Source organism: Apodemus sylvaticus, chromosome 1, assembly GCF_947179515.1.
Source record: "Apodemus sylvaticus chromosome 1, mApoSyl1.1, whole genome shotgun sequence".
NCBI classification, from domain to species: Eukaryota; Metazoa; Chordata; class Mammalia; order Rodentia; family Muridae; genus Apodemus; species Apodemus sylvaticus.
This window is the reverse complement of record NC_067472.1, coordinates 67,039,867-67,328,224: the sequence shown is the minus strand read 5'-3', so window position 1 is coordinate 67,328,224 and position 288,358 is coordinate 67,039,867. Positions and strand designations below refer to the sequence as shown.

Genomic DNA, 288,358 nt, shown 5'->3' with positions numbered 1-288,358 from the left:
TAATTGTGAAGATGAGGAAGAGGCGGGAGGGAAGGAAGAAAGAAGAGAAGAAACCGGAGAAAGGGAAAGGAGGCTGTGTGGATTCTGTGTGCAGCCTACACTGCACATCTCCTGGCCTTGGCTATGTTATGCTCGCTGAAGAGTGATTTTTTTGTTTTGCAAGTAATTTCCCAGAAATCAAACTGCAGCCTGTTTCTACAATGAGGAGAAAAATAAAATATCATCTCAGTGATTTCTATTTCCAGTCTGACTTTTCTGCCAGCTCTTGTGTACTGTGATTTGGATCAAAATATCACCTAAAATACCCTGTGATGTAGGCTGGACATTGTCCAAAGGAAAGGACATGGGGAAGAAATTGGATCATGAGGGCTCCAGCTTCATTAAAGGGTTAATCCATTACCTGAGTCCCAGCTTGGAGGATTATTCAGAAGTTGTAGAAATGCTAGGATGTGGGGACCATTTGGAGGAAGTAGGCGAGTGAGGCATGTGTTTGAAGTCTGGGATACCCTCTCTCCCATTCTCTGTCTTTTTCTGTCTTTGTCTCTGTCTCTCCATTTTTCTCTCTCTTTCTTTCTCTCAATTCTTCTATTCCCTTTTCCCTGTCTCCCTCTTTCTCTTTTTTTCAGTCTCTTTCTTCTTCCCTCTTTCTTCTTCCCAGTGCCCATAAACTAAGCAACTACTCTCTGCCACAAGCTCCCACCATGATGTTCTCCCCAGTCCCAGCCTTCAGAAGACTTCAGCCGAGTGACTGAAACATCAGCCAAATGATAATTTCCCTTCTTTAAATTGTTGCTCTTAGGCATTTTGTCACCACAAAGAAAGGCAATGTATTGCTCTTCCAGGGGTGTGACATTTCAGGGACTAGCCTGAGATTCTCCAGGTCTTACTGTCCAGACTTAAGACTGTCAGAGACTCCCTCCACCACAGCTGCCCATCCAGTTCCACTTAATGCACAAAACCACATCCTCTCCCTGACTATTATCCTGAGTTTCTCTACCTCTCATCTGCAGTGGGGTCCCTCAGCCACCTTGGATAAAAGTTAAGTTTAAGTTTCCATTCCCCAAGTTTCTGCATGCTTTGGGTTTTCCTCCAGAAGCTACGAAGAGTCACATTTTAAAAAAAATAATTACATCAGTTTTGTAAACTTTTTACCTATCAGACTTCATTAGCTAAGATACCTTATTGCTATTCTCTAACATATCCCTCCCCCCCCCCCCCCGCAAGGATCTGAATAAGTAGTGCTGATGCTGATTCTGGATTCTTTCCTTAAAATTATGTATTACTTTTATGGGTATATGGGTATGCCTGAGTGTGTGTGTGTGTGTGTGTGTGTGTGTGTGTGTGTGTGTGTGAGAGAGAGAGAGAGAGAGAGAGAGAGAGAGAGAGAGAGAGAGAAACATATGCATGGAACCTGTGGAGGTCAAAAGAATACATTGGATCCTCTCAAGCTAGAGTTTCAGGTGGCTATGAATAGCCATGTGAGTGCTATGAATTGAACCTGGGCCTTTTGCAAAAGCTCTAAGCATCCTTAACTGCTGAGCCATCTCTCCAGTGCCTGATTCTAGATTCTTAAGAAAGAACCCTTGAACAGGCACAGCACAGCTTTCCAGAGATTAACAATTCAATGCCATGGTGGCCATAGCCTTCATCATTTAAGCCACTTGTCACTTTAAACATCATTTTGTGACTAAATTATGAGGTACTAAAATCAGCGTATAATTATTGACTCCCAAAAGATTGCTGGGAGGTTTCTGTACAGTTCCCTGGGTTTCGATTGAATGGTGTCAGACATCATTCTGTCAATTACTGTGGTACTCACACTCCTTAATCTCTGCTACCTAATGAGCTGGTGGACGGCTCCTAGGGCCTGCATACTACCTGACACTCAGGAGCACAGAGCAATGATAAATTGTGAGTGTCTGTGGCTCCCTCCTGGGAGAGCATCCGCTCTGAGGGAAATGAACAGATGATCCTCCATCGGCCTTTGAGTTGCTACATGGGCTCCCTCATCAGACACTGCTACCCAACCCACTTTAGCCTGGAGGCCTGTGTGCACCTCCCCAGAATGATGCTCTTGTCCAACTGGAAATGCATCTGCAGTTCATCAGAGTGTGGACAGAACTGGGCTCCTAGCTCCTCCTTTACCCTAAGCCTCAATCTTGCATAGCTGAGTATGATAAGAAGTTGGTTCAGCCTAGGTATGACCTTCCTTCTCTGTAGCTGAGCTTGCTCTTTCTCTCGGAACCACACAGCACTCCTCTGGAGGCCTAGAAACCTGGCTGTACCCCGTTTCAGACCTAAGCCCTTCCTGATACCTAGATGTTTGTGTGCCATCCATTACTCAGTGAATTGAGATACCTCAGTCAGTGTCCTCAAGTAGTGGAGGTATCTTATCCATCTACACTCAAGCAAGGCACCACAGTTAGACTCAAGAGATAGCCTTCCAGCTGCCACTAACTGGGAAAGGCAGGTGTGTCACAGAGCAAGAGACCCATAGCACAGGGCAGAGAGGGTCACACCCAATGGCCTTACAACGCCTTCTTCCACTTCATGAGAGAAGTTCACGCATCATCTGTGACTATACCACCGTAGATCGTGGCACATTATGTCTCAGGATTCTGATAAACCAGTCTGCTCTGAAAGCCAAGGCCTTGCTAGGCATTTAGGTCAGTCCAGAAGCATGGGAAACGCCAAGTCCCACCAGGGGAGGTTCACTCATCTGAAAATGCTCTGAAATAGAAGTTGCCAGGTGATTTTACAGTGTACATCATCAAATCTGACCTACTGGAAAAACAAACAAACAAAAAAGGCAAAGTCTCTTTTTCTAGAAAGCTAATCCACTGGAGGATTAGCTGGGCTGTAAGTCTACTCCAATCTCTCCGTCCTGAGATTGGCCTGAGCCAATGAAGATGCTAGATGGACCTTATATTAGGATTTGGACCTTGGGTGGTTTTCCCTTTCCCCTCTCATGTCTTCCTGGTTGTGCTAAGCAGTCAGTCCCCAGAGTGGAAGTGAGGGTGCAGGGCAGGGAGAGGGCATGCTCTGTGAGATACTGTAGATGGTCTTATAAGGGAATGTCTTCATATTCCAGGGCCAGGAAGCCTTGTCCCAGACCAAGGCACAGAACGGGAGGTGGCTTCCTAGCCATAAACTGTCCTTGGTGAGAGTCCGGGGAAACAGGCACTGTGTCTGGCTAAATCATGCTTCTGTGTTGTCACCCAGAGAGCACCGGAAAGAGAAGCAGCTCTGAGAGCCATGGAGCTGAAGGAAGGAGAGCAGATTGCCTTTCCCTCTCTGTCCACTCACAGAAGGAGAAAATGAGCAGAAATAATGAAAGACACAGAAGCAAGTTTTCCAAAGCAGAAAGTGACCTTAACCGAAAGAAAGGAGCTGATACCCCAGAAACCCAGCAGCCATCTGACTGTATGATGCTGATGATCGTAATCAAAAGGAGAAGCTTAAAGCTCTCTGGCACTGTCCTCAAGGAGCTGCAGAGAAGCGAAAAGGAATACCAAAGAAAGAAAGAAAGAAAGAAAGAAAGAAAGAAAGAAAGAAAGAAAGAAAGAAAGAGAAAGAGAAAGAGAAAGAGAAAGAGAAAGAGAAAGAGAAAGGAAAGGAAAAAGGAAATGTAGATCTTTCAGGGGAAGAAAAGACAAAAATGAATAAAGAAAAATGCTTCTGAAGGGAGAAGGAGAGAGGGCAAGAATCTGGATGCATCTGCAGATCCAGCGGTAGCCGACTAGCAAGCTACACCCTCCATGGACAGCTGTGAAGGAGAGCTGTGACACAGCTAAATAGGGAGTCAAGGAGGTCCAGGTCATGTGGAGACAGCTTTCTTAAAACACAGGAAGAGTCTTAAAACACAGGAAGAGGCCAGAGGCCAGCTGGCTAGGTGTGGGGCTGCTGCTCTGAGCATGCTCCCTGCTGGTCTGAGTGGGTTCCAGGTCTTTGTGCTGTTCACTTTCTTGGTAACTTCCAGATATAGGAGGGCCACAGAGGACCTTCCTGAGACATCAAGGTAAATGTGAACAAGTGCCCCTGAGCCTTAAAAGATGACATGGGAGACAAGGAATAGGCAGGTGAGAAGGTGCCCACTGTTTTAGCCCTCCTGTGGAGCAGGCCTGCCTGAGCCCACACAGAGTCAGGCACCCTCTGGCTTTCTGCATATCTTTCTACCATAGACTGAATACCACTGGACTCCTTGGTAATGCCTCTACAAAGTAGCCCTACCATCCTGTGGCTCACGGTTTTTATGACTGAAAGCCTACTAACACAGAGAAATTGTGTTATCACTAGGGAGCAACATATCCTGAGTGCCGAAAGACCTGGGTTTGTATGATGAATTTTCATGGTAAAGAAAATTCATGAAAAGTGACTTTGACAGAAAAATGCTCTGGTTAAAATTTTAAGTCAGAAGAAAAGAAAGAGGGGGGAAAAAGAAAGAAGAAAGCAAGCTTCCCAAATCACTAGACAGGAATTGAAATATTTATCTCAAGAACAAGCCTCAAGCAGACTGTAGAGTTTCAGTCTTCCATCTGTGCTTGAAAGGAATCCAGACTTTTCACCAAATCTAGAAGTAAAAGATGTGCAGTTCCCAAACTCCAGCTTCTGGTTGATGTGTCTTGTATGCATGGCAAAGGGGACTTGGAGAAGATTCCTCTAGATGCCCCGCTAATTCAAGTTACCTGGCAGGGCTTTCAATATCACGGATGGCCAAAGACAGACAGATGTGCTTCAGGCAAACTGAGTCAAACATAAAGGACAACCCCTGGGTCCTAGCCAGATAAAAGAGCTGGAAGGCAGCCCTGGGATGCCTCTTCTCAGTCCCTGGAAACCATTTGAATCACATCTAGCACTGCTGGTTGTCTTCCCACCATCAGCAGGCCAGTCAGGCTCTCCAGGGGAACAGGATTGTGTGTACACTGCCCAGGGAGACTGATTGGTTGGTTATGAGAACCAGCACGAGCAATCGTGGAGGCCTGAGGCTAATCCAGGATGTGCCGTCCTCAAGTTATTTGCTGCTGATGCCATACAGTGTGAGGACCAGGGAAGCATGACTATTTGTCTCATTCTGGGACTCCACAGCTTTGTGAAAGCTCTGTGCCACTGTGTGCGTGAGAATAGAGAAGATGGAAAGAATGTGGGTATCTTAGCTCAAGCAGAGAGATGGAGATGAGTCACCCTCTTCTTCTTGGTCTTTTAAGGCCTCGGGCTTGGACAGTGCCATCCACATTGCTAAAGGCAATCTTTTTACTCAGTCATGGGATTAAACTCCAGTGTCTTCTAACTTACCTCCTGTGGACATACTAGGAAATCATGCCTGACCCGATATCTGAGCACTGTGGGGTGAGTATGTCATGAAGGATCATTTTCTAAGGCTGGGGTATGGTTCAAGAGGTACCATCACAGGTTAACCTAGAGGGAAGTTATGATACCCTGGATTCCTGACCCTCCTGCATAGATGGATGCTGTCTCCCAGAGAAGGTTGGGTCTCAGGAATGATTGTGTATGAATGGGCACAGATCACTAGGAAGCAAGGCCGACTACAAATGGGTCCACTCTGTGTATAGTCAGTTCCCTCTGTCTTTCCACCATGTTGTAACACAGCAAAGACCTCTCATCAGGCTGTGGGTACCACACCACCATGAGCCAAGTAAATGCTAGTACCCAGTACTTTAGTTACCCAGCCTCTGATATGCTGTTATAATAACACAACAGGAGCTAAAACAACTGAGAAGTTATTTCCCTGCCAGGAAAATAAACCAGTTCAATCCAGATTAAAAACATATATAAATACAGGTTTATTAGGAAGCTGCTCTGGCACCTTTCACTGGCCCCAAGGAAGGAGGTCAGGGAAAAAGGAAATGGAGGGAAGAGGAGAGAGAAAGAGCATGCAGAGAGAGGGAGAGAAAAGAGGAGAAAACGTGAGGGTTGTATAAGTAAGAGCCTGTGGGGGAAGGGCGGCTCAGCCCCTGGGCTGGAAAGGTTGGAGGTAAAAGGTGGGTGTGCCAGGTAGAAACTGAGGGATGCTAGGAGAATCAGATCTACTAGAGGTCAGATCTGCTTTGGTATGTAAGATAGGTACATTGGCCCCTTGTCCTGGGTCTGAAACCCAAGGATGGATCACTTAGGCCAAAATGACATCAATCACCATCATGTCCAGCCAGCCCCACTTGGCTTCCCTTTCACTCTCAAGCTCAGGTGTTTGCTTCTTAGCCATCTGTCCTGGCTGGTTTTGTGTGTCAACTTGACATAGGCTGGAGTTATCACAGAGAAAGGAGCTTCAGTTGGGGAAGTGCCTCCATGAGATCTAGCTGTGGGGCATTTTCTCAATTAGTGATCAAGGGAGGAGGGACCATTGTGGGTGGTGCCAGCCCTGGGGTGGTAGTCTTGGGTTCTGTAAGAAAGCAAGCTGAGCAAGCCAGGGGAAGCAAGCCAGTAACATCCCTCCATGGCCTCTGCATCAGCTCCTGCTTCCTGACCTGCTTGAGTTCCAGTCCTGACTTCCTTTGGTGATGATCAGCTGTGTGGAAGCTGAATAAATCCTTCCCTCCCCAACTTGCTTCTTGGTCCTGATGTTTGTGAAGGAATGGAAACCCTGACTAAGACAGTGTCCTATCCATGATTCATGTAGCCTCATTCTCAGTGGCTGGCCCTTAAATCCAAGCCCACCTCTCCTTGTCTCTTAGAATAGCTGAGGACAGACTTACCTAAATGCATCATTTCTAAAAAGCACAAGACCTGCCCCAAAGTTTCTGAAGCAATCAGTCTGGTCCAGAGCCAGGTGACTCAAAATTCAGCAGAGGCTGCCATCTGTCTCCCTTCCCTGTCTCCTGACTCCAATCCTTGTTCAAAGATGCAGGAAAGCCTGGAGTTAGTCTGAGCTCCCTGAACAAAATCAAAGGGATGTGTTAGTGCCATATCCCTTGCCTTTGGGGGTCAAATTCCATCCTTGTCTACCATTCTATCATTTCACATTCTGAGAAACCCTCTTCTCAGAAACTCCTATTTCCCAAACAATCACAGTGTTCTGCCCCAGGATGATGTGCTTCTTGCCTGTAGGGCCAGGGACTTGAGAGTGATTTAATGAATCCGTCCATCCTCTGTACCTCTGATTTCTGATGCCTGAAGCAAGTTCTGGGGCTATCAACTCAGAACAAGCCAGAGACACTGGTGTAGGAGGAAGGGGCTAGACGGCCTCCTTCTTCATGTTCACAGCAAGCCACTCTGTCCAGCCTGGGAGGAAGCCCTGATGGAACTACCATAATCCTTTGGGTTGTCCTGGGAGGATCCTGCAGCTGGCCCGAAGCCATTATTCAGTATACAGAATATAAAATGGTATCTTTTATCAAGTCTGTTGGAAAACACACACACACACACACACACACACACACACACGACACATTCTCTTTCTTATTTATAAGACACCAGATTGAAACTGACAGGGAGTGAATTCTGGGGAAGATGTTGGAAGAAACATGGATCTCACCTGTTGAGCTGTCAGGAATGCAAGGAATTTATAACCATGACTTTTTCTGCTTTCCAACCAAATGCTTTTGGAAACCCTCCAGCTGGCCCTTTGTGTCCTGACTGAGCACAAAAAGAATCTGGTGTCACAGTGAAGACTCTAGGAAGAGTATTGAATTGCAAATGTTCTCAGCAAATCTCTTGTTTGAGCAGCACAGCAACGTGGAATCTGTCTCTGGCATCCCTGAAGAGGCAGTCTTGAATCCTGCAGTGGACTGTAATCCTCCACTGCTGCCTTGTGCCACTGGCAAACTCTGGATGTTCCCGGGATCTGTTTGCTGTTAGTCAGGAGTCAGGGAGGATTCTGAATGGTGACAGTAGCACTCAGAGCTTCTGTCTGAGTTGCTTCCAGAAACACCCACAAAGTCCTCCATCTTACTCATTTCATTTGGTTGCAGAACAAGGAAGAATGAGAATTGTAGTTTTATGCTAATCAGGAATCCGTATAAAAATCTTTGTTCTTAAAAAATTCGCATCGAATCTGTTTCACCCTGGTTGATGATGGATCTCCATTCTAATGGATGTTCCAGAGTTCCCAGAATGCCCAGGTCTCTAAGATCACTGAAAGCACCCTGAGCTTCCATTATAGCTCCTGAAATGGCAGGGTGGCTAGCTTTGAACCATGTGGGTCAAAGGTCATCTGTTGATACAGTGTAGTTCCTGCTGAACCCATTTCCTACTAGTTAGCAGTTCTGTGCATCTGGTAGAGAGTGAAATAAGAACCTATTTTAAGAAACATTATTTTCTCTGTGTTAATTGCTGTGTTGTGATGTTAAATTATATGTGAATTGACCTTGAGACACTAAAACATGGAACTAAAGGAAGTTCCCAGAGATTCAAGAAATGGTACCTCTAAATCAAAAGTTCTGTGATAAGTGGATAAAGGGAAATTAATTTGATATTTATAAGATCGTGAGTCTTCTTTGTGCTTCCAGCTACCAAGGGGGAGGTCAGATTTATGGTCCAGAGGATAAGACCTGAGCCCCATGTAGGTCTAGAGGGTATTACACTCTAAGACCACTGCATCCAGAGATGCCTAGTTACAGTGGGGAGGTACTTCTAGGAGCCTTGCCTCCAAAGGCATCACTGTCTCAGGAAGTAGAGGACTCCTACAGGAAGTGATCAGAGATGCTCACAGCAAGATAGCAGTGACTTCTCCCAACCTTCACTTAAGCATAATAAAGTAGCATTAACTCTCTCTGCAAACCAGCCTGTCCCCAGTGATATCAAAGACAAGATTGTTTCTGCAGCTGGGTTATAAACATTTTGCTGTCTGTGATCTCACTTAGCTGTCTGGGCACTCTGGGAGAAAAGGCCCAGACATAGAAGAAAAACTGAGACTGGGGCTATTTAGAAAGCTCCTCAAGATATCAGTGGTGAGCCTGAGGTTCCCACATAAACTGAATTTTCATAAATGGTCTGAGAAATGCCTATGGAGTTTGTCAAATCCGGAATGACTTCACGGCTCACACAGACTATGAGAATCTGAGCTAGATTGTAATTTTTCCAAGGAATAAGAGCTATTTTGTGCATTTCTGAATGTTAGATTCCAACACAAGACTTAATCCCCAAATCCTACATACACATCCATTTTTATAAGATGCTTGGGTAATGCTACACTCTCACAGTTTTTTGTTTGTTTCTTTGTTTCTTTGTTTTTAATTGTTCTTGTGTCATGAGTCCTGAAGGCTATCAGAGGCGCACTACAGATTTTCCTTTCAGGAATATGTCCTTTCTCCTTTGTTAATGGGCAAACCTCCCACAGTGAGCAAGTGAAGGGACACAGGGACAGGTGCTAGGAAGAGTGTTCATCTGTGGAATCTTAATCCACTGCTGGCAGGGGAGTAATTAGTATAATCACCTTGGAAAACAGTTTGACATCAGTTCCTGAAGTCAAACACACATATGTTCCACTCCACAAACATCCTACTCCCAGGTAAATACCCAAAGGAAATTCCTCACTCATGAGTGATCAGAGGCTCACACCCATCCTTGCCAACACCATGTGCAATAAGAAAAACCTGGAAGGAAACTGTGTGCCCACTAGAAGTAGAATGGATCAATAAACTCTGGCACAGGCACACTGAAAAAATGTTTGACAGAAATAAAAATCAGTAAATGCAATGACTCTCCCAATATGTCCTAGTGCTGGTGATGTTATGACCATGGAATAGCAAGAGCTGAGTCCCAAGAAGGTACATGAAAAATACACCATATTTACAAAGTTGAAAATACTTCCTTGTATCCAATCCACCAGTCTCATCCCCAGCTCCATAGCAGACCACCAGCTTTGCCCCCCTCCTCTTGCTGACTCATCTCCTATGGCTCAGAAGGTAAACCTTCTCATCCAATCTTTCTTATCTCAATGCATCCCCTTATCCAGCTCCTAACACCAGCAGGCATTCCCTGGGAACCTGGTAGGCTAGGCCTGGTAGCTAGGGAAACAGGTAGGCTAACTACAGACCTTCACCTTGCACTCTTCTATTACAAATCTAATCTCCTAGTCTCAGCCCCATCTCTGTAGCAGACTACCTGTTGTGGCTTTTCCTCATACTCTGCCTCCATTGCTAGGGAACTAAGCAGATCCTCTCAGAACACCTTGTCTTCCTCTTTGCTGTGGATCTCTCCCCATCCCCAGTCCACCCTAGGCCATCCCCACTCCTAAGAGACAGCTCCTAATACCAAACACATTTTACATGAAATCTCCAATGGCCACACCTGGCAGGATGCCAGAAGAATTACCTACCAGGCAACATATCACCACCACACCCTCCTAAGAACCACAGAAAGCAGCAGAAATTAAAGAACAAAATAGCCATCCAACAAAGCAAGACCAGATATCAGATACCTAGAATTACAATTATCCCAAACTCAGATGCCTAGGAGCGACAGTAAAAATCAATAGCAATCAATGCAAACATCAATAACAGCCAGGACAATATGTCTCTACTAGAGCCCAGTAACTCTATTACAATAGGCCCTGAGATTTGCAATATAGCAGAAGCATAAGACAAGGACTTTAAAATAGCTTTATGACTATGACAGAGGTCCTTAAAGAGGAAAGGAATAAATACCTTAAATAAATCCAGGAAAACACAAACAAGCAGTGGGGAAAAAAAGAATAAAACAGCTCAAAGCCTAGAAATGTAAATAGAATCAATAAAGAAAATCCAAATGGAGGAAAATCTGAAAATGAAAAATTTAGGAACTCAAACAGGCTTCAGAGGCAAGCCTCACCAACAGAATATAGAAGAGGAATGAGAATCTCAGGCATTGAAGACACGATAGAATAAACGGATACCTCTGTCAAAGAAAATATTATATCTTTAAAAATCTTGGCACAAAACATCCAGGAAATCTGAAATAATATGAAAAGGCCAAATCTAATAATAATAGGAATAGAAGAAAAGGAAACTCAGGTCAAAGGCATAGAAAATATTTTCAACAAAACTATAGAAAAAAAATTCCTAACCTAAGGAAGGAGATACCCACTGAGGTACAAGAAACCAAAACACCCAAATAGACTGAACCAGAAAATTAAAATTCTCTGTAGTACATAATAACCAAAACATTAAGCATATGGAACAAAGAAAGAATAATTAAAATTTCAAGAGAAAAAGATCAAGTAACAAAGGCAGACATATTAGACTAACACCTGAATTATTAATGGAGAATCTAAAAGCCAGAAAAACCTGGTCAGATAAACTACAAACTCTAAGAGACCGCAGACTACTATACCTAGCAAAACTTTCAATCACCATAGATAGAATAAGACATTCCATGATAAAACCAAACTTTAGAAACACCTATCTACAAACCCAGCCTTCAGAAGTCACTAGAAAGAAAACTTCAACCTAAAGAAGTTAGCCATACAATAAAATTAACAAATTTTTCCAGACCAGCAAGTCAAAAGAAGGGAAACACACCCATCCTACCATAACCAGTACCACAAGAGCAACAATAAGAACAAAATTACAGGAACCAACAAACACTCTTCACTGATAATTCAATATCAGTGATTTCCAATGAAGGGACACAGGCTAACAGAATGACTGTGAAAACAGGATCCGTCCTTCTACTGCATCTAAGTAATACATCTTACCATCAAGGATAGACATCACCTCAAGATAAAAGGATGGAAAAGATTTTCCAATAAATGGACCCAAGAAGCATACTGATATAGTTTTTGGTTTATCTTACTTTATTTTATTTTATTATATTATTATTACTTAGAAGTTTGTTTTTAAATGAGAAACAAAAAAGGGGTGGATCTGGATGGAAGGGCGACATGGGGAGGAACTGGTGGGAGTAGAGGGAGGAGAAACTATAATCAGTATATAGATAAGAAAACTAGCTATTTTCAAGCAAAGGTAAAAATAAAAAATAAATGTATTTAGCTATCATAAAAAGCACACAACAAAAGCACATTTTAGGGAAAATACATAGGAAAACATGAGAATGGGAAACATTGATTAAGTATAACATTCACTTTGGAAGCAGGACATATCCAAGGAGCAGATGGGGTCTCTACAGGAGAGAAATTGATGTTTTGATCAAGATTCTAGCTTTTGTTTTGCATGGTTGATCTAGGGTTCGGAAGAAAGCTTTCTCTAATCTGAATGTGTGGAGTCCAAAGGCAGTTTCTTATAATTTAAGGTGAGAATAGTTGAAACCTCTCTCTGCTTCTGTGCCAGCACAGACACAGCTCTCGACTTACCGTGTTCCATGCCCCTTCCCAAGCCCACTCGCACCCTCTCCAGCTTGTATTGACAGCTTGATAGATGAAGAAATACATAGCATTTCTGGGGAGAAAATTAATTTTGAAAGTAATTAAAGATGACTAGCTTCTGGTGGAATACAAAAGAGGCTTGCTTTCTGCAGAATGTCATCCTCAGGGTTTGAAACTCCACTTCAAGGCCCTGAAAACTAAAGAAGTCTAATTCTAATTATTCCTACAGCACATGCACATCCTTTTCAAAGTCTCTATTGACGGTCTGTGAGAGATTCTTATTATGTCAAACTCTCTTCCTTCCTTTGGCACTGACAATTCTAATAGAGGAGAAAACAAAAAAAGGCTTTGTCCTTGAAGTTCATAAAGTCTTAGAACACAAAACAACCTCTATCATCCTTAACATTAATACACTTTGGAGGTGCAATGGGAGTTCAGATTGGGCTCACTCTGCAGGGTGAGTGAAAGTGAGCTTCAAAGCATCTTTGCCTAACATCTTCCAGACTCCTGTGGGCTGGAGGATAACATGTGACCACTGTTGCCACACTCAAAAGGGAAGCCCAGGTATATTCTTCAGGTGAAATGTAGTACTGGGAGGGACACAGAGAGGGACTAGATAGAAGTCACCTGGGCTAGCCTCTTGCACACATGTCACAGGCCTCTCTAAACCCTGAGTGACTTACAGGCAGGATTAGTCAAGCACATGGACTCCTTACAGCTCCCCTGTAACCTCTACTGTCCCCTTAACCTCTCCTAGTTCCTCCGGCTGTACGAAGCAGTTATCCTGGAATTTTCAACTTGTTGTTGATCAGCCATAAAACTGAGAAGTTTCTGTCAGAGAAGCAGACTCCTCCAAATACTTCAGGTGCTCACACCTCCCAGGTCCATATTAAAATTTTAGCACCAGGAACCCAGCACACCTGTCATGGTCTCCTAGCCCATTTCATTCAGCTTTAACCACACCCATTACTTGTGAGGCCCAGCTGGTCATCCCGCAGCCCCTCCTCAGAGCTGGTTTCCTTTCATGCTCAGTGTGCTCCTTTCACCTAGGCTTCCCTTCATGAGGCCCAGTGGAGATGGCCAATCCTGGCTCCATTTCTCTATAACCATGTTTTATTTTGATGGGGTTCTTAAACGCAGTAAAGCGACTGTATCCCATTTTGAATTGGGCATTTTTCTTTCTTAATGTCGTGGAGACAGCCCTTCTCATCTTCTGAAGTTTATTTTCAGTGCCTGGAGTCCCAGCCTGGCCTTCTCTTGGCCCCTCCTTTACATTCAGTCCCCAGAGCTGCTGTCCTTTTGTCCTGGCATGTCATGGCTTAGCAAAGCTGAGACTTGAAGGGGACTTTGTTCTTTCTATCCTGCTCTAAAATGTTGCCCTAATCTCCTGCGTTCTTGATAATTCATTATGCTAATTAATTTTTTAAGCCTCCAGAGGCATACCTGAGATTACACAAAGGACAAGGTGATCCCCTCCTGGCAGGTCAGTGACCTGCCACTGGCTACACTATGACCCTTAGATCTGCTCAGGCCCATGCCTTAAGGTTCAGTGTACAAAGGCCCAGGCAAACTCATAAGGTTAGATCTTATATTATGGCCTCTTTTCTCAGCCTCTCTGGTAACAGCAGCCACCTAACCTCTCAGGGACTTTCCCAACAGGACTGCCCAGACCCCAGAGTTTCAAAAACTATGGGTCCATCAGAAATTAGGAGCCAGGTTAGAGAGCCAAGAAGGGCAGACCTGCTTAGAAGGAGCAGCCACAGGCCTGTAAGTAGACCTCTTTAAGGCTAGGGGTGTTGAGCCAAAATGTTCACTCAATTTCAAGTGACTGTCATATTCTTTTAAAAAATGTACAGATTTAAAGATGGCCCCACCTCTTTCCACAGCCACACCTGTGATCCCCTTCCTGGAACATGGTGAAACTGTCTTTGCGCCTAGATAGTAAAATAAAACAAAAAGAAGGTTGTGTATGGCTCCATGATGGAGCCAAGGCCTTCTCCCTAGTTAGTTTTGAAGAGACAGGCCCCTGTGCTAGTGCTAAGAGTTGTCTGATGGAGAGGCCATGCAGCCAGGAACAAGAAGGACCCTGGTCCTCAACCAGCAAGAAATCCCGATTCCAATCTGTTTACCCCAAGACTAAAACACTGCAAACACTCACAGGAGCTCAAAGGCACCCACTCTTCCTCAGCTGAGCCTCTGGGAAGGTCCCTGTCATAGAGACAAGGCAACACAGATCTGCAGATGTCATGGTTTTGGAATGTTTAGTTTAGATTCCTGCTAGAAAGCAAGGTGAGTGTGTAAGCATGTAAGCAAGGTAAGTATGGTTTTTGGAGCACTGCACAAGGTTTGCAGCATGGAGCTTGACTTTAGTGTTGGAAACAGTTCATCGTAGAGCCAACGAGGTCTCAGGAATTTTAAATGCCTGCAAGAGATGCTCAGAGCCTCCTGCTCAGGGGGAGCAGAGGTCAGATGAAATCACTCCCAAACAGCCCAAACAGCATTGTGGAAAGGCCTCCGGGCTTCTTAGGGATTGGCTGGAAACCTACTAAGCATATTGGGCATTATGGAATAAAAGCAGCCTGGTGGCTTAAGTGTGGCCTGAGACACGGGCCTGTGTTGCATGCCCAGTTCCTTCAGAGATGGAATCTCCAACGTCACTACAGACACAATGGATCCAAAGCTTTCCACACTAAATGTTTGCCTAGAACTGTTCGCTACAAATCGCTTACATTGTCTAAGTTTTTGCGGACTCTCCCTTAAGCCAGTTCTCAGTTGATGAATGGATTGTTTTTTCCAATAGATGAAGAAGAATATAAGAGCTCTTTGAAAATGAATCACAGAGCCCCCAGGCAGTTGTCAATAACCCCATCTGTGTTTCTCCTGCATCCTGCCACCTCTTTGAATCTCTGAGCCCCAGCCCTGGCCCAGATCACCCTGGCATGAGGCTCTGGATGAGTCCTGCTCCTGCTCTTGGTATCTCCTTCCAGTGTTTTACTACCTGGCTTTCATTTCAGCTTTGTCTGTCCACGGCCTCCCTTCCATGGAGACACTGATGCACTAGGACCTCCCAGCCCAGCACTGGTCTGGGCTAGCACCCCTTCAGGTATTTAGCGATCCCAGGGAGGAGATGGATGGCGAGGACAGCCTTCACCCAGCCAGGCTGCTTCCTCCTCTCCCTGCGGTGTGAGCTGCACACCAATGAGTGCCGCAGGCACACGGTTCAGCACTCCATTATTTCTCAGTGACGGTTCCACCTCCAGCTTGCTACACTCTCTAAAAGGGCTCCAAAATGTTGCTTTGTCATTTTTCAAACCACAGCAGCTTCCCACTTATCATACAGGGGTGATTCACTCCTACCACAGACTCCTCCTGGAGCATTGCTGAAGGACTGAGAATCGAGGCCCGGGAGGGAACATTTAGTTTTCATTTAAAGTGACATGTAAGGAACCAGCTTCCTTTCCTTCGAGTTGACACCATCCAGCAAAGCATTGAGGTGATGGGGCTCACAAGAGGACAAGTCCAAGATGCTCCCAGATGTCCACACTGATGTCCACTTCAGCCAGATCCAAAGCCTAGATCTACCTGCTTTTTATCACATCCTGCAGCCTCGGAAAGAGACAACAGGGCATAAGGAGTGGAGGCTGGCTGGTTTTGTGCGGGTTAACTCCGTGGATCTGAAATGATGACCCTGGGACAGCCAGCCATGAGAGGTAGGAAGAGTCAAGTTTCTCTGCCTTCCCTTCTATCAAAGAATAGTCTGGAGCCATGGGCTGAGTTGCCTTATGTGTGACTGGACATCTCATTCTGAGATTGTTGCTGAGAGGATCCAGTTCTTCAGGTGTATCAGAATCTTTCTTCTGCACCCGTGAGGCTCATGTTCGGAGAACTTCCTGTCACAGGACTCAGGCTCATATTGAAGGTCCCTCTGATTCTTGCATCACATTGGGTCACTCCAATAGTGTATTGAACAGCTTAACATTAATTAGTGTGACAAATACCTAAGACAGACAAGTGTATGGAGTGAAGTCTCAGCCCAGGGTTAGTTGGCTCTGTTGCTTTGGGAGAATCATCTATCTTTTCTCTATCTATCTATCTATCTATCTATCTATCTATCTATCTATCATCTATTAACTATCTATTGGTCTTTTTCTATCATTTATTATCTACCAGTCTGCTGTTTATCTATCATCTATTATCCATTCATCTATCTATCATCTATCTATCATCTATCTATTATATATCAGTCTGTTTACATGTCTATTATCATCTGTCTATCATCTACCTATCATCTCTATACACACACACACACACACACACACACACATATCCACATCTCTATCTCTATATCCTCTACCTATCACCTGCCTATCTACACATGTATCTTCTAGCTATTTACTTATTTTTCAGTTCTAGGGATAGAACACTGGGCCTCGCACATGCTCAATAAATGCTCTGCTGCTGACCTCTTCCCCAGCCTGTTTTGGGCATAAGACAGGTGACAAGCTATGACATGAATCTTGTCATAGTAAAAGCATCCATCTCAGAGTCACCACCTCCCAACAGTGCCATACTGGGACCAAGCCTTTCCATGTGGCCTTGGGGGAGAGGTACTACAAGTCCAAACTGAGCACCTGGCAATGTCTGGCTGAAGTCAGGACCCTAGCCCAGTCTCCAGGGTGGCAAAGAACAGAACTAGGAAGTGCTGCCTAAGCCTTAAGAGGGAACATTTGGTTAGTGTAAGAGGGGTTTGGTGAGCCATAGAATAGCTCACATTTGTTACCATTTATATGATCCAGGATGGCCCCCTTCCCAATTTCTCTAGTGCCATATTATAAAAAATAGTCTGCACATTATAAAATAGTGACTTTTAAAAAATCTTATGTCAGATCACTTTTGTCCACTCTGTGGCCCACCACTGGCACTCTGTCAGCCACTGTGACCACTGGGTAAGTTTTCTGGCACTGGGCATGCCTCCACGTGTAGCCTCCCTTTGTACCACTGTACTGGACCTATTCCAGCTCCAGTTATTAGGGTCCATGTGTGTCTGATTTCCTATTGCCAGGATTTTTGCTTTGCTGAGATCTTTTGAGAAGGCCCCTAGCCATCCTCACCACACTAGTCCATAATCCAGTCCCCTCCCACCTGTCGTGTTATTTTTGTGCCAACCTTCAGACCTTCAGCATTCCTCCGTGACACGTCCTTTGCTTTGTCAGCCATCAACTAGGCCCACACTTCCTTCTCTTTACTTGGTTCTCACATATCTTGAAGCAATTCTCCAGATTCTCCTGTCAGCCTCATCTCTCAGCTCAGCCCCACCTCTCTGCTCTGCTAATCCAGGAGTGCATGATTTCTGTCTACACAGCAGTTAGACTATAGCTGGAGTATGCTCCAAAGGTCTCAAGTATGAGGCTTGGCTCTCAGCAATGGTTGACTATGGGGCAAGTGGACCCTACCACCAGACAGAAGAACTGGTAAGGTTGAGTGAGCCCAAACCCTGTGAAACTCAGAATTGAGTATGGTAGTCATGGGACCAGTTCCCTGCAAAATCACCTGCTCTGGAACACCTAACCATGACACCCCACTGAGAGGGCCATGACAATCATCCACATAGGGCAAACATCTGAAGTCCTTCTCCATGCTAATAGAGCATCACTACTGCCTCAAACTGAGCCAATGGGAAGCATCTACCCCTGGATCCCACTCTACTCCTCAATGTTTATAAAGTCCCTAAACATATGGATTAAGTGCAGAAGTTATTTCACCTAGAATTGTCTGAGGGTAACTGTTTTACTGAGCTGTAACACTTTGAGGAAGAGATTTTTCTCCCAAAGCATTTATTGCTAGACCTTAGACCTGCCTGGCAGGTTGGGGTTCATGCCCTTCACAGCCACTGACACTGTCACTGACCCCACAGCCACTGACACTGTCACTGACCCTGCCACTAGCATTAGCACTGCCATGGGCCTAGCCACTGCCACAGTAGTAGGTGAGACCTGGAACTCTGGCTGCCTTCTCTGCACAGGCTTCCTTTCTGAGACCTGTAACACTTTGGCTGTTTCCAGCAGGACCAGTGACCCATGGAATCCCCGATTCCATGGAAGATGACAATGGATCCTTTCAGGGTTGTGCACACTTTCAGAAGAATAAAAATAGTTTTGCTGGACTGAGTTCTCATGAGAGGTAGACAGATGAAGCCTGGCTTTTCTCTCGAGTCTTTGGGTTTTGGTCTCATTTAGAGTCAAACCAAAGCTGGTGTCATAACTTTTTCGTGTCAATGTTGTCAGTAAAGTAAACCCTCTTTTATTTAGGAAGTCATTCAGTCACAGATATTTCATTATAGTTATATAAAAAATAGGGGAAATGCTAAGAATTTCCAGATTCTTTATTATTATTATTATTATTATTATTATTATTATTATCTACTTAGAAACCTTTCAGACATTTTAAAAATGAACCTGCTTTCCTTGACATACAACTACAGACAATTGGTAACTCTTATGTGTTGAGTGTATGTCTATGCTATGTATACAAAGAATAAAAACTTAAACCCTTCAAAAGCCAGTGCTTGTCAATCCTTCATCTCCATTAAGAGGTATAGATTTAAAGATTGTCTTGAGCACTTCTTAAGGTGCCTCTGAGCCATCCGAATTTCTTCAGGTGAAAATTCTTTGTTTAGATCTGTACCCCATTTTTTAATAGGGTTATTTGGTTCCCTGGGGTCTAACTTCTTGAGTTCTTTGTATATATTGGATATTAGCCCTCTATCAGATGTAGGGTTGGTGAATCTCCTTTCCCAATTTGATGGTTGCTGTTTTGTCCTTTTAACAGTGTCCTTTGCCTTACAGAAACTTTGTAATTTTATGAGGTCCCATTTGTCAATTCTTGACCTTAGAGCATAAGCTATTGGTGATCTGTTCAGGAACTTTTTCCCTGTGCCCATGTCCTCAAGGGTCTTCCCCAGTTTCTTTTCTATTAGTTTCAGTGTATCTGGTTTCACATGGAGGTCCTTGATCCACTTGGAGTGAAGTTTAGTACATGGAGATAAGAATGGACCAATTCGCATTCTTCTGCATGCTGACCTCCAATTGAACCAGCACCATTTGTTGAAAAGGCTATCTTTTCTCCACTGGATGTTTTCGGCTCCTTTGTTGACGATCAAGTGACCATAGGTGTATAGATTCATTTCTGGATCTTCAATTCTATTCCATTGGTCTACTTGTCTGTCACTGTGCCAATACCATGCAGTTTTTAACACTATTGCTCTGTAGTATTGCTTGAAGTCAGGGATACTGATTTCCCCAGAATTTCTTTTGTTGTTGAGAATAGTTTTAGCTATCCTGGGTTTTTTGTTATTCCAGATGAATTTGAGAATTGCTTTTTCTAACTCTGTGAAGAACTGAGTTAGGATTTTGATGGGGATTGCGTTGAATCTGTAGATCGCTTTTGGCAAGATGGCCATTTTAACTATATTAATCCTGCCGATCCACGAGCATGGCAGATTTTTCCATTTTCTGAGGTCTTCTTCGATTTCCTTCTTTAGAGACCTGAAGTTCTTGTCATATAGATCTTTCACTTGTTTGGTTAGAGTCACACCAAGATACTTTATATTGTTTGTGGCTATTGTAAAGGGTGTCATTTCCCTAACTTCTTTCTCAGCCTGCTTATCCTTTGAGTATAGGAAGGCAACTGATTAGTCATTTGAGAAATGCAAATCAAAAGCCTGAGATTTCACCTTACACCAGTCAGAATGGCTAAGGTCAAAAATTCAGGAGACAGCAGGTGTTGGCGAGGATGTGGAGAAAGAGGAACACTCCTCCACTGCTGGTGGGGCTGTAAGATGGTACAACCACTTTGGAAATCAGTCTGGCGGTTCCTCAGAAAACTGGACATGACACTTCCGGAGGACCCTGCTATACCTCTCCTGGGCATATACCGAAAGGATTCCCCGGCATGCAATAAAGGCACATGCTCCATTATGTTCATAGCAGCCTTATTTATAATAGCCAGAAGCTGGAAAGAACCCAGATGTCCCTCAAAGGAGGAATGGATACAGAAAATGTGGTATATTTACACAATGGAATACTACTCAGCAATTAGAAACAATGAATTCACAAAATTTTTAGGCAAATGGTTTGATCTGGAAAATATCATCCTAAGTGAGGTAACCCAATCACAAAAGAATACACATGGAATGCAATCTCTGATAAGTGGATATTAATTAGCCCAGAAGCCCTGAATACCCAAGGCACAAATCGCATAACAAATGACTCCCATGAAGAAGTATGGAGAGGGTCCTGACCCTGGAAAGGACTGATCTAGCATTGGAGGGGAATATAAGGACAGAGAAAAAGGAGGGAGGTGATTGCAGAAGGGATGGAGAGAATAAGGTTTATGGGACATATGGGGAGGGGGGATCCGGGAAAGGGGAAATCATTTGGAATGTAAACAAAGAATATAGAAAATAAAAATATTTTAATAAAAAAGAAAAAGAAAAAAATAAAGATTGTCTTGAAGGGTGTGGACAGAACAAACCTGAGAAGAACCCCAAAGGGAAGAAATCAGTGTCACAGGAGCATGAGTTTGCAAAAAGATGTCTGACATCTCACTGCCCATAGGAGTGGCAATGTCTGGGCTCTGTGGATGGCTGGCCACTATGGGAACTGTAGACCAGCGGATGGACAGTGAGCATAGGGATAAGTCCCTGTGTCTTACCTCTCTCTATAGTTCCTTAGGAGTCTCTCTCTTGGTGAGCTCTGTGGAAGGCAGATGTGTCAGGTATCAATGGTTATCTTTCAGGGATGCAAGGCAGAATACTACAGTGTTCTCTTGGGGCACAGAGCTGGACAGATAATGGGTGACATTCAGATGCCATGAGTGGTTGGCAGAAGTGGCCAGTGGGTGTGGCATCTTGTTGACCTCCTGGCCTCTGCTGATTTCTATATCCTACCAGTATTACCTAGGCAGGTCATGAGAGCTTCTCCCTGCTTTCACATTCTGTGGGGTTCTTCATCTCCTAGGAGAACCCTGGGCCTTTCTGTCCAATCTCTTTGCTGTCCCTTGAGCTTCTGGTCCCTCACCTCATCACAACCTAGTATAAAAAAGTCATGCAGCTCTCTCTCTTCATCCTGATCTCCCAGCCAGGATCATACACCACTTTTGGTGAACAAAGATCATCATCCTACAGAGCATGGTGCCCCTCCCCCATTCACCTTAGGTAGCAGCAGTGGTACCTGCTCAGGCATGGGCCTCAAGAAGGTCCCCTGTGGTCTGTGCCCACGCAGGATGTGAGCTTCTGGGGCAGGGAGGTGGCTTTTTCTCTGTTTGCCTGTGGTGGCTGGTGTCAGAGAAATATAGAGGAGAGTGTTCTTCAGCACACCTAGAATAAAATGTTTCTTCAGAAACCTGGCCCTGGGACACACCACACCTCAAGAAGGCAAAGCATTCCCCAGGGCTCACTAGTAAGGATGGCCTCTCCCTAGCCAGGTGATGGGTTAACCTCTGCTTTGTGGCAACTCCAATGGGTTGTGGTTTACCATCTGTCTTCACCTGCCTTCTGCTCTTAGACCACTGACAGGTAGGTTAGAAAGAGAAAGAACTCATTTCTCATAGTCTGGAGTCTGAAAGATTCATCATCAAGGTACCATCATCTGGCAGAGACCTTTATTTTGTTCCTTCCCAAGGTGAATGGATAGAGAATAGGGGATGGAGGTTCAAACGCTTATCATCCTTGTGGTAATGAACCCACTGGTTAGAAAATGACCTTAATCCTTTCCCAAGAGCAGAGCCCTTGTGAACCACTCTGGTCGGCTATAACTGTCAATTTGGCACAGCCTAGAGTTATATGAGAAGGGACTCTCCACTGTCCAGATTAGATTGGCTTGTGTACTTGTCTATAGGGGTTGTTGTGATTGCTAACTGGTGTAGAAGAGCCTAGCCCTCTGTGGACTGCACTATTCCCTGAGCAGGTGCTCCTGGTCTATGTAAGAAGGCTCTCTCTCTATGAGCCTTTGAGCAAGCTAACAAGTGGGCATTTATCCAGGATTTCTGCCTTAATTTTCTGCATCGATTTCTGCCCTGACTCCCCTCAGTGATGGACTGTAACCTATAGGTTAAGTAAACCCTTCTGTGTCCTAAATTGGTTTTGGTCAGAGTGCTTTATCACAGCAACAGAGATCAAAATAAGGCATCAGCCTCTTACCAAATTCCACCTCTCCAGACTGTCCTATTGGAGATGAAGCTTTCCCAAGTGTGAGCATCAGCAACAGCCTTGGCTAAATCTCACAAAACAGCTGCACTGCAATCCTCTCCTGGTGAGACATGTCCTATAAACTGGTTAGAGTTGAGTATGTTAAAATTGGGACTCTGTGTAGGTAAGTAGAGAAAATTGTAGCTTGCAATGTTTTTCCTTTTTCACTTTAAAGGCAGTAAACTGTTAAGAAAGTTTTCTCAGGGTAACTAGCCAATTACATCCCTGTGTCCAGTAGGCCTTGAGGCTGGGACCACCCCTACCCACCAAATGTTACAGACCGTGGGAAGACATGCAAAGTCACCAATAGGGCAGAGGCAGGTTCCTAGGCTGCCTTCTCAGCCAGCATAGAGAGTGAAGCCCTTATGATTTCTCTCATAGGTATCTACAGCAGCTATTTTCTCTCCTATGGGCCTGACCTAAAAACTTGAGTTTAGATCTCTGGCTTATACCTTTTTGAGGTATTGGGTCAGGAGGAGAGATATACAGTGCTCACGACAGGGGACCAAGCCCCAGAAGAGGAGGCTGATTCCACTGAAGACCATCTCCAGCCTCCTCATTTCCCCTTATTTTGCCAGTCCTGGCCATGAGTTAACTGCAGACCAGGGTGAGGACAGAAGCTAAAGTTCTTTCACTGTGGTCTCCAGAGAGATTTCTAATGTACCTAGAAAGTCAAATAGTCACCCAGCTCAGACGGCGAGGAGCAGAACAAGATGAGAAGATCCTCCGTAAAGCAGAGCTGGCCAGTCTCTGAAGGAGAGAGCTTGAGGTTTTACATGAGACCCAAGTTCACTCAACTACACATGAGACCTATGAGCTGAGGCAGGAGTGGATCCTAGAGGTCTTAAGGCCTCTTGAGCCAAGAGGTAGGGAGTAGAGAGACAGCCAAGTGCTGTAGGCCAGGGCCAATGGCAGAACCCAAAGCAGCAGGAGACGTAAGGAAAACAGTAGCTCTCTGGAGGCAGACACTCACCACCAGTGCCACGTTGCTTTCATGTGTGGCCCTCATACTCCCTGGGTGCTGACAACATTTAAGTGATTTAAATCCTAGTGGAAAATAGATCTGAATGAATTTCATTAAAAGAGAAATATGCACTTTGAGGCCAATTGAGAGCATAGGTAATAAAATCATGGGGCCATTAAATGAAGGCTATCAAAGGTGTGACAAGGACATCTGAGTAGAGACATTGTTCTGAGGTCCTGACTACCTCAGTATCCTTAGAGATGGAGATACCAGTCCCTCTTGCTGCTACTGCTTGGGGATGTTTCTTGTTTACCTCCTCCCAATATCTCTTACTACTACTATCGGTGTTTTCCCTGGACCTTGCTACTAGGCCAATCTATAGTCATCTTCTAAAATGTCATTGAACTCTTGGAACTGTGAGGCATCATTCTGGAGTCCCACTGTCAGAGAGAACTGTTCTTCTGTCATGGATTGCAGTCAATGATGTTTACATGCATGTGGCTAAGCCATTCACAGTCCCTCAAGCCTGACTCCTGCAATATATGGACAAGCACACACATGAACTCATTATTACACAAATTATCTCTAAACTTATCAGGCAGAAAATGCCATCTGGACTCCTGACTCTGGTGAGTCCACTATGGGAACTCATGATTTGAACTCAGATGAATTGATGCTGGCCCGGGTCTTCTCCTATGAGCCACACCATGCCTGGACCTTTGATTTTCTTTAGTGTTTGTTCTAGTTTGTCATGTCTGACATGACAGTAGTGAAGTAGCACAAACAACACTTACATAACCTCTTAGATACAGATGAGCGAGGCCTTGAGGCTTAAGTATAACGGTAAATTTCCTTTGTTCTGAAGAAAACTTCATTTTAGGGTCACACCAGAGAGCCTCATGGGTCACTGCCCTCAGTGTGAGAATTTATATACCTTTGTCTTCTTTGAGTCATTCAGAACCACACTGCCCAAGTCTCTGTCTTCAATCCTATGGCTCATAGAGTGAGTGACCAACTGGGCCTTTTGGGCAACCCAGAAGAGGTGGACCCAGAATAAAGGTGGGAGACAGAAGGGGGGACAAGGAATGGAAGCACGCATTCCCCACCCCCATGTCTTTTTCATAGCTCAGATCCATTCAACTCAGCTAAAATGCAAGTGCAGGGAGGTGGTCTTGGGAAATGTTGGTCAGGCCCTAATCAGAAAAGGCACCTGGTAGGGACACCTTTCCATATACCAGGTGAATATGGGGCAAGGTGACTTCCTTTGCCCCTTAAACTCTGATTAGCCCCCAATGCCTATACATCTATCTATCTATCTGAAAACTATGACAGATCAAGATTGATATCTATATCTATGTATCTCTATCTCTATGTCTTCTATCTATCTATCTATCTATCTATCTATCTATCTATCTATCTATATAGAGAGGCAGTAAGATGTTTCATCGGGTAAAGGTACTTAATGGGCCTGATGATCTGAATTGAATCCCCTTAGCCAGTATAAAGATGGGAGGAGAGAAACAGCCTCACATTCCCTCTAACCTCCATGTGCACATTGTAGCACACATGTGCCTGTAGTCATATATACACACACATACACACATCTTGCACATACACAGTAATATTACCTTAAATATTTATATTTTTCAATAGATAAAAGCTTATATTGTTGTCAATGCCTGCTCTGCTCCTCTCTTCCCTTGTAATTCCTGGGCTTTCTACTTCTGCCCTGAAGAGATATCACAACACAGACAGAGCAGGGAGCCACCACAAGGGGCAGGAGAGAGATTAGGTGTGAGGAAACAGGAGCCTGAGGAGCCTGTCCCTGACACTGATGGTCAAGAACAATTTCTTTTGTGCTCATTTATCTTCATCTGCAAAGCCACAATCACAGAGCGATCCGAACCCTGACCTCATAGGGTGCCAACTGCTCTAAGGCAGTGAGTGATTTCTCTTCCAAGGTCCCCCAGGATATGATCAGCAGCTTCTCTCACAGAGTCAAGTCTGCATGCAGGCAGAGAATGTGCCTGACTGCACAGAAAGTGCCTTGTCTGTGGCAGGGCACCTCATAGGGACAGTCTTCTTCCCTTTCCAAGGGCACAGCAACCTTCTAAGGGCAAATCTGATAAGTAGGCTACTAAACACTCAAAGAGAAGTGACCAAATCAGCTAAAAGATGTCAAGATGTCACTGGGGAGGCCAAACTAGACAGTGAGAGCTTTGCGTGTGCAAAAAGGAAGCCAGGAGGTATGCACTAATGTCCAAAGAATCATCTGGTCCTATTGGAAAGAGGATGCCACTTTCCTATGATGATCCTACTGAAGAAGGAAGCCACACAGCCTCACTGAGGGTAGGAGGTCATGTGGTCTCTCATTAAGAACTGGATATCCGCACTCTCTTTCCTGGGAGTACATGCTCCGTGTTTACAGTTGGTGAGTGTGAGCACAGGACATAGGATAAGCTATGTATGACAGAGAGGCCTGGCTTCCACGGTCCAGTAGAGGTGGACGAGTAGGGGCAGAGGCAAGAGCTCCAGTAATGCAGGCTGAGGAACTTTTCCCCTGTTACTGAGTGTTTCGTATCCTGAGAAGTGTTGGGGGAAGCTGGGGAGAATTCAAGTCTTTATGTGCCTCTTTGCTTCTCTACTACACCAAGCTCTGAGGGAGGCTGTCAGGGCAGCAGTTATAAAGATTCTGTCACTGAACAAGTGTCACTCACTGGGGAGGGGCACAGGCAGGTGGTAGCACTGATGATACTTAGCCCCAGACCCCTGCCCTTTATAACCTCCAGAGAAACATATAGTCTAGAGGGTGGGTGGAACTCAGTCCAGTGGCCTGGTTATATCCTCCCTACAGAAAGAGGCTGTGCTCAAGGAGGCCTGTGGATCTGCCAAGGGACTTCTGAAAGAGGTGGAGACAGAATGGGCGGGCAAACATGGGAGGTTCCCTTCAGGGGGAGCCTTCAGGGGGAGCTCCTATTGCTACAGTGATGCTTATGTTTAAAGGTTTATCTTGTTGCTGCACAATATTTTTAAAACACAGCGGCACAAAACAACATCAAATGAAAAGCGCAGGAACCCATTTGGCAGCTTCAACTAAACCCCTGCTCTGCTGCAGTGCTTTCCAATCTTCTTTTCTCCTTAGAAGATACTGCCGTTGCTCTTGGTAACTACCCTCATTGTTCTCCAAACCATAACACGTCGTCGTGATAGATACTTTAGGAAAATAACAGGACCTTGAAAGCATAGCATAAAGCTAAAATCCACCAGTTAATTTTCCCATTTGTTCCCACTTTTTACTTCTTTGACCATTTCATCTAAGTATGTAATGCACTTCGGTCATTTCATGGCCCCCTATTCTCTGCTCTTATCCCACTCCCTCTTGGTGAATTCATCCTTCCAATGCTGTGCTGCAGAGAAGGCTCTGGGGTCCACCTAGCTGCCCACCTCCCTCCTGGGCATGCATTGCCCTTTTGTGTTTTGCATAGTGTGGATGCATGCTGGCTCAGGGCTCTGTGCTGTGCTCCTCATGAGGGAAGCTGGACCTCCTGAACTAGGTACCTACACCCAAGAGCCTGGCAGCTCATCCTGTGGGGCCACAGTAGCTGTCGTCAAGGATTTCCCTTCAAGGATTGTCCTATCAGCATAGGGTCACGCCACATGTTATGGAGGGTTGTGATTTGCTTGGACGTCCATGTATACTTTATATCTTCTGACATTTCATCTAAATATCAGTCTGTATTCTGGAACTTGATGTTTTGTGCAGACTTTCCCATGTCAACTTTCTGCCACATACCTGTGAGTCCTGTAAGCACTCCATGGTTTATCCACTTATTTTCTCATCATAGAAATTCAATGATCCCATTTTCCAGCATCATAAATGATACAACAACACATTTGGACTACACACACACACACACTCACACACACACACAAGAAGATTTCTTTCTAAAGAGCTTTTGCTTAGGAGTACAACTTGAGAGCGCCTTCACCTTCACTAGCTTATACTAAGGTATTCTTAACTGTGGTCAACCCTGGTCCTTGTCACCTCTGACTCTGACACACCACACCCAGGGGCCACACGCATCCTAGGCTCGCTGTGACCCATGATAGACCACAATGCTATAGTACAATGTCAGATGTTTGGAGGCCCCTGCAAGGATCTCCTTCTCCTGTCAATGTACGTGCTATTGTTTCTGATGAGGGCTCGGAAGGAAACACAGAGCGTGGTGCACAACTGTGTGTAGCTCTTCATCTATTGCTGTTCACTTTCCTATTGATTGGGTGACCATCACCCACCTCTGGCATTGATTTTACTGCAATCTCCCCCCAACTGCACCTTCTGTTTCATCTTATTTATTGTATTGTCTATTGTTGGAAACATAAACCTCAATACAACTGCATTTACTGTTCCTTCTGTGAATTTTTTTTAATTTAAGCAATCTTTTTCTTACCCTCAGAGTTAAAGAAATTCTTCTAAAATTTATTTTAAAACCATTAAAACTCTGTTTTTTTTTTTTTATTCCTAGTTTTTGAGTCTATTTCTGGCATGCAGCAATGTTTTGAGGTTATGTTGGAGCCAGGCTGTCCCCTTGGCTTCCTTGCCCTTTATAGTATGCCATTGATTTGCATAGGAAGTGAGTGAGTCGGAGGCACTGAATTAGGCCTGTTCAGGAGCAGCTCTTATGCTCAGGAACTTGGGGCCTGCAGGGGATGAGGCAGCCACTTTGTGTGACCAGCACAGAGGTGGAGGAGAGTTCTTGGTCAAAGGTGTATTCCCTGACCTCTGTCCCCATTTCCATGAGCCATGGGGACAGATGAACTTATCAAACCGGTTCCTTCTCTCCTGTGTTCAAGGGTACCATCAGGAAAGGGCTTTTGAAGTCTCTTCTTGGTGAATAGAAGCTGGGTCAGGAGGCAGGATACACTGTCTCTCATTTCTCTGCAGTCGATTTTTCAAAATGAAGTCCAGAGGTTAAAAGCAGATGGGAGTAATTCCCAAGTAGGAGGGATCTCACGCATGTCCTTTTTTCAGTCCGCCATGTTTGTCCCAAGGTAGCATTTGCAACCTGAAGTCCTTTCAGGTTTCCATTCACTGCCTCAAACACTGGTCCCATCTATCACAGAGAAGCACCCAAATGTACACTGAAGGTCTCTGTGAATTTACACCAGCAGTGTGTACACCTGACTCTGTGCTGTCTGCAGGGATAACTCAAGATTACAACAGAGCTGGCTTATAGGACATTGGGTTCACTTTGTCCAGCATGACACATTATCTCTGAACTCATCTCTTTCAAATGTATTTGTTCAAAAGCCATGCTTTCGCTCATATGTAAATTCAAGTGACAATGGAGAAGGATAGGTAGCTTGCCTTTGGGTTCCTTGTCACCCTTTACACAATAAGATACTTCCAAGGTCTGAACAGCCCTGGTCATCATTCAACATGGTTTGGTGTTCTATACTCTACTTAGAACCCAGAAGCTTCTTTATGTCTTGAGGATGGTACTCTAGTAGTCTTTCTTCCCCTGTGGAGATTCCATTCCTCTTCCTCTGCACAGCCAGACCCCTCCTTCCCCTCCTCCAACACTTCTGTTCCCACAACATTTTCTACCTTTTCTTCTTCTTTCTTTCTTCTTGACAATGGTTTCTTGACACACATGCATGGTGGTCATTTATCTTTTTGTCAGCTATTTGCATACAGGAAGGAAAGCTCAAGAAAATGAGCCTGGATCTTCATTCCTTTGTGCTGCTCATACGTTATCTCCAGTGCTTTCAACTCCATCTGCATAGTTCCTCACAGGAGACAAAATAGTATTCATGTGGAATACATGTCAGTGTGTGATCTGGAGGGTATTGGCGGGACCCAAGCTGCCCATTTCAGTGGTCTTCCTAAAGGGCAAAGAGAATAATGCTTAGTATATAAAGACACAGACATTGGCTGCCAACCACTGTGTTCTCATCTGTGAAACCACAAGAACTCAGAGGCAGCTCAGGAAGAGAAGGACAAAGAGGAACAGAGAGGGCCAATGACATTATTTGAGTCCCCAGATATTTTTCAGCCTTCCTAATACTGTACCCCTTTATTACAGTTCCTTATGATGTGGTGACCTGTTAACCATAAAATTATTTTTGTTGCTACTTTATAGTTGTAATTTTGCTAACATTGTGAATTGTAACAAATATTTTTTTTGAAATAGAAGTTGGACAAAGGGGTTGCAAGCCACAGGTTAAGAACCGCTAGATCTATGATTCAATCAGTTTGCCTCTTGGCTGGAGATCCCACCGCTAAAAACCCTTACTATACTTGATACTATAGAAATCCTTGCTGTGAGCCACGCCTGGAGAACCAGCAGGGCCAAACCCTTAGCTAACATCCACCTGCTCCTCACTCAAGAAGCACATAGTGTGATGCCCATACTTTGCAAAGCAAACATGTGCCTTACTAAAGGGGACCTCTGTGTTTATCAAGAAGGGTACCTAGGAATCCTCAGGGGGCTAGTCACCACCTTTTCCTTTGAGTCACGGGTGTATAGATGGGATATGGCCCCTGTCAGGAATGTATGTTGAGTCTACGACTGCCGTCCACAGCACTTCTGCAATCTTTTATCCTGTTAACATACCTATTGGGATTAAACAGCAATGTAAACAGCCCCAGAGGAAGGATAAGAATCAGCATCAATGACTCAATCTGCTTCCACTGCACCCAAGAGATGTCTGAGATGCGTGTGGCCCAGTTTTAGCAAATGAGTAGAGAAGTCACCTGGGTGCTATTTTTATACTTGCGTAGCACATCTTACTATATTATATTATTTAGTTACATTATATATTAATGTAGAAATTTATGTATACTAGGAAATAACTTGAGTTACCCCCTTGTACAGTGAGTCATCAACTCCCATCCCCTGCCATAGTATTTTATATATTCTTATATAATAAGAATCAGCATAATAGCACAGAGGGACCAGAAGAAGGGGCTCATCAGACCAAGCATTAGAGTTGATGTTTCCATACCCCTTGCTGAGTAACGACAGATGGATAGCCAGCTTGGCACAGCCTAAAGCTATCTGAACATTGAAGAATTGCCTAGATCAGATTAGACTATGAGCATGTCTTTGGGGGATTGTCTTGATTGTTAATTGATATAGATATGCTCAGATATCCTCAGTCCACTGTGGGCAGTGCCATTCCCTAGGCAGTGGGCCTTGGCCTGCATAAGAAAGCTAGATGAGCATGATCTCATGACAAGATAGCAAGCAGCCTTCCTCCATGGTTTATGCTTCAAGTTCTTGCTTGAGTTACTGCTCTGACTTTCCTCCGTGATATACTATAACATGTAAGATGAAATAGACATTGCTTTCAGTAGGTGTTTTACTGGATCACCCTCGTATTTGGTGGTTAGCAGCTCCCTCCTTTCTAGGATTGGAGTTAGTACATGACTGATACCCATCATAGCCAGGTTTATTTGGCACATGTCAATCTCAGAGTCCACATTTATAAAATCACATGGGCAGGAGGAAAATACATTTTCTGATACAAATTGTAAAGGGGTAGCCCGTCCCATCTGCAAGGAGGGAAGAAAATATCTACAAGTCACCAGTGGCCATACTCCCACATTAAGAATTTCTAGAATGTGAGCATCCAATGTTTAAGACCCAAGCTCAAGGTTAAGTGTGATCACAGAAGATAGATGTCTTGAAGGGCCTACTGCTACAGAGCAATGGACTTCAGCCAGTGCTGCTGGATTCACTCCACCCATCATCTCCTGAAGATAGCTATGACAGATTTTCAAGAATCCAGTTTAAGCTCTCTCTGCATATCAGTCCACAGCCCCAGAGGCCTAGGTCTTGGCTCCCAGTATGGTTAACCACGGCTAACAGGAGAGCGGTGGATAAATGCCAATGCCTATGCAAATAGTGAAGCTGCTGGGGAATGTGCCCAGGAGGACTTCAGCTTGCCTGGCCAGCATCCAAATGCTGCAGGGCTTGTGATCATGGTGCAATTGAGACACTCTATAAATCTGAAAGGGGATAAATTTTGAATATTAATGCTAATAGTGTCAGAAGTTCTCAGGCAGACTCCATGCTCCTAATTTTAGATCCAGAGGTGTATCTGAGAGAAGCAGGTTGGGACAGCCACACAGACCATCTTGGCAGGGGGCTAATGGCTCAGCTATTTACCTCTCCTACATCAAGAGAACCTTGTGGGCATTGAAATGTGAGTACCTCAGAGGCGTGAGGCACATTGAATAAACCCCCAAATGTCCCAAGCTTCACAGCAAAGCGCCCATGCCCAGTTGTCTAGAAGTAGAGGGGGGGGGTAAAAACTGTCTATGTTCCATAGGGGCATCATGGGGGTCCTTCCCCAGAGATGGAATAAGGCCAGGTTTGCAGGGAACTGCATGCTGAAGCTGGCTTCATCATAGAACTGTTCAAGGTAAGGGAATGAATGGGCCAGCCATGACTGGGCTCCAGGCAACGTGCTTGCCTAGCCATGTGTGGTCCACATTTCTCAGCAGTAAGTCTACTAGACACAGTCAATACCCTCAGGAGCGTGAATGGAGAAGAAACACAGCCCCTGTGTATGTGGCTGACCCTGGACAAGCCTTTCCCTCCCTCTTCCATCGGCTGTCTAAGCAACTTCTCCCTAGCTGATACTTTTCCTGGCATAAGTGGCTTATCTAGCAGGGTCTTCAACTCCATCCCTGAGGGCTTCCCATATTCCCATGACATAAGATCTGAGTCTGTCTCTATCAGTGTGAGGTTACAGTAGTGTAACATTGTCTTAGGGGTTTATTTAGGTGCCCTGATTTCTTCCTGGTTCCTCTGCAGACTGTGGAGATGCAGTAGGATAGACAGAACTACCCTCTGCTCACATGCACGGGCTAAAGTACAGTGGTCCAAGAACATTCAAGAAGAGGGAAAGGGAGCTTGCTTTCAGGCTAGAGGACAAGAAGGTTTCATGGCAATGGTATCTAGGAGACATTTCCTGACTTTAAATAAAGAGATGAACAGAAACTCAGAGATAAAGTTGTCTGGAACTTCAAAGGGGCATGAATGGTCCCTAGTACTGAGGACTTTGGCTCTGAAGAATCTACTGTCCTCATTATGCCTGGTAATCCTGTTTCAAGTCAGGAAAGCTTTCAAGGAGAAGTCAGTCTCCATTCCTGTTTCTGATTCCTGATCTCCATTCTGATACACTGACATGAGCTTCAGAGGGATGGGGGCCAGGCAGAGGTTTGGTGGGAACATGGAAACCACAGACCAGGCACAGACACAGATCCAGGCTCAGTCCTGGTGGGTGGGCCCTCCTACTGTTTTACTGATCAAGCCCCTTCAACAATAGCTTTATTATCCTGAGGCCACAGCTTGTTACCCAGCAACACTCCAAGGGCTTTCTGGGAAAGCAATACTATTGCTCAGACTGACAGATAGATTGGAGGCCATTACCCTGGGCTAATACAGATTCTGCTGCAGAGGATTAGTAGAGGAGTAGTTGGGGTGATAGAGGAGCAGTTGGTGTGATTCTCGATCTGACTGACCAGGCTAGAAAGGAGGTGGGGTAGAGTACCACAGCTCCAGGGTTGGATCAGTCAGTGACTCTGATGACCTATGAGTATCTGATGACCCTGAGGCAGCATGGATGAACCATGAGGAGGGGACACATCTCAGGTTTTTGCTTTTGAGAGGCATTATCAGCTATTTAAATAGCAACAGCCTCTGCCCTGGGAACAAAGCACCAAGATGTTGAAGTCAAGTGAGATTTCTGGGAGACAAAGTTTTCTTAACAGCTATGTGATATGTGGAAGGGGCAGTAGAGGGTGGGTATCTCTCCCACTGTGATGGAAATGTTTGGCATGGGTCTCAGTGAAGTCTGGATGCACCCTACATCAGCTTGGTACCCAGCAGGGAGGAGGGAGGGAGAAGGGGAAAGGAGCTTTTTCTGCTATGCCTGGCTGGGACTCATGAAGCTAAGTGAGTAGAGGGAACTGCTTCTTTCCTTCCTAGAAAGGATGATAGGTGGGAGGAGTCATCTCAGACTGCTGGTTTTCAGCAGGCTGGGGGACAAGGCTCACTCCTGCCCCACTTCAACACACTTTAAAAGAAGGAAAGAAGGGGAGACTTCCCAGTGCTCAGGGGTCATATGGGATTTTAGGGTCTCCAGTGCTTACCAACTTCCATCCCAAAAACCTGTCACCTGCTGAGCAACTTGTGTAGGAAGCATCAGAATAGGGTTTCTGGGGCCTTTCCAAGGCTTTGCTGCATCTTCCTCACACATCTGGGTGCCTGTGGTGTTTGGAAAGCTCTGGTGAGGATCTTTGGTGTTTATCTTCTGTAATGGAGGACATCTAGAGAGGCAAGGAAGGGACTCTGGCGAGGCAAGGACAGCCTGCTCTGGGCCTCCTACCCTACAGCCTGCCAAGGCTTCTCAAGCCCAGGTGAGAGCTCATGGGGTCTTCTTATAACTGCCCAATCTCTACAGGCAGCAAGAAAACACAGACACACCCAGGTTACATCAGACGCCAGGGGAGCACATCATGACTAGATCCCTCTGGCTCTGGCTCTGGCTCTCATCACTATGACAACAGGCATGCCAATGTCCCTCCTCCTTCACTCTGTCAGAACACCATGTGGGTAGGACTAAACTCTGAGCATCACCAAGCCCAAGCATGGTATGAATAGAAGCATGGGAGAGGAGGTCCAGATCAGAGGAGGGCAGCCATCATCTGTGGGATGCATGGTAAACAAGGCACTGCCAGGTGCTGTTAATCAAGTATCTAGGTTCCAACAAATCCTCAGCAGCACTTGTTGGTACCGAGACCTTCGAGGCCTGTGATGTCATATAGGCAACAATTAGAACTATAGGCCTGTTGCAAAGGCAACAGCCACCATATACCCAGAATTCAATGGCCCACCTTTACCTGTAATTTATGTCATAACCCATATATAACTGGGTAGCATTTCTCCCCCCCTCTCTCTTTCTTTTCCTTCCTTCTTCCCGCCCACTACCCCTTTCCCCATCTTAAATAAAGTTCCACATGGAACTGTTTGGCCTGGTGTATCTCATTGCAGCCCATGTCTCCACCGCATCCCTGCGGCCCGCGCGGCGGGCAGACAGGTGAACCGTGCTGCAGTGTAGGCAGATGACCTGTGTAGAAAAACCGACAGCACTGGATTGGGAGAAGCAGTTTGAGTCACCTACCCCTGGATATGTGTTATTCTAGTCTAGACAAAGCTACAGGTCTGTGGTAAAGCTTTCCTGCTAGAAAGATAACCATACCACTTCCTTCTTGGGGATCTCATTAAGAAGAGAAACAAGTAGGAGCAGGAGGCAGAGAGGGGGAAGGGACTAAGGAATGAAGGGGGAGAGGGGAGATGACAGATCATATAGAGCAGTGAAGGGGATTGTTGGAGAGAGACAGTGGGAAGCAGAGAAAGAAGAGAGGAAGGAATGAAAGGAAGGGAAAGGGGGAGGGGAGAGAAGATGGAGATATTTTGCCAGACTCTACTCTTTGGCTTTTGCTTGGGCATTCTGGAGACATAACTCACAGATGAAACTTTTCTCTCCTAGGGAAATTCTCCGAATCAATTGGCAAATAAGAGAAACAGGGAGAATTCATAATTTCACAATGACCCAGAAAGAGAGTGGATTATTTTGTTTCTCAGGCATGCACTTGCTCTGCTCCACCTGGCATGTGAACCTTAGGGTCAAGAGCCCCTCTGAGCTCCCCTCACAGCGGGAATTCATCTACCTTCAAAAGCCCATCTAATCTCAAGCAGAAGAGACAGAACCAAGCCATTAGATACATGTTAAATTAATTAGTAACCTCATGACATTATGCAAATCAACATCTCTCTTTCTCTTTTCTTTCATTTTTTCCTTCACTCAGTTTTTCCTCTTTAAATGCCAGAACCAAGCATAGATCAGTCCCGAGTTATTAAGAAGTTCAAATAAAGCTTTGTGGTTTTTTTTTTCTACTTTCTTTAAGGCCTACTTAAGCCTAGTTACACAGCCAAGGAAAGTAAACTTGACTCCAGAATCCTTCCATTGTAAAATGAATGTTCCCTAATGTCTTTCATAGAGACGGTGAGACCATCTCCTGCGGCACACAGGGAAACACACCAGAATCCTCTTTACTGTAAATCTGCTGTATCCTCTAGACAGCTCCCCTGAAGTCCTCTTCACAAATATGCAGTGAAGCAACTTTAAAATGCCTCTTGATAGTGACTCCCTATTGCCTGTGCCCTGGACTCCTCGCTGCCTGACCCTACCTGCTCTTGGGGTTGGAGTTGAGGTGATGAAGGGCACATACTCTGAGAGCAGGTGAGAGCTCTGGGAGCAGAAAGATCATCTGAGCACTGCTGCAAGCGCCTTTAATACCCTCCATCCCCATCCCATTGATCCCAGGAAAGTGTCTCATCTAAACAGCAGTTCCCAATTAAAGAGCAGTTGTGCCCTTGGTCTCTCAGGCAGTCCTCAATTAGGCCCTCCTGCAGGATGCTTTTGTGTGGCTGCACATACCCCTGACACACACAACGCCCCCCCCCCCTGCTGCCCCTGCATTTACATAGAGGTGGCCCTGCTGCTCCTGCTCTAACTTCCTTCCCTGATTTTCTTTTTCATTGCACTAAAATTGTCTGGCAGCCACAGAAAACATGGAAGGCAGGATAATCCACTAGAATGTCTTGAAGAACTCAGGGAAGTACCAGGCTAATCATTGCAGTGTCACTGTTGGAGACACAAATCAAGAGCAGTTAGGTGAGGAGTGAGTATACAGGACCTGTGAGGAGGTCCTGCCTGCTTTTCTAAGAGAGTCAAGATGAGACACTCACTGGAAAGTGAGCCTATGTATCCAGAGTTTTGCATAGGTGTGACTAATTCAATCATTAATCAATCATCAGGCATGGTCGATGGAACTAAATCACCAGTTTCCTTTCTCCTCACCCGTCAGGTTGACACCATGAAGCATAAAACTTATACCTACACAGTTGGTCTTCTCTGTGTTGTCAGCCCTATCCTGGGGATGCCGATGGGATCCCCAAACATCTCTCATTAACATGAACTTAGAGAGTAAACCCAAGGGCCACCCTCAAGAACAATAGTGTGGGCTTTTATTTAAAAGTCCAAAGGACTCGCATGCTCCCTATAGAAGGCCAGGATAAAGAACGGGCAATTTACTCACCGTGTGACAGCTAGCTAGTCAAACCACACAGGACACTGAGTTCATATCCTCTGTCATCTCTAATATATCAACACTAATTAAGTCTTTGGTTCTCTCCAAAATTCAGAAATACAAGTTGTGTACAAGAATACACAGTTTATTGGTTATCATTGGTAGTGATAGTCCCAAAGTCACACCGGGAGAATCTTGTCCCCTGAGGACACAGAAGAAAGTACTTTTATATCATACCTCTTCATTCAGGAAGAGCAAGTCAAGAGCTGGGATTTTTTTTTTTTTATTCCTGTGTTAAAAACAGTGGACACGGTTTTGATCGTAAAGACAATAGTGCCTAGTTATTTAAGTCAACGTCTAGAAAGTGACCATCTCCACCTCACTGTCCCTGTCACTGCTTCGGTTCATTATGTCTTTTACCACAAAGTAAAGAGGATTAGGGTTAGACCTCAAAAAAATCTGAAGATTTCCTTTAAGATTCATTTTTCTGCTATTACTATTAGGATGGAAAGTCTTAAAACAAACAAACAGCCACCACTTTTCAGGAGCTCTCTAGCAGAGTGGGCAGCTTCTAACATTTTGACCCTGGATATGGTAATTAAGGTATGGAAGGAAGGTCACCCTGAGTTCCCTCTGAGCCATGTCCAGCCCTGGCTTCTTAATCCAAGGCTTCAAAGCCTGTGAATAGTCTTATCTGCTGCTGGGAGGTCATCTGTGCACAGGTAGCCTGGTTTCAGTAGAGCAGTCACTTTGAACCCAGAGACCTGGTTGGGGGGGGGTGACTTCCACCTAAGACCTTGTGGCTGGAGAGTCCACCTGCATGGGATGAGAGGAGTTCAGTCACCACCCCCTGGACCCCAGCCCCTGCCCCAGTTACAACCCCAACAAGCCCTCCGCCTCCCACCCCTCCCCCACCCCGCAGGAGAGATGTGTGGCTATCAGTCAAGAAGTTGCAGCACCAAGCTTTCCCCACAGGTAATAAGGTTTCCCCAAGCTCTCAATCCAAGCCAATGAGAAGTACCTGCTGCCAAATCCCGGAGCACCCCCAAATTGTATATAAACCCTTTCCTGAATCCTATAGTTGAATAAAGGGTGTTTGAGGATTACTCCATCATCTGGGAGTTTCTGTCACAGAGCTGTAACACAAGAGAAGAGGTTCTCTCTTCCAAACACCACCAGCCACTCCGCTGCAACCCTCCCTGGCCAGGCAGCCTTTGGCAGCCCCAGACTGGACTGGACGCAGAGCAGCAGCATGGGTAACAGCAACAGAAGGCAGTGGGCCCCTGCCCTCCCTCTGTGCCAGAACCCTCACACTCTCACCCAGGCAGGGCCTCTGCATGCAGTCCCACAATCTGCATACCACTTCAGCTTTTAGAGGAGAGAAAAGAAGCCATTTATTATATCTAATTGTTATTTAGTGATATTATTTATTCTTTGTATGTGAACCTGTGTGTTCAAGAGTGCATGCACTCTGGAAGACTTAGGTGTGAATTTACAGACTTAGGTTGACTGACCTGCCACTGAGTATCCTCTTGTCTCTATCCCAGGCCATGTAGCTACAGGCACATGCTGTGGGACTCCAGGGTGTTTGCATAAGCATTGGGGATTAGGACTCAGGTCCTCCTCACACCTGTGTGTTACACTGCTGTGTTTCTCCAGATGCCTGAGTTTTATTTTAAAAGAGATTTTTTCTTTCACTAAGTTTATTACTAAAAATCATGGATTAAAATCAGAATAAAATGAATAAAAATCAGAATACCTGGGTCTTCTGTATACATTTTTACACAATGTGTATTTACATGATATCATGGGCCTTGGAATCAACTTCTATGCTTGGGATACCACTGAGTAAAATGTATCCTGTACTGTTGCCCTGTGGCCTGGAGAGCCCACATGACCAGCAGAAGCAATTTTTTAAAAAGCTCTGCTATCGTTGCTCTTTTTCTTTGACATTTTTAAATTATAATTGAGGTTGAGCAAAGGGAAGCACTTCCCCTCTCCCTGAAAGCAGTGGGTGGCCACAGGGCAGGGTGCTTTTTGGTGAAGGTTGCTGGTAACTCCCACAAAGCAGCAATTTCCTTCTGTACATCTGCAAAAGTGCACGGTGGGGGGAAAACAGCTCAACTTGGCCTTAAGGCAAAAACCTTGTCTTGACAATCCCTGGAAGGCTACTCATCCCTTATAAACTAAAGAAGCCACATGAAAGGTAGAGCAGCCCAAAAACAGGGGTCCTGGGAGGTGGTTGTGGGGGTATGTCCTGGGGCCAAGACGGTTAGGGAAACACTCCTGTCAACTGCTGTGGCCTTTCTCAGAATCACTGGCACTTTGTGTGACATTTCCAAGCAGGTTCCCACAGTCATGGGACAGAGGGACATGCTGGTGTCATTCCGTGCCACCAGCACCTGGCACACATGATGTCAGCATCTCCATCACAGCATCCTGTGCTTTCAGACCTCCTCCTTCTCCCGTCCTCGGCTTCAAAGGCTGTACACAGCTTTGAATCTGGCAAGTTTCAAACAGTGTCTGAGACTACAAGCAAAACAAAACTTAGTATTCTCCACACAAAAAGAAAGGGTTTCTCTGAAAACCCATCTGCTTGGGTGCCTGGCTGTCGGAGGAGTTTGTGAAACCAGTGCCTGGGGTAGCCTTGATCTGGTCCCAGATTATGGCTGAAGACTGTCGGTAACTTTGAACATGGCTCATCTGTGATGGTGGATTTCATCAGAGTCACAGGAGACCTTCCAGAATTGCTGCTTTTTAAAAGATTTTTGTCAAGAAATGGAAGTGGAATGTCAGATTCCCCCCCCCCCCGGAAATCCTTCTGCTTCCTAGAGTCTATGCTCGCAGTTCAGATGTATATTACCCCTTGGGGATGGGGTGGGCAGGGGGGGTGTATCCCCGTAGGGGGAACAATCTGGCAGGGAAGATGTGATTCCGGCTATAGGTGTCAAAGATGCTCCCCGTGTGGCAGGGCCTGCCAGCCTCAAATGGCAGTGTTTTCCCGGAGAACATCTTTCTCTTTGTTGTTAAAAAGGAATCTGTGGGCTGAAGGCACTGTTTCTTCTTCCAGGAAGGCACAACACAACACGGCTGGCCACACTTCCCTATGTATCACACCTCAGAGTACAGAAAACTCAACCACAGAGTGTCAAAAACAAAAAAAAAAAAAGAAAAGAAAAAGAAAAAAAGCTGGATGCACTAGTATTTCTCTCTCTCTCTCTCTCTCTCTCTCTCTCTCTCTCTCTCTCTGTGTGTGTGTGTGTGTGTGTGTGTGTGTGTGTGTGTGTGTGCGCGCGCGCGCGCGTGTTTTCTTCATGTGATTTACATTTGGAACTGAAGACATCAAGGCCCTGGAGAAACAGGAGTAAAAAACTAAACCCAACATGAAAGCCAGGTCCATCTCTTGCACAGACTAAGGAAGAGGCAGACTTAACAGACAAAGAAAGCACACAGACCTGCCTAGCTTCTCCTGCTGTTCTCATTAGAACATTAGTGAGGCTTGTGCCAATTGTTTTCCATGAACTGGAGTCACTTGGTCGCATAGAAAAATGAGATTTGTGGGATATTTCGTATTAATCACTGCCTTTGCTGAAGGTGTGCAGTGATAGTGCAGTTACAGCACTGAGTCTTAAAAATTTTATTCCTTGTCTGAGAATTTCATACATGGATATAACGTGTTTTAAGCAAACTATCTCATTCCTTCCCTACCTACTCTTCCTATTCCCCACGACATGTCTCTCGCAACTTCATATTTTCCTTTTTAAAACCAACTGAATCTACTTCAAGCCATCAGTGTATGTGTGGGTTTAGGAGGCATATAAAGAAAACAGACTTATTCCCCAGCAGTCACTGAGGATCAGTAGCTCTCCAGCTTGGGGTGAGACTTCAGGGACCCCTTCCCCAACCATGCTATAATGCTGGCTTGGTCTTGTGCAGGCCTTGTGCATACAGTCACAGCCACTGTGGGTTCATATAACCTCCCTGTCACATCTGGAAACACTGCTTCACAGCAATCTTCCTCTAACTCTGCTCTACAATCTTTCTGCCTCCTCATTCAATATAATCCCTGAGCCTTGATGGGCAAAAGTTTGCTATAGATGTCCCACTTAGAACTGAGCACTCCTTAGCCCCTCATCCTCTGTACTTGGACCAGTTCTGGGGCTCTGTATTAATCACCATCTCCTTCAAAAAGTGGCTTCTCTGATGAAAGCTGAGAACTGCGTTAATCTATTGGTACAAAGATAAGCACAGAGGAAGTTGGATGCTATGTATATTTAACAGAATAAAGACAGTAGGTTCTCCCCTACACCTTATGCCCTACCCAACCATGGGCTCTTGGCCCAGAGAACAGTAGCAAGCATGAGATCCATCTTGTGAAGGAGGTCCTAAATTTAATAATAATAATAAAAGCTGTTGATTATCTCAAAATATCCATGCTGATCTTGTACTGTTGGTGATCTCTCACCAGGGCTGTAGTTCATAAGGCTCAGAGCTGGGTAAGACTAAGGATGACTTTTCTTTCCTGGTAGCATGAATGAACCGATATAGGGATGAAGCTTGCAGGTCAGTGACACTTTCATTTCTTTATGATCTATGATCAATATATGGTATCAAGAGCAATAGGATCTTACTGTCACACTCTGAAGAAAATTCAAGAGCAATAGCAATAGTCCATATTATTTATATTTTAATTAATTAGGGCACGGACCACACAACGTGTGCACTTCACACTGTGCATGCTGTTATAGCACGCAGCACCAAGAAAAACTGGCAGAAACATCCTGGCTCTGATTCAGGATTATTCCATGTTATCGGCTGTGGAGTTTCCCTTTCTAGTACATAAGACAAAATAAACTTTTCTGCTCTTTAAAAAATATGATTGCTTAATTATGGAAAATAAGACATATTTTTTCTATTCTCATTCCTCAGCATGTATCAAATTAGCTTATCTTTAGATTGCATTGTGTTAATTTTTTAAAAAATACTGTTTGAGCCACTGACTTGAATTTATGAGAAATCACTAAATGAGTTCTGGCTTGGGATTAGGACAGAATTTCCAGCAGTTTCTGAAATGGCCCTAGACACATTTCTACCATTTGTACTGCATATTTATGCGAAGCAGGGTTCTCAGTACTGACAATTATAAAATCAAAATATTGATCATCTCTGAAGAACACTGAAGAAGCTCTGCTTCCTGCACCAGAGATCCAGCCAGGATTGAATTTTTATGTCAAAATAAACAAGCACATCATCTCATTAATATACAAGTTTGCTTTCCTCCTTAATAAATGGTAAAAGTGTATGTAAGCAAAGATGGTTTTAAAATAAAATTTGTTATGATTGATAATCAGTGAATGTTTGATTTTTTTTATAACCAAAAATTCCTCAGGTGGGAAGGATCTGTGATGGGGAAGTTTTTAAAAAATTGCCTTAGGAAAGCACAGTTATACATGGATGCTGAGAAGCTGCGGTATGGATGAAGCCGTTCTTAGAACCTCAGAAGACAACTGTCTTAGGGTTACTGTTGTGATGAAGTGCCATATCCAAAATATCCAAGAGCAAGATGGGGCAGAAAGGCTTTATTTCACTTACTTTCCACATCATCTTTGAAGGAAGTTGGGGGCAGGAACGTAAGCAGGGCAGGAACCTGGAGGCAGGAGCTGATGCAGAGGCCGTGGAGAGGTGGTGCTTTTTGGCTTGCTCATCATGGCTTGCTCAGCTTTCTTTCTTATAGAACCCAGAACCACCAGCCCAGGGATGGCTCCACCCACAATGGGCTGGACCCTCCCCCACCAATCTCTAATTTACAGGCTATAGGCTTGCTGACAGTTTGATCTTACGGAGGCATTTTCTAAATTGAAGTTCCTTCATCTTAAAACCCAAACAGCGCAAAAAATGATTAAGGAAAAGATGAAGAGCCACTGAAGATCTAAACTTCAAGTTGTTTTTAACTTTTATTGATGGATTTCCCAAAAAGATTTCATCAAAGAACATTTTTATATCATCTAAGTAATATATACTTATCTTAAGAAAGGACAACGCAGTTGCTGCTATCCTTTGAAGGGATCTCTGTGTTGGGTTTGGAGTGTGTTCCCTGCTCAGGCTCTAAGTGACTCAGAGCCTATGCCATTGCTTCTCCCAACACACTTCCCCCAGAGCACACTGTCTGTCTATTTGAAAATGAACACATATATTTTAAAAGGGCAGCTTTAAATACGAGGCTTGGGGGAGTGTGACACTGCCTCTGGATTGTGGGGGCTGAGAGTGAACAGACTGCATAGATCCTCAAATTGTGGGCACTCAGAGCTTATGCGTGAGAACTTGGCTCCATGGGAAAACAGAAGTCTCGGTTTCCATGTGTCAGTGAGGCTACCAGCTCACCAACTAGTCACAATGCACTTAAAGTGGAGGGTGAGCTTCAGGATGCCCCCATTCAGAAGGCCACCCTGATGTCGTGCCTGTACTGCCTACCCACTCAGGAACAGGAATCCCTCCTGGCCAGCTCTTGCCTGGAATAGCCCTTGTCTTTGCTCCCACCTACAAAATGCAGAGAACTTAGATAATGCAGGCTGAGATAAAGGAGCAAGACAGCAGAAAAGTAAGTATTACCAAGGAAAGGAGAGAAGCCAGAATGCGGGAAGCCACAAAGCTCTCACACTGGGCTACCCACAATGAACCTAGGGCACAGGTGACCTTTCTTCCTTCTATGACCTCTGTCTGACTCCAGCCTCTCACAAGACCCTGTTTATCTACAAACTCATGGTCTGCCTCAGGACCAGTTCAAGGGAAGGAAGGAGGAAAGAGGGAAGCAAAACCATTGATGGAGAAAAGAAGATAAGGAGGTGAGGAGGGAGAGAGGGAGGGAAGAAGGAAGGTAAAGAGGGGAGGAGGGAGGGAAGACAGAAGAAATGAAGGAAAGAATACCAGTGGTACCGATGAGGAAAGATGCAGGGGGGTGGAGTGGTGAGATGGGGAAGGAAAAGAAGAAAGGCTAGTAGCTGAAGGCCATAGTACATATCTAAGGTAAGATACATGGGCATGTTCATGTGTGTATGTGTGCATGCTCACATACACACACACACACACACACACACACACACACAACTGAGACCACAGTGTCATCACTGAGGAAAGCAGCTCACCTGTGGCTACTGGATATTCACAGGTGAAACTAAGCTGCAGTAGAGACTCTGCGTCCTCGTGAGCCTGTTCATTAGTTCAAATAGGCTCTGAGGTTTCCTGCGTCCCAGTCATACAGCGTTGATCACAAAGCCCATGAGTGATCCCAGTACCCCCATTCTTGGCATCTTACCCCATGCTAAACCAGAGTAAAGGGCTATATGAGTGAGTCCATGAGGCATCTGGTACAAAGGAAGGGTTCAGAAGTAAGGACAAGCCCTTGGGTGTCATTTTTCCACCTTCCAGCAAGCTAGCTTCTTCTGGCTTTACCAGAGCCTGTCCTTTTCATAGGGATCCAGCTAGCATAATGATAAGACCTGAGGCTCCTAGGTGCTGGCACCCAGGGTCTTCCCATTAGAAGGACCCTTCATGAGCTGAAGATTCCCTGTCCAGCGAGGGCTTCCTCTTTCATCAAATGGAGAGTGGAATTGAAATGTTTGATTGTGTAGAAGCTCGTGGGGGCTGGGCCAGTGGCAGGTGTGATTCACACCATAATGTCAGCATCTGAGAACAGCTCACAAGTCAACTCGTGCTTAGCTCATTCAGCCCTTCATCTTCAAGCACTCCCATTGGTTTTCCTTCCCATTGCTATTAGCTTTGGGAGTCATATACACTCATGTGAAAGTATAAAGATGAGACATCTTTTAAAGACCACAGTGCCGTAACCCAGGGGTAAGCACTGTGAAATCCATCTGCATTTTCTTCTAGTCTATGCACATATATTTACATAATTGAGATTATACTGCATGTGCAATTTTATATGCTGACTTTTTTTCACTTAATACTGCATTGTAAAACTTTCTACAAGTCATTGACGATTTTAGAGAAGCATTTTAATAGCTATGTAATTATCTCGGATGGAATACAACACAATTTAATTATTCCCCTATTGTTGGACATAAGGTTTCTTTTTTCATTTCTTGTTCCATTACTGTGGATAATATTGTTATGAATATCTTTGCAAATAGAATTCTTTGATTGTCAATATGACTGTTTCTTAAGATAGATACAAACAAAAGACATTTTAATCAAATTATGAAAGTCAAAAACATATGAGCCAATTAATAGTCCTTCAGTTGCAAGAACATGCTTGCTTCATTGTTCCTTGATGGAATATGCCTAGTACTTTTTAGAAATCTTTCTAATTAATAAAACTGGTATCTTATTTTGCTTCATATCTTCTCCTTACATATCAGCAAATTTGAGTCCTTTAATACTAAGTTACGAACTAGAATTAAACCTTGGCTAATCACGTGTTCCCTTTCTGTTCAAAAAACCAAAATACTCGTAATTTTATCATTTTCTGTGCAGTTTTTTACCCTTCTGAATCACTTTCATTTATGCCCAGTAATATTTTTCTTTGACTAAGTTGGCCCTAGTAATTGAGGCCCCAGGTTCACCAGTCAGTTAAAAGCTTGGGAAACTGTTGAACATCCATTTAGTTTCATCTAGCCTAGAATATGGCCATTGTTGTTGTTGTTGTTGTTGTTGTTGTTGTTGTTGTTGCTGTTGTTGTTGCTGCTGCTGCTGCTGCTATTCTGCTTATACTTTGAATAAACACACAACAGCCAATGAGCTCCTCCTGTCAAGCAACAAGAGCCTGGATCCCTTCGTTGCTTTACCTTCTAGCGTCTGTGCTTTTTTGAGTAGCCTCACGAAGTGTCTGGTTAGATTTAATCCAGTGATGTGAGGACCCCCCAAGCCCCACCCTCAGTGTTCTCATTGGCTGGCTGGCTTGACTTCTGCACCTTCTCCTGGTCCCCTGGTGGAGCAGGGAGGCCATGTGCCTGCGGAGTGTGGTTACTTCTTTTCTGCTCCACTGATCTCCCTCTTCTTTCAGCAGCTTTATACAGCTCTGGGTATTATAGGATTATAACATCTTAAGACTTTCTTCACGCTGCCTCAGCTGTTCTGACCTGTTCATTATTCAAATGCTTGTGTATTCTCCAAGTGTCCTAGCTCTAACTTGAGCAATCTGCTTGGAGACCCCAGAACGAAATGAGCATCGCTTCTCCACCCCCACCTCTTTGCTGCAATTGCTACTTTGCAGTGGACTTAACAACCACAGGCGAGTGGAATACAGACCACAGATGGACTTTCAAGGCTGTCCAGGCTACATTTTAAGTCACACCCGAAACGAGTTAAATGCCCATTGCTAACTGTACCACGGTCCTCTTCCTGCTCAGGGCTCCACTCTGTCAGAGCAGCTCTCAGCATCATGGATTTTCTCTGCTCCCCACTTCCCCTGTCTCTACCACCCACCCCATACCTTCTGGGGCTATAGGTAGTAGACAGACATGGGAAAGTGTGTCAGTTCATAGAACCAAATCAGAACTTGTGGGATAGGGTCTAGTTAGATGCGAGAACTGTGTGTGCCAGGGACAACCTTTTCTCCTTGGACCACTCATAAATGAGTCAATAGAACTCATAATAACAGTATCTTTCTTCACCCAGGCAATATATCCATGCAATAGCAGAATTAGCTAGCTTGTTATTCCTGATATCAGAAAGCAACAGAGTAAATGGAGTGTGAGTTGAAAACAAGTTTGACACAGAAAAGAAAGAAAGAGAAAGGAAGTAGCAGTTGTTTAAGAAATAAAGAATTACAAATTAGGTCTGTACAGAACCAGGACAGTCATGAATGCTGTCTGGTAAGGTAAATGCAAAATTTTTGCAATCTACTGATTGACTGGACAAAAATACAAAGTTACAAATGTTTTCTGAATGATGAGCTAATGTGTTAGGTTACTCCTATTTGAGGGATGTAGAAGACTAGAGCAATAGTGAATATTGACTGTTAAATGGACAACATTGAGCATTGTCTCTTTATATGCCTGAGAAGATGTTTCCCGTGGGCATGTGAAAACCTGACCTGAACATAGGTGGCATCATCCAATTGTCTGGGGGTTCAGATGGCATAAAAAGGTAAACCAAGAATGCTCCCACACTTAAAAACATGTTGTTGCACCCACCACTGCTGCCATCACCCTAAGCATTAGAGCCAGCTTCTTTGGCCAGTAAAGCATGAGACTCTTAATCTCAGGGTTGTGAGTTTGAGGTTCACATTGGGTGCCAGATGTTGCCTGTACCCTGGACTACTCACTGCCTGATCCTACCTGCTATTGGGGGTTGGAGGTAAGGTGGCAAACAGTCAATGACACAGATTCCAGGAGCAGGTGAGAAACGCTGTAGCATGCTCATCTAAGCACTGCTGCATGCTCCTTTAATACCTGCCACCCATGCCCCATTGATCCCAAGAAAGTATCTCTTCTAAACAGCAGTTCCTGATTGGCTGGCATTGTCTGCACCAGCAATCCTTGATCTCTTGGGTAGTCCTCAATTAGGTCCTCCTGCAGGAGATGCTTTTGCAGCAGTGAAGCCCCCAGTATTTACATAGAGGAGCCCCCCCCCAATTCCTGCAACAAGGATGCTTTTGTGCATGTATCAGGTGGTTAGGCTTAGACTGAGACTGCATCATCAATCCCTTGTTCTGAGGCTTTCAAACTCCTGAACTCAGCAGGTACTGGTTTTCCAAGCTATCTAGCATGCACAAGGCCATGGTAGCCCTGGCCAGCCTCAAATTCAGTAAACCCCATTTTTATTATAACTATTATAAAATACATATACAAAGTTATGAATCTATTACTCTGAGTCTACTTCTCTGGCAAACCTCACTCACATCATTTAGATACTGAGTCAAGTTCGTGGATTGGCCTTCAGCAGGCCTCTGTGCATTCCTTATCCAAGTCTGTCCACTTCCCTCAGGAGGCCTTTACCTTTATCACTTCATCCTCTTTCACCAACAAGCACACAAAGAAATAATCCTGAGAGGCTACTATGTGCTGTTGTTCTTTGAGAAGCATAGGGTATTTCTATAAGAAGCCATGGTAAAGGCATAGTTGACTTGTGTATTGTCATATCGATGTTAACATGATAGAAATCAGCAGCTGGTGGAAATGCAGGAGAATAGATGCTTATTTGCAAAGACAATAGTCAGGAGACTGCACAGCGTGTACAGCTTTAGTTCACTACAAGAAAGGAAAGCCCAGGACTGACCAGTGAAAATTCCCGGCAATGTACTTTGCTGGGAGTTTTAAACTCAAATAAACCTTGAAAGGCCCAGAAACAAGGGTTTGATTTCCCCACCTTAGGATGTAAAGACAAATCAGAGGAGGCCTTTGAACCTTATCAGGCTGGAACCATGGACTGTAACTCAGCTTGAAGACTCTGGAATCCTGCAGTTGATCTGTACCTAAAAACTGCACTGGGGGGGGGGGGTGAATACAGAACAGCATTCCTACCATAATGGAGTTTAGCTGTTCACAATCAGTGTAGTCACTACTGTGACCTCACATGCAAAAGACCATGTCATCAGCAGACAAAGTATGCTCTGAGAAAACCATGTCATTATAAACTCTCACTAGGATATGACAGCAGTCAGGTACTGGCTGGTTCTGTGTGTCAATTTGACACAAGCTGGAGTTATCACAGAGAAAGGAGCCTCCCATGAGGAAATGCCTCCATGAGATCCAGCTGAAAGGCATTTTATCAATCAGTGATCAAGGGTAGGAGGGCTCATTGTGGGTGGTGCCATCCTTGGCCTGGTAATCCTGGGTTCTATAAGAAAGCAAGCTGATCAAGCCAATAAGTAGCATCCCTCCATAGCCTCTACATCAGCTCCTACTTCCTGACCTGCTTGAGTTCCAGTCCTGATTCAAGCAGGTGATGAACAGCAATGTGGAAGTGTAAGCTGAATAAACCCTTTCCTTCCCAACTTGCATCTTGATCATGATGTTTTGTACAGGTAGAGAAACCCTGACTAAAACATGGTGGAGTGCTAGCCTCAAAGAAAAAAATACATCTCACCCCCAGGATCTAGTAGTCAAAATCAGTAAAGCGCTGGGCATAGAAACACTTCTCGGTTCCAGGCCTCTTGGTTGTTGGGAAAACAGGTGTGGCAAGACCAGCCACTGTCTCTGCACCTAGGAATCAGTTACAGAAGTCAGAGGATAAAAAGTAATAGAAGGTGGGAAGGGAAGGAAAGTCTCCTTTGATATGTTATTTCTCTGCAGCCAGTTAAATGAGCCAATTTAAACCAGATTATATTATGTTAAAGGCAGGTTTATTGGGAAGCTGCTCTTGAAGAGGTCAGCTTAGAAACTTTGGAAAATTCCACCAGACTCCTCCCCACCTGGAAGGAAAAGATCATGAAGAACATAGGCACCCCTCCCCTCCAGAAGGGAGGGGCTAAATTATATTCCTTATACCACAGGGAGGAGGGACTGACCACTGGCCACCTTCCCAGAGCCGACCATTGGCCACCTATCTCATTCCCTAGAGACCAATCAGTTTAAAAGTCACACTGTTTTGCCAATCACATTGTGCCTAATGGCAGCTGCCCTGAGAACTGTACAAAGGCTCTTTGGATGGGCTGTGCAGGGTGACCCCAGCATGTTGGAACAATAAATTCCTCTTGCTTTTTGCATCAAATCCCGACTCTGTTGTTCACTCAGGATGTCCCCAGTAAGCTAAGGCTCCCCAGAGTCTTACACTCTTAGGTGATCAAGTTCACTGGCCCCAAGGATCAAGATCAGAGAAGTCAACATGGGGAAAGGAGTGGGGTGTAAAGGAGGGAGAGAAAAGAGGGAAGGGGGCATGTGCAGAGAGAGAGAAGACGAGGAGAGACCAAAAGTGTCTGGATTATATAAGGAAGAGCCTCTCAGAGAAGGGTAGCCCAGCCCATGGGTGGGAAAGTTCAGGGTTGGGGGTAGGGTATGGCTAGGCAAGGACTGAGGGATGCTGAGAGAACCTGAAAGCCAGGTCTGCTTTGGTATGTAAACTATGCACCTCAGTCCCTTGTCCAGGTTGAAACCAAACTCCTTTGGCTGCAGAAGGTAAGAACATCTTGGAAAGCCAGAGGAAGGAAAAGGGAAAGTGAAATGTTTCACCAAAGCTGTCTGGGTCGGGTGCTTTTCTGTTGCTGGGATAAGACACATGGCCAGAGATAACTATATCAGGACGGGTTCTGGAAGGATAAGAGTCTGTAGTACAGAGGCGTGGTAACAAGAAACAGGCATGGACATGGGGACTGAATCTTGAGAGTTCAAATACAAGCATGAGGCACAGAGAACAGGAAGTTGGGTAACCTTGTAAAGCCTGTCCCCAATGGCATACTTCTCACAACAGGCCTCCACCTCCTAAAAGTTCCATAGCCTTCCCAAACAGCATCACCAGCCAGGGACCTCTAAGTCTGCAGTCTTCAAGTGTGTGAGCTTGTGGAGGATGTTTTTATTCAAACACCCTCCCCCCAACCCCACCATGAATACGTTTTCAAGGGATCGGGGACAGGAACTGGATGTAAGATAAGAATGTGTGTCTAGAGCCATACTGCCCTGAATGCATCTGAAGCTAAGCAGGGTCTGGTCTGGTTAGTCTTAGTACTTGATGGAAGAGGATAATGGACTGTCTTTCTATGTGCTCAATTACAAGCAAAGCCTGACACAGCAGATAGGAAGACACCATCTAAATGGCAATTCAGAAGAAAAATATAGACAAGAAAATTAAAGTACATGAGGAAAACCTGTACTTCTGTTTGGATTGCTTATTTTGTTTTGTTTCTGCAGTGATGGGGATGAATTCAGGGTCTAGATTGATCTCAGGGCCTCACACACACTGGGCAAGTGCCCTACCCAGCAAAAATGCAAATACTCCCTAAAAATGTGGTATTCACCAGAATAGAGCCAGAGCCCCTGTTCCTGAAGAGTTCTATTTAAAACTATACATTAGGTTAATGTATAAGTTTCATGAAGTATCAATAAAAATGCTAATAAGTTTTTTCTGAAATCAAATAAGTATTTTCTAAATTTTATATTAAAAATGTAAAATAGCTTTAAAATGTAAAGAAGGAACAATGAAGGGAGACTTACTAGATATTAATCATATCTAGTAAAAATATTAAAAATATGATAAAGCCTCTGATTAAAACAGTGTATTGTTGGAACATAATTTAGCAAAACAATAGAAGATATGGAACTCCATAAATAAACCTAAACACAGGTAGAAATAGAGCATATTTCTAAGCCAATGTTTTCTCGGGACTCAGAGGAAAACAGGAAGTTTTTGGGGTACCTGAAAAATCTCTAGGCTTCCACAAACTTGTGGCCACAGCTCACTGTGCTCACAGATTAGCATTAAAATGGATCTGAAACCTAAGTGTAAATAGAGGATATGAGCAAACATCAAGGAAAGGACAAGTGAGTTTCTCCAAAACCTGGATATAGCAAGACAAGATGGTAGAGAGTTTCCACCATCTTACATTTGTGTTGCGACCTTTTTGATGTCCTCAATGGCAAGCCTCATGGAAAGTTACCCAATTCTAGGCTAGGAACCAGAAGTCAAGATATCCCAGCTAACTTGGCTTCGGTTAAAATGCCTGCCTATGCAAATCTCCTCCTCCAGCTAACTGCTAATCTTAGTGTCTGAAACTGCTTACTTATGACAAACCTCCTGGATGTGGTTTTTACCTTTAAAAATCCCCAGTTATGGGGAGTCATTGGCAGCGGCTGGTCCAGAGGAAGGGCCATCAGCAGTGGAACCAAGCTGACAGGGTCCAGGCAGACCCTGCGCCTACAACCACTGGCCATCGCTGGCCAGCCAGGCTGCAAGCAGCGGCGGATTTATGGTGCCTTTCACCACGAAGAAGCCACTTCAGAACTCTGCCTCCTGCCAGTCAGTTATGAAAGACTGGCCTCTCGGACACCAGAGAGATCAGACAGACTCAGGTACGCAAATACAACCCGAGACCAACAATTAGGGGGTTCTAAGCCCGACGGGCGTTGGCCTGCACCCAGGCCCTGGACTGGTCGGGGGGCCACCAGTGTGCAAACCCGGACAGGAGGTTGTTTGCTCGAGCCTGCACGAGCATGTGCAGGCGCCACCGCCATTTTGCCTACAGGAAGCCAGAGAGTCCTAGCAGGCAAAACCGGCTAACAGGTTAGCCCGAGGCTGATATAGCTGGGGTCTAAGATGGTCAGGCACTGGACTGCCCCCAGGCCCTGGGCTGCTCGGTGGGCCATCTGTGTGCCGACCCAGCCAGGAGGTTGTTAGCACAGCAGACTCTCCCAGCACTCTCAGGGAGCATGTGCACGCCACCATCCTGGCCACCTGACAGACCCAATTAACACTCACAGCTGAGGGGAACTTTGCTCAGACATTGGCCTGCCAGGATTTTGCCTAGACTCAGGGCCTGAGCAGCGAGGCTAGCCTTGTGTGCACCAACCCAGTTGGGAGTTCCACTGGCCAGCATAGTGATCAGCACTCAGAAAAGGTCCCTGCAGCATACACCCTCAGCACTCCCTGAAGGAGCAAACTGGCACCATCTGTTTCACAGACACAATCTGGGGCAAAGCACACTAGGGTTGCAAGGGCACCCAAGAGGAGGACAGCACATCAGCTATCTGCAACAGGGGAAACCCTGCCATCCAGTGTTGCAGAAATAGCCCTAAAGCCTCTCAGGAGTCTGAAACACCAGCCAGAGACAAGACCAACTAGTTCCAGAGAACAAGATGGCAAAGGGCAAATGCAGGAATGCTACTAGCAGAAATCTAGGCAATATGGCAGCATCTGAACCAAACTCTCCAACATCAGCAAGTCCTGGGTATGCCAACACACCAGAGAAACAAGATATGGATTTAAAATCACTGTTTGTGATGCTGCTAGAAGAACACAAAAAGGACATAAATGAATCTCTTAAAGAAATACAGGGGAACATGAATAAGCTAGAAACCCGTATAATGGAAACACAAAAATCACTTAAAGAAATGCAGGAGAATAAGGCCTAGGAGATAGAAGCCAATAAGGAAGAAAGGCAAAAAAAAAAAAAAAAAAAAACTTAAAGAAATGCAGGAGAACTTGCATCAACAGGCAGAAGTCATGAAAGAGGAAACACAAAAATCTCTTAAAGAATTACAGGAAAACACAAACAAACAAATGATGGAACTGAGCAAAACCATCCTGGATCTAAAAACAGAAGTAGAAACAACTAAGAAATCACAAAGGGAGACAACCTTGAAGATAGAAAACCTTTAGAAGAAATCAGGGGCCATAGATGAAAATATAAACAACAGAATACAAGAGATGGAAGAAAGAATCTCAGATGCTGAAGAAACCATAGAAACCATTGACTCAACTGTCAAATAAAATGCAAAATGCAAAATGCTTGTAACCCAGAACATCCAGGAAATCCAGGATACAATGAGAAGACCAAACCTAAGGATTATAGGTATAGATGAGAATGAAGATTTACAACAGAAAGGGCCAGCAAATATCTTCAACAAAATTATGGAAGAAAACTTTCCCAACTTAAAGAGAGAGATGCCTATGAATATACAAGAAGCCTAAAGAACTCCAAACAGACTGGACCTGAGCAGAAATACCTCCCGTCACATAATAATCAAAACCCCAAATGCACTAAACAAAGAAAGAATATTAAAGGCAGTAAGAGAAAAAGGCCAAGTAACATATAAAGGAAGACCTGTCAGAATCACACCAGACTTCTCACCAGAGACCATGAAAGCTAGAAGATCCTGGGCAGATCTCATGCAGACTCTAAGAGAACACAAATGTCAGCCAAAACTACTATACCCAGCAAAACTCTCATTCACCATAGATGGAGAAACCAAGATATTCCATGACAAAACCAAATTTACACAATATCTTTCCACAAACCCAGCTCTGCAAAGAATAATAGGAGGAAAACTCCAATACAAGGAGGGAAACTACACCTTGGAAAAAGCAAGATAGTTACCTTCCTTCATCAAACCCAAAAGAAGATAACCACTCAAATATAAAAAGAACATCAAAAATGACAGGAAGTAATAATCACTATTCCTTAATATCTCTTAACATCAATGGTCTCAATTCCCCAATAAAAAGACATAGACTAACAGACTGGATAAGGAAACAGGACCCTACAATTTGCTGCATACAGGAGACACACCTCAGTGTCAAAGACAAAAAATACCTTAGAGTAAAAGGCTGGAAGACAATCTTACAAGCCAATAGTCACAGGAAACGAGCAGGAGTAGCCATTCTAATATCAGATAAAATTGACTTTCAACCTAAAGTCATCAAAAGAGACACAGAAGGACACTTCTTGCTGGTCAAAGGAAAAATCCACCAACAAGGACTTTCAATTCTGAACATCTATGCGCCAAATGCAAGGGCACCCTCATTCTTAAAAGAAACTTTACTAAAGCTCAAAGCACACCTTGCACCTAACACAATAATTGTGGGGGACTTCAACACTCAACTCTACTCAATGGACCGATCGGGAAAACAGAAACTAAACAGGGACACAGTAAAACTAATTGAAGCTTTGGACCAATTGGATTTGACTGATATTTATAGAACATTTCACCCTAAAGCAAAAGAATATACCTTTTTCTCAGCACCTCATGGTACCTTCTCCAATATCGATCATATAATTGGTCACAAGACAGACCTAAACAAATACAAGAAGATTGAACTAATCCCATGTGTCCTATCAGATCACTAAGGTGTAAGAGTGGTTTTCAATAGCAACAAAAACAACAGAAAGCCCACATACACATGGAGGCTAAAGACACCTTGGCCAAAGAAGAAAGAAAGAAAGAAAGAAATCAGAGACTTTTTAGAATTTAATGAAAATGAAGGCACAACATACCCAAATCTTTGGGACACAATGAAAGCAGTGCTAAGAGGAAAACTCATAGCCCTGAGTGCCTCCAAAAAGAAAATAGAGAGAGCATACACTAGCAGCTTAACGACACACCTGAAAGTCCTGGAACAAAAAGAAGCCAATTCACCCAGGAGGAGTAGAAGACAGGAAATCATCAGACTCATGGCTGAAATCAATCAACTGGAAACAAAGAGAACCGTAGAAAGAATCAACAAAACCAGGAGCTGGTTCTTTGAGAAAATCAACAAGATAGATAAACCCTTAGCCAGACTGACCAAAGGGCACAGAGAAAGTATCCAAATTAACAAACTTAGAAATGAAAAGGGGGATATAAAAACAGAAACTGAGGAAATCCAAAAGATGATCAGATCCTACTACAAGAGCCTATACTCAACACAACTGGAGAATCTGGAGGAATTGGACAATTTCCTTGACAGATACCAAATACCAAAATTAAATCAGGACCAAATAGATCATCTAAACAGTCCCATAACCCCTAAAGAAATAGAAGGAGTCATAGAAAGTCTTCCAATCAAAAAAAGCACAGGACCAGATGGTTTCAGTGCAGAATTCTATCAGACCTTCAAAGAAGACCTAACACCAATACTCTTCAAACTATTCCACAAAATAGAAACAGAAGGAACACTACCCAATTCCTTCTACGAAGCCACAATTATGCTGATACCAAAACCACACAAAGATCCAACAAAGAAAGAGAACTTCAGACCAATATCCCTTATGAACATCGATGCAAAAATACTCAGTAAAATTCTTGCCAACCGAATCTAAGAACACATCAAAACGATCATCCACCACGATCAAGCAGGCTTTATCCCAGGGATGCAGGGTTGGTTCAATATACGGAAATCCATCAATGCAATCCACTACATAAACAAACTCAAAGAAAAAAACCACATGGTCATTTCATTGGATGCTGAAAAAGCATTTGACAAAATTCAGCATCCTTTCATGCTTAAAGTCTTGGAAAGAACAGGAATTCAAGGCCCATACCTAAACATAGTAAAAAGCAATATACAGCAAACCAGTAGCCAGCATCAAACTAAACGGAGAGAAACTTGAAGAAATCCCACTAAAATCAGGGACTAGACAGGGCTGCCCCCTTTCTCCTTATCTTTTCAATATTGTACTTGAGGTACTAGCTCGGGCAATTAGACAACATAAGGAGGTCAAAGGGATACAAATTGGAAAGGAAGAAGTCAAACTATCATTATTTGCAAATGACATGATAAAAACTCCACTAGAGAACTCCTACAGCTGATAAACAACTTCAGCAAAGTGGCAGGTTATAAAATCAACTCAAGCAAATCAGTGGCCTTCCTATACTCAAAGGATAAGCAGGCTGAGAAAGAAATTAGGGAAATGACCCCCTTCACAATAGCCACAAACAGTATAAAGTACCTTGGAGTGACTCTTACCAAACATGTGAAAGATCTGTATGACAAGAACTTCAAGACTCTGAAGAAGGAAATGGAAGAAGACCTCAAAAAATGGGAAAACTTCCCATGCTCATGGATCGGCAGGATCAATATAGTTAAAGTGGCCATTTTGCCAAAAGCAATATACAGATTCAATGCAATACCCATCAAAATCCCAACTCAATTCTTCACAGAGTTAGAAAGAGCAATTCTCATTTCATCTGGATTAACAAAAAACCCAGGGTAGCTTAAACTAGTCTCAGCAGCAAAAGAAATTCTGGGGGAGTCAGCATCCCTGACCTCAAGCAATACTACAGAGCAATAGTGTTAAAAACTGCATGGAATTGGTACAGTGACAGGCAGGCAGATCAATGGAACAGGATTGAAGATCCAGAAATGAACCCACACACCTATGGCCACTTGATCCTCGACAAAGGAGCTGAAAACATCCAATGGAAAAACGATAGCCTTTTCAACAAATGGTGCTGGTTCAACTAGAGGTCAGCATGCAGAAGAATGTGAATTGATCCATCCTTGTCTCCTTGTACTAAGCTCAAATCCAAATGGATCAAGGACCTCCACATAAAGCCAGACACTCTGAAGCTAATAGAAAAGAAACTGGGGAAGACCCTTGAGGACATCGGTACAGGGAGAAAGTTTCTGAACAGAACACCAATAGCATATGCTCTAAGAGCAATAATTGACAAATGGGACCTCATAAAATTATAGTGTCTGTAAGGCAAAGGACACCATCAAAAGGACAAATCGGCAACCAACAAATTGGGAAAAGATCTTCACCAATCCTCCATCAGATAGAGGGCTAATATCCAATATATATAAAGAACTCAAGAAGTTAGACTCCAGAAAACCAAACAACCCTATTAAAAAATGGGGTAGAGAGTTAAACAAAGAATTCTCACCTGAAGAACTTCGGATGGCGGAGAAACATCTTAAAAAATGCTCAACTTCATTAGTCATTAGGGAAATGCAAATCAAAACAACCCTGAGATTTCTCCTTACACCAGTCAGAATGGCTAAGGTTAAAAATTCAGGAGATAGCAGGTGTTGGAGAGGATGTGGAGAAAGAGGAACACTCCTCCACTGCTGGTGGGGTTGCAAATTGGTACAACCACTCTGGAAATCAGTCTGGCGGTTCCTCCGAAAACTGGGCACCTCACTTCCAGAAGATCCTGCTATACCACTCCTGGGCATATACCCAAAAGATTCCCCAGCATGTAATAAGGATACATGTTCCACTATGTTCATACCAGCCCTATTTATAATTGCCAGAAGCTGGAAACAACCCATGTATCCCTCAACAGAAGAGTGGATGCAAAAAATGTGGTATATCTACACAATGGAGTACTATTCAGCCATTAGAAACAATGAATTCATGAAATTCTTAGGCAAATGGATGGAGCTGGAGAACATCATACTAAGTGAGGTAACCCAGACTCAAAAGATGAATCATGGTATGCACTCACTAATAAGTGGATATTAACCTAGAAAATTGGAATACCCAAAACATAATCCACACATCAAATGAGGTACAAGAAGAACAGAGGAGTGGCCCCTTGTTCTGGAAAGACTCAGTAAAGCAGTATAGGGCAAAACCAGAATGGGGAAGTGGGAAGGGCTGGGTGGGAGGACAGGGGGAGAGAAGGGAGCTTATGGGACTTTCGGGGAGTGGGGGGCTAGAAAAGGGGAAACCATTGGAAATGTAAATAAAAAATATATTGAATAAAAAAAATTCCCAATTCTAAACAGTCAGTAGTACAATTGAGTCCCTGAGTGTAGTGCCAGCTGGAATAGACTTTCAGTGGGTCCTAGACTGTGTCTGAGTGGCCTTCTAAGGTAGATTTCCATAACAACAAGAAGCACATGTCTCATTGAGATGCAGACTGCAGAGCAATATGATGAAAAGTAGCTGTATCAGTAGATCAGGGATGGAGCAACCTACTTCTTTAGTTGTGTGGTAGAACTCACAGAGACTCTGTATGTGTGTACTTGTGTACCTGTGTGCCTGTGTGTCTGAGTGTGTGTGTGTGTGTGTTGGGTAGTTTACCTATGTAGGTGTACGGGTACATGAGCCCATGTGTATATGTGCAAAGGTTAAGCATTTTCTTCTATTGTGGGCCTTGAGACAGGTTCTCTCACTGAACTGGATGTTTGTAATTTAGACTGGCCTGGCTTGCCAGTGAGCTCTCACGATTTGCTCTCACCTTGCAATGCTGGGGTTACAGACACATGAGGCCATGCTCAGCTTTCATAACTGGTCCTGAAGACTTATTTTAATCTCAGGTCCTCATGTTTGTAGAACAAGCTCTCTTACCCATCAAAGCATTTGCCCAGTGCCATCCTTTGTGATTTCTTGAATCATTTTTGTGAAAAGTAAGTAAACATTTAGTTTGGAAAAACAGACCCTACCTCCCATCCCAAAGAGTACCCACCCAGTTCAGGACTGAGCTGCACCCACAGCTTCATGCTGTGAACACAGCTTCATGGGCCACATGAAGTCAGCACTGCAGTCACTTCAGTCCTAGCCTGCCATTAGCGAGTCCTTCCTGCACCTACTACAGCTGATTTTCAGACCCTGTTGGAGCTCCTTCAGCACTTCCCCAGCCTGAAAAACACTCCTCAAAAGTGTTGCCATGCTGCTGAGACCACCAAATACTGTTCACACCACTGAGTACTGCTCACACCACAAATAATACTCACACTACAGAATAATGCTCACACCACTGAATCCTGCTCACATTACTGGAGTCTCATGGTTCCATTTATATAACAGCCCCAAGATGTTTTTGGTTTATATGCTCATTTAAAAATGCTTTTTATAGCAGAATAAAATAAATATTTCAAAAAGATATTGCATAATTCAAATTTCTGAGACCCTAATTATCAAACACCTGCATCTTCCAGAGTGGGAAAAATTAGAAAAAGTGTTGGGATAAATGAAAATATGCCTACATTGGCACTGGGAAACAGCTGTTATTTGTGAGGCTATCCTGGACTCAGCTATAGGCAGATCACATGGACATGTATCAAACTTGTTCCATCTGTGTCAACATGTAAATGCTCATACTTCTTACTTGCTTCTTCATTAGTGTTCAGTGTATTAACTCATGTCACTCTCACACACAGCTCTTCCCTGTAGCACCCATCCTTTGAGAACAGGAATGCTCAAAGCGCCCTGACATAGGCCCAAGTTTCCACTGAGACAAGACCCTGCATCCCCGATACACACCCACACACTTGCCTCTGGACCTCCCAGTGTCCAGCATTGCCCAGGTCCACATGTCTGTACATTTCTGGTCAACACTGTCTAGATTACTGAGAAAAGCAGAGCAAAGCTCTGGGTTGGGACTCTACAGGCAGGAACAGATGAGTAGGGTCCCCTAGAGAGGGAGCTAAGGCTATCTGACCAGGTTAGGCTGTGGTGACTCCTCCAAATTAGTGCTGAAATGGCATCAGATGTCACAAATCTTCTATGGAAGTCCTGGAATGACATTGTAAACCCTGTGCTGTCTACAGAGGACCTACTAGGTTGTCATCACCAAAGCGAAACATGGCTTAGAAATGACATATTCTATTCTCCCGGACATGGAGGATAGACTTGGCTCAGGCTGCCCCAACTGATTCTGCCTACAAAATAGAGCCAAGTATCTTAATGAAAAGGATCTGCCAAGGATCAGCAGAACATCATCTCTCCTCCAACTCCAGGATGCCCTTTTGGTTCCACAGCCCCTAAACCTCATGCATGGTTCAAGATACCTTAAGGAATTCACCTTGTACCCAGCCTCCTTATGCAACCTGTAGCCAAGAAGGACATTTAAATCTTTAGGACACTTTCCTGTAAATCTGCCTTTAGATGCATATTAAAAACACAAGCATTACTACATGTAGCTAAGAGGCTGATGTTTTTTTCTGAAGATATTTTCATTATTTGATAAAGATTTAAATGGATTTTAACTACCTCCCTAGATAGTCCTTTTTTAAATGTTTTAATTTTAAGGCCTTGCTAGCTTAATACATTATATGGTACATAATCAGGTTATATATTCTCCATCCTATCTCAGCCTGAAAAATAAGAAGATAGGATTATAGTAATACCTCTGCAGGGGCAACTAAGCCCAGCAATCACAGAGCAGAGCTGAGATCATCCCAGGGCCAGCTAGGTCTGGTGGATGTTGATTCCCTTGCCTGTCCATACCAGCTCCCTAGCCTTATCTAGCTCCCCACTGGCTCCATACCCAAGGATGCATGATATCCTTGGGTAGATAGCAGGGTGCAGATAGCAAGGATGACCTAGGAGGACACTCCTCCCGCATCATGCCAGTAACAGTCAATGGACTGGAGTGCATTATGGTCCAGCAGCTTCATATCTGACTCCTCTACCCTGTGGCCTCTATTACATGAGAATGTCTATCTAGTAGGGGAAGAAACCTGGGCTGTTAATGTTTCAAGAGCTTGCCCACCTAACCTTGTACTCTCTGGCCCACAGAAAAATGCACATGGGTGGCCCTTGCAAGCTGCTTCTTCTAAGTCTCAAAGGAGCTTGCAAAAAATGCCCCCAGGTACTGTGGGTACTGGGAAGCTGATGTCTGTAGGTGGGTGCCTCTTAGCATAGCTAAGAAAAGCTCTCTAATGGGTTTCATCTCTTACCAACTGCCCCAGGACAGTGAAGCTGTGCTGGACAACCAAGTCTTGAAGCCATCCTGCCCATGCTCCAGGACCAGCCTGAGGGCTCACTGCCTCTCTGTGACTCAGTTATAAAGTGGGGCTATCATTTGATGCTTCTGTGTCTATGTGAGGCTTGTATGAGAGGCCTTACTGATACTACGGGTAGGTGGGGTCCCCTAAAATGGACAGATCTGTTCTGCAGAGCACAGCTTCCACTGACCCACAGCTTTCTTCTGTAATTAGACATCTAATTGGGGTGGTCCATGCCCACTTCTCTTTCCCACTCTGGAAGTTCTCCGAGGGTACAGCAAGACTTAGATTTGCTATCTACAGCTAGAGTTAAGGTGGAGACATGGAGTTCAAACAGCCAAGGAGCCCTCCAAGGACCAGTACCCTTCAGATGTCAGCCCTAGATTTGCTATCCTAACTTCCCAAGTAGTTGCAAAATTTCATCCTGGCCAAGAAGCAGAGACTAAATGAATCAGCACGAGAAACAATTTACTGCTGAGGCTGGCGAGCAAGGGCAGAACTTCATTTGCTTCCGTGGGCTTGGTGGAGGCATGCAGAGGAGCGAGGCAAGGGTTTGTACAAGCCATTTCCACTCTGAAATACGGGGTAGGCTACAGGGAGGGCACAAACTGCAAGAACTATTTATTATGTGTAGGACGGTAATAAATATTTCTTTTATATCCTAAATAAAATCTAAAAATTCAGAGTGTTTTGTGGGCCTCTTTTTATGTCTTCCCATTATGGTCCTGGGCCTGTGATTTAGCTGAAATTTAGTGTAGTGAAAATGTGCTGCAAGGAGTTCTCTCTGACCCAGGGGAAGAGCTATTTGGGACAACTGTCCCTTCACAGTCCACAAAGCCTGTCCTAAGAGGAGTCCCACCCGAGGAGGGAAGAACTGGATGCCATGGCGAGGAGCAGTGACTTGGAGTCCAGCCAGAAGGTGGATCACACGATGTGCTTGCTTCTTATCTGGGTGATGAATTATCAAGATCCTTCCTTTTAAGCATAGGTCTGCTAATGGATAAGAAGAGACCTTCTCTTTGCAAAGTGCCTTTGAATCAAGAAAGCATTTCAGTGCTGTTAGTCCAAGAGAGAGGTGGGGGGAAGGGGAGAGGGAAGGGGAGGAGGGGTGTAGAGCCCTGACTTTGTTATTAGATGTGAGTATTGGAGAAGCAGAGGACGTCAGAGCGGCAGTAAAAGTGATTCATTCCTCAGCACACTTTGCCAGAGGTGATTTATTGTAAAGAGCATATGGGACGCCCACACTTTGCGACTTCATGGCAGAATTAGAGGACTAAAATGGAGAGATTCGTCTCCAATGGATGTAGAGATGAATCAAGGGAAATCCCCACTGGAGTCCACACTGCTTCTGTCGGAATGCTCCAAGGAGCAATCTGTTCTCTCCCGGGAGTCATCAGCCCATTTGTTCTCATTTCCTTGACTTCTATACACTCCTGGAGACAGGATCCCTCCAATGGATGATCACCGGGGCTGGGCCACTTCCCATGGGCGCCCTGCACTGAAGGGAGGTTAAGGATCTTGGTAGGGGTGCACGAAGGCACAGAGATGTGGGTGCTACCATTTGAGAGGTGCAAGAAGTGGGGGGGCTTCTGGAAGCTTGGACTCTCTCTCTCTCACACACACACACGCACACACACACACACACACACACATCATATTCCAGTTTTAACTTTAATGGACATGTACACAGTACCACTCTCCCTTGTTTATATGCCTCAAACTTTTCTCAAGCATGCTTTGTTTGTTGTAAGAAGCCCAGGTGCTGAAGGGTTTCCAGTCTTTCTCTGTCCACTGGCTTCTTTAAGTGTTTATTTTGATGCCTCTCCTTTTCCCCTATTCTCTAGCCACACTCATTTATTAGGGTAACTGGGGAGCTGGTAGACAGATGGGTCTCAGTTACAGCAAAAAGGAACAGGATGGCATAGGAGGAACCAGCAAGAGGCTGTGATATAGTCAAGGTCTAGAAGTCTAGGGAATTGAGAATGTGGATCTGATCCTGGGAGAGAAGATGAACTGGGTGCAAAGATGTTTGCCATATACTAGAAAACTGTCCACAGATGACAGTCTATTTTCCTTCCCATTCCCCCTATGTTAAAAGTATAAAAACAGCAAATGGCAAGGTTCCCTGTCCCAAAGTCATCTGGCCACCTGTCTCCAGATGAGCTTGTTTTTTTTTTTTTATTTTTTTTTTATTTTTTTTTATTTTTTTTTTTTTTTTGGCCAGGTGGCCTGCTAAACCCTGTAATTAAGATCTCCCCCACAAGTTAGGTCACATCAGTATTTGGGGACCTTATGAGGACTGAGAAAATCTCCAAGGTAAAGTTTCAGAGACCCTCAGGCAGAGTGGGGTAGGCACAGGGCTGACAAACCCTTATAAATTCTAGCTTACCTGCTTGAGGCATAGGAGCTGCATGAGCACAGACCTGCTGACACAAAGCTTCTGGTGGGTCCTGTGCTCATGGAGGAAAGGCACTAGGCTGGAGGAAGGTATTTAGAATATGTGTAGTGAGAGCTGGAGGCCATGGGATGCACAAAGAAGGAATCTTGTCCCCCAAGACAAGAGCAGCCAGCAGCCAAAGAGCTGGGCACCCAGGGCTAACCTGTACTCATGAGACCCTCTGGCCATTCTTGAGACTGCTTGATTTTCCTAAGTCATGCCAAGGCCTGTAAGAGCTGTGCAGAATATGACATCTCTGCTGTTTATGCCCAGTATGCTGGTGTAGAAAATTTGTACCCTTTCTAACTCTCCCAAACATCCTTCAAATCCCAGAGATCAGGAGAAGATTCCCAGTGTTGCAGTTGGCCTTTAAAGAGTGGCGCTGGGAGAGTCAGGAGGAAGTGGTGTGGGCGCCTCATGGCAGTGTGCCTGGCAGGTGGCTTGAGGGCTCGGCAGAAGGCAGATGAAGCCGTTATTCGGCTGCTCACTCACAAGAGCGTTCCATTTTGACACAATCTCTGTTTGTGAGTTATCCCATCCGAGCCCAGAGCAAATTGTCTGCTTGAGGCTTTGACAGCAATGAGTTGGCAAAGTCATTTGATTACAAACTTTTATGCGTGGAGGACCGAAGCCTCTGGAGCAGGACAGCAGCTGTTTGCATTTGTGGCTTGCAAGCTGAGGTCAGAGGAGGGTGAGAGCGTTGGATGAGGTGACCAGGATGGAAGTAATTCATCATTTGAGGAAAGTGTCACCAGCGTTGCAAACCCACATGCAGCCTGACTAGGTTGTCTAAGAAAACAAGCGCCTAGATGCCAGATGAACAGCGGAGTTGGCACCCGGCAAACACTCCCTTGCTGCATCTCCAAGGTTTGTCAGAGCAGGAATGGACTTCTGTGCCTGCTTCTGGCTGATGTTTCATGCTGTTAGAGAATTCACTCATTCAGTCACCCAAAAGACCAGATACCTCAGAGACTGGAAGCTGGTCCTGCAGTACGGAAGGCCAAGTAGGAGCCAGATGTGGAGATGCTCCTGGGATGCTCCCCAAGTTAAATGTGAACTAAGCTTACAGATGATAACTCAGAGGTGAGTTGTTCGAGGTCACTGATAAGAAGAGCTGTCATCCTTTATGAGTAAATGACAGTCCCATAGGGAGTCATGTTTCCAAAGAAATCCAGTGAGGGTAGGTGGGCAGGGTTTGGAAAAATGGAGGAGAAATGGGCAAATGTCAGCAGAGTGAATCACTGCTATCTATATGGCTAACGGGGGTCAAGGGGTATGCCTGACCTCAGCTGCTGTCCATGACCAAAATACAACTACAGGGTGTGTCCTCCATTCTATTCTGTCTTGCCTGAGAGACTCTGGGCATTAATTATCTCAGGAGGCCCTTCCTCTCCTCTAGGAAGAGAGGGCTACATAGTTATTGTTAGCTTTCTAGCCTTGAGAAACTTACTCTTCTTTAGAAAGGAAGTTAGAAAGAAGGGGGAAGAAAGGAGAAAGAGATAGATGAAGAAAAGGAAAGAGGGAGAAAGAGAGGGATGTTGGGAAGAAGGAGGAAGGGCAAGGAGGAAGGGAACAAGGAAGACATATAGTTGTGCATCAAGCCTGAGGGATGAGAGGCATGAGCTTATAGGGAACACAGTTGCAAGTACCAGGAGCAGCAGGGAGTTCGGCATGCCTGTCTGCCCAGGAATCAGGCCTTTAGCTGAGCACCTGGCAGGACTCCAGTGCATGTATGGACGAGGTGACCAGAGGTCTTCCAGGGGCTCACCTCTGCAGAGCAATGGGAAAAGTCTACCCAGAGCTGTTCCTCTCTGCCCCTGCAGGAAGATTAGCACTGCAAATGACTGACACATCAGACAAGTTAACAATCAGGGCTCACTGTTACCTAAGAAGCCACACAAGACACCCACAGATGGTAAGACAGGGCCTCAGACAAGCAGAATCCATGACCCAGGGGTCCTCATCAGGGATCAGAAACCACTGGTTCCTTGCTAGGACTATTATTCTGTCTGCAATATAAGTCACCACTCAAGCCAGCTAACAGAGATTGGCACACTGCAGCCACTTGGACAGTCCAATGTTACTGCCCTCACAAGATAATCCTAGGGAAGGACTGGCCAGGGTAAAAGCTATGTTCTCAAATTTTTGGATCTTTGCACTCCCAGCCTTTCTCCTTGCTTGTGGCTCTGGAAGGTTGAGTCTTTGTCCTTGTGTTTGTGCATCCTAAGTGATCCTCAACTCTTATATTCCACCCAGGAAAGTCCTGTGACTCCTCTGGTCACATAGTACAACCCTCTGAGCCACACCCACCTACCTCAGCTGTTGGTCTCTCTGACACTCATTGCAAATAGATAGTGGCATTTGCTTTGGTCTGAGTTTCTGCCTCTCCCAAGTTCATGTGTAAATCCACCCCTTCCGATGATGGAGTAGAAGGCTCTACTATGGGAAGGTAGAGTCCTCCACAGTGAATTGATGCCCTGTTCAAAGAGCCCCAGAGAGCGTTCCCAGGTCCCTCCTGCCACAGGAGATTGCAGCAAGAGATTTGTTCACCTGGAGCGGCTGTGGTGGCTAATCTCCATGATCAGTTTGACTGGATTTTAAGTTGCTATTGATACACATACATGGGTGTGTCTGTTAGGGTGTGTCCAGAAACATTTAAACTTTAATGAGAAACTCACTCTGCCTGTGGCACTCTGCATGGGCTGGGGTCCTATACCAAATAGAGAGTGAGCTGGGTTCCAGTGGTTACCTTACTCTGTTTCCTCACTGCAGACTGCAGATGTAATGTGAGCGCCTGCTTCCCGCCCCTGCCGCCATGTCTTCCCTGCCATGATAAGCTGTAAGTTCCAACTGTGTGCCTAAGCAAGCCTTTTCTTTCTTAAAGTGTTTCTGTCAGGTATTCATTTGATCACAACATTGAGAAAAGTAGCCAGTGCTAGCTTTCACTAGCCCTGAAGCTATAGGCTCCCAGGTAGCCCGCCATGTTCTCTAAAGCAACTGTGTGTCCCTAGGACTGACCTTCCAGACAGCCTTTGAGTTATATAAAACTCATGAGATCTTTTCACTGCTTGATCCAATTGCTGCAGAGAATACAAAAGGGATTAAGTGGTTCACAGGAAACAAGAGTCAGCCAAAAAGAGTCCTCAGAAACTCAAGGTCCTTAGAGACTCTGGTCCTTCAGAGATGAGAGGTCAGGAAGATGGTAGCTTGAAGAGCAATAGTCAAATAGTTTTGTGAGCATGTGATATATGTGGGGCTCTGGATCCCAATGAAGTCCCATGAAGGGAACTCATTGTGAGGACTGTGGACAGAAATGATTTAGGTAAGGGGCAAGAGCACCAAACATAACTCCTGCTTGAGAGGCATTTGCCAGCCAACTGTTGATTGACACATTGGTCATTTTTGGACCAGAGTCACATGATTTGAGGTAGGAGTAGCAAGCCACAGGGATGCCAGTCAATATTCTGGAGACATAGCAGCTTACAGTAACTGTAGCTTTTGTTCATCTCTAAGGGTCTGATCTGAGTAGGATGAGGTCACAGGCTGGTGAGCTGAGTCATCTGAAGGTTCACTTCCTCCCTATCTACTGATGTTGCTTATCTGGAACATAACCTGTCATCTTCCCCTAGCTGGGGCTTCCTCTTAACGGATAGTTCTTCAAGGAGCCCAAGAGAGGTATCCTGACTAGTGGGACCACTCCTAATTTCTACTGATGGAAGAGGTCAAGACCCCACCCTTGGTCAAGGAGGTAACAGGGGACATACTTGACTATGTGTCTATATATGTTAACCTGGGTGAGAGAAAAAGAGGGGAAGCTGTTTATTTCTCTCCTTTGAGAAGCCCCGTGGTCTCAGGAAGACTGCAGTCCCTTGTTTTACCTGTATCTCCAGAGCTCTCAGATTACTTTATGACCACAAGGTCATGTTTTAGAGTACAAGTTTTTAATATCGTGTCTCAGAACAGGAAGCCAGCAGGTGAGGTGGTTCAATGGGTGACAGCTATTATCATCAAGCCTGAAACCCTCAGCTCATTCCCCAGGACCCACGCGATGGAAGGAAAGAATGCACTCCACAAGTTTCCCTTGACAGCCACACGAGCACCAGATTAAATGATAAATAAATGACCCACATATCAACCAACAGTTGGCTGGCAAGTCCTCCGCACACAGCTGTCATGCTCCATGTGCTATTACTTGCCTCACCCAGTCCTCAGTGGTGGGTTCCAGGCCATCCTCCCCTCACAGGACTCAAAGGCTTGGGAAGCAGTCCCAGCTGAGAAGGATTATATCATATGACACAAACCTGCAACATTTCAGCAAGCCATTTGCCTCAAATTCTGCTCTCCTAAGGAATTCGGACACTCTCATCCTTTGGCTCCCACCGTGGCTATTGTCCACACTTGGCTCAGTGTCACTTGGCCCAGCTTACCATCCACAGAGGGGGTCACTGGGGCAGCCCAGCAAGGTAGCAGTTTATTTTCCTGAGACATTTTGTGAATTATCTGGAGTCTCTGACCCAGGTCACGTTTTGTTGCATGGTGGGAAAAAAATAGAAACAAAGCAACGCTTAAAGGTTTTGAAGTAAACCAAATGAGCAATGTTTTTGTCTCAAGGCATTTGTTTATGGCAGAGCATTTGAATGAAAGAACAGCAGATGCTGAGGGAGGCCAGAGCTCTTGGTGGGCCAGGCTTAAGAAATGCGTCATTTCTGCCCACACAGAGGCTGCTGGGACAACAGTCTACCCTGGATAGTCTATGTCTGCCAATGGTTACTAAGCTCCCCTTCTGACCACTGCTACCCAAAGTCAATGAGTTCCAACGCTTCTCTTCCTGGGTGGTCATGTAGGACATTCAGAATGAGCAGAGTCAGGGGTTGGGTTTCCTAAGGAGCTTCTGCAATAGATAGGAAGTTCTAGCATGACAGAGAAGGGATAACTCTCACCACCAATGAGAAGCTGAGAACTGTTGGGTAGGGATACAGAAAGGGCACTGTGGGTAGAGAACTCACAGCCTGGGCCAAAGCAGTAAGGTGAGGAGTGAATGCAGATTCCTTGGGAATGCTGAGGGTGGTTAAAGGCACCCCCATGGAGATCAGGACTGTAGGCATGCCACTGGCCACAGCTACTTTCTGAAGTTGTATCAACAGCTGTGGCAGGAAGACTGTCTGGCCTTCCAATACACTTGTCCTTTAGGAGTATTCGATGTCAGCTGATGGACTGACTCAGGCAGAGGATATATTATTTATGATTATTTATTATTTAACACAGAGAGGTGACTATGAAGCTCTCTCCTTGTCACGTTACTGGCATTTAGAATTATTGAGACACCAGCAGAACATAAAGGAAGCAGTAAGAGGAGCCTCTGTCATAGTTCGTTGTCTTTCTGGAATGCCTTAAAGATTGCAAAAAGTAAGCCACACCTGCAGCCCTCAAAGGAGGAAGAGGATTCAGATGTTGCTGGCATGCATATCTCTGTGGATTTGTAGAGCACCCTTCTCTCCCTGGGCTCATATCTGATTACAGATGAGCTCATCTGCATGATATAGATGCCCAATGATCCACAGATGGGCATGAACATAGAGAAGCTGTTTCTGAGTTTCTTAGAATCATAGTCATGTTTATGTGCACAAACATTGTTAGCTCCCACATATGTAGATGCAGGATTTAGCTGATTTCTTTATAGGCTGGGGGTGCCTTTGAGTTATTGCCCCAGTACTGTATCCCTCAATGAGGCTGGGAATACATGACCCTCTCCACATCCCATTGACAGCAATTCAGATGTAACTGTGTAGCGCCAATCTGTGTGTATGACTGACACATAGACACCCACTCTGCTATGTATGACAATAGCAGTGCTGGTGATGGCACAAGTCAGGCCTGACAGTAAGGAGATGGTCCCTAAACAAGCATCATTGAGAAGGCTCAATGGAGCAGTGATTATAGCAGAAATGGAACCAGAGCTAATGTTGGGGATGGTGAAGTCCTCAGTAGATGAAGTGCTAAAGGGACAGAAGTGGCAGCTTCTCCCACTGTGTGTAGTTGTAGGCTCCCACTGTGTGACAGTTGCCCAGAGTGCTTTGACCTGGAGACCCCAGGATGGCCAGGGAGGAAGATACAACCAACACTAACTCTCTCTTCCCCTCCCATGACCATTCTGTTTCCACTGTTGCTAGACACGGAGTGAAGGGGCCCAAAGCTTGTACTTCTCCTGCTCTCAGCAGATGACAAGGAGTCCAATTGCAACAGAGGTGTGGGTGCAGAGAGAGTGACTGGACATTGGAGGGGCAAGCCCAGAACTGGGAGTAAGTGGACTAATGGCTTCCAGAGGTGCTCAGTCCCTTCGCTGCCTCTGCTTTACAGGGCATACTTACATTATGCACATCCCCACTATGCTGGGCAGGTAAGAGGCATTTAAGAACTCCATTCAGGTTGCAGGTATGGTTTTCTGTGCTCGTTACCAATCTTGTGGGCAAATGAGTTCTCGGTGACATTTATGCGGATGCCACCTGTGTGGAAATGAGAACTGCTTTGGTCCAAAAACAGGAGCCCTGGAGGCTCTGCCCTCCATGTCTTTCTCCTTTCCCAAGCCTCCACTGTTTCTCTAGCCCCTGTCCCAAAGGCTCAGAAGACAGCACCTCCTAGTGGCAGCAACTCCCCCACCCTGACACCTCTGCCTAGGCGAATTGGAATAGTTTCCCAATGAGACAGAGACACATGAGTGGCTCTCCTAGGCTCTGGGATGAAATTCCACCAAATTCTTACCAGCATGACCATACTTGACTTATCTGCCTCTCACCAAGACAGGGCTATATCCTGTTAAGTCTGGTTTACCACAGCCATAACCAAAGGCCTTTTGTTCAGATAGGGAATAACAGTTCTGCTGATCTGTCATTACACTATTCATTAGTATCTGGACCTAGACCTCATAACCTCAGATACTTAAGGTATTAGCAATTCTTTAAAAATTCTGGTTCAAGTCACAGGGTGGTCTCCAGTTACGACGGTTTACTGGCATGCAGACTTAGCACCAGCTCCTCCAAAGTCTGACTGGAAAACTTATCATCCCTGAGGTCAGGGCCAGCTAGGCTATAGATCCGCTGCTATCCTGATCCTAAGCAAGGGCCAAGAGTCACCCAGCAGAGAAACTTGAATGGTTGATGGCATAGCTGTTAGGACCAGAGCTCATCAAGTGATCATGGAGTGGATGCCACCACACCCAAGTGTAGTCTAACATGTGTGAGACCACGAAGAAAGCAGGTAAGGAGACGGTCAGTGGTCAGCAGGGAACAGGCCATTGTCTCTGAAGAGGGACTCTATAGCCTTGAAAGAAATAAGCTAAAATTCAATAATTAAAAAATAATTAGTCTGCTGAGATTTTCAGCAGGGTGTCCATACCAGCAGGCAGGTGTAGGGAGTCAGGGTGTGTTCCAGTATCCTGACACAGCGTGTCATGCACTTACCTCTGGCTGCAATCTTTTGAAATTGAAAGTCTTTATTTGACTCATTTTTGCTGTGGAAGCCAGTGAGGCGTGCCTCAGTCAGAAAACATGCTGGTTTAAAATATTTATTGGTTAAAAAAAATTTTAAATTTTTATACAAAGATGATGAGAAAAATCTCATGCAAACTCTGGGCATACAATAAAAATAACTCAAATAGTAATATGATGATTTTGTACAAAATAATTCTTCTCAGGAAGGACCTCTGACAGCCGGCATGGCTCCCTTCTCCTGGCCGGGATACACCTTCAGAGAAGCCAGTCACTCTTAGTCACCGGCAGGTAATCACGATTTGCACGGGTGTCAAATGTCTGGTTGTCACTGTGATGAATAATGGAGCCCATTTCTACTACTCAGGAAACAAGGGACCTTGATCTAGGAACACCACGGGAGGCCTGCACAAAAGGGGGTGATTCACAAAAGTCTCGGGGAAGTTCTAGACAGTCCTTTGGAGTGGAGGCAACACCTCGAGATGATTATCCACACTTCCTGCTGCTGCTCTGCCACAAACCTGCAGTGGGTTTATAATTTGTGTATATTACAAGTAATTTGCATAATTAAAACACTTAAAGACTCGACATCTCATGGCAATTAGAAATGCATCAAACTGGGAACAATGTACAAAAGAGGGAGCTTCAATATGAAACAGTAATTCTCTAAGAACATCCAGTATCCCGGCTGTCCCTGGAGTGGGTAGAGCAGCCGGCCACTGCCACCTAAGTCCCCCCCCCCCAAGCGCACACTCAGCTGCCTGCTGTCATATTGCATTTACACAGACTCATCTCATCTTCCGGAGCCTTAGTCTGTTTTCCTTATCCCGTTTTTTAAGGATAAGTATGAACTGGTTGAAAAAGTGCTCCTGGTCTTTTCGCTTCTGAACAAGACGAAACCTCTGATCCCGGCCATGTTTCTCTGCAAACTCTTTAAATGTGGTCCTGAAAGATATAAGAAAGACATTTCTGAGACATCTTCCCAGAGGATGAGTCCTGTTTTACCAGCCTGACAAGCAAGCTCCCAGGGACAGGACCTCAGCAGGCCAATGGGCTTTGAGGGACTGGGTCCTGCAAGGCTGTGACCTGACTTCACTTACACATCTCTGGCCTCGGGAGGCCTATCTCTGATGCTGCTGTAGCCATGAAAGCTTCTGCTCTCACTGAGCCTCCTCCTGCTACAGGGCTCCACCTGGACTGGAGCTGTGCAGCAAAGACAACATTCCCTCTTTTCTTCCCCTAGTTGGTATCCACTCTTTCTTGGGAGCCCTGGTCTGCTTTGGGAATCTAGTGTTCTCTAGAGACCTAGAGAGTGCTGAGACAGTTTTTTTGGGTCTCTTTTTTGTTTGATCTTTTGCTTTTTCTTTTTTTCAAGACAGGGTTTCTCTGTATAGCCCTGTCTGGTCCTGTGTAGACCAGGCTGGCCTTGAACTCAGAAATCCACCTGCCTTTGTCTCTCAAGTGCTGGAATTAAAGGCGTGTGCCACCATTGCCCTGCCTTTTGGGTCTCTTAACATGGAATTTAACTGGACTCTCTTGAACTGGGGTAGAGATACCACTATTAGTTTGGCTCTTTAGACTCTGCTGACATTGTCAGCAGTCTAACCATGGCCAGCAGGTAGGGAGTTCTTGGTTCTCCCTACAGAAAACCTCCTTTTGCCAAACCAGGGATCTTCTGGAGGAAACCATAGAGTCCGGCACTACCTGATAGTGAAGACAGACCTGCCAATCATAGGAACTTAAGGGGTGATAACGGTACCAGGTCTTTGGAGCAACACCAGAGCCTGGAGAGGTTTCCATCCTGCCCAGTTCCCACATGGAATGGCTTCGAGGAATGGCAGCTATGCAGTGGCCAAGGGCCCAGGATCTGCATTAACCAACCAGCCTTCTTCCCAGTCCCAGCTTTGCTGGGTCTGTCACCCAGAGTCCCCGTTGTGGAGGTTGATTGGCTCTGAGCGCTCACTGTGCGTAGGAAATCACTCTGCGCTCAGGAAACCCTTGCCATTCTTGCTCATTATCTTTATAGAGAAGTTTACATTTCCTCCACACATCCAATTACTGTGTTAAATTATTGCAGTTTATAGCCTTTTATGGACAAATGACAAGCGTATATGGACGTGGCTGTTAAAAGGGTGTCCCTAGGATTTGGTTCCTCAGTGTCCCCTTTCTTTCTGCATCCAGCTGCCAGCTACCTGCTCTGCTTGCAGGGGCATTTCCTTAATGGGTCCTCTGAAAGGAAAGCTTCTTTCTCTAGATTCCCTCATCTTCACTTCTGTCCTTCCTTCTCTAACTCCTCAACCCTGCTGCTTCTAGTTGTCACAGCTGCTGCTAGCATTGCATTTCTGTTAAGGCCTCTTCAAGTTTAACAGGCAATGCTGCTCCCACCCAGATCACAGTCGGGGCATCTCTTCAGAGAAGCATCATAGAAGAGGAGGGAGTATATCAGCCCAGTGTGCCTCAGCCAAGAAGTCACTGGAGTGACTGCCATGCACCTGTGGCCACACAGAGATGGTACCAGCATTTGCTGTGCATTCCCAGGTGCCCACAGCCAAGCAGAGAGGTATGTATGCTAGGCTGTCCAGGAGCATGAGACTGGTCCGTGGATACTGTTATCACATGTTCTCACTAAGGACCTGACCCAGATCACCAGGGTCAGCTTGTTATATATAACAATGTTGTTATATATAACAGCCAAGAAGAATACTAGAGTCTGGAGTAGCTACTGCTGAAAACGCCCTAAGGAACCTAAGCTAACTTCACCGTCCTACCCCAAGTTGAACTCTCTACTTCTTGAGAGGACAAGGTGATGGTGAGGGACGGGAGAAGAAACTTCCAAGGACAGATTTGGCTACATTTAACATTATAAACAGCTTTGTAATTATGAAAGTAATACATGCCAAGTTTTTACAATATTTTAGTATGTTCCACTGTAGTAAGCATTTTGCTGTCTATGTGTTTCCTGTAAGTCACACTGTATCCCGTATATACACAGTAACATTTACCTGCAGCACAGCTGAAGAGGAAATGTGGTATTAAATAGGAATGCGCTTAAACCTATTTGATTTTTCTCACTCATGGTCCATGTGTGTGTGTGTGTGTGTGTGTGTGTGTGTGCGTGCGCGCGCGCGCACGCGCGCGCGTGTGTAGGGGGATGTAAGTGTGTGATGTGTGTATATAATGGAATATCTCTGTAACGAGGAGTAGGTGATGTATGATATATGCATATGTTTGTTGTGGGATTTGTGAATATGTAATGTTTGTATGGTGGAGTGTGTGTGTGATAGATCTATGTATGTGTGGTAGGTTGTGTGGATGGTATATGTAATGTGGAGGGTACATGATGGAGTGTGATGTGTGTATATATGTGTGTTGTGGGATTATGGTATGAGTGTCTGTGACTGTGTGATGTGTATGTGTGTTGGGGTGTATATGTGATGCATATATAATGGGGTTTATGGTAGGTGTGTATAATGAGAAATAAGTGATATGTGTGTGTGTGTGTTGAGGGCTGTATGAGTATGTGATATGTGTGGTGGGGTGTGTGTGTGTGTGCACACATATACGTACATTCATGCTGTGGCATATGTGTGTGTGTGTGATGAGAAATGTGTTCGACATGTGAAATGTGTATATAATGTGTATAATGAGTGTGTTTTGTGAGTTCTATATGAAAATTTTCTTCAGCTAGCTCAGTACAATCTATATTCCCCTCTATCTTCACGACACACTGTGGGACTTCAGGCTTGTCACTAGCATCTTACCAATAAGTAGCAAGGGTGCCAGCTATCACTGTGAGTGCCCTGTGCTGGTCGGGGAGTAATGACCAAATGGAAAGACCTTGTGCTGTCTCTTCTATCACTTTTTGAGGTCAGTATGATTGCTTCCATTCAGATGAGATCATAAAAATACACAGATATCCAGCACCTTAATCCCTGGGCCAGGCCAGGCCAGAACGTAAACCCAGCTCCTAACTCCCCATTTCATCCCTGCCTCCCTCTCATGACCACTTCTGGGTAGGTGAGGAGGTCAGAACTGGGCCCAGTTTTCAAGTCTCTTTGACTGGAAGCCACTTTTTCAGATAACCAGACACACATTTTGTTTTTCCTTAGCATTTCCTGAGGTCCAAGCTGCCTGTGCTTTTTCTAATTCAGAAAGTCCTCCAGATAGGAAGAGTGATTTTGTGAAGCACCATGCAGCCAGGATTAGCTGTGCATTCAATTAAGGACCAAACATATTAGAGACCACACAGAGATTTCACACAAAGGAATGACAAATATACACTCCAAATATAATATTGCTAGTTATCATTTAAAATAAAAATATATAGGTTGGAGAGTTGCCACCACAGTTAAGAGTGCTCACTAATCAAGCCTAAGTTTGGGTCCTATGGAGTAAACCAGATGCAGCCCTGCTCACTCCTGTAACTCTGCCCCTGAGAAGACAGAGGCAGGAGAACCATTAGATTAATTGCAGTCAGGCTTTGCTGACCTTTTGAACTTTGTAGCAAAAGTGCAATCACTATGGGGGATTTACTTAGTATATCACACTGTCTGCAGGACTGAGAAGAACCAGGTTCCCAAAAGGCTTCTGTTGCTAACTGGTCTTTCCTGTAAATATTTCAATGTCTTTGAAATATTGTTATATATAATGAAGTAAGTTCTGCGATAATGACACATTTCTGAACCCAGAAAACACCTGGTATATGTCTCCCTTCATACCTGGGTGATACTTTAGATTCTTCTAGAAGTTTCTTGAATTCTTCTTTGGCTAGCAGCAATTTACTTTTCCTTTCCTTGTATTCTTCTTTGATTCTTGTCTTGACAAACTGCTCGAATATCTTAAAACAAATGCGTGAAAGAAAGGCATTGTGAAATTGAATATTAGAAATTAAACCTTGTATGCCAAAGCCAGGACAGAAGCCCAGTATCTGAGGAAAGTGGTCCTTTGACATGGCTACATTATCTGTAAGCAAGGATCCCCTGTTATGATACTGCCCACAAAACCAAGACCTTCAAGTAACACAGCCTCCCACAAGGCCCAGTGTGCTCCCTTCATACAGGCAGCAGACTTCTGGGCCAATCCTCAATCAGCCCAACTCAGGGTCTTGGAGTGGATTTGGAAGGTTCTATTGAGCTCTGAAGCTAGGAGTCCTCCCCCGCCCCCTCCACCTCCTCATCTCTGCAGTTTGAACTCTGAATGATGTTCACAGGACACATAAGGAACCAGTACTCTCATCACTGTTAAAGCATCGACAAGATGCTTAATCTGCTATACCGACTTCTTTGGTTCTGTAATCAGCCTCTGAATCTCTAAAAATGACATGAACTTGTAAACATAAAGAACTCTGGCATCTCCAAGTCCCACACTCTCATTTCCAGGAAACCTCACTTCTACATGTGGAACCCTGGGGCACAAGGAAAACTTGGGGTACACAGGATGCTTCCTCAAGGATGCCAAGTACTATCTAGACTGTACCAACCATCAGGGTAGAAATTACAAAAGAGAAAAATCTGACCCAAAGTGTAATTTAAGTTACTAAATAGCAATCCCTGTCCCCAGTCTAGGGCATGAAAATAGTGTCTAGTATGCAAACAGTATTCAATATTCCAGAGCAGGCTGCTTTCTCTTGGAAGCCAGGTACTACACAGGACTATGGAATGTCTTTTCACTACTTCCCATAGGATGTTCTCTTATTGCTGTTGTTTGTTGGTTTCCCTTGTCTGAGACAGGGTGTCAGGTATTCTAGGCTGGCTTTGAACTTGTCATCAGGGATGCCATCCCAGACTTCATGCATTCTGGGCAAGCATTCTGTCAACTGAGTTACATGCACAGCCTCAGTGCTCTTCTTGTGTCAGAGGGAGGGAGGTTACTCGTTGCTCTAACATTAGAAAACTTGTCACTTGCAGACCATAAAGTCAAGGAAGAAGGGCAAAGCTGTTCTAATCATAATGCTAACCAAGCATCCAGAACACTAAAACATAAACAGAAGATCATTTACATATTTATGTAAACATAAACAAAACCATCAATAAAAACCCACACGCTATTTCACTGGCATAGACCATCATGGCTCTGTATCAATTCACAAAGATCTGAGAGGTATTGACTGGTCCCCAGCAGCCCTGCCAGGGAATAGAGGATGGGAAGGAAAGTGATGGCTCCCTTAAAGCCACCGTTGTCTCTATCTGATGCTATCTTACTGTTTCTTATTTTTCTGTTATGTTTCTGATTCTTAAGAGAGGGAAACAGTGTCTTAATATGCTCGTTGTCCTTGGTGGTCTAGGACTCTTGATCCCCTTGCTTCAGCTTCCTGATGCCAATACCATGCCCCTGTCTCTGATCTACTCTTCAGTGGTGAACCTCTTACAGGATGTTATGCAGGAAATAGTACTCGTCTCCAGAGGCCTCAGCAGCGCTAAAGTGAATTATTCGCGAGTACAACTTAAATTTTGACCATGTGCACACACATTTAAGTAAGAATATGATTGGGTTATTTTACCTTCAAGGCAAATAGTGAAGTGTGCTCTCCAGCAGTCCTCTAATTTAAACAGAGAGAAGAAGCAGATGCAGGGCTATTAGCCAAATAAAGGCGAGTGGCTCCATCATCAGCTAAGTTTTGCTCTATTAATTTTAAATGTGGGCAGAAAGGCTGGCTGGCTTGGGGGTCAGCGCATATGAGAAATGCTCATCTACCTCCCTGCCTAGGACCGTTTATCCACCTAATCAAATTATTCCCCTTTCTCTCTCCCTTTCCTGCATTGCTTTATGTAAGCTGCCATAACTCAACGTAGCAGGTATATTTTCCCTCTAACAAATTACACCAGTTTTACCCAAATTGGAGCACGACTTTTTAAAAGAGAGCACTGGCCGTTATCTTGTTTTCTGTGGGCTCTGGTGTAATAAAATGAAACACTTCTCGTTACCATAGAAACCGGACTGATTAGCGCTCCCCGGGCCTGGCTCTCTGTTTAGGTTCACTCCATCTCCTTTGCAGCCTGGATAACTTCACACCAGGAGCCTTAGCTTTCCCCTGTGAAAACGCTGGCATGGGCGGGCTCTGCAGATTCTATCAGATGCTGGCTCTCCAATCCATTTGTAACCTGGACTGTGCTTTCTGAGAAAGGCCCCAGGCACTGCTCCTTCTCTCATGCCGTTGCTGGGCCACTGGTCATACGACTGCAGGACTGCAGCAGGGACAGGCATCATTGGGCCAGGATGTTCCCTGGAGGGCCTGGTTCATAAAGACTGTGAGGCTGGCTCCCTTCCCACTGTAGCACATTAAGATAGAACTGACATCTCCCTTGGTGATTTCACAGGGACATCTGATAATTTTTGACTAAACAGTGAACTCTTGGAGTAAGATGTTTCAAGATGTAGAAGAATGTGCCTAGTGTTGGCAATCCAACCAAGGACAATCACAACAGTCCTCTCAGGCTAGCATCTGTTCCCTCTAACCTAGGGCTCTGGAAGCCCAGCCTCTCCAGCTTCCTGCGCTGATCTGATACAGTAGGTTCTGCCCCTAGACACCAGGAAGTAGATGATGGTTAGTAAGTCCAGTCTATGAACCAGATCCTTCCTACCCAGGTCCTTGGTCTCCTAGACCTGTTAAGAGATACAACTTAGGCATCAAATTGAAGTTGTTGGAAGACCTCATACTAAACACGGCTTTTCTTTTGGCTTCTTCTAAAATGATGCTACTCTCTAAAACCTAACAATGGCATGCAGAAAACAACTGGTCACATACAAAAAAAGAAAGCAAAAACATCTCCCAAACAAAAATGACTATTTGCTAAAGCACAGTCTATATATTTATAGGCTGGATTAACACATTAGCTGTTTCTAATGACTCTTCACACAGTGCAAGCCTGCCTTAGGAGCTCACAGCAGCTTATGGTGTAGATGAGTTTCTTTCCTACAAAGAACAACTGAACTTTTTGCTTTTTAATAATGCAACAAAATGGTGAAATTATATCAATTATTAAAATCTACAGTTTTCTTTAGGTATAGAAGAATACACGTGTAGCCCAAACTCAGATCACTGGATTGTGGGCTTCCTGTCCCCACATAAGAATCCATTCCAAGTTTATGAAAGACAAAGTTGGAGATTCTAGATGGCTAGTTCAAGACACTCCTGTGTTTCTCAGCCCCATACCCATCCTGGTAGAGAAAGAGATTTTAGTTAAGCAGTAGGAGAGATAAAGGGTCCCTCTCTAGCTGAGACCACTTGGGTGCTGCCCGCCAGGCCACAGAGGTATAGAAAGCCCTGCAATAGGCTGGTCTTAGCAGACTTTCAGCTGATATTTTAAAATTAATAGCTAACAGTCCTCTTTCTATTCTTTAGGCAGGTTACATTTTATGCTACTTTACAGATTTATAGAAAATGTGGAAGAATATTGCAGAAAGATCTCATACCCTCTTCCATGTGTCTTTTTTAATTAATTATTTTATTTATTTACATTCCAAATGTTGCCTCCCTCCTGATCCCCCCTTTTAGAGTTCTTTACCCCATCCCCCATCCCTGTCTCAGTGTCTGCCTATAGCCAGTGACAGACTCAATATAAAACTGCACTCTGATGACTTACCCTGATCTTGATGAGAAACTGTCAGCTCACACATCAGTAGGTTCCTGGAGATCCCTGACAATAATCCCTCCTCTCTGCTAACTCTGAAGCTCCTTCCTGCTTTGCAGTTGCTTTGTGTTTGAATATACATGAGGTGGGGGCAAGGGGAATAACAGGGCCTCAAGATGAGTCTGGCCAGCTCAGTGACTACAGGTAGAGCACTCTGACCTTAAAGCTCCTACCTGCATTCTGCTCCACAGCCCCAGCTAAGGGGTGGTGGCCTCAGCCTCTCCCAGGCTCCCTCCAGCACACCCTCTTGCCTCCAGTCAGCCCTCCCTCTACATAACCTGGAAAGGCAAAACTGGCTCTGTAAACTTCTTCACCAATAAGCCTGAGCAGATCCCTGGCAAGCCATTCTTCTGAAGAGCCTGGTAGCACCCACTCCAGCCCAGCCATGACCTTTTCTGGCACCTGTTTTCTAGGCCAGTGTTATTTACTTTCTTTGACTCTGGTCTCTGGCCACTCCGGGTCTTCCTATGATAGCACATCACTTTAGGTGGAGGGGTGTTATCAACACACTAAATGCAGCATTTGGAATGAGGTTGGTGCTCCAAGCTGTACAATTTGATCTTAGAGTCCTACCCTCAGGGATCACAGCCAGACAGCAGGACAGAGCAGCTCCAGGCAGGAGACTCCCCCGACTTCACTCCCAGGCTCTCAGACTGGCCCAGATTGGCTGCAGACTTAGCTGGCAGCCTTTCGGCTCTGTTGCTAGTTGTTGTCTCACCTGGTTCCAGCATTACCTGTTTTCTTTCCTCAGAATTTAGCAGGAGATATCTTGGGTCAAACACAATTTTATGCAATTCTTTCTCCCAAGTAGAAAACGCTGACACCTGGAGAAAGATATTCAATAGAGCTGCTGTTAGCATCTGATTCTGAGCCTGGAGTGTGCTGAAATGATCAACAGGGTATTTTTGTTTTTGTTTAAGGCAGCATTAAGGTACAGTGGATCCCGGGGTGGGGGTGGGGGTGTGTGTGCCTTGTATAAGAATGTAGGATACACCAAACACACCATGAAAATTAATACAAAAACATGAGAAAATTCAACTTCCAGATATATGATACTACTACTTCTTCTGCCATCTTCCCGGACCTCCCACGATCCATGCTGCCTGCAGGATTGGGAGGGGCATTTTAACATCATGTCTTGAATGCTAAGAGGATTCTTCTAGATGTTCTCAGAGCCCTGCAGGCCAGGCCACAGAGGTGTAGGACCAGTCCTGCAATAGGCTGGCCTTAGCAGACTTTCAGCTGATATTTTAAAATTAATGGCTAACAGTTCTCTTTCTATTCTTTAGGTAAGTTACATTTTATGGTACTTTACAAATTTATAGAAAATGTTGAAGAATATTGCAGAAAGATCTCTTCCACATATTTTTTAAAAATTAATTATTTTATTTATTTATATTTAAAATGTTGCCCCCCTCTTGGTCCCCCCTTCCAGAGTTCTTTACTCCATCCCCTTTGCCTCAAAGAGGGTGTTCCCTCCTTACCCCCACTGGGCATCTCCCCAAGGGTCTTTTATCACTGAAATCTAATATCAGTGAGCTTGGTATGGTACCATTTTGAAAAAAAAAAAACCCAGATTATTTGGATTTGGGTTTTTTTTTAATTATTACTTACTTTATTTACTTACATCCCAAATATTGATCCCTCCCAGTATCCCCTCAAAGAGTTCTCCCCCCATCTTCTCCCCCTTTACCTCTGAGAGGGTGGTCCCCTAGATGTCTCCCCACTATAGGCACATCCTATCCCACTGAGGCCAGACAAGGCAGCCCTTTGCTACATATGTGTTTAGCCCTTGGACCAGCCCATGTGTGCCCTTTGGTTGGTGGCTCAGTCTTTGGAGCCCCCAGAAGTCCAGGTTAGTTGACACTGCTGGTCTTCCCATGGGGCTGCCATCACCTCCAGTTCCTTCAATCCCTATCCTAATTCTTTTATAGGGGTCCCAGACCTCCATTCCATGCTTGGCTGTGAGTATCTGCATCTGTCTCAGTCAGCTGCTAGGTAGTACCTCTCAGAGGTAAGCCATACTAGGCTCCTGTTATGCATGTCCTTTTGGGTCTGGGTTACCTCACTCAGGACGACATTTTCTAGTTCAACCCATCTATTTCAATTTTTTTTTCTGTCCTAGAATTTCATGGTACACAGAGTCTCATGTCTGCTAAGGTCCCTCTACACTGGGTCATTTTCCCAGATTCTCCTTGTTCCTGATTACTGTGATCCTTGGCAGATGTGTTGCTCTGGTTTTTTATAGAACTCCTTCAGCCTAGAGGATGACCACAGTGCCAACATGCTGTTTCAACACATCAAATCCTGAGTCAACACCATCTTTGTGATTCATTAATGATGGGGACCCAGGACCCAGGCTGAGGCACATGCCCAATGTCCTCTGGACACATACACTGCTCTGTACTTGACATACTACATTTTGGCAGGAGCAGTGTACACCTCTCATATAAGGAGATCATATTCTACCTCTATGGGTGATTTGGAATCCTTTTGGTGGGATATACTTCCATCTCTCACAGTGACTTATTTATTCTGCCCTTTTTATAGCTGTGAGGACACATGAATATATGCTTATCTCCCCAGCAACTATCCTGTGCAACCTCCTTTTTGTAGCTGCCCAGCTACTTCACATTCAGCTGTCTAGAGGTCTGTGGTTGGGCCCCAGTCTCTAAGTCTCTGCTGTGTTCATATCCTGCCTTGAAGGCACTACCTCACTTGCTAACTTTTTTCAGGGCTCCAGGTTTCTCTGTACATTGTGGGCTTTAGCCCTCCAATCAGCTGACTTCTCAGAAGCCCTGGTTTTCTTAATGAGAGGACAGAAATAGAAGCCAACACCTAGGCATCGGCACATCACCACTGAGAAGCTCTTGCCTCCAGATTCTCAGCTGATAAACAAGGGAACATTTAAGTCATTTAAAAATAATTTGTTCATTTAAAAACATTGACTTAATATCGACTCTGCCTTGGCCCCATGCTGTGTGCTAAGAATGGAGAGAAAATAAATCAAGACGCTGGTATGAGAAAGTCCCCGGTCTTGGGTAACACAGGTGATGGGAACTAAGTGGTTCTCAAGGACCATTCTGAAATAAGGATACTCATCCAGGCTTAGGGAGGGACCTAGAACGATGCTCTAGGAGGGTCTGTGCATTGTTGTAAAGGCTAGCACTCGTGAGCTCTAGAGAAAGGGAATTAAAGGGACTGGACAGGCCTGGGGCTGAAAGAGCTCACAGGAGACTGGGAACGAGAAGACACACAGAGGCCCACGCAGGGGACTCTGATGTGGTTAGAGCCTGGATGTCATCCTGAGGGCAAAGATCAGATCTGATACATGTTTGGAAAAGTCATAGGGATCCAATAGGGGATGGAACCTTGGGCAGGAAGGGAGGGAAATTAACCAAGTTAACAAAACAAAATTCACTCAGGTTTCAGTTCATGTCTAATGTTTTGAGCACGTGTTACACAGTTCACAGAGCTTGTTTGGGATGCTGTGGAAGCTTCCAGAGATACTGCCTAGTTGGTCACCAAGGCAATCCTTTAAATGACATATATAACCTGATTCCTGCTTTGTTTTCAGCTCTATAGTAGTATAAATGGCTAGAGAATCCTGTCACGGTGGACTGAGCGGCTCTGCCATGGGCTCCCCACCAGAATGGACTAAAGCCCGCTGGAGCCACAAGCCAAGGCAATCTGTTCTCCTGAAAGGACTGTGATCAGTGACACGAAGGTTACTAATCCACACTCTTAAGATATTCCTGGGTGAGGACCTGTTTCAACCAACACAAGTGTGTATGTAGATTGTACCAGAGAGGTTTACTTAATAAACAATTCTATCCTTACCAAACAGTTCTTGTTGTATATCTCACAAACTCTTGCACTGCTGAGCTGATCCATGTTCACATGGGAAGATTCTCTATGACTGAGCACTTGGTACATTATTGATGTCTAACAGAGCAGGGGCTTTCTGGGAGAGTGACTCCCACAGGTGTATCTGGAGCAGTGGTAAGGCTGAGATCAGACTCACCCATCAGCCAGATGGGCACATTCTACTGTGGTGACCACCTGTGAAGGGTCCTTCCAGGATGTCTGAGAATGGCTAACAAGTAGGTCACACACCCAACTGTGACAGACTGTGTGAATTTTGGGAGATCTAGAGGTATAAGAAGGGAGTGTAAAAACACATGTATAAAGCTTCTCAAAGGAGCTTGTCATCCATTAAGGAGGGGGAAAAAGACACTCATATCCTAGCTACAATTTATAGTGATAAACCAACCCAGTCATCTTCCCATGGCCATGACAGGTCCCATGTGCAGGGCCATGCTGGCATTCTGCTCACTCTGGGGGGGGGGGGGTCTAGAGACCTATGCCACTCTGCTGCTTTCTTGACAGTGTCACCGCCCTTGGTCACCTGATGCTTCTTTGACTAACATTTTACTTGACTTGGTCTCAAATGGTTGAATTCTTCAGTAACATTCAGGCCCCCTCCTGCAGTGTTTTACCAGCATCTGACAGTGACATTTGTCTTCAGTCCTCTCTGTGGTCACACAATGTAACCACTGTCACATGTCCTGATATCCCTAGGACAAGAGCATGTCCCTCTGCTATCTAGGTGACCTGCTGCTGCCCATGTCATCAGGACAGTCTGTGCTTCTAGCCCTGCTCCCATTCTTTACTTAATCCAATATTCAGGGTCATCTGCCATCACCAGAATCCTGAGAGTGTAGACAGAATTCTTCATGAACAGAAGCGAGTGGTCCTTTTTCTACTTCTAACATCTCTTCCTAGAGATAGCAGTGGGTTCTCTGCACTTCATCTCTGCTGACTGAGTTCCCAGCTATATTATCACTTCCCTACTGGGGAAAACTGGGGTTGTTTGTCCTGAACCCAGGCCCTGAGAGGGAGCCACAAGGCTAGAGGTGACTGGAGTGGGAGTGTGCTAGCCTGACAGATACTACCATCAGCCATGGTAGTATCTCCATGTGTTGAGAAGTAATCTCCCAGGAAATGGCCAGCTACTATGAGGGTCCTGAGGCAGCAGACCCCACATAGTATTGTGTCTTGAGGAGATAGTGTTGAACAGGTTGTTGGTATAGCGAAATTCCCCATGAAGGAGAAATAGGTGGCCTGTTCAGAGCTCCAGGAACTTGGATTTTCATATTATTGAGATCTCCATGGGTCAACATGTGAAAACAACCTATAGACAAATCCAGAAATATTTCCCAGATGAAGTGTCAAGCCTTGACTTGCAGCATCTGGTGATGGTCACCTGCTGTGTCTGAATGAAGAATGTCATCTCCAAGTAGTTCTCCTTCCCCAGCATCATTTTTCAGTAACTCACTCTCCATGTAAATGCTGAGTTCATCTTCTGTTCAGCTGGATGTTCAGCTGGATACCCAGCAGCCTTCTGGTCTGATCCTACACCCCTTCTCAGCTCTAATGTGTCTGTGCCCTAGACAGCCTGGTTGTGACCTGCTTCTTTTGTGAGCCCCATGTGCCCCTGAGCATCTACTCCAGGCAAAGAAAGTTTGTAGAGAACAAGGTCCCTTCATAGCACACCAAATACTGGTTGCTGCCTCGCTCCCCGTTCTGTAGATGAGTAGGGGAGGTCCCATCAGACCTTGAGGGCAGTGATGGAGGAGTTGTACATAGAAAAGTACTGCCATTTGGGAGAGGGGCATTTACAAAGCACAGCTGGAGCAAAACATTCTACCTCAGACCAAGCCACTCCAGAAACTGAGGAAATCAGATTTTGTGCTTCTCCTGGGGATGAGTCAGCTCGGAGACAAATGGATTTCATTTAAACAAAATGATCAGGCATGTTCAAAGATGGCCAAAAGTGCAAGGACGTGGGTCCTGTCAGGCACTGACAGGCCCTGGCCATCTGGGGTTATTATTGTGGGTCAAACATGAGCAGGCATGTGGGAGTGACCAGAGTTGTCATTAACCACCCTGTCATAGCAAGCAGAACATTCCCTTCATCATCCTAGCTAAAAAGCCTTGTAGTTTCCAGTCCTTGAATCACATAAAATCTGAGGATCCCAGATGCTCTGTGGGTGAAAAAGTGCTGGTACTCAGGTGATGGCTGTATGATAAATCCCAGACCCAAAGAGGATGGGTGTTGGCACGGTGCAGAATCCAGGCGCTAATAGTCACATTGGGTCCCATCTGATGCCTCCACTGGGGTGCTGCCAATCACTCCTGCAGTGTGTGATCTACAGTGTCTATCCATGTAATCACACTGCTCCTCTGGCATAGTCAGGCTTCAAGCCTGTGATCTTTGATATCACCCACCGCAGCTGACAGCTGGCCTGGCAGTCAGGAGCTGGGGTCTCCTCCTAGAGTTGATTGCCATCTTCGACACAAACCCAGTTACTTCCGACACTAATGTTCTTCACCAAATTTGATTATGAAGCACAGTATTGTCTCTCTTGATTCCCTGGTACACTGAGATGACTGCCTTAAACCTGGACTTCAACTACTTAGCCAATTAGAAATGACTTCTCCTTCATTAGCTACAAAGCGCCCTCAGAGGAAATGCTCATGACAGCATCATTGACCTCCAAAGCAAGGCCCACCTCAGTCACAGTCTCTAAAAGAGTCCATCTCTTCCTTCAGCTCCAGGCCCATAAATACAGGTACAGAAAGGTGTTCAATGCCCCTTCAACGAATAAAGTTTTTATTCAATATACTGATACAGTCAAAATTATTCTATGCTGGTTAAAACACACAGTAAAAATGGACAGGTATATGGAGTGGCCAATTGCTATAGCTGCTGAGAGACTACTGGATCTATTGGTCACGGGCACGTGCCCCATCCCTTCAAGTCTCTTCTCAGCACATGTGAGCACACTACCTTTCCCAAACTTTCCCTTCCATCCCCTCTTGACTCTCATGCAAGGATAGAGTCCTTCCCCTCTGAGTACAGAGGCCAGAAGGGCTCTTAGGTACCACTGGAAATAGCTCTGCTTGCGAAGGCTCACAGATGTATCTCCCATTAGCTCTGTTGGAATTTGAATGTGAAATGCTCTCGCAGGTTTCATGTGTATGTGGTCATCGGCCGATGGTGCTGCTTTGGAACATTGTGGAACCTTTAGAAGTGGTTCCACAGGAGATGGAGGTGTGACATTTTATAGCCCAGACCCTACTTCCTGTCTACTCTTTGGTTCATGATTGAGAAGGTGGTGCAATCAGGGGCCTCAAGCTCCTCCTGCCTCTGCACTTCCCCATCCTGACAGACTTTATCCTCAAACCCTTTGCCCAAATAGCCTTTTCCTTCTTTCTCAAGTTGCCTCATTCGGGCATTTTGTTTTAGCATTGAGAAAGACAATGATTATAAGTCATAAAGATTCAAATTCCACATGGAAGGGTTTCAGTTTGAAGGAGCGTTGGTTGCCTTCCCAATGTCCCTTTCCTGTGGCCTGTCACCGTAACATTCTGCAGGCTCTGTAGGGACAGACTTTTTCTTCTTTTGAATGCTTCTCTATTTAGTGGACTCCCAGAGGATGTTTCAAGAATTTCTGTGTATGGCCCTGATGTCTCTGGTAAGTACAGGTGGTTGAAAATGGGACAAAACAATCAGGCCTGGTATGGGAGGCCGCCTTCTCCATTGCTGAATGTGAAGTTGTGACCAATGTTTGAGGTCTCCTAAGTACAGCTCTGGCACAAGGGCTTGGCACAGACAATGTATCTAAGAAGCGAGTGCAGAATGTACAGCTGAGTCAGTAACTGTGTGGTCCTCAGAGTGTAGGAGATGCCCAGATTTTTCACAAGCCTCCTCTCCTAAGTTCAGGGAAGTGTTTTTGTCTTAGATGGGAGTGGGTCTCAGGGAATAGGAATAGGGTTGGTCCCTGAGCACAGATAGGTCCAGGTAAACTGTTGGTAAATATGGAAATAAATCCTGGGCTACAGGACAACGCTGCCACCAGTGAGGACATACTGTCCTCACACCGGAACATACCACTCTGATCCCCACCTCTGGTGCTTGCAGTCTTGCCAAATAATAGCCTTAGCAATTATTTGTATTTTATTTATAATTTATTACTTATTTATACTTATTAATAAAATTGTACCTGGTTATTCCAGACCCAACTGACTTCATTTGATCTGAGGATTATTTTTGCATTAGGGATTGTTATCTGGGAATCAAGAACAGGTGACCACAGTTCCCCACAGATTACAGCTTTATCCAATTGCTTCTAGAGAAAAGGCCCTGGACACACCTGAAATTCTGTGTGGTCAAATCCAGAGCAGCCAATCCAGGGAGAGGAATGAAAGCATAGAGGCAAAAGAAACAAATGGGCCAAAAGGATTAAAAAAAACAAAAACAAAGAAATAGTGAGTGGCAAATATTTAACCTTCTTGCTATTCGGTGCAGGCCGAGTGTGCTGGCAAAATGAACTCTTGGGAGTTCTCAGACATTGCTGCTGGGAGACTATACTGAATTAAAACAGCCTCTTCAAAAACAAGCTTGTAACAGAAGTCAAATGTTTCTATTCGGAAGGAAATAAATCATGGACATATGCACAGGCATACGTTCACACACACACACATTTATATATGTGTAGATAAAAATGTATATATTTAAAGAGCAAAGATGGGAAACACACCACTATGTGAACCACATGAGATCCAGGCTTTCTAAACTGACAATAAATGGTATTCCATCAAATAGTCCATTATTCATCTAAAGTATTTTTTCCAGGGGTGGGTAACTCAATGCTCAGGTTTATGAAGTTCTCCAATATCACACACTCACACACTCAGAGAGGGAAAGATAGAGAGATTTTTCATAAGAGTTCATACTAATTTAATTATGAGCTACTTGCAAGAACAGATAGTATGTACACACATTTGTAAACGTTCAGTCTTAAGGGATTGACTGAAAAGAAGAAATTGGTTTAAGTGTGTCCAATTGCGACTCAGTATCAGATATATTATAAAAGTCTTCAGCCTGTTTTTTTTAAGTCTCTCTAAATTTTATTTTATATTTTTGAGGTTCTGGGTATAGAACCCAGGGCCATGCACATCCTACACATGTCCCATCACCTAAAAATCATTTCTAGGGGGGAAAAAGTCTGAAATTAAGTATATTCCACTGGTAAATAATTTTAGGTACAGTTTGTTTTGGCTTTCTGATCTTAAGATGGCTTTGCAAAATTGGCTAATTTAGTAACAATTTGGTATGTTCACCTCTTATTTTACGTGAGAAGCATGGATTATATCATTTTATTACTATTATCAAAAGATTCCACGGTACTAAAGACCTGCCCCAAGAACATGGAGAAGATAAGCTTCTTCTTAGAATTCAAGGGCCATCAGATAGCACATGCCTGCCCTCCAAACCACTTAAGCATGGCATCTTCTGCTGTGACCATGACAATCAATCCCTCCTTTGAGTACCATCTTGGCCCTGGGCCTGGCAAATCTCTACAGGGATGATAGTCATATGCTGTGTGTCTTAGAAAGGAAGGGAAATCAGACACACAACAAGCTGAGGGCTGATGCCAATATGCAGACACTTGGTGGGGGGTGGGGAGTGCCATGTGCCCTCGGACTTTAAGTTGAAGGCCTAACTATGGAGCCTCTGTCTGTTCCACACTGTCCACACCAGGTTCAGAAGGACTCCATAGTGACCCTGGCTGTTCTATTTGACCAATAGCCACTATGTGATGAGTGTAACTGTTAATCAATCTTTTCTGTATTTTGACATAATAGTGAACTCAAATTCCAGAGCCCCTCCGGGAGCTAGCTATGGTGTCAGCTTGTGTCTATGAGGTTCACTTCTTCAGACAGACTGATTCTGGGAGGACCCAGAGGTAGCTCTGAGCCCTTATATTTCTTAGGTCCAGCACTCTGAAAAGAACTTCTACCTTCAGCCCTGGATAGGCATGCACTGAGCACCAAGGATGCTATAGAGACACTCCCAATACCCTCTCTCCTATGGACTCAGCTAAATAGGCAGGAGAAAACCAGCAAGCTGTTACTCAATTAAATAGAGCTTTAAAAAAAAGTCCTCTTGTGATTTGTGCTTGTACAAGAACTAAATAAATAAAACAGAAACCTTTATTGAGCCATCTCTTGCCGGCTACAAAAGCACATAACTAGAGCCCCTCCCTAGCCCATAATCCCCTGGGAAAACCCAAGACCTGTCTTTTGAAAGTATTAGAAATCCTCCATGCCTGGCTTCATTATTCCGTAAGCACACAGGTTTCTGAACTAAGTACTCAGCAAATGCAATATAAAAATCTTGTTAATCACTCAGTCCATAAAGCGTGACCTTTCTACGGCTCATTCTTTAAGCAGCTGGAAGTCTCCTGGGCTCAGCTATCAAATTCTCATGAGCATGAGTGACTTATGAAATTGGCTGGCATTTTTTATAAAGTCTGAGTATTGTGGGTGGTGGCATTGCTTTATGACAGGGCGGTAAACTTAGATTGGCCTGTTCTACTCCAGAACTGAAGGAGCTTACGGGCCTTTGTGGAGTCAGCGAGGTACTGGGACATTGATCCTCATGCACCCACCCATAGTTCTTGCTGATTTTCATGTAAGTGTCTCAAAATCAAATGCTGTGCTGAATCATCCACCCTGGTGAGTTAAACATGCGCTGAAATATCATTAGTAAGTTTCTCCATCAAAGCTCTTTGGAGGTCTTAAGGGTCCTGTGATCTTACCCCACCTAGTCCTTGCCCAGGAAGGCAATGCCAGCCCTATTGCTATCCCTACAAGTTGTTGGAAGACTGCATTAAGACACTGGACTCAGGCTTGAGAGATGGCTCAGCGGTTAAGAGCACTGACTGCTCTCCTGAAGGTCTTGAGTTCAAATCCCAACAACCACATGGTGGCTCACAACCATCTGGTAAAGAGACCTGACGCCCTCCTCTGGTGAACCTAGTGTACTTAGATATAATAATAAATAAATCTTATTTAAAAAAGACATTGGACTCAATGGTTTCCAAAATTAAAAGTCAGAGTTTAGACAAAAGGATGGAGTGACATTTTCCCTTGTATTTCTCAAAAGTTCATGACCAGAGAGATAGCTTAAAGGTTCTTGCTCTAGTGCTACAAGACCTGAGTACAATCCTCTGGGTCCACAAGGTAGAAAGAAAGAACAGAAGTTATCAAGTTGTCCTCTAACTTCAACATGTGTCCTGTGTCCTCTGTGACACACACACTCGCACAATAAATAAATAAATAAATAAATAAATAAATAAATAAATAAATAAATAAATAAATGTAAATTTAAAAACTAATTCATGGTACCATGCTGATCCAACTGGCTAGGACCCTGAAGAAATGATCAGATAGAGTCTTCAAGGCTGGAAGCTGTTCAGAGTAGGGGGCGGGAGGTTGAGATAGTCTAATAGCATGACAGTATCTCAAGGAATCTCGGAGGCCACAGAGCTAAACTTAATCACTTGGCCCTGAGGGAGATGGTTGAAAATATTTGACCAAACTTGATACCATTATTCCAACCAGTGGCTTCTCCTTCCAGACAAGCTACTGTAGGAATGCAGTTGGCTCTTGCCCAGACCTTCAGTCCTGACTCATTCTCCTAATGGTTCCCACACTATCCTATGTCTGTTCTGTGGGGGCAAAAGTGTGGACTCTGGAAACAAACAACAGCCCTTCCAGGGAACAAACCTTCCTCACACAATCCATAGACTCCTCTAATGCTTGCATGAGCCAGTTGGGTGCACATGAGTAAGATGCCAGTCACAGTTTAAACAGCCTCCTCAGGACACCCAGGAAATCCCAGGGAAATGGGATTCAGTGTATCCTGTGTACTATGGGGTCTGTCATGGTAAAAGCAGTTGTACCACGGCAGGGACAGGAGCCCACATGGAATGGTCCTGGTCAGACTGAGGAGGATATTTGAGTGAAGGAGATGGATGAAGTCTTGCACAATGAAGTTATAACTAGGCTCCACTGTTAAGCCTAGACAAGAGGGAGTCGCTTGAACACATTCGTACCCTGTCACCTTTGGCCCTTCCAGTTTCTGAGACCAAAAACTGAGGTTTAATTTCAAGTGACAGGTGTATAAACAGGTATACATGTTCCTGTTCATAATGCCAAGATGGGTAGGTGGGGGTGAATACTTTTCTGCTAGAGTCCTGAGGAGCTGTCCCTGCCTCTGTCCCTCCTTCCTCTGGCCAGCACCCAGTGTCCAGCTGGGCACCTGTGGGAGTAATGATTCAGCCTTTTCCCTCTCCTCACAGACTTGTTCTGTGCCCTCTCTGTATCTGTTGAAGAGAAGGCAAAGATGTCTCCAGGAGACAACCTGGCAGGGAGAAACATGTCACTGCAGAGTTTGGGAATTTGCTTTGGATTCACAAGGCCATTACTGTATTCATTACAATTACCCTCACACAGACTTCATTACTGCCTTCTGGGTTCAGCTGCACTTGGTGAAGAGATCCAACTGGGCTACAATATTGTATTGGCTCATTTTGTGCCCGAAAGCCAAAGTAAGAAATAAAAGTCCTTGGAAGGAGGTTCACATGCAGTTCCTTCCACTCAAAATGAGATTCAGAAATTGCTTTACTTAAAACCAGTCTAATTATTCAGAGGTGTAAGATTCCTTATGGGGTTAAGATACCCATAGGGGGTCATCCATGAGGTTTGAGCCCTGAAACCTAGCCTGGGGATGGCAGGAATCTTTCCCACACTGGCTGGTACTTCTCTGCGATCCTAGCAGCCCATGCCCCGCAGACCCGTCTTCCCAACACCCCTCCCCCTCCCAGAGCCCTGTTCTTCCCCACTATCCCCTCGTGATTGTTCTGCATTGTTCTTACCCCTCTCTCCAGCAGCATGTCTCGGAAATGGGTCACACGTTCTTCCAGGGGTAGGAGAATCTGTGGGGGTGGTGTCTGTGGTCCCTTGTCCACTTGCTGGGTGTCTTCTGTTCCAGGGCTTCCACAGCTTTCAGTCCTTCAGGGGCACAAGATGCAGAGTCAGCTATGCCCAACTTGTTCCCAGTGAAACCTTAAAACTCTCTGAGAGGACTCTTCATGGAACAAAGAGTCTTGGGTCAGATCTGGTGCCTCAAGTCTATAGTTTCAGCTCATGGGAGGCTGAGCTAGCAGGATTGCCATGAGTGTGAGGCCTAAAATACAGAGAGAAACATTGTCTCAAACAAAAGAAAACAAGGAAAGAGAAAAAGAAAGGAAGGAAGGAAGGAAGGAAGGAAGGAAGGAAGGAAGGAAGGAAGAATGAAAGAAAGAAAGAAAGAAAGAAAGAAAGAAAGAAAGAAAGAAAGAAAGAAAGAAAGAAAGAAAGAAAGAAGGGAGGGAGGGAGGGAGGGAGGGAGGGAGGGAGGGAGGGAGGGAGGGAGGAAGGGAGGAAGGGAGGAAGGGAGGAAGGGAGGAAGGGAGGAAGGGAGGAAGGGAGGAAGGGAGGAAGGGAGGAAGGGAGGAAGGGAGGAAGGGAGGAAGGGAGGAAGGGAGGAAGGGAGGAAGGGAGGAAGGGAGGAAGGGAGGAAGGGAGGAAGGGAGGAAGGGAGGAAGGGAGGAAGGGAGGAAGGGAGGAAGGGAGGAAGGGAGGAAGGGAGGAAGGGAGGAAGGGAGGAAGGGAGGAAGGGAGGAAGGGAGGAAGGGAGGAAGGGAGGAAGGGAGGAAGGGAGGAAGGGAGGAAGGGAGGAAGGGAGGAAGGGAGGAAGGGAGGAAAGTCTTGCCTTGAAAGGCTTTGCTGTGCTGTGAGAGGAGAATGAGACTGAAGTCCTGGCCTACAGCTCCAAGTCCCAAGAAGGCCATGGCTGGGACAGAATCACAGACTTGTCTCTGAAATGTCTACCGCCTAGAGGATGGATGGAATATGGAAAAGGGAGATCCACTCTTTTGAAGTACCACTGTGGGTGTGCTTGTCAAGGTAACAGGGCCCCTGATAGTTCTTTTCATAGCACATGCCTTATTCTAGAAATACCTGGGAGCCTTCTCAAACACCTAAGTGCCCGCATCAGAAGAAAATACTTGACCAAAGTTGATACCATCATTCCACACAGTGACTTCTCTTCATAGACAAGTTAATGTGACACCCTCAGCCTGGAGGATGCAGTTGGCTCTTGCCCTGTCCTGCAGTCCTGACTTCAGCCTTACCCTGATCACCGTGATTCCTCATAGGACCCATCCCCCAGCTCCAGTCCCACATCTGTCTCCGGTCAGGCTCCATGGCAGTGGCTGTTCAAAATGACTAGTGGAGTCATTTTGTTGCTGGGAGCGCCCCAACACCAGGCACCCCTCTGCAGTACCCTTGTCCTTGCTTCTCCCAGGTCAAGCTGGCCAGTCATGGTAAATTGAAGTTACACAGACAACGCCGAAGACAGACTGCCCACACCAGCAGAAGTACATGTGTGGGAGACACATGGAGCTAATCTTTATGGAGCTAAGTTTGTTGTTGCATTTAGTATGTGCTGAGAGCATTCAGCATTCTGTGCCTAACAAGGGTCTTGGCTCATAGGGCTGTAGTGTAGATTATTCCAAACTAGTGGGAAATATATGAAGGCACAACAAGGGGTGCTGAACATATGAGGGGATTTTATTTATAGATCAGCTGTTTCAGGGAAATGTACTGCCTTTGCTTCTCCTATGACGGCACGGAAAAGATATAATTAGGCCCTCTTTGTAGTAAGTTTTCATTAGCCCAAAATAGAAGTGTGGAAACAAGGCTTATATTGTTGTACCTTGAGCATATCATGATCTCCTGTTATTGCTTATCCAACAAAATATTTTGCTCAGAGCTACTGGTTGCCTTCCAGAGGATGGGGCTCTCAGTTTGCCTGGATTGGTCAGAGGCAAATGCAAAGATCTGAGCATATGTCTGCATTCTCGCTTTGGAATGGGTTTTGTACTTCTAATAAAAGGTAAGGCTTTCGGTGGATGATAAAGCTTGCTCCTTTTGAGTTGTGCCCAGAAAGAAAGTCACCTGAGCTTGGTACTTAGCCTGGCACATTGCTCTGGTGTCAAGTAAATAGCTGGACAGAAATTGTCCCACATCTTGCTTTAAAAACTGTCCTAGCTCAACCCCTCTCAAACTGTGGATTTAGAAGGGGTTTGTTTTGTTCAACCGCTCACCTACAGAAGATGTCCCCTAACTCCAGGTACCAACAACCCAGAGTCTCCTAACTTCAAGGAAGAAGATACCATTTCCCTCCTGTTTCCCCTGTTAGGCAGAAAGAATCCTGAGGTAACCATCTCCATCTCTGTAGAGAGATTCTGTCTTCCCATGGCTGTTTTTCAGTCAGGCGCTCTGTGCACACAAGATCACCTACAACCTTTCAGATGCCTTCTTCACCCAGGTCCTCCCTGTGGGGCCATCCAAAGGCTAAACTAGTTGCCCAAGCAACCAAATGAAAACCCCAGAACTGCTGTCTGTTACAGTCTTGGAGGCTCCGTTCACTCTTAAGCCTGAGTCACCAGCTTATCTCATCAATGTCCTCTGACATACTCCCCACAGGGGAAAATGTACAGGCTAGAGCTAGAGAATCAGTCAGGCAAAGCCATGGGGCCTATGCTCAAATGTGGGGTGATAGTAGTGCCCCATCGCATGAGCTCCAGGACAGTAAAGGTCACCCCCTCAGAGTTATCTAACCCTGCCACCCTTCACAGTCATATGTTCTCAATATGACCTGCATTGCATCAGACACCAAATTGTTGGCAAGCCAGGTACCTCACTCACCCAGGCAACGTAGCCTGTTGGGCCAAGATTGAGGAGAGGTACATACACACAAGCCACAGTGGAAGTCAGCTGAAGTTCTAGCATAGTATAGGCATTCTTGGACATTCCCACTACCCTATCATACCAGCAGCTTTCCAGGAATGGTAGGTCTTTGGGTTGAACATGAGAGAAATGATGGTTGCCTTGGGCCATTGCAACCACTGGGTCACCACCTTGTGTAGTGAGAGCCACTATCTGGGAAGCTGATGACTCAAGTGGAGAGTCCCATGGATGTGATCTGCTCAAGGGAAAGCACCAATGTAAACATGTCATGTTCAATGTGCCCTCACCTCACAGTGACACTGCCTCTTGGACATCTTAGCCAAGCCGTGGAAAGCTCTGAATCTTATTGTTTTCAGTAAGCTATGAAGTTCTAACAAGGTGATCTTGACATTCCTACAGCATAATTCTGCAATGGAATGGGATCCTGTTAATTCCACCCCACCGAAACAGCAAACATCAGGGCAGTCACTGTCTTGGCAATGTTGCCTCCCCAGATAGCAGATTTTCTCTTTTCAAGGCGGTAACCTTCGGCTGCAGTAGCCTGAGACAAGTTTCTCTCCTCTCATGTTCCACCCTAGATAATGGCTACCCAAAGGCCTCATATTTCTTCAAAGTTGTTGGAATAACACAGTGATGGGAATGCCAGCCAGAGCCCATCCAGCAATATTTCACTATATCCTGTGACTCAACAGCTTCTGCTCTGACTCCTCACTATGGCTGTGTACAAGTATGTCACTTTTGGTGAGTCCTGTGATGTTTTGGAAAATTAGTAAACCTAAGGAGCTGCCACATGTATGGCCAGATGTGGCTATGTGGGCAGATATTTGGATAGCCTCATCATACTTCTGTGAATATGTGAACAGACAATGGGACAAGCAGGCCCTTTAGTGGGTGGTTAGAGTTCAATGAAGCCAGGATAATGGTGCGAGCTTGCTTTATTATGAAGATTCCTGGGGTAGCAAGTGTACTCTGTGACCCCTTCTGTGACAGAATTCAGAGTTTTCACAGTTTGTCAAAAGTCAGCCTAATTAGGTCTTAAACCTCTAGATTGTGATCAAAATTAACCCCTATTCCTTATAAATGACCTAGTTTCTGATACTCAGCTATAGCAACAGATGTGGATGAAGACACATGAAGCTCCTTAAAATTGGTGTCTGCAGTGGGAGCCACTATGCTGGGACAGTCTTTGACCTGGGCGGATGGCTTGAGCTGTCTTGGGAAAGTTGGTATGGATACTGGACAGATGTGTAAAACACCCAGTTGTGGATCAGAAAGGTATGATCACAAATAGGTCTACTGATTCTTGGTCTACAAGGCAGGACTTTGGAAGGCCTGTCATGGCCTCTCCAGCCCACGTGTGTGGCAGGCTCTAGACACCACAGAATCCTCTGACTCCATACAGCCATCATGAGGCTGGAATTACTAACCAAAAGGGCATATCCAATAGCACAAGAGTCCTGCTTTTCACATAGTCTCCTGGGTCTGCAGTGACTCCTGCTCCCAGTTCCAAGCTAATGGTCCTCCCCAGTGAGGCTCCTTTTCTATGGACAGGACACAGAACAGAAAGCTACTTATGAGAAACTGGTGTATTTAGACTCACTGAACATTAGAGAAGTTAAACAGGAAAGAAACCTAGAGTGGGGGAGGCGTCTGGGGCTGCTACAGGAACAAGTGCTGCAAAGGGGAGCCCCGTGGGTACCCAGAAGAACATTCCAGACCAAGAAAATGGCAGCTAAGAATGTTCCAGTGGGTACAAAAGATACCTGGGTGGGTGGGGGTGCATAAAAGGGCAGGGCTAGGGTCAACAGGGATCACTTCCCTACAGTCTCCTTGGTCAACCAGAAGGAATTTGACTTTTCATTCTCATGGACATGAGGATCTAAACAAACAAACAAACAAAAAACTGGTATCAGCTTCCCTAGTCCTGAAACCCCTTCTTCACTTGGCTCATTAGCCTTAAGGCACGGTGTCCAGAAAAAGGCCTCAGTAGTAGCTCCAGAAACCTTAGTTGATCTGCTCTGGGGCACAAACATTTACTGTCCAGATTTTTGCAGAACTGAGGCCTACCTATGTCTCTTCAAATGAATTTCAGATATGATTTTCTAGATATAAAATAATTCCTGAATGACTCTTTCCTTGATGGATATTTAAAACCATCCTCCACCCTGAGTAGAAACATAATGACAGAACCATCAACAGAAGGATGTGCTAACTGACCTGGAGGTGTGGACAACTGTGAATTCCACTAGAAGCCTCCAGCAAGGTGAACGACATGGTTCTCCTATTGTAGCAGACCCAGAGACTTGGTTTTCTCTATCACATGGGCACTAGGTCCATGTGAATTTGCCTGGGATGCCTTCCCCTCCTGCCAGTGCTTGTGCTCTGTTTATGCTTTGATTGGATGTATTTAAGGGCTTACCATTGGGTGCTGAGCTGTGAATGGACACCTAGGATGCACTAACATTGTATTTGTTACCCTTCCTCTTTCTCAACACAGCAAGGCCTGTCTTCACTGGGTGAGACACTGGGGCTTTTGTGAGATTAGCACAGCTCCTTTCTGTGGTTAGCTTGAGAAAAGCAGAGCTGGAAATCAGCATTCCAGTGACTTGGGGTATGGTGTACAGGGCACACATTTCCAGACATCACCACCACAACCTTATGCCACCAGAAGTGAACACCCAGCTCCCTGGTCGATGGTACTGTGCTCACTCTCAGCAGTGTGCTGGTTTCAGCTTCTCCTGATGTGTCTCTGCTCAACTGTAGGCTCCTCAGTGTTTCTCGGTTTCCCTGGTGTCTTCTAGCTTATATCATTACAGTGATACATGGGACCTGACTTGAGAAGCTGAACTCTTTTTATCCCAGTAATTAAGTCTCTATGCAAGATGGTAGCACATCTTGGTTTTCTTAAAAAGCCATTCCCACACCTATAGTCTACAACTGCAGAGCACAGTCCCTGGTGCCAGTCGGCAGCAAAGGTCTGGTTGTATCTCATTAGTGACAATTAGTGAGTAAATTCTTGTGGGATTTGACTTTGTGGCAACTTCTTTGAAGATATTGAATGCAGTGCAATTCCAGGTCCACTTCCTAAAGAGTATATTTTGGTGTCTTCAGCTTTCCCTCTTGTGACACCTATAAGCTCCAGTCCTCACTACCCAACCCTATCCCAGCTTTTGTCTTAGCACTGTAGACTGGTAAATGAAGAAGCTTGCCAGTGTGCAATTAATGCTACACTGTGTAAGTCTTCTTCTGAATATGTGGCCATTGGGTTCTATTGTCACCAATGAGAGTAATCAAAGGAATTTATGAGAGGAAATTATCTTTTGCAAATGTACCCAAGTTCTGAGTTTTCACTGTGCACACAATGCAGGAGCCAAGAGAGAAGCATCAAGGCTCAAGTAAGGTTGGATGTTCCAGTGTGGTCCATGAGAGATCTCTGTCGAGATGCACACTGAATTCTCTATTCCCACTGTCTTTATGCCCCTACTAGCAATAACATAGGATTCACCTCATGGGGTTAGGGGGAAAATGTTGGGCACTAATTAGTAGTTTGCTATCTGCAGTCTCACACATCTTACACCCCACCCTGAAATGTAGTGAGACCTCAGGCAAATCTCTCCTTGAACTCTGTATCTTCACTGTGTTCATTTTATCTATAAAGCTTTAATACTGATAGTTTCTGCCACTTGAGATTTTGGAAAATTAAATGAAATAAAAATGTCTGCTGTTTGCTTACAACTCTCTGTGTAACAACCTCTTTAAATTGATATCATATAGTTAAACGATTTAGTCCAGTGGGTAGTCTGTGAATGGTGTTGATTTGAAATTTGGTAACAATGGTGATGATGGTAATGCTGATGGTGATGCTATTGGTAACATGGCAATGATGGTAGTGATAATGGTAATGATGTTGATGCTCTCAGTCAACATGGTGGCATGATGTTGATGGTGGTGACAATGGTGGTGGTGATGGTGACATTGATGGTGAGATGATGACACTAATGGTGATGGTGGTGACAAAGATGTTGAAGATGATGGCAACGATGGTGATAATGATAACAATGATAGTGATCATGATGATGGTATGGTGTCAATGACGTTGATGATGTTGATGATGACGACAATGATGGTAATGATGGTGAACATGATGGTGATAATGACAGGGAAGATGATGAATGATGATAAGCCCCAGTCCTCACTGCTCCACTCTATCCATATCATATATATATAATCACAATAGTGATTATGGTGGTGACACTGGTGATAATTCTTTGCCCTCCTTGGCTATGATGGCTTCTGGCTATATGCATTATCTCTTCCCCAGATGAATTCCAGCCTCTGTCCTTCTGGGAACACATCCCCTTTTATTTGACTTAATAAATGGGGAGAATTATTCTGTCTTCCAGCAAAGATGCCTGGGAATTTATCATCAAAATACCATCAGCCTGTAACTCTGGTGTTAGACACAATATAAAATTCTGCAGGAATCAAAGTTTCTGTGAATCTTTTTGCCTTGTGGGGCCTCAGACATCTTATCGTGTGCAGTGTAACAAATGATCTTCAGATGCAGCGCACTTTGAGCGATTTCCATGTCAGGCATTTAGCCTCCACACTGTGCTATTCAGGGGAATGCTTCTGGCAGCTGTAAAGAGGTCTGTTCATCAACCAGGGGCTCTAGGGCTCTGGAAAAGACCAGAGCAAGGGAACCTCAACTCTGCCCATCCACCCATATTGCACTGTTCAGGTAGGGACTCAAAGCTGATGCTGTCATCAGGACAAATGCCTCTCACAGATGGATCATAGCCATAGGCAAAATTTACACTTGTGGGGCCTGGGTACAGTTATAAGCCGGAAATGTGCAAAGGGGCTGAGCATAGCAGTTGCTCCTATGCTGTTATAGAGAGGAAACTGCCTAGTACAGACACAGGCTCCTGAGTAAGAAGAACTCAAGGTGCACTTGAAGAAACAGGAATAGGGTCAGTCTGGGCCTTGAGGTACCTAACTTTTGGCCTTAACTTCACTGATTCACTGATTGCTGATCTTTGACTGACTACTGACAACCACACATCCCCATTCCCCTTTACTGTGCTCTTTTGAGCTCCCCTGATGATCCCTAATGAATAACTGTCCCCTGATGATTTACAAAGAAGGTTCTCAGTGTTTACTAAACCCTGTGTCTATGCATCAGGCTGGGCAGGCCTCCCATGGCTGGGCAGCTGTCCTGTGTGTCAGGGTGGTCACATTTATTCATCTCTTCCTGCATCTGCTGACCTTGTGGTTATGAATGTCAGTATGCATCAGGTGTCACACTAGACAAGGGGACAGAATGAAGAATGATGGGAGCATGAGTTCAGGACACAGCTGTTCTGGGCCTGCAGCATGCTGGTGGTATCGTGGGTAAAGACTGTCTTTCAGAGGCCATGGGTCCGTTGGTTATGAACTCTCTGCTGAAAAGTGTTTTGCTTACAATTCTCTGTGTTTCAAGCCCTCTAAGTAGAGATAATGCATTCAAATTGCTTTGGACAATGGCTGATCTGCAAATGGTACTGATTTGATTGATGGCGGTGGTGACCTCTTCTGGCTTGTAGTGGAATCCTTGTGAACCCAGCCTCTAACTACTGGGACTACCAGAAGCAAGACATTTTTATATCTGACCAAACATCAAGCACTGGCTGGTACACCTGCTTATGAGTAGCTCTGCCAGGTACTGTGTCTCTCCTGTCCTCTTAAACTGGAAGGTTTTCCCAGTGATCAGAGTCTTACTCACTAGTAGATATGTGTTTCTCAACTGTGACCCTATAGCATCTTATTGGTAGAACATGAAGGTGGGTTTGGGAAGCAGATACCCATTGCAGCCTAAATAAAACACAGCACAAACTCCCTTGCCACACAAGCCTGATGATTTGAGCTTGATCCCAGAAACCCATGTGAAGGAGGAAGGAAAAAGCCCATTCAACAGAGATGCCCTTGAATTCCACATAAATATCATAACATGCATGTATTTCCCCACACCCATCATAAAAACATATAATAATAGATAAAGGCAAAATAATATTAAGAGCAATAGTCAAACTATTAAGTGGAGAATTCAGGCACCAGTGTCTGGAAAAAAAAAGTATGAACAAATCAGATGCCCACTACCTCCCAGAACGCCATGGCCAGGTGTGGCCAGCTGCTGTTGAAAGGATCTCTCCAGCACCACCAGGCCAATATTCCTGCCCACCATAAACCAAACTGAACTTGGGTCTTTGTGAGTCTAGGTACATAGTCACACGGTCCAGACTACATAGTACCTTGCTCTGTAAAGAAATTGTAAAGTGACAGTGAGGTGACAGATGGAGAGTGGATAGCATAAGTCCAAATGTTAAAAGAAACTTATGTAAGATGCCAACAGTATGCTGAATCTGAACTTGGTTGAGACACTTGTTCAAAACATGAATTCGCAAGAAAAATAAGTAAATCAAGGAAACGTGAACCCTCTATGACTGGAGACCACATGATAATGTCAGAAAATTATTAATGGCTTCATTTTAATGCATGGATTAAACCAATATCCTAAATTATTTACAAATGAAATTTACACAGTATTTGTGGAGGTCATGAATTAAAGATCTCCCATACCCAGACATGCCTACAGGCCAGCTCAATGTACCCAATCTACCACTGAGACTCTTCCCTGGGTAATTGGAGGTAGTGGGAGCAAGGAAATTGAACTGTGAGGGCTACAAGTATTTTGTTTACTGTGTTGAATTCTTCTGTAATTAAAGTTAAGATGGTCACAGCTTTGAAATTCGAAGTAGTCATTTGCCTTCCTCACGGTGAGGTTTGCTCCAGCAGTGTTAGCAGGAGAGCTGTTGGGCTTCTCCTGTGAGCTCCAGGACTGTGTGCTCTGATAGAATGGCTCTATCTAATCTCTGTGTTATAAATGCACCCACATACTTCCCTCACTCTGATCCCTTCTTGATGCTATCCTGTCTTCAGGTAAGGCCCTCAGGAAGCTTCCCTCTTCAGGAGCATATACTGGCCTTCTTGCCTTGCTGGCCGGTGATCACCTAGAATTATCACCGCATTCCTTCCCTAAACAGAGTGGTCTCTCTAACAGAGTAACAACCACATGGATCAGAAGTGTCCTATTATTTTTCACATTGAAAACACAGTGTCCTTCATGGGAGATGAGCAGAGAGGGGCTTACATACCTATAGTGCCTTTGAAGGGTTTGGATTGGGGTTGAGCTGTTGATAATCTTTTTGTTTGTTTGTTTGTGTTTTGTTTTTTTAAATGGTGGATATCCTTGTCCACTTAACAGTGGCCTTCTGTGTTCCTGCGGGTGATGTGTGTAGAACCTCTGGCAGACCATAACCACTCAATAAACACTGACTAGTTAGTTGAATTCTGCAAAATTACTGAATGTAGATGGGCCACGCTCCAGCACTCCTGTGAGCACTAACCAGGTAGCTTTGCCTTATTCCATTCCACATACCTCACAAACCACCTGCTCACTTAAGAAACTGTCTAGCAATTTTAAAAAGTTGTAGCAATTTCAGAAAGCCTAACTGTCCATTGTGTCTGTGGGCTGCTGGTCTTGATGGAGGAAGAAGTTGTGAAACAATGGAAATTTCCCTCTCTGTGCAGAGAGCTAAACTGGACCTTGGATCTTGATAACCAGTGGGAGGGAAGGAGTTCTGAGAGTGGGGGTGCTTTGGATCCCAGACAGAAGGGAGAATGCAAAAGACAGGAGCAGAGTAGAGCTGAACATTACTCTGCTGAGGTGGGGGAATGCATCGTCTCCCAGAACCAGAAATACACACCAGCACAACACAGCCCTAAGGCCCCAGACCATGGACTGTTCTCCATGCTTCTGCTTGTGCAGCCTAAACACTAGGTGGTGACAGATATTTGTTCAGCACATGACAAATGAGGAGGGCAGGATTCAAGTCATCTGGAGATGCCCACTCACCTATTCACTTCGCCTGCCTTCCTGAGTGGTGGTGAGTTCTACAGCCCATAGTAGGAACTGAGACTGTGTGGTTATCTGGCAGCATTATCTCAGATTTCTGCATCCTGCTAGCAAGATAGGGATGCAATCAGATCAGAACCATACTGGGTCCCAGTATATAAGGCCCTTCAAATAGACTGACAAACCAGTCAGATAGGATCTTGGGGGTGGAAAATAAATGGCTTCCTTTCTTCATGTAAGGGTGGCTTGCATGAGCATAGGGTTATGCTGTAGAGTCCAGGAAGGCCCAGGGTCCTCTAACAACCACCAGATTGTAGGATTATTGAACAGAAGAACAGAGACCCTTTGGAGGAGATTCTATAATGAGCTGTACTCTTCATAAGGTGGAATATCAGAAGTAATGTGTTTTTATCTCCAAGTTCTCTGCCAGACTGGATCATGCCAAGGATGCCTGCCAGTTCCCTGCCCATGCAGGATGGAGAACATGAGGGCAACAAAGGCCAAGTGCTCACTACACAGTGGGTATAAGTGAGATGGATGGCAGCTAAGCAGGGAACAGATAAGAACCAATAAAGAACAAGGAGAGGCCAAGCACTCTGGACCCCATTCTAGACTGTCTTCATACCATCCAGATTTCAGACTTCTCATAATTTAAGTGAAAAGCTTGATAGGAAATGAAAACTTCACCTGACCCCACCCACAAGATAATAACCCTGCGTCCAGACATGGCACCAAAGGCTGTAATACACTGGTCTCCTGGCTAATGGCCCGTTCCTTCTAAAAATACATGCATTTCTTTGTCACTTCCAGAAAGCGTATAAATTCAGGGCACTCTTCATGTTGTAGCTTAAAAAGACAAATTGAAATCCCATGACAAATGGCGGCTTCTGCACTCAGTCTTCTCACAGGCAGATGTCAATGGAGGGTCCTGTGTGGAACACCTAGTGACATGGCACAGGCCCAACACCATTTGTAAAGCCACAGATTTCTAGGTAGAGTCAATTGTCCACCTAAAAGAATGAATTAAGTGAAAGGGATTGCTTAAAAGGTAAGTGGAGGTGGATAATTTGTTCATCACTGCACATGCCAAAGACTACAAAGGACATTACAGTTTCTCTTGTCGCACAAGGTACCTAGGGAATTAGGCAGATCTTTAGGGCTGGCATAGAGAGGCAGAGCATTCTATTGTCATCTAGGAAACCTTAAGAGATATGATTTCAGAGCATTACCTTCCAGCATTTTCAACAGTTCCCACACTCAACAATTGATTTTCAAAATGGCCCCCATAGGTTCATATGTTTGAATAATTGGTCTACAATTGGTGGAACTGTTTTGGAAGGATTAGGGGGGTATGGCTGTGCTGAAAGATGTGTGTCACTAGAAGCGTTGAACATGCATTACCATGAATTCTCTCTGCCTCCTACTTGTAGATCAAGATGTGAGTTTTCAGCTCTTCCTGCCACCATGCTTTTGCTGATCATCATGGCCTGTAATAATCAGGAACTGTAGGTCCAATTAAACACTTTCTTAATAAGTTACCTTGGTCGTGGTGTTTTGTCACAGCATTTAGAAAATTAACTAGGAGACTGAGATAGAAAGAAGGGCTCAGCTTATACTATGAGCACAGGTGCTCTGTATGCTGGCTTCCTTTCTGCTGACAAGGTGATAGCCATTCTCTGATTGAACAGAGAGCATCTCCCTACAACCCCAGAAAACACTATCCAGGGATAGACCTGGTTTGAGGACTGTCCAGAGATTGGGAGCTTCAAAACCTCCCATCTTAGCCTTGATGGCCCAGGATTGAAAGCTACCATTAAATTCTTGTGTTTGTCTTTTGAATGATGGCATTCATTTGTTCTGTAAGGACTCACCCTGCCCTAGGGTCATGTCTGGAATAAAGACCTACAAAGAATGAATCATAGTCATACATTTCCTGGAAGAGAATCTCATGATCACAAGGGACCAACCTCTTCCTAGTAAAGTGTAACTGCTTTACACTCCAGTTCCATCTAGGTCTCAGGGAGTCAATCAATAGCGCATATTTGAGAAAGCAACAAGATACCAAAAGACCACTTCTTACTCATTCTAGCATCTTGGGTATTCAGGTAGAGCTGTCCATGACCTCAAAAGGTATCTATATTATTTATTTTCCTTCCAGCTGTGACAAAACACCCAACAAAAGTGAGGTACTGAAGACTTGATCGTGGCTCATAGCTTTGGAGCACAGTCCATCATGACAGGGAAGACTTGATGGCAGAGGACAAGGCGCTGATCGTGTTGTGAGAGATGAATGCTGCAGCTCTATTGGCTTCTTCCATTCTAACCAGTCCAGGATCTCAGATAGTGGAATGCTGCTGGTCACATTCAGGGTGGATCTTAGCCCTACAGGCCCTACAGTTAGACCTTTCTGGGCATGCCCTTGTGGATACATGCAAAGGTATGTCTCCAAGGTAATTCTAAATCCTGCCAAGTTGATAATGAAGATTCACCACTCAAACAGTCTACTCGATCTCACACTTTTATGGCAGGAGAAAGTCTGCTTTGTACGTCCAAAGCCATTAATTGCACTCCAAAATGTTAGAGGCAATGCGACCCATCATTTAGGCAACCTAGTGGAAGAAATCTAAATCGGTGCCATAGAAATATCAAAACCGTATCAAAGCCAATGTGCCAATGGTAATTGAGGGACAAAGTTTATCTACTCAGTGGGAACTGCTATTCATGCCTTGCAAAACCTGGCTTCTCGGGATGGGGCAAGCTGCCAGTTATGCCCATGACAACTTTCCTGTAATGTTTCATGGTTACTTTCATTCTGATTTCTAAACTAGATGACCACTTTTTTGATGAGTTCCCCCAAATGATTCCATTTGCATTTTAAATAAAGTCTCAACTCCCTAAAATAGATGGCACACTCCAAAAGCAGGTCCAAACAATAAAAAGACCCACTCCTCAGAAGGTAGAAGTGGCAGGGTTGCCAAGCACTGCACAAGAAGAGGACACACAGCAGTAAGTCAATTTTCTGGTCCCAGGGAAGATGGATGAGTTTGCATCAGGAACACATTCCACTAAATAGTAAATAACAAGCTTTCAGAAATGGCACTCACCAGGTAGTTTAAAATACTTTTGTGTTTTGAAAGCTTGTCATTGTGACATATTTCTCCTCCAAGGGAATTTTAGGAGAAGTATCATTTGCGCCTACATTATCTGCACAATCAATTTAATTCCATCTGTGTTTGAATGCCCCAAGTGGGTATCAGCTGTGCCAGAGCTCATCAAAAATGCAGGGGCGGAGAAGAATCTAGAATCACCACCATCATCATTTAACCCTTCTTTCTATATATCATGTCATATTGGGCCAGCAGTTACCCCTTGTAAGAGAGTTTTCATTGCTTTTGAAAGTAGAAAAAAATGTTATTTATACTAAAGGGGCAGGTCAAGATTATATTCGGTAATATCAAACACATATAGTGTCAAGACTTCTGAGGTGCTATTGGCAAAACACAGAGGGGCATGAAGTATCATGGGCACTGCAGAAAAATGTGCAGTAAGAAACTGTACTACGGTGAGGCTGCAGACCCAACAGCCTTCTACAAGGCACAGGCAGACAAGCGAACCAGATCCTCTTTTAACACACACAGAGCAGGTCTACCCTCTGCACAGACAGGGGAAGACTCAACTTCTGTGAACACAGGGTGGGTGGTCTACCTTCGGCACATCAGAGAAAGCTTGCCTTTGCTTGCACAGAGCAAACCTTATGTCTTCTGCAAACACAGGGAAGACCCAGCCTCTCCCTATACACCAGCTCAGAAATGAATGGTTTCCAGAGCTTCCTAGAATATGCTACATCCTCAGTCTGGCTGCATTGTAGCTACAGAGCATTTTCCTGCCAGAGTTTGTTAGGCAGACACAGTCTCATCGAGGCAGGACAGGTGAGGGCCTGGTGAGCCTGAAGGCATACCAGCATGAGACAGGCACCAGTCCCTCCCATGGATGCAGTGGATAGACATTGTACACAACTGCAGATATTGGAGCAGCTCCACAGGAAACATCTGTGCTTGTTTCAAAGTCAGTCTTTAATTCTGGAAGTCATTCAGATGATTAAAACCAGAATTAATGTTTTGCTGTTATTTAAATGCCAACTGCTCAGAATCCAAGGCCAGTCCATGTCTCCTGCACCATGGGGAGCTTGTCTTGTGTTTCAAACTCAGGGTTTGGGTACACAGACCATCTGGGACAGCTTGGCTAACAATCATGGTGTGGGCACAGAAACCCAAAAGCTGCCCTTCCTCCCATTCCTAGGAGCCTTGAACCATCAAAAGCCCTGCATAAAAATCTCCTGTGGCCACATGGGTATTCTTTGACCCTCCTACAAAGTGGAAGTGGCCTTTTAAGGGCAAGAGTTAAGGCAAGCAGAAAGCAGAGGATCCCAAGATTTGGAAGAGAGGTTTGGCCCCAGGGTCCCACAGAGTTCTGTCTCTGCTTTGTGGCAGCTCACCCTCCACACCATCCCCAGAGTGAGGCATAGCATGTAGAAGCCCAGGGATGAGAAAAACAGTGTTTGACCTTTTACCTGCATAATTTCTTTTTCTTTCTTTCTTTTTCTTTTTTCTTTTTTTTTTCTTGCTTAAAATTTAGTGCATAATTCTGTAAAGTTCTTTGGGTTTCCTCTTGGTCCTGAACTCCCCTAGTTCTCCCTCCAATCTAACTGGTGCATTCATTAGAAAGAGAAATCCACTCTAAGTTTCAGCTGTCTGGGAACGCTGGCCCAGCATCTGGTTCCCACACCATCCTGTTGTTTACTGAAATATCTCAGGGTAAAGGAGCAAAGAAGTGAAAAATGGATAGCATAACGGAGCTGAAGCAAGATCTCATTGTTATGCCAAATGTCTGCTTCTTCTAATGGACATTTTTAAAGGAGGAGGAAATGTTGCCAACATGCTTGACCAACACCTTTGAATTTTTGGTCCGGGCTGAGGGAGCTCCAGGGAAGAGATGATACAGAAGCCAGGTACACTGATAAAGGTGCCTGATGGGCCCAAGCAACTCCCAGGTTCCAGTAGGATATCCATCCAGGTCCTACCTACGCCAAAGACAACTAAATTCATGACATAGCCTTTGAAGTACTGCATGGCATTCCAGACCCAATCCCACTGTTCTTGGTCCCTGAAGGTTTCTGTAGCTACATCCTTCCTTCCATCTATCCTGCTCTGAGGACTCTAGATACCTATATTGCCCCAGAGTAGACCCCTGTACATGATGTTATGTATTCAGAAGACAGACCAGTGGCCTTGTGAGAGACCATTGAAAGAGAAAGGACAGGTATCCATCCCACACTTGCAGCCATGCAATGACCAGCCAACTTGACTCCTGCATGCCACTAAGTGCCACATGCACTTCTGCAGACAGGTCCACAGTTTTACTTGCAGAGGAACTTCTTAGACAGTTGGATGGATTGCAAGCAAGACTCAGAAATGCAATGTCCAGCCAGAACTGCCTGCCTTGATTTAGTATCTTATGCAGCACAGGTCTGCCCTGAGCAGTGGGACCACCATAGCCACATGGTTCTGGAAGCTGAGTATGTGACCCTGAACTTCATCGAAGTTCCCAGAACAGGTACCAAGAGATAATCCAGCCATCTGCTTTCCAGTTAATGCAATTTTTGCTCAAATTCAATGCAGTCAAAGTACTCTCTCTTTAGAACACCAAAGCATCAAGGGAAGACACAATAGGAGAGAACAGTGCCACCTACCTGTTCCTCTTGGTTTTCACACTTTGGTCCTCACTGCCATCTTCTGAACTGGATCCATCACTGCTTTCAGCTGAAAGAAACATCACATTAACACAGCTGAAGGGTCAGACTCAGTGCTCTGGAAGCCAGCAGGCAGCTGAGGTGCTCTTCTCTTAGACACTCTTAGACATTAGTTGCATGAACTTGCTTTCCTTGAAGCATATTCCTTTGCATTTCATTAGAAAAGATACCTGACTGTTGATGTCCCAGAGGCCATCTCCAGCCCCTGTGCCTCCAGACATCACCATCCCTTCAGATGGTCTTAATGAGTAAATAAGAGAAAACCCAAACATTGTTCCACCCCCAGGATCAGCCCTTCCCACGCTGTATGAGCACTGCCTCTCTGCCAGCTGGCTGCTGAAGTGTTAGCTTCTCCCAATGGGTCTCCTGGTACCCAGAGCATCCCTCCATCCATTGCAATAGTCACAGGCCCATGCAGCACACCATATGATCTTCACTACAGACTGGGCCTCTGTTTCCCAAGCCCAAGTGTTTGGGAGATGCATTGCTGTTTACAAGCTGTATGGTACAGCCCTGGAAATACTACATGAAATGGCAGAACGGCAAACATATATTGGTGCCCTGGGATTTCCTTTATGACCTCAAGAGAGCAAAAATGGGTGAGGGATGGTTCCAGAGCCTTTCCATTTCTGACCCATGGCACAGATTGTGATCCCAGTATAACAAGAGGTGACCTAGCCTGTTTCCTGCTGCTGTGTCTACACTCTCAAATTCACCATCTCTGTAAGCCAGTCATAATGTTGACAGCTGGGGTAGGAGGAAGTGGTAGAGTTGGCTTGGTAGACTGTGACACCAGGTCCCTACTCTGCTACCTGGGTCACATCCTCCCCTCTGCTGTGTATTGCCTTGTCCTTCCTATAAGGCCTAGTTCTCCTGTTCTTAACAAGTGTGAAACCCACAGGATAGTTATTTCAGTGCATGTAGCTAGCTCTCTCTCTCTCTCTCTCTCTCTCTCTCTCTCTCTCTCTCTCTCTGTGTGTGTGTGTGTGTGTGTGTGTGTGTGGTAGAATTTTATGTAGTCAAGGCTGTCTTTGAACTCCTGACCTTCCTTCTTCCATTTCTCTGTATTTTCTTTTAAAATACTATACTTACCACTGGGTACTGACCTGGAAACTTCATGTCTACTAGGATTAGCATTCATAGTGCTGAATTTGCTATGCATACTAGGGGAGAAAAGTGATCAGTCTATGAAGCCTTCCATATAAAATAATGAATAGCTTAGTAAGATATGGGCATTATCTTACTAATTAAGTATCAATCGACATTGATACAATAATATCATACATGTCAGGGAAATAATCAGCTACTTTCAAAAAAGATTTAAGACTCATTTCACAAGACAGGATTTGTTTTTGGCACTATTAATGGGTCCCAGAACCCTAGGTTAGTTAGGTCCTATGACTTAGGGGAGAACTCATTACTATTATTCTCCCAAATGGGCATAATATTAAAATGACTCAACATTTACTGTTATATGCATAGAGTAATGCATCTCTCCACCTTCACAGAGAAGCTTCCTTTTACAGTAGATGGTAATTAACACAGAGACCCACAACTGGTCAAAATGCAGAGAATAGGACTGTGGATCATTGAGCCCTAAATGGGACACAATATTAAACACTCAAAGCTCTGTAATCATCATGGAAAGGGGCTGTGTGCAGAAAGGTTGCAAAGTCCAGAGGTGGTGGATCACTACAGCGAAACTGTTTTCTGAAGAAAATGGGACAGTTGCTCATAAGAACAGAGATTATGACAATATCCACAAGATCTGTATAAGATCAAGCCAGACAGAATGCCATCATAGAGTGGAGAAGGTCAGACGTTCTGTCCCTAGCTGAAGAACTGCTGGTAACTGATGGCTTCTTGGGAGAAGAGTCAGTTTTCTTCATGGATGTGTTCCCTGACAGGCTATCTGTGCTCCAGTAGATGACCCATGAACACACTGGCAGTTCTAATGAACTCTATGAGTTGTTTTGATTTGAAAAGAGAACCATGAAATTAGGAGGGAAATGTAGTAGTGGGGGTGGGATTGGAGAGAAGGAAATGAATGGGTGGACTTGATCAAAACACACTATACTCATATCTATAATTTCCATCAATCAAAAATAAATAAATAAAATATCAAACCCTACACTTTTATGGCCTACATTTAGGATCCTAGGAGTGCCTCAGTTAACCATGCTCAACCAGTCTGTCTATTCATAACTCTGTTCTCAACATGGGACATGGAGCTGTTAGTAGGATGAAAGGGTCAGATCTAGAGGCTTCCATCTCACCCATGGGATTCTGCACTGTCTTCTGAGTGCTTCTCCTGCCTCTTTGTACAAAGGAATGATTCTAGTTTGGCTGTGACAAGTGACTGTGACCCTTTGTATCAACTTGTCTTCAGTGTTGACTTGCTTAGGGGTGAGCAGACATACAGTGACAGGTCATTAGGGGGAAGGGGGACAGCTCTAGGCTTTCACTCAGCACACTCCAGGAAGACCACAATCAATGATAACTCAAGAACAAAGGATACCTAGTAATTATATAGATACTATTCAAGAAGAATGTGTGTAGTGTTAGCTATTGTTTAGAAGGGCTTTTAATCATTTCGAATAATCTCAACATGAGTAGTTGATTTTATCCAGATATAAAATCACATACATCGCAAATAAAAATATTTGTAAATTTGGCTAAATTTAAAAGCAAATATATATCAAAGGAGAATTCACATAAAATACATCGATTGGGTTGGTCTCAGTGCCAATGCCAGTGATTAAAGTGATCTTTTCCATGCCTGGGAGCCTCACACCTGTGAGGGCAGTGCTGGGAGAGGTTGCCATCCTCCACTGACTTCAGGGATTATGGCACAGAAGGAACTGTGATCATGCCCAAAGAAGATAATATACTACCTGAGGGTCACAGGAAAATCAGGAGTGGGTTGTAGCAGCCAGCAGCAAGCCAAGTCAGCAATTCCCACAAAGTAAGAATTAGACTTGAAGAGTTTCCATTTGAAAGTACCCAGAATGCCTAGCTGAACCAGTTTACAAGGCACACAGAGACAGAGGAAAGAAGTTAAGAGGTCAGTCTGGAAGATGCATACAGTCTGGTATCACTCAGATAGACTGGACATCGACTAAAGAACTGAGAATCAAATAGGTTTCAGTAACAAAAGAAAGAGAGTTTCAGACATTAGACCTCACAATAATATCCTAAACATGACACCAGAAACACAGCCAATGTGAGAGGCTGTGTGGATACCACTCTTGCATAGGACAGATAGATGTTCCTAACATCTATATAGGGTGACTCACAACAGCCTATAATCCAGCTCTAGAGGACCTGTCACCCTCTTTTGGACTTTTTGGGCATTTGCACATGCACACTTACCTTTCCCCAAAGGGCATAGTAAAAAATAAAAATAGATCTAAAAACCATAGTCAATGAAAAACTAATAAATTGGACAAGCTCAAAATGAAAAAAAACTTTTGTGCATCACACACCATACAAGTGGAGTGAGACACCCTGAAGCTAAGTGGAAATTGCAAATTGTATGTTGCAAATTGTATGCCTGGTAAAGGACTAACAACTGGAAGTCCAAGAATGCCCACCACTCAACATAATATAAAACAACCCAGTGAAATGTGAAAAAGGCCTTAAGTAGACATTTCTTCACAAAGCAATCTGCCATGGCCAAGGATCCCAGGAAAGGCTCATTAAATGAATGAAAATCAAACACATGATTCCACACAGCTTCACATCCATGATTATAGGTGTAAGGATGTTCACAACATGGACAACAGGACAACAGAATAGCAATGAACGCATTTCAGCAGAGGAAGAGGCTAAGTGCGGTGAGCCTTGCAACCAAGGACATTCAATAAGCAGTATAGTGATTGTGGAAAGCAGTTCAGTTACTGCTAAAAACATTTAAAAATAGGGCAATGATAATTTTTATAATTTCTTAAATGCATGAGTATATATTCATCATACACATTCATGAGCCCTACAAGGCCCAAAAGCAAATGTCAGATCTCTTAGAACTGAAATTAAAAGCAGTTATGAGCCACCATGTGGACGCTAGAAACTGAACCCAGGTCCTCTGCCAGAGCAGCCAGTGTTCTTAAGTACTCAGGTGTCTTTCCAGCTCCAGGGCAGCATTGTTTTTTCCTGCCAATTTTTGCAGCACTCACCCAGAAAGTGAAAATGATGCATGTCCTCAACAGATGAATGAATGAACAAAATGTAGAGTTTGTACCTGATGGAATGTCATTCTGCATAAAAGAAATGGAGCACTAAAATGGATTATAATGTGAATAAACTTTGCAGATCCTGTGTTAAGTGATACAGGCAAGATGCACAGGGATTAATCCGTACCCTTCTGGCTTGTGTGCATATGGTTTTCTCCAGAGACAGAAGGTGATGGGAGGGTACCAGGAGCCAAGGGGAGGAAAGCACTGGAAGCTACTGTCAAATCCTGACAGAGCTTCTCTTTGGGAAGATGGAAAAGCTTTAGAAGTGGTGATAGTATACAACACTGTAAATAAACACAGTGCCACTAAATGTGCATTTTAAGGTGGCTGACTGGTAAGCTGCATGCTACATACATTTTTTCAGAATAAAAATAAATAAATCATGAACGAACTTTTATGGAAAAGATCAGAGCTCAGGTAAAAACAGTGGGAAGATTATAGTCAAACACATTAATCCCTCAATTTACAGGAATCCTTATAACTCAATGAGAAAGACAAACGTGAATATACTCCCAGAAACACAAAACAAATGGCTGACAAACCCCTGAGAATCACTCAAAATTAAAGAAATGTCAACTAAAATAAAGAATGGCTTTACATTAAGTTCTGGTGATATACAGGGCTGGTGCAGAATACATCAGTGCGAGGGTGTATTGATTGATCTCTTCAGAGGAAGATTTCACAATATTAGAAATTCAAGATGTATGTATATGATTATACCACAATTCCAATAATATGAAATTACACAATAGATGTTCTTGTGAAAATGTGGATATATATTGATATAAGCAAACACATGTTAAGTTATAGAATTCGTGAAATGGCACTCATTAGCCAGCATAAAATCCCTGCATCTCTGAAACAATGTTCTTTTCTGGGAGTGCAGGGGTCACTCTGACCATTTCAACATGCACCAGAACTAATCTGTGGTTGAAACTTAGTAGGGGATCATGGAGATCAGTGGTGGCAGGGGAGGCAAATGCACATAAGTGAGATTCTTGTGGTGTGATTTGCACCTTGGCTCCATGCATCACAACCCGTAGAGGCAGAGGTGGCCAGTCCTCCCTGTCACATTCCAAGCAAGATATATCCATGAGAATGACAGTGGCACAGATGTTACAGAAACAACCAACTATTTTCTGGTTGAATTTAAGGTCTGGTCCACAGGAGGGAACCCATGTTTGGTACTATAATCCAGGAAAAAAAAAATGCCTGAGACTTCAGAAAATACAGACCTCAGAGGGAAGGCTCCTACTATTGTTACGCTAAATAGATATGATGTGCCTGTCAAATTCTTCCAAACATTTTGCTTATGCATGTAGATTCTGCTGCTTCTGGCTCAGAGTTCAAGGGGCCTTATTTTGACAGTGGGCAACACAACAGTTATTACAGAGGAGACTGTAATAACTGTTGAGAATAAGTGTCTATTTTATTGCTGTGGCACTCGGCTCCAAATGGAAGAAAATCTCTCTCTCAATTTCTCTCTCTCTCTCTCTCTCTCTCTCTCTCTCTCTCTCTCTCTCTCTCTCTCTCTCTGTGTGTGTGTGTGTGTGTGTGTGTGTGTGTATGAGAGACTCTGTCTCTCTGTCTGTATGTGATTCTCTGTGTCTGTCTCTGTAGGGGGTGAGTCTCTGTCTCTGCTTCTGTCTCTCTGTCTGTGTGTGTGTGTGTGTGTGTGTGTGTGAGTGTGAGTGTGTATAATCCCTCTCCAAGGCTTCAGGGACACCAAGGAACACAATAGAAGATGGTATGGAAAAAAATTAAAGAGCTAGAAGGGAGCAGTTCCCTCCACCCTGGCCACGCCCACCACTATCATGAAGCAGAGTAGCTCTGAGCATGCTCATGAGCCAGCCTTGGTCTATTCAAATTTTCCTGCAGAGGGCAACTCTTAGAAGGCTCCTGGGACCCTCATGAGACCTTTATAAGATCTTCATGGGGTCATTCCTTTATGAGATTATATAAAAGATAAGCAATTGACTGTAGTAGGACTCTCATCAGTACACCTGTGCTTCAGTTGCCCAGAGGACTGGCTGCTGGGATGGCTGCCTCTTGAGTTACCCATGTAAGCAACCATAGTAAATGCACTGTCTCACAAGCTGGCTTGGACAGTCTTCTTTTGTCTGATGGCACCTTATCTGATACAAATACATTTTATTTACATCTCTCCAGGAAAAGTCAGGGTTCTTTAGTAACAGGCCATCATGGAATTAGATGACTACCAGCAGAGTGGGAAGCTAGCTTGCAGTAGAGTCAAAGCCATGGAGGACACAGTCATACTAAGTCCACTGCACAGCAGCTCCATCTGCATGCCCACTGCAGGTCCAGTCAGACACCCACAGGAACTAGCACTGTCTTCTCTGCAGAAGCTCATGCTAAGAAAGAGAGCATGGGCCGAGTGGGGACTAAGGCTGCAGGCTGGTCACCTAGGAGATAGATTCTATGGAATGCTTTGTTTGGTTGATCTAGGTTCCCTGCTGAAACTCAGAGAGGAAACTCAGCATTTTGGTAGAGATCTTTGAAGACACATCTTCAAGATCAATGCTGAAGGTTTCAGTAAATGTGCTACCTTAAATCCTATGCTCTAACACCACAGTGGACCTTCCAGGCTTCCTCTTCTTAGCCAAGAAATGGGTGGCTGGGTCTTGCAAATGGGTCTGCTCCTGTCGCTTCAGGGCCTACAACATGCCATATGCTTGTATCCCATCTGCGGGGTCAATGCCACCAACTTCATCTCAGGGTAGACCAAAGCCACTGATCTGGATGCTAATTGTTTCCGGGTGCTTGGTCTCCATACCCTTAGAAGGCACACAGCATCCTGATTGGCCTGTGCTCATTATTGGAGGCAGTACCAAGTGCCAAACCTCGGCTTGATTAACTCCAACTTTTAAAAACTGACTGGTTTAGAGAAGAACTAAATTCTCTTCTCTCCTCCTTCTCTCTTATATTACGTGAGAAGTGGGTAGAAGTTTGGTTCTGGGAAACCACACTGATGAGGGTTATATAGTTCCATATAATAGGCAGGGGCTGAAGGCACAACAGAAGGTGACACAGGTTCTTTTTTGTATTGAGGAAGAGGGGCTAACACTGGCTTATCCCTCAACTGCCTATTAGCCTTTCCTGATGGATGGAGGCCAAATGCAGCTGTGAAGAATGTGTCATGACAGCATCCTAAGACCACCCACTTTGGGGTCATCTCCTCATGAACAGACTGGTTCCTTCCCTATCTGGAGACTCCTATCAAGCTCTACCTGCATTCTGTCCTCTGTTGCCTGCTAAAGTCCATGTGGGACTCTCCCAAGAGACCATGGCTTCCTTCCCCTGCTTAGCTGGTGTCACAGAGACCAGGGAGCAACCAATATAGCCCTTGGAATAGACCTTAGAAAACAAGGTCCTGTTGCCTTCACTGTAAAAATACCAGGAAGCAGCCTGGATGATTGAAAAGTACACCACACTGAGCTCATGTGGAAGCATCAGTCCCTAAGACACAGCTAAGCATAAAATCTCCCATGTTTCCCCGGCTCTTCTTGGTCTAATGAAACATATCCTCATTTTTTTGGGAGGTTTCCAGCATTTGCCTTTCAGTGGCCACCTGGTCCCTTTGTGCTGTGGAGACCCAGTACACACTGTCTTGGCCACACAATGCCTAGGAAGTAGCCCCTTTACCAGCTGCAGCTGTGTTTACCCTCAGGATGATTTTTATCCTACTTAGTGAAATGCATGTCACTGTGAATCCACATTTGTCCTGAATATAAATGACTAAAATATTTGCACAGCAATTGAAGCCAAGTGAGCTCTTGCTTGTCTTTATTACTAGATAGAGAACAAGAAATTGTTAGCCAAGGTTACCTGTTCCTGCATTCTCTCCTGTGCAGTCTGATCAGGTAGCTTTTCTTCAGCTTCAGCCTCAGGTCAGACCCACCAGCCTTCAAGTGCTGACCCCACATCTGACAGACCTGTGACCTGAGTAAGATCCCTGCTCTACGACCCCTTCTTTGTAAAGTAGGTACAGAGATCATGGAAGCAGAGATGTCTCCCAACAGTGCTGCCCACCTCATCTGAAGACTGGGAAACATTTAGCATTACTCAGAGAGGAGACTCCCAGTTCCTATGCAGTTCACCTAGTGATGGGGGATTGTCCTGCAGCAACCAAGTGGCCCTGGATAATAAAAAGTACCTAAAGAAAAGGGGGGGGGATGTCAAAAGGTTGACGATGCCTCCCAGGTGCTTTGAAGATGGAGGAAGGCACAATGTGCAAGGAAGTCAGAGGGCGACTGAAGTTGGAAAGGAAGGGGAAACAGTCACTCCTCAAGCTTCAGAAAGGACATGCCTTGCCAGCATCCAGGGTTCTCACATTGGATTTCTGCTCTCTAAAAAAATCTGGTCTTTTGTTTTGTTACAGGATAATTTTGGTAGCTTGTTACACTTATATCAGCAACTCATGCGCAAAACCTGTGGCGCCAGCCTGCAGGGCTGTTTGATTTTCCAGAAGCAGATAAGGGAGCCCCTTGTTGCATGTTTCTCTAGCCTCTGCCAAGAGGATGCCTGCCACCTCCGTCCCATCCCCAGGCCTCATGTTCTCTTCTGCCATTGAGAGGAGAGAGAACAGTAGGAGTGAGGGTAGATTGATCACTGCCTGGCTCTTCCTGCCTCTCTTCTACCTGAAGAAGAGCTCAATGGCCAGGTTTTTAATGCACGCTGATATTTAACGCATTGTGCTAGACCTCCCAGTGAAAGGACCTCCCAGTGCAGGAACTGGATGCATTCTGCGGACAGAGCAGGTGGGCTTCCAGGATGTCAAGCTGCCAGTGCATTAGCCAGATGGCTAAGAGATTCCTACCATTCCCAGGAAGAGTGGACACTGCAGCTGCTGATTGCCAAAGAAAGAATCGCACCTCTGGTAGGCTCGATGAACCATCTGATGGATATACAATTGTGAGCGCCTCTGATGGGAGGAGTTTATACAGTCCTAGAGTGTAGCAATGGGTTCTAGTGAAGCCCATGCTTCTCATTTCACATTAGTTCAACAGCAAAACTAGAGAGCCATAAAACATCTGGATGCATTACAAGGTAATTAGAGGGTAATTTAGATCTTCTCCCGAATTCCTCCGCAAGGCCAGGAGAATGAAAAGGTAGATTCCCTCCTGATCTGCTGAATGACCAAGGATAAGCACTCGGGCCATGCCCAGTAAACCAATTCTGAGAGCTCTTACTCCATTGGTTTATATCATGAATGCTCACTGCGCGCGCGCGCGTGGTTATACTACATATATACATTCACATAATACAGTCACATATACACATATTACACATACATATTGACATAATCACACATAAACACACCTCTCAAATGCACCCACAAACAACACATATACACATGCACACTCATATATATACACACAAAGCACACACATACTTACAAATATAGCATATACACTCATACACACACACATATATACTCACATACATACATGCACTGATATACACATAAAGATGTACACTCACACAGTCACATATACTTACACACTCCATATACTCTCACATAATCACATAATGGTAATACACACATACTCACAGAAACATATACACATTCACACACACACATTCCCATACAGACAAATACATATATGCATAGTCAAATGCACACATATTAACACACATATACACTCACACACATAAACATGTACAATCATATATACACATGTACATTCATGCACATTTATATACATTCATACATATAAACACAAGCACTCATGTATATTTACACACACACGCACACTTACACATACACATTCCTCTCATATATACATATTCTCTTTGTCTCCTTTGTCTCTTACACACTCACACTTGTCCACACACATAAATATTTCCATACTCATACACCAAACTCACACTCATCTCTCATACACACATACTCACTCTTATCCACATGTACTAAATAACTTCTATGTGTTCTCTCTCTCTCTCTCTCTCTCTCTCTCTCTCTCTCTCTCACTCACACACACACACACACACACACACACACACACACACACACACACACTCACACAAACTGATGCAGGTCAGTGTGCCAGTCCATTCATTTCATTTGTCTCTTAGAAAGAGGGCAGATCAACAGATCAACTGGAGAACTAAATCATTCTGTTTAGAATAGAAAGAAGCAATGCATCGATACACTCAAATCCAGACTGGATCACAACCAACGAAAATATAAAATAAAATTTGTCGTTGAGCACCACCCCCCTGGAGCCTGTTATACTAGCACAGTCATATCATCTGTGAAACATGGAGAACCAGCAGCCAGGGGAGATGCCACAAGGCTGCTGTGGGCTGGAGACCGTTAGCTCTCCTCTCTTGTCATCAATTAATCCTCTAGAATTTACCCTACATGCTTGTCAGATCTCACAGAGTTAGAGGTGAGATCTTAACTACAAGTCTACTAGAAATTGAAAATGGAAGCCATTTTCATGCCCTTAAGAAATCTGTGGAAAGTCATGTTTGGTTCTATCCTAGATCTATGGGCTATCCAGCCTCTGGGTCCTCGCCCTCCAGCAGTGTCAGTGGTGGGTTCCCTCTCATGGCATGGTCTCAAGCTGGACCAGTCATTGGTTGACCACTCACATAATTTCTGTGCTACCTTTACCCCAGCATATCTTGTAGGCAATACACATTGCATGGTGAAGGTTGTGTGGGTAGGCTAGTGTCCCAGTCCCTCCACTGGACGTCTGCCAGACACAACTGGCAAAAAGAAAAAAAAAACAGTCAATGATTCCTAATGATATTCTGCTATACCCATGGATGGGTGCCTAGCCCAATTGTCATCAGAGATGCTTCCTCTAGCAATTGGTGGAAACAACAGATGCAGAGAGTCAAAGCTAAGGATTAGACAGAGCTCAGGGAATCTTTTGAAAGGGGGAGGGGGAAGGACTGTAAGACCCAGAGGGGTCAAGAACACCACAAGAAACCCCACAGAATCAACTAACCTGGGCTCATAAGGATTCACAGAGACTTAACCAGCAACCAGAGAGCCTGCACGGGGCTGACCCAGGCCCTATGCATATATATTACAGTTATATAGCTTGGTCTTCTTGTAGGACTCGTAACAGTGAGAGCAGGAGCTGTCTCTGACTCTTGTGCATGCTTTGGGGACCCTTTTCCTCCTACTAGGCTGGCTCTCCAGCCTTAGTACAAGGGGAGGTCCCTAGTCTTATTGCAACTTGATATGCCATGTTTGGTTAATATCCATGGGAGGCCTGCCCTTTACTGAAGATAAATGGAAGAGAAATGGTTGGGGGAGGGCAGAAGAGCAGTTCTAGAGGGACTATGAGGAAAGGAGGGAGTGGAAACTGTAGTCAAACAAAAAACAATCAAAAACAAAAAAAATGTGTGAAAAAAAATGCCCACTGTCTGTGATTGTCTCTTAAAGGCAAGAATGACCTTGTGGGTGCATGCTTTAAAACTGCCTGACTACCTGTCTCAGAGGTATACTGTCCCTAGATTGTGGTCTCATGCTAAGCTGTTCTGTGAGACAAGAGACTTAATTCTGCATTTGTACCTAGGAAGTGTAATCCCTGTTGGGGTGAAACACAGCATCACTGATGGACATGACTAACTCAAGGTCAGGCACATGGGTGACTAAGGTTCCTTTCCTCTGCCCATGGTCTCCTCCATAGATGGCCCTGGAGAGGCTCTGGAAACCCATCCCTGACTCTTCAGATGTGGCCCAATTTGGCCCAGACAACAGAAGTAGGAGAGGAACTGTGCATTTAACTCTCAATAACTTCATTTCCTTCTCATTCCCGCCAGTCCTTTGGGGGATAAGAAGGGAGCACATGCAAGTTTCTCGAAGAGTCCACATTTTTTAAAAGGTGTGAAGAGCACTGTCACCACCCACACAGCAAATGACATCACTGCCAGGGTGAGCCCTGACAACTGCATCTCCTTCTCGCAGGACTTGAAATCCTGCTGCTCTTTCTGACCCATGCACCTTCTCTTGTCTAATCTGCAGGGTTTATAAAGCCTCGTTGGGGATGAAAATGTTCCCTCTAGTTCAGACATTACTTCATCAAAAAGGAAAAGCACTCACAAGCCCAGTCTCATCATCCCTGGACATAGAAACATTTTAACAGGCTCTTTTTTTCTTCTTCAGTAAAATATACACCTAGGACATGTTTATTTTCCCAAGATCAGCTGGAAAAACTCTCCAGAGAATGTTCTGCTTAAGTGAAGTAGACATGCTACATTTGTTGTTTCTCATTTATTCAAGACTAAGTCCAGCTTCCTAAGAGTACCGGTTTCCATGTCCCTTAGTACTGTGAAGAGAGTAAGAGGGCTCAAATGGACAGTCTTCTAAATGGCTCTGATTTAACCATCAGTGGGAGCTGATGCCGTCTTGTTCAGCTCTAGATAATGTGAGATAAAAACTCACTACAAACCCTATAAAATACCTCCTAAGACTAAACAACGATTTCCTTAAAAACAAGTCAAGATTCCATGTCCAGCATTCTGGCTTTCTTCAGAGTATAGTAACAACTCTCAGCATGCAGATGAGACCTGGTATGGACCTCTAATTCCATCCTCTTGGACAACTGAGGCAGGGGAAGTGGAAGTCCAAAGCCTTTGGGGGCTACATTATGAGTTCAAGGACTGCCCAGGTGACTTAATGAGACCCTGTATACAAATAACAAGAAAAAGGAGGTCTGGGCTACAGCTCAGCAGTCAGTACAATGCTTGTTTAGCATGTGGAAGACATGTTCAATCCCTAGCACCCCTCTGGAATGATGCTGTTTTAGTCCATGGGCTTGGGGAGTCAGAGTTTCACATATGTCACTCATAAAACATGTATCTGCTTTCTTGAAAAGGAGCCTTTCACTGGGTGCTTTTCTCCCACTCTTGGTGAGACAGGACTCACAAGGCTAGTCAGAAACAGCTGCTTCCTTGCCTATCAGCCCCTTCTATAGGACAGAAGGCTGCTTGCCCCACCCCCACATGTGGGCCTCCATTAATACCTAACATTGACCTCCACTATCAGGAGCTAGAGTGAGCCGTGGAGTTGAAGGAAACACTTTCATTTGTCCACGTCTGCTCTCCAGAGCAGAAAGCCAAAGGACAGCTAGTGGCCATCGGCACTGTCCCTGCACTAATGACCTCATAGGATGCAATGAGAAGCCCAAGCCCACCACTTGAAAGGGTCAAGCTTTCAGTGGGAAGTGTCACGAAAACTTAATTTGTGAGTCTGCAGTCCTGGACATGACTCCATCAGAACTACCTCACAGCAGCTCTGGCTCCTGCCCCCAGACATAGTGCAGCCCTTCCGCAGCAGCCCCGCGTCCCCTCCTAATTACTTGCTGAGATCTCCAGCTTGCGTTTGTGGGGTGGGTCCTCGATGATTCTCTTGAGGTCCCCACGGTTCTGCAGGTCCACTGGCTTCTCCCAGACTGACAGCTGCATGGTCGGGTTGAAGAAGAAAACCCGGTCATCACCCGTCCAGACCACACACCTGTGAAAGTTGAAAACCTGTCTTAGTCACTTGCAGAGACACATGGTGAAGAGCAACAGCAATAGCCTTCTCTCAGCACGCCCTTCTGGACTGTGAAGACGTTCTGGGGGGCATCGGATAATGATGGCAGAGCCTTTCCTTGTAAATGCTCTGTGCTTCTTCATACACTCTCATTTGGTTGGCAAGTTTGGCTCCCATCCCCTTTTACCAGCAAGGATTCCAAACGAGGTTCTGGGAAGCTAGGAAACTTCACAAGGCCACAGAAAGCCAGGACCTCCCCAGCTCAGTACCATGCCTGACTTAGTTTAGTGTTACCTCAGACATTTTACCTCAGACCTAGGCACCTGGGTCCCCAGGTGACTATTTCACTCCCTTCCCCGTTCCACCCTACACACCCATCGAGGAGCACCATGCAGCAGAGATGATACATGGACCACCTGACCCAGCACCTGAGCCCTGGTGTCCTGATCACTTTCATAAGGGCCTCTTACTTTCAGATATGGATACCTAAAGTGTAAGGAAGGAATGGTTTATTGTTTTGAAATACTTTGAGAGAATGAGAAACAGGGATAGGCACAGAAACTCAAGGTTGGTCGCTGTCTGTCTCCTGTTCTTAGGATGCTGCAGTGAGTGTGACTAAGTCCATTTTATAGCCAGGCATCCCTTAAAACTTACCCTGGGTAATGCACTCCTCCCTGGCCTTATCCTATCATAGTAGTCTCCAAGAGACCCCTGACTCTTCTCCATGCTTATCTGTGCTACAAGAAAGGGAGGAATAGGCTATGCACACAAAACTCATCCAAGAGACGACAACTGGCCATCAGTGAGACACTGCAGATCCCTCAATGTCTTGCTCACCGATCATCCAAGAAGACTAGCATAGGTGTTTGCATAGAGAAATCCACTCCATGTTGAGGCCAGTTAGCATTGTTCCATGAGCTGTGCTGAGTCAGGCAGGGGACATCATCCTCACAGGAGGTTAATGTATCCCATGGTTCCATAGGCACTTGGGAGGTGACATCATGCTTTAGCCTTGTGCTCCTACCTAGAGCTGAGCAACTGACTCTGGAGAGGTCCCTGGTCTGAGATATGGCCTTGGAGACCTGTATGTAGTATGAGCTTAGCCTTTCTGTTTGCAACGGTTGAGGGACACAGGGACCTTCCAATGAGTCCTACCATGGACCCATTTATTAAGCTATTCCCTTCTAGAAGAGAATAGCTGCATATCTAACTTCTAGTTCTTACTCTTAAGCTGGTTCCAGGACTCTCTAACCATGGTCACTGTCATGGCCTTCCTACAGACTTATTTTACTGGGTGGGATGCACAGGAATCTGCATGTTCTGGTTTGGCTTTCTGAAGCCCTTCATTGTCTGAAGAGGGTTGAAAGGGGGACAGTTCATGGTCCAGGACACAGCTGGGCTCCACATGTCCTCTGAGACCCTGGTCTCTTTCTTCTCCTTCCTTGGAGATCCCTTAGGTAACAAGTAGCAGTTACACCTGTGTCTCATGCACTGTGTCTGGGGAGCCCCACTCAAGATGATCCCAATGGTGGGGGAGGGATAAGCTTCCAGGAGACTTTGGTGGTAGCAGCTGAGATGGCGACAGCCTAAGTGGGCCCTTGTCCACCCAACACCTGCTGCCAGGTTCTCAGGTCCAAGGTCCAGATTTTCCCAGTAGGGCCTGCCACAGACTGATGATGAGAAAAGCTCACAGAGAAGTGTCTGGCCAATTACCATTTGCTGCTCTGAGGAGGTACTGGCTCAAATTAATTAAATTAATGCCACTAGGTCTTGGTATTTGCATGAGAATTACTGAGAAACAGGACTTGAGAGAAGGGGCAGGGTACCCATGGGAGGAGGCACAAAGACAGTTGCAGGTCAACCTTTAGGGATGGAGATCAAGGTGGTGGGGAGGGAAGGACCCTCAGTAGCCTCAGCTAATCCCAGTCTCCTATCAGGGCTCCAGCAGACTCTCCTAATGTGGGACAGATGGATCTCTGCAGGTGGTCTGTGGAAAGGCCCTAGCTGTCCAGAAGGCTGAGGGTCACACACTGAGTTCTGGTAGAACTCTGGTCAGACAGCTTGGGGCTTGGGCAGGAGAGGCCTAGAAGTTGAGAAGCTGAAACCAGACGAGTAAACCTTTGTCTCTGAGCTGAGATGAACAGGTGTCCTGTCCCATAGTGCTGGAGATGAATAGTGTTAGGCTGTCGGCAGCGGACCCTGAGCTGCCACAGAGAGGTCTCCTGTCACCTGGAAACTTGGCTCAAAGCAAGTCAATAGAACTGGAAAAGGTGGGCATCTGGCTGGGACAGGTTGCTTCCAGAGCTGGGTATAGACAGATGCATCGAGGCAGGTGGACCTATGTAGGTGGTCCAGGAAGCTGTGTGGTGAAGGACTAGGGGTGCCTGCCATACTGTAGACTCTCTAGACTTTAGGCTGAATAGAGGAGAGGGCTGCTGGCCACATGGTCTCCAGAGGAGGGAGCAAAGAACAGGTTAGAATGATCTCTGGAAGGGGCCGCTGGATCTCACCACCGGCCAGAGCAATGCAAGGGGGCCTGGCTCATAGCCTTCTGCAGCTATGGTCCTTTTCCTGAAGTCAAAGGTAGAAGGCTCCTTGAGGACTTGTACCTCACAGTCTTTCTGCTGGGAGGCTCAGATAGGGTCTCTGGGTTCTCAGGTGTCTCCCCTCCACATCCCAAACTCTCTCATTCACTAAAGAAACAAGATTTCACATCTCAAATTTGATATTTATTTGGCCAAATTGCCCCAGGCCTCATTTTCACAAAGAGGCATCTTTGTGGCACATTCAGTGTTCTGTGGGAGGCAGTGGCTGCAGCATTTGCGGCACACAGGTGCATCCCACCCTAGGAAGAGCTGGCTCTTCAAGGCTTCAAGGTGGAGGAAACATCTCCTGCTTCCCACCCTGCCACCACCGAACTTCTAAAGCCAGGGAGGAATGGAGCTAATTAGAAACTTAATGGCACATTAGCGTCTGGTGGGGGTGGTGACAATTAATGCAGTACACATTTATATCCAGGCTTCGAGGAACCCATTCCCGTGCCCAGGGGAAGCATGTGGAATTGAGCTGCGGAGCAGGCGACAGGTAAATAGATGGGGTTCCCAAGAGGAAACCTGCCCGTCCACTTGTTCCGGTTGGTTTCAACTAGACGGAGCTGGCTATGACATGCAAAATTAATTTTATGTTTCATTTTATGCCCAGTTTAAGTACATGGATAGCTCCCCTTCTCTAATCATGCCACATAATTCCTGGATGACAGCCATATCTCTCTTCTCTCAAAATGTCCCTAGATCCCGGCGGATGTAATTAGCACACTGGAGTTATTTAAGTCTGATACAGGATCCCTACACTGAGAAGCCCCGTGTGTAGAGATCTGGTGGTGGTCGATTTGTTCTAGAAAAGGGTTTTTGTTGGGGTTTTGTCTAAGCTCCAGCCCACACCTACCTGGCAATAGCCAGGTATGCCCCGCCCCAGAGATCTGGCCCACTATAAGAGGGGCTACTTGCCCCTCCTCTCTCTCTTTGCTTTCCACTCTCCCACACTCTCTCACCTCTCTGCCCCTGGGGCTCTCCCCCCCCCCACGTGGTCATGGCCGGCCTCCACTCTCCCTCCACTCTCTCTCTTTCTCTCTCTCTCTCTCTCTCTCTCTCTCTCTCTCCCACTAACTCCCATCCCCTATTCTTCTATACCATGTCTGTGTGTGTGTGGTCCCTCAGGGGCAGAGGTGCCCAGGCAAGGGCCCACCTGGACACCTTCCCCCACGCCGCCTAGCCACACTCACCTAACCCCCTATACTCGCCCCTTTAAGCCCCTTCATCGTCCTGCTGCCGAAAGTCCCCACCTAACCTCAAAGTCCTTCAGTTTTTAGTCATAAAGTCGCCCTTTGAACAGCAAGTCCTGAGGTGTCGGGAACGACTGCCGTTCAGCCCACTGGAATGGTAAGTCAAGTCTGGCCTGCTGCCTCCATAAACCCAGGACGAACACAGTGGTTTCTTGCTCTACCAACTCAGTTCCGCATGCTCTGTCCAGGGCAAGGCATCCTTTCTGTATCTGGTATGCCATCAGTGGATTAAACGGCTCCCCTGTCCCCTTTGCTATCTGAGGCTTTGCTTCTACAAGGGACTGAGGTGGACAGGGCTGTGGGGCCTCTGTGGCCCAGTTACAGGGGAAGAAAAGGGCCATTAGCCTTGTGAAGTCTGATGACCAAGGTGAGAGAAACGTGCTTTCCAACCCAACTGCTTTGGCCATGCCTCCCCCACACCCCAATATTTTTCAGAGCGAGTTCATAGGGAGGAGAGACATTGTATCCTACATTCAGGACAGAGACAACCAGCAGCTGACAGGTGAGTGCCAGCAGCACTGAGCTTGAGAATGTATATAGTGTTATAACATGACTGTTACGTTCCCCCCACCCCCCACACCACCACACCCCTACCCTCCCACCCCCCCATCCCCTCACCCTCCCACCCAACCCCCAACCCCCCATACTGAGGCACTCCAGAGGGAAGCTTCTCAGGGGTCTAGAGAGGTATCTCAGGGAACTGAGGCCCAGTCCCTGAAGTCAAAGCCTTGGCACCCTTCCCTTGCTGCTGCCTCTGCTACTTCCTTTCTGAGGTGAGAGCAGGCAGGGGCGGGGAGAGGGGGCTGTGGAAGTGCTGACAAACCCCTGCCTGTCCTTCTTGTGCTCTCTCACTGTGGCACCCAGAGAGGCTACAGGAATGGCTCCTCAAGGTGTGCCCAACCTGGGCTCCTGCTCTGTGTACCTAGGGCTGGTGCTTTTTGCTCCTTTGCATGCCTTTGACAATGTTGCAGCTAGCTCTCTTCAGCTGTTTCATAGACCCATCTTTCCTCATTCTGTGAGTGGCCAATCAGCAGCTCCTGCCACTCCACATCCAGTCTTTTGGGACATGGGTTCAAGTCTGGTTGGCTTACCTGGTTTCTTAAAGCAACCTGGCAGGGGTCCAGGCTGTCTAAAGGATCTATCATGTGAGGGCATGAAACCACCCTTCTTTGCCCTTGTCAACCAGGATCCCAGCTTTTCACAAACTACAGGGGCTTGTATTTTTTTTTTAAAACATCACTGTGACCTTCGACCTCCTTAGTCTAAGATAGTTAAAATCACAGGTAAGGAGCCACAGAAGATCCTTCAGGCTTAGCACCGCCTCAGGACTCAAGTATACCTTCATGGAGACTGATAAAAAGCAGCCAGAGCTTGGAGCTACTCCCTCCTTCCCTCACCCACCCAGGAGGCACCCTCCAGAGGCCTCTCCAGCCTGGGTCTAAGTGGTAGCTTCCTCCCGCTTCCTCTTCCACCTGCCATAACTAAGTACTTTGACATTTAATTCAGCATTCAGCTCCCCTCCCCAGCAGTAACACCTTACCTGTCCCTTCTCTGACATAATAAAAGGCTCAATTATGCAAAGGGGACAAAGTGACATTTGGTTTCCCTTCAGCAGTATGTACTCAAAGAAGAGTGATGCTTGCTCGCAGCTGAGCGTGATCACATGTCACATCTGAAATTGACACTGCACTGATGTGGCCCAGCCTGCTTCTCCCTTAATAACTGTGATTCCTAATCACCTCCGTCTCCAGTCAAACATCCATATTCGTCACGCCTGGGGAGTTACTCCCCTCTCTCTCTCTCTCTGAAGCAGTTCTGCCAACTTCAACCAAGAACATGCTTTTATGCAGATTCTTTTAAAGTCAAATAAATGCGACACTTGCAGTGCTACACATCCAGAGATTCTATTTTTCAAAGCTGTATGCAATTAATGGATAGTTAGGACAGTCTTAAAATATCAAATATTTAATGTCAGAATAAAAGCCATGCTATTAACATGAAACCAGGGACAGAGAATGTCAATGACAGGGACCCAGCTGTTTGAAAAATCACTTTAGGAGCCATACCTGGAAAGGTTTTACCCAAACATGTCTCTTAACCAACATGGCCTGCACACCATTAGCCTCTCAGTGGGACAAGAGGCACCAGACTCGTGACATCAGCATGTTCCTTTAACTGTATCTGCATCTTAGGACTAGAAAGAAGTATGAGAGAACTGGCTTTTGTAGGAGGCGGTGCCTGTGATAGCACCATATCCCCCGACTCCTGACAGGACACTTCTCTCTCTTTCTGCAGCACTCACAGAGAACTTTGTTGGTAAGTCGCTGACCAAGCTTGCACTGCATCAATCTGGACTTTCTTAGAGAAGTGAACTGATGTGAATTGTTTAGTACACATCGTTTAAATTTCATGAAAATAGCTAATTATTTATAAATCCATAATCTCTAAAATGACTCTCAGATGCTAATTAATCATTGATGCTGACATTTATTGCCCTTTGAGCCAAAGCCTCATGGATTTTACACTTTGTTTAGCCATTACCTTTGAAATGTCCCCGTGTCATCAATAACTGCAAGAAAAGCATTTCAGTGCTGAGCAGGAAACCATCTCAGAGGTACATGTTCGGTGTTCTCATAGGGAACGCCTCACTTTGTGTGGAAGTGGGTACACACACTTCCCTCCTCAATGTCTTAAAAACTCTGTCCGGAATCTGGGTCTCTTCAAACCACCCAACAGAGCTAAGCTCTGTGTCCTTTTGTAATGAATTGGCTGAAGACGTTATTCTGGAACCCGGAAATACCTTTAACAGTTGAACTGGCACCCACCCTGAACAGAGAATGCACAGAGCTCTGGATTCTCTCTTATTCGGCCATTGACTTTGTGTTTCTAAGGTTACACTAGTGTGCCTGAAGAGGCTATCTGCCTGGACATCTTGGTAAGTAGACTATAGGAGAGGCTCCTCTGTGGTTAGGGATGCCTCAGGGGTGCTCCAGGTCAGCTTCGGCTTACTTAGCTCTTAGAGTCCCTGTGAGCAGACAAGGGTCCCCCATTTCCCTCTCGTGCTTTTAAAGCCATTTCTTCAGCCTAAGCAGTCTGCCAGGTATATTGGACAGGGTGGACATAAACAAGGAACAGTTTTAACCTTCAGTCTGCCTAATAGTCTACACCTGTGTGCTTGGGACTCGAAGTCTTGTTTACTGGATGTCCTATCCAACATGCTTCTCAGTTCAGTTTGCTAAAGTATGCAGACAGAATAAAAACACCAACAGGTTGGCTTATACTTTTCAACTTCCTCCTTGCTCCAGTTCCAGTTTCCTGGGCAGCTCTGAGGCTCGGGGTGATGCCTCTTGCAGCCCCGTCCGCTCTACCCATATGAAATCCTCGAGGAGTTCTGTTCTAAGATTCTGTTCTTCTGCTAAAGTGTCTCCTTCCAGAGACTCTGCTGTGCCCTGACCCCAGGTACAGGACCTTGGCCTTTGTCCCACTTCACCATTGGGCACAGAAACTTCTGGGCCTTAGAGCACAGAAGGACCAATGCCTTGAGGAGCTAACAGAAAGCCATGGCCTGCCCCTATCCAAATGAGCATTACCTCCAGGAAATGCTGTCAGGCTGGCCATGGTCTAAACCTCCATTGCTGAGACAGAGCTCCCAGAGCTCCCTGGGTTTGGGTAGTGATGTGCATCTACACCTACAGAAGCTGGGAATGGGGCATCCTCACCCCCAGGCTGCAACTGTCCTGGCCCTGCCCATGTCTATCAAGAAGCTTCTGTACTCTGACTTGAATGGAGTTGCTTGTTAGCAGTTAGTTTAAGGTGTCCAGTACTTTCTGAGTGAGGGTGCTATTATACCACTGTTGCAGATGGTACGTGTGAGCAGAGATGGGTAAAGGAGATGGATTATTGCTCCTGCACCTCCTGGGATTCCCAGAGTACCTGGCTGACCAAGGACAACCAGACACTGGTGAGCTCCAGGGTTTCAGTGTCATTGTGACGGCAACAATGACTTGAGATAATGGAGATGGGTTGTCAAGGCTCTTCGTATGGAGTAGCTTCGTCTCTGGAACAGATGGTCACATGTGGAGGAACTCTGATCCTGGGGAAGACAGCCATGGCTCCCCAGGTGGAGAAGCTCCATCCTTGAGCAGACGGTGCTGTCAGGAAAAGTCTGGCCTCTAGGACTCCACACATGTGATGCCAGGCATAATGAGGCTGTCATTCCAGGTACCTACAAAGTCCCTCTCAACCACATTAGCAGATGAAGTGAGAACCGAAAGCTGTTATTCTCAATGGAGAATCCTATTCCCTCTCTTTGTCAAAGCAAGTACGAATCCCCTCTCAGGTATGGTGAGATCTTCCAAGACACACATGCTTAGCTAAAAAGCCACTCTACAGGGCAAGGAACTGCAGTGTAAGCAGAGGGGAAGTTAGGAACGCACAAAGAACAGGATAAAAGGGAAGCAGTAGCACCCTCTTCACCCGCTATAATACCTCACAGGTCCCAGTAAGGAGGCCCAGTTCTGATTGGTTCATGGAATGGAGCCCTTCTATCCATCTGTAGGGGTTTAGTGCTTCTCCTATGATATGAAGCCTGCCCAGACAGGCTCTTCTGCAGAGTCCCTGCTACTATCAGCTTGTCAGTCAGAGAGGAGTATCCCTCCAACACCCTGAGGAAACAGGACATCAAGGATTTTGTATACTCCGTGGGGCCTCTGTGGTTCTGTCCCTCCCTTCAGGTCTGAACCCTCTCCAGCTGCAACTACAGCTCAGTCTCACAGCACTGCTCCTGGTCACCCCAGAAAGCCACTCATTCATTCCATCTTCTAGAAGAATCATGAACTTGTCTCCATTCTCAGAAGCCTACAACAGTGTCATGTGGTCCTTTTCCTGGGAGAGAATGTTTCATTCCACAGGGAACAAGTTCTCACTCTGTGATTCCCAAACACCTCCTCTAGTAAGAATGAGATTCATTTATATCATACTCATATGATACTCAAGGGACTCCTGATACTCAAGACAAGAAGGCTTACATTCTGACTTAACAATTGGGAGGCCAAGGTCCTCACACAGGGAATGGGAAATCTACAGTCCATGAGCCTGAATCAGCCAGGCCCATTTCCCATTAGGATCTAGTGTTCAAGGTCACATCTACAGGTACATACTCTCGAGGGAAGCTCCGTGGAAGCTATGGCATGAGGTATGACAAGTGGATGTTTCCACACACAGATTCCTGCTCACTCTGGGCCCAGCACAGGAATCTGCTAAGATTACTGGGACCTACTGAATAGACAAGGGTATGCTTTACCCCTCTTATACAACACCTTATTTCTTCCCAGTATGTTCAGGATGGGGACTTGTCTACATAGATCATGGTATCTCATTACAAGAGCTTGCAGCTCTACCGTAACCTTCTAGGGAGATAGGACTGAGTTAAGTTGCTTGGCCAAGGACACATCCAAATATGTTTCCACAGGGACCCTGCCACTGAAATGAGATAAGAAGCTGGAGATCTTCCGGGTATGAAAATATGTTCAGTTACCAGGTTGTAGAAGTATTAAGCCATGCCCCATCCCCAGGGCATGTTTCTCTTCCATCTCATAGTTCCTGAGTCATATCCTTTATAATAAAACTGCAATCATAGCTAATCACAGTTAAGTACTTTTCTGAGTCCTGTGAGTCACTCTAGAGAATTATCACCAAAATCAAGGGGAGGCGGTGGGAGGCCCAGTCTTTATAGCCAGCTATACAGAGTGTGGGTAGCCCGCTGAGGCTGCCTGCAGGCTAGCATCTTTATGAAGTGGCCTCCTGGGACTAAGCCTTTAGCCCAGAAGTTTGATGTCAACTCATAGTCTAGTATCTAGAGTCAGAATTAAACAAGAGACTCTCAAAGCATTGGGGACCATGGGCTTGGGGAAGCAGTGCCCAGAGGCAGAGGTGGAGGTGAGGAACAGGAGGTGACTAATGCTACAATATGGACATTACCCTGCATACAGGGAATGGACACTCTTTCTCTAAGTAGGGCAGATAGCCAGCACATGAGCATGGGTTCAATAAGCTCTGCATGGTTAATGCAAGGCCCTGAGACAATGAGTAAGTCACTCTTTTAGACATAGCATTGTTATTCTTAGAGCTTAGAGTTGCATCCTGATGACTTCATTGCAGCTCCCAGAGGGCACATTACCCTAATACCCCCATTGCAGCTCCCAGAGGGCACATTATCCTGATACCCCCATTGCAGCTCCCAGAGGGTACATTACCCTGATACCCCCACTGCTGTTCCTGGAGGGCACGTTACCCTAATGCCATCATTGCTATTTCTCTTGGTTGGATTGAACATTTCCTCCAAGCTGTATATTGCACTCCAATTGTCGGGTTTTAAAACTAATTTTTACTATAATAACCTTTTTATCCTGGTTCCAAATTACTCCATTAGAAAAGGGCACTTTTAAAAACCAAAGACTGTGGCTCCCTCGTGGAAGGTGCTTTGGAGTAAGGCATACTCGGAGATCAGGAATCCCCTCATGGCAGCCGGAGAGAACAAGACGCGACTTTAATTAACAGTTACTTCCCGATGCTCCTTCTCACAGGAGAGGTAGAAAATCCTTAGCAGCTCGTGGCATGCTACATTTACCTCGAGCTGCAGACTCTTGCTGATCTATATGCAACAGCGTTGCTGTTTTAATACATACAAATACACCAGGACGGAGGAACTCATCGTTTAAGTTCCATTTCCCTTCCTATAGATGTGACAAAAGTGGAGAATTATACCTGCCCTGGGGTGCAGATTGTGTTTTTTAAGCATACTGCACCCAAGCAGTATGCACTTTCTCTCTGATGACATTAAGCAGATTCTGGGACAACATGAAGCTACGTTTTATAGCTTTTGGCTTTAGGGGTGTCTTACCAGGGGGATCCAGGCACAGGCGTGGAGGCCACCGGTTTATTGCCTTTAGCTGCAGTATCCTCCCCTCTTACCAATATGGGTGGAGGCGCCTTTAAATGAAAGAGAAGATGAGAGATGATTGTGATTGTTTTCATTCTGAACACTGTATCGGTTCCAGTAAAAAAAAAAGTGAAAAGTAACCAAGTCCCCGGCAGACTCAGCTGTCTCCAGCAATGACTACATCCCAGAGAGGAGGCTCTTAGATTGAGCAATCACTAGAAGGCTTAAATCGACAATGGTCTACACTATGAGCACACAGGCAGAGTGATCTGCAAGAAGCAGCAACTAGGGTCCCCATTTTTCTGCTCTCAGATCCAGAGTCAAGAGGGAGTCATGAGAGTGCTTCAGTTCTGGGGTACGGGGAAGGGGTAGAAAAATATCACTGAGCTCATATCCAGGATTCATGGGCTGGAGTCACTTGCTGTGACATGAAATCTCCATGTACAGTGACAGGGAACCTCCATGTTGAGACTCATGTCTTAGCCTCTTGAGTAATAACCTTCCCATTGTTGGCCACCACACCAGGTTTGAGCTGCCATCCTTAAGGGAGAACAGAGTCCTACACAGGTTTGGACTCTCTGGAGACTGGGGTATTCCCTACTTCTCTGGATCATACTGCTCAGACAGTACCCAAGGGATCTTTTTTTTTCTCCAAGGTATATGTGATTCTCATGCTCAGCTAGGTTTGTAAAGTGCCCCTTTTTTTGCTCCCAATTTAAGAGCTGTTGGAATTTTGTTTCTCCTAGAAAAAACAAACAAACAAAAAAAAAGTCATTCTCTCCAGTTCAAAACAGCAGCAAACATGCCTTTCTCTGTGTTCTCAGATAGAACTGGGGCAGGAAAGGCAAGTCTTATTGGAAATTACAAACTTTGGATGATGATGACAAGTCCAATAGGGACCCAAAGCCAGGGTTAGGCTGCCGTACTTGTACTTAGCTGTCCTACTTAAGACAGTCATGGATTCTTGGATCAACAATGGGGTAAAGCCTAATTCCCACCATGGAAAAGCAATATCAAGAGGGGAGGTTCTTCAAAAGTTCACACGCAGTAATACAATGTTGCCATGGTTCTAGGAAAGAAAGGAATTTAGAAAGTATAAATTCTAGGGATAGGGACCTTTTAAAACTACCCCCAACCCCCCCCCCCCCCAGAAATTTGTATGGCTTCTATCTCAAAACTCAGACCACAACAAAGATTATGGCCTCTCTATCTGGAAATTCAGGGGAGATTAAAAGGCAGGTGGATTGTTTCAAATGACAACTTATTCTAAACTGAGGGTTACAAAATTGAATATCACCTTGACATTTTAGAACCTGAGTTTATTAGCAATAATGCCAGTGAATTTTAAGTCATGTATGGGAAACAATGACTGACCATGTGTCCAACCAAATCTACATGAAGTTAATATTCAACCCAGTGGCAAGAACACCCAATAAGAGGTCAGTGTGGGAGAGGCAGCAGTGGCACCAATGCCTGGCACCCAGGGGCCAAAGCTTAAGACAATGTGGCAGCCACAGCTTGTTTTCCTTGTCACTTTTCTGAGCATGGGGATAGGAATACAATGATTGATGGACACCCTAGGCACAAATTTCTAAAGTAGTGATAAAGGGCCTTGAGTTACTATGTGACCAAGAGCAGTGGTCCTCAACCTTCCCAGTGCTGTGACCCTTTTCTTCATGCTGTGGTGAACCCCAACCGTAAAATTATTTCATTGCTACTTCATAACTATAACTTTGCTAGTATTTTGATTTTGAATTGTAACATAAATATTTGATATGCAGGATATCTGAAATTTGACCCCCAAAAGGATCATGACCGCATGTTGAGAACCATTGGCCACGAGGACTAAAGAGGAACTGGAGCGATGGCTCAGACATTAAGAGCATATACTTTTCTTGCAGAAGACCTTAGTTTAGTTCCTTTGCTCACTGTGGTCAGCTCACTACTACCTGTATCCTCCGCTCCTGGGAATCCAGCATCCTTTCTGGCCTTCCTGGGTCACACTCACGTGCATATATCCCCACACAGAATTTAATATTTTTAATCTTTTTTTTCAAAAAGAGGTAAATCTGCTGAGTGTAGCTCTTCGGTGAATTCCTTGATAAGCAACGAAGCTGCTTTGTGTTGACTGTGTTATCAAGAGGGTCAGGTAGTCCCTCATAACAGGGAGCAGATGGCCGCAAAATTACCTGCCCTGGTTTAATGCTTAGATAAATCAGAGAAGATGGTGAGTGAAGCATTGTACCCATGATGCACCTGGGCATGTGTATCCCATAGCTTTCTGGCATCTCTCACAGCCTCTGCTCTTTGTGGTTGATACCTGCATTAATAAATGGTTTTTAATTTATACAGCCATCCTTTATATTCAAAAACATAACAAAACTTCTGCAAAATTTTTAAAAAAAAATTTCTGGAAGTAAAAGATACTTTTTGTTTCCTGTAAGGAAAAAAGTAAGGATAAATAATTAGCTTGATGTTACACACATACTAAGTATGTGTGTATGCATATATATGTATATATATATATATATATTTATTTATGTATGTATGTTTGTGTGTGCACACAAACACACATACACACACACACACACACACACACACACACACAAGACCAGGGTTTATATTGCCAAACCAATTAGGGAAACTGGAGGGGGTTTTCATTTGGAAGTTAATTGAACAATAGAACACAACACACAGCCTCAAAGCACCAAATTATTCAAGTAAATACGGTAGAGTGTAATTTGTGATGGTACCAACTTCTAAATTTGGCACTGCTAGGATTCTCTCCAGCTAATTACCAAGATCTTCTTCATGAGGCACATGCTGGTTATGATTTCCTGTTGGTGATAAAAATGGCTAATCACGGTGTAAAACTCCTGCTTGACGAGGAAGTAATAAAAGTGAATCAGACTGGCAGAAACCAGTAATCAAGCAAGTATTTACGGATGGCACCAGCGAGGCTAGCTGTGTAATTAATATGTAATCCTGGCAGCGATGTGCTAATCTCTCTTGGAAAACTCATCCCCTGGGGCGAATTTTAATCTGCACCAACACATACTTGTGATTGGTGTTCATCATCCAGTACTGATACTAGAGGTGGGTAAGGGGAGGTGAGCCTCCAGGTGATTATGTCCTGGAATGAGGCTAACTGGGGAGTGCGGGCCAGGAAGAACAGAGCATCCCTGAGGGTATGAGGTAGGAACATATGAGCAAAATAATATGTGGAAAGGGTCTGAGACACAGAGGCTGCAGTACTCTGGTCAGTGCAGGCACCCTGCGATTTGTTATTCTCAAGTTTAGTGACACAGGGGAATCTCAGCTTATTCAGAGGCAGGGCTGATCTTAAAAGACCATTTGACAAAAGTGTGAAAGAATGGCCTGAAATTAGAACATTTAAAGAAAATTCCCATGTCTCTGGGCTTTCTTTAACAATAAAAGCCTAACTTTGAACTGCATGTCTGCAGAAGCCGGATCCATGCCTACCTTCTCTTTTTTTTCATGCATTTTTTAATTCAATGTATTTTTTATTTACATTTCAAAGTGATTTCCCATTTTCTGCCCCCCCCCCACTCCCCAAAAGTCACATAAGCCCCCTTCCCTCACCCTGTTCTCTCATCCACCCCTTCCCACTTCCCTGTTCTGGTTTTGCTCTATACTGCTACACTGAGTTTTTCCGAACCAGGGGCCACTCCTCCGTTCTTCTTGTACCTCATTTGATGTATGGATTATGTTTTGGGTATTCCAGTTGTCCAGGCTAATATCCACTTATTAGTGAGTGCATACCATGATTGGTCTTTTGAGACTGCCTTCTCTTCATTCCAAAATCAAATGCAGAGTGAACTGAGCTGGGAGCCAAGCTCCTTCCCATAGCATCACACCCATAAGCTTTACTAGGTCACGGAGTTCTGCCAGACTCTGCCTGAGATTTGCTCTCCCTCGGGGTATAAAGTACAGGTCACACTGACAAAGCCATTTTATAAACCCCTTGTGAGAAAAGTGTCACAGCCCCAGATCTTCCAAACCTGGGGACTGTGTCTCTATGACACTCACCTTATCCTCTTTGTCTCCCACCAGGCTTTTCCTCTCTGGGGCACGCAGCATCAGGGCAGGGGTACGGGGTGCACGGCTGTGCTCTTTGCCTTTATCTATGGGACCAAAATAATAGCCATCAGTACTCCATTTGTCATGTCCATCATGACTTGAAAAATTAATCAAATTCAAAAAGTGACTTTGAACATTGATTCCCAAAATTGCAGGGAACAGAGGTAGATTCTGCAGTCTTGGCTTTTCAGCTATAGTCTGATGACAATGTTACCCTGATGCTGAGCCTTAGAGACATGGGTCTCTCACCTGGGCTCTCTCCTAATCTAGCAGAAGACCACCCATAGCATCTGTGTATATGCCTCCCCGCAGCCCTAATTTCAGCCTGTCCTTGAAGATGCTGGCTATCCCACTCTTTCCCATAATCTTTTTGACGGAGAATCCCAGTAAGAATGAGTACATAGCAAGTGTCCCCAACACAAACCACCTAGGACTGGAACAGTTGTGCTAGTGTGTCGGCACATGGGGAGAGGTGATAAGCCAGGGCCATGTGTAAATTGGGCTGTCATTGCTTTCCCTGTGTTTCCTATGCCTGTACAGTCGGGAGCTTCCTCCATATCATCAAACTTCATTTGGGCCTATGCTCAGCACAGTCTAGATTACCTTTCACAATGCTGTGTGGACAGAGTACTTGGGCTGGGGAGGTAGAAGACCCAGGCCTTCACCAGGAAGGACACAGAGCCAGCCTCAATAAACCTTTGATAGCTGATGGCCATAATGGCCAATATGGGCTATTCCTGCCAGGTGTGGAGAGGATTCCAGGGTGACCATATCTCTAGCTATCCCTTCCTATCATCAAATGCATAAGAGTTGGAGTGCTTGACATTTGAACATGAATTGCATGAGCAAAGCAATAGAGAAAAAAAAAAAAGATCTGGCAAGCCCCAAATGAAAATAAAGTTGAAGCTTAAAATTTCCTTTCTAAAATTTATCTATTCAATGCCTTAAAACCATAACAAATGCTTTCAGTAAAAGATAGTAGACTCGTGACTATTTTAAAAATCAAGACTAGAAAGGGAAAACAAACCACCTAACCACATAACAGTCCAACAGAAAGCAAAACCATGAGAGAAGCAAGCACCGGCTTCCCTTGGTTTGAGAGACACGACACTAAGGCTTTTCTGCTTCCCAGGATGGATGCAGAGCTCTTGACATCAACCTCTGCTGGGGAGGCCACAGAGAAGGTAGGAGATGGCAGAAATAGCTTTCTCTGCATGTGTGTCTGTGTGTGTGTGTGTGTGTGTGTGTGAGCATGTGTGTGTATGCCACATAAATATGTACTTATGTGAACACTTGTACAAATATATATATTTGAAAGTGGTTACCTGGGAATGAATGGCTTCCTCTCGGAAAACATCTAAGTCTGGAGGATGGGTCAGGCAGGGAAAGTGGAAGAACCATCACAGCACTTTTTACCTGAAATCTTTCTTGATCTACCACTGGGAATATCTTGTACACTGACAACACCATGCCCACTGTCAACACCCTCTGCCACCCATTCTGTGCTGGCTGGTGGTTGGGCCCATGCCAATCAGATTCCCACACTGGACTTGAGGTTATCATCATGTTCACTGAATCTACACTAAAGACTGTGGTTGAAGATTCAGGCAGCTTCAGAGTATTCCCATCCCCGAGCTGTGCGGAGGAGAACTCTCGATGAAGCAACTATGCTTCCAACAGAGCAGCCTGGAAGCTCTGACTATGGACAGAGTAGCCCTGTAGCACAGAGGCACAGCATCTGGACCAGGCAGAAACAAAGATGTTCCATCTCTGGCTTCTCTCCATGAAGGAGTGGGTGTGAGTGCCTATGGGATGTCCTAAGTATGAGGCCCCTTGTCAAAAAACCACTCTCACTCTGCATAAGTCCTGCCTGACATTTTCTCTAGAGGACTGAGGACTGGTACTTGCATCTGAAGGAGCAGCCACAATTAGCTCAAGCTGTAGGCAAGAAAGCCAAGCATGCAGTCTGGTGTCTTGGTGTTCTCTCCTGTCATTGTATATCATTGTATGTGCTTCAGCTCATCCCCTTAATTTCACAAAGAAGCCAGACATGCTACCCAGATGGAGCTCCAGCATAACCAGCCACAGCCACAAACAAGACACATCCATAGGCCTAGCCAAACCATCTACCTATCCATTTCAAGAATGGCTGGGAAGGTAGAAGGATGGGACTCAGTAGAAGAGCTTTTGCCCAGCATGTGTGAGGCCTGGAGCTGTATCTCCAGTACTGACATAATAGGGAATGAGGGAGGGAGGATATAGGAAGGGAGGGAGAGAGGGAAGGAGGAAGGAAAGGAGAGAGGGAGGGAAGGAGGGAGGAGGAGGAAGGGAGGGAAAGAGATGGAGGGAGGGATATAGGCTGACAGGTCCAATTTGGGACGATCTATCAGCTTTCGCTTCAGCTAAATAAATCTAGCCAAGAGACTAGTCAAAGACACAAGAGAGTAAACTAGGATGCCAGTCTTGCTGCTGAATGCATCAAACTATCTAGAGCTTGTGCCTTTGAAACTGCTCAGTGGTAAAAGCTGACTTCTAGAAACACAGACTACTACACACAAAGAATGTTATACACAGAGAATGCTACACAGACGTATATACACTAGATAGATAGATAGATAGATAGATAGATAGATAGATAGATAGATAGATAGATAGATAGGTAGGTAGGTAGACAGACAGACAGACAGACAGACAGACAGACAGACAGATAGATAGATAGATAGATAGATAGATAGATAGATAGATAGATAATGATGGTGGATGGATGAATAGATGGATGGATAGATAGATGATCCCACAGATCAGCAAAAAAAAAAGGCACACAGATGAGAGAAATGGCCATTTGTTTTGTGACCCTCCTCCAAGGTCAAAAACCTCATTTAAAAATGCACACAAATACATGAGCCTTGACGCCAGCCTTGAGCCAGTCCGTCCATTTCTCCACCCAGTCACCTTCTCTCTCCAGCCCAAAGTGGAGATTTAATGCTCCAAAGAGTAAAGTCAACAGAGCTTTGCTGCTCAGAGGCCTAAAGCAGGTGCAAGGCCATTCAGTTAATAGTAGCAGTAGTCCTTGCTCCTTCGCTTTCCAGATTCATTCACTGTCATCGACGCTGGTACTGGGATGGCACAAAGCCTGATGCTTCTGCACCTTCTCTAGGCAACTGAACATGTGTGTAATCCAGTAAGATCTTCAGTTGCTTTGCAATTTCAGTGGAGGTCTCACTATGGAGACACGTTGGTGAGAGCATTGGCCAAGCTATTGAACTCAGCCCTGTCTCCCAGAGAGGTCAAGGTAGGGTATTATAAGATTTGGGTGTGGGCAGAGGGGCAAAACACTTTCTTGTCATTCATTGGACCTTGTTAATACTCTAGTACTAGGTCCAGCCTAGCTATCCAGGGTATAGGAGAGAAAAAGTAGAGTTTATTCAGGGACTTATAAATAGATATGGGACTCTTATGGATAAAGGTTTGGACTAAGGTGTATGAGGTTGTGAATAACTTTAGCAGGAGGCCTGGTCAGCCAAAGCCATACATGAACCTGTGTCCAGGGGATTGCAATGATAGAATTTTAGAGACGTGTAGAGATGGAGCAGCCACAGGTCACACTTAAGGGGAAAGGAGGGTGCCCCAAGTATTCCCCACCAGAGCTGGCCAGCCAGGGCCTCTGGGCCCCTGTCCTCCTACTTTGCATGCAACCCTCATATGCGGAATGAAAAGGAGTGAGGTAAACAAACTGAACTGATTCCTTGCCCATAGTGTCCAAGGCCAGAGCAGACCCAGGTATGGGAAGAGAAAAGCCAAATTGAAGAGAAGTCGTATGCTCTGATTACTGCCTGGACTCCACATATTTAATTATTGAACTGAGAGCTATTTTGTGACTGGAAGTGAGTGGATAGGCTTTTACTACCCAAGAATGAGCCATGAGCCATTTGGTTTGGATTTTAGCCAAATGTCATAAAGAGCAAGCTGTGTAGAGCAGGACAGGACAGACTTTGCAAGGAAGGCACAAGGCTGGGTTTGCCTTTACACTGCATAGTCTATGACCACAACACTGCAGCCATGGTAAAAGACATGCATGCATGTAAATCAATATTCAAGGCCAGACAAGTCAGTAGAATTGACAGCAAGGCCAGGAGTCTAGAATGTTCTTCTTGAACAAAGGAAGATGGCTTCTGTTTATTCCCCCACTATCTTAAGAAGGTATACTGAAGTCTTTATTTTACTGGAAACAGTTGGTCTTTGGAAAGATCTGGTTGTAAAGCCTAGCCTTTGAGATTCATGATTTTATATCAGTTCTCTGGAGTGCTTCTTGGAGAAAATATTTTTGATGATCATTTTAAAGCCCTTCATAGCAGACACATATCCCCTGAATACCTGTGACAAATGTCTGCACCTTGCCCTATGTGGTTTCCTTAATCTCCAACTCTTTTTAACAGCCATTGATTCTGCAGACCCTATGGAGGGGCAGGAGGGAAGCTTCCCGGGCCCCCAGACATAATTGGGTCTGCGTCTCAGCCGTTCCACTGTGGAAATGCTTACTCTACAGCTCTCTGTGGGCCACTTCCAGGGTCCACTCTGACATGCTTAAGTACTCTTTGCTTTGGGCCTCTCCACAGACTCCAATGATGCCATCGTAAAGGACTCCCTGAAGTGGCAGAGAGAGCTGGTTTATGAAGCAAAATCAACAAGTTGTAAGACTTCAGGCCTCCATGTACCTAGGGGAGTGCAGGATATATTTCCACCTAGGAGCAAGGCATGATGGTAATGCCTTCCCTGCAATCCCTCTATCGATCAAGCTCAACTTTGATTTGAAGGCTCCCCAGGGGCTTCCCCTTTGATTTTTCTTCTTGGCAATCTTGAGGGCCAGGAGAAATAGGATGATGATGGGGCAGTCTGGGAGGACAGGATCCAGAGCTGTAGACTGGCAGGTGTCAGCTTACTGTTCTCAGGATCCTACGCAGTGCCCCCTTTTGGTGGAGAGGTAATGAGGGATGTGATGCTATCAGTCAGTGCTCCCTGAGGACTATATCACAGGTTAGTGAACAGGGGGTTTCTCAGAACCCTTCAGGTTGCAGCCAAAAAACCAAAGCAAGAGTTCAGGATCCAGTGGCATGGCAGGAGACAGAACTGTCCTCATGCACAGCTCCCAAAGCAGGACAAGAACTTCACTACCTGATTGAGAAGCCCATCACTAGATGCTTAGCCCAAGAATCAGCTCTGCCAGCAAGGCCAGGACCACCATGATAGCCACACCAGTACATCCTCAGAGACCTCCTCCCAGGAAGCAAATGGCAAAATAATAGAGACCACTCTGTGAAAGCACTGCCAAGCTCTGCTCAAGCTAGAGGACACTGGGTCTTGTCAGTGCAGGCTCCTGGGCTCCTAGTGTTCATCTGTGAGGCATCCTGACACCTTACCAGCTTCAGGCTCTGTAGCACAGCCCCAGGGACCTCCTGAAGATCCACAAAACTGAAAATTATTTTCATGGTGACGCAAATCACTTCTGAGTCCTCCTAAATTTTTCACAGGTTGTGATTTCAGAGTTGACAAGTGACAGAGAGAATTGATTTTCCACCCATTTTTATTTTCTTGGAACTTCCTATGCCAATGAGGTGGTAAAACACTCAGACAGGAGGGCCGGGCCGAGCTTCCTCCGGGTGTGGGGATTCTGACTGTAAGACCATCCATCCCAGCCCTGAAGGTGACCCACCCTGTAATGTGACTCTCTACCTTGTAACAGACACCAGTTTCTCCATTTCTCCATTGTTTACTTGACTGTAGGGAAATCCTATGTCACAACTGGACAGAACAGCCTATGAAGTAATGGGCCAATTTCCCTAGAACATTCCAGAACCTGCAATAATCAAGCTACCTGATGTAGACAGACCACATGAGGTTATAGATACAGAAACACTACCCATCACAGTGCCAACCATATGAAGGAGGGTATAGTATAGCTGTCCTGTGGGACTGCAGGAAGAGGGGAGAACCAGAGACACACTTAAGGCTCCTTGATGTTTATGGCAAATAATAAACATATTTAACAGTAATATAAACAAATATAAACAGTATCCATGAAAGTACTGGACAATGCCATATATTTCCCAGAGAGCTGTTCCCAGGCCACCAGAACACTGTTGCCACCTACCCCAGATGCAGTCTGTGTCCTGCTATGCCCAGAGGAAGTTGACATCATGTTACATTCTGGATCCAGAGAGTGAGCACAGAACCAGCTCCCAGCCTACCTTTCTGGTCTCTATAATCATATGTTCTGAGGAGAATTAATGGGCATAAGTGACCCTGCACAATTTCAAAAGTAACAAAGTTCTCATCTTCAGCTTAAAGTGGAGATTTTAAAGGCAGGAACATTAAATTAGGCCATTCCTATAAGAAAGCACACATCTTGTAAGCACCCTAGGGTCAGCACGTTGCAGCAGTGGGACCTGGCCACAGGCTTAGAGCAGGGGAGAGGATGAGCAAATGGGCTAGGGATAGAGAAGAGGCAGGCACAAAGAAGAGACAGAGGCACAGGCTGGGATGGGGGGGGGGGCAGAAAGAGAACGATTTGCTGTGTGACCTTGAAAAGTGTAGCAGTTTCTCCAAAGAGCAGAAATCCATTTCAATAGCAAGATGTTATTCAAGCAACACCCACCATTCAAGGAAACATGGAATTACAACTGTGGAAATCACGACTGTGGGAGAGGGAAAGCTAAGACTCACTCTCCACATCTGAAGAGTCTCCTCTGCACTGCAGGAAGCTGGTACTCTGGGAAGCTCAGGATCCTCATAGTTGTACCTTAGTGCTTGGCCTGGCCCAAATGGGACAAGTGCTCCAACTCTATAAGATGCTGATGGTGTACACAGGCAGATGTACACACAAGTGCACACAAAGAGATTCATATAACACACTTATAACACACCCACAGACATACAGGCACAAAGTGAGACCATGTGCACACGCAAGTTCACACAGACAGGAAAGTCCATTCACACAGAGACGTGTATACAACATGTTCATATGCTGAAACAGTATGTACAAATGGGAGTACATAAAAAGACAAGTGTAAGATACATACACAGGTACAAAGATTTATGTGCATACACAAGTATACATTTCTATACACACATGTACACACATACAGACATAGACACAAGTACACACATACATGCTCACAGACACAATTGATGGTTTTCAGCATCACAAACACATCCTTTTCTGTTTACCATCCAGGGTACGGCACTACAATAAATACTCCAGCCCCTCTGCCCCTTCAATGATTTAGGATCGGTTCCTATTTATTTTTCATCTGTAGCTGTGTCCTCCAGTTTGTGGCCATTTTTTTTAAACCTAGAAGCCTCTACATTTTTAGACAGTTATGAAGTCTTTCCCTTCCTCTTGGTTCTCAAGGGTATTTTCAAACTTCCTGTGTCTGCCCAGGACCTGTAATAGCAGCTGCTTCACAGGGGCCACAGATCACTAGAGGTGTTTACTCAGGTACCTGAAGTGTGAGAGCCACAGTTCATACTCACAGGCCACCACAAGATCACAGAACAGGAGACTCTGAAGACCGTGTGGATAGGGTCTTCTTTGGGTGGGAAGCTTGTGGCCTGTGGCGGGAGCTTTGAACCCTCACACCTTCAGGTTTGTAAAAGATGGTATACTTAAAGCAAATGATAGCACAGTTGAAATTCCCAGGAGCTTAGTGGAGACAAGCACACTGCTAAGGGCCCACCATACAGCACCAGGAGGGACCACACAAGCATCCACCATCCACTCTCCCCGGGGCAGTGCATCAGCTCCTGTTCCCATAGCACTCTGCTGTCCTCTCCTGTGAGCACGCCCCAATCTACCAATCCTCCAGCTGTCTGAAAACCACTCAGAACCAGGCGTGAGATGCCTGAGGTCCCACTCATCAGAGCTCAGCCAGGGGGAATGAAAGACATTCCAGTAAGAATTTATGCTACCTTTTCCTAAGCCTATCTCAAGGGCCTCTGGGATCCCCAGGCCCCATCAGAAGTATCCATCACATTACGAATGCTCTGGGGAGGCCGATCCTCACTTGCTAGTTCTTGCCTTCATTAAGTCAAATCAGAGTCAACAGATGGGATGATGACACTACACTCTAGAGAGCCACAGTTAATCGTGTAACAAGAAAACAAAGCACTGCCAGTAGCTGCGTGGTACCTGCTTCATGGATGCAAGTCTGTGATGACAACTCTACACTTGTAAGAAGGCTGCACCTGGGCTGCTGTCCCCCAAATTCCCACACATATGGGTTCAGCTGTCTTTCAACCTGTGCTGATGGCAGTGGCTGGTAACCCCGTCACTGCCATGATTTTCCACAAATACCCAACCTTTCCTCTCTCTATGGTGGGAGCAGACTGTCACGCTGAGTGCTGGAAACACGAGCCACGTGCTGCCAGAGCATGAGTCATATTATCCTGTATAGTATATAGTATATTACAAGTAGGAGAAAATGGGAACAAGCTTTATTGCCATAGTGAAGGCTCTTTTAATCTTTTGAGATGATAAAGTGAGTATATTATTTCCCCTTTCTCCCTCCAAACAGGTCTTCTTTTTCATTAGATGTTGTTTCTCTCTCTCCCCCCATCCTGCTCTCTCTCTCTCTTTCTCTCTCTCTCTCTCTCACACACACACACACACACACACACACACACACATACCATACATAAATATATACACAAAACACATTCCTAAAACCAACTAAGACTTGCCAAGAGTGGGAGAAGCAATCTTCTCTGGGGAAGTGCACACCCGTACCAGTTGTGTGTCCAATACCAAATGGCCAACACCAGAAAACACTGAAGACTTTTTATGTCCCCTGTCTACTGCCCACTATGAGTTTACAGAAGAGATGGGACTTTAAGAGTGGTTAGTGCTTGTCTAAGGTACATTTTGACAAGGTTAAAACTAAGTATGGCTGCCCTAACATTCAAATCCTGGCAGGGGCATCTGTCACTTCATATCTTAAAACTTCCTCAAAGTACCTTTTTATATAACCTTCAGTTAAATATAGAAGAGAAGGGCATGATTAAATATATTAATTTTCTAAATTGCATCATTAAATTATATCAAATAGGAACATTTTGTAAGAATGGGATTCAATATTAAAGCAACTGTAACACAAGAGAGAGATTTGTTACACCAGCATCTCTAGAATGGGGTAATTATAACCACAGAGTGGATCCTGGTTTCAGCTATGTCATTACTCCCAGGATGACAGTGTTGCTGGGTGTCTAGGGTATATGCTATATTCAGAAAGACCTACTATTCTTTGATTCTTTGGCCCTCTGGGAAGGGTATGGCTTCCAGCACTGCCTTCTAGAGTTCCTGGGGCCAAGGAATCTTCAGCTGTCTGGTCACCAGGGAGAGATTGCCTTACAGTTCCCTGCTAGGACATGGAAGAAGAGGGATACCAGAACAAGGAGAAGAAAGGAGAAAGCTGCAGCTGGCTCAGATGAGGGAAGCCTAGATTCCCTCTATCTGATCTGAGAAGTTCGAGGACAGGCTAGGATACTGCCTACCAGAGAGAGAGAGAGATCTGGGCTTTACCCCGAGTCTACAGATTGAAGTCAGATGAGTGAAGTGTCAACACCCAATTCAGCCACTCAGCAGCTATGAAAGAAGATTGGTTTTCTTCTCTGGATTTCAATGTCTCCAACCACAAAACAGAATGATGGCTCCGGACCAAGATGTATTCATGGTGCTATATGATACACAGCACAGTGGGTGGTCCTGATACAGGATCTCAGTGCCAACTGGATAAAAGAAATCCATTCAATATAGTCTTAAGCACCCCAGGGCGAGCATCTTCATGGTGTGGCTGTTTCTGGGGCCCTCACACTGGGAAAGTTTCAATGAGTTGACAAAGTGGAAGCAAGCACCTAAACACGACTCAGCCATGAATCAGATCTTAGGATTCATTTATCCCAGGGCACCGAGTTTGTGTGATTTAAATGAACAGATATTTAGGCAGCCTGAGCACAATGCACAAGAGTACTTACTGTGCCGGCAGCCCCACATCATAGAAGCCAAAGGGTGATTTCAGAAGAACACTGGGCACCCTCTGCGAGTTCAGTGCGCGGCTTTTGATTTACATGCTTGCTGCTCGAGCCAGCCGCTCTCCTCCAGAGGGCTCAGATTGAGCGGCTGCTGACTTCTGCAGACTAATCTACATGGAAATGCAATCCTCACCTAACTGATTTATCCTCGCATTTAGATGTAATAAAATTAATAGCGCAGTTCTCAGCTCAGTTGATGAAATTAACTCAGACTTTCTTAACCAACTTCTTCAGTTATTTTCTCTATTTTCAAAAGGCAAGCTATCCCAGTCATTTGATACAAATGGCTTTAATTAGCTTAAGGCAAACATAACCTTTAAGGAATGCAGGCTTGGGATCGTGGGCCCTGCACTGAAGGATGGGAATGGTTCTGTGCACACAGATTTTATTTGTCACATCAGGCCATACCATCTGATTCAGGCTGGCACCAAAGCAGATCAACCTCCCATTATTTGGAAGAAAGATATTCTGCCAAAGCATGGAGACACCACCCTGTCACCAAAGCCAGGTAAAGTACATTTAGATGACAAGGAATAGTACTTTCCAAAGGATGGAGAGAGTGAGGCCCAAAGTAACTGTTCTAACACCCTGAGCCACGGCAGAGATTTGATTGCTTTAGAGGCCTGAGGCATTTTCTAGGGAACTTGCAACTTTAATGCCTATTTCATTTAGTGATATTAAAAATTTAAAGTGATCAATCCTAACTTACTATGAAGCATCTGTAAAATAAGACCCTCTGGTTGGAAAACACATCACCTCTCCAGGGTCCATCTTTCTAATATTCCATTGCACTGTATCTCCAGGGATTCCTCACTCCCTGTTAAACTTGAATCAGAATTTCTGGCCCACGAATTAACACTTCTGTTTGAAAACCTGACCTTGGGGCTTCTCGTGCCCTTCACTGGCTCTCCCTGCCCACTGCAGGTGAGACGATAACCCCACCCTTTCCTCATCAGGTCTCAGTCTCAGGCGTTCATCCCTGCTCAAAGCCCTCCCCATGATGCTTTGTGACCATGCTTCTCCAGAGTGACACTGACCCCATCTCTGCTACTCATAGCCCCCATCACTCCTCAAGCTGAACTGGAAAATTGCCCTCCCTGAATCTCTAGACCACCTAGGAAAACAGTGTGTCAACTACAGAATGGAATGGTTGGCTACTGTATGCTCTTTTTTCTTGGAAGGCAGAAACCGTGACCTCAGCATATCCTTGTTTCCCTAATCCTTGTTTACAGGAAAGGCTCAGCCATAATCCATAGCCTTTCCATAATCCCTGGTTACAGGAAAGGCTCGGCCAGCTTCCTTGGGCTGGTTCTATCCCTATTACTTGTACATCAAATGACTGGAAGAGAAGGTTGCTCCTGTGAGCTACTACATGGCTCCTTTCGCCTCTGTGTCTCAGATTATGGGGACTTCCCCTCCTTCCTGGCAAAGGCCTCTTCTTCTAAGCAGAGAGTACCACTCTCACATCCCTCAAAGCCTGTACCCAGGCTGCCTCACTGAGCAGGGTCCTCACTGCCTGTGTGACTTTAAATATGGTTTACATATTTCCATTCTTGTGCATTACACATAACGGACCCATCTCATCTGTGAGTCCTGGAACAAAAGTCACATTTCTTAATCTTAAATCAATTATAAATCAGCTGTGTGACTACACACATTAGTTGCTCCATCAATAATGTGTAGCTCATAGAAGAATATAACAGCAAATGCCCTGCTGTCCATAGGAAGAGACCGTTGGGCTTGTCATCTGCCCTTCCTACTTCTTATGTGGAGAACAATCAAATGAAAGAGAAACAAGCAAGAAATTAAACAAGCAGAGAGATGCAATGTCCACCATGAGCCAGGATAGTAGGTATGGGAATTCCACCACCAGTACAAAGCCACAGTCATGTAGAGGTCTTAGCAGTAAATGGCAGACAGGGGTGCACCACTTTGAAATGAGAACTGGCTACCACAGCTCTCATTCTGAGAACACAGCAAGAGACAGTTGTCACCCATTCTGAGGTGTGAATGGGTAGGCATGTCAGCAGCAGAAATAAGGATAGTTGTAGAAGACAGATCAACAGGGTTACTAGGGATCAAGGGAAGAAATCAGGCCTGTTCAGAGCCTGCATATTATCCTCTAAGAGACTAGAGAGGATGCTCTTCAAACAGATGAGAGTGCAATGTTAGCACCAAGGAACACTGGGGACCATAGGTCCTCAGCTACTTTTGGATGTGTGTACTGGGATATTCACATATATTTATATTTACATCTTCTAATATCCCAGCTAATCTAGAACAAAAACATTTGTTCTACCTCAAATCTGTACTCCGTTATTCTAAACCTCACAATGCATGCCACTGGCCCAGCAGAAAACATTCCACCTGATGGCCCACTCCGAACATCCATGAGTTGGCCTCACTTAGAACTGAGTCCCTGCCTTGAGGTTAGAGGAGCATTAGCAAGGACACCCCTGCCATTCGGTGCTAAGCATCATCCTTCCTGACTCCACCATGGGAAAGCAAGGCGTAGACTATTTCCTGCATCTGGATGAAGGGTCTTCTTGGGTCTTCTTGTGGACTTGAGTTTGCCACACCTTCATGCCTCCTCCACTACCCTTCAGCCATAGCCTGTCCTAAATGGAGGGTTAGACCTTTGCATTCTGTGAAGATCCTGTGCCAGCCCAATGTATCTGATACCCACTTTGGAGAGACTCAGCTCCATACACCAATTAAGAGAAGAGAAGGAACCAGTGCTCTCAAAGGTATGTGTCCTGTGCTCTTCCTTGGACTTTGCTTTCATGCTCTTGGGCCTGATTCCTGCTGTGAAGGACATGAGTAAAATAAATGTCCTCCATCCTAGGTTGCTCTTCTCCCTCTAAAGAACAGCCTCCTACTTTGGTCCCCAGCATATTCCGGGGGGAGAGGTGGCAGGGACTTTGCCACCCCTTGCCTCCTTGTGTGCAATTAGAGCAAAGCATGCTCTAGCTTTTGACAAGAAGATGGAGAGCTTCAGCACCATGGTGCCTAATTGGTGGCATTATTTATGTGTTTCAAATGCTTGTGAAGTTCTCTGGCTGTTTCTAAAGCAATTAGTTTCATCGATGGCAAGGTTTATGAGTTGAAATAGCAGGGATTAAAGCACTGCCTACCAGAAGGGAACACAATTAAGAATGAGCGTGCCCTGCTGGTCTCTAACTCAGAGTCCCTAGGAAATGGGTGTCCAAGCTTTACCAGGAGATCATGGCTCCCTCTTTCCAGGAGGTGTCACTACCAAATCCATACTAAAAAACACTCAGATCCAAGGTCCACAGTGGACAGAAGAAAACTGGAGAAATCCAAGGCAGGTAATCCACAGAGGCAATTCTCCTTTTGGACCATCTCAACTGTCTAATGAGTACCCAGAAATAAGGACAAAATTCTATATTTCATTCGTTCCTAGTCCCAATAGCAGGCAGCAATGTCAATAGCATTAACTCAGGACTATTCTAGAAAAACATTGAAAGGTAGTTTATACAAGTAACTCAATAGTTTTGACCTTGATTATTTTTTTAAACATGTGCAAATCATTAATCTTCTTGATTGCACACCTTAAATAAACATAAACAGGTGTCATCTTGTGTTCACAGTTTAAACTTCAAAGTGCAGAGATAGATCAGAAGGGCCCATTGCCCTCCCCTCACACCCAGCCACACAACTTTCATGTGACAAGATAGATTTTGCTACCTGTCATATAAGTTTCTAGATGTTTCATAGTTTGTAGCAATATCATGTTTGTATTTGCCTTTTTCCTTCTCCTGTTCACTAACACACCATGACATATACTTGCTTTGAATCTTCTTTTAAAATAGTGTCTCAGATGTCCAGGTAGATAAATACTTCTTTTTTTTTACTCATCTTTAGTGTGTGTGTGTGTGTGTGTGTGTGTGTGTGTGTGTATTGATGGTCAGATGACAACCATAGGGGTTGTTCCTCTCCTTCTACCTACTTTGAAAAACTGTCTCTTATTATTTACCACTGCAGCCAATCTAGCCCTCGAATCTCCATGGTTCTTCCTATCTCTGCCTCCCATATCACATAAGAGTTCTGGCATTAACAGTCTGTGCTATTGCATCTGAATGTTTATGGGTTTGGAGATCCTGGGCCCAGGTCCTCACACTTATATGGCAAGTACTTTACCCCTGACCCATCTTTCCAGCCCTGATGTTTACCCATCTTTAATGACTCAATATGCACCATGTTATGTGTTAGTTTGTACTGTACCACCATGTATGTATGTACAAATATACATATTTCACTCTGACTGACTAAGCATTCCTGAACACTTCTGTGAAGATGGCTCCTCAGAAGAGGTAGAGCCAGTCCATATGATATGCTAGGCTAATTCCTGAGATACCTCTCACTGAGGAGCTCTGTCCTTTGTTCCAGAGATGTTAAGGGCCAAACAGTATGAGTCCCATCCCTGTGGCCAGACAATGGTATTGAGAGTGCCTCTGAGCACTTGAAGGACAGGGCATCTGTGTATGTGCTTCTGTGAGCTCTCTATTCTCACTTTGTGCCTATTTTTCTCATGGATTCTGGGTCTGTCTGCCTCAAGGATTTTATCCAGCTATAGATTCTATGAGCTACATTAATGACTGATCTGGCAAGACATAACCATGGGTGTAATGGTGGCATGAACATCATGGGAGTAACCAAATGTTCTCTAATTGGATTTAATAGCCCCCTCTCCTCCACAGAAGAAACCCACATCTGGCACCATTATCAGGCCAAGAAACTGTGGCTAGAGAGACCACTGGGCCTAGGGAAGATCTACTACTATCATTGTACTAAATAAACATAGTATTACACTGAGTCTTAATTACTGATCATTATACCAATAGATGAATGCATCTCTCAACCCTCATCTGAGAAGCTTCTATTTGCAGTAGGTGGTGATTAACATGACACCCAAGATACAGAGTATAAGCGACTGGGATGGTCTGCCCTAAATGGGACATCCAAATTGTACCTGTACCTTCCAAGGCTAAGGGATCATTGCAGAATAACAGGTAGAAAGAATATATCAGCCAGAGAGAGTAAATGGCTACACAAGAACTGTATTCTGAAGCATATCAGGGCAGTTACAGATGTGAAATCACAGCAACTGTGACAGTATGTACAAGTTTCATGAAAGCTCAAATGAGACCAGTTCCTGGCATGGAGAGGGGAGGTGGGTATGAAATTCTACCCCTACCTAAGGAACTGTTGGCAATTGATAGTTGTTGGGAAAGGGAGGATCAGTTTTCCTTAGGAGTGTTGCCTCTGGCAAGCTGGCCATGCTCTAGTGGAAGACCACACATCTACGTATATATAAGAAGCACAAATTGGACTTAATTGGAAAAAGCAAGAACAGGAAAAGGGTATGGGTCTGGATCTGTGTGGAGTTGACAGAGGGGTGAATAGGATCCAAACACATCATACAAAATTCTCCAAAAGCTAATAGGGAAATAAAAATAATAATGAAATACCACAGAGGGCAGAAAATGCAGACTCAAATAACAGACTTGTGTTAATATCCAAGTCACTTTTGTTCCCATTTTTCTGTGCTGCATATTACTTAAACATGTCTGCCATTGAAACAATTTTTGAAGCATCACTTTCTGTGAGTGGAAACAGGCTTCTGCAGAGTGTCAGGAGTGAAGTCACCCATCATGCATCACACCCAGTATAATGGGGTCCTACATAGGTGTACTTAGGGAGTATTGCTGCAGGTCATGGGGCTCCATACATCCTATCTACAGATCACAAGGGAACCAAGCATGTGCATGGTTGTGACACTGTAGATGCTTCACTCTCCAGAGTGGGCCCACAGGTGAAATTTTGAGTTGTCAACATAAGGGTAAGTTGAAGCACAAGCCTGAGGACAAGTATTTGTCTCAGTTAAAAGTAGAAATCCAATTCTGAGTGTCTAGGAGAAGAACTCCTGAAATGACATCAGAACCTGAGGTCAGAAAGAAAATGGGGAGAGGGGAAGAAAGGATGGAAAGGAGAAAGAGGAGCTAGAAAAAAAAAAAGGAAGACCAAAGATAAAGGTGGCATATGGAATTAAATATGCCATGTCTATCGAGGAATAAGTTCCCATGAGCCACCTCCTATCTCTGCACAGGTTACCTGGTCCCTAAATGACCCTGTTCCCAGTGTCAGCTGCTTCAGGGTCATCAACAACAGAACATCCAACCTACCCTGTGCCTTCCTGGCATGCATAAGGGACCCAGAGAAGTCATGCCTGGCTTGGTAGGCTATGCCTTACTGAAAATTGGCAGTGAGTCCCTTACCCTTCCCACAGCAATAAAATCAGAAGACTCCCCAAATCATGATCCCTTAGCTGGACGCTGGCATGCTCTCACACAGTGGACCCAGACAGGATGGGAACTGTGATAGAGGTACAATGGAAGGGCATGCAGCTTCGGCTAGGCAGTGGAGCAACCTGGCCAGTTCAACAGGAACAAGAAAGCACAAGAAAGCAATGCTGGGAGCACTCTGGTGCCTTGGCAGAGCCTAAAGGGAGAATCTCAGCATTCAGGCCTCTTAGTGTTTCTAAGAACTCATCCCTGATGACTTAGGATCATTCCCTTTGCTCAGTATGTTAACACAAACATTCTCCGTGTCAGTGGGCTGTTTTATGGGCACAATGATAATGGAGCCTAATGCCTTGCAGAGACACATGCTACTATTTGTTCAGTCCTGCTGTCTGGTACACACACCTTTTCCATTCTTCGTTGCCTGTTCTAAGCTCTGCCCCTTGAATATCTTCACCAGTCATCCTCTGGGGACCTGTAAGGATCGTTTACACATGCAGTTGTCATTAAGTGTAAGATCTACTGGCCACTCTGCCAAGTCTCATGGCCTTTATTTTATTTGCAGGGTTCACAAGGGCCTGGGCTGACAGAATACCTATTAACATTGCCCTGAATGGAGATGAGGAAAGAGCAAATGGGAAATGTTAGAAAGGACCCCCCAAGTACCAGGCTATGTGAACTGGGCTGGGGGACAAAAGAGTGGCCCACTTCAAGTCTAGTGGATGTAGGCCTAAAGACAGATCTACTGACAATGTTTCTAAGATAGACCCAGTGTCTGGTACCCCAAGGGTAAAATGAGACTACTACTTCAAATATATTGTCTGTGTTCTACTATTGTCAGCTGCACAAAGGTGTTTAAATAGTCTCAGCCACTGCCTCTGAGTGTCCACACTGGGAGCAGAATATCCTCACCACAAATCAAGAATGTGTATGCCTCTATCAAGACCATCACAGACTGGAGTCTGGAGATGGCAATGTCACCACAGGGTACAATTCCATTCCTGTTGTTAAGTACAAGACTCATCTGGCAGAAATCAGTGGACTAACAATATCAAGCTTACAACACCCCAGGAGTGCAAGGCCACCGGTATGACCCCAGGCTTTGCAGTGCAGACAAGACAACAGCACAAAATCTTGTGCAGAATCAGGGATGTATGCTCTTAGTTTTCAGGTGCAAGGCACTGGATTCAGACCCTAATAGGGGAAAGAGAGAGAGAGAGAGAGAGAGAGAGAGAGAGAGAGAGAGAGAGAGAGAGAGAGAGAGAGAGAGAGAGAGAGAGAGAGAGAATATATGTTCACAACTATTGTGGACATTTACATGCACATGCTCAAAATTTTTTGCTGAGAACAAACTGTTTCTAGAAGTTTCTTCAATGTTAAGGATAGAGAAGGATTCTCTTTGTTTCCAAACTGGGAAGGATAGATAAATTATGAGTTCTGGTTTCCATTTTAAAGGGAATGTTTGACTTTTGTAACTTAACAAGGAAAAAAAGTGAAATAGTTAAGAATGGATAGATATGGACTGAGCAGGTTGTAGTTATATATCTATGCATGCACACATTTGTGTGTGTGTGTGTGTGTGTGTGTGTGCATTCGTGTATATGTTTGCATAACAACAATTTAAAAGAGGAGGTCATGAATTTGAAAGAGAGCAATGGGAGAGGTGTACATGGGAGGTTTTGGGGGAAGGAAAGAGGAGGAAATGATGTAACTATTATAGTCTCAAAAATAAAAGGTTAAAGAGACAAAAGAGCTAATAGACATGAATGCCACAATGGCCTGTTGTCTTGAGACATGCTGGCTAAGCACTTCCCATGAGGAATTCCAGAGTAAAGGGACTTATTCTAGTCTGAAGATTCAATGGCAGGAGGGCCAAAGCTACAATGAGTCAGATTCACTGGATTCATCCCACCTTTGCCAGGAACAGCATTCATAATTGCTGAACCTAGAACTGTGTCCTCCAGGCCTTTCTGTTTCTCAAGGCCATGCCAGGGAGCTGAGGCATTCTATGGTCGGCCCACGAGAGGTGAAGCTGCACACCCTGGAGGCCAAGCCTTCGATTCTCTGGGATTTAGGGGAAGGGGAGGGTAAAATTGTGCTGTCATGCTCCAGGTTTTTTCTAACTATAGCCCTACAGCTCAGGAAGGGTAGAGCATCTGAGTAGACAGCTATCTGCATCTGTCTCCATTGTGGCATGGTGGGGACAGGGTATGGCTTACTGAGCAATCAACAGTATGCTGGTAGAATTAAGGCAGAGAGACAGTACGACCGATGCCACCTGTCAGGCAATTTTTATCCCTAGGACTCATGTCTTAGCAGCCCAGATAATGTTCCTAAACTGAAGTCCAAATGGCCTCTTGGACACCACTGGGCTCAACTGATAGATTGTTATCTCTTAGAATTGCTCCAAGGAGGAGCAGGATTCTCAGCTGGTCAGTGTGAGGCGGTTGGTGATTTTTCTAGTGAAATATAGCTCCCCCTCTTAATTACAGCCATGGTGATAGGATCACGTGGCTCTTGTATTGCCAACCTCAATGGATTCCAGAACACTTCAGTGAGACGTGAGGTACTGTTTCTTGGCCTGATGGTGTCTAGGATAGGAACCTCTTCAGCACTGGGATGCAGACGTGGGAAGCCACACTGACAGTTGTCATATGGCAATTGTCTTAGTCAGTGTCCTATTGCTGTGAAGACACACCATGACCATGGCAACTCCATATAAAGGAAAACTCTTAAATGGGGTTGGCTCACAGTTCAGAGGTTTAGTCCATTGTCATCATGGTGGGAAGTATGGCTACCTACAGGCAGATATGGTGCGGGAGAGGTAACTAGGAGTTTTACATATGGGTCAGCAGGAATAAAGAAGAGAGTGACACTGGGCCTGGCTTGAACATCTGAAACCTCAAAAGCACCCTCAGCGACACACTTCCTCCAACAAGGCCACACCTCCTAATAGTTCAATTCTCTAGGAGCCTATAGGAAGCCATTTACATTCAAACTATCACAATCTACTGAGAGCTTCCAAACGTACATGTCCTTGAATCTAAGGGTATTTGCCTAAGCATCTGCCTCTGGTGCCTGTAAGAAGCCAGAGAGCTTATGATAAGATTTATTCTTCCGGGCACAGAGTTCCTCAAAAGAGTGCACCCTGCCTCCTGCATTGGTAGAGGATACTAGAACCCTCCCACCTCCCATCAGGCCCCATAGAGAGTGACTCAGCAATCAGACTATAATTCTGTGAACAGAAGCCCCAAATGCAAAGACACTAGATGGTTATTCTGTCCCCAGAACAAGTCCTTGGCCAGTGGCATTCACTTCCATGAGCTTCTCAAAACAATTATCACAAAGTTGAGGTCTTAGGATAGTAGAACTCACATTCCTATGGCGTGGAAGCTCAAAGCTTCCAGGCTCGGGCAAGGTAATCTTCCTGCGAGGGCCCAAGGGTGAGTATCTGCCTCTTCTGGCTTTTCTGGTTCTTGGCACTTCTGGCTTATGCCAGCATGACTGTGGTCTCTCCCTCCATCATCATATAGTTATGGTCTGTAGGTCTGTGTCCTCTCATGTTATATAAATGCCAGACATCTAACTAATGACATCTGCAAAGACTCCCATTTCTATCTAAGATGACAGCCTGTGGCTTTGGGTAGAGTGTTTTTGGAGTGACTTTGTCCAAACATTATTGTAAAATAGTTAGATGTTTGAAAGTTGGAAAGTCTGAGTCTTGCTTCTAGTTTGGTGAAGCTGATACCACCAGTGAAGTGCTGGTTCTTGGACAGAGGGCCATACCTAGAGAGTTGGTGTTCAGATGATTGCTAACCTCTGATTCTGTGAAGGAACCTCACCTCACCTCCTCATTCTGTTTGTAAGTAGAGAGAAAGCTTGTCCACCAAGGCTTGCATGGCATTAGGAACAGAGATGTGCCTGCCTGAAGTCCAGGGTCCTCCTCAGCTGAGGGCTCTGACTCCTTCTCAGAATGGGATTCATTCCTATCTTCTGATTCTGGGTCTCAAACTGATCTCTGTTCTTCCTGGTCTGCTCCGAGAATCTAGCCAAGACAGAGCAAGTGAGCCATATCATAAAACCAAGCCCATCTCCTCCGTCCTGTTCCAGCATACCTGATTTTACTATCTTTACTGACTGATAACTGATTCCCTTTAAAAGGGAGAGAAAATGTTAATCTTAGCAATTTATTCTTTTATCCCTATAGCTCTCCTGTGTGGAATGCTATATAATTAAAATTCGAAGCGAAGGTCCATTGTGAAGCAAGAATTAGACACACCGGGCTATTGGCCACGTCACTTGCTTCTGAAATAGGGAGCTATGAAATCTAAGCAGGCTTTCAATTTCTCCTAATGTCAAAAAATGGCAATAAAATCAAAAAGTGAGAGAAAAGGGGGAGAAAAAGGAAGGCCCTGGAAACAGCATCCAGACAACTGTGTTAAACGTGAGTCATTCTGACAGCGATTTCTCTAGGGAATTGTCTCATTCCAGCTCCTATTTCCAGAAGTCATGGACCCACTGCACATTCATTAAGAAAAAACTTCTTCCTAAGTAGCCTGGGAAGCCAGGTCAGGGCTAGGGTGCATGCTGTTTTCCATGGCTTCTCTGGCAGAGTGTTGTCACTGGGGCCAAAGGTAGACTTCATCCCTCTCTCTAGAAAGGCTGTGGTTCCCCTTCACCTGAGTCGCTTTGCTGAAGACTACAGCCCTGCAGGTTCAGACCCACAGAGAACTTGTCCTTCCTAAGGAGTGGCACAGAGGAGATGAGGGGCAGCAGGACCACCAGTGTGGGCACAGCATTCAGAAGTTAGTGATTTTCAGCAAAGCAGGCAGATCCCACCCACCCAATCTCGCCAGTCTTTGAAGAATCTTTGTAGACAGCAATGGAGGCACAGACACAGCCTTCATGAACATCAGAGTCTTCTCTGGGAGGAAAATGGCTTAAAGGGTACCTCCCAGCACATAAAAATAAGCAAGCAAACAAACAAAAGCCCCAGGTAGCAAATGAACTGTGCATCTAGAACAAGGGTAGCAGAGGAGAATAAGGTTCAACAGAGAACCCTGAGGAAAGGTGTGAGGGGCACCAGAAGTGACCACTCTATAGATGGGCTATGAAGTCCAAGGGTGGTCAGCACTATTGGGCCTGTGTACAGTGTAGCAAGCCACAAAGAGAAAAACAGATCTGGAGCAAGGTGACCATGGGAAGGCAGCATTGTGGACAGTCCATCTGTTTCCCTAGAGTTTTTCCGGCACTACCATGGGTCAAGTACAGCACAGACCCTAGGTGCAGAGGCCACGCAGTCAGGGTATCCTGACTCAGTTCAATGAATGTCATGTGAAGAAGGGTCAGTGGCAGCCATGTTCTCTGTAAAGTGACTGCAATGATAAGAGAGAACATGGGGAGTCAGAAGCTCCAAAGAGAAATTAATTCAGTGAAGGCATAGGGACACTGCAGCCATGGATAAGCCAATGTCCCAGACTTAAGACCCAAGATTACCATAGAGACTATAGAGTATCAGGGAAGAGGAGGAGTCTGTCCAGGTAGATCAGAAGACCTTTGATACCAAATAAGGGGCAGGGTAAGGGAAACTTGTGACCTTCAAATCTGTGCATCCCCATATCATAAGCAGGTCTTTGTGCTGTCATTCTATAGATGACCGTTATCCATGAGCCTCTCCTTAAACCTGATTCAGAAATCTCTGTCTCTCTGTCTCTCTGTCTCTCTGTCTCTGTCTTTGTCTCTCTCTCACACACACACACAGACACACACCACAGATACACACACAGACACACAAACATACGCCACATCACATCATAGGTAGAAGCTAGAGAAAGATGTACCATTGTCTGTAATGATGTCCCAAGTCTCCATCATTATCCTTGACCACTTGAGCCTCTAGCTCCAACACAGGTAGGTTTCCTGCCTCCAAAACAAGCCTGTGTCCTTACAGACATAGGCCCTCATAGCTGTTTTTCAGATGAGCAAAGTGTCTATGTAATGTTCAATGTGTCCACACTCAGTACTGGTAGAGAGGTGTCTGCTGTATGTCCTTCTGGGCAGGCACAGAGCAGAATTCAAGCCCACTGTCTGCCTGTCCTACATCTTCAGAATCCTTTTCAGCCTATAATTTAAATAATCTCATCATCAAAGTCTATCTAGAGCACATAGTCAGCTCACCAGTGCCTCTGCCCTATATTTGATCAACTTTTTTAGGGAAGAGGTAGAGACATCTTAAAGTTCGACATCCTTTCTCAGCCCAGCTTAGGCAAATAATCTAGACTCTAGTAAGCCATGAATTACTTGAATAGAAACATGGACTAGGTTAACTGATAATCTCTAGTTAATGTGAAGAATAAAGTGGATTCTCGCCTCCTGTAATTACAATTTAAAATAGGAATTTGTTTCAAAAAAGCATTAAGAGAGTGCTATTAGAATGTTAATGAACATTTTACACACCCATGGTATAACCAGTGAAATAGTTCTATCATTACAAGTGTGAATATTCTAGATAAATGTCCTTATAAATATAGAATGAATCGCCTTTGCCCTCTTGGAGTCAGCCACCTCCTCTGCATAATCACCCTGACTCTCATTCCACAGGACCCCGGCAGCTGAGGCCCCATCTGTCTTCCCACCACAGCCACAAAAGCTGCCTCAGAACTGGGCAGCAATTAAGCCTCACAGTTATTTAAGGAGCCATTAAAATAAGTTCCAAAAGAAACCATTGTGTAATTGTCTAAATGCATGTAATTATTTAAATAACTTTAAACGTAAAGAAGTTGGTATGTTTTTAATATTAATCTTCAAATATAAACACTTCTTAAGTACTGCCTGTTCATATATCAAAATTCTAATTAGGCCACCCTCAGAACAGCAGCATGACAACCATTTTTCACCTGGAAACACAATCCTCCTTAATCAGACCATATCCTGTCCCTGTAAAGTCACAAGAAGAGCTAGTCCACTAGAAGTGAAAATTAGAAATCTAGAAGACACATTTTGAGTTTGTTAACAAAAAAAAAGTAATTTTTCCTGCAGAAGGAGCATCATGAGAGAATGATTATTACCTGAAGGAAATAAAAGCCCTACCCAAGACTCAAAGCCTTCCCCTGCTCCCCTCATCCCTACAACATTGAGGAGAACACCCAGAGATGTCATTGCCTCATTCTGCAGTCTGTTGGTAGAGAGGGACATGGCTTGCCTGCTTGCAGCAGCTCAGAGACCAAGATAGCAGTTCCTAGACCCTCCCCTCTTATGCTGCCCTCGTCTAGGTCACCCCGTATTTCTCTCTGCCATCCCCTCTGTAGCAAGAGTCACCTGTGATTGACCACTCTCTCCAAAAAGTTCCATCACAGACATCCAAAGCCAACATCTATGGTTAGCTTCAAGGAGGAATGAGGCATGGGGATTACTTGAGGAAAGCAGTCACAGTGAGACACTGGCCACGCCACTGATGGGGTGTGACGCAGCTCTGCCAAATTCTCCAGCCTTCCAGACTGCACAGCAGCAAGGGGCCAAGAAAAACCCCCAAACTCACCACCGTGGGTAATACAAGGCCAGGACAATGCCAAGAGGTGTGCAGCAGGTCTCCTAACTCTCTCTCTCCCTCCCCCTCCCTCCCTGCCCCACTCTGTGTGTGTGTGTGTGTGTGTGTCTCTGTCTCTGTCTCTCTCCTGCCATCCCCTCTCCTCCCTCCCTTATCCTTCCTTCTTGTCTTCTCTCCTCTCTTGCATTCTCCCTATCTTCCCTGCCCTCCTTTCCCCTCCTCTCCATTCCCCTTTCTTTCCCTCTTTATAGTTCCGTCTTCCGTCTTTGCTCACTACTCTGTCATGCCCAGGCTGCAAGCATATTTTGCTTATTAGTAATAAATTATATCTGCAGTCAATAACTCATTTTCCAAAAATTAATTTGGGAGTGACAGCGCACAGCCTCCCACATGAAATCAAGTAGGCCTTGCAAACTGCCAAAGCACCAAGTCGTTATTCCATGACGGGACCATTTTCTCATTTTCCTCCAGTCAAGATTTATAGTTTCACAGGAGGCACTGCCATGCACCTTCATGTCTGAATCAAAATCACACCTCCAAGACATTGTTCCATCTCGGCTGTGCACAGAGAACCACCTCAGAATGAGTGTCCAGACACTGACATCCTGCACACCTACGGATGCTGGTGGGGCAGCAAGCCTTCTACAACCAAGTTACAACCAAGAGGCCAGCTCAGCCTCCAAAGACCAAGAGCCACTTTGGTCCTCAGAAAGCTGAAGGTAGAGCTCATGTTGCAGTAGATGCCTCAGATCAGGAATATACATGACATGCTGACCTCAGCCCTACTGAGTCTGCTTCCTGTTGTAACTTCTGCCTGGTGTCTTGAGGCCAGGCTATACCAGAAACCAGATTAGCTAGAACTTTTTCTATTTCATAAGTCCCCATGACAGATAATGTCCCCCTGCTCAGGACCTCTTTGGTCACCTTCCACAATGAGTTAAATGAATGCTAAGTCTGAGCTGGGAGAACTAGAAGACTAGGCAAAGAAGATGGAGGACAAGAGGCTTCCCTCTACAGACAGCCACATCTGCTGCCAAGGAGAGTGGGAAAGAGACCAAGAAGCAGACACACCCAGGAGCATGAGAGGCACAGCCTATGGCTCTGATGGAAGAGCTCTGTCAGAGCCATGAAGCTTCCAGTCACCAGATCAATGGGCCCCTAAGCAAAGTCCTTTCTTCACTATTGCTGAGAAGTCCTGTGGGCCCCTAGGCATCTCTATTTTTTCCAAATTATAAAATGAAGTAAGTCTAAGGTTTGTGCAATACACCTTTGCCCTGTGGGTTCACACAAGGAGGCATCAGAAGGAAACTTCTCTCCCCTTTCAGCTATGTCAAGCCCCTGGGTACCTCAGCTGCCCAACCTGGACAGACCATGACCAGAGTGCCTCACAATCTTTTTTCCCCGCAGGGTTGCCCAGAGCTCGAGATGATACTGCATCTTCAGTTTTGCTGCTCTTAGTTTCAGTTCACCTATATCCAACTTGAGTCTGAAAATATTCAACGGAAAATTCCAGAATCAAAGAATTCATGTTTTCCTCTTTGTGCTGTTTTGTGGGGCAGGATGATGGTCCAAGCTTCCAATCCAGAATTCACTATTTTCTCCAGCATAAATGCAGCACCCCTCCTTAGGCTCTCTCACCACGTGGTAGCACTCTCGGTCATCAGAGGGACCACCAGAAAACAGTGGCACTTATGTATGAGCCTATTTTACTTAGCAAGAGCCCCACCCCCAGATTCATGATGCAGGCAGTTTGGGTGTGACAAAGAGAAACAGTTAAGCGTTTCCTTTAAGAAAATGGGAGAATATTTTCTATTTCTTTAAACGCCTTCATAGGACCAAGGGCCTCACCTCCCTTTGATGTCCCACAAGGCCATCCTCTGCTACATATGCAGCTGGAGCCATGGGACCCTCCATGTGTACTCTTTGGTTGGTGATTTAGTCCCTGGGAGCTCTGGGCGTACTGGGTGGTTCATATTGGTGTTCCTCCTATCAGGCTGCAAACCCCATCAGCTCCTTTTGTCCTTTCTCTAGCTCCTCCACAGGGAACCCTGTTCTCAATTCAATGGTTGGCTGAGAGCATTTCCCTCTGTATTTGTCAGGCACTGGCCCCAGTGTAAGGGAAGGCCAGGACAGAAAAGCAGGAGTGGGTGGGTTGGTGAGCAGAGGAATAGGGGGTGGGGGAGGGGGTTTTCAGAGGGGAAACCAGAAAAGGGGATAACATTTGAAATATAAATAAAAAAAAATCTGAAAAAAAAAAGAAAAAGGTTGCTGGGACTGGTGATAGGTTTCATTCTAGGAACAGAAATTCATGCTGATTTTACTGTTACACCTCAAGCTGAAAGTAGTGCTTTGAACTTAGTTAAGAGGGGAAAGACCTTTCTGTCCTTCTGCTCCTAGCGCTCCCCTCTCTACTTTCATATTACATGGGATGAGGATGGAGGGATAGAGGAGAAGAGAGCGTGAAAGATAGTTATTCAAAATTAGGTATGTATAAAAAAGCCATATGGAAAGCCATTACTTTGTAAGCTAATTAAAATGTAATTAAGGGGCTAGGGAGATGGCTCAGTGGGTACAGCACCTGCCACACAAGAATCAAGACTGGAGTTCTCATCCCCAGAACTCATGTAAATTCTGGAAGGGCACAGAGGCATATCTATCATCCCAGTGTGTAGGGGACAGAAATGGGGGATCCCTGGAGCAAGTTGGTTACTTCGTGTCCCTAGAGGTTAGATATTCAAAACAGGGAAACTTCACTGAAAATTAGATTTGTGTATATACATGGGGATGGGTGAAATCATGTGGATTAGAAAACTTGTCTTTCCAGGCTGGACCCTCATCATCAGCCCTGCTAAAATCCCCAGCTCAGCTGAGTCCTTGCTTTCATCTCTAGTCCAGAAAAGCTCCAAGATTCAAACCATGGGGAGTGTGTGACACATGCCTAAAGTACAGGGACTGTGTCTGCTCATCCTCATCTATTGGTCGGTGAGAATGACTGTGCCATACCCGGGCTTGGGTGTCAGACCCGGCGGCTGAGCCTATGTCTGCTTCTTCTTCCCACCCTTCATCACTAACTCTGACTAAGACACAAGGTTCACATTCCATCTGCAATACAGGGACAAGAAGGTGCTGAAAGGAATGGCCTTTTCCTTCTTTCAAGTCCACAGTTGGCCTGAAGTTAAGCGGTTCCCAAAGGCACGATAGGAAATTCCATTCATCTAGTCAACAAAAATATGGGAAACTTCATTCACCTTTCCCGCAGGCATGATGGGAATCTTGATGCCCAAATACCTGGTGGGAAACTTCATTCATCTTGAACAAATATATAATGGGAAATTTGATTCATCTAGTCCACACGTACATTGAGGGGGTGCTTCATTCTTCCAGCCAGCTTACAGGCACTGTGGGAAACTTCATTTCTTGGCCCAAATGCATAATGGGATATAATTTATCTAGTTCACATGCATGGTAGGACACTTCATCTAGTACAAGGGAATGAGGGGGAATTTCATTCATCTAGACATCATGCTCTGAGACATTTCAATCAGATCTATGTTAGGCTTTACCTAGCTGCCTATAATTAAATGTGTTCTTCAAAGTAGAACACCTGACCAAGCCACGGGAGCCCAGGCTATCAGAAACGAATGTAGTTGCCCTTTGAAAAGTCCCCACTCTGCTTTGTATATCTACAAACCTATTGACAATACCGCTGTTCCACCTGTGACTGCGAGGGAGAAACTGCAGATATAGGTACATATACATTTCATCAGAGAAGGGCATACCTCTGGCCTGGATGGTTTGGATGGTAAGAATTGGCAATTGGTGCTGGCCTATAGAATATAGGATAGGTTGTAAAAGGAAGAACATCATACCCCCATGCCTACCCTGACGTACAGATATACTTTGGACCTCAAGACCTTAATCATTTATTTGCCCCAAACATCCTTGTCCTCCTCTATAAAATAGACAGCCAAGCAAGCTGTATCCTAATCAACTACAATCATGTCATATTAGCAATGAGAAACCCATGCTGGTCACAAGTCTGTAGGGTCCCAGAGATGAGAGAGGTTCTCTTGAGGCCATTCTGGAGACCAGAGGAAAGAGACTCTACCAGTTCTCAACTCCTGGAACTAGAAAAATGCACAGGACTTAGAAAAAAGGCAGATCTTACACCTGTACAGATTCACCCTTGAATATAAAGCATCTGGCTTCCAGGGACTGGAAATTTCTGCAGAAAGTAGATATAATCTGGGCCATAACTTATAATACAAATTTGAATACAATTTTTTCTTTTCTGATTGGGACAAGATATTTGTAAATTCCAAGAAGTCATTTAAAGGTGATTCTAGGAAGCTAACACTTGGGGGTCAGAAAGCTGCAGCCACAGTTGAGACTCTAGTCAATTGTCTATAACTCAGTGTCTACTCCTATGTCCCCAGGAAAATGTGATTAGTTGATTTATATATGACAGGCCTGGTTCCATAGTCCCAGGAACTTCTGTGTCTCCTGCTTCCAAATCCCTCCCCCACAGTGTGTCTGCTAAAAATATTCCTGGGATACATGTACATGAGAATTCATTTCCACAAAACCATAAAGTCATGTTCTGGCTCTGCTCTGGGAATTGGCTTAGAAAAGGAAGGCAACATAGACACTGTCCTGGGTGACCATGCTCAGTATAAAACCCTGTGGCTTCCCGGGCCCTTCTTGGTTTCACTGGTGTCCCTGTGTCCTAAAGGAAGGGCAGCTCTGGTGTGGAAAAATCCTGCTAGTAAACCTGACAGGTTCCTTCCTCAGCTGAGCATGAGGGCATCTCTTCTTCAAAAGATATAGATACGAGGTGACTACAGAAACACAATAATAGATACACATTATTGACTTTATAGCTCCTACCAAGGTTCCCAAGAAGACACTGACACAGATGATCAGCTGTACCAACCCTTACTAGACTGTTAGCATTTCAGACCACAGAAGTAAGGAGAGCATTTGGAAACAAAAGCCATCAAGTGCATGCTGGATAGACAGACTTAAAGCTCAGGCTGGACAGGCACCCCTCTGCAGCCTTTATAGAGACAATTCTTGAATTTCCATTGTAGCCTGATGCAGCCTGAGTACCATCCCATGTATAGACAGGAAATCTGGAGCTCAGAGCATACATGGACAGGCTGCCGTAGGTTACAGTTTAAAAAAATAAAAGGAGGTGAACCAGCATTGATCATTGCCTAGTGTTACATACTTAAGTTCCTGTATTTGCATACACCACCAGTTGGTCTAAGGATATTGCTGGTGCTGACCCCCAGATGCCCTACCACTTTCTATGATCTGAAACCCCATGCCCCCTATAAATTATCCATGGATCCTTCCAAGCTCCTTACCTAGGAGGACACTCACATTGAATTCATGGCTAATGATAGAAGAGTGTTTCTAAGTTGAAGGTGGTATTTCAGATTGGGAGCACATGACCACATAAGCATCAACTGGTAGGAGATAATCACCCCAAATTTTGTATTTCACCAGAAATGGAAGTGCTTAGTTGAAGATTCAACAGCACAACTGGCAAAAGCCTAGCTGTTTGTGAAGGCTCTGTGTCCATGGGCAGCAGTGACAGTAACCAGAATGTAATCTAGGCTCCACAGTCAGTACTAAGAAACTTGATCTAGTCTGGGACAACATCTACCTTCCAGAGTCACATGTGAAGACCTGCATTCTAACTCAGCTCTCAGAAAGATACTTACATTGGTGGCTTTCCTAATCGCTGTTCCAAAATACCCCAGTAGAGCAATGAAGTGGAAGAATTTGTCCTGGCTTGTGATTGAGGGTGCAGTAGACAACTGTGGTGAAGGCATGGACACCAGGAGCAGCTTGCAGCTGTGACCACAGCAGGGTAAGGCTGCCTTTCCGACATTCAGGTGGATTAAGAAATGGATAATGGACAGAAAGCAGGGCTAGGCTATGTATGAAGCCTAAGGCCTGGTCCCCAGAAATCATTTTCCTCTTTCTAAGCCTTACCTCCCAATGTGTCAAAACAGAAGCTGCAGTTGGGCACCGTGTTTTCAAACACAGGAGCCTGTGTGGGACAATTCACACTCAAATCACAACAATGTTCTTTAGTCAGACAGAATGGCTAGGAAAAGGAGCTGAGCATGCACACACACACACACACCCACACACCCACCCCCCCCCCCCACACACACACATATCACACCACACAACAGGGGCCATGCAGAAAACTACTAATAACAATAGAATAAGTCATCTTGGGCCAAAGGTTTACCTTGCTCCCCAGTGGACCAGAAACAGGAAAAGCATCTAAAGAAAAGGGTAAGCTGACGCAGTTGCAGGAAACATGAAATTATTTTCCATGGATGACCACATCTTTAAGAAAGGCAGTGACGAAGCTTGAGCTCAGAGTAGCTGCCTACTTGTGCAGACGCATGGGTCTGTAGCCACACTATGTACCTCTGGCTAGACAGTTCTCCCTGATACATGACCTGTTCCAGGGGAGACTGGGTGAGTGAACAGACAGCCTTGACCTCAGAACAGTCTGGAGTGGAGGTTCCAATGTGTTCAAATCAAGCCCAGGGTCATCAGTCATCAGCGAGACACATGTTTCTCACTCTACTCAAGTTTTACGTGGACAAAATAGAACAGGACCACACCTACTAACAAAGCCAGCCAAGCTAAGCTCCAGGTTCAGTGAAACCTCTTGATTCAAAACCTAAGGTGGAGAGCAATTGGAGAAGACACTGAACATCAACCTCTTGCTTCCATACACAAACATGTTGCATATATGAACATACATATTCACATGTGCAGATATACATGCACATGTGTGCACACAGCAGAATGAGTGTGACCACAAGCCTGGAAAGGAATCAATACCATGCATTTCTGGAATGTTCTAAGCAGAGGAGAACAAGACCAGACCCAGAGGAGAAAGCTGTAGTAGTCTATCACTAGCCAGTGTGCCTGCAGGGCACCAAATGTGTGCCACAGCTGCTCTCGGGTGTCTATATTCTAACTGTCCCCACCTTCTAGAGACAGATCTTACTCTTCCTCAGTGTCCAGGCTGGGACTGAGTGATCACTACAAATTTCACATTGCACCAATGGCACTGATGCATTCTATCTATGGACACACACACAGTATGACATAACAAGACTGGTGTGAAAAATAAACTCACAAGTTTAGAAGACATTGAGTGTGGACACAAGAAAAAAGTCATTAAGTGAATTAAACAAGTTGCCTAAAGAGAAAAACATTTACATCAGGAATCCACGAAGGCTGGGAAGACATGATTGGCTCCTGCAGGTGGGAGGGCTGTAATACAAACATAACCTCACATGTCTCCAGGGCACTGAGTGGAATAGGTACATGGGTGGTACGGTCTGTGAGCTCCTCTTGGGATGTATTCCAGAGCTGTGTGGGATTTTTAAAAGCATCTAACAATGTTCCCTGATGTTGGGAAAGCTTTTAGGCAAGGTTTTAATTTCTGATTTTTTTCACTGGGAAAATTGGCTTCAGAAATGCCCCACCCCCAATAAGGCCACAGCACCATATATATATATGGGTGTCTGTGTGCAGTTTGTATACATGTGTATAAGTGAATGAACACATATATGTATATGTGCTGTATGTATAGTATAGACATGTTTCCATGTGAAAGCCTTGCCTGTAGCTCCCAAGCCAGCTGGTAACACCTCTGTGGGTGGGTAGCTGCTTGGTTACACAGAGCTCTTGGTGTTATAGCCTGTATTATGTGTGTCCTGACTTTTTTACCTATCCTCACTGATTCATACAACTTTGGGAAAGCCTTACCCTTCATCCTTGAGTATGGGATTGGAGGCTTTAGGAGGCTGAGTAGCCAGAGGCAAGGTGTCCGTGTACTGATTACTAGAGACAAAATGAAAACTGGGCCTGCTGGTTGCCAACCACAGCCCCTATTGAGTCTGTGTCTTGTGTGGGTGAAGAAGGCATCAAAACCACCACAAAACCTTGCCATACCACCTTTCCATAGGGCCCTACAGCAAACATGTCAGCATCTGCCACAAAGCTTACTGGAGTGGTTTTCAGAAAAATGTCAAGAGAAACATGTCCCTTCACAGAATCCTCAGAAAACTGGCAATGGAAGATCCCATATTTATCTCCAGATCTGTGGTCACAGTCAAACCACTGGGGGATAGATATAGGCCTACAATAGTCACAGAAGCCCCATGAGGTCTTTTCTCAGGCAGCCTTGCTACCTGGAGCCAGGAGAAAAGATGCACTCTAAAACAGTTGTTTCCTAAATGGATATCGCCGGCAGAAAGGGATATTTTGGGCCAAGGATCAGCTTTGTTCCAAGTGTTCTCAAGGAAGGGATAACCCAGAGAGCTAGCCTCTCTGTCCATCACTGCTGTAGCCAAGATCACGGGTGTTCCTGGGAGAAGCAAGCATGTAGCTACCTCTAGGACTCTCCCTCTCCCTACAATCCTACACCTTCCCTCCTCTGTCTAAGGGCCTCTCCCTTCACCCACAGCCTCTTCCTCTCTTCTATAGGACCCTTCTCTCCTTCATATCCCCCTCCACTCTCCCAGGACTCTAGGACCTTTTTCTCCACCCACATCTTCCAGGACTCGTGCCTTCTCTATATCCCTTTCCCTTCCTTCAGGATCTTTCATCTTTCCTTCCCCTGACCCCACCCCCCCACCCCCCACCCCCCACTCCCCACCCCCGCCATGTCCATCCCAGGACATGTGCTCCATTGACCCTCTGCTTCCTGACTTTTCCTCCCATGCCATCCATCCATATTCTGCAGAAAGCTACAAGTGAGGCCCAAAGGCTGTGATCACTTTGGCTTCCTCCTGCCCCTCTGCTCTCTCCCAACCTCAAGCCCTGTCTACTTTGGCTGGAGCTACAGGAGAAGGTGCTTTCCAGACCTGCCAAAATCATAAACAAGACTGGCCTCTGAATGAGGAGATCAGAGGTCAGATCGTGGAGAACTTTCTGCCCATTGTCTTGTCAGGCAGCCTGTGGGAAAGATAATCATAAAGCTAGAAGGTAGTGGCCGCTCTCTTTGCAGGCCCTAGTACTCTGAGTTAAGGGTTAACTACCTACAAGCCTCAGGTGAACTGAGAGGCTCTGGACAGGAGGGTTGTCTTCACTGATAACACGGGAGGAAGCCCCTGATAAGAATCTGCAGGACAAACCACTGTATGTACCCCATCTAGAGTGCAGGGGAGTGGCCTGTAGGTGGACTCTTTCATCTCTAAAGTTCCCCCTTTTCAATCCTATAAAACCCCAAGGTCCCCAGGCCACATGCATAGAGTACTTCCATGAAGAGACTCCAGCTCTTTAGTTGTTCTGATTAAAAAACAAGTCTGTTCCGGAGAAGCCTATTTCATTTTATTATATGATCTTATTTTGTTTTATACTTTTTATTTATTTTATTTTATTTTATTTTATTTTATTTTATTTTATCTTATTTTATTTCTAGGACCTCTCTACTAATCCAAATCTAAGATTTTGGTGTTGAAAACCAGTAGGGGTTTTGGGGTTCTACACCCCAACCTTCCCATCTGGGTGGGTGACCTTTCCTCTCTCCCTTTACCGATTTCCCTCTCTCTTCGGTGACTTATACCATGGTTATTCACCAAGCTTAGGTAATTCCTGTTTTCTGGTTTATTCTTCCATTTTAGGTTTTACCACTGCAACTTGTAAGGCTAATTTCCTAAACTCTCTCTTCCTCAGATGCTAAACTGGTTAAAAACTCACTTCTGTATCAGAAGTGAGAACACTTTACATAATGTGACTAACCATAGACCTTGGGCCTTATTCATTCCATTTATCTTAATAGAAACCTCAAGTGTAGGTGCCTATCAATTTTGGGTCTGTACCCAATGAAAACTGGATAATTCTTTTGACTTGACAAATCTTGTTGACTCATATTCTATAAGACAGAATACCAAAAGGTCTGATATGCCACCTTCAAATCTCTTTTCTTTCTTCACTTCTGTTCCATCTATTCCTCCATTTTAGGGTTAACAAGCTTAAATGTCTAAACCTATTTCCCTAAACTCTCTCTCTCTCAAATGCTAAACTGGCTAATAAGCCCTGTTCCTTTCAATACCAGAGCATATTAATTAATGTTCTTAAATTTCCCATACTATTTAAGCCAAGATGCTGGATCTGAGTGGGTTTTGCCCTCCCACTCCAGACTCACAGGTTTGTCCTCCAAACCCGTGTTCTGGGTCAGGCTAGTCTCTGACTCTGACTGGGAAGGGAGAACAAGAGAACAGAGTTCTTACCATGACTTGGAACTGGATAGCTAACATTGTTTAGCAGTTACTCTTGGCAGCCCTGGGAGATGACGCTACTCTACCAGCCACTTACAGACTTGGTTTCCCTGATCTGGGACTTGGAGTTCCTTCTCCTGCTTTCTCATCTTATTGCCAGCCTAAGCCATAAGTACCATTTCCTTCTATGTCCATATTAATATATCTGGTGTCTTTTTAAAAGAGAATCGTAATCCATATTTAATTTTCAAAATTGTAGATTCCGCTGGGACTTGGAATGCCCCCAATGGGGAATGGGCTCACTTTACAATATGATGAAGTTGACCTTTGCAGAAAATACACATATGTGGTTTGATACCATGTTGGCTGATAGGGCTCATCAAGATGGAAGCAATCGTGTGGCTTGTCCAGTCTTTCTAATAATATCATAAAAATGGCAAATGCCATGTGACTTTACCACCATCTTGACTAAGGAGAAAATATCACACCTTCCAGGTATTCTTCGTTATTTTAGTGTTTGTTTGTTTTTTTGATACAGTTTTATCCATGATACATTTACTGGCTTCTAATGAAGAGTTTTCTTGGCCACATTCCTCCAAAACTGGCATAGAAACAAAGGGCAGCAATGGAGTACACATTCCCCAATGGTTCACAGTTCCCAACAGAGGCTCAAGGATAAATTGTCAAGCAGTAGACAAGCTGCTACCAGTGAGAGGTGCTGTGGTAGGTGCTTCTGGGTCTCAGTGACAAGCATTTCACCGGGTATCTCCAGGCCCACGTTCCCTTGAGATAAAATGCTCCCACACCCTGTTACCACATATTTCTGCCTTTGTTTCTGTTCACTCTTGGTATGCTTGCTAAAGATCTCTGTTATGTTTCTGCTTCACAACAAGGACTATAAAAACACAATCCAAACAAACAGTGTTCAAAATCTTGGCTTATTAAAACTGTCTTACATTTGATTATGTATGTAGACTACATGTGATTAGGGTTTGCTTTTACAACATGTATTACAGGTACAACATGTAATATGAAATTGACATGCAAACTAAAGGTGTTAACTTGGCTCAGCTTTGTTTTGTTCACAATGAAAGTAAAATTAAGAGAGGGAAGCAAAAATAAAATAAAATAATGATAAAAGACACACACACACATACACACACACACACACACATACACACATAATTAATATGACCACATAGATTTTAGGTCAACCCACACCCACACAACACCCTACACAGATGATAGGGCTGATGACATTTTCCAAAACCGAAGAACTTTGGTCAAGTAAACAAGTCTAAAGGCAGGTACTCTGAATCTTGAAGAAACCTCCCTTAACCTTCTCCTAAAGGTCACCTAGCTTGGCCAACGGCACCTAGTTCCCTACAAATTCTGACAGCCTGCATCAGCTCAGATCCCTGACCCTGCTGATTGTCATATAAAGTCAGTTTGCTTTTCCGCAATTTTGCTCCTCTCTGCCCAGAAACACCCACAATAGCCGTGTCAACTTGATCCCCAGTTAACTTTTTCTTTCTACCTATGGAGCAGTGTAGTTCAGTTTCTCCACACCATTGCTATAGTAGGAAAACTAGAGATGGCTAGATATTAGAAATGGCTAGATATTAGGTCCTAAATCCTTCTTTGGAATAATTAACCTGATGTTTTAATTATAAAATTCTGAAATCTGCCTTTAAGGAAAAGACAGAATTAATCATACAATTCTTGAGGTCTTGTCAAGATGTTTAAACCTACAGCTACACTGGCCTAAAATGATTTTAGCAGTATTTGTTAAATGTGAATAGTCCTTCACAAAGATGTGGTGAGCAGGCCATCCCAGCCAGTTTTATATAGACAGAAGGAAAAATGGGGTTGTGATCTGTCTGTGTGACTGTACAGTGACCTCACACATACTGAGGAGAGATGTTTCAGCGTGGTGCTTCAGTCACCTACTTTCTGTTACACCTTACCAACTTTCTGTAAGTAAGCCCAGCAAACTCACTGGTTCCCCAGGGTGAACTTAGATAAAATGGAACTTTGGTTTTTCATTACAATCTGACTAAAAGGGGATAGAAATTGATTAGATCCCCCTTACCCAGGAAGAAAAATCCTCACGACAGGCAGTAAATTCATTTGTTAATGCTACTGTGTCTCATGGTATTAAGCAAATACAAAATGTTATAAGTATGAAAAAAGAAATTATTTAAATAAAGAAGGATGTGTGTTAAGAAGATTAAAATGGATAGATAGTTTCATAGTGAAAAAATGAAGAAATCTTTTGAAAGTTATAAAAGTCTGAGTAAAGGAAAAGACTTAGAGATGCTGCATGTGGCATTAAAGTTTCTAAGGTCAAGGATCAATAATTATCAGAACTGGCTAAAATGTATTTCTTGTTCAGGTATATTTAATGTCTGATTTTTAAAATATTATACAATAGCTGAAAGTACAACTGATCTTCTGAATGTTCAATAGCCATGCTAAAGTGGTTAGAGGGATTAACAGGAGAGTATTTTCCTCCTTGCCTGCCAAGATCAGTCAAGTCCCAGGGGGCCATGACCCATCTCAAAATGTTCTGCAAGTGTGAACAGACACCTATTCTCTTGTTCAGGGAGGCTGTGGAGACCCACTCAGTGAGTTCTAACCAGCATCCCACCTACAAAGGAGGTCAATACAGAGGAGAGGTTTCCTCAGCACTTCCAAGGGAAGCTATAGTCAGGCCATGCAAGGCCTTAGACGATCTCACAGACATGGACATCTGGTAAAGAAGGGCTTAGGGAGTCAGAGGCTCTTCTCAAGCTCACATGACCCCGAGGATCAGATCCTCAACTGACCTTGACAGTACAGAAAGAGAAATTAATCTTGACCACCTACATGATCTTAAGCTACATATAACCATGTATAACCAAGATTAAAATGATTGATTTATATGCTTCTTTAACAGTTCAAGGAACTGCAGTCTTCAGACATTATGCAGGATGAAATGCTATTTGGACAACTATTTCTCACTAACGATTCCAGATATAGTACAAGACCTCAGCTACATCAGCAGCTGTAGCATCTGTCCACAGCTGACAAAAAGCAGGCTTTTCTTCTTAAATATGGCCAAATCTAAAGACTGTGTTTACCAACTGTGGAATACTATCACTTTCTGGAAGAGGTCTTCTCATGGGTATACTGTGTCTTTCCAAACCTTAACCACCTATGGTCCCTGATTTCAAGAGGCTGCTAGATATTCTGTCATCAAACTCAATGTATTTTGGAAATTATTCATGATACCAAAGTGATGTCCTAGAGACAGTGCTAAAAAAATTGTATGAAAGGACTCAGTGGGCTTCTATTTGTCCTTTAAGTTGTCGTTTAGATGCTGACTTTAACTGACTTTTCTTCCAGGTGCTTCTTCCTCATGCAGGTGTCTCATGTAACAAACAGCTGATTGCAGTAACCTTATCCTGGTACATGTCCAGTCAGTTGTATAATCACATTCCACCTCAGTAAACAAAACTTATGTTAAAAACTTTTCCAGCCGAGCGTGGTAGTGCATGCCTGTAATCTCAGCACTTGGGAGGGGAGGGCAGGTGGATTTCTGAGTTCGAGGCCAGCCTGGTCTACAGAGTGAGTTCCAGGACAGCCAGGACTACACAGAGAAACCCTGTCTCGGGAAAAAAAAAAAACAAAAAAACAAAAAAAACAAAACTTTTCCTCATTCTCTGTGTTTCTGACTGTTCCCCCACAAGACTGTACAGACACTAACTCCTTTCACGAAGCTCAATCCAAGAATACATGTTATCACCAAATGGCTGTTATGTTCTGTATCTCTGTCATCTGTTAAGTTTTATTGTAGGCTCTTCGATGGGCTCTCCTGCAACACATTCTAACTGATGTTCAAAGCAGTTAAGAGATATCTGCACCCCACAGACTCCTAAAGGCAGCTCAGGTAACCTCTGAAAATGGGAGTAATGGGCCATCCAATTCAACCCTCTTCTTGTCCCTCTGATTTTTTTTTTTTTTTTTTTTTTTTTTTTTTTTTTTTTTTTTTTAGGGCACACAACTAAACAGATGGACTAAGGCTTCTCTCTGCCTCACCAACTTCAAGACCAACTTGATTCTTTGGCTGTGGCAGTACTTCATAGTTAAAGAAAAGAAGACTGGATCTGATCACTGCTAAGGATGGGATCTGTGCCCTCCTTCAAGAACAATGCTGCTTCTGCACCAACAAATCCAAACTGGTTTGAAATGGAGCCCAAAGATGAGGTACCAATGAACAAAGTTCAGTTTCATTCTGTAACCAAATCATCTATTTTTAGCCCTCTAACGATTAATTTTAAGTTTCTTTAGGAGTATATATTGTCAACACCACAATCCACTGCAGCAGATCAAATTAAAACTCTCTCCCTGCATATAAAATTAACCCAATGTATGTCTGCTTAGATTCTGGGAACAGTCTAGTCCTTTCTGCCATCATCTCCCTTCCTCAGGAAGTAGACAATAAAAGACTATGTCACCCCTTCTTTTAATCTGTCCTGGTATCTTAAATGAAGAGTTAATGGCCTAAAAGCCTCAGGAGAACTGAGAGACTCTGGAAGGAAAGTTGACTTAACTGATATTACCTGCGGAAACTTCTGATCAGGGACTTTACACACCAACCCTGCTGGGATCTACCACTTACAGACTGCAGGACCATAGGTGTTTCCCCTGAAGTTCCCTCTTTCCCTGAGGCCCACACCAGCCCCACCCCCATACCATGTGAGCACAGTGTCACTTTCATGGAGGAACTGTGGCACTTTAAATGTTCTGGTTAAAGAACAATTTTACTTCTGGAGGCTTCTGTCTGCTTTCTTTTAGTTCCACGTCATGTCCATTAATGCTGATCTAATACTGAGAACATTCAGAGGTTCAGGTTGTGCCTGACTGGGTAACCACGTCCCCAAAGTCCTCTTTCAGGGAACTGTACAGACCAAGGGTTAAAAAGAAATAGAAGTAAAATTACCATGCTTGAACAATCAGGTCATAATTCCAATGACTCGTGGTGCCTTGTGCAGACATCTGGAGTGACCTTAATGACCCATGACACCTTACACAAATGGAAGTCTTAGGAAAAGCAACTCAGCCTAAAAGCTTTCTACTTTACAAGAGAATGTGATATCTACCTGCCCCTAAGACACATGCCCTGTACAGGAATCCCAGGACCATAAGTTTAAGTAATTCTTCCTCACAGGGCTTTGGTTGGTCTGAGAGCTCTCTGTTTCCCTCTGTGTATTTCAATAAACATTATTTGTCCATTCCTTCATGCCTCTGGGAAATTCTCTTACCACCAACACACCAGGCTTCTACATACCCTTCTGCACAGCCGTAGTCAGTATCCCAGACAGAGTTGGCTTCTGTCAATTCTTATTCATTATCCTTTTGAGCACAGAGCAAGCTGATCCGGAGCTCCTCCTAACCAGAGCTCCCTTGCTGTTTTCCCAAAGTAACTCACTCTTAACCCATGCAAATTTCCCTAATAGAGGCTAGCAAATAAAACACAACCTGAGAAATCTAAATAAGTCCTAGAAGCTAGCCAGAAGAGACTCTCACATTATTATCCTGAGGACTTGTAAAGAATTGCTACTCATCCTACAGAGCATCAAAGACCAAAGATGGGATTCCAAGCATGTCCAACTTGACTCAGAGACAGCTACATTTCTGGAAAGTCTTACCTTGGTATGAATATCAAACAACTCTCCTTCATGATGGCTAATGGTCTATCATGTCCTGAGAAAATATTTCCATTACAACAATAGCCAAAAGCTGTGGCCTTCCAATGTGTACACTGGATTTTAGTGTACAGGTCCCAGACAGAAGGCAGAGAGAGACATTCAGCAGCAGCAGCAATACCTGGGTTTGACTGGGATGGAAGTGGTTTGAAAAAGAGGCCTTAGTATCAGGAACCAAGTCACAAGAACATCAATGGAGAAATAAATCATTGTGTTTATTTCCCAACCAGGTGCCCACATTGTCCTGAGATCAGTGTGGGACAGGAGTTCACAGTCATGACAGCTCCTGGGAACAGAGTGGCCATCTTGTGCTTTCTGATCATCTCCATGCCAGACAGAGTCCTCCTTCAGATGTCACCTTTGGTCACTCCTACCTCCTGTTCTCAGAACTGTCTAGAACAACAGTGATCACCAGCCACTGTCCTTTCTCTCTAGGAGCAGATATGCCCATTAATACTATAAGGGCCTTGTCTATGATTCCTTTACTTCTAAGCATCAATTACCTCCAATATCATACATGTTGTGGACAGATGGGACTAGAAAACCAAGTCCCTGAGTGAGAGAGGGCTGAATACTGTGGACAATGACCAGTGAGGTAGCAACCCTAGGTAAGAAGGTGCTACAGGCCACAGACTTCAGAGTGACTGGGTTGATAAGCACAGTGAGTGAGTCAAGGAGAAGTGAGCAGTAGTGAACTGTAGCTAAGAGCCAAGTGGGTGGAGCAAGCTGCTACAAATGACTTCTTTCCCCTCCCCACCTTCTCTCCCTCTCCCTCTCTCCTCTTCGCCATCTACATAGTCTCCTATCCTATGTGACATGTTCGGGGAAATAAATCTATAAATGCATCTAGTCCACTTATTAGTAAAACACCCAAGTCCCATCTGGGAGAGCTAGTCTTCTGGCCTTCAACACCTTTTGCTCTCATCTCCCCTCATACCAAGCCTCCCTTTTTATATTGAGTATGACAGTCAAGTGACTGGCTCATTATTCAGACAATTCAGATTTCAGATCAGCTCTTTCCACTTCCAAGAAACCACATATCAGTGTATCTGACCAGGATACCTACATCATGGCTCCAAAGCGCTTCAGCAGTCCCAATCCTCTGGATTTGCCATTCATAACATAACTTGTCTCATAGGGTAAGGCCAGCTCTGCATCACATCTGACACTGTCCTTAGTCTATTCCATGGTCTTGGCATCTCTAAAACCCCGGTGTCTCCACTGCCACAGAGGCTTCACCTTATATAATGGCCTTTCAGTGCCTCTCTGTAAAGGTTTATACCCTACCCTACCCTGCCAAGCCTCAGCTTCTTCCCACAACACTTTCAACATTAAAGGTTTCATACTTTCAAAACCAGTACCAATAGGCAACTCTTACACATTTGTAAGTTTGGACACCAGCTTTAGATGTAGCCTTATGTTATTGTAACTCTTATTAACCTGATGTAATTGTCATCTCCAATGCTTACTGCCTCTGTCTGCTAGCCTAGGTCTAGTCCTGGAAGCTTCTTGCCTCCATACAATCTTATCTAGGCCTAGAATGTTTTCAGTCTCTGAGACACACTGCTGAATAAGCCCACCCCTTTCTAGTTCTTTCTGATCTCTGGCTGGCTGATTCTGGTTCAAACTCCTCTTCAAGCTGATTGATTCCATCTTGCTTCATTCTTGACTTCTCCTGAATTGCTCCATTTGACCTCAAACTAGCTCCAGCAATCTGTTCTCATTTTCTGGCTCCTTCTCATTCTCTACCTCATTCTGTCTTTACCTGTGTCTAGCTTGTTCTGTCTCCAACCTGTCTGTAAAAATCTCCTGGTAAAACTACTTCCTCCTCCTCCTCTCTCTCTGCACTGTCCCTTAAGTATCTTTTCTTTCTTTTCTTGTGAGAATTGGGCATATCCTATTCTGTCAAATCTTTCTGTAATTCATCACTTTGTCTGCCACTCAATTAGACACCACTTTCAAACATGGATGCGTCCTTCTACTAATGAATTTATCTTCATTATTTGAATTAAAAGTATGTGCTAAAGTCATGTCTATATTCCAGCCAGAGAGATTAAAGGTATGTGGTAAGGGCTGAGTCACACCACAACTAGAAACAGTTTTGCTGCTGCTGCTGTTGTTGTTGTTGTTGTTGTTTTTAGTAAATAACACAGTCTTGAGTTCCACAGTGTGATCAAATATCCTGCAATAGCCTTAGTCCTCTTCAGCTACATATTGTGTGTGATAACCCTGAGAAAACATGTCCTATTCACTATCTAAACTCAATGCTGCTAGGCTCTTATTAATCACAGCTAATCATCACATACAGATTCTTAGTCTAAAATATTACCCAAAGAACACAGAATCTTTGCTTCTGACTTAAACTTCACAAGTCAGGCCTTCATTGTCGGAATTTATTTCAATACTCTTATCTTTCACGTTCCCACAGTACAGCCCATTCAGTTCTCAGTACTCAATGGCTCTTCCAGTTACAAGTGTTCCAGTTCAAAGTTTCAAATCCTTCCTCAAAGCAGCACAGCCAGGCCAATCACAGCGATGCTCCACTCCTCGTACCTATTTATTTTCTAGTTTCCTTTCTGTTGCTATGATAAAGCTTTCTGGCCAGGGCAATTTTGGGAGAAAAGAATTTATGTGTCTTATATATTCAGGTCACAATCATTCAGAGGAGGAGCTGAAGAGCAACTCAGAGCAGACTGGGCATTCCCTCAGCAATCATCAGGAAAGACAGTTCTCTGCAATCCAGTCTGAGGTAGCAATTGCTCGGTTGAGATTCCCTCTTCCTAGGTGACTCTGCCTTGTGTCAAGTTGAAAATATTGACTAACCAGGACAGAGGAGTCTGGGATTCAGAGTTGTAGCTTCTACCTCTTTTTTTATCTACATTCAGGAAGACAGTGGTTGAAGAGTGTGTTTTCTCCCATGTCTTAAATCTAAATACCTCACAGGATTGCCAAGAATTTGCAGCTGAACAAGCATGCAGTTTCCGGTATTCATTGCTTGAGTGTAAAGCAAGCATACTGTCATTTCCAATCCTAGGCAGTTTAGAGTCAGTTTGAGCAGAATGCATATGAAATTTTTATCAGAGAAATCATCTCTCTTTCAGAGGCAAATTTCATTGGTGTTACTAACTCTACATTTATAGGTCTTTAATTTATAAAGATCCCTAAAGGATTTCTTTCCTGCTAATTTTTAAATTTTCACCATAGGTTCTTCTTTGATGTGTAGTCGGTGGAGTCATGACTATGTAGAGGCTGTTCTCATCCTGACAAAAGTACATGGCTGGGTCAAGGCAGAGCCCACTGCAAAGATAGCTGGGAAGGCCAGGACCACCAGCAAACAGAACCCAGGACTGTGTGTGTTCCTAACATTAGCTAAAGAACACTACAGGGGAGCCCTGAGGGTGGGCTCAGGGAGGAAGGAAGGCAGTGAGGAAAAACCCAAGAAACAAGGAGATAGCAGCCTGACCTTGGCATAAAGAAGCCAGAAGCTAAAGACAGTCCAGATTCTGCAACAATGTTATGAGGCTGTAGGAAGAATTGCTATGAGATGTATCTAGGGCTGGCATCGGTACATTTTAAACACTTGAGCTTGTGCTCAAGACTGTATTTGTTATTACAGCTCATTACACACAGACTTCACTTCCTCTGAAATGGTGTGTCAGCTCCCATCTCTCGCAGGGATACTTCCAGGAATCCAGCGCTCACTGACCAGCCCCTGCATCCATCTAAGACAAATAAAAACTCTAAAAACCTAGTGGAACTGCAAGCTCCTTCGAAGAACTGCTGTCCTGCCTAGGCACTACGAGCGTCAGAGATTCCTTGTGGATGTCCCAGCTAACGGTCTCACCATTCATGCTGGATGTGACCAAAGCCAGCTGTAGTCCTAGGGCCTTTCCCACTTCTCATGTTCCCAGGGATCTCTACCTTATTCCTGTGGAGAGAGTTGTAAGCTAACTTCACAGCTCACACAGTGACCACCCCCCCCCCTTCCATAAAGTGGCCTGTGACATATTATACCATCAATACAGACTCCTTTACAAGTTCCAGGCCATTAGAATGGCTGTGTCACCACAGCGTGCAAGCATTAGCACATCAAAAACAGCCATCCATCAGAACAATGAGCCAATGATGCATGCCTGGGCATCCTAAGGCCCCAGTGTGACAAATGCTGCAAAAATTACCCACAGATATTTCCATTCAAACAGTGACAGCTGCACTTTGAGCCATGTGTGATTCCAATGAGCCTGAGTCTGAAAATTGTTACCCCCTCTTGCTCAGCGTGTTTGTCCTCAGAACAGGACGTCCTCGCCAGGCAGATGTGAAAATCAAGAGTAATCCAATCTCACCACTGACATGAGGTGAAAAAGGCTGGCAGGGCCTTGATTCATAAGGCGAACATTCCTGACAAGTCCTCAGGATGCAGAGCCTTCCCCACATGAGCCTCACTGAGAGCTATCTGGGTGGTCACTTAGGGCAACGTTGAGTCCCTAGAGCCATGGACATGACTATTCCCAAAGATATGACCTTAATGTCCTCCTGGCCTTTCTCATTGATGGTTTCAGTTTAGAGAAGGTTCCCTCCTTCCATGACAGAGCCCTCTGGAAGTCAGAGGAGATATACTGTGGCTCATGTCAACTATAGAGTATGGCTACCTTCCCACCCCAATCCCAAAGTCTCCAGACAGCTGCTTTATTCTAATGGCAGAGGTCACCTAGACTGGGCCCTTGTAAGCTGCATAATCCTGTACCCAGGCCTCTCCCTAAACCCAAGTTCTTACTTCTCTCTGAATTATCAGGAAGGAGGGACTCACCATCAAAGACTATCATACCTTCAAACAGAACTAGAAATAGACCTGGGATGCTACTGGGGTAATTCCCATGCTTCCAGTCAGTGAGTCTGACCACAGGGACAATATGCATCACAGATATCACAAGCATCACTCTAAGCCACACATCTGCTTTGGGAACTGCTTTTGCAATGCACAAATGCACCAACTTGGAAAGCTCATTTGTGCATTGTGGAGTGTGGAGTGAGTGTCCAGTGAGTGTGGAGGTCCCACATGGTGCAGCCTCTGACTCAGGACCCACAGAACCATGACTCTAATTCATTACCATTGGATTTTCATTGGCTGGTTAAGAAAAAGGCTTAAGAAGAGAACCAAATGGCTCCAGTATGTTCAATTTGCCTCTACATGACTCAGCAAGCCATGGCTGATTGCAAAGTCCACAGAAGAGACAGGAAACTTCATGTTACATCTAGAGTCACCAGCTAGGGCTGCAGACCAGAACCTAGATAAGACAAATGCACCAATCTTGCAGGCACATCATTCCACTAGGTGCAGAGATAGGATGGGCACAGGCACTCCGCGTGTATCAAAACCAGTGGTTTCTAGCTCAGCATCTGAAAACACAGTGCCTCCTGTCTGCTGCTTTGCTACAGACCAAGAGTGCGTTTAACTCATTATAGGACCTAGGTACCATCTCATTCCAATAAGCCAAGAAGCACACTGAGAGGTACCCCAGCACTGGCACAACAGCACAAAGGTGTTTGCTTCGATATGCCCATGCCCTGCACGGTGAAAAAGGAGGGTTTCATATCAATGCACAGCCATGAACAGTGTCCAATGCCTCCATGATCTCAAAGGAGACTCAAAGGAGTCTTAGGCTAGCTTTAAGATGAACCTCATTGCTCTTGGCCTTGTGATGTGATTCACCATTTAGGTCTTTGCTTTACATCATCTTAATGAGATGGAGTGCCTTGAAGAATACATGTCCAGGTGCACCCTGGATCCCATTGAAAGCTTCCTTTAAGACTTACTGGCCCCACCATTGCTCATTGTAGCTCGGGGCATGTCAGACACAGATGCCCACCTTCCAGAATGATGACAGGATCCAGAAAGTGATGGTGCTTCCAAGCCTTCCCTCAGAACCACTGAAACTGGAATTCCAGCCACGGAAATCAGCATGCAGAAGAAGCGGGCTCTCTGCTCTGCAGAGCACAGAAGCCCATTCTCATTAGGCCGCCAACTGAAGGAGGTGGAAATAATCAATGCAGCAGCTGGTGTGTGAGAGAGGGTGGGGGCAGCCCACGAATGCAATTCCAAGCTATTCAAGGTAAATTAGTCACATAGTAAATATATGTAATCAAAAATAATTATAGTTTAGAAGTTTAAAAGCACAGGCAACAAAAACTAGGTTCATTTTAAACAAAGAGGTATCCTGAGCTTGCCTGGGGCAGATGGACAGATCAAGAGCTGTATTTTCATGTTTGTCTAAAACTTATGAGGGAACAAAGCCTCTAGCTTCCAAATCAGGACATGGAAGCCAAACAGGAGAGAGAGATTTTGTCATCTTCTGGTGTCTATCAGCAGAAAGGGAGGAGTGCTGCCAAGTCAGGTGGATTGTGGGCAGTGAGGATGGCCCACTTAGTACTCACCTGGTCACATGTACGTCTGTCCTGTCTCTGGACAAGCTCTTTGGCCCTCACTGGCCACAGGTAGTTACTTCATTCAAAGTTGTCATCATTTTCCATGGGGAGTAGCCAATGGCCAAATCAAAGAGCCTTTCTGTAGCAAGGGGTTTACTGCTGCAACTAGAAGTAACCAGGCTCTGTCTAACTCTATCTCAGCTATTAAAACCTGGGACTGTTCCCTCTCTCCTGAGCCTGTGAAGGAGGAGGTATAGTCCTCACTCTCCTGTGAAGCTGCAAAGAGGAAGATCAGAGGACTCTAGGAATGCCACTCACAAGGCAGAGGTGGAGAGACTCTGTCCAGGGACCTCATGCTGTGAGGGTGCACCCACCCACCCAGTCAATGATACCTCCCAGGACTGTCCCCTCTAGCGCCATTGGGGAAAGCTTGTGCACATTGAGGCCACTTATGAATCCAGCCTATGGACTCAACCAAAGCATCAGGTAAGGGGACGTATTTCAGTTACACAAACTGCTGTCTGCATGAGCTGGCCATTTAAGGCTGAATGGATGGCCTTGATATAGATGTGAGGATGAAGGTCACACTTTTATGATCACAGAAAAGACTACCCACCATATTCATTAACATATCCATCACTTATGAGTGATGTCACCTTTTCTTGTTTGTTTTTAAATAGAAGATAAAAAAGAACTTTCTCAGTTTCCATTGAATTTTTAAATTTTAATTTGAGTAATTATCTTCTAGATGGATGATTTGACACAGCCTGGAAACAACTGTTAGAGGCAGTTCTTATTCACAGCTTCCAGGCTTGCCTAACCAGCTCCTACCCTGATCCTACCCACCCTCAGGAATCCTTCCTCCTCCTCCTCCTCCTCCTCCTCCTCCTCCTCCTCTTCCTGCTCCTCAGCTTCCTCCTCCTTTTACTCCTTCTCCTCCTCTTCCTCCTCTTCCTTTTCTTCCTCCTCTTCCTCTTCCCTTTCTTCCTCCTTTTCCTCCTTCTCCTCCTCTTCCTCCTCCTCTTTCTAGCACCTTACTAGTTCTGTCTCCTTCACCATGTCTACAGGTTGACTCTAAGACAGGTGATATGGGTTTGCTAGGGCTCCCCTTCTTGTTAGTACAATTTATAAGTACAGCTGAAGACTTCTGCAGAGCCACTTCTGAGCCCCAATATTTCTTTGAAGCATGAGAGGAGCAGCCATCCTGGGGAGTCCCTGAGCTGAGTGGTTTTTAGCAGTATTTGCTATGATGATTAATGTTTACAGTCAACTCAAACTGGATTTGAGTCACCTAGGAGACACACTTCTGGCCATGTATGTCAAGGTGTCCCATAGAGGTTTACTGAAGAGGGAAGACTTACTCTGAATGTGGGTGACATGATACTATGGGCTGAGAACCAAGCCCATAATAAAATGGGATGGAAGGCAAAAGCCATCTGAGCAGCATAAATCATTTCTGTCTGCTTCCTGACTTTGCATCTGGACTCACAGTGACTCCCTCCCGCTGTGATAACTTCCTCTTCCCTATGGATTGTATCTTCAAAGTGTGAGGTGAAATAAACCTTCCTATAAGTTGTTTCTGTCAGGTATTTTGTAAGATAAATGAGGAAAGTAACCAACACTTGTCTGTCTCCTACTGGTAACATTCCAGGGGGCCTGGCAAGATCCCAGCCACCTGCCAAAGAGCCAGACAGCAGAGTGAATGGAAACTGCCTACCAAGAGGCAGACACTCCTAGATAACCATGAGGCCTCTGCTGGCCACCATTATTCCAGCCACTACCTGCAAAGTCTCTGGTTGTTTGCTAGAAGTGTTGACATCTGTGTTCAGGAGTCACAATTTCTGTGACCCGTAACACAGCAGAGTTAAATGCTGGGGACAGTTGGGGTCTGGGGAAAGGAAGTCTGTTTAATCAGAGCATGTAAACCTAAAATACAAGTTCAGATACTTCAACTGTGATCCCATTTAACCTGGCTGGGGTTAAATGCATTTTACTACTTAAGAACATTTTTATAATTAAACCATTTTGTAAAGAGGACAAGGCTCTCCTTGCTTAATTAAGCATCTGGTGTTAAGCATGCCCATTTTGTGCCTGCCCTAGTCTGTGTTTGTGTCTGCATATGCAGATGAGGTGGACATATGTGTGTACGCTGAACCACACTTTTAAATATTGACCTTCATTTTCATTGGAACTACTGAAATTGTGATTGTGAATGTTTAAATATATGATGGAGAAGAATCCCACTCACAAGGTATTTAACTATCATTTATGGATTCAGCCACTAACCTTAAAGTAACTCCCATGTGGCCTGTGTGACTACTGTGGTCAGAGGTCAACAATACTGAGCTCCCTGAAAGCAAGGTGGGACACAGCCCAAGACTAATGTGGGAAACTTCACCTTGGTCACAGTGTGGCATTTTGGACAGTAATGAGCAGCTGGGTCAGATGAGGAAACCAGATCACAAAAGATAAGCATAGGAAATCCAGGTAACAGAGCCAAGCTTCTCACTCTGGAGAAAATTAGTTAAGATGGGCAGCTGCCCCACAGACCCAAGACCCTGCTCTAGGGAATCCCATTTGTGAAGCCATCATAGATCACCTGTGCGTGTGAGACCAGTGCCAGCACCTGCCACTCCACCACTGGACAATCGTCAAGACTTTGGTCCACAGCCAAAACATGACTGAGAGTTTGGTGGTACAGGTCTGTCACCCTAGGAACTTAATAGACTATGGCCAAAGGATCCTAAGTTTGAGGCCTGTTTGGGCTACAGAGGGAGTTCAAGGCCAGCTTGGAAACAAAGAGAAGAAGAGCTGGGGGTGTTGCTCAGTTGTCCAACATGCACAAACCCTAGGTTCAATCCCCAGGACAGGAAAACAAAACAAAACAAACAATAACAGCAACAACAATAAAACACAGCTCCCACCACCACCACCACCAAAACCATGACAGCTGAGAAGTCCTGACAAAAACTTTCAAATGTATGCTTTTCATTTTGTTTAAATTGAAGTATGTAGAAGAATCAATTTTCAAAGAGAAGCTATCAGGTTCCCACAGAGCTTGAACTTGGGGATATAACAGCCTCAGAGTCTGTTGGCAGAAGCTTCTACCAAGAGTATTATTGTGCAAGATATCTTGCTGTCGATGTGCAAAAGTACCACATCAAAGATGTCTTAAAAAGATGAAAGATTTGGTTTGGCTGATGGTTTCATTCCATGGTTGCTTACAGTTGGTGGTTTTCAGGCTGCTGGTGAGGAAGAACACCAAGCAGAAATCTGCTAGAGACTGCTAAATGGGGAAGGTAGGGGAGGGGCAGGCAAAGATAGGTCTCACACTCATCACCCTAGTCCCTCCAGGCAAGGCCACTCCTAGTTTCTACCACTTCCTCCAAATGCCCAAGGCTGTAATTCTATCAGAGCTTTGTCAACAGCCTAGAGCCCATGGGATCCACTCAGCTCCTGAAGGCAACCCATGGAAACCCATACTCTGGGGATAATGCTTCCAAATCAAACATCCTTGGAAACAGCTCAAGTCCAAATCCCAGCAAGCAGAAAAAGCCCCTTACTCCACCTCTCTCCTTCCCTCCTTTCATTCACAAAGATGGGGCAGGGCAGCATCAGACCGTTGTGTGCAATGTTCCCACTACATTACTTAAGCATAAGGTAGGTACCTCTGTTTGCTATCACATGGCACTGCACTGTGCAGCCTGGGGAGTTGCTTTTTCAAAGACTTCACAGAGCAAAGGCTTGTAAGAATCTCTCTCTTCTCTAATACTAGAGAAGCAAATTGATGGTGACTTTAGCCTCCACGAACTGCCCAGAGGAAACACGCTGTGCCTTCAGTTCTCTGAAGGAGAATCAAGTGTCCCCAAGGCCAGGGATTCAGACTCTCCAAGAGTTTTGAGAGCCTTTTTCTGCTGTCAGCAGTACTGGGTTGTGTCACATCTTCTCCAGCATGGAGTCATGAAATGGCGGGAAGGGGGGGGGCGATTGTGCTGGGGGGGAAGGATGTAAGGAAGGAGAAACAGGGAGGGAGGGAGGAGAAGACATTTTAGAGGAAAAGAGTTTGTACAGCAAAGACTTGATATTTTCAGCTACTGTTTCTATTGATTGATTTTACTCTTACTATGCTTTTAACTCCAGAATTCCCTTTTACTTGAGGTTAATTCACAATCATTACATACACATATATACATTCATATACCTATACATATATAATTGTATAGCATGTGTGTGTGTGTGTGACTCATGCATATATCATGTAGAAGTCAGACTCTGTGTCAGGTGTCCTTCCTTCTTAATCCCTTCCCATCCTATTAAGACAGGATGTCTCCGTGAACCCAGAAAGTCAACCAGGGCCAGCAAGCCCCAAGAATGCTGCTGTGTCTCCCCCTGTCCAGCTCTAGGATGAAAACTGAAGCATGTGCTGCCAGGCTTGGCTTTCACATGGTTACTGGGGCCCTGAACTTGAGTCTTCATGCTTAAGTTACAGACACTCTTCTGAATAAGCCATCTCCAGAACTCTCCACAACAGTTACATTTCAATAAATAAGATATAAATACGGATACACACTCAATTTGATTTTGCACTTCTCTGTCCTGGCTTTTGTGACTCTTTTCTTTCATTTCATCCATTTCCTTAGTTTTGCTCTTTATAGATAAGTTTACAATCCATTTAATGTTATATTAAACGTAAATTGTGAAACTAACAACAATATATTGGACAGCATTTGCCACTTTCATATGCATTACAGTTTTAGGGAACTGTTTCACCCCTTAAATATCTCTGGCCACTGACTATCACGTCCCTTTATTCCCGTGTTTCCTGTTCTCATCAGCCCTGACCTCTGTATCCAGGACCCCATGCTGACTGAAGCATACATTTGGGTAGCTTTGTTAGATTCTTTGGCTACATTTACTCACATAATTTCATGGATCCTTGCTGTTACAAATGATAATTTTGCTATTAACTAGGTCTGAGTCCCACCAGTCTGAGAGTGGTGGACTGGAATACTATCACCGTGTCCTTTTCGCGAGAGAGCCCTGAGCAGCTGTGTGGCTTCTGGGGTTAGCCAGAAGTGAGGATGGGGAACTGAGACTGCTAACTTGGCCTTCATTGTCTCAGGAACAAGAGAATCCATTCAGGCTTTCTTGAACAAAGCTAAAGGAAGATGGAAGATGGGGAGGAAGACACTGGGAAGCTCTACTGCTCCCCTGACCTGCCTCTGTCACACCTTAGTAACAGAGGCACTTCTTCTTCTTATAGAAGAAGATGCTGAGCAATTGGGGGAGGGGTATTCCTGTAGGCCTGACTGGTTTACCATAGTAAAAGACTTGGGATGCCACACAGAGGGTTTGTGTTTGCACAGGACAAACAAGGAGTGGCCAAGACCAGTTACACCTAAACCAACCCTAGGGAAGCCTGATGCCTTTTGTTGGGACTAAGAAGTGCCAACAAAGTTATTTTCTAAGATAATTGCAATGCTAACCACACAACCAAACCATAGACACTAAACCTCAGAGAAAGTGCTACAGACTGTTTTAGAAGCTTAGAACAGCAGAGAAGTGGCTCTCCTACTCCTCAGATCATGAGGCTGGGAGGCAGAACCTTTTTCATGGGTCCCCTTTAAATATGTAAAGGGGCTTTTACATATTTTGAAGAGGCTTCATTTTGCACCTAATGAAAACCATGTTTGCAATGTGTTCTAAAGATCCACAGACAAGGACAACATTGTACATGTAGCATTTGCTCTGCCAAAGTGTAAACATGGTGCTGTCAGCAAGGGGTTTAGCAATTGACATCTGAGAATTCTCACTTGAACAGAATGGGGTATATTTCTATGCACCAATGAGGGAGACTTTCAAGAGATGGTTAAGTTTCAAAAGCCATCAAAGGAGACATGACCATGAAGAGGCCAGCCAGCTAGGCATGTGTCTGCAGCACAGAAAGGATCTAGCTGGCTGGGCCGCCAAATGCTGAAGGAAGAGGTATGGCTGGCAGGGCTAGAAGTGGTCAGCTTGCAAGTCTTTCTCTGGATCCTCTTACTGCATGTGAACCTTATCAATTGAAAACACATTCATTTATTACTTTAAAGCAGCAGTTCTGGGCTGCGGAGGTGGCTACGTCAGTAAAGTGCTTGCCAGGCAAGTGTGAGAACCTGAGTTTGATCCTTAGAATCCACATAAGAAAGTGTTGTGTGATTGCAGGTGTCTGTGATCCCAAAACAAGGTAAGCAGAAAAAGCAGAACCCCAGAGCCAGCTGGCCCAGCCTTACCAAATCAGGAAGTTCTAGGCCAGTGATAGACCTTCTCCCAAAAGAAGATGGACAGTATTCTTAAGAAGGGAACACCTCATGTTGACCTCTGGTCTCTATACACATGAACGAGGTTTATATCCACTCCCACATATAAACATATGTGCACACATATAAAAACAGACACACACACACACAGAGCAGTAGCAGCAGCAGCAGCAGCAAATACATGTATACAAAGTACTGTCCTTTAATTAAAGAGCTGTGCAGTAACTGTACCAACAACACTTTACATGTCCCAGGGTAAGTAAGACACTGCAATGCAAGGAAGCTCACCTGAACAGATGTGATATGGGACTCTAGAATAAACTCCAGTACACCTGCCTACCAAGATACCTATGTCCAGGAGCTTATGGGCAAACTGAACTTTTTTACTATGGTATCCCATCCATGGACAGCAGCCCTCAAAGCCTGTGTGTATCAGGACCACATTCCTCCATCCAGACAGATGGTCTAATAAATTCAACCAGGACCAACGTTCAGTGTTCTCAGTAAATAAGTTACTATGCCACCTTCTTAGCAATTTAATTAAAACAATTATGTAGTCATTAGCCATAGAACACAGCCTCGGAACGACAATGGGACACACTGGGAGGTCACGTTAGCATTGCAGGCTCACCAGAATCACACTTGAGGAAGTACCATGCCCTTTCATCACTGGACCCTTCCGCACATCCTCCTGCTCAACCTGTTTGCAGTTTTAAAATGGCATGTACTCAATGACAGCCATCCCCACTGTGCTAAGAGCTGCACATCTCTTCATCAGCTCGCGCCCGCCCGTTCTGAAGCACAGCTGCTGACGTTCCAGGAGTGGGGATGCCGAGTGGAGGTAATTGTGTCTATAATGAGACTCCGCCAGGAGCTTATACTCGGAGAAGACGGGTATTAAGGTGGATAAGTGAGAGCATATACACATGTCCCTGCAGGCTGGTGCAAAGAAAAAGTCTGTCTAATCCACTTGCTTTGTGAGTCTTGGCAATCCGCCGTTCCTGTGTGTTTTATCCTATTAACACCTGTCTGCATGCCTTGCCCTCACTCCCCTGGTCTGTTCTGGGGGATGACATACCTTCTGTGCTAGTCCTCTATTCTGAACTCTGTGCAGTCTAAACAGCTGTCTGATAAATCTCTCTGTAACCCAGCCTTTGATGGCCTCTAGCTCCACCTCCATTCAGTCCTTCCCCAGCAGCTGTGCAGTGTTGACTGATCGATCAGCCTTCGTATGAGCCATTCCATCTTCCCTGCAGAACACGCTGCCCAGAGAGACACATGGGAAACTCTACGATGTGACCAAAAGGCCATGCTACCATGAGCCACCTAGATCCCAGCAGTACAGCCTTGCTGCACCCTAGCCATCTCCCTCTTTCCTACAGAGCCCACTTTCTAGAATATGTGTCACCTTCTAGTATACCAGTAGCAAACCCTACCTTCAGTGTATGCCTCTCCTTCTGGGTTGAGGCCCAATGAGATAGAAGTCTTTTTGTGTCCCAACTTTTTCTAAGGACTAAGAACAGTTCTTTACATTATTTATCATAGAATTAAGAAGTAATTATTGAAATAAATCAATGAGTAAATAAATTAATCAAGACAAATAAGTATACCTCTAAGTTTAACGACTTAGTTTCATCAAATGTGATAATGTAAACTTGTAGAAGGATGGTTTCAAGGATATACATGAAACTCCATCATTGCATATGGTCAGTTACTAGTACCTCCCAAAGAGGCATTCCTCCACAGGAGTGCTTGGATGAATCCCAGTGCTGATGTTTTGAGGTAGAGCTCAGCATGGCCCTTAAGTAGGTGCTGCTGGTCAGTATGTTCTCCTGGTTCGGTGGGAGGCAGAAGGGAGTAGTAAATCCCATGGAGGAACAAGGTGGCTGAATATGCTGTGAGTTGCTGCTGACAGAGCCCAAGAGCTTATTGGATGACTACCCATCAGGGACTTTGCAGAAGGGCAGGAGCTCTGAAAACAGTGGACATCTTACCTAAAATCTCTTCGTAGCTTTGCAACCAGGGTAGATTGGTGGAATGGTCCCAGAGACCTGTGCTAGGGTATTAAAGAAAAATAAATGCAAGCCGGAATGGAAGCTGGCATGAAGCTGTGTGGTCACCTCTCTGCAACTTCTATAGCTTTCCATTAGGAAGAAAAAAGAAGAAGAAACTGCTAGAGTGGGGTCAAGGGTCAGAAAGTCAGAAAGATCAGGGAGGGTCAGCAGGGCTGGGTGTCAAAGAGCTATAAAAGTCAGCTCTGCAGCTGAGCTAAACCCAGATGCTTCTCTTCTAGATGTGTGGGCTAGCAGAAGGGTCTTCACCTGATGACCCCCGCAGTTTGCAGGGGCCAGTGCCCCTCCCTTCATTTTCTCTGAGTGCACGCTGTTTGCTCCTGATCTGTGCTTCCCTTGTTCAGATTTTCTATTGATTTACCACTGGGCATCTGTTCAATGGCCTCACCCTCTGCCAACCACCACATCCTCCTAGAGAACTGGCCTCACCGAGTGTGCTGCAAGAAATTGTCCTATCTTTACCAAAACAAAAAAAAAAAAAACAACAAATAAACAAAAGGGCCCTTGTGTTTTGGACAAGTCAAGTAACCATTAAAGACAGCAACAGCCGATTCTGCTCTATTCTCTCCTGCTCAGCACTGGCATCCTGGGCCATGATTGCCTTCCATGCCTTGCAGGGTATTCTTTCCCACCCACTTGACTCCACTGAGACAGGGGACAGCAGATGGCCACAGTAAGCATGGCCACCTTAGTAAGAAATCCATGGCCACACTAGAGTTTAAGCAAGGAGTCTTCCTTCCCTAGGAATGCCATCCAGGGGTGAGTCTATAGAAAATGCAAATGCTAAGCAAAGCTTTTCCCCAGACTCCAGGGAAGGCTGGTCCTCCAAGCCAGTGCAGTGATCTGGGGTGGAGCAGATCCACCCAGAGGCCAGCTTCCCATTGTCCACACAATGGGAGCAGGATAATGGCAGTTCAACAAGGGAGGCCAGCATCCAGGGAGAGACTTTACCATGGCCACAGGAAGCATGGAGGAAATGCTCTCCAAGGCAGGGGTTTTGGGAAAATGTACCTGTGCCTATGGAATGCCCCCACATTCCCATCCTCTGTGTGTACCCTCGGTGTGTCCTGAGTCTGTGAAGCAGGAAAACGTCTATTTGCAACCCTGGTAAAGATTCGTCCAGAAATGCTATCTTAGTTAGAGTTTCATTGCTGTGAAGAGACACCATGACCAAGGCAACTTTTATAAAGGTCAATATTTAATTGAGGCTGGCTCACAGTTTCAGAACTTCAGTCCATTATCATCATTGCAGGAAACATGACAGAATCCAGCCAGACGTGGTGCTAGAGAAGGAACTGACAGTTCTAAATGTTTATACCCAGAGAGCCGGGAGGAGACTGTCTCTTCTGCAGCCAGTGAGAGGAGGATCCCTTCCACACTGGATGGAGCTTGAGCAGAAGATTTCAAAGCCCACCCCCCCTGTGAAATATTTCCTCCAACAAGCCCACACATATTCTAACAAGGACACACATCCTAGTAGTGTCACTCCCTGTGGGTCAAGCATTCAAATGCATGACTCAATGGGAGCCAAACCTATTCCAAGCACTACAAATGCTGCAGGTCTTACACTAGAAATAGCTACTCAGCTACCCCAGACAACAAGACCATCTCCCTGCCTTTCTGCCCTCATACACCACACAAGCAAGTACATACTCCAGCCTAGTACTGTGATGTCTACTCCCAAAGGTTCATCCTCCGGCCTCACACAGGTGGGTTCATGCTAACCCAGCACCTTGCTTTCTGGAGTCCTTTCCCACCTAGTATAGAGCAGAATCTGTCATTCTGGTCACTGCTGGTTTCTGAGAAGCATGGCTGCATGCTGATCTCCCTGCTCACCTAGGAGGCCACCTCATTTGTCTGCCTCTCTGTCATCTATACTTGGACTGTAAAATGCTTACCCACCCACCAGCCAAGATTATGTACGTTTTTCCTCCGATGACAAGCAACACACTACTTTTCCAGAGACCCAGACTCACAGCACAGACCTCCCAGGGCAGAGACAGGATGAAGCCCATAGATCAAGCCCTAAAGGGGCCACTGGAACAGAAGGAAGGTTACAGTTACCTTTCTGAAATGTAATTCCATGCCTTCAGTTAGATGCAGCCTTTATCAGATATTAAAAATAATCAACAGCCTATAAATTGTTTGCTGATGTGGGACCAAAGATATGCACATAGCAAAGAGCATCCTGTGGAAGTTGTTTATAGTGGTGCTCAGAATAAAATGAGAATTAAATGTCAGCGTGTATCTTATCTCCTAAAATAAAGGCCTCCTCCCCCTGGCTACCCATTTGCTTATTTGCTGTCTTTAAAGAAAGCTCTTTGCAACTTTGACAAGTGGTCTAATGTTGGAGACAAGTGTGGTGTTAATCCAACACTTTTCATAAAAAGCAAACTCAGCCGCACATGGGTTTTGGTTGCCAGGCAGGCTGGCCATTTGCATGTCAGCACACCAAAGCTGACCCCAGGGATGATGGATAAAGGACAGGAAAAACTGACAGCAATTCCTACAGAGGGGTTCCACGGACTTCACACTGGACACTGCTGCAGACACTGGGGATGCTGGCAGGTATCGTTTCTGGGGAGGTAGAAATCTTGTTAACTGAAATCCTGCCCAGGCTCCTGTACAGTAAGAATGACAGCCTCCCCATTGTGTATAGAGATCCCAGCACCAGCCTCTAGCCAAAGACAAGACCCTCAGGACCCTAGGACCTGGAATAGGGGGAACTACTTAAAGAAAAGAGAATTCCCCCAGCAAACAGGTGCACAGCAGTGGGGTCAGGAACGGGGTAAGTCAACTGAGTCAAGGGTCCTCTTCTCAGACTGCTATGGATGCACTGGTACCTAGAATGGTACTAAGCCCTATTCATACCAGGGGCTATGGTACCCTATGGACCATATGTCACTATTGGCTTGACCCTATGTTACTAACTCCATGGAGAATGCACAGCATTGTTTCAGAATACATCCCAAGCCTATGCTCACTCTAAGCAAGGATGTTGTTGGAAGCAGCACTGGAAGACCAGCATAGATGTCAGGGTAAGCTCAGACCACATAACTACATCCCACAGCCTCCTTTAAGCAAGCAGAGGCTGACTTGTCCATGGATAACAGTTAGATATGGAATCAAGTCCTGGTTGATCTTATCATCTGTCTCTTTCTGATCCCCAAACCTTCTTGAGAGCAGGGACTTGGGGCTTTTATATTGAGTGCCCAGCACTCAGCTTCTGGATCAGACAAATCCTCACCAAGTTCTTGGTGAGGGAAGGAATAAGTAACTCTGGGAAGAACAGAGGGAAAGGAGGAGATATAGGAAGGACACACTGGTGGACAGACAAATGAAGTGTCTAAAGAACTAAGCCATTTATTTTTGCACAGCCTAGAGGATGGCATGGTCTCAGACACATAAGAGATGAGTAGGTGTGTCCATATGGCTTGGATGTAAACATAGTCACAGGGCTTGTGGCTCCCAGGGGAATGACATCTACCTAGTCCTATTATCAAAATGTGCCTATTTGTTAACTTGTAGGATTAGTCTGGGAACAAAACCATAAAACTTGTTGGCATGTCTAAGGCAGAATGTAATTATTAACATACTTGAAAATATGAAAGCAAAGCGTAGCAGCAGAAATTAGACCTCAGAAAGCTGAAATAAAAATTCAGACTAGAAAAATGCAGATTTATAGAAAATAGTGATTTGCAATAGAGCCTTGGGTTATAGGCAAGAGAATCACCACTCCACAGCAGATTCTCATCACTTTATGGAAGGAGAATGTGAAGTTTAAGTGTTTTTATTTTCATTACAATTTATTTAAAGGACACTTAGTCCTAAGTACCTGAAACTAGGGATGATTATGTGGAATGACATGCAGGGCTGCATTCTGGAGGCCAGGTCTCTACTGATGGTCCCTCGCATGAATAGCAGTCTCTAAGCCCAGTCCTTCAACATGCCCCTCCCTTCCTGACTCTGGGTGTGACCAGCATGCTTGTGCCACTGAGACAGTAGTTAGTGGAGAGTTGAAAGCACATGTGTATTGGGTTTGCTCTCTCTACTTCTTATAGCCGTCCCTCAAAAGAGACAGGTGCCAAGGGACAATTAATAGGCAAATGGACCCTGGTGAAATGAGGATTCTGGAATTTTGGTTTCTTAAAAAAATATATACGGAAATATTTTAAGAATGTGTGTTCGTCTTAATCCCAGATGCGGGGACCTGGGGGCTGCTTTGGACTGTCCACAGCAGCCAACTAGGATTTGCTTCGTTCTCCAGCAGAACTATGATTTTTGCCATCTGTAAATAGTTTCTGTGATTGTATGATATTTGGAATTCTGGGAATTTTTTCAGAAGGTACATTTATGTGAGGGCCCCCAAGAGATTGGGTCTATGGTTGTTGATTGTTTGGGGAGGTTGGCTGCAGTTTGTTAGTAGCCAAGGTTAAAGAAGAAACAAAAGGAAAGGAATTAGATTCAGAGACTTCCCTAGTTCTTCTCTCTCTTCTCTCCTTAGTTCTCTCATATCTAGGGTTAAGGGTGAAACCAGGGGATAAAGGATAGGAAAAAGAAGAGGCCACAAAGCAGCAAAGTCCAGACACCCCTGCACCTTTAACCTGTTACTTGTTAAAGACATGCCCTGTGTTTTCTTTTGCTTCCATCCTTGTAACCTTCCCAACTGCTCTGCCACAAAGCCTAGGGTTAGACCATGAGGCCAGAGTGCTTATAGATCTGGAACTAAGGGAAGATTGCTGAGATTCTACATAGCTCCACAAATGACCTCCAGTAGATTCCAAAATTTCAGTATGAGAGGGTGAACCCAGTCAAAGGGGACTGTTACACCGAATGCCTTCCATGGCCCTAGAGTCAGAGCAGCCACCACAGCAAAATCATAGCACTTGCCCTGGGTTGACTTAAAACTCACACAGCCAAGCAACAGGTTCTTTGTTCCTGTCAACAGTGCTCTGGGGCCCTAACTGTGGTGCATAGGTTATGATAGAAGCTGTCCAGGTTCATGTGAAGAATATTTTAGCTATGTTTGTCAGAAATGCTGACTCTTCTGTTGGTCCTGCAGGTGGGTGGGGAACTGGAAAGAGATGAGAAGGTGTCTCCACTGTGTTTGTCCCCATAGCTTCCTTATGTATGGGTCAGTTTCTATTCGGCTCTGCCCGTGGTCATGTTGATCATTGAAAACATGTTTCTCTGAAGACTGTGGCAGGTCACCTGACCCACTGCCCACTGGGACTGCTGTACGTCTTTTCAGATGTTCTTTATGGTTTCTTTTATGGGCTTAAACATCCTTCCGATCTAGTAGAACTCCAGAAGAACTGTTTGGGGCATTTACTCTGCTCCCGGGCCAGCTTGACCACCAGGTTAAATTGGAAGACCCGCCCTAGATCAAAATATTCTCACGAAAGAAGAAAAAATATATTTCAAAGTTGTATCAATGACCAATGGGAAAATACCAGTCTTCAGCTCACTGAGTTAATAAAAACCTGCCATTCCATCTTGATCAGCCATTTCTTCAGCCCAATCATTCTATTTCAGCTAATATAAGAAAGGTAGCTTTAGAGATGAGAGACACATGACCATTCAGGCTGGTCAGTGACACTGTACTGGTCATTCTCCCCACAGGCAAAACATCACAGTTTATAATGCAGTATAGGCAGCAAGCTAAGTGCCCTTTTGAGCCCCTCCCAGGTTCCGTGTGGCCAGGAAAGGTAAGGCATCAAGGTTGTCTTAAGCCACTGTGGACAGTGGTGTCTCTTGTGCAATTGTGGGTTCCTGGCTCAGAAACAGATACAGGAAAGGGCTGCAGTTCAAATTAAACATAAAAAGCCACTAAAGGCGTTTCTTCAGGACTAGGTAGGGAATGAGTGTTAGAGACCTCATTAAGAAACAACTGGCAAGGCTGAAAGTGAGGAAAGAAAATTCAGAAGCAGAAAAAGAGCTCCATGGGAGGCGGTCTCAGGAGAGTCAGCTATGCTACTCCTGGGACATGTGGGAGGACCCACCCTGAAGCCCTTGGAAGATGGCTTCTAGGAAATCCTGAGCTGTCGTCTGGCTTTCACAGATGGCCTACAATAAGATCTGAGATGAGAAATGGAGCAAAGGACTGTGCAGTGTACAAGTAGAACGAAGAAGGACTAAGCCTTGCTGAATTAGAAAAACTGGCCTTTTGTTTTTTGTTGTGGTTGTTGTTGTTGCTCCCAGTCTTCCTGTCTTAGTGTATTTTCCATTTTTGTAACAAAATGCCCAAGACTGAGTACTTGTCTTAGCTAGGGTTTTTATAGCTGTGACAAACCTCCATGATGAAAAAGCAAAGTGGGGAGGAAAGGGTTTATTCGGCTTACAATTCCACATCGCTGTTTGTCACCAAAGGATGTCAGGACAGGAACTCAGTCAGGCAGGATCCTGGAAGCAGAAGCTGAAGCCCACTCCATGGAGGGTGCTGATTACTACCTTGCTTCCCTTGGCTTGCCTCCAGCCTGCTTATGAAACTCAGGACTGCCACCTCAGGGATGGCTCTGCCCACAATGGGCTGCTTCCTCCCCACTGATCACTAACTGAGAAAATGCCTCACAGCTGCATCACATCATAGTGAAGGGCATGATGCTGGGAGTATGTGGAAGAGGAATTTCAGTATGAGATGGTGAACACAGACAAAGGGGACTGTTACACCGAATGCCTTCCATGGCCCTAGAGTCAGAGCAGCCACCACAGCAAAATTATAGCACTTGCCCTGGGTTGACTTAAAACTCACACAGCCAAGCAATTGGTTCTTTGTTCCTGTCAACAGTGCTCTGGGGCCCTAACTCTGGTGCACAGGTTATGATAGAAGCTGTGCAGGTTCATGTGAAGAATATTTAAGCTATGTTTGTCAGAAATGCTAACTCTTCTGTTGGTCCTGAAGGTGGGTGGATGGCTGGAAAGAGATGAGAAGGCGTCTCCACTGTGTTTATCCCCATAGCTTCCTTATGTGTGGCTCCATTTCTTTCTCCTCCTTAGAGAAAGACAGGAAGTCAGAGAAAAGAGCCTGACTCGCTTTGTGTCGTTTTATTTTGTTTTGTTTTTTTATTCTAACTGCCATCCCATGAGACCCAACCAGAAAAGTACCAATGTCTTCTGAGGGCAGTGCCCCAGTGATATAGTTACTTCACGTTAGGCTCAGTCTCTTAAGGGTCCTTTCACCTCTCAGGTTGCCACTCTGAGGATAATGTTTCTCACACAGCACCCTTGGGAGACACACTCAAACATACTCAAGCTATAGAACCTTCATTTGCTTAGTGATTTTCAAAGTGCAATGACTTCTGAACCAAAGGCCAGATTATAAAACCTTGTAAAAATAAAATTGATTCTGGAATCTAGCCGGCTCTTCAGCTAGTGACAACAGTGTCTAAAGCCTTGCACACACAGCCCCACAGAGGTCTAAGCTTATGACTTCTCTGATGCTAAGAAAGGTGCATCTCAAACTTGCATGTGTGTTGCCCTGTTGTTGCATCTAATGTGTACCAACCCCAGAAGCTTATGACTGGTATCAGCAGGAGAACACCTTCCCTAAGACCAGCCAACTTCCTTTGACCCATTCTGCTTTGGATGCCTTGGTGCCTAGAAGGTGATGACTCTCCTTCTATAGCAATACTCAATATGAACTTCATCTCTCACTGAATGCCAATGGCTAGTGTTCAAAGGTGATAAGCCAAATGGCAATGATTTCAACACTGTAATTAGTACTAAAGGATAAATTAAAGCAGCACCATCTAAGACTCAGGGAGTACATGAGGCAGAGAGGCTCAGTCTTTCGCCCCATGAGTATGGTGCATCTGAATAAGATCAATATGAAGAAAGTATTAAGAAAAGCCAAGAAAATGTCTGGGGAAAAAGAGATGGGTGTATCCTACGATGTCCAAGGCTTGGCCTCAGGGGTTTCATGCATTTGAGAGGAAGGGAGAAAAAGAGAGACAAAGAGACAGAAACAGAGATATAGAGACAGAAATAGAGACAGAGACATAGAGAGACAGAAATAGAGACAGACAGAGAAAGAGGCAGAGACAGAGGTTTCCCTGCAATGTGGGAACCTGGGTGAGAGCCCTGTGTAGTGAACCTGAGGGCGGGGTTCTGCTCTCTGCAGTCTGGGAAGGTGGTCAGATTTCAGATTTTCTAGGCAGAGCAGCGACAGGAAGTTTACTAGGCTTAGCCACTGTGCTGCAGTCCTCACTGGCCATGCCCACACTGGTCTCAGAAGTGTCAGAGTGCAGGGCACACACTCTTATACAGGTTAAGATCAGGGTAAAGTCAGATTACATTGCTGGCTAAAGAGACTCCCAAATACTGTTGTCCCTGAGGTCACAGCGCAGCAGGGCCTGTTTCAGTTTATAATCCAGGTGCCCCAGACTACAGAGGAGTTTGGTTGCAGCCTGGTGCCCATATCTACTGCCCAGAGATGGCCCAATATCACCCTGCCCTAGACACTTTGAGAAGTAAAACCATGACAACTGGAAGAGTCAAGTGTAGAGAGGAGTCCAGAAGGGGCCCAGAGCACAAAGAAGGAGATGAGCCTGTGGGGTTCCGTCAGTGCTACAAGGACAAGCTTTGAAAGCTCTCACCACAGGCATGGCCACACTGTGGGACCATCGGTGTCAATTACACCCCACAAGGACTAATCCTTCTGCTAAAGGACTCAGGACCTTCTTGGCAAAGGACGTGAGCTGATGGAAGCCTGCCAAGCCTGAGCTCCTCTAGAGGGGCTCATTGGTATGACTGTCACCAGCCTGGGATGCAGGAACCGTGACTCTGCCACAGGCTGGAAAATAGTCTGCGGAATGTAATTAAAGAGTCCAATGAGAGGAGGCACCAGAGCGATATTAATTACAGTATTTAATCCATTAGGTGGGGTTGCCTGGCCTAACCTCTTTGGAATTCTGAGTTTGTCTATGATTAATTATTTTGGGGAATAACAGCCAACATTATAGCTTGTTAATAGGCTTAAAATAATAAATTAAAAAAATAAAACCCGAGAGAGGTTGAAACCAGCTTTAGTTTCTAAAGTGCCTGGCTATCTCATGAGTTCCTTCCCTCCTCGATGCCCTTTTCCCCATTAAAGCATTTCACACCATCCATCCACATAGCTGTCTGTGGCAGGCATGTGGAGTTCAGCAGAGCCCTGAGCTCATGTTCTCAAGACAACGACCAGTCATACCACTTGTACCCCAATTCTCCCCAGAACCCTAACAGCCCAGGACTGGAGTAGGCCCTTCTGAAGAGGCTGGCGTGATGGATACCAGTCAGCTAGTAGTTAAATATTTAGTCCGGATACAGGGCTAGCCAGTGCTAAACTGAAAACAAGAGATGGGGAGCTGTGAGTAATGGGGGCCTGTGGGACACTCTCCTCAGGCCAGGGTAGCAGCGCTGAGTGGGTTATAGAGGGACAGACTAAACTCTAGAAAGGACCTGAGCAGGAAGTCCCCATTGGAGGGGGAGGTGGATGGCTCTGGACATCATGTTCCCAGTGCCTTGGTTACTCAGCTTCTTCTAAGCATACAGGCTGTACCTGTCCTCCTGGGGACATGCTGGGAACATATTGGGGACATGCTGGAGACACAATATCACCTTTGCTCCACTGTTCTGTGTCCCTGGCATAATTAAAGATGGGGATCACACTGGAGTGTAAATCCAGTCCCAGGGATGCTGGCTGGTCTGAAAGAATCAATGGACCCTTACAGTAAAAATCAAGTCTGAGGAGTCTCCAGGTCCCTAAAAGTACTGAGAATGAAGGGTGGGCAGGCAGTACCCTCCCTCTCCTGGTTTTACCTGGCAAGGTGGGAAAGCCCTGACTTTACTGGTTTCTAAGGCAGCAGCAGGCTGGCTAGTGCACCCAAGTGCTGGCCCTATAGGGGACTGAAGTGACATTGGTGAAAGGCAGCACACTTGTGCCTTTTCTGCCCACAGAAAGGATGTTTAAATTTTGGTATCTGGAGTGGTTTTCCCCACTTTTTTCTAGAACATTCTAAACAGGAAGTTCTCTCTCTTTCTCTTTCTTTTCTCTGTACATGTGCATGTGTATCTGCGTGTGTGTGTGTGTGTGTGTGTGTGTGTGTGTGTGTGTGTGTACACTCTGTACAGCATAGCTACATATGTGGACCTCACTATAGACATGTAATTAAGGTATAAATCACATACCTCACAACTCATCCATTTACAGCACACAATGAGTGACTGATACTAAAGTAAGGGTCATGTGCCCATCACCACAAGCAGAGTCAGAAATTCCATGCCTGAAAAGGATCCCTAGGTCTTCCTTTGTCCACTTCCTCCCTTATCACCTAGATGCAACCATTTTTAAAAAACGAAACAAAACAACAACAAAACCTCACCTCTGTATGGTCTGGTCTATTAAACGTCTATTCTAGATGTTTAAGGAAACAGTCCTAGAACATATGATTTGTGACAACTTTCAGTTCTTTCCATTGCCTGTCTATGTTGAAGCATACATGGGCCCTTACTTTTTTTAGGATACTGAATAGTATCCAGACCACATGTAACATATCCACTCAGGAGTTGATGGGCATTGGGTTGTTCTTGTGATTCTGTTATCCTGTGAATAAGTGTGAAATGCACATGTGTTTGCACATCTCTTGGATTTGCACCTAGGAATGGACCTCCTGCATCACAAGGTAACCCTGTATCAACTACAGAGGAGCTGCTCAGCTAGCTCCCGCATGAGGGCTCCACTTGCTTGCAATCCCACTGCGATAGGCGGGGCAGCTTTGATTTCTCTACATTTTCACTAATGATATATCACTGTGCATTTTCTTCCTTTCGACATTTATAGAGTATGGTGATTCAAATGAGAAATGCTCCCCACCCCATGGTCTTTGGGCATTTGAGCACCTGATTCCCAGTTGGTGGCTGTTTGGGGAGGTTTATGTGGTTTAGGTTTAGCCTTGCTAAAGGAAGTATGTCGCTGGGGACAGGCTTTGAGAGTAAAAACTTTGAACCACTTCCAGCTTGCGCTCTGTGCTTTGTGCTTGTATTTGAAGGTGTGAGCTCTTGGCATCCTGCCCCTGCCCCATGCCCACTGCTGGCTGCCATGGCTCCCTGACACGATGGACTCTTATCCCACTGAAAACATAAGCGCAATAAACTCTTCCTTCTATAAACTGCCATGGTCATGGTATTTTATCACAATAGCAGAAAAGTAACAAATGCAAAGGGTGAGAATGGAGTCTTACGGTGGTGTCATTGTCACTTTCCTGATGGCTAATAATGTTGAGGATTTCTTTTTGTGCCCACCTGCCATTGAAGTCCTTGGCCATTTTTTGAGTTATTTTGTTTTGTTTTGTTGGTTTTTTTGTTTTGGTTTGGTTTGGGCTTTTTAAAGCTGGTTGCTTGTCTTGCATAGGCATGTTTACAAGTGCACATGAATCTTTCATAGACTTCCTGATATACTGATGGGTAATAGTAGCCATACCAGGTCCACAGTACAGAGCTGACCCTGCAAATACCACATGCTTTTCCAGGCTCCAAGCAAGCTTCTACGAGAATCCTGGCAAGAACCCTGCCCTGCCCTGCCCTGCCCTACCCTGCCTCACTGCCCTGCCCCACAGCCACTCTGCATAGCATAACCATCTCCTCTCTCCATGCCAGAGAGTCTCTTTATCTTACTTCATTCCCCAGATGTCACCTGAGAAAATATGAGTACAATAAAAATTATAGCTTACTCGATAAAATTATAAAGACATTTGAATGCAGTTTGGGATCCATTTGATGCAATGTGGACATTAAATATGCACGTAGGAGTGTCACAGAGACATCTTGGCATGTGAGCCTAGAATCAGGGAAGTGGTCAGGCTGAGCAGAATTCATGCAACAGTGACTGGGGCTGTGGGACTGGGTGGCTTTGGCAGCTGAGTTGTGGCAGCAGAGTGTGGACTTGGAAAGGGGATCCCAGGACTGAGCCTGGTCAGCTCATTTAGAGACAAGAGAAGAAACAGCTCAGGACATGGGTATTCCATATAACAAAGTGGAACTAACCTGACCAGGCATTGTGCGGGACAGGAGTATGGAGAAACTGATGAACGCTGTCAAACACTGACAAAGGTTCAGTAATAGCAACATAGGAAATATATGTTCTCAGATACGGAAAAGCACAGTTTCTGATGACCTTGACGGGAATGGTATCAAGGCTGTGGATGTGCCCGTGTTGCCAGAATTGAGTCCAAAAGAAATGAGGAGGAGAGAGATTTTGATTAGCAAGTATGTAGATCTTACTGGGGGAAATCTTATTTAAGGAAGGGAGAGAACATTGGCATCCACTGGAAGAATCTGGGTCAGAAATGCCACTCAGTTCCATGTGAACAAAGCTCAGCTCGCTCAGGAATCAATGTGTTCTTCCTGGCAGGTGACACCTTGGAGATCACCGTTGACTCCACACTGCATTTCGCTCACCCCCAAACATGCTGCTGACAAGCCTGATGCCTGTACCTTTAAATGAGGTTGGTCCAGATCCGACTTCTACACAGCATCTTCCACCATCTGCTTTGCCCAGGCCTTTAGCATCTCTCTCCCACCTGCATAGTCACTACAGGTGCTTCCCTGTTTAGGTGGCTGGCCAAGAACTAATAAACTCACACCCAAATGACTTCATATGACCTGGCCACATATTGCAAAGTTCTAACAGAGATAATACAAGATAATACTCTCTTCCTACGGCCTCCGTGCCTCCATTGAATGTCTGGCTGACAAAGAGTCTTGACACAGATGTATTACAGAGGTACAACAGCTGCCCTTACCAGACACATGCAAGAGAAAAGACTGTGTCTCCTGGCTCTCGAAGTGAGGTGCTTTCAGATCAGACATTAAGACTTGCCCAAGTCCCAAGCTGGACTAAGCCCAAAAGGGTCCTGCTCTGTAAAGGCTTTGTTTGCTATGAGCCCCTAATGACACCCCAGACCAGGTCTCCACAGGACTGACTAAATATAGGGGAGATCGGAGCTAGTGATCTAGTCCACTGATGTAAGTAATTGTCTCCTCTTGGAAAGAGGTGGCCTCCTTGCAGTCACTTCAGACTGTCCAGAATCTTATCCAGAAACAGCTCATGAGTAGGGAATGCTTGACTGACTGACTGAGCAGGCAAGATAGGAAACTACTTATCAAAGAAAAGCCAGATCTTTTCTCTTCAGATCTTCTGCAGAAAAGTCCATTATCTTAAACAGATGTAAAAGCACTGTTCTGCCACATTAGCAGGCACTACTCAGTTGAAGGAAGGAACAGAAGGGAAGCCAGGGGCTTGGGAAAGGCACTGATGGGTTCACCATGGATGCTATCTAGACCCCAGAAATCAGCTTCTCCTCGGGTCTTAGGTGTTGCCACCTAAGGATGGTCACTCCTCCCACGGACACAAACACACCAGATCCTGGAAGTAGAAATGTATTCCTTCTTTTGGTGATTGTCACATCTCTTTTTTCTTTCTAGAAAAGTCTCAGATGCTTTCTTTAGGCCTGTACACACTGCCATATGGTGCAGGGCTCCAGTTAAAGCAGAATATGGTTCCACCCGGCTGCCTCCCCTGACTTGACTTGGCTCAGAGCTGCACCTGCATGCCTGTGTGCATACACAGGCTCTGCACATGAACAGCTTGTGGATACAAAGCCTCAAATCCTGGCCCCTCTTTCCCAACCCATCACAGGAAGCAAAAACATCAACCTATCAACCTGGCAAATAAAAATGTAGGACAGGAAACAATGTTCAGTATGTACTCAGAGAATGGGTCAAACAGAGGCCTCTCTGCTTATAAAAAAACAGTCCCCAGAAACTGGGAGCAGACACCAGTTTGACCTGGCTGGGTTTCTGGGAAAGCAACCAGACTGTGGAGGTTTGAACAAGGTCCCCCATAGTCTCAGGCATTTGAATACTTGCTTCCCAGTGGATGGCTGTTTAGCCAGGATTATTAGGTGTGGCCTTAGGGAAGAACTATGTCTCTAGGGCAGATTTAGAGGTTTCACATGCCATTCTGAGTTAGCTCTCTATGTTTCTGTGTTCAGGTGGAGATGTGAGCTTTCTGCTATTGTTCCTGCCACCTGCTGCCTTGTGAGCCTGCCAAGGAAAATGATGAACACTTATCCCCCTAGAACCCTAAGCCCAAACAAATGCTTCTCTCTTAAGTTGCCTTGGTATAGTGGTTTGTATAACAATGGTCCCCATAGGCTCACAGATTTGAAAGTTTGGTCTTTCAAGGTGGTGCTACTTGACAGGGATTAGGAGGTGTGGCTTAGTCAGAGGAAGTGCATCCCTGAGTCCCTGAGGTTGGGCTTTGGTGTTCCAAATGCTCAATCCAGGCCCAGTGTTTCTCTTTCCTCCCGCTACCTCCTGATTTGAAATGTAGAAATCTCAGCTACCTCTTCAGTACCATGACTTCCTACATATGGCCATGCTTCCCATCATGACAATAATGGACTAAATCCCAGAAACTGCAAACCAGCCCCAATCAAATGTTTTCCTTTATAAGAAGCTGTGGTCATGTTGTGTCTTCACAGAAATAGAACACTGACTAAGATACTTGGCCATGTTTTATTCATGCAACAGAAAAGGAACTAACACGAGGTTGTAAAAGTAACTAACACATTGGCCATGTATTAGTTATGATAATGGTGTGGATGAGGGCTGGGAAAAGCCAAGACAGCCCACCAGAGGCCACCTGCCCCTGTGTGCCACCGTATTCTACAGACACAGGAGGCTCACCATGCTGGCCAACTGGACTTCTTGATGGAGTCTCCAGCCCATTATTTTAAAGGGGCTAAGTTTGTTTCTCTGTTGCTGTGGCAAAATACTCTGACAAAGCAATTGAAGAGAGAAAGGGTTCATTTTCAACTCACAGGCCAGGACATAATCCACCTTGATGAGGACGTCAAAGCAATAAGGTTTGAATCACCTGGTCACTTTACATCCACAATCAGGGAGCAGAAGGCCTAAATACCATTCACCTCAATTAACCTAATCAACATAATCCCTCACAGACAGTGTGGCCATAGATTCAGCAATTCCTTAAAGGCATAGAGAGGGTCTTGTCTCCTAGGAGAATCCGGATCCTGTCAGGCTGATGATTAGCCATTACAAGGATGAAATACATGTACAGAATCTAGCAGAACATACTCTCCCCATTACTCACATGCTGCCTGTATATTTTAATTCACCTTAGGCTAATGGAGTTGAGGTTACTTTAATTTCTAATATGTGCTGTCTTTTCACTGTGTCCAAGTGAGAACTCATCATATCAATATCCAGGGAATTAATGACGTAATGAAAAGGAAATCAGGAGTCAGAAAAGATGCTGATAGTTTGCCAACTGCTGACCTAGAGGCCATCCCCACCAGGAACCTGTCACAGCTGTGACAGGACAGGTGGTACAAACTGTCCCCAAATTAGACACTCTGCATATATTCCTGGCTGTTCCTTGATTCAGAGCCAGATTGGGAAGCAGAGGGAGGGAAGTGTCAACTCAAAGACTACAAGAGAATGAGAAGCTAGTCCCAGATGTCCTGTCACCACTCCTAGGTAGAGAGAGAGAGAGAGAGAGAGAGAGAGAGAGAACACTTATGAGTCCCAGGAACTTGTGCTCTGAGCTCAAGGCCTCAGGTGTCAAAGTAGCACTCAGTCCTTACTAAACCACCACAGGTTCTTAGGACAAAGACAATGAAAACGTGGAACTCTGCCACCTGAGTAACCCGAGTCCCAATCTGAGTCTGTTTACTCATACAAAGCCACAGACTTTCTAGTACATTCCATTTCCCACTCTTTCTTCTCAGTTTCCACCTACGCCCCATGTTACTTTCAGGGAAATCGAGGCAGGCCAGAGCCCTAAGGTGAGTCCCCTTCAGTCCACTGACTGAGATACAAATTTGAACACAAGATAAGGAATCTACAGGAAGGACTCATGCTTGCATAGCTTTCTAGTCCTGCAGAAGGGTTAGGCCCAACCCTCACAGCCTCTACCCCTAGCACCTACCCACCTACCCACCCACTCCTCTGTTGAGTGAAGGTAGAGCCATCACACTTTGGACCACCACACTGAGTGCTGCCTTGCGCTAAAACCCTGTTATCTCCCCCTCCTCTACTTCCACCAAATTCAACTAAATTAACAAAACAGCCTGTGGATTAGAGGGAAATCTGTGAAAATTGGATTTGTAGTGGGTATTAACATAAGAAATTTAAGTACTCATAAGCTAATTCCAAGGAAATGTACATTTAACAAAAGGGTGGGAGAGAAGGGACTGCTCATCATGGAGGAACTTAGAATGGCCAGTAGGTAGGGGCAAAGGCAGGCAGCATCTCCCACCATCAGGGAATGGATATCAAGACTACTGTGAGACAGAACAAGCAGCCTGCTATGGTGGCATTAGTGGAGAAGAGAGGACACAGGCTCCACGAAGGTCGGAGCAAGGGGAACCCCTGATCACAGACGGTAGGAACAGAATTCCCTGGGGCCATGACAAACAGCTGCAGTAGGGTTCAAAAGAAGCAAAGGAAGAACTGCCACATGGCCCAGACGTCCCTTTTCTGGGTGTACACCTGAAGGAATGAAGTGGTCATCCTATAAAGAAAACTGTGCTTCTTGTAGCCTTGTTCCCAATAGGAAAAATAGAGTGACAAGGTGTTTAATGAATGACTCAAGAAGCTGATGTATACACACAAGACATAAGGATGGATGACATAAACCAGGCACAGAGAGAAAAGTGTTATGTGACATTATCACATGAGAAATCTGGAAAAAAATAAATCAATCAAAAAATTAGAGAATGGGAAGCATTAACAGTAGCTTTATGCAGGACAAGGTTTAAAGATCAAACATGCAGCCAAAGAGACAGATCAGTGATTAAAAGTGCTTATTGTTCTTGCAGAGGACCCGGGTTTGGTTCCCAGCACCCAACAGTGACTCATATATACTTGTAATTGAAGTTCTGGGGAATCCACTGCCATTTTCTAGCCTCTGAGGACTCCTGCATATATGTGGTATATATAAACTTACATAGGTTCATACACATTTAGATAGATAGATAGATAGATAGATAGATAGATAGATAGAAAATAAATCTTTAAATACCAAATATATAATATAACATTAAAATGGATGATAGCTGGTCTTGAGATTGGAAAACAAAATCAGGCACCCATATGAGAGGTGGATGCCTATTTGGTTAGCTACAGTAACCATTCCACTATCCATATCTCTCATAATGCATGTCACATGGTTTAAGCACAGACAGTAAAACATAAGGCAGAACCTTTGAGTGAGTGAGTCTATGTCAAGCATCAGAGACTAAGAAGCAGGAAGGGCAGGTCTCCATCAGCAGTCTTAAACAGGCAGAGCGAGAAACCCAATGGAAGTGGCTAGCTGTTGGAACAGAGGGCTGAGGTATCCTGAGCAGCCCTGTGCAAAGAAGATGGGGTTGAATCCTGCTTTATAGTAAGACATGTTTGTTTAAGAACATCTACATAGCACAGCTAGACAATAAAGGAAGAAAGAGCCCAGGAATAACCTCCTACCACTAAATTCTCCATGACATGCATAAATGCCACAGGAAGAAGAAATTTCTGGAAACTCACTCAGCAAAGTACAGAAAACTTGACACCTGCGTTGATAATAAACTCCATGTAATTATTAAAAATTTTCAACAAATTAAAAAATCCAAATAAACAGACAAAAGAGCTCTGACTTCAAGAAACAGATCCTTGGTACCAAGGAGCAAATGAGTAACATCTTCCAAAGTCAAATGAATAACATCTGTGGCTGCCTGGGAGACACTGGACACGGGCATCATGGTACACTGTAGCCCCTTTAGAAGGCACTTCCAGCAGAGGCAAGGCCATAGAAACATCCATGGTTGCCTCTGAGCAGGAGCAGACTGACACCTGGTATGGACAAGTTTCCTTTCAGGGGAGGAAATGGTGCTGAGATATGGTGGCCGGATGCTCATAGTACAGCAGACTTACTAAATACCACAACTGCACAGCACAAGGTAAAAGAGTGCTTCATTTTATGTTTTGAGGGTTTTTTTTTTTAACTCAAATCATGAGTACATTAGTTTCCCTCAGAGACTAGGGTAGACACATTCAGAATCTACAAGGGAAGAACATCTACCTGGCTGTGAGAGAGATTCCTTTTCACAGAACCCACTCGAGGCCTCATCCCTTGAGTGACTGTCACCTTTCCCTGCAGATGGCCCATACCAGGTTCCAGGGGCTTTGACACCCTACAGCATTCTTGAACTGCCTCCAGGAACAGCGTCCCCTCATTAAGTCAGCCAGGCATTAGGTTAGCACACTGATCCTGACATTGGGTGTGAATTATGGTTGCTGTGGAACATTGGACGCTATGGAAAGGCCCCAGAAATCCTTGAAAGGCATTGAGTGGTGGCCACCCTGCCCTCCATGGCCATGGGGCTTAGGGCCTGGTCTCCACTGGCCACCCTACCTTCCATCCACATGGGGTTTCAGGTTTGGTCTCCACTGGCCTCAGTATAATGGTTCAGGCTGCATGAGACCCTTGAATCTTTCAACTGAAACTTTGGATGTCAGAAATGCAGAGACCATGAAAAGAGGGAAGGACCATGTGCTATTTCAAAGGCCCTCACTATGTAGTCTTGCTCTCCTCCTGACCTGATCAGAGTTGTCCTGAACCCATCTCTGTAGTGAGAGCTTGGCCCCTACCATGACCAGGTATGACTATGGCTCAAAGGTAGTGCCCCTCCTTCTAGCATGGCCCATTATAGGAGCAGGGAATAGGAGCTCTGGGAATAGGCATCTCCAGAGGAGGGTACTCTTCATTTCGGTCCTACAGGAAAAGGATAGCAATGCTGGTTCTCACTCCAGGGTCTCTCTTCTGAACACTCAACATATGCACCAGTTACTAGGCTGTGAAAGGTCTTAACTGTGTCCATTCAGCAAAGAGCTATTGACAGACAGCTCTTCAAGCCTGGTTATATGTAGTAGAAAGAAACATGTGAACCTGACATTCCGGGGAGGGATTGCAAGGGGGAGAAAACTGAACAAATATCAACACCTAAGATCATCCTGACCTTGATAATTGTCTCAAAGTCAGCACACAAGAAAGTGAAGGTGGTTATCCCACAGTGCACCTCCCTGACCACACTGTCTCGGTGGTGAACAACCAGCCATATGTGGTACTGAGGGGCTGAGAGAATAGCACTCACAAGAGAAGTGGCTTGTGCAAGGACCCTGAGGCAGCTGAGGGGCTTGCTTTGCTTGAGGTAAGAAGAATACAAGAGGGACAAAATCCCAAGCTGGCCACAAAGAGCATACTCTAAGACTGGGGTAGGGGGTCCAGCCTAAACTATTGAGCCAATTGCTTGGCATATGGAGGTGTATTTGCTGCTCTGAGACCCCACCCCCACCCCCACCCCCACAATCAGTTTACTTACTAGAAGACTAGGAAAGACACGGGCTCTGCCTTCTCTATAATACCCAGCATATTGAGATCTATTACGGAAAAACTCAGGTTCCTATGGAAACACAGGACATCAGGTTGAGAGAGTTACTTCCAGAATGAGTGGATGGGTCATTTCTAGGGACCTGGCAAAGGCCCTTGGGAGGGGCCCCAGCAGAGTGAGGTCAGAAGCAGAAAGAAAGGAAGCATTTCTCCAAAGGAAGGTGCATTTCTCCAAAGGAAGGTGCGGAGTTCTGTGGCATTTCTGAAAGTGTCCCCAATGTCCCCCCCCCAAGCATGGGGCATCTCCACAACCTGTGTGAACAGGTGATCTGCTAGCATGAGTTTTGGGGACACACTTAAGAACCACATACAAAAACACAGTCACAGAAGAACGTATAAATGTGGCTTGTTTCTGTTAAATTCAGCAGAGCCCCACTAGGCAGCATGCAACCTGGCCAGGGCTGACACATGCGCAAGAGGAGAAGGCATTGCACAAGCTACAGAGGAAATGACTGCAGGGGGTTCATTACCTCTGGACTGGAAGGGGCCAAGTGGAGAGGGATCCACGGCTGTGTCCTGCCAGCCCCTTTAAGGGAAGCAGCAGATGCCTCCAGCACTAAGGTCCTTTGGGATGAGGATATATTTTCTGTTTCCTTTTCAAAGACAGAGTGGGTAGGATATCATGGTGGAGACAGCAAATACAACCCCCCGCAGTGTGTAAATTTCTAGGGAAGGTGGTAGGAATGGGAGGTTCTGGGGGGTTAATGGTAAATGGTGAGCAATGTGGTGTGGAGGACTCCCAGGGTGCATGCTGTCCTTACTTTGAGATCCCAGCCACAGGATTCCCACAAAGGAAGTTCTGCCCCTCCCCCACTGCTTTGTGTAGGAATGCAGGCTCAGGGCATTCTTATAGAACTCCCTATCAGAGATAATAAATTCTCAGAGCTTCCAGCTTGCTTGTTTACATTCAATCATGATCCCCTCTAGGCAGGGCGACCTCCAGGTGCCAGGCACTTGGGAGTATCCCTAATTATATTGCTACAGGGTTTATGAATTTTTGTCTCTGGAAATCTCTAAAACCATAATATGTATTTTATGGCACTTTTTATTATAGTAGAGGAAAGAATAATTCATGTAGTTAAAAATAATAATAAAATAAAAGAGGGGCCAACTTTACCCCAAGCAACTGGCTTTCCGTAGTCAGAAGTAGCTTAGTAGCTGTTGAGGTCCCTAATGAGAGAGCTGCCAACCACTTGAAAGGCCATGGGCTACCCTGATGCCCTGGGAGTTCTTGGACTTGGTATGTGGCTTAGCTGGCAAGTCATTGGGAGACAAAGAAAATCGTCTGTGCCCAGCTGTTCTGTGGCAAGACGGCATGCTAAATTTAAACCAATAAATAGTTCTGGAAGCGAGAGAACAGGTGGCAAATGGTCTCTGCGGCAGATGGTACTTTCTAATATTTGTATCTGATCGTAATTGGCGATACTAGAGACAGTGTCTCCCTGCTCCCATATCACCTTCCTCACTTGAGAGCCTTGGAAAGGGTGGGTCCCACTTTAAAAATAAACTCTATCATTCTCTGGAGAAAAGTCATTCCAGATATTTCATCTGATGGGGAGGGAGGGCATCAGGTACCTGGCTCACTTTTCCTAGAAAGATCTGAGCAGAACTTGGTGTTAGGGTTCTCTCTACCACAATTACCTGGCAACAGCTAGATGTGCCCCTCCCTACAGTTACCTGGCAACAGCCAGGTAGCCATGGCCTATAAAAGAGGGTGCTGGGCCCCCTCTTCTCTCTCTTACCTCTTGGCACTCTTATTCCTCTCATCTCTTACCTCTTACACTCTCTTACTCTCCTCTTATCTCTCCACCCCTCTTGAGCTCTCCTCCCCTCCCCTCTCTCTCCAGGTAGTCATGGCCAGCCTCCACTTCTCTACTCTCTCTACTCTCTCTGCCTTTCTCTGCCTCCACTACCCCATTCACTCCCATCCTCTGCCCTAAATAAACTCTACTCTATACTATGTGTGTGTCTGGTCCCTCAGGGGAAGGGATGCCTACTGGGGCACCCTCTTCCCCCACACCACCCAATACCATTCTCCCTAAACCTCTTTCTCTTTTTATGAACCTAACAATGGTGCTGAAACCTGGGAAATAACACTTGGTCCAGTGACTGCAGGCCAGGCCAGGCCATTTCGGAAACACCAGAAAGGCGTGTCTGCTCTGTTCCACATCCTCTGCTTCTCTTCTTGTCCTCAACCCCCAGACTGCTCTACCACTGAGACATAAGTGTGATGCCCAAGACCTCTGCTCCCCTGCATGTGATTCTTTTATAATCAGAAACCCTGAGCAACAGTGAAAAGTGAGCTAAGATCCGTTTGCTGGCGGCAAGAAGGTCCCTGCAGTGTTCTCCTTTCCTGGTGGCTCCTCCAGCCACCAGCCTGTACCGCCATCTGAACTGACAAGTCTCCAAATGAGCCTGCTCCTTTTTCCAAACTGCTCTCTGCCCCCAAGTGGGATTCATGGACAGGTAAGTAACCAACAGCATCAGATTCCACAGATGGACAGAGCAGCTCTTCTCAACCGGACATGGACCCAACAGGATGCTGAACCAGGGATGTCACCGAGCCCACAGATCCACACCCACATCCTATTCTTCACTGACGAGTACAGGAAAGACACTCAGTCCAGAAGAGGGACAAGTTCCACAGGTGTCTGGCCTGGGGAGAACAGTCACAGGCTTTGGCTGTGCGCATTACACATCAAAGGAGACAGCCTCATTATAACTGAGCTAGGAGCTGGCTCCTGGCTCTTTGAGTATAAGTTTAGAACTCCACACACACACACACCAGGGCTGCAGACTTAGTGTAACTCCTCTGGCCCACTTCTCACCACGGAAATATTTCCTTCCAGTGCTTCAGTTAATGAAACACACACACACATACACACACACATACACACACACACACACACACACACCAGTCCTCCCTGACCAGCAGAGATTAGCCATGTAGCCCCAGTACAAGGTCTCACAGTTTCTTAAACGATACTCTATTTTAAGCTAGAGGTTTTATATGGAGGTAGAACATGGGACTGTCATAAGGATTGCAGGACCCAGTCTCTACACACATGCTGACATAACCAAAATCCATCTCCAGTGGTTGTGTGATATCCCCAAGAGTCAAAAATTGTCCTCAGCCTAGCCTCATTAACCCCAACTGTATGAAGCCTCTGGGGCATCTGGCTTTTTACATCAAACAATAGGCAGACCCATCATCTTAAATGGGAATCACTCTTCCATCATGCAGTTTGCTCAGTGCAGATATGCCGAGGACCACAGACGGCAGATGAGCTTGCATGGGCAGCAGGCTGCCTCAGACCTGCCTTCCCTGTCCATCTAAGCCTGGCTCCTCCACCTGGCTCCACACCTCGACCATTAAGGGCTTTGTCTTCCTCCTGATCCCAGCCTGGCTTATCATTTGTAGGGTTGTCAGGAATTTCCTGACAAACTGATCCTCTGAAAAGTCTGTTCCTTCACTCCACTCAACCCATGGACTCATGAAAGTAGCGTAGAAGCAGCTTATAATGGCCAAAAGTAACTTGGAGAGGACAAAGGTTATTCCATCTTGTCAGGGCTGGAACTGAAGCAGGACCATGGAGGGATGCTACATCCTCTCTTGCTCCCTATGGCTTGCTTGGCCTGCTTTTTTATAGTGCCCAGGACTACCAGCCCATGTGTGGCACTGCCCACGCTGAACTGAGACCCCTCTACACCAATCATCAATCAAAGAAATGTACCACAGGCTTGTTCACAGATTCACAGGCCAATCTGGTGGGGGTATTTTCTCAATTTAGGGTTCCTTTTCCAAAATGACTTGTGCGTCTGTCAAGTTTACATAAAACTAACCAGAGCAATGAACAAGTTATGCATTCTTCCAGCTGCTTTTAGAAGCTCAAAGGACACTTGATATGGCTTTACCCCCCCACACACACACACACACAAGAACTATACCCAGTACCCTTCAATGGCCTTCTGTGTCCAGTTAGACAAGAGACTCAGGCCAACACAACCAGCTAGCCACACCTCCCAAAGAAGGCCTGGCTTGGACACCCCTGAATTTCACTAGAGCTGGAAAGGAAAGCCGGAAGGCAGCATAGTGTCTGGTTTCAAGATAAAATTTCATAAGCATCAGTGGATTGAGGGGTTTTAGCCCACAGCTTCACACAGCAGGAATGTGGGCTTCAAACACAGATTGCCCAAGGGCTTGTTCCCATAGCATCTAAATGAGAGTTCACTAGCACACTGAAATGGAATACAGATTTTATTCTGGGTAATAAGTGTGCTACTGGCCAGCTAGTCTATGCAGCTGGTAGAGAAACACAGAGGCCAAAGGTCCAGTTGAAAAAGACCATGTTAGATTCACCAGAAAGAAAATCAATAACCGAGGGCACACTATAAACCTGGAACATGGGTTATTTATCCTTGCTTTGTATGCACGTAAGACAATGTGCATATATGACCATGTGTGTGCATACACGCATATGCTTACATGTGCATATATGTGCTTGCATGTGTCTCATCCAGTGATATATTCCCTGTTATTGAGAATGTAGCAAATAACATGATTAAACATCCCTTTAACCAAAGTGCTTGGGATAAGAACTGTATTGTCTTTAGAATATTTCCAAATCTTGCAATATTTACATATACATAATAAGACATCAAATATAAACACAAATTTATTCATTTTCTATAATATGTACACAGGCTTGAGTTTATTTTATATAATGTTTTAAACAATCTTATGCATAATAAAGTTTTCTAGAGTGGAATTTTCTGACCTATGGCATCAAATCAGTGCTGAGAATTTCTGGCTTTGGGTTTATTGATACAGGATTCTCAACCCGTCTCCTGCAGACTTATTGTATAAGCTCTACCACAGCACATGATGACCTCTTGAAAGCAACTATATTCACGGATGAAAGATTTACTATCTGGCATTCCAAGTTGGCATTGCTATCACATTTGAAGAACCCAGCATTGCACAGGACACGGGGTACACTGATTCCAGTCAACAAATACAACACAGAGAGCGGCGTGCACATCCCATGGACACAGCTGATAATGTGGCCAATTGGGGACCCATTCCACAACTCAAGAGCCCACACCTCTGAACCTCTGCACTCCAGGATGCTGAGATACCTCAAGTTCATCCTCTCCAACTCTCTAAAAAGGCTCAGTACCCTGAGGACCGGTGGTTCAGGGGCCATCATGCCTTTTGTCCCCTGCCCCTGGGCGGGAATTCCCATATGCGCACAGCACTATCTCAAATCGCAGGCAGGATGAAGGAAGGCAGTGTGCAGCTCAGCAGTGGACCTGGTGTATAACCAGCTAGGTCAGCTACTCTTCTTGGGTGAGCCACCCCTCTCTGTCATGTGCCACACAAGGAAATGACTGAGATCTCAGGGTCATGAAGAATTCACATGAGTTGTAAGGGGGTCTTATCCCTTCACACAGGCACATACAAAAAGCCACATGGGCACAGTCAAGCCATGCTTCATGGAGTCCATGTGCATTTGTATAGTCTGACATTGAGCAAGCCCCACACAAGCCCAACTGATTGACCCCCACATACACTGGATCTGGCCTCCAATAACCCACAGCATGTGTCCAGAGACAGTGACCAAGACACTGAATCCCTCGGCCCACCTGGCCCTGCTTCTCCAGATCAACTCTGGGAGCAATCATGACCTATCCAGGTGGCACAATGTTCCTACCTGAGAATGGGGCGGTCCGGAGGGGGATTCTGATGGGGGTCAATGTCAGCAAATGGCACGGCTGCATGATGGAGGGGGTCAGGCCCCGGAGTTCCTCGGGGTCTACAGAGACCATGGCAGTAGCTGCAGCAGCCGTGGCAGCAGTGATGGTGATGGTGGGACCTCTGCTGACTGGCTTAAGGCTGTCATGGCAACCACCTGTGGGAGAGAGACCAAGGTCAGCACTTTGACACACACATCCATTTCAGGTAACAATGCCCTCAAAACAGGTGAAAGTAACACTGCCCTCTCCAATGACATCCTGTACTAGTTAGCATTGTCCCCAGAGAGAATCTTATCCTTTAACACATACACTTCACTGTGTGATGCTCAGAGTGCCACATTACTGAAGCCACCAAGGAAGAGCTAGGACATGTGTACCATAAAAGGAAATAGAGACACTGTGCTACACATGTGTGATGCGGGTCATCTGAAGCGACCTAGAGTATGATACTAAGAGAATCAAGGTTGGGAAGCTCTGCAGAAAGGTGTGATTGTGGGTGAGGGTGAAAGGAGTTTCAAAGCACTGGGATGTTGACCACCTGCTCCAATCCAGCGAAGAAATCAGCACCCACTCAGGTTCTCCCAGATGATCCTAATACAGAACCCAGACATGACACCAAGGCTACAGACAGTAACTCAGGCTGCAAACTCACTTTTAAACATCAACCTTACGGCTGTACAACCAATCCTCTTTGTCAGCTGACAAGGTGCTAAGCAACGACTAAACGGAATGCCTATTTCCCCCAGGACTTTCCAAAAGGAAGCATGCAGAATACACTTCTCCAACGTTGACTTTATGGTATAGGCTGATGGGTATAAGTCAAGGGAGAGGAAGCAATGAGCGGTTCTTTACCGAGGGAAGATCTTGACTGAGATGAGGACCCACGGCACAGTTATTTTGGAATAGGAGAATGAGGCATGCTGGCCCCTAGGTAGGTGTACCAGAAGGTGTTAAAGTTCTGGGATAGATGCTGTCCCACATGACACAGGAGCTTTGAGGAAACTGAGATGCAGAGTGGAACAGAGCAATGTGCTTGGCACAGCAGGCTAGGAGGATGGACCCAGACGTGTGGATGATAAGGTTTGCTGCAGAACGGCTCAGATGGGAGAAAGATCTGCTTTCCTGTCATGGCCCCACCCTGGCTGCCTTTTGTATATGAACGATCAGGGGACAGGGCTGAGTTCTGAACAGGCTCAGAGATAGGGAGTTGAATGGGAACCTCAAGGGAGGCAACCACAAGGGACAGAGAAATTTGAAGGCGACTACGAAAGTTGAATATTGTGAAATCAGATTTTAAAAAAATAGCCATAGGATGGGGGAAGGTCCTGACTGTGCATGTCCAGGTGACAAAATCAGAGTTGATTTTCTCTCCCTGTCTTTCCACATTTACAAATTCCCTAAGAGGTTCCCAGATCACCTCTTAAAATGACACTTACAGAGCAACTGAGCAGGAGCTTCTATGCTCCCCCAAAGCCCTCCATAGTTCCCTTGCCATTACCACTGTCCCCAGGGGCCTGCATGTCACCAACCATCAGCTCAGACTGACACACTGTTAACTAAAGGCCAGCTTCCCTTCCACAGGTTCTTTCCTGGTATACACGCTGTGGATTGTGTCAGATGTAGGATGTATTCACATCGCATCCCATACAAGAGTTGAACCACAGGCAGCTGCTCCTCCTGTCCCTCCTGTTCCGCTCCTGTCCCCACTCCCACCCCGCCCCAACACACACACCAACACACCCAGCCACTGATCCCAAAGCATCCAACTCTGGCCTTTTACAGAGCATCATGTGACTACAGGCATCGCTATGCAGCCCTTTCGGGGGCTCTGCCTCTGCTCAGTGAGCTGCACTGCAGTCCCCTTCCTATCTTCCTATTATGACTCAATAGCACATTTCTTTTTATCATTGAGTAATATTTCATTGTAAAGAAATACCACCATTAATTTCCCCCTCGCCTGCCGAAGGGTGTTTTGGCTGCTTCCAGGTTTTGACAGTTATGCTCAAGGCTGCTATGAGCATCTGCACACAGACTTTCCCCGGGAGCATGCTTTTCAGTTCCTTTGGGTAAACAACACAGTGTGCTTGACGGGTCATGTGGCACCGGGGCATTGGTTTTGTTTGTTTTTAATCTTTGTACTTGTGTATGATATGTGTGCACGGTCATATGTGTACATGCAGGCAGGCATGTGACAGAGCACACAAGTAAAGAACGTGAGATAGCTTCATGAACCACCCTTCCATCTCCCTCCTAGTCTCCTGGTTGCTATTGTATATGTCAGACTGCTGCCCCAGAAGATTCCAGAGTTTCTCCTGCCTCCATCTCCCATCTCACTGCAGTAGTTCTGAGATTACAGACACATACTTCTCCATCCAGCTGCATAGGATTCGAGGGATTCAAACTCTGGTCCTCAGCTTGTGGGGTAAGCAAAGGCCAGTGCAGAATGCAAGTGGTTTTTCAGGTGATTACCAGGGATGTCCCTGGAAGGCATCTCAGAAGCAATGTCCCTGAGCAGGCTGTGTGTGCAACCGGTATATATGGCAAGTAGGCTCTGCATGGAGGGGACAAGACCCCAACCCCAGGGATACTCATGGCCATCTATTTTGCTTTCCTTGAGAGGACAGGTGAGGGAGACCCCAAAGATCCCGTGTCGACCCAAGCTTTCCCTTCTAGGTCCTTGCCTCCACCGGCTCTTATGTCAGGATCCGTAAAACCTTGAGTACCAAGTTTAGGTGACACAGCAGGGGAAGACTCGTGTCTGCAACTGTGTTCAGCCCCAGCCTAGACTGCGCATTATTCCAGAGGAGAAAAGAAGATTAAAAAGTTATCATTTTCTTGATTCCCTACTCCATCCAATACAAATTAAAAGCTCAATTCTCTTCTGTTGTCTTCTGAACTTCTAATGTGATGAGCTCCCTATTCAGAAGCCCCTCCCATCGGAAGCCCCTCCCATCGGAAGCCCCTCCCATCGGAAGCCCCTCCCATCGGAAGCCCCTCCCATCGGAAGCCCCTCCCATCGGAAGCCCCTCCCATCGGAAGCCCCTCCCATCGGAAGCCCCTCCCATCAGACCAGTGTCTAGGCAGCAGAGCTCCCACCAGAGACAGACCACAATGAGACCTGTGAGTGGAACCTTCCCTCCATCTCTGAAGAAGTATTAATGACCACCCACTCCAAAGCTGACAATGTAGTCTGATAACACAAGGACTTTTACTACTAAAACATGCTCCAGCAAGACACCATGAGTCGGGAACCTCGCAGAGCATTGGGCCCCCGTACTCAAGGGACCATGCTATCATGTCTCCCCTTTATAAGACAGAGTCAGGCCTCACGATCTCAGTCATGTGCCACCTGGTGAAGTTTCTGAAATAAACTTGCTCTATTCTTTAAAATGAAAGTGACCTTGACTAATGGAAGAGAAAGTTACCATTATAAAAGAAACAGATGTTAGCGCAGGTGAAAGCATTTTGCAGCTAGAAATATGAAAACGTTTTTAATCACCACGTGATTTCTGTTGCCAAAAATCATCTGTCAACTTAAAAGCAAAATAACTATGACTCATTAATCTTCCCTTTAAGAACTGAAAAGATTTAAAAAAAAAAAAAACATGTTGAGATCATTTTGCTTCATACAAAATTGCACCACCTCTCAATGTGTTCACAGTATCTGTCAGATACCAGTGGCAACAAAAGGTAACAAGCCACATGGACTGCACCTGGCATAACACCATAATGGAGGACAATGTCTTTGACTCACAGCTTCAGAGGGTTTGATCCACTCACATCAGGGAGGGCATGGCAGAGTAGTTTCATCACCGCAGACAGGATGCAGAAGTAAGAGTATACATAACTAGGTTATTCCAAGGGTGAGCCACCGCAGACAGGGACCCCTAGCTCCTCCAAGTAGACTCTGTCTCCTCCCACTCACTACTTACCAGTAATGTGGTCCCATTGTGAACCCATCTGAACTTTTCCGACCTAATCATCTGTAGCAGGCCTCTCAGACACACACACACACACACACACCGAGGGATCCTTTACTACCACCCACAGTAGTTTTCAATCTAATCAAGTTCACAATCAGAGTTCACACTCACAATACTGGCAGACTTTGACAGAGATATTCATAGCTTCCAATGCATAAGAGAAAGGATGAGGCTGCTGTTGGCTTCTCCCTCTATCCCATCTCCCAGCCCTGGATCCCAGCAGAGCATCTCTGTGCCAAGCTGCACACAGCTACGGGACTAAAAGACGATATGATAGATGCAAGGCACGAGGCATCACTGGACACAAATAGATAAATGCTGCTGGGTACCTGCTGCTTGAGAACACCAGCCAGGGAATGTGTGGAGCCAAGAGGGCCAGGAAGCCAACGGTGCCCCCTGAGATCCTCCTCTCAGCTGAGCTTGGAGTATAAGCAAGCAAGCGCTCAATAACCTCCGTCAGCTGATAAATAATGACAGGAACTTCTTTTCCCCAAAGGACTTCAGAAAATCCCTTAGTTGAGTAAATAAATAGTAAGATAAGATAGGGATAGCTGGAAAAACCTGCTAAGCCAGCGAAGAGATAAGCCAGCAAAGCCATCCCATAAGGATTACTTATAAAATTCAATGTTTTAGGCAAACCAGTAATTAACTAGGTGCTTCCTTGAAAGCAGCATGGGGCAAGGTTCATGAGACACATCTGTATAGGCTCAACTTCAGCGGCTGCTGCTGCCCTTGTTCTTGTGAGGCAGGCAAGCATAGTTACATCCTGGGACCCCACCCCTACTTGGTTTGGAGTTTATGCACAGCTGGACTCTTTTAACAATGCATTTAGTAACCTTCTTCCTTCAACTATACGTACTATACATTCGACCCTTTTCCAAACAAAGAACCTAGAAACCTCAGAACCCTTCCATCCCTCACCTGCAACAGGATATATGTATTCTCATCTTTGAACAAAGGTCTAAGTTTCCCCACTCCTGGTAATCAAATTTACACAGTTTCTATTCACGTGTATTCCCAATGTATCCAGGTATGAAGAATAGAAGGGCTAATCTGTTCTGAACTGGTTTTGAACGCATATGCAGTAAGGTGAAACTTTGTTCTCTAGTAACCTTTTACTGAAACTCCTCTCTACCATCTTATGCATATGTATAATTGGTATGGATATGATTAAAGCCATATGCATTATAGAATGGGGCATGGATAGTCTATACATGATTAAATAACGCAATCCATGAATCAAAATAGATAATTCCCTTTAAAACCCAGTCCTTCCTTCCCCTTAGACCCATAACACAGATTCTAGACTCAAGATTCAGGGCTCTTGAGTACTCTTTCTCATGAGACCCACTGCCAAACTTAACAGTGCATCTTTCTACATTTTAACTATCATTTTTTCTCCACATAAATTTATTTCACTACTTTTGCAAATCTGTGTGAGCATTATTTTCAGTTATTTGGCAAAGAGGCCCAAAACCCTGGAAACATCTGGCCCAGCCCCTGACCACTGGTAGCACTCTTTGCTGCTGGAGTTCTCAAGGCCACCCACTTATCCTTGCTCTCAAACCACAAAGCAGCTGTTTGCATGTTCTCTTTGAAGGCAGTCATCAGACTGACATGCAGAGGACATCTTTAAGTGCCTTGCTGTGGCAGAGGAAACCTGGGCTTCATGATGTAACTCCCCTTAAAGACACATCTGAGACTGAAGTGCCCAGACTCTTCAGGGCCATGGACACAGGAGACATCAGGTTGCTAACAGCCCTGGCTTACTAAGACGCCTTTGGCTTCAGAAGTGAAGACAGGTAGTGGGTTCTACAAGTACCTTACAGGGCAACCGATGCTCTGTTACTGTCCTCTTGGAACCTGCCTCCAAACTCTGAAACTATTTGGGCTGAAGTTTGCTTTCCTGGGGGCAAAACAGAATTAAGAAGAGTGTATATGAGGTCTGGGACAGTGCCCATGCAGGGGCTGCAAAGCCATAGACACCAAGCTGATGAGCTGAGCTGGCACAGCATAGAACCAGAGATGTCCCATAGCTAGCTGGACTGACCCGTATCTGTGAGTATGTTCTACAGCAAGTAAGCCCTCAGGCCTTAATATCTCCTTATGCTTGAAAATGGAGAATGCTGGCAAAAGGACCCTAGCGTCCTTCCTTAGATATGATTGTTAGGGATCACGAATACCAGTGGCTACAGAGTAAGTGAGATGTTAAATATTCAATATCCAATTTTTATAGGAGAGGGAGCCTACCACATCTGTCATGGAGGACACCCATATTGGGGCAAACTTTAGGACTCAAAGTTGTGGAGTGTTGGGTAAACAGCAGACCGGTGAGAGCCTCTGACGAGCAGAGAGTCTGAGGAGCACCAGCTGTCACCCTCTGTGATGAGCAAAGCATTCAAAGAAATAAACAACCATTCGTTAGCAATGTCTGCTTAGCAAATGGTTTCGGCTCTGGTGGAAATCCTTCAGGCACTGTGCTACTGACCAGTAATCATTTCTGCAGAAATGATTGAGTGATGAGGATGGCAGGCTCTCGAGGAAGTTTAGGGTGTGGGGGCAGGGTGGGAAAGGCATGGTGGAGAGACCATGGGACTCAACATAGGGTGTTGGGGAAACCACCAACAGTCTCTTCATTCCCATTCTGTGCAAGCACTGGTTTCCTGTGCTCCAAGGAATAAGAAAATCTGTTAGGATTTCAACTGTGGTTTTCTGGAAGAGTGGCGACAGGCTTCATGGGTATATGAGACAAGCTGATACAAACCCAGCTTCCTTGTGTTTGAACTGTGGCTTAATGATGCGGCCAATATTTGCTTGTTTTGCTGTTTATTCTGCTTGTTTTCTGAAAGAGACATCTAATTCCTGGTCTCATTACAAGCGCTGAAGGTGCCAAGGAAGCAAACCTGCAGGCTATGCTGGACCATCTGCTGAGCTCCGTAGGCAATGCTCATCTCACTTGGTGCCCAGTGAGATGCTTTCCCAAGGACTCACTGCACGGATCCCGCCCACGCCCCCAGGGCTGGGAGCAGCATAGGACCCTGAAGCTCAGATTTCCATTTGCATAGAGCACCCACAGCTGGCAAGAAGGGCGACCCTTGGTCACTACTTCTTTTCCTGATCTGGTTCTATGTCCCAGTCACAGAAAATGACCTTCAAGAATGAGGGTGGCCACCCTCTTAGGCAACCTCCCATCACTGGAGCAACACAAGGAGGCACAGGGATGGTGTTGATGCTGTTTTGGATTTCAGTGGCCTTGGCCACCTTGCCTGGCTTAGAGGTCCAAATGGTCACCTTGAAGACTTGACTGGCCCATTAAACCCTAGTGTTGTCATTTTCTGGGAGTGTATTCTTAATCCTCCAAACATGGGGGGGAGGTCTCAAAAGGACTGTGTGTGATGTCCTGCTGTCCCAGTCTGCACGCCTAGGAGACGCCAAGGCTATAGAGTGCCCTTCAGTGTTGGCTACTGCCAACTAACAGCTTGTCCAGGTAGAGTATCCTTTCAAAACATACATGCATGGAAAAAGCCCTTTGCTAGCTAGTCACTGGGATTTACACACACTGGGATTTATTCATCCTAGATATGAATCCGGAGCAAAGGGAAAGCAAAGAGACCTGGAATGGCAGTGTACAACTGCGCATACACAGGTGCCCAGAGCCAGATGGGTGGGTGGGGACAAAGACCACACCCTTCCTGGGCTCACTACACTCTATATCTATCAGAGCTCAGCTCCTTTCCGACCCCAAGCAGCATCTCAGGCAGAGCCGTTCCAAAGCTGCCGCTTCATTTGGTCTCTCCGTGTAGCACCTAGCCAAGAGATGTGTAAGCAAAGAACACCTGCCAACCAGTGACAGGCTAGGAGGCCTTCAAACAAGAGTGACAGGGGGCTGTGACCAGGTCTTGGCCTGACCCACCCATGGCAGCTCTACAACCCACTCCTGTGTTTGCCCTCCTCAAAGCCTCAGCCTAGGAAGAATATTGTCCATATGACAATCATGTTACTAGACTGCATTCCTGGGAGCCACCCCCAGAACATCCTGCCTGTGTGTCCCATGGACTCCCATATGTGTCATCCTGGGCAGAGGCTTGGAGGCCCTGGAAGTGGTAAAGAGCGGTTTCTGTTCAGGGCTTCTGTCTGTTCTGTTGGTCTCTCTGCTGAGATTGATGAACTGCTCTGACCAAACTCTTGCACCAATTCACCTGACTCCAGGGAACCTGAGACCAAAGCCTTGGGGTCCACTTTCTCAGCTTCAGTAGCCAGAATTGTGAAGGAACCTTGTCATGGAGTGAGGGTTCCTCCCCAGGGTATCTGAACACATGGTGCTGGCCATGTTCAACCCATGTTATTCCTTTGCACTCCTCCTTCTGGCTTCCCTCACACAGTAGGTACCGGGTGAGGGATGATTAACTCATGCATAGTCCTTACTTCCCTCTCCCCTGGAGGTTCCACTTTCTACAAGAAGACATGATTGGGGCCTCTTATAGCCACTCACTTTACACACTTGCTCCTAGCTGTGTGTGCTCTCCCTCCCTGATCTCTGGCCATACTTTTCAGTCTCTTCCCAGAATACCTCAGGCCCACATGGATCTCAAGAATATTTGGCTAAGCATGGTCCTAGGGAAAAACCAAATACCATTGTTCTACTAAAGGGATATTAACAGTAAAGTGTTTCCTAAGGATATTCTGCTATACTGCTAGAACCATGCCTGGCTCAGCCGCCATCAGAGAAGCTTCCTCTTGTGGTAGACAGGAACTAACACAGACCCACAACTGGACAATGTTCCTTGGTTGGCCTCAAATATCTGGCCCTACCTGATCCTTGCCAACCTGAGAACTCGGTGTGGTTGTAGGCCCTCTCCACAGTGTCTAGTTCACACTGCAAGTCTGTATACATACCCCAAATTGCCAAGTCTCCTCTCAAGCACCAGGGTTAGGTCCCCCAAACATCTCATGTTTTGTCAGCTTTTCTGGTGGACCCAAGCATCCTCTGGGTGAGATTCTGTCCAGTGATGTCACCACTCAGCCCTGGTGGTGAAGATGGAAATGCCTCGGGCTGCCACCCCTTTAGTCTAATCTGGATTGTTAGCTTAGGTGGCACCTGGCTCAGGAGGTCAGAGCAGAGCCCGAGGCAAAGTGAACTAACCAGGAACACTTAGCAAAGGCCTTTGATAGAAGCTTTCTTCAGAGTCACTGTCTCCCAAACTCCGGGGGTGTGGGGGTGGAGCATAGGGGTGGGGGGTGGGAGTGGGGTTATATGCCTTTCCCAGTTCTGTATGGAAGGGCTGAAGCCTAGACTAATCCTGCCATCCCACCCCACCCCCAGGGCATCAAGGTCATTTTACATTAGTCTTCCTCCAGAGCCTAAAAGCTAAAAGTAATAGCTTTGTTGGGTGTGTTAGGGAGGAAGCAGAAGGCCTGAGTTCAAAAGGCCCACACTGCTTTTACAAACTATCCTACCTCCACATTCCCTACCGGATAAATACTAACATGCCTAATCACAGAGTCACCATACCACACAGGCACATACACACATGCACACACACACACACATACATACCAGACACACATGCATGCATACATGCATGCATACCACACACACACACACACACACACAGAGCTCCCACAGCGCTACCAATGCTGACACTAAAAGACAAGTTATTTAATCCCAGGGAGGTGGAGAATTCATTTAGCTCTTTTTGTCACTTTACAAATACTAATTTATTATTCTAGGATTTCATGTAACTTGGTACACAATAATTTGAATATTCAGTTTTATTAAAACTAGAGATTAATTACAGTACTCCAAAGAACAAATTGCTGCTAAAACTAAGTAGTCTGAACATCCTCAGCTCGGTAATGAAGTGAGTCAGAGAAAGGAAGAAGCCAGGGGCAGCAATGTTCTTCGTAAGTAACGAAGTGGCTTCATGGGTGGTTGTCCCAGTGTCCACCTGACCAATACCTGTGGTGGCAACAGCCTTTCTAGAATGTGGAAGGGAATCCATCACAGGGAGAACTTTGGAGGGCAGCATCCGAGGCGCAGACGCCTGGCAGAAAGAGAACAGTAAACACCCAGGCACCCTGGCCACACTCGAGTCCGAGGCTGGTTTATGAGAACCCCCATATTCACTGTCCATCAGGACCCCAGCCTCACTCACTCAACTCCACCACACACATGAACAGGTTCCTGAGTGGCGCCATGCTCAGGAAATGCCCACTGTGCTCTGTCGGCCTCAAGCACTCAAAATGTATGTCAACCGGAGACAGTTACCTTCTGAAGAAGCCATTCGGTACCCACCCTGCAGAGTCCCAAGAGAGTACATGTCTAAGGACTAAAAGTGTCTTCTGTGGACTGTGACGGTGCTGACCAAAGAAGGATCTACCATATTAGAGAATAGGTGTGTTCACAGTGGTAGAGTGGGCTAGCTCTATGCTAAGCCCACAGAGGGCTCCTCGGACCGTGGGTGCAAGAAAGAATTCTATTTGTTTGCAGAACAGAAGTTGGGTACGGGATTCATTATGGGCTCGGGGACTGGCTGTTTATCACCAGGCAGCTGTTTTTTCCCATTCCATGTGCACACAATTGACGCTCACCTCTTACCTGCCTCGTCATACCCCATGGTGGTAGTAAAGCACTGGAAGTCATTCTGAACCACGACTTTCTCTTCAGAGACACATTTAGACAGCAATGCAATCAACCAGCCTATGGTTTTTTAGGAACTTTCCTGCTTTGTGGTGCTGATCTTCGTTATGAAATTAAGGTGATTGAATGCTTCATAATTGAGATACCAAATATGCTTTTCTCTCCAGCACCTGCCTGAGCAGCTCCTGTTCCAGAGCCTCCCTGGGTGAATGAGGACCGCTGTTTGCATTCAAGACTTGAGGACTTGGGTCTAGATGAACATGTCCATTGTGATAGATGACTGTATATCTAAATACCTCAAACACTTTTACAGAAAATCAGCCTCTAGACCAGAACTCCACATACACTCCCCACCTCCCTCACCCCCTGCACTGAATACATGGAAACTCCAAGGCAGAAATCATCCGAAGAGCGCTCTCGTCCTCACAGCTGCTGTGATGTCTCCTGCTAGTTTCAGTTGCAGTCGGTATGAACTGATGTTCTGAGGACTGAGGACAGCCGTGCCCTGGCCAAGCCAGGAGCTGAGAGTTTGTGGAGGGCCTTCGTTCCTCAGATGCACCTGGTCTAGACGGGTTGGATCACTTGGTCCTCTGTTGGCTCCTCCATCCGTAGAGCCCACCTGGAGCCCCTGGAAGGCCTGAAGATTTGATAGTCCCTCCCGGGGAGCCCAGCAATGAGTCATGAGTGGTTTTTGAGGCAGTGTGGCTTGCTGCATTTAGTTCCTGCCACTTCAGCCATACAGAGAGACAGCAGAAAAACCTCCTGCAGACCAGTGAGGTCTAACTTGAGGCAGCCAAGAGTCTCTCACCTCTTGCCCGCGTTCACACCAGGCAACCTGGGTACACACACACACACACACACACACACACACACACCTGCTCTCCATGTACCTTTCATGTGTACACAGGCTACACTTGTGTCCCAGCTCTCTACACTTCAACATCCAGAGGCACTTTGAGTTGGGCCCTTCTGGGAGCCAGAGCCACCAGTCCACTCATGCTCTGGTGTAACGCAAAGATGCTCTGCTAGCAAGCCTGCCACCCCACCTTCCTCTCCCTGCTCTATATTCGTCCATATTCATATCTCGACCTTTCAGAGGCAGTCCTATATGTCATTTTAAAAGTAACTGTTGTGGTCCTCTGCAAGAATGTGCTTCTGTCGCCTGCATCGGTGCCTGACGTCTCTTCCTCAGGATCACAGTGTTCTATCCTCACTGCTTACCAGACTTCCCTCTCTTAGTGCATATGGAAAATTCTAGACTCTAGCTCCAACTGAATTCGGTCCTCCTTTCAGGAAACCAACAGACAAATCTCAAGGATCCATCCCCCACAGATCTCCCAGCAGGGAATGAATGTCCTCTGTATCTGGCATCTGAGGGAAGCCACCCACAGCTAAGTGGCCTAAAGCCACTCTGAGGAAATTCACCCAACTCTTTGTCCCTAGAGCACACAGCCAAGCTAAATATTTGGTTCATCAGCTTTGGAATTCCTCAGTCCTAAACAATGAAGGTACAGACTCATCCAAACAAAAGATATTCAAGGTTCATTTCCAGTTTGGAAAAATTCTTCTCTGCTGAGACTGCATGTGAAAGGTGAGACTACTTTCCTCAAAGGAGAGACTCCCGTTGTCTATAAGAAGGTACTTTTATCTGCATAGCCGATTACTGTAAGAAAGTAGTGCAGTCTGCCCACAGGAAAACACCTCCCTTTGTCTTGCCTGTGCTTTAAAGGTAGATGCACCTTGAGGATAAGGAGGGTCAGTATAAACACCAGGGCATCTCCCAACACTGGTTAGGACTCTTATGCCTAAAGCCACTCTGAGGAAATTCACCCAACTCTTTGTCCCTAGAGCACACAGCCAAGCTAAATATTTGGTTCATCGGCTTTGGAATTCCTCAGGCTTCTATTTGAAGTCACATTTTCAAGAATCCAAAGAATATAATTAAGAGGACCAGCACTGTGGCACAGAGGCATTTTAGAATCTAACACTGTTTCTGAGGATTTTTGATTCAGTTCTTTCTGAAAATGTGCTATGGTTCCTAATGTCTGGTAGGGAAAGGGGAGTGATCTCCCACCACAGAAGCCAACGAAAGCTGCCTGAGTGGAACACCGTGAAGACTGGACCTCCCCACCTCCAAAATCTCACTGAGTTTGTGCATTCTACTACAAACTAACACCAAGCAGTTCTCATGAGATAAACTCAGGGGTAAGATACAAGGATGCAGACAGCCATGCCTGCTTTGTCACCCGTCATCTTCGGCAGGTCTGCCATGTACGCCACACAGGCTGCTCAACCTGGATCATGCCTTTGGTTATTGATTTGCCAAGTGCTTCCCAGGCTCCAAACAGTCAGCAATAAATCAGACCTCCCTTCTGCCACCAAGCCCTCACCCCCACCCCTTACCCATGTGACACCCAAAGAAGACAACAATGGGATGGGATGGAATATTCTATCCAGGAGATAGCTCTTCTCGGGCCTTTATTGCATGCAGGTCTCAGAACTACCTCTTCGACAAAGGAAAGCTGTGGTGATCACTGGCTATCCAGAAGCATCTATGTACCTGTGTTCCTAGCTGTGCGTCAGGCTGTCCACTTTATAGTCTGAGGGTATATAATTTGAGATGAAAATGTATTCTCTTTTGGAAGAATATTTCTTACTATACAATTTAGAGATAAGTACATGCAGACCACCAAAATGACTGTTCTTTCAGGAAGAAAAAAAACCCACCACCAACAACAACAACAACAAAAACCCAACTCAGCTGAAGCAGAATACATTTCCTAAGGGCTCTGAGCTAGACTCCCTCCGGGAGTTGCAATGGAAAACTACTCTGGATGGGAGGCAGGGCCAGGGTACTGAAAAGTGAGCCTAAGTACTAGGGTTTGGCTTCTTTCCATTTCCCATGGGTCCACAGGTAGCAGATAGAAGAGGCTGGTCTACCTTGAGGGCAAAAGAAGATCCTGCAGAAGGTGTGGGATCTTAGATACAATCAGGAGCTGCTCGCTTGCTGGTTGCAGGAGGGATGTCTGCCCAGGGCTGGTGCTACCCTGCAGTTCTTGTTGTTGTTTTGTATTTTTATTTTCTATATTCTTTGTTTACATTCCAAATGATTTCCCCTTTCCCAGTTCCCCCCTCCCCACATGTCCCATAAGTTCTACAAGTGAGGATCTTTAAATGAAGGAATAAGCACCCAGCCAGCCAGAGTTCAAGACCAAGCAGAGAAGGGAGTGAGCTACAATGAGTCAGCAAAACAATAGGAGGTAAACAGGCACGCAGGGAGAGCAGACATTCACAGAATACAAAGTAACAGTGTAGGAAGTGTTTTTAAGAGTGCAAGGATCAAGAGAATGAATAAGGAAGTGGGCTTTTTAAAGATCATAGATGTCTAGAGATGAAAAAGGTAACCGTTGCGGGGGGTGGGGGGGGGTGGGGGGGGTGGGTGAGTAGCATATGAATGAAGTCCCAGAAATAACCAAAAACAAAAACATATCCTCAAAAGAACAATGTATATGAACCCATAAAGTCAGTGACAAATTCTCTGAAACACTGAAGGCAGATGGGTGACCTACACACTGTATCAATTAGACTGACAGAAAGCCTCAGCACTGTTATATGCATGTCACAACATACGGACAGAATAGATCTCAGAGTAAGGAAAAAAAGCAGTTTCAAGCCAGAAAAAAAAACTTTGAAAATAAGGGAAAATAAATCTGTACTTTTCAGAGAAGGCAATATTGAGAGATTTTACCAGTAACCAGCCTTCAGCAGAAGTGTCTTAAGTAGGTCTATTAGCAGAATACTCTTGGAAACATCATCTGGGAAAACTAAATATTTAGCCAGCATAGAATATCAGGAATGATCATCTCTACAAACATATGTTAATGATTAAAATAACCCTTAAGTTGAGTCCTCAGTAAAAAAAAAAATGAACACCACAGTCAAATTGTTACAGTGTCTACTATTCAGCAGGGATGGGCAAAGCAACGTGGTACTTAACACTAGATTTTTTAAGTTAAGAATTTATGATATAAATTACAGACAATAGAGGATAATAAAAGCTTCAAATGACCACAAAGTTAAATTAACAGCAAAATGTAAGATATGAGAAAAAAGAATAGAAAATTGAGAGGAAACCGCAGTGAAAAAGCAATAAGGTCATAACGAGCTTCAAAGATCGATATTCATTATAAATGTTAATTGGCTAACTCACTAGCTAGAAGATAGATTGCTAATTAAGGGAAAAAAAACCCAGCCATTTAATGTCAAAAATACTCATTTCGGTTCTGAGAACACATGAAGTTGACACTAATCATAGAAAGAAATACTGGTCTGTTTAAGGAGAGAGTCTGTAAGGGCAGAGCGTCTGCGCTATATTCCATGGAGGAAGTGACTCTACCATACAAAGAGTAGGAAGGAAAATTCAAAATAAAACTATGATCACCAAATACACATGGAATACTCGAAAAGATGCTAAACCATGAGAGGGTCTTAAGAAACCGCCTCTGTGCTACAGCCCTTACTGCCTTTTAGAAACATTTTTTTTCTGCTTTTATTTTTTTTCATTTTTTTTAATTCATTTTACAACCTGTTCACGGCCCTCCTCCTGGTCATCCCCTTTCACCATCATCCTCCCATCCTCCTTTCTCTTCTCTTCTGAGAGGTTGGGGTCCCTCTGGGTATCCCCCTCAAGCTTGGCACATCAAATCTCTGCACAGCTAGGCACATCCTCTCCCACTGAGGCCAGACAAGGCAGCCCAGCTAGAAGAACATATCCCACAGACAGGCAACAGCTTTGGAGGTAGCTTCCCCCCTCCAGTTGTTCGGGACTTATTTTCAAAAATAAAAATAGAATTGAAACATAACAATCAAGCCCGTGCAGACAGACCCACATGAAACTACCGTGCTCCCAATGCTGAAAGATGTACAACCACGCAAGTGGTGTTGAAAATCAAGAATGACCTCCACGTTGCATGGAGAAACACATGGACAAAGCAATGGTAGCTTGGCCAGGCTTTTGCTTTTCAAAAAGAAAACAATGTGCCATGACTCAAACTGGGCAAGAAAGCAAGCCAGGATGCGGCTGTGCTGGGTTTTTAAAATATATATGCATACGGCAGGTGGGGACTGTACATCTCTCCTATTGGCTGGGGTCAGACTTACAGTCTTTCATAGCTGTCCAGTTTACAAGGGACCAGGGCAAAGGAAATAAAACAAAGAGGTCAGGGGTTACTGCTCCAAGTCATCAAGTTCCAGGAATTGTCGGGTGGGCAGGAACGTACAAACAAAAGTTTTAGCAGATGGAGGAGATAAAATATTCACATAAAGGTTCTACAAGGTGAGGGAGATTGTAGGTGTGAGTGGTTTGTGGAATACTTGGACAGCTAGAGAAAAAAAAAGAACTTTTTTGTACCTTCGATAGAAAAAAGTTCTCTCAGACATTCTGAGAAGGGCTAGTCTGGCATAAGGAAGCTCGCCACAGTTGTTAAAGAAATGTTTATTACACAGCTCAAGAACATGACTGGAACCTTAAAAATGATGAGGAAATAGGAACAAAAAGTCTATCAACAAGTCTCCACAAATGGGAAATTGCTCCAGCGAATTTCTCTGGGAAGGCTGTTTGTTGTTCACACTGCTCTATGGCCAATGCTTAAACAGAACTTTAAAAAAATCACAGAAGGCCTAACTGACTGAGCAGGTAAGGTGCTTGCCAGGAAAGCTGGGGACCTGAGTTCAATACCCAGAAACCATGTCTCTTGGTTAGGGTTCTGTTGCTGTACGGCATGACCAAAAGCTGCTGGAGAGGAAGTGTTTTTGCATCTTACAGCTCATAGTCCATCATGAAGGGGAGCAGAAATTGAAGAAGAGGCCACAGAGGAACATTGCTTCCTGGCTGGCTCCTCATGCCTTCTCTTCTGCTTACCTATACACTCCAGGACCACCTGCCCAGGGGTGTGGCCCTGACCAAGTTATCTATGTCCCACACCACCAATCATCAGTCAACCCCCCCCCCCAAAAAAAAAACAAAAACAAAAAACCAATGCTCTTCAGACTCGCCCACAGGCCAATCTGATTCAGATGTTTTCTCCACAGAGTTCTCCTCTTCACAGATGATCCAAGCTGGTGTGAAGTTGACATAAAGCTAGGCTGCCCTCTATGTATAGACAACCTAGTCAGTAAGGTCATCTTCCAACCTTCATGTGTGTGCTGTGGTATGAGAACCTACATGCAATACATGCAATAAAAATCAACTTTTTTTTAATCCACAGCATATAAAATTACAATTTAAAAATCAATAGAACTGGGCGGTAACAAAACCAGCACATTTTAAGTTTTCCCTCACAGAGATACACAATTTAAAATAAAATAAATCTTTTTTAAAAATGTTCTTGAAAGTAGTGGGAAAATACGTGGAGCTAATGTGCAAGTAAGTGTCAGCGCAGCTCAGGAAAATACATAAACAAGAGAAGCAAACCAGGATTAACCACCCTTACCCCACCCCAAACACAAACAAACAAGCAAACAAACAGAAAAGCACACATGTCCACAAGGCTGTAAAATATATGGGAAGATACCTTAGAATCTGACAGTTGCTTCTTGGAGGAACCAGTAAATTAGGCAACTCTTAATCTTTTTGAATGAATAACTTCGAAACTACCAAGGAGCAAACAATACTGCATATGCAAAGTGTGACAACTGTCAACAGGGGTTAGAAAGGGTACTCTATACAGACCGTGAAAGACGGCTACAGGAAGATGTCCTCCAGAGTTCAGGGCAAGGATGGATTCTGAAGTGCACACCCTATGCATTTGTCAGCCCTCCCAGAGTGAGGAGCAAGATGGAACAGTCAACCGGAAAGAAATGCATTAAATCAATAGCTAAAAATCTTACCACGAAGGGAGGACTGACTTCTATTTTAACAGGCAAGCCCTACATTTTAACAAATATCGTATTCTGATATGGCAATATAAAGCTCCCAAAGAATTCAAGTGGAGTGTTGGCATTTCGCAGTGAGCTTTCACGCCAGACATAATAGAAGATCACAAGACACAGTGCGCATTCATGCACTCCATAGATCAAACACACTAAACAAAGGAAAGTCAGTAACTCCAGGACCGCCCGCCCGCAGGATTCACCAGGAGGAGAGTGGGCTCATCTGAGGAATGGATGTCACTTAACATTTACAAAATGCAGGTCAAACAGCCAATTGTTGAGTTAGCCTCTCTGATGTTGTGATAACCACTCTGACCAAAAACAAACTGGGGGAGGGGGAAGCTTATTTGGCTTGCAGGTCCCAGTCCACCATTAACAGACGCCAAGTCAGGAGCTCAAGCAAGAACTGGAGGCAGTAACTACAGCAGAGATCAAAGAGAATCCTGTCCTGCTCACCTGCTTGCTCCCACTGCCTCACTCTGGTAGCTTTCAGAGCCCCAGGTGGCCAAGGAGGTTGGGCACGCCTACATTGACCATCAATCAAAAAACTGCCTTATAGAAATGTCCACAGGCCAGTCTGATGGCGGCAATCCTCAGTGGAGATACCGTCTTCCCTGCTATGTTCCTACTTGACAATAACTAACCAGCACACCAGTTATAAAAAGAAAATTCTTATTACCCTAATAGAAAAAGAGAATTGCACCAAAATGTCAGCATTGCATCATGGGGGTTGGGAGGGAGTGACAACTGGAAAATTAACATGGGAGGGACTTTCCCAGGTTACTATCATTTACGCCATGATATTATCATTAGGCTTGATAATAGAAAACATTAGAACCATAATAACTGCATAATACTGCAATTCTCTTGTATACAGATCCTAGTGCTCTCTCTCCCCCCCTCTCTCTCTCTCTGTATGTGTGTTTGTGTGTGTGTGTGTGTGTGTGCACATGCTCACATTCACACACCTATACGTGCTCATAAGTGTGACTATAGGTCATAAAACTAAAAAGGGGACCCTGAAAGGAGAAAAAATAGGCTTGAAAGAAGCAGAGCAAGGGATAAGAATAAATGTCCCATGAACATGGAAGAGGGCACCTGGGGACGGAAAGGCTCACTAGGCGCAGGAGTGGAGAGGAGGAACAAGTCAAACAAAGTGGGCGTGCAAATACCGCGGTCAATCCTATTACTCTGTAAGCCTGCGCCCATGTCATTACTATTTCAGCATTGCATTCAAAGTCCTAGATAATGAAAGAAAAACTTAAAGTCTGAAAATATAAATCCCAGTATGAATTGGGAGGGATCATGAAGTCCCATGGGTACCAAGGGGAGGGAGAGTCAGTTTACTTCAGGTCCGTGTTCTGAATGGGATGGGCTCATATCCATTGGAAGTAGGCAGCACTAACTAGACTTGGTGGGTTAATTGATTAATTAATTAATTAATTAATAAAAGGAGCACATGATGTTGACAGAGGTCTGTGGTGAGGGGACTCTTGGAGGACTTGGAGGAGGGAAGTGGAAGTGTGGATGTAATGAAGACACATTGCATATATTTGCAAAATTCTCAAAGCATAAATTAAAATACATATTAAAATGTAAACAAAGGAAACAGGAGATCAGGAAGAGAGGAAGAAACATCTTTCCCCTGCATGTAAGCATCTCAGTGGCTTCTACCAGCTGTTCTCTATTATCCTGTAAAGTTACTATAAAGGAATGATACTTAATTGCCAAAGTGTTCTTGTGTAGTGCATGTCTGGAAATAGTTCTACTCTGGTGCTACTTATGGATAGTCACTGGCACTGTGGACGATGCTCTCTTTTTTTCCACAAGTTAATAGTTTCCAACTTTTTGTATGGAAAGAGCCTGTTCTTCTCACACTGAGAAGAGAGAGTAAATCCAAATAAAAAGTAAGATCTTTGCACAGGTAAGTGTCATCCAGACCTGGGTTTCTTAGATGCTATTTAAATGGATTCTCTATTTTCATCGGATACTACACTGGAGGGGTGGCATCAGGGTTATTTGTTCACAGAATGCACAGTAAGAAAATGCCTCTGAGAAGCAGACAATAAACCTCCTGCAACTCTCTCAAGATGTACACGCTGTTAGCTCTCTAAGATCGTCGCAGAAAACTATGGTCCTCTGTCTGCCACGGCCATGTCTACAAAGCTGTTGAAATATATCTCTAGTCAATCAATGTTGCTGAGCTGTCTTTTTAATTAATTCAGAGAGTTTTGATGCTGACCTTGATGAGATTTCTGAGATCCCTAGGTGGTCTTCTATGTTGTTACATTTCTTGGCTAGGGCTTCCAGGAGACAGTGGCCAGCAGAGCAATGACTCCGATGGTCTGGGAGCTTTGGCCACCACCGAAGGTGAAGCTCTTAACTCAGTGCTGTGTATCTGGCCCCACATCATGCTCCAGATTTCAGATTGTTACAGATGGCTGTTGCCTTTGTCCACATCCCACAATGCATCTTCATGTAGTTTACTGACATGAGTATATTTTTTTCTTCAGTAAGCCAATGGGCTTGCTGCCATAGTCAAAGCCTGACTGGCCATTACACAGCTCCAGGATTGTGAAACATGCTCCTCTTGATCCCAGCAGATGTTAGCAACACTCAAATTGATACCTTCCGTGTTTCAGATGTTTACAACTTATCTAGATAATTGAGATTTATCTGCATAATTAAAGTTTCTATTTTTTTTTATTTTGCAAAAATTGGCAACCACTTTCATGATAAATATTGTAATTTCAGCATTTCTGATGTTCCAAAATACACATCATAGGAAGTAACACATATGTCAGGTGTAGAAGGGACTCACAGCAAGGGAAAGAACCAACATGTGGTTACCAAGCACAGGCCCAATTAGAGAAGTCTGGAAGCCTTCAGGGACCCAAGAAGCTGCCCCATAATTGGTTCAAGCTAAATAGCTTCTGGGTCCCAATGAAGAGTTCAACACATGACAGAAAGTAAATGTATCTCTTTATCTTGTAATTTGTTTCATGTCCACAGGGTTGAGGAAAACATTTTTAATCAACCTTATTTATTTATGATCGTTTAAGCTATGAATATCTGCCTTTCTTTTTGTCGTTGGCTTTTTTATAATTATTTCCTTACATCTTACTTCCTCTAACACCCTGTCCGTGTATCTGGAAACCAGTCTGTACTGTATCTGTGCAGCCCTCTCTGAGACTTTCCATTTCACCTTCCAATCCATCTCCAAGAAAGAAAGGCTTGCAACTTACTCCATGTGCATTTCAGATTTGGTTATTTTTACAAAAAGTTTGTTTCTATAATCCTCACTTGTCCCATTCATCCCCCCCCCCTTGTTGTTTTCAAGGTTGCTGGGCATTTCTTTAGTGCTTGTCATTAACTTCCAGGCTGTAAATTATTTATCTGAGCTGTGTTTTAGTTTCCTTTCTAGCTGTTCATGGTAACACAGGGACTCAGCTGAATTTGTAAATTGACCTTGTGCCCGCAATCCTGAGAAACCTGGAGAAACTCTGTACTGGGAGAATTTGGTTGACTTTTTTCGGTGGTCTACACTGGCAATGCCCTGTCTGCATTCAAGTAGAGATGGCTCTGAGCATGGTCTGTAGCCCTCTTCCTCAGTGCCTTCCCTCCTGTTTCCTAGTTGTCTGCTTGCACAACCTGCAGCTTCCAGAACAATTTCCCATGGAATGACACAAGCACAAGTCCCTGCCTAGTTCTTCACTTGGCGGAGACTGCCATTATAGCTGCTAAATGTAGCACTACCTGTGGCCTTCTCAGGCTATCTTTTGTTCATTCAAGGAGGTACACTTTAATCTCATTGCTTGCACATGTTTTAGTTATTTATCTTTTGGTTCATCTGAATAGATGTTGAGTTGGAAAATGATTTTTATTGTTTTGTTTTATACTCAGATACTATTTAACTTTGTTCCCCAAACTTGAGATACTTCTGCTTCAGCCTCGGTGCTCAGATTACAGGCATGCCCCACCACGCCCACTTAACGCATTTTCTAAATCTACTGAAATGATCTTACTACTTTTCTTCTTTCATTTTTGATAAATAATATTTCTTGGTCTCCTAATGTTGGACTAGCATTTCATTCCCAGAAAGCAGCAACTTAGTCACAAGGCATTGCCATCCATACACACTGCTGGACACAGTACCTTCCCTTGGACATTTTGAAATCTGTGCTGGTAAAGCACCTCAGTTAGCAACCTTCCTGCAATATCCATGTGACTTTTGTAAGAGAAGAGGGCCGCTCTCAGGGAAAGAAGTTGGGGAGACATTTTTTCTCTATCCTCTTGTCTGAACAAGTTTACGTAAATGTGTCTAGCACATCTTCCGGAAACAGCTGATGAAACTCACGGAGAACTTCTCTGATCTTGGAGGTTTTTCCTGTTGGGCGAACATTGCCCTACACCGAAAGGCTTCTAAATGGATCTGCTGCTCAGATGCGCTCAGTTCTATTCACATTCTGTTGCCTCTTTGACTCAGCTCGTTCTGTACAATGAGTCCGTCTGTTTTGTTAAAGCTTGGAGCACACTCCATGAGGTGGTGACTCACATTTTCTTACTGCGTTTTGTACAGAGCCTTGAGTGATAACTGGTTTTGTTCTTGATATTGCTCATCACCATTGGCTTCCTTTTTTACCTCAGATCCACCCAGGAGATGACCAGCTGTACTTATCTCTCTAAAACTTCAGCTTTTCTTTCATTAATTTTCTGAACATTACTCTTTTTAAATTCTTTGACATCTCTTCTTATATTCTGTGTTAATTTTAATGGTCAACTTCACACAATCTAAAATCAGATTAGAAAGGAAGTCTCAATGAGGGACTGTCTAGGACAGGTTGGTCTGTAGACAATACCTGGGGGGGGGGTGTCATGGTTATGATAGTTGAGCTATGAAGAGTCACCTACAGTGGGTGGTGCCATTCCCTAGGCTGGGCATCCTGAACTTGATTAAGCCAGAGAAAGTGAGTTGCTTGCATTAATTCATTGTTCTTTGCTCTTAACTATGGCTGTGATGTGACTGGTTCTCTCATGCTGACACTGTGCCTTCCCTCCTCTGAATAACCACAACCAGCAATTGGGAGCTCTTTCTCCCCTAAGTTGGAGAATTTTATTTTATCATAGCAACAGAAAACAAAACTGAGTCATCATTTTTTCCCCAGGGTTTTTTTTTTTTTGTTGTTTTGTTTTTTTGTTTTTTTGTTTTTCTTGTTTTGGCGAGGAAGCTCTCTCTTTTCTAGTTGCTTAAGGGTGGACATTGATTTAAATTTTCCTTTCCAATACAGAGATTTTTCATGTTATAAATTTCTGTCTGTGTCCTGCTTTGGCTGTGCCCCCACAAGATTTCTTATAATGATTTTCATTTTCATTTAAATCAAAATATTTTCTGACTCCCTTTACCTCTGTGACCCATGTGTTACTTGAGTTCATTATTCTATTTTAGGGTATTTAGACATTTTTCAGATTTTTTTTTCTGTTCTGTTACTAGTTTCTAAATTGATGGTATTTTTTGCCAGAAGGAAACTCGTATAGATTTTAACCACTCAGTATCCATAGGGTTATTTTGCAGCCTAGAATGTGGGCTTGAGAGAGGCCCTGCACTTGCACATAAACACATGTCTATCATGGGGTGTCTCTAAGTGTCCCTCTGGCCAGAGTGGAGGGCAGACTCCTGTCGTTTTCCAAAGGTGAAAACATGTGACCTTTTTGCTGTTGCAGGAGATGCTGCTGAAACCTCCAGCTCACCTGAAACCTACCTGCACCAATTTCTGTTCTGTCCATGTTCGTCCTGTGTGAATGCTCCTGGTTGGAACTGTTCTGTCCTTCCAGACACTTTCTGGGTATTTCTATTTATGCAATCTCCTTTTCATCTCTGAATTCTTTCTTGCCTATTAATTATCCCTCTCTTCCCAGTCCTCTGGACTCACACTGAGGCAGGTATCACCCCTTCCCTTTAACTTTTACCTAGTTCATGGCATTGTATTGAAAGCAATAGACACCACTCACATATTTGTGCTAGAAATCTGAAAACCTCTGCCTGTCAACATGGAATTAAGCTTCACGTTTCAACATCCACTTTATAGTTTGTTTTACATGTTATGTAAAACAGTAAGAAGGTGACATGGTTTCAGCTTTGGAAAACCAACAGGACTCTGCCCTCCACTCTGGCCTGAGGGACAGTTACAGACACCCCATGACAGACAGCATGTGTTCATGTGCAAGTGCAGGGTTTCTTTCATGTATGTCTATCTTGTTCTCCTATGGTGTGATCCTTCTCTTTCTTTTTTTTTTATACCTGATTTTGTGTTGAATAATTATATAGTTTTTTTCACATTTGTTTTGTTGCGGGGGCTTTAAAGCACTAAGATAGCTGCAGCAGACTCTCTTGGTGCATTTTTATTTGTTCATATGGATTTTCCCTTTTTTTCCTTTTATTGAAAATAGATTTTTTTCTCATATAATATATCCTGATTACTCCTTCAGTTCCGCCCTATCTCTCCTCCCATCTAGATCTACCCCTTTCTGTCTCTTATTAGAAAACAAGCAGGCTTCTAAAGGAAAATAATATAATAAATATGATATACAACATAATAACATAAGATAAAACAAAAGCTAACACATTGTAACAGGATACTACAAACAAACAGAAGGAAAAGAGACCAAGAAAAGATACAAAAATCAAATACAGATGCAGAGGCACACTTGGTCACACACTCAAGAATACCATAAAAATGCAAAACTAGAAGCCATAATATACATACAAAAGACCTGTAAGGTAACACACACACACACACACACACAGAGAGAGAGAGAGAGAGAGAGAGAGAGAGAGAGAGAGAGAGCACAAAAGAGACAGAGACAGAGAATAAATTAATTAATGAATTAAGTAAGTAAGTAAAGCCCTGACACAACATTATGAGACAAGGAAGCCCCAAAGATGTGGTTGAGTTTATTTCCTGTTGATCATCTACTGCTGGGCGCACAGCCCACCCTTATGAGTAGTTTGTTTCCCCAGTGAGAATCCTTTGAAGAAAATTAAATTTTCATTTCAAATGGTTATCAATTGACATAGCTTCTGGATTAAGGGTGGGACATTTGTCCACTTGTCCTTTCAGCTCTAGGACCATTTCTGGCGCAGGCCCCTGTAGTCCCTGTGTATGTCGCCTCAATCTCTGTGAGTTCATATGAGATCTGATCATGTTGATTTAGAAGACCTGGTTGCCTTGGTGTTCCCTGTCCCCTCTGGCTCTGCACACTTTCTCCATCCTTCTCCATAGGGATTCCTGAGCCCTGAGGAGACGGATTTGATGGAGACATCTGTTTAGGGTGGGGTGTTCCGAGCTCTCTCACTCTTGTGCATACTGTCTGGCTGTGGGACTCTGTCTCTGTTCCCATCTGCCGCAGAAGGCTGTTTCTCTGATGGCGGCTGAGCAAGGCACTGATCATATTGTCTTTCTGGGTCTGCGTTACTTCCCTCAGGATGATTTTTTTCTAGTTCCATCCATTTACTTGCTTCTCTGGCAGGCGTAGCAGGAGAGTTACCAGAGGAGGCTTGTTGGAGGGGGGCTGGGAATACAGGATGGGAATACACGAAGGTTGGAGGAGAAGCTCTGTGTGTTGTGTTGGAGATGGGGGCAGAGAGAGAGGGAACCTGGAGCCTGGGGCTGAGACAGGAGGGTTGGATTTGAAGAGTGGAGAGAGAGGTGGAAATCTGGAGTTAGGCTACCTGCGTCCCTGGCCAGAGTGCTCTTTGGGTCCCCAGAGAATGATGGTTTTAGATTTTGAGAAAGGGTCTCACTGTGTAGGCCTGGGTAGCCTAGAATTTGCTATACAGACCAGAATGGCCTTGAACTCACAGAGCCCTGCCTGCCTCTGTATTCCAATGCTAGGATTGAAAGTGTACATCACCACACTTGGCTCTTGTTTTATTGGTTTTGTTTTGTTTTTGTTGTTCTTGTCTGCCTGCCTGTCTGTCTGTCTGTCTGTCTGTCTGGCTGGCTTTTAAGAAAGAGTCTCACTGTGTATCCCTGGGTGACTGGATTGACCATTTATTATGAATCGATTATGTGTACACTTATTTTGTCGTACATAGCGGTACCAGGTCTATCTCTAAGTCTACAGAATTTATTGTCAGATATCACTGTGTGTCATACAGTAGACAGTGCAAAGGTGTTCTGATTTCACACTTCGGGTCCCTCCTCTGAGACCCTTGTGGAAGCCAGCATGCGTCTTATATTTTGCAAATGTTGTAAACTGTACAGGCATGCTCTGTCACCATTCACTGCTCCTTTACGCCAGCAGCTATTATCAGAGCAGTCGAGAGAGAACAATACCACCTTTATCATCTCCATCTCTCTACTTTCTTGTCTAGGGGAGGTAAACTTCTCTCTGATGCTACATTATTTGTTCCTGAGAAGGTTCTTTATAATTTCTTGAGCTGATGATATCCAGACAATGAATTATTTTCAGTTCTAGTTTATTTGGGATGGTATTTCACCTCAGGTTCTGCTTGGTTTTTATTGGTTTAAGTTGTAGATGGAGAGATCTTTAACGATATGGAGCCCTTCAAACATATCGCTTCCTCGGGGCAATAAAACTCCGGAGATTTTTATCTTTGTTCTTGTCTGTGTAATGTGTCTTTTCTCTGTCTTCAAGGCCTGCTTTTAGTCTTTTTCCTTACAAGTTTGATGCTGACTTGTAGAGTGCTCAGTCAGTTTCTGTCTCTTTTTCACTTTGCTCTTTTCCAGTTGGGTTGGCTGAGATTCTTGAATCTACAGTTTGACAACAGAGTTTATTTTTGTATCACCTTTGATCATTATCTCTCCAAATGCTTTTCATGCCATGTGTTCTTCTAGGACTTCAATCACACATATGTTAACCATCTGATGTTATCTCTCAGCTCTGAGGATGCGGGCTCCATTTCACCACTTGCATCCTCTCTGAAATGCAGTTTCCAGGGTTTCTATTATTCTATCCTTTAACTCCATCCTTTCCCTCTTTGCATCTACTCGTGAGCCTGTCAAAGCCCTTTTCCATCTCAGATGTCATAGTCTTCTTAATATTTCCCTAACTTTATTTCCACGTATCTGATGAAATCCTACACCTGTTCCCCCATCAGGTGATTAATATGCTAATCAATGTTATGCTGAGAGTTTCAGTCTGCAGGTCTCTGGTTCTCCTGATTGTTTCTTGATAGATGAATTTCTTTTTTAATTTGCAAGTCTTGTAATGTTCTTACCCAAATGCTAGCCCTTATAAGTAGAAAATACCATGCGTGGGGCTTCCTTCTGCGTCAGGCTGTCAGCATGGGAAGCAGGCTCAGTATATTCAGGAACTGACCTGGACTTGGCCCCTGTTGTCATTTTTGCCTGCATAAGCTTCAAATTCCCTCAACAGTGACTTTTCCATGGGGCTTTGAGTTCTGGGGTACCTGGCCACCTCTTTCAGCATTTGTGTCCCTACTTACAGCCATGTATATGCCTATATCACAGAGGGGACACACCATGCACCTATCCTGTGCTACGTAAGGGGTGGGGCTTTGGTCCAGCTTCAGTCTTAGGGAACCTTGTGATTAGTTGTGAGTTTCAGGGGTTCTGACAACAAATTTTGAGCTTTTGCATTTCTGTATAGCTTAGAGCTTTTTGCTCACTCCAGTGACCAAGCTACAAAAAACATTCATATCTATCCACTGTTATTAACCACAAATGCTGATGTTTGCAAATATTCTGAAGCCTGACTTCCTCATTCTGAGTTCTTGTTATAGATTCATTTCTTAGTAGAGGAAGGTAAAAAAGAAAATAATAAAAGTATACAATATGGATATTTCCAAATGTCTCATGTTTCACAGAAGCCTTCTAATGTAGTGGTGGTCTCATAATTTGAAATAAAAAACCCATAAGCTCAAGTCAGATTTCTTAAAAATCTCATTTGGTAATTGCTGGGAGAAAAACCAGAATCTGTATGACATATTCCTAGTCACTTTACACTCAAAAGTAAACAAAACATAAATGCCACCAGACTAGAAACGGCAAAGCAGAGAATAACAAGAAAATAGAAATCAAAGTGCCAAAATCCTATAGAGAAATATAAAGTGTAAAGTACAGAAAGTTTCATTTTGAAAGGCAGATATTGTGCTTTGAAACAACCCGAGTGTAAACAAAAAGAAAAAAAATCAGAAACTGTGGGCTGAGTGACAGCAGCCGCTGTGCCAGGGGGTCCGCTTTCATACGGACCGGTCCCTCGCTGCATCAAAAGAATCCTTCCCCACCTGGGTAACAGCATGACTTTCTGGTGAGACATAATTATTTAACGATTTTTCTCCTTCTCTCTTAACGCTTCTCGACATGACGAGCAGATCTAGCGGTGTGAGATGGGCTGAGCTAACAGTCATGTCTCTTTCTCAGCTCTCCTGAGTGGTGTTTTCACTGTGGCTGGAGTGTGGAGTGACCTCCAGAGGCTCAGGCATACATAATGGAGTGTGAGCATATATAAGCTGTGAGTCCAAATACATGCTCTCCCTCCCCCTAGGTTGCTTCTTCTCAGGTATTGGGTCACAGCAATGAGAAAAGCGATGACTATACCAGGCTTTGGGGAGCAGAGACGCCCTTCCTCAGCCCATTTAACACTACTTTCCAACCCTGTTCTTTCCCTTTGTTTGCAGGAGGTCGGGGCATCAGGCTCTGTGCCCATTGCCTTCTCTGAATAGGGACTACTTTCCAGAGTCACCGTGGCACAGAGGGCATGTTTGCAGACTGTCTTCAACTGGGCCTTCTCCTTGGTAGTTATAATCATGATGTTTCAGAACTGCCCTTGTGCCTCTTTCTCATTTCTTCCCATGGTCTTCCGCTGCGGCCACTCGTTTTTTATTACAACCCTTTCTGATCTTCTGTGGTTACTTATTTATTTATGCATGTTAAATTATGCTAAAATCTGCCCTACCTGAAAGGTGGGGTGGCCAGGTCCTGGGCAAAGCCTTTCTTCTGCATCTTGTGGATCGAAGGACTCTGAGCACTCCTAGGCTGCACTCCTGGGTTTTTACCTTCTCCCTCATCTGCCACTCATACTAGTCGGGATGGCACAACTAGTTTGTGTGGTATGCATTTGTGTAGACTCGGGCTTTCTGATCTCAAGCTAGTGGCTATTGCTATATAAATGCTTCTTACTGGAATCTCCAGTTTCCCTCAAGTCACTGTTTATTTTGTGTCTCTACTGGACGGCGAGTGAGCTAATGATCGTTTCCCACTGCCTGATGTTTTCAGCCTCAGCTATTTTATTTCTGAATAGTGTTCTGACATGCTGCCACATTCCAGGGAATCTCCTGCTCCATGGAGGAAGAGGACTGATGGGGAGATGAAGCCAGTGCCTCCTGCAGCCTGGTCAGGAGGACTGTCCTGGCCCCGAACACTTCCTTGCCTGCCTGCTTCCTATGCTGAATCAGCTGCTGAGGGCTGGGAATGAAGGAGGCGTGGATTACTTCTCAGTTCAGCCCATTAACACCATCATTAGGGACAATTTCCACTTAATTCTTATCACAGCCCCTGCTTTCTACAGCTGTGACTCTGCCTTCTCATGCTGGATCTACAGGCCAGGGAGAAGATACTAGGCCTCCAGATGCTCCTTGGCTTCCCGGGATGAATCCCTGCTTTCCTAGAGGAGATGTGGGTCCATCAGAGTGGGAAGGCAATGCAAAATCTCATGACATTTATGAAGCCTGAACTCTCAGGGATGTCTCTGGCTACAGGGGGCCTGAGCCTGGTCCCTACTGTCCCATCTAGGTTCCCCACTGACTCCTTAAGCCCATCCTCAATTGCCTGTAGTTACTTGCATGTCATATCTTCTGCATGGCTTAGCAATCCGCCCTGCCTGCCCTGAAGGAACACCCTAGGCTTCCCTCAAGGAGCCCAATCATTTCCAACTATATCACATGATTTTGCCCTACTGTTTTCCATTCCCCCAACAGACTGCACAGCCGAGCTCCCATGGCTACCCGGCCCCCTCTTACCAACATCAATCATAACTTGCCCCATTTGAGGCGGCCGAGGCAGCTTCTAGCTCAGAGTAGAACAGCAATCATGCATGAACACGGTTTGTCTAAAAAGTGAAATCCTCTGTAGTAAGTCAAAGTTCAGATAGTTTTCCAAGCTCAGTCAAGTTGAGCTCATATGAACTGAACCTCTGAAATGATAGTTAACTCCTAACCAGCATAAGTGAGGGAGATGTGACATTAATCTAAGCCCCAGCTTTCCATCCACAGTGACCGCTAGCAAGGCAGCCAACAGCACAGTTACTCAAACTGCATGCTAGGCATGCATCACTTGAGTCCCTGGCATGTAACCTTCCACTGTCCCTCAAGTGTCAATGCATGAATGAACAGCATTTAGAGAATAATATTACATAAAAACCACTACCAAGAAAAGTAAAGTCTTAGTTTAGCAACACTGTTTAAAATGAGAGCTTAAGACTCACATCTCCTGTTCTCTGAAAATTCTAATTATGTTTCTTTGACTAATTTGAAAGAAATCAATAAAATATATCTGATTCTAAGGCCACTGAATTCTGAATAGAAAACATGTATAACAAAGTTGGTCAATATGATATGTCAATCATATACTATATTTATTATAATAATATACTTTATATTATGTGCTTATATAAAATGTACATGGCCATAATCATGTATACTTGTATAATATAAATTGCAATGTTCATTAAATACAATATGCAAAATTATCCACTTATAAGGTACAAAATATAATTTACATATATATGCTTTAATAAAGGTATAGTTTTTAGCTTTCATGGTAAAACTGAAGTGATATATTTTAAATTTCAACTGATTTGGGAATTAACGCTGTCTTTTACCTTTTCTTGCTTGGTTAGGGAAGCGAGTGCTTTGCTAGACAATTGATAAAATGTAAATAACTTCTTACATATTTGTTCTCAGGCATTCAATTTATTCTTTTCAAAGGTAAAAATTTTCTGAGAATTCTGAAACTTATCAAAAAGTCAAATTTAGTGGTGCAATGTAGAAATTCCCATCTCAAACAGACATATCTGATTGTGAGTCACTTTGGGAGACAGGTCAATGTTTTCCTCAAGATAAGTCAGGCCTCAAGTGTGGGATTCCAAAAATAAAAGAGAAAATCCTGGGAAGATTAAAAACAAAGATTTGACTAATTGTGGGTAAGATTGGAGTGAAAGATTACTATAACATTACATTTGTAATAAATATTATGTCATCCTTTAAGGGCTACTATTCCCCAAATCAGAAAGTGAAATTAATAAATGCTTATTGAATAGGATGTAAGATATGTGCCGCATCATAGTAAGCAAGCAATCTGAGAAGTTATCGGTTTCTCAGTGCTTCCTGGGAAGACTGAGGCATTCTGAGTAATGTCTATATGGTCTGCTGCTACGAGTGGAAAGAAGGAACTCTACAGATTGACTGGGCGACTTTACTCATGCATTGAGAAGTATCATTCTTCCAAGAGTCATTGAAAGTCACAGCACACTCATTTAATATGACATGTGTCATCAAGCTATCTTTCACAACTAATAATGCAAATAGAAAACATGAACATCATGTTATGACGTCACAAACACGTGTATACCTGTTGTTCGGTCAGATCTCAATCAACCAGCAATGTATAATAACAAGGAACGAAGGCACTTTCCAGTCAAGAATCACAAGGCCTGCGGGACCTGCTGCCTTGTTCTTCCTGAGTTATTACTAAGCAAGGGTCTTTGCAAATTGGAATAAATATGCAGCCAAACAGAGAAGGAAGTAAATGCATCCCCCACCCTGGTGCTGGTATCCACAGGAACAGCTTCTTATTACTAAATTTTAGAGACACATATTGAGATAAGCTTGGTAGGTAGGAAATTACAGGAAGATAATGTAATTCTGCAGTCATAAAATATTCCATAATGGAAGGGGCTGTAAGACAATTTTGGCACCGGCAACATTTGCTTTTGTAATATGATCGTATGTTAAGGTGATTTTAAAAAAATCAATTTAAAAATTCATAAGATGATTTTATTCTCCTGTTACAATACAGGTTTATTATGTAATATTTCACCCAGTGATTGTTTTGTGGTGGGGGGCTAGAGAGGCTATGTTACAGGACAAATGTTCTGTCGGGTCACTTGATTCCAAAGATAGAACAAAGCTTGTCTTCTGAGTGTTTCCTACGTCACCACTGTCACCCGCCTTGACAATGCAAAATGTACAGAATCTATGCATGTACCCGTCCCCTGCAGACCCGCAAGCATCCTTGTATGTAGCACTCCAGACAATCAGCACGGTTAATGATGATTGCTCGTCTAGTGTCCTTGTTCACAGTAGCAGAAAACATAGTCCAGTCATGAAAGCAGAACATAGCCAATATTATCTATTATCCTGCACACATCCCTCAGTTACCTCCTAATCTTCAAAACTGACCCTAGAGCTGAAGAACGGGAGCAGCTGGGTGACCGGATTCAACCTTTAAACGAGATTCACACTGTGCGATGCATCCATCATAAGAGAATTTGCTAAGAGAATTGTGTCACGAAAGTGACACTTCTTTTTCAAGCTGACGTATGATTAACACAGACAGGCACAGAAGTCATATTATCATTGTTATTTAGGCACTGACCTGGTATTGGTTGAGCTGCTAATACCACAGTGGGGAGAGGCCTGGAGGCAGGAGTGAGCCTGGACAGAGATGGAGTTACTTGGTTTGCCAGAAAATGAGTTTTTTCATGACTGTGGAAGAGTCCTGATTCCTCAGGGTATATCCATGTTGAGTCCAGAGCAAAGGAATTATTAAAAAAGATCTGTCCAAAACAAAGGCAAGCAAACATTTAAAGCAAAGCACTTGGCGGAAAGTACAGGTGTATACTATTGCTCGCCGGTCAAATGGTGGGTGTTATACTACTGGGCATGTCGTAGAAGAGTGGATCTAGAAAAGGGTTGTTCTAGCTGAGACTGGGCTAATCTTTAACTGTCAGCCTAGCCAGTTCAGCCCAACAGCCAGGTGACACACTGAAGAATCACACAACGAGACCACCATTTTGTGTGGTAGAACAAATTAAGGTGTTACTCCATCTTTCATAGGCAAGTAAGTAAACAATATTCAGGAAATTTGAATTCATAACCATCAGGAAGAAGAAAGAAAACCAAACAAAGTGAGAATCATGAGAAAAATGCTTTCCCAAAATGTAAAAGTTGCATTGTATAATGTTTAAGAGTGGGGTTTGGTTATACATTTTAAGGCAGAAAAACAAATCTGATTCAGAGATTTAATGCTTTTATCAACAGAACACAACCCACTCATTCAAGTTATATCAAGATTATCCCTATCTGCAGATGTCTTTGAACAGGTCAGTCTGGACCTGAAATGAGCCCTCTTTGTACTCAAATAGCTAATCTATTACAATTAGAAAATGCATAATGTTTTCTGTTAACAGGGTGATACCCAGCAACTTATCAATTAAAAATCCACTTATCCAATTAAATTGCTTGCACTTTTACCTTGTAATTAGGCATCCTCTTATCTATCCAGCTTTTTGAAACAGGCGGTGACAGAGTAGAAGGCCAGACATGTGGAAAAAGGGGCACCAACTCCACAGCAGAGGAGGGGGCCAGTCCTATGGATGGAGAATGACCACCAAACAGCCACTAGGATGCAAAATTTTAAAAGAGGGAGAGAAAGAAAGAAAGAAACATCAGCATGTTTTGTACCAAAAGATGCTGGAATTACTTCTATGAAAAAGGAATTTAAAGTGTAGAAATTTGATGAGAAAATTATCTCATTTCCAATCATGAAATACCATAACCATTTATAAATTACAAAGAAAGTTGTAAAATTTTTATATCTAGATCCTCATAAAAACTATTATTTCAGTTTCTTTGATAATTGGGAAAGAACTTCCAAAATAAGAGCATGAGAAACAACAAAGGTTCTTCCACAGCTCCTGGTTGCACAGATAGCTAGGTGAGCTAAGTAGGTCAGGGGGCAAGCCCTCTGGTCAGGAGTCCTGGAAAGGGATTGGTGGGGAGGGAGTGGTTGATACAACAGAAAAGGTGGGAGAGGGTGTGGGGGGGGTGGAGAAGCCAGAAAGGCTTCAGTACATTCAGGACTTGTCAAAGGACTAACTTAACAAAGGAAGAAAGGAAGGAAGGAGGAGAAGAAAGAAAGAAAGAAAGAAAGAAAGAAAGAAAGAGAGAGAGAGAGAGAGAGAGAGAGAGAGAGAGAGAGAAAGAAAGAAAGAAAGAAAGAAAGAAAGAAAGAAAGAAAGAAAGAAAGAAAGAAAGAAAGAAAGAAAGAAAGATAGGAAGGGAGGAGAAAAGAGAGAGGGGGGAGATGAAAAAGAAAAAATAAGGAGTTTCTGGCTTGGGCTGATGGGAAGCCATGATGGGTAGGGCAAAGGCTGGCTTCGGGGCCATTTCTTCTGAATTCCCAGCCTCTAGTCATAGAGCGAGCACAGAGCTGTGCCCTTTGGTATATCACCTTGCATTATTTCATTTATCACTTTGAAACTATTTTAAAGTGTTAAGATTGTAACTTTCTCAAGGTTCATTAAAACAAACAGATTCTAAAGCAAAGAAAATGTAAGGACCACTTGGCTGAAGATCTCAGTGCAGAAAATAGGACAGCCAGCACAGCAAGGGACAGACAGCTGAGTATGGGTCACCCACTAAAACCACCCAGGCCTCACCCCAGTCAGTAATGCTGAAGCGGGGAAACGCTCAGTGGCTACTGTTTTAAAGTCGCATGTTTTGTTTGTTTGTTATATGTAAGAAATAACTTTCTGATTCTTCCTATCCTTATTTGGATAGTGAATAGAGGAAAATATTCAAAAGACTAATGCTAAGATTTTTTTTCTGGATTTTTAAAAAATTTATTTATGCAGGGGAGAAATGCAGGGTTTTTTTTTGGGGGGGGGGGCATTTCTTGACATTATGTACCTCTAGTGGTAACACTCTGAAATGGCAGCCCTCCTAAACATGGCAAAAGCTAGCACAGCTTACCCAATAAAGCTGAATACTATGTGTATCACACATCGAGTTAGGATGCCCAGTACAGCACGTATCTGTATCGTTAAGTCTAAGGAATAGCTTAGAGAGAGTTTCATGACGTCTTCTAGAAAAACTCACAAGATGGTACCCGGCTAAAATAATGAAAAGGTATACTGTAACAGAATGCTCGTTTGAATGTGCTAATGATATCAGTCTCCGAGTGAAATATATGCTATTCCTGGATTCAAACTCATTTGCACAGATAGTGAACAACGAATTTGGCCGAAGTCAGGAAAGGTTGCACCACGGCACCATCAATCAAAGGTGCAGTCACTTTTCTTTGCTCTTCCAGCCTCTGAATGCCAAACTCTTCTAAAGTGAGATCTGGCTTAAGGGAATTCAGAGGGCAGGAGAGGAATTCCCCCCCACCCCCCACCCCCCCAAGACGCTGTCATGGCAGGATTTCCAGGCTCCCTCCGTGGCTGGAATTCTCTTAAGCACTGCCCTGAATCTATGTGAAGGAGTAGGGGGACCAGATCAGAATCAGAAATAGCTATTGATCTGCAGCTTGCTTTCAAGTCTGGTGGAGACTGTAAAAGTATTAACTTCGAGGCGATGGCAGCCACGGTTGTTGGCTGCAGCGCTCAGCTCAACGGCGGCGACTTCAGGACCGCGATTTGGACAGCGCCCGGCGCCGGGGAAAGTTGGGTCTAGGCTGTTTGGCTTCAGCCAGGGCTGCTGGGTCTAAAGCGCTCTAAAGAGAGCCGGGGAGCAGGGGTGATAACGCAAAAAACTGCTAACGCAAAACCGGACGTCGAAGCATGAACTTTCTTGCCAATGTATGACTGCTCGGCCGCGTCCTGATGATGTGGGGAACCCAGACCCACCCAGGGAGGGAGAGACGCCAACCCGGGGGTCAGGGCAGCCCCAGGACAGGAGGGAACCTGCAATACTGAGCCTGGGTGGGATCGGGGCCGGAGCCGTTACCTGTCCGTGGAGCAGGGGATAATGGTGCACGGCGTGGTCTGGCGCAGAGGACAGCGGCAGCAGGGGTAGCAGGGGCTCTCCCGGGGCTGGCCAGCCGGAAAGCCGCGGGAGCAGCGAGGCAGAGGCAGGCTGCGCCGAAGCCAACAGCACTGGCGGGGGCGCGACCCCGGTGCCAAGCCGGAGCAGCCCGGCGGTACCGGGAACCATCCAAACCCAGGGCGGTGGCGGTGGGTCTGCATTCATCGGCCACGGGAGAGGCTGCGGCCACCGGGGCTGCTGGGGCTGCTGTAGCTGCCGCCGCCGCCGCTGGTGCCTGGCGCCCGCCAGCATCCTACACCCCCGCGCGGGCGGCGGCGGGGGCGGCGGGCGCCCGAGGTGCGGGCCGGCGGCGGCGCGGGCTTTGGAGCGAACTCACTTGGTTGCGAGACACGGCCGCTCGCTCCGCCCCTGCCCCGCTCTGGAGCCCCTCCTCCTGCCCGCGCCACCCCCGGGCCAGGCGGGGCCCCAGTCCCCGCCCCCCCAGACTTGGACCCCTGAGGCGGGGACACAACACAGCACCGAGGGGCGCTCCCAACCCAGTCGGCTGTTTTTTTCTACCTTTATCCCTAGCCCACTCCGTTGTTGCTATTAGTGGCCAATGGCTCTAGCTGACGGTGCGCACCGCGGGTCCAGGGGCTCCAGAATCCGCTTGCGATTCTAATGGCCAGCTAAAGCCGAGGTGGCGGCGCTGGAGCCCGGCAGGTCCCGCCACACGCGGAGCTGGGGGCGCCGGCTTGATGTACTTGGTTTAAAATGAGTCTAGGGCCAGGGCCCAGAGGGAATACTAGACTGCAGACATTGACGCCAGCTGGGTCCCGGACCTTTCTAGGCATGGGTCCATTTATCTCTTGGATAAATATACAAAATATTTTCCCAAGTCTCTAGAGGTTCATCGTGCCATGAAACCCGAATTTTTTAATACTGGGTCTAAAGTCCTTTCCGGATATCTGCTGGCTTCAGCGCCCTCCTTTGCCTCTGCTTTAACCCACAGACTCCCAACCTCTTCCCCCTCTCTGATGCAACGCACAAGTGGCCTCCTTGTCCAGAGGGCTCGGCCTCGGTGAACTTGTCTTCAATCCCTTCCAGCACAGGACTGAGTTTCTTCGTGCCTTGCCACAAGCTGCTGTGCCGCTGCACGCAGAAGTGTCAGGGTCAAAGAATCTCTTGCTCTGCTGTTCCAATCGGAGCTTCCTTCCTCTCAACCTGAGCCTGCTGAGGAGCCAGGCTCTGCTCTGATCCTAAGCAGTTTCCGCCAGGCGGCGCTGGTCCCAGCCCCTGTGCTGACCTAGCTTGCACAGAACGCTGGGTAGACGGGATCAATGCCAGGTATCCTCTATCATATTCTCTGACATCAACTGGTAGCTGATTCTAGCCCCAGTCCAGCTCTGGACAGTTCGTGATGACAGCAGGGAACAGACTGTCACGTGCTGAGGAACCTGAAACCTTAGGCATCCAACCTTATGACCAAGCCCTGCTTAAAAGCACTTCACCAAAGTTCAGGTACCAAGCAGGAGGAGCTTGCCTATGATGACTGCCTGACCCGGGGAAAGTACAGTCCACCCAGCTACATCCAAAGGCACACCTAGGTCAGGCACATACTCATTACCCCTCACGCCTTTAGCAACCCCTCCTGGTAGAAATTGAAGCCCCCACGTGGCTCTGATCAGTTTCTAGGTTGCTTCCTCACTTTCCTGGTTTGCCTACCTTCCTACCTTCCTCCTGGCCTGTCATGATGTCTTTTATATCTCAGAACATGCTGATTTACATCGCTACTTTTCTCCACCCAAGCCACTTACAGTTTGAGAGTTTCTCCCTTCCTTTGATGCCAAAGTACTGGCAAGATTATTTCCCGTGTAGAGCCCTAAAGCTTTACAGATTAGAGCACTGGTATCATTCACTGGAGGCTGCACTTGTGTGCTTGTATATGTACACAAGTGATGTTATGTGGCCATCTTGGTCTCTAGGCTCTCAGTCAAACTGGGATGCTGTGCCAGTTGCTAGGTAAACTAATGCCCTCCCCCAAAGCTGTATTCTTAGAGAAGCAGAAAAGGGTCCATTCATCCCTTCCCAGTGTGATCTGGGGGCACAGAAGACCCCCCCCCACAGTGGCCTTGTTTGGGTTGTGTGTACCCTCAGCAAAGAAAAGTTTTATGCCTGCAGCACCTCTAGCTCCTGGAATGAAGGAAAGGAGTCAACCCAAATCTGTGGGTGCTTCACATCCGTGGGCGATTTCTACATCACTTCTCACACAATGCTACTGCTAGTCAACTTGGCTAAAGGCTGAGTTCCTGCATGGGCTGTTTAGTGTTCAAAGGCCTCAACACCTTGGGCAGTCCCTGACTCTAAAGAGAGAGAAGGCTCAAGGAGCCTCCAAATGGCCACACTCCTCTTTTGCTGTCAACTGTCACAGGCTCAACACTATCATGTCAATGTTTAGAGTCACTTTTCTGCACCATACTCTATGCAGGATTCTGGGTAACATAGAAAAAAATAGCTCCCACTAGTTAATTGCTATGAGGAGGCTCAAGAGAGTTTAAATCCTCCTTCGGGCTCTCGTTCCATCCGCTCCCCAGCCTTTGCCTCAGCCCCCATATAATCCAGGAACAACTTTATACCCTGGAGGCTGTGAGTTCTCCTCTTGGGCACCCTGGATTCCTGGTTATTTAAAAGGATTCTCCATGGTCGTTCCTGTGAAGGTGACTTGTGTGTCATGAGGATGGCTTGAGGGTCAAAGAGATAGGTTACCTAAAAAGGTGGTACAGGCAGATACTACCGTCAAGGCAGGCAGCATTAGCTGAAGGTCGGGAAACCAGCGGACCAGCCCTCTTTCATCTTAAGCTGCCCACTTAGGAGATATGGGGGTACAGTGGTTGTGTCTGCTTACTGGTCAGCACTTTAGGGGGATTTGCCTACCTGGGACAGAACGTGGCACCTCATTAAATGCATGTGTGCTATCCATCTCCCTACGAAAGTCAGTGGGAGGTTTGCCTTATAGAGGATTTATGTCCAACCATCCTGACAGCCAAAATATGTCCTTTATATTTAGACAAAAGCAACAAATAATTCCAGTGAAGGTGATACTGAACACTGTGTAAGCAGACCATCCACAGAAGGAGGAAAACGGGCTAATTATCCTCAGATACTAATGAGTTCTGAGTTGTTATCATCTTTCAGGAAGAAATAATAGAGGATGTTAGGGAGAGGGCGAAGGAATGAGATTTTGCAACCTGGAGAAGGTATTCTTTTATTTTGTTTTCCTAAGTAAAATTGGAATGAATATTTTTTTTAAACAAGAGGAAAATGTAAATGCTTCCTTGCAGGCCTGCAGAGTTAAAATATTGTCAGGGGAAGCTGAGGGAGGCTCAGGGCCCAGGTTTCCCTCCACAGTTCCCTGCCCACCTGCCAGCTGCCTCTCCAAGGATCCTAACAGGTTCTTTGCTGCAGAAACTCATTGTGGTGACACAACGGAGTCCTGGATGAAAGCCAAGCAAGCCACCACCTTGGGTGCTGGCAGGTGTTGCAGGGAGGAGAGTTGACAATGTGACGCCAGGTCCCTGAAGCAGGAGGGGTTGCATGTGAGAGGTCTCCCCGGCTTTGTCCTTTCAGAGCTGATTCTGAAGGTTCCTGGGCCACCTAGAAGATCTGTCTTTGTCACTGTTGGAAACTTCAAGCTAGAGTTCAGGAGCAAGGCCCTGCATGGAGCTGGAATTGAGAGTGACAGCTGTCAGTAGTCATGGATGTCACCAGTGCCCTCCAATGCACAGAGCCAGTGTGGTGGAGAAAGAGCAGCAGCTTTGGGGTTAAGTAGTGGTGCCTGCTGCTCTGAAACACAGGGGGAAACAAGATGCACCTGTACAGGCCAGGATGTGTTTTAGAAGGAGGATGCAATTGCTGTTTTATGTGTGTTAGTGCAGATATCTCGACAATACAGAAAAGCCGAGTCAACACACACAAGGAAAAACAGTGCTAATATTTGGTGAACTTCCCTCTACAAGGTTTTCCTGATTGTTAGATTTTTTAAAAATATGAATCTTTAGCATATGTGTGTGAGACACACATGCTCTCTCTCTCTCTCTCACACACACACACACACACACACACACAGAGAGAGAGAGAGAGAGAGAGGAGAGAGAGAGAGGGAGGGAGGGAGGGAGAGAGGGAAGGAGGGAGGGAGAGAGTGGGGGGAGGGAGACAGAGAGATTAGGGGGGTATAGAGGTCAGAGGACAACTTACAGGAGTTGGTTTTCTCCTTCTATCATGTTGATCCAAAGAATTGAACTTAAGTTGTCAGTCTTGGTGGTAGACACCATTAAGTACCTAACCCAACAACATTCTACTAGTGTCTTTCTACCTTCACTGTGGAAACAGACATACATACCAGCTTATATCTAGTATATTTCATCTTGTCATAGTGCATTTTATATTGTTTCTTTTAAAATAAAGAACATTGGCTCTGCTCTTACTATGCATGATTGTAAATCTTATTGGCGCACAGTGCAGCAGCCTGTGAGCTTTGCACAGTACCACAAAGTCTGCAGGAACTTGCTCACTAACGTCAAACACATACCTCAGTGAGGACTGGGCACCATGGGTAAATCTGCCCAAAGCTGGCAAAGAGAACAGAGACCCAAATTTTTGGATATCTGCCTGTGACACCTCTTGCTTAGAGAACTGTGTGGCTGCACGAGCCTGCTCCCCAAACAGCCCTGCATCTGCTAGCCTCCAGTGTTCCTGCCTGCTCAGAAGGCAGCTGAGTCCTGCTGGCGTTTGGGGTACATTTCCCTCATAGTACATTTCTGGAAAAAGCTCCAGAAAGTCCTCTTTTGTGCCATCAGAGACCTAAGCCACTTTTGTTCCTTAACACACCTCCACCTCATGCTCCAACTCAGTGGCCTCCCACCCTAAACAATCGTCCCCACAGCCTAAACCACCAAGGTCATCCTGAAATCTCTCCCCTTTGGAAGGAAGCCTCAGCAAAGTTCTGCTACATGGTTTAGTCTAAAAAGAAGAACTACATACAGACTTGCTCTTCGGGGGTGACTTGCACCTCAAAGGACACAGGCTTGCTCAGTGAAAGGGTCCCTAGAGATGCAATGAAGGTAAGCTATAGAATCTGTACTTGATCCAGTGTTAAGATTTTAGTTTCAAATATACAGAATGCTATGTAGTGTAAAAAGTTAACCATTGGCAATCAAAGACTAGTGATAGAAATAATAAAATATCCATTCTGTAAATGATGTTACAGAAGTATTGAAAAGGAACTAAATAAATATGTACTACATTTTAAGGAAAATAATTTCAAAAGAGAGACACCCCCCCTCCCCCGCATAATGGCCCCAAACCTAGAATGTGTGGGAGCTCTGGGCTACTCTGCCATTTTTACCTGTCCCTTCTGTGCATTGATCATCTATATCCTGAACTCCATTTATTCTCCAGTGTATGTGCCTGGGCGGATCAAATGGTTTATGGGCTGTTTTGTATCAGATGATCTTTGTGTCCGGAGTCACCCTAAGTTCTCCTTTCCCCACACTGCACAGTCTCCTGCCTTATATCCAGAATGAAGGCTCTGTGGTCTCGCTGCCCCCCCTCTGCCCTTCTCTCTCTTAACATCTTTACCTTTTGTGTCATGGGTGACAAGAAGTTGGATTAAGCAAACAAACTGAAAGTCCTTCTATTATCCTAACAGATATGAACTGGGACCCCGTGTGAGGGATCCACACTGGATGGAACCAAGGTTGATTTGAGAAGGAAATTGAGGCTCCTAACATCTAGGTTTCAAGCAGGGACTTCTATTCTAGATCCACTCTGTGTCTAGCTTTTAACTTCTTCTATGTTGGCTCATCCTATACCCAAGGAGGGGACATGCCCCTGCCTGGGTATCCACACTGTGTCATATGCCCACTTAGCCCTCCAGCAACCCTGAACATGTAGAAGCCCAGGACAGAAAAGCTTGGCTAGCCACCCCTACCTCTTTGTGATAGTCTCTTTTCAAGGCTATGATGTCAAATCAGAGCTACAGACCCTGTGCCTGAAGGCCATCACATCCACACTGGGAGGCTCCCCCTCAGAGACGTTGCTGGACAATATCAACCATCTGTGCATGGTCTGAGGTAAAATGGTATAGAGAAGTCCTCCACAGGCAGATGAAGTGGACAACAATGGAGCTGCCCCATAGGGAAGAGCTGCCCTAGTACCCACCACCTCTTTACCCAATAGCAAACTCAGTAGCAAACACAGAAGGGCACCCCACCTACCAGATGCTCATGCATATGTGTGTGTGCCTCCCACCCTAAACATTCGTCCCCACAGCCTCAACCACCAAGGTCATCCTGAAATCTCTCCCCTTTGGAAGCACACACACACACACACACACACACACACACACACACACACACACATATATATATATATATATATATATATATATATATATATATATATATATATGGAGAGAGAGAGAGAGAGAGAGAGAGAGAGAGAATAATGAAAACCTCTCAGCTATCCATCTACTTATCTGTCCCCTAATGATCATCTATTTGTCATCTACCTGCCCATCAGTCTATCTGCCTTCTCTATGGATCTGCCATTTATCTTTCCCTACAAGGATATCCAGTTATGGAGAGGGGAACAGCTAGGCTCTATCCAGCCTGTTTTCCAAGCCACCGACCAGGTTTCACTGTTGCAGATGTGCATGGTACCACTCTGAGATCTACACAGAGGCAGACTGAGTGCCTGGATCACTTCTGAGCCCTGCCCACCCCATTTCATCTGTGTCTCTCTTCAGTCCCAGGAATATCTGGAAGAAGAGTGAAGAGATCTGAGATCCCTGGTCTGAGTCAAGATTCAGCTAGGGTGCATTTCTCCTTTGGGTTTTTACAAGGGTTGTTGGTGTGTGTGGTTTACATGTGTATAGGTGTCTGAGTGCACTTTTATATATGCATACATGTGTATACATACTCATATGGAGACCAGAGGTCAATAGTGGATGTCTTTCTCAATTGCTTGTTCCCTATTTTGGCTAGACTGGATGTCCAGCAAGCCCCTGAGATCTATCCATATCCACAGCCCACCCAGTGCTGACATAATAGGCACACACCACCATATCTAGTGCTTTTAAAAAAGCAATGTGAGTGCTAGGGATTCAAACTCATGTCCTTATATTTACACATCAAGTCCTTTATCAACAGATCTATATTTTTTCCTGGTAGGTGAATTATATTTTTGAAGCAGGGTCTCATGTAGCCCAGGGTGGCCTCAAACAAACTATGTAGCAGAGAACAGCCTAGAGTTCCTTATCCTGCTCTTTCCACATCCAAAGTGCTGAGGTTACAGGCATACACCCCACACCTGATAACAGAGTGCATTTCTTCAAAGATACCAGAAAAAAGTGACCTGGGCCATTCCTGATGGCTCAGTATCTGGCAGCATGTGTTTGACTACATAGACTGCTAGAGATTCACCAATGTACATCCATTCCACTAGCATCCCTGGGTCTGCATGATGCAGTGCCCATGGTGCAGGACTGATGCATGGCACAATTACAAGTACTGAACCCAGCCTACCGTGCAGTTGCATGCAGGTGACATGGCAGGACAGCAGTGGCACTCTGCTGGTGGGCACATCTGCCATGGTTAATGCTGGGCCTGAGCTGTATTCCTCGCACAAGACTCCCAGGGAGGTTAGCTTGAAATCTGGTCAGGATGTGTGTAGATGAACAGCAACATAGGGTTTGATCATTGAACATGCACTAGAACCATATTGCCCTGAGCTAATACACAGATCAATTCATTAAACCCACCCACAGTGTCACAGAAAGGATCTATCCCTGTTTAAATGACAAGAAATTGAGGCAAATGGACCAGCATATGAGATGGCACAGTGAGAGAATGAATCAAAGCACTTGTGCCAAAGCCCAATAACCTGAGTTCAATCCCCAGGACCCTGCATGATAGAAGAAGAACTCTTGAAAGAACTCAGATATTAACATACATGCTGTGAAATGCATAACTCCTCCTGACCCTGTACACAGACACACACACACACACACACACACACACACACACACAGAGTATTTTAATTATAAAAATTAAGAAACTGAGGCAAAGAAAAATCTGCAATATGCCCCAGCCCCTGGAGCTGATCATTTGCAAGACTGGAGTTTAGAACAAGCTGCTGAAGGAAGGAAGCCAAAACTCTGGGACATCTCAGGGGTGATAGAAATATCTGGGGACTGAAGGTCACACTCTTTCTTCATCCCTTCCATCTGAAAGAGTCCCACCAACAGAAATGTTCTCCTCACGCCTGATTTCAGAGCAGTGTGTATTCAAGAGGGTGGTGGAGGCAGAGAGAGAGAGACCACCTCTGAGTCAGCCATCACAACCGTTCAATCCATCCACCCTCTCAACTCTAGCAAGGTATACACCATCAGAAATGAACAAGGAGACTAGGTGTTGTCCGGCACTATTGTTTGTCTTAATAGTTTCACCTTGATAAAACAGTCTTACAAGGAAAAAAAATCCACAGGAAAGTCTGTGTTTTTACTTCCCTGGGCATTTAACCCTAATAATCCTGTGCATTCAGCAACTTCTATCATTTATTCCTCTTCTTTCATTCTTCCAGCTCATTAGTAAATAAATTGTAATAATCTCACCTCAGTACCAGCACCTGTGACACCTGGCTTTCCACTGTTCCCCATGGTCAGAATTAGGACAAGAATTTCCACTATCTAAGGAACTATATAGATCCATACACGAAACCACGGTTCTGAGAGTGGTGAAGTCGTGCAGACTTTGTTGGGGAAGCTAAGCCATCAGAACAGGTAGTTTAAGAACTGCTGGGAAATCAGAAAGAGCCTAGATAATGAGCAAAGAGACAGACTCTGCCCAGCTGTCTGAGAAAGCGCTTTCACGTGGTTTGGGGTCGGTAATGCTTCACGGCTCACCTCTTAGGCCATCAGCTCAGTATGGGGATCTGCTTCTGTAGGACACCCAGCCTGCCCCTCCCCCTCCTCCTCTCTGCCTTTCCTGTTCCAGGACCAGGTCCCTGATGTTGCTGGCTCTCCAGTGTCTCACTGCTAAGTGAGAGGCCCCACCAGTCATTGATCATCATAACCAGCACAGTGTCTGAGGAGTATATTCTGGAACCTGTTTTGCTATGGGCCTCCAGGTAATTATGATCTCTGCAGACTCAGTTTCCCCTGATAGAAGCAGGTCTCTAGTGTGGGGAAAATGTAGACCATTTTTAGGAATCCTTTCCAGGGGTTGAGAGAATTCCTGAAAGCTGGGGTGGATTGTAAGCTAGCACTTCATTTTGATAGTCTCCCTGTCCAGTGGCACAGCCTGGCACTGGTGGCTCCTTTGTTCATGCCTGTGCCCCCAACCTGGTTATGACTCCTGGAATGCAGGGAGAGGCCCACAGTCTACACAAACATGCAAAGGGTTCTCCCATTTCAAAGTAAAACGAAACATGTCAGGCATCCATGTGGCTTGAGAGCTGTCAGGGGGCAAACCCACCAGTGACTGAAGAATAGTGTTCTTCTGCGCTCCTAACCACGTCAGACCCACATAGAGAGTCTCTGTTCCTCCATGTTAATCCTACTACAAGCCCGAAGCCCATGGAGAAGAAAGTAGCAGGTCAACCGTGGCTACTGGGAGTGGCAATGCTCTCTCACAGAGGACCATTTGAAGTCTGACACTCGGGCCACAGGATTCTCAGAGAACCTGCCTACTGTGCTGGGAAGGCCCTTAAAGGGGGTAGTTTACCTCAAGTGAGTCAAAGAGAAAGAAAGAAAGAAAGAAAGAAAGAAAGAAAGAAAGAAAGAAAGAAAGAAAGAAAGAAAGAAAGAAAGAAAGGGAAAGGAAAGGAAAGGAAAGGAAAGGGAAGAAAGAAAGAAAGAAAAAAGAAAGAAAGAAAGAAAGAAAGAAAAGAAAGGAAAGAAAGAATAAGTAAATAGATAAATGTATACATAAGTAAATAAATTATAAGTAAATAGATAAATAGATGTATAAATAAATAAGTAAATAAATGTATACCAAAATAAATAAAAAGTAGCTCCTGAAGAAGAAGAAAGAATCCCCAAACAGGAGAGAGCAAAGCGTGCTAAGACACAGGCCCCTCGATTATAGAGAAATTCCTTTCTCATAACCACATACAGATCCATGCCACAGAGCTAAGCCCTTCCTAGGACCCAGGATCTCCTGAATGCTGTTCCTGACCTCACCTGACCTGACCTGGGGACATAAAGAACCACACAGGGGCTCCAGCCACCCTGGACATAGGAGTCGCAAGAGGACACCCTCTCCTCACCCACCTGTGTTGTGGCCCTGAAAGGCAGACCTGGGCATCTGATGAGTCTCCAGTGTGCAGTGTCAGGGCTCTATCCGCTGTCTACATTCATCAGCCAGGCAAAGACCAAGGGCAGATGGTAGTCTGCTTTTGGAAAGGAAGAACACAGGAGCAGGAAAGGCTCCAGCCACCACAGTCAGTCAAAGTGCTGGGAGGCGCTCAGTGGAGGCTGATTTCACAGCAAAGGCTTCCATCACCCCTCTGTTCCCTCCAGCTTCTCCACCTCTTCAGGAATGAATGAGATCCTGAGCTGCCCCCGAAAAGTGACAGCCTCACCCAATCAGCAAATCTAGTGACAAAGGAGCAGGTGTTCATATGGCCCAGCTACCCAAGCTCCTCTGTAGACCTCTGAGCACAGAAAACCAACAGCGAAAGACCCTCTAGACCAACCAGAAATACCCTTCCATATCACACAGAAGTGATCGTGTTCCTTGCGTAATGTGAACCTGGTGTCAGGCACAGTGTCTTCCCAATTCTGGAACCATCACTGGGTTCTCCCACCGGGAGACAGGACATGTGGTAAGAAAGGGGACATAGGGAAGTCAAGGGAGCTGACCAAAGCCTGGGGTTGTTGTGAAGAGTCCCCCAGAGGCTTGTGAGCTGAAGGCTTGGTTACAGATGGGATGGAGTCATAAAGAAACTAAGGTCATAAGTGGGCTAATCGATTGATGAGTTTACACTGAGTGAACTAGGGTTAGGTAGATAGAGCCTGCCAGCTGCTGCGGGGAGAAAGTATGTGGAGGACAGCTTCACAGAGACACTCTGAAGTGCTCTTTCTAGTTCTGATGCCCCCTCAGTTCTTGTTTCCAGCTGCTCCACAGCCTTCTTCTCACCTGACCTCTGTAAGATGAGTAAAGGGATCAGACTTTACGCAAGGCACTTTCTCCAGCACTTGTCCCCACATCCACTTCTCCTTGCACTGAAGACTCAGCCTGGCCATTCCATACTCCTTTCTGGATGACCTGTCACCCTCCACATGCCAGTTGTTGAGGAGGAACTAGAGGGATGGTAACCCACCTGTGTGGTGACACTGAAGGCGAGGGAAAGTCAAGGTAGGAGACAAATCTGCTAGCCCTGGAACTGGGCTGAGATCCTGGATGTGTTGGCCTGGGTGCTCCAGGACCCCTAACTGAGGGAGGGGGCGTCTTACTGGCTCCATATCTTAACAAGAAGCCTCCTAGTGTGGAATAGACATACTTTGTGCTATGGCTATAGTTTTGAAAGATATAAGGCTAAATTGTCTTCAAAGATGGGGAAGCCCCAAATGTTTGAAAAATGGCAAGGATATTCCAAATAGAGAAAAATGGTTAAGATGAGCTCCTTGTTTTGTGAGGACTGCCATTGGCTCATGGAGAAATAGCCAAAGCCATTGTTTCCTTATGGAATCAAGATAGGTACCTGAGGGAATCCCAGATAGAGTTTGCATCCCTGTAAAGTGGCAACGCTCTGTCACAGAGGACCATCTGAAGCCTGGCACTCGAACCACAGGATCCTCAGAGAACCTGCCCTCCACACCCTGAAGTCTCTTGGGGTGCCTGCTCATTTTGCCCTGAGGATCCTCAGGATATCTGTCTACCTTTCTCTACCATGCCGTGAGAACCCACCTGCTCAGCCCTCCAGTTCAGAAGAAAGTTTTTGCAAGCAGTTCAACCCAAAACATACACAGAGGCTCTGAATTCAGCCTTACCATGTGATAGAAAAACCTCTGGAAGATACAGCCTAAATCCAGTCCCCAATGAGCTGCCACGCAGAAGGGCCAGAAGTGTACCTTAAAACAAGGTACCGTAAGTGGGGAGGCTTTATGACTGAGATGTGAGGGAACCATTGACATAAAGGATCAAATTCCCCCAAAGACAGCTAGAATAGGAATTATAGAGCACTGGATATGAAATCTGTGTGCGGGATTCATTTGAATTAAATTTAAATGTGTTACAAGACTCTGCCATGAATGTTTTAAAAATATTTTAAAATAGCATCATGAACTCGAGGATGAAAATGAAAAATTGTTTTAAAATTTTCTAGGTGAATTTATAAATTAATTTAATAAGCTTTCCATGAAAAGTGAGGTTTGAAACACAAATGTGTGTGAATGGAAAACCAGAAGAGATAGCTAGGGAGACGCTCAGTAGGAAAAGTGCCTGATGTGCAAGCTTAAAGAACTGAGTTCAAATCCCCAGAGCCCACATTAAAGCCAGGCATGGAGACACATATATGTAACCCCAGTTCTGGGAAGATAGGGATAAGTAAATCCCAGAGGCTTGCTGGTCAGTCATTCCAGCTAAAACCCTAGGTTTAATGAGAGATTCTCTCTCAAAAAAGATAGACACTCAGCATTGATCTCTGGCCTATGTGTACACACATGTACACAAACAAACATGAAACACACACATACTTACAAAGTAAAAAGATAAAATAAGATAGAAACATCTGAATTAGATCATATATATGCATGAAAATATACCAAGCTTATCTTTATATTTAATAAATGCATGCTAATAAAACCACAAGGAAATAAAGAGCTCGAACGAAGCTGAAGAGCTGAGGGAGTTGAAAAATATAGGAAGTGTTTACCCAGAATCCCCTCCTTCCCAGTCTGCGCTTATGATCTCATTTTATGAGAATGGGCAATTGAAGTATAAAGCAAGCCGTGTGAGCATGCAGCTACGGGGAGGACCAGACGGATGAGTGATGGGGAAGAGGCCAAAAACAGTGGTCACGAGTGGATTGAATGTGAGACGCGCCTCAAGGCTCGGGTGTGGGAACACTTGGTTCCTAGCTGCTGGCGCTACTTCTTTGAGACTTGTAGAACCTTTAAGAGGTGGAGCTTTGTGGTGAGAAGTAAGTCACAGAGTGTGGGCCTTGAGAGTTTTGGCTTGACCCCACTTCCTTCCTGCTCTCTGTTTCCCATTCCTCCAAGATGTGAGGTGGGGAGTCCCAGATGCACACTCCCGCCATCCCGGAGCTACCTGCTGCCACGCCTTCCTTCCATGAAGGACCATAACCTCCAACCATGAGCAGATATAAACCTCTGCTCCCGTAGGTTGCAGCTTGTGCTGTCTATTGTCCAAGCAACGAGAAAGTACCTAAAAAAGAAGTGAGGGACAAATAATGGCATCAGGAAAAGTAAGAGACCTCAAAAGCCAGTCAAAGCGAGGTCCAGAGGAAGGAAGGAGAGTCCCCTCTGGAGGAAGGTTAGAAACGCTGGCCCAAAGAGGGAGCAAAGACGGAATGTCCATAACCCATCCAGCCCTGCGAGGCAGCAATAATGAAGAAACACTTTGCAGGGTTACAAATTAAGCTAAAACCAAAAAGTACTTGACCAAAATAGCATGTAAATTTGGAGGGAAAGTAAAGATACTTATTAAAATTTAACTTTGCCAAATTAAATATTCATGTTGGGATTTCTACAGTGTATGCTGAAAGAATAAAAATAGGATTTGGCAAGTTTTTTTTTAAAAAAATCAATATATAAATGTTATTTGCATTTCCACAATGTATGCAATAAATGGAGGATATAATTTTAAAATATGTAGTATTTACAATAGCCACAAAAGGATGAGGTCCGTAAGAGTAAACCAGCAAAAAAATGTGTAATTTCATCATGGAGAAAATTGCATAACTTTATTGAAACATTTAGAAAGCACTTAGAAGCAGAGAAATGGACCACTTTTATAGATAGAAATATAATGCATTAAATTTGCCAATTCTTCACAAATGTATGCAGAATTTTAATGCAATTAAAATAACCAAGAGATGGTTTTTAATAGACTATGATAAGTTAAGTATCAAATACACAATGTAAGGGCAAAGGGCAAGAATAGCTGGAACAGGAATGCTCTTCTGAAAGAGGACACTGTCAACAAATAGAATAAGCCTTACTGGATAACAGGGCCCTGTGGCATATGCCTGTGAGTCCATCCCTTGGGAAGCAGAGACAAACTTCACAAGTTCAAGGCCAGCTTGGGCTAGAGTATGAAATTACTCAGAAACAAAACAAAGCACTCACATAAAAGTATTAGGCAGGGATGAAGAGGTAGTAATGGCATTTACTGAATTTCCAGAAAAACTGAATTCAGTTCCCAACATCCAGTCAGGAAGCTCACAAGTATCTATAGCTTGAGTTCTAGGAGATCTGATGCCTTTGGCTTTCAAGTGCACCTGAATTCATATGCACATACCCCCTCCATACACACACACACACACACACACACACACACACACACACACACACACACACGCGCACGGGCACATACACATACACAATTAAAAGTAATAAAATGAGTCTTAAAATAGTGTTGGATAAAAATGTAAAAGAACATGAAGACAGAATGAATCTTGAATCCTTCCCTCATTCAATATGTATCATAGAACTAAAAGTAACAGATAAAACTATTAAGCCTTTGGGTAGATAAAAAATTTATAGGTTACAGAAAGCATAGCATTTTAAAAGAACAATGAGAAGTTGGTACCCATCAATACTGTATTTGAAATGTTGCCCTTCTGAAAACATCACTCTGAATTAGAAAAAGAAATTTTTAGCCTAAGACAAAAAGGTCATAAAGCACACACCAGACAAGGATCTCCAGTTCCAATATACATAAAGAAGTTTTGCACATTAACAACAAACAACGAACAGCCCAATAAGAAGATTCTAGACCAGATACTTCATAAAATATATCAACAGATGGCTGGAGTCTCCATGGGAACTACAATGCCTAGTATCCATTCCAAGTCTTAAGTTCAACTTCTTGTCTGCTGATCCCAGGCACCAAGACAACCTACTGCCACTGAGCTCTGCATTTGTTTAACTCTCCCTTATAGCAGTGAGATTCACCTGCTAAGTCTTTTCCAGGGACTGCACGGCTGCTGTGGAGCACAGTGTGCTTGGAATCTGACACCAGAGAGGTCAGGATACAGTTCTGCCCAGATACTGGCTGCTGGGAAGTAAGGAGAGACCCTGCCTGAAAGGACTTAGACTAAGGCACTCAGGCTGAGATATGACTGTGCTACTTCATAACTGTATCTAAATGCTACCAGATGCCTACTAAGAGGAACACACACACACACACACACACACACACACACACACACTGAGAACAGTATTGCAGAGCACAGCAGAAGTTCCACAGGGACCCCACCTGCACCTGGGGATCCAGGCTGCTTAGATCATGTTGGTATCCTTGCTCTAAACAGATGTGCATGTGCCTCCATCACTCCATCCAAACCTCGATATCCACATAGCTACACATCATCTAGAGTCTAGCACACAGATTGCCATGTCCATTTGTCACCAGTTTTCGAGTCTGGGAACTTTGTGTTTGCACTGAAGCAAGTATTCCCCTCTCCCAGTAACTGTCTTCTATCCATTTCATCCAGGAGGACTCTACACAGAGAGAACAACCTCCTACCTCTGACAAAGTACAAGACCTGACAAAGACTCAACTATGTATTTCTGAAAGTTCTCTACCTCGAGGAATCTGAGAGCCTAGTCCTGCAACCATAAAAATGTTGGTTTATGAGCAGTTGGGTTTATTTTTCATGATGCATGTTAGCCAAGCACCACTCTACCACTGAGCTACATACCCAGCCCTTCAGTGTGTTCAATGAGAAAATTCCTTATTGGGAACCTTCACACATGAACATCAAGAAAAGCAGCAATCATCTCTCAGCAAATCCACTGATGTTAGGACCCTCCAGCATGACCTTGGTTCTAGATCCATGGGCCACACTGAGAATGATACCACTCTTAGAGTCAAAAGCAAGATGCTTTAAGGTCACGTGGCTCTCCCTTCTGCTGCTGTCACTGCTGTACAATGGGAGGGCTCTGGCTCAGAAAAGCCAAGTGAAAGATGCCAGCACTCCCACAGTCCTGCAAATGCAAGGAAGAGGTACATAATAAGGATAATAAGGTAGACGGTCACACAGGGAGCCTGCATGCCTCAAAATACTACAAATGACCCGGCCAGCACAGAACCAACCCTAGAGGTGTGTATTCTGCTGTGAAGATAGCCAAAGCAACTGCTGGCCATGCAAGAACAAGATGCTTTGATATCCATGGTACTTCACCCCTTCTCCTAATGGTTTCAGCTGCTGAAACAGGACCTTGAAATTATCAGGAAGATAATGGTGGAGAGGTAAGGTGGTTTCTATGATTACAGAGATACCTTGCAGGTTACAAAGAAGAAAATGAGTTTGCAGGGAGTGCTGAGTCTATACTTGGTGGTTTCTGGAGGCCCCGTTCCTGCCTCTGTTCCTTTCATAAGCCTATACACTTCATGCTCTTAGTGTTCCTTATTGCATGATAGGATCCCTCTGTGTGAGGAAGGCAGGAGAGGAGGCCACCGGGTAAGAGTCATAAGCCCTATGGTCAGACTAATGTCCCTACCAGAAAAAAGGAATATTTTCTTTCTACATCAAGTGGAGAGAGAAGCAGGTGGCCACCTTCGCGCTAGGAAGGGAAGTGTGGGAAATGGATGCCTCCTGTTTAAGCCATGTGTCATTGGTGCTACTATGATATATCTTGTTTATTTTCCAGAGCTGAGGAACACAAACTGCTGCCACAGGATTGGGGTTTTCCCTCCAAGAATCACTGGGCTGTGGGTAACACAGAGACCTCAAAGAATCAGCAAGCAGAGAAAGAACTTTCACAAGGAGCTGACACAACCTCATAGATAGTCTAACAAGGAAGAGGAGAATAACTACCCAGCATGGAGAAGGAGCTGAGGGAAAAGTCCCCTGGGTAACTCTCCAACCCAGGCTTATTCTGGATATCCAAGAGACTAATGCCTCACCCAGTTCATTGGCATGCCTCCCTCCCTAACCAAGAGGACATTAGAGGTCCTCTTCCCCTGCAAAACACTTCACAAGCCACATACTTTCTCTGTCCCCATCAGCTCTTCATTTCCTCCAAGTTCCAACCCAGAAGTCAAGTCCTGTGCATGTGACCTTTCCACGCTGTACTGACCACTCTCTTCAATATAGCAAGAGCATTCGTGACCATGACATCACCAAAACTGGAAGATCTATTTTGCCCCTCCACCTGAGTTAGAGAGCAAAGAGTGTTATCAGTGTGGCCTCTATGGGTGGTAATGAGCAGGTCAGGTATGCAGACACTGCCTCACACATTGCCCTAAAATGAAACAAACGGGAAAGTTCAGGATGGCCACATACAACCATTCAAAAGATAAAGAACATAAAATGGCCCTGTTCTTTTCCTCGACTGACCAGTCTAGTTGCAAAATCCTTTAGCAAACTTAAGATGGTAAGCTATTGAAATCATAACATGGGGTATTCAGAGGGGATTAACTGCAAAAGCAAAAGCCACCCCCTTGGACTTTAAGTGTGAGGAGAAGGGGCTTCACAGCCTGCCAGACCCAACCCACCCCCACCACAAAGCCAGATCCAAGCAAAGCCTGTGCTTGCTCTGCAGTGAGGAGGGAGTCCTCCTCTGTGCCAAGGACAGACTTCTCCTGAGGCACTAATTACCATCAGCCCACACACAGCTTCCCCACTCCACACTCTGCCGGGAAGGGCTGCTGTGAGAAGCCTCTGCATTAAAGGACAGTTGGTATGTGGACCGTGAGGAGCTATTTAGAATATTGCATGGGGGTGGAGGTGGGTTGGAAGTATTGTGTGTACCTGTTTTCTGTATCATTTTATAGCTACTTCTCTGTGCTCACTGACCAGCCATCTCAGCAGAGTGAGCACAAGGTTGCCTGCAGCACAGCAAGGGCTTGTAAGTGGGGAATCTCCCCTGTGCTTTCTTTTCTCCATCCATCTATCCACAGAGATGTCGGGTCATGCCTCATCATCTCCATTCATTTTACTTCAAGAAGAGAGAAACTGGACATAGATATGCAAAAGTGACCCTCTGCATCCATGGCCTTCCTGATTTGAACTTTTGTAGCTGCTCTGTCTTGCATCCCACCTAGAGTTCATAGTCTCAGATGTTGTGCATCTATATGCTTTCGGTGAGTTTCTGCATAGTTTTATGACAGCCATCCTCAAGAGTTTTGGGAGACACCAATTCATTAAGACTTTGGTCCCATTTCCTATTATTAGTAACATCTAGCCTCTTTTTATGTGTGTGTTGGGCACTGGCCTTTTGTATGACTTTTTTGTTTCAGTGTGTGAGCATGTGTCTGTGTGTGTGTGTGTGTGTGTGTGTGTGTCTGTGTGTTGGAGTGTGGGTGAAGGTCAAAGGACAGACTCATGTGTTGGTCTCTAACCTCAACCTGTTTAGGTGTAGATAGGATCTCTAGTCTATTGATGTGTACCCCAGACTGAGCTTTCCCGGATTCTATCTCTGCAGATACACATTACAGATGTGTACTGAGGTCCTAGTTCAAACACTCATACATGCAAAGCAAATGCTTTACCCACTGTGCTGTCTCTCCAGCCCTTGTATGCCTTCTTTATAAAGTGTCTATTGCCTATTTTAAAATATGGTCATTTGACCTCTTACTGGCGAGTAAAGTTCTCTACATCTCCTGAAACTCACCTTTTAAAAGATACAGGATCTGAGATGTCTCTCATACTATAAAGCAGGGAAGCTTGTTTTCTTCTTCTCTTGGCATTTCCTCTGATACAACTGTCTAATGTCGACATGATCCAGTTTGCCTGTGCTCAGTCTCTTTGATCCTTCCATCTCTTTGAACATTCTTTCTTTGTTCCTCTGTTATTGTGCTGTCTTAAATTTCTGTGGCTACTACCAAAACCAACTTGGGAGGAAAGGGTATATTTGGCTTTCACTGAGGGAAGTCAGGGCAGGAACACAAGCCAAGAGCCACAGAGGAAGCTTCTTGTTGGCTTGCTTCTCTGCCCTGCTCAGGTATTGCCCATACCCACCTGCTTAAAAGGATGGCATCACCCACAACAGGCTGGGTCCTCTCACAACAATTATCTATTAAGAAAATGCCCTACAGACATGCCCACCAGCCTATCTGATTAAGACAGTTCCCCAGTTGAGATTTCTTCCACACAGATATGTCTGTGCTTGAGCTAAGTCAACAAAAACTATAAAAAGCTCCAAGATGCATCAGGTTTTAAGAGCAATGTGGTTTAGAATCAAAGTTCCAGGTAAAATTCTAGTTCATCTGCTTTCTGTTCTGCAGAGTAGAATGGATATCCCAGGACTTCCTTCAGTGCTTCATGACTGCATTAGAGTCATGAAACGCACGTATATATTACACACACACACACACACACACACACACACACACACATTCACACACACACCACACATCTCAAACATTAAGAATGGATTTACTGGAATGGCAGTTGGGCCTGCATAGTGAAGAGGCTGAGAGAACAGTAGGTCTTCAGTCCACATAACTGGATGCCTTGGTAGTCTGAAACTGTCACTGAAGGATCGAAGATTCCTGGGGAGCTGCTGCTCTTTGGGGTGTACATGAAGGCCAAGACCAACAACACCATGAAATAGATGCACTTACCAGTAAGATGTATAGACAGGCAGGCAGCACAACTTCTCCCTCAGGGAATGTACTGGTCACTCTGAGGAGGGACTTCTCCCTGGTAATACTCCTAGGCATGTCCTCATAGGTTGACCTCCAGGACTGTCTCTTAGATGATTTCAGATCCTCTCTGGTTGACAATCAAAGTTGACCATTACAATGACACAGGCTGACCCAGGGAAGTGCCCACCATCCAGTAATCTTTTGCACCCTGCTTTTGAAACTCCAGGACCCTGCTTCATGAATACAGTGCATAATACACACAGTCTGGAGAATAGAGACTTCTGCTCTGACCCCGACTCCTTCACAGGTTCTTTAGAGATGGCTTGTGCTTTTTTGCTGACCAGTACTTTTGCTGGTTAGCGTTGGCTGTTTCAAGTTTGTCATCTTCTCAGTTGTACCTTTGTGAAAGAGATCATCTGCTGGATAGTTTCTCTGTTCTGTGCACACTGGCAGCTGCCTCTGGGAGCATCCCAGAGACTATCACATAAGACACCACCACAGAAGAGACAACAACACTGCATTCAATATTCCCACAGCACACTGTTTGGAAAAATGCTTAGCATTTTGTCTATTGAATTGTGAGGTAGAATTTACTGGAAGGAGTGTGATTTTGCTTTTGCCTTTCATAAGTTTAGTCTTTTTTTAAAAATCAACTTCTTAAGTAAATTTTATTTAAATGTCCGTTATGTACAATAAAATGTATCCATTTAAAATGTTTTGATAAATAGCAGCACTAGAGTAACTGGACAGTCACTATGTAGCTATTGCTACATCCCACGAGAGGATACTGAACACTATCCCATCCTAATGTTCCCTAGCTCATGGGGGTTTATTCCACCTTTGGACAGTCACTAAAGACATTGAGCAACTTTTCATGTGCCTGTGTTCTCCCTCACCAAATGTTTCAAATATGTCGCTGAGCTTTTAATATTAAAATTTGAAATCACTTGCACCTAGATTTGATTTGCACTGGATAAAATGCATTTATTTAAAGTGTGTGGTTTGTCTATGTAGTGTAATACTTTATTGAAGTGCCTTTCCAAATATTTTTACCATTTTTATTAGATTGTTTATCTTCTGAAGTTCTATGAGTCATCCATATAGTATGATACAACTTCAAGATTCAACCATTTTTCTTAAACAAGCGCTCCTAAGATTGTTTCCAACTTGTAGTTAATTCTAAGAATTCTGAATCTGACGTTCTTTACAGTGTTCTCACTGCTTGCCTAGAATGACAGATTTCCAGAAGCCCGGCCATTTGCAACAATTCCCTGTAACTCTTCATTTCCACTGGTGCCTGCATATTACATCCAGTCTGCGTGGCCCGCCTGCCTGTCCCTGTGCAAATGGCATGCTGTGTTGCTTAGTTTATTGTAAGTCTTAAGATCAAATGGTATAGTCACATAAAAATTGTAAGGACCTCAAAGAGCCAAAAAAACAAACAAACAAATAAGCAAACAAATAACCTCACTACAAAAGGATAGCATTAGATAATTCAAGAGTTTATTCAGAAGGGTCTGCAATGCCAAGGTCATGAGAAGGTCATTCCCCCTTTGGGGCAGTGCTGAAGCTGGGGGTGGGGCTTTTCTATTTACAGCTGGCCACAATTTCAGGGTAGACACTGGGGTCCTGTCAAAGGAATTTTCTGCCCAGATTTAAGTCATGATATTTCCCCCTATTGTTTCAATATAGTGAAGTGAATTGATTGATTTTTAATGTAAACCATTCTTGTATTCTGAGAACAATCACCTCTTGATAATAATATATTATTCTTTATAGGAATCATGCATAATTAAAATGCCACCACCGACCTTCAGCTGCTGCACCTTGGCTACAGAAACTCACAGCAGCTCTCTTCAATCTTCACTCCCCGCTGTGTGTGTCACTGTCACCTGTTTTTCTCTGGTGCGAGTTATAAATGCCACGGTGCATTGTTTTTCAAAATTGCATTTTCTAAGGTCTTCAGAGAATGGCCCGGTGCTAAGCCAGGGCCTTGCCCTCATCTGGCCAGTTGGAACCCAAGAGTCCTCAGCACCACTTGCTGCCTAAGCCCTGGGGATGATGTGATTTGCACCTATGTGGCAGGTGTTCACTGCAAATGTTATAAAGTTCTGTGTGATGCAATGCAGTTTACTATCCCAGTGAATATGCTATGAGGCCATGGCCCTGTCTGGAGTTTTCTCCCACAGCTTCCTCCTTCTGCTCTGCAATTGCAGCTTCACAAGGGAGGGAATGGAACTCACCTATGGTTCCACAATCAACAGAGATGATCACTGTAAAAATCAGCAATGTTTTTCTTAACTTTGGGTCTATGGTAGAAGATTGTATACCATTGACTCAACAGCAAATTCTGTCTACTTAATTCTTTTTGGAAGAACCTTTTGCCTTTCCAGTAAACTGAATTGTGTTCCTCTCTGTTTGATTTGAGTTAGAGCCCTCAGCTGTGAGGTTGCTGAACACAAAAGAGGACACACAGGTTGCACACACAGAAGAAAATTAGGGCCCTAACCCTGTTTGATGGGTGCCCTCATTAGGAGACATTAGGTTTCACTCAGAGGGTAGAAAACTACAAGCCTTTGACCTTAGTCTATCAGAACTTTGAAACAATTACTGCTCACTATTGAAACTGCTTTGCATGACATTTGGTTATGACAGATGAAGTAGTCCAACAGAAATCCAGTGGGTTTTAGGTGATGGCTGCATTTGTGGAACATGGTATCTTGGCCCGTCTTATGTCACAATAGCATTATAAGGCATATCAAGAAACATGAAGAGTTTGATTTGGCTCACAGTTCTGAGGGCTTCAAGTCCACACTCATGGTACCAGCATCTGTTGAGGCTCTGATGGAAATCTTGAACACCACAACTCAGAGGAGTGTGGGGAAGCTGGCTCACAAGTCATGATGAACCAAATGTACTACAGACATCTCTCTTTTCAAACAAAGATACTTCTTCCATTAACTTGTTAATCTTTTACTACAGCTGTCAATCATCTTAGGAATGGATAAACACATTCACAGGCGTATACCCTCCATGATCCCCTTCAGAGCATCCCTGTTCACACAGCTATAGTAGGAAATGCTTTTCAAACATGTGAGATTTGGGGGGGTGCATATTTAAACCACAGTCAAACCATAGCACACAGCTACACCCTCTTCTGGAGAGAGTATTGTCTTCTCTAGAAGTAGTGTTGGTGTGGCTGTGTGGCATCACAGTCAATGAGACATGAGGTATGAAGCTGATCAGTTGGTGAACCCATTAAGAGTTTTCTATGAGAAAGGCAGAGAAAAGAGGAACATCTGTTGTATGTTAGTCCTGATGGAGATGTATACCAGCAGGAGAGATGAGGTCTGGGGATGGTGGGAGAGAAGAGGTAGGAGAGAACCATTTGTCCCTGGGTCGTGTGTATATTCTGGGCCACCACCGTACACAACATGATTGCGGCAGAGCCCTTTGTATCAGGCGACATCATTCTTTATCCAAAGGTGTGCGAGCAAGCATGCCACTATTCTGTAGCAACAATAATATTATGCACTTTGTAACATACATATGTATTTATACATCATGATTTTCCATGTCATTAAACATTTCTTATAAATATGATTCCTCACAACCACAGAATGTCTGAGTTTTCCATCTTCCTGTGGTGAGGACTTAGAACTTCCAGCTCTATATGCTTGATACAGAAGAGCTGTCAGAGACACCTTTGTCTTCCTTTCAGATTATATCAGGACCAGTGGAGCAGCCGCCTTCTGACTCCTGCTGCATGCGTCTGTGGGGAAGCACAAGAGTGAGACCAGCTCCTCCCCCACAGCTTCCCAAAATATTACCATTTAAAAAATCCGTCTGAGCTGCTTGCCAACAAGTGATCTCTGTTTCCGTACTGAGGTTTGGTTTGTAGGAAGGCAAACTATGGGGTTGAACCCAGGGCCTCGTGCATCTGGACAAGCACTCTACCACTGAGAAGCAAGCCCAACCTGGTTCATTTCATTAAAATGTTCCTCAGTGTGCTGTCCAGACTTGCATTTCTTACCATGAATCCCCTGCTCACTGCTCTGTGACACAGAGCCTCTTCTAGACAGAAGCCCTTCCTAGGGTTACTACACCATTTCCTTTCTACACTGCCAGACTTAAAAGCCTAACTCATGTATCTTCTAAGAAGAATGTTTTATTACTCTTGTCCCTGACCATCTCATACCTGCTACACTCCCATAGCACACTGTATATCTTCAATGTCATTCCATCCTTAAGAACTAGGCACTCAGGAATCACATGGTACATGTGAATGGATAAATGAATAAATGAATGAACAAACAGGTGAATGGATGAACTTCTGGTGCTGAACACACTACCTTGGTGCTTGCAGGCCAATGCCAGGATATGACTAGGAGGTACTCAGATGGGGATCCTGTTCTACATCTTTCACAACAAATAGATGCCACATATCAAGACACCTTATTCAGAATTGAGTCTGGACCAGGCAGAAAAAAAGACAAATCTCCTCTGGGCAGAGTGAACTGCTGACTGCTTGTCCAGCTAGCTTAGTTGTCAACATGTCATTGTCAGTAAAGCAAAGCCACCGGTGTACAGTCAAGGGAAAGATACCCACATACATGGGTGTGATGTCCCTTCTTGCCTGTGTGGAGGACTCCAGAGTGCTTCACTGTGGTCCATCCTGATCCATCCTTTATCAGAGCTACCCACCATTACCTAGCTTCCATTCACTGGGGTGGACAGGCATGTTTAAACTGTCCATGAAAACTCCCATCTCTGAAGCTATGCGTGTGTCTGCTAGGTCTTCATATAACCCCAGGCCTATAGAAATTTGGTAAAGTGTGGAGCAGAGTCTGAGGGTAGGACCATCTGGAAACTACCCCACCTAGTGATCCATCCCATATACAGTTACAAAACCCAGACATTATTATCAATGTCCACAAGTCCTTGTTGACCAGAGCTGGATATAGCTGTCACCTGGGAGGCTCTGCTAGTACATGATAAATACAGAGGGGGCCACTCTCAGTCAGTCACTGAACTGAGCACAGAGTCCCCAATGCGGGAGCTAGAGAAAGGACCCAAGGAGCTGAAGGGGTTCGCAGCACCACAGGAGGAACAACAATATGAGCCTCCCAGTACTCCCAGAACTTCCAGGGACAAAACCATCAACCAAAGAGTACACATGGAGTTACCCAGGGCTCCAGACACATAGGCAGTGGGGGATGGCCTTGTTGGACATCAGGGGGAGGGGAGATGGGTTATGAGACTTTGGGGGGGGACCAAGAGAGGGGACAACATTTGAAATGTAAATGAAGAATATATTTAATTAAAAAAAAAGAAAAAAGCCTAATCAGGAAGAAACTCACTCTTTTTCATTCTTTCCCTCTTTTCTTTGAATCACTGAAAAGTAAGATCCAGGTTGTACCTTTCTGTTTCTAAGATGCATTTAAAACTCTAATATGTATCCAACTCTATGAAAGGAAAGTGCAGCCCAGATTCTGCAGCTGAGGCCATTCACAGGAAGCAAGACTTTGAAGGTCAGCAGTGCAAGCCCATCTTTCCTGTTCTGGTGGACTCATCTTTACACTTTCTTTTAGCATTGGCCAGTTAAAGGAAACCTGTTTCAAATGACCAACTGACCCATCTTCCAGAGTAATGGAGATCCTGAAATAACCAGATAAAATCTTTCTTTAAAAAAAAATTGTTTATAGACATGCATTTCTCTACAGCTAGAATAATAGAAGTTGGTGTATTGTTGGTTTCCAGGATTTTTGCTTAGTTCCATTCTACCAATCTTGTTGCTGGGTGGCTTATCACTGACCAAATGCATCTCTTCATCACCTCAGTGCTGATCATTACATCTCTGAGATGCCAGGCCACACCAAGCAGCAGGGCTGCCTTCCACTACAATCCCAACTCCAGAAAGAAGAATCACATTACCCTACTCACTCTTCAGAGCAGTGGTCTGTTCTCTCCCTGGGAACCCAACGTGTCCCAGGAAGGCACCATGCTCAGCTCATTTTTTAAAAGAAGATAGGTCAACCTCTCTAGTTATATTTCCCCCAAAGTTCTTATTGCTACCACTCAAATTGTAAAGGGGGCAATCACTTTCTAAGCCGCCCCAGGCAAGGCTGCACATCTGCAGTTCCTCCTGTACCTCTAATAAGCACAGGTGCTCAGAGTCTAGTCGGGGAAGGCTCACACCAGAGAAGACTGCATGCCCCACAAGGCTCAATGGTAGGTGCCCCAACCCACCTGAGTTAATAACTTTTCTCCCTGGTGTGCTGCTTATAGAAACAAACTGAGAAAGGAAGAGTTTGTTTTGACTCACAGTTTAGAAGATTTAGTCCATAATAGCAAATAAATGGAACAGACTCTGTCCATGACATGTGGAACTTGAGGCTGGTCATCTCCTAAAGATCCTGCAACTTTCCCAAACAGTTCTACCAACTAGGTGCCAAGCCTTGAAGCACATGAGTCTATGGGAGACATTTTACATTCAAACATGACCTAAGTTTTCCCAGGTTCTAGTCATCAGTCAGTCCCCAAGAAGAGAAGCACTGGGGTTCATTCATGTAAACCCTACGGTGAACAGTGAACTTCTACAGTCACACATGCAGCAAACATCCACATGCACAGTGAGTTAAAGAATGGATGGTGGTCTATCTCATATTCCCCTGGGTTGGCTAAATGGTTCTTTGGTTTAACTGGACATTGGACAGCCATCAGTGGGTCCAATATCTGGAGTAACTGGTCCTCTTAGAAGTGGCTGGAAGATGTTAACCTTCTTCATAGGACAAGATGCTTAGCTTGTAGCTCCAGCCCTATTCCCAGCACCTTTTGTGCCTGAGTCTAATGTCTTAGGGAGGGACAAAGACCAAAAGCATTTGGGCATTGAACTCATATCATCAGTCTTGGTGGCACAGGTCTTTAAACACTGGACCGTCACAGCAGCCTGTCTTTTCTTTTCTCTAAGTGATTTGGTCATTATTTATGGCTTCCAACTTGCAAGACACTTCCTGGCCACGTGTCAGAGGAGCAAAGCACTCCTAGAGAACTGTGTTTCTGATCACTGCAGCTAGTTGAATGTGTGAGTTGCTGGAATTAAATCTGCTGTGGTTGAAAACTCTGAGATGCACACGTGAAACTCTCCCCTGGGTAGATTAAATGTGGAGATGCTGAGAAGGTGGAGAGTACACATTCTGCTTTCTGTAATGTGACCCAGCTCTGTGTGTCTTAGTATAAAGAGTTCATTATAACAGACAGCTTTCTGGTCATTCCTGCCCGTGGGCTACCAGAATGCCAAGTGCAATGAGGCCTTGCGTAGCACTACAGGAGAACTTTAAAAACTCTGCTGACTACAGAGCTGGAGCCACAGCAGCAGGCTTCACAGACTACAGTGGTTTGTGGGTATTCTTCCTGCTAGCCATGGCCTATAGACATCCAGGACAGAGGCGACCACTGTGGGCTCTGTGCTCAGTAGCAGAAGCTGTGAAATTGTCGTAAATGCCTGTTCTCAAGCAGCCCCATACGCTGGGTCTCTAAAACCCTGAACGGCTGACTTATACAGCTAAGGTCTGAGACCCAGACCCCAGTGTTAGGCCTTCTCTGAGGGTCTCAGAAGGAGAAAATGTGCCTGAATCCTGTTTCTTTTCAGGAGGACACAGAAATGTAGGTGTAGTGGTTTGGTTGTCAACTTGACTATATCTGGAATGAATTACAATCTAGAATTGGAAGGCTCAACTATGATCCTAATCTGGAGGCTCAGAAATAAAAGTTTCTGACCTGGATCTTGGCATGGAGATCTTGAAGCATAGTGGCTATGAATTCCAGAAGATTAAGACAAGGAGATCTCCGAGTTCAAGATCATCTGGGATTAAAGGCATGGAGGCACATGCCTTTAATCTGGGCCACACCCTCTGCTGAAGACCTACAGCCTTTAATCTGGGCTACACCCTCTGCTGGAGATCTATATAAGGACATTGGAAGAAGGAAGACTCACTCACTCTTCCTTGCCTGCTTGCCTCGTGGGACTGAGCAACTACTAGATCCTTGGACTTCCATCCACAGCTGCTGCTGACTATTGTTAGGGAGTTGGACTATAGACTGTAAGTCATCGACAAATTCCCTAACTATATAGAGACCCATACACAGCCCATACGTTCTGTGACTCTAGAGAACCAAAACCAATACAGTAGGTTTGTTTGTTTTGTTTTGTTGTTTTTTGTTTTATTTTTGCACTATAGGTTTCCTGCTGTCTTTTTTTTTTCCAGAGATTTTTTTTCCCCCAGGAGAATTCCTTCTTCCCAAAACTTTCCCAAACTACATTATAGGAAGTTGTTCAGGCCCAGCTTACATTAGAAAGTAATTGATAGAAACCACCAGGAAAGAGGGGCTATTGATCAGCTAGCTCCATTCTAAAAGTGCCAGGGCGAGGACGAAGGCAGTAGATGATGTCACTGTGCTGTGTCCCCAGGTCTCAATGAACTTGGGAGAAGACAAACTTGCTAATATTTACATAGTCTGATGATGCTTGTCTCACCTTCTAGATGTGGAGATTTCACTGAGGATAGGTGTTTGACCACTTGCAGGAAGACAACCCCACTTCCAGCAGGGAAGCTGTGATTCCATTCTCCAGGTCAAGAGTAGAGTATCTGAAGAGATACTTGGGCTTGTTGCATCCTGGGCTCTCCAGCACTTTGTGGAGAGCACCAGAGCCTCCTAGACCCTTGGAGGAGGAGCTGAGATTATCCTACTTTGCTGAGGTTGAAATGGAAGCAGAATACCAGGAAGCTCACCATGGCTCGTGGGGACAGATCTTAAAAGAATTCAGATTTGGGGTGCCTGTACCTAAAATGTCAGGGCTCTTAGGCATCCTCACTGTGTATACCTGACTGCAAAATGCCAGCAGTCTCCCACATGGAGAGGGGCCACTTCAGCTATGTGGGTCTGTGTCACAGCCAAATTAAAAAAAAAAAAAAACCCTAATAATATGAAGGGACACTGCAGTCAGGAGGGACACTTGATTCACACTTGTCACTGTGCTCTTCATCAGAGTGTCCTTCCACTGGAAATCCTGAGATCCCCACCCCCACCCTGGCCCCAGGTCTCAGGTAAGCAATACTCAGGTTGCTTCGATCAACTATGGTTCAGTAAACAGTGTGAATAGAGCCTGGATAGAGCACTCTGGTGCCAGCCTCCCTTGCCAGGCTCAGGAAGTACACACTTCATGAAGGGAGCCAAGCAGCAGTGGCACAGAGGCCCAGGCTGTCTAGGTCACCATGCCCTCCCTCTCTGTGCCCTTGGCCTTTCGCCTCGCTTCTCTCAGAAGGCACACTTAGAGTGAGCATGTGTCTCCTACATACAGTTTCCCCAGGCTGTCTGCAGCCTCTGAACCAAGGCTACCCCCTGGGAAGTTCATGGAAGGCACGCTTCCATGCCAGCCCTACCGACTGTGCAATCTGCAGAAGGCATGCCCTTGGACTAGCCTGGCTCAAAGACAGAGCCAGGATCTGGATCCTGGGCATGCTCTGTGTGTGGCTCGTCCTACAATGAGCGCTGAGCTCTCCTCTCTTCTGAGAAAGGAAGGGGCAGTCAGTCACTGGGGTATGTTCCAGCCTGTGACCACTGTGGGACATCCTTAGCACTTTCCCTCCTGGCACCGCACTTCATATGCCGGATGTGAATGAGCACCCCTTGTCTGGGGTGGTTTTGCAAAGGAGAATTCTATTTGATATCAATATAAGCTGTACAGTCACCTTTTCAGAAAAAATTGTACTATTTGTGTGGATGTATACATATGTATGCAAGTGCATGCATGTGCATGTACATGTGCATGTGCATGTGGAAGCTGGGGCCCAACCTTGGAGGTCATTCACCATCGTTTTGAGACAGTCTCTCACTGGCCTGGAGCTGAGCAGCGAGCTTCAGGAATCCTCTTATCTCTCTCTTTCTGGGGCAGGAATTACATGCATGCCTCATCCTGCCTGGCATTTCAGGTGTGTTCTGGGAATTGAACTCAGGTCCTCATGTTTGTAAGCCCTGTACCCTCTGAGCTGTCTCCCCAGGCTTCAAGTCATTTCTGAGGGAAACATTCGGGCTTAGTCTTTATTACCAAGGATCAGTCGCCCCCTGCTGCTGTTTGCCATGGTTTTTAGACACACACACACACACACACACACACACACACACACACACACACACACACTCCCAGCTATTGCTTTGTCCTGAGGGTGCCTCCCCAGAGTGCTCTGCTTGTCCTCCAGCTGGGGCGAAGTCTAAATCAGGACTCATTGAGATTCTGCACCACTAATGCAAACAGCTCTCAATGGCAGAGAATCCCATCTCGGAACATCTCCCCTGCTCTGCAGGCTATGCCTGGCCCTTCATGCGGCCATCATAAGCACTTCTTTCTCTGTGTGAGAGCTTTTATTGTCCATAAATCATGAAGAGCCAAGCTGCAGTTGTCCTTGCTGGAAGGTGGCGATCTCTCCATGAAATTTTAGGGTCTCCATTGTTTGGACAGGATAGGGAAGAGCTGGGCTGGAGGCTGTGGGGTGAATAAAAGGCCATTCTGAGGTTCTTGGCCTCACAGGGGAACTAGGTGGAGCCCCATCCACTGACAGGCATCCAGGAACCAGGTGACAGATGCTCTGTACCTATGGAGGAGAGAGGGTAGAGAAGCCCTGTGGAGCCAAGCGTGGCTTCTACATGCAGAGGGCACAAGCTTTCTATCAGGTCCCCTGAATCCCCAGATAGAGCCACAGTCATACAACATAGCCCATCTCTTACCTGTGCAGAGTCCTGACAGGGACCTTGTACTGATTCACAACCTGGTTTCCATCAGTCTCTGGTCCTCTTTCGAGCCCTCCTTTCTCCTTCCTTTCTTCCTTTCAGAGCCTTGGGACACTTAAGGACCAGTGACTGATACGAGCTGAGTGGGTGGGCAGGCTTCCTGGAACATGGTGTCTGTGGACAGACATTCCATAACTGGGGCATGACTCAGATGATAGCAGGCAATTCTCCTGAAGTGCCAGGGAACAGGTAATGGGCTCCCTCGATGCTCCCTTTTCTCAGTCTCCATCCCCCTTCTGCAGGAAGGAAGAACCCTTCAGGACAAGCATTTCTTTCTGCTGTTCCTATGACTGACTTTGGTCCCATTTCTTTGAGGCATATTATTGAAAGAGAAAACACAAATACCAGCTTTTTCTTGGGTTTCCCTGGAGGGTGTACCTACATCAGATCAGAGCCTTAGTTCCCACTTGACGCGCTTTACAACCATTCACTTCCTGAGACCTGAGCCAGACGTACCAACTTACCATCATTACCAGCTGCCTCTCTCCCCAGGAAAGTGTCGTAGAGGACAGATCAGAACTGAACTGTCATTGGTCTTGGAGCACCAAAATGTCCAGGTGCTCAGCTGCCCAGCACTGTCCCAGTCTCTTGCATAGTAACTCCTTCGATGGGCCCATAAGATTGACCTTGAAGTCAGTGTCTCTATTGTCATCATCCTCAATTGCAGTGAAGGAACCCTGGGCACAGGGGTGAAGTAATTCATGACAGATCTAGGCGGGGCAAAACCAGGACATAGAGCCAGGCTTAGCGTCTGTCTGTGTTTTTACCCTTCACATTACAATTTTCAAACACTTCTAGAAAAGCACTCAAGGTCAATATGGTGGATTTGGGGGAGGGCACTGCTCAGGGTCTGGGGTGAACAGGGAAGCACATTTATTTGCCTCTCTGTGGGTTTTCTGGATGAAGAACATTGAAAAATCCTCTCAGCTCAGTGTCACAGTAGTGGGTCCAATCCAGCTACAGCAGAGACCTACTTTCTTCAAAAAATGATAGCCTTACTGAATACACAGGAAGTTTATTGTCAGACGAAGATACCCTAGCTTCAGAACCACTTCTTTCCCATCTAGAGAGCTTGTTCTAGGGAGGAAGGTACTGCTTGGAACCTAGAATCCACCCAGCTGTAGACTCCACAGATGCCTGGATGCTAGTAGCAGTTGACCCATGAGGAACATGATGGAGGGATGAGAGGCCTGGGAAAAGGGGAGCAGGACCCCCTACAAGGAAGGCAAAGGACACTGAGGAGTGAGCAGGGTCAGCCTGTAGAGTTAGTGAAACTATCTTGGCATCATCTCCTCAGGAGACTGCCTGGCACTGAAGATCTGCAGCTGGGAACTCTCTGGAGCCAAGTCCCCTTGGCCTAGGAGAATCTGGGTCCAGCAGCTGTCCTTTCTTTAAAACAAGCCTAGTTGTATAATTCTCTGGACCCCTGTATGTCCCAGGCAGACAGGCCCAATATTACCTGTGAGGATCTGAGTGAGTGACTAGTAACCTCTGTTGGTCTGACCTTCATCGCTGCTCCTCCCCTCAGCTTTGAAAGCATCATCAACAGGGTGTTGCCTGCTGTTGCTGTTTCCTGACTACGAAAGCAAAAAATAGCCTGTAGCAGCAGAGAGTGTAGGAATTTGGATGGCTCTGTTTTTGTTCTGTCTTTTCTTTCTTTTTATTTTTCGCAGACATGGGGTATGCAGCTATGGATTCCCCAAGAACTCAGTTTGAAGCTTCTAGAAAAAAAGCTGTTCCCAACTGAGGAGAGGATGCCCCTTATTTTGGCACTAGCGGAAATGACTTTACTTACCTGTTAATTGGATCTTTATGATAAAGAACACACATGAATTAGTAGTGAAGTCATCTAACCGAAATTCAGGATGCAGTGGAAAAAGTAAATGACTGGAGTCAATGACATCCCCCAGAGTGGCTTCCCGGAAATGGATACAGCGAGGAGTGTGTCATTCAGGGTACTGTGTGTCAGAAGCTCTTGAGTGAGATTGAGAGAGACAGAGGGACACATTCAGATAAGAAGGAATCTGAAAGACGGTGAAGCCAGGGAAGTCTAGTGTCTGTGGGAAGGCAGAAGTTTATGTTGTGGAAAAGAATCCTCCCCTGGGAACCAAGTTTCTGCTGACACTAAAGTCCATCCATGTCTCTAGAATCATCCTTAGTCAAAGAAGAATTTCTAAGATGCTAACTGTAGACACCAGGCAGTGAAGAGCCCTAGCTCTGCTCTGAGGCTCAGCTGGGTGAACACTCAGGGCTGACTTCATGCACCAAATGTTTCTGAGATCATTTTGAGGACAGACATACCTGTATTTCCTTTATGCAGAGGTAGAGGCAGATTTACCCTGCCAGGTATCACATCCCTTGGAGACCCAGGAGGAAACTGTGGCAGGTGAACTCTGGCCCTAGAAGTCTGTTTTCCCCAGGAGCATGGGCAGGGACAGGTCAGTATAGAAACAGCTGGGTTTCTTTCAGAATTCTGACCTCTTTGCTTCTGAGGCAGTCCAGAGACTGCTGGAGGCATGGACTTGATGATAGGGAACAGAGGAACCATGACTCTGGACATAGGTTAACAGGGTCCTCTTAGTGGATCCCAGGGTAGGTGAGTATATAGCTCAGACATGACCCAGGAAGACTGTCAGACCCTCACTCTGGCCATGCTGATCCACAGCTCTGACTGGTCACAGGACTGTGACTAAGGTCACCTCTATCAGCAAGCAACCTTCATCCACAATGGCCAGACATCTTCTTAAACTCTCCTGCATCCCCTCGGAGGCAACTGTTCACCAGGTGACTCTCTGTCAGTATGATGGAAGGAAACCAGTGTGAATGGAGAACCAGGCGATTGGAGTTCTAGCTCTCTCATACAGAGACTGCCTGTCAATGTTTCGAGCTTCAAAATCTTTATTTGAAGACAGACTCAAGATTGGTGCAACCTACCAAACGGCAAGGTCTGGATAAAAAACATCAGCAGGGTTCTGACTCATCCCTGGCAGCTAGAATATGAACGGATGAGTGGCATGCCCTGCCTTCTTTCTTCTCACACATCAGCCTTCAGTGTGTGGTGACTGAGCCGTGCCCTCTTCCAGCAGTACAGCAGGCTGAGGTGGCTGGGACAGGGAACACAGAAGGCTCTTCACCTACCATGGCCCACTGCCACCCAAGGTCTGACTCACAAAGCATTTACTCACTAAAAGACACAGCCCCAAGCTAATTTACACACATCCTGCACATTACCGGGATCCTCATCACAGGACCCCAGTTAGAAATAGACTCCTACACTTCCTTTCTGTTTCCTCATTTCAGATTGGATTTGCCAAGGCATTCCCACATACGTCATATGTATCTTCCAGACTATTTCTGAGTGGGGGCCACGACCCTCTTCACCTTCTTGGGTGTCACTTCCACCCTTTTCTGTGTTTGTTTCACATTCTACCTTAAGTAAATCCTTCAGTGAGCAGAGTTTTTGATACTCTTCATTTAGGCCCTTCTGACCTACCCTGCCTACTCTACTCCTTTGCATGTTCACGATCCACCAAATGACTTGGTGCCCAGCGACACCTGCTGTCTGGGCATCTCTCTACTCCGACCACCCTTTCGCAAGCTGTCACTGGTCTTCCAGAGTTCCCTGGCTGCCAGTGTTTCTGTATCCCTTCATGGTGCCAATCACTCTTGCAGCTTCTCCTCTATAGTTTCTTCTCTGGCCATTTTTTTGTTTGTGTGTGTGGGGAATCAACCAACTGGCTAAGACTTGTATTGCCCCATCCCCCTAGTGCCAGCCCTGGCTGTGTCTTCTGTCCAGAGCAGTCATCTCTCAGTCTTGCCTCAAGGCTTATGACTCCTTCAAACCTTCTGAGTTTCTCCCAAAGTGTCTGTCACCCAATTGACCACATTTTCTATTTTACTTTCCATTGATTAATTGTGTCTCTGCATTAGAATGCAAGTTATAAATGCTAGGTGGGGCCAGGGATTTCCTTTCTGTTGTTATTGCTTTGTCTGTTTGTTATTTTGGTTTGGTGGGGTTTCTTTTTTTTTTTCTTCCTTTTCTTAAGGGAAGAGGTTCAAGATATTCCGAATTTGTTATGCTCTGTGTACTCAAAGGTTTAGCAAAGGCTTTGTAACCTGGCCATGTTCTGCTGGTTTCTGTGAGTGCGTAAGACCCCTTTACACTACTGTGATCAAAACACACGTCAGAAGCAACTTTTAAAAAGATGAAGGAAGATTTATTTGGTCCCATGGTCTCAGAAGGCTCTGCTCATACACTTGGGTACAACATCATGGTGGTGGTGGCTTATGATAGAAAGCTCTTCACTTCATAGTGGACAGGAGTCAAAGATAAAAGAGGAAGAAGTCACAGCAAGATACGGCCCCAAAGACATGCTTCGAGAAAACACACTTCCCATGAGCTGCTTCATGTGCCTAGGCCCCATGCCCTGCCATTCACCACCTCCTCCCAACGCCATCATGATTTGAATCTATCAGGGAATTCATCTATTGAATAGATTAGTGTCTTAGTGGTTTAATCTCTAGAAATCACCTCACAGACACACCCAGAGGTGTGCTTTGTAAATCTCTGAGGTGCATCTCAATCAAATCCAGTTGACAACCAATATTAACTACCACAGTGGAATTCCTCCAAATCTCAGAATGGGAGAAGGGCTTGCTTGAGGAGCACTAAGCCTGTGTTTTCAGCACCTCGGACAGTGCACGACGTCTCTTTGTTCCCTGACCAGCTGTGAAAGTCATTCATAACTGAGAGGT

General features: G+C 45.0%; 1 protein-coding gene across 1 annotated transcript; it reads right to left on the bottom strand.

Annotated features, from left to right (window-relative positions):
- Positions 1 to 71,388: 71,388 nt before the first annotated feature.
- Tcerg1l (transcription elongation regulator 1 like) lies at positions 71,389 to 253,226 on the bottom strand. The gene is made up of 12 exons (XM_052174404.1): positions 252,897 to 253,226; positions 250,422 to 250,568; positions 249,544 to 249,724; positions 217,309 to 217,506; positions 137,288 to 137,382; positions 133,199 to 133,287; positions 122,281 to 122,435; positions 108,645 to 108,714; positions 92,022 to 92,157; positions 79,965 to 80,054; positions 75,319 to 75,437; positions 71,389 to 71,545 (listed from the first exon to the last, which is right to left on the bottom strand). The coding sequence occupies exons 1-12, from the start codon at positions 253,224 to 253,226 to the stop codon at positions 71,389 to 71,391; spliced, it is 1,767 nt and encodes a 588-aa protein (XP_052030364.1).
- Positions 253,227 to 288,358: the final 35,132 nt, after the last annotated feature.

Excerpts from the sequence above, each read along its gene's own strand:
- Tcerg1l (XM_052174404.1), bottom strand. The coding sequence starts at position 253,226 with ATGCTGGCGGGCGCCAGGCACCAGCGGCGGCGGCGGCAGCTACAGCAG. Across the intron at positions 217,507-249,543 it reads AGCAGCTCAACCAATACCAG|GTGGTTGCCATGACAGCCTT; the intron begins GTCAGTGCCTAA and ends TCTCTCCCACAG. Across the intron at positions 137,383-217,308 it reads CCGGACCGCCCCATTCTCAG|ATAAAGGCAAAGAGCACAGC; the intron begins GTAGGAACATTG and ends TTGGTCCCATAG.